The following is a 234,537-nucleotide window of genomic DNA, read 5'->3' on the forward strand; positions in this document are numbered from 1 at the left end:
AACAGCAAAGCGAAATAAACAAGAGGCAGGACGAAAAAAGGAAAACCAGAGCTGGGAAATGAAATGAAAATCAACAGAATAGGAAGAGCATAGCCACTACGGATTTTCGCAATCGAAAAGGATACACGAAGCGGCAGACTGTGGGGCAGACATTTTCGCAGACAAGACGGCGGCGGCAGGCACAATAACAAACAACAAATAAATAAAAATAATAACAAAAACCTTAACAGTAGCGGCAGCCACAAGAAAAACCTCATCTACGATATTAAATTTCGGAAAATTCCCACTCTTGGCATCGTTTTATTATTTAAACAAAGCGATTAAGGGTGCGTGGCCAGGCGCTAGCCTCTAAGAGCAGCATCCTCATTGATTGACGTAAATGAAGAATAATCGAATTGCGCTCATAAAACTCTAAACTAAGTGGCAGCGTTGTCAGGCGGCTCGAGTGTCATCCTGCGATCCTGCCACAGTGCACAGTGGGTCACAGTGGGGGATAAAAATGATATAAATGTTTTCCCCATAAAGGCGGAAAATTTATATTTATATTTTGAAAATTTCTCAATGTTTCAATGTTTTTAAAATATTTTAGATTTTTTTAGAACCTTAAGATAAGTCATCTTATCTACTAGAAACAGTAAGTATGGGTGGCTATTCAAAAGGTCTTTTTAAATAATTCATATGCAAATTATAAAACTATTTAATAGTTATGATAAACATATCTAGAAAATATTTAACACCCTTTAAGGACCTTAGAAATCCTTTAAAACCCACTGTAAACACCAATGAGTGTGTATCTGTTATGGGCGTGCTCATAAATTGTCAGCAAAAAGTGTCAAACTTGAGTTGACAGCCCCAGCTAGAGAATCTCATCCTGATCCAGGAATCGGGAGTGCTGTCCTAGCCGTAGCTTCGCGTCTCTTATACCCCGCCGGGAAACGCGTCAGCGGTAATTAGTGCAGCGTCGGCCGAAAGTCGTCTTCAATTTCATTGCGCCAGCGTAATCATCATTATCCTGTTGGGCTTGTTGTTGTGCTGCTGCTGCTACTGTGTCCTTTTCCCCCAAACCGTCGACTGGTGATGTCGCTGCCTTTTGCACTAATTACAAAATAACTTTTGCAGCTTTTTGCTTTCCTAGCGCCGTGTCATCTTTGTGTATTTTTGTTCGGGGGATTCCCCACGGTGTCTATGATGTATGGCTTTTCGTTGTCTGATTTATGGCCGAATCGTGGGCGGGGGCACCAAAGGATTACCGCAGAATAAAGGGTTTCACAGAGTTTTTAATTACCAACTCGAAATACCCGAAAATAGGACAGACTTTAAAAGCTGAAACCCTACTCGGATTAGACTCCGCAATCGTACACCGCAGAAGCATTCCCACAGGTTGAAGAAAAAATACAAAGAAGGGTGGGAAATGATGAGCTTCTGTGGATCCGGCAGACTCACGCTGTCAATCCACATGTCCACCCACTCAATCACGAAACTAAACGCTGTGTGCTCGTCGATAAGCGTGCCACATAGTACGAGTAATAAAATAAATCCAAAGAAACCAGGAGTGGGCTGCCCCCAGGGCTGAAGGCTGAGGGGTGTCTCCGGTGCAAAGCGATTTCGCTTTCGTCAGTCTGAGATTTAATATTTATTTTTGTTTGTGTGCAAATAGCTGGAAGCGTGAGAGATATGACTGAACGAAGCTCCGGACGGAGGCGATGAAACCCGGAACCAGATTGGGGGTTACTCGGGGTGTCTTTGAGGGATTTCTCTTTAGAAGCATGGATTCACATGAACTTCAGCTACTATTTTTTTCGCAAAAAAATAATTTATCTAAAATATTTTAGCCAGTATGGTCTTAACTTGGTCATAAATGGTCTGGGCATCAATTTATTGAAGGAAAATTGCCATATTTTTGCCAAAAATGGTCCGATCAACGAATGTTATGCCTTCCCGTTCATGGATCTTCGAGTACTGTAATCCTACATCAAAACCTGGCCAACTAAAATCTGACCCCATTTTCGAAAATTTTCAAAGGGGTAACATCATGATTTTTGCCAAAAATCGATCAAAAATTTTATTTATCGATTTTCGTAGTATTTTACTGCAGATTGAAGACAGTTAGAACCATGAATCGTAAACGGTATTCCTTTCCCGAATACGACACGAAATGGCTTTAATATTCGCTAAAATGTGTCTCAAAAGTTGATATTTTAGCCACTAGGATCTTAACTTGGTCAACAAGGCTCTGGGCATCAATTTATCAAATGGAAAATTCCATATTTTTGCCAAAAATTGTCCGATCACCGAATGTTATGCCTTCCCGTTCTTAGATCTTCGAGTACTATAATCCTACATCAAAACCTGGCCAACTAAAATCGGACCCCATTTTCGAAATTTTTCAAAGGGGTAACATCATGATTTTGGCCAAAAATCGATCGAAAATTTTATTTATCGATTTTCAAGATATTTTAATGCAGATTGCAGCCAATTAGAACCCCGATTCGTAAACGGTATTCCTTTCCCGAATACGACCCGAAATGGCTTTAATATTCGCTAAAATGTGTCTCAAAACTTGATATTTTAGCCACAATCGTCTTAACTTGGTCATAAAGGCTCTGGGCATCAATTTATTGAAGGGAAATTGCCATATTATGGCCAAAAATTGTCCGATCACCGAATGTTATGCCTTCCCGTTCATGGATCTTCAAGAACTATATTCCTACATAAAAACCTGGCCAACTAAAATCTGACCCCATTTTTGAAATTTTTGAAAGGGGTAACATCATGATTTTGGCCAAAAATCGATCGAAAATTTTAGTTATCGATTTTCGTCATATCTTAATGCAGATTGAAGGAAGTTAGAACCCTGAATCGTAAACGGTATTCCTTTCCCAAATACAACACAAAATGGCTTTAATATTAGCTAAAATGTGTATCAAAAGTTGATATTTTAGCCAGAATCATCTTAACTGGGTCATAAAAGCTCTGGGCATCAATTTATTGAAGGAAAATCGAAATATTTAAACTCCGATTAGTGGATGGTATTTCTTTTCCGTATAAGTAGCGAAATGGTTAAAAAATGTTCAAAAAGGCTCTGGGCCAAGACTATAAATAGATTTTTTTTATATCACAATTTATTTTGACAGGCGCATAAAAAATATATATACCAAGGATCAAATGTAGAAAAATATATTATTAAAATCGTGTATTTTCGGCATAAAATTAGCATATCTGACTCCATTCAGAAATAACTCTTTGACAGACGTACCATAACAGCAACAATAAAATCCATTAGGGTCATAGACGAAATATTTATTCATTCGAAATATGCGTATTATTCTCTCCGCCTGCCTCGCAACAATGAAAGCTAAGCACAAAAGGCGAAAAGCGTCCGCCAGTCAGTTAGTCAGTGCAACTTTATTTCAAGCTAGAATGCACAGGACTCCTCCGCCCACTTGCCACCCACAAAACACAGTCCCACCCTCCGGCCCGACGGGCGGCATACCGGAAGCAAATGCTTTTGTCGCCAGGCGTGTGTCGGTTTTTTGTGTTTTACCCTCAAAATGCATAAATATAAATGTGTATCTGAATCTTTTTCAGAATGTCTTGATTAATGTTGGCGTACGTTGGCTTTTACCCCTACCAGCCCGCCACTAGGGTGAGTGGGGAAGGGCAATAAAAATTTTGTCACACATAATTTAGCATCAGCAGGCAGTCCCAGCTAGCAGACCCTACTGCACTTTTTTACAGGACTTTAAATTTATTAAAAACTGATGGAGTATTTAAGTTTTGTATTGGACACCTGATACCTCTCTTCATTTCGAAGTCGTCGCCCGAACAGGCCGTTGCCAGTGCCTGCCGGGCATCATAATGAATCTAATCACTTACGCTCGAGTGCATCAATTATGCTTCCATCAAGCATCATCAGAGCCAACAGGATGGGGCGGACGGATGACAAAATGACTCCGGGCCGGAGAATATCTCCCGGCGACTGAATGACGGGCGTGGTGGACTCCCTGGCGGAACAGAAGCGACGACAGGCCCATTGTTAACTGCGAAAATTTGTTTGCAACGTCATCGCCCATCAAAGGCTGATAACTTTATGATGAGCATGAGAAGTATTCCCATACATACACATACACCTTGTATTATACACCCCAAAAAGTGGCCAGGGAAACTGAAAAATTCTAGCCTATGGGGTTGAAATATTAAAAACCAACTTATAATCCTTAAGCCTTCATAATAAAACAAAAAAGACTTTCATTTAAATTAACAGTTATGTAAGATTTACGAAGATTATAGACATTTCTAAGTAAACTACAACTCTTAATTAAAAAATTAATTAAAAAATCTTCTATAACAAAGAGAGTCAAGAAGTACCAGGTATCATAATGTCAAGAATATACAACCTTCCTTTAATCTAAATCGAAGATTCTTTCTAAAGGTAAATTATAGCAGTTATAGTATACAGGTAGCTCTTTCAAGATTCTCTTTAAATTTTTATATTGAAATGCATTTGTCTTAAAGTCCTCTACAACCTTACCTTCAAATTCCTCGAACCTTGTGGTCATCTGTGTGATGAAACCTCAAAATGTGTTTGCCTTTATTAGAAAAATATTAAATTTCATGTGGCCGAGTGCCAGGAATACGGATGGATGGCACAGGACTTTAATTGCTGTGAATGCGAAAACTTAAAAGTTGTTGCCTTTTATGCGGTTGCCGTCAAAGCGAAACTCAATTAAGCTACATCACCCCTCCGCTCCTGGTGGCAGCGTGCCACCCCCGATTAAATTTGCTGATATGGCAGTTGACTACGGCAACAAGGACATCAATGAGGTTTTGTCATGGTTGCCTGGCCAGCCTGCAAATGCCTTTTCAAAAGGCATTTTTAATTGAAATTATCCGGTTCTACCGTCTTTGCCGCAGATGAAATTTGCGTTTTTCTGCTTTGTTACCTTGATGTCCTGCGGATCTGATTGACATGTGAGCCGTTCGTCCTGCCACTGTTGTTCTCTGAAAGTTTTCCCCTCCGCATTTTCCATCTTGTTTACATCTTTGTGCGCTAATAGCGGCCTTAAGATGCCGAACGATACGCCATAAATCCCTGTTAATAACGACGTCTTAAAGGGGGATGCTTTTCAGTGTCAATTCAGCAAGGATATTACACTGACAGAAATAATTAAGTGTATTACACAAATATAAGTTATTTTTTCAAACAGAAGTCTTTTATTATGAGTTGCTGGAAAAGGGTAAACTGACGCTGTTTTGTTTTAAATTCTACCTAAATTACCCCCCTTTTAAGGACCTTTTTTTTCTAGAGTTTCTGATAGGAAAGATTTTAAACTTAAAGACTTAAGTAGATTAAACGACTTTTATGTTGTGTCGTCGGTCTTTGGGACATCAACTCAAATGAACGACGACAGTAAAACAATTCACAAGGCACGCCCGGTGCTGAGGACTTGCGAGCAGGGATGTACTGGGCCAACGACAGGATATAAAGCCTGCAATATGCCTTAGCTTGCCAGTTGCCACTCTAAATATGCAAATATAGTCCTTCTGAAGAGGCGTGGTAGCAGGGGCGTTGCAGCAGCATCAGCAGCAAACAATGAAAGTAAATGCCAAAACATTTTATTGATTATCAGACGGAAAGGAAGCTTTGACTGCCAAAAGGACAGTGGTTGAATAGTGATTTTTAAAGAGAAAAAAATTACATACCATATTTGATTCGAAAATTTGTTCATATCAAATGAGATTTTGATTCTTAAAGGATACTCCATTCCCTAATCGGATGCAATATGGGTAAGACATTGACTAAACAGTCTGGAAAGTACACATTTTTCAAAATGCTTTCGCGTTATCCGCGTTGATAAGTTTCAGGAAATATTTCATAACTTCGCTTACAGTAGTCCGATCAACGAATGTTATGCCTTCCCGTTCATGTATCTTCGAGTACTGTAATCCTCCATCAAAACCTGGCCAACTAAAATCTGACCTCATTTTCGAAAATTTTCAAAGGGTAACATCATGATTTTGGCCAAAAATCGATCAAAAATTTTAGTTATCGAGTTTTGTATTATTTTAATGCAGATTGAAGACAATTAGAACCCTGAATCGTAAACGGTGTTCCTTTCCCAAATACGACACGAAATGGCTTTAATATTCGCTAAAATTTATTAAAAAAGTTCAGATTTTGACCATTTTCTGTCTCCCACGTTTGAGTATGATATAGTGGCCAACTAATAGTATCTATCCATACTTACTATTCGTCCGTAGAGCCTTATGTGGCCCCTATCGTGAAACTTGAAGGTCTTGGCATCCATTGCCAACACTTACCAATCAAACCATACTTATATATCTTTTGAGGTCTCTGATTTTAATCCATTTATTTTGACTTTTGAGCCACTGTACTTTCGCTACTTCAGTTGCCATTAGACGGCGCCGACAAGTGTGCTACACTTTTTTCGCAGTAGTCTGACGACAAAGGGAACCGGAGTCGCAGTCAGAGTTGGAGCAGGAGTCCGTGCCTGAAAACAGGAGTATCTCTGTTCTGGTGTGGGTAAGAGCATTGAGCATTTTAATAACCGCAGCAGTGGACCGGGAGAGCAAGGGCGGAGAACGATGAGGGGCAGGGGAAGCGTAGGACGGCTATAAATTATGCCACCCACCGACTGGAAAAAGGCAAAGCATCGGCTGTCGTCCTTCGAGAGCCGCCCGTTGAGCGATTTGTAATACACAGCTCCCTTTCTGCCGATTGCGCTTTTCGGCGAGGCGTGGCCCAAAGGACCGCCCTCCGTTTGACAAACGGGCGCAACTTTAAACTTGAAAAAGCAAAGGGGGAGCTCGCATCCTTAGAGTCCTTCGAGTGGTCAGTGCGGCGTCATAATGCAATTGTACAATTTTCTTAAAAGCTCACTGTCGCCAACAATAAAATGTAACATTCGCCCATGATGATTATGATGCCACCACATCTCGAGTGCACTCCGAGCCATTCAAAGATCGCAAAAGGCATTACAGAAATTAAAAATGCCCCCAAATGGGCAATGAACCCCAAAAACACACATTTGGTCAATGAAAACAATCAGGCAAATGGTGTGAACACAGGACATTTTAGCTAATTGAAATGTTTTCGCAATGCAAATACGAGAAAACTACATGGGGGCTTACGCCCAGGTCCCAGTGTTTTTCCAAAAAGTAAATAAATAGAAAATAAAAGTGCAAATCCTCAAGAGCTCCTGGGAGTCACGTTTCCGCCAGTGGATTAGCCCAAAGCTTGCTCCGTTCCTTCGCAGGACCACCTGTGGCTGTTGCTCGCCAGGTTGCCGCAATCACGTCTCAGGTGCGAAATGAAGATTTATAAAATGGCAAATTGATTTAACGTGCCAAGTGCTTCATGATTCCACACCCAGTCGCTGACTTGATAAAATTTTAATGTTCTCCTCAGGGACCGACAGTGAAATAAAACCAAACCCTCCCTCATGTGGTTCAATTTCACCCCAGAGGCCTCGTAATTGAGGGTTAAACTAGTATTTCGGTTCATCAACAGGTAATTCCAGGCCGGATTTTTATGACAACTTGCGGCTTGTTAGTTCGTATAAATAATGCATGAGCCAACTTTAACCTAACAAGCATGGTAGCCTTCGTCCCTGTAATATTCTCCTTCCCCAGGCAGAAATTTGAATACTTTGCGGCATCACGTTTTCCGACTTTTCTTGCCTTTTCCTTTTTTTATTGCCAATTGCGTCGCGCATTTTTGATTATTTTTCCGCTTTTCATCTTATTGGTAATACAATACATCCAATTGTGTTTTTGGCTTTTCTTAAGCAAACAGAGCGGGGAAAAAATTCAATTAAATGTAATCGCATCCACTTCCTTCTGAGCCCATGATTGTTCTAAGGGAGATGCTTGGAAAAAAAATGAAATTAAAATTGAATAAATAGCCAAATAAACACGCTCTTTGAAAATAAATGCTAATTTCGCGCTTTTTCTCAAGTTTCCACTGCAGAATATTGAGAAGCACTTCCGTTTTTTATTTTTCATCACCCGAGTTGAGTGAGTCGGCACGTGCCGGCGGATATCCTTTTAATGTGGCGCCAAAGTTGGAAAACTCGACTTGGGGATGGAAGGATAACGAAATTAGGGTTTGAATTTTTACAAAATTTCCATGTTTCACATATTCTGATTTAATTTATAAGAGAAACTATAACTATAAATAAATCGTTACCCTTTGATGCGACAGACTCGACCACAAAGTGCATTTCCGTGTTCTTTTTGTAAATAATTGAATTGTGATACCTAAAAGTGAATTACCCGGTTGGCAAACTTTCCAATTAAAATCAGATGCCATTAATAATAATGCCTTTATAGAGCCATGCCCACATTTAGCCATTCGCTTCCACTAACCAGCTTAAATGGGGAAAAAACGTTTTCAATTTAGCGGAGAGGCAAAGAAATTCAATTAACCTCAAGTGGATGCCACAATGATGAAGGCATAAAACAAAGGCCGAAGCTGTGGTGGCATTCACACCTCGTCAAAGTCAAAAGGAGCAGATTGAATGAGACACGGGGGAGGATGTGGGCTCCAGAACATCCCCATGACCCAGACCGTTTAGCCCCCAACCGATATTGCTGCCCGAGGTTATCGATGGCATATTAAGCTTTCAGGGCCTTCGGCTTCTGAGTCCGAATCGGAGTTTGGGCCATGGAAAGTGCTCAGAACTCGGTCTGATTAAGAGCTGAGCAAACAAATCACGAACCAGCCAGCTTGTTTGCTTAGCCAGTGTCTAAACATCGCTCTCGACTGTTTTTTAAACTGTTTGCCAAGCCTATCCGAGCCGGGGGAACTCGTACCAACCCCCAGGACCTGCTCCGTTTCGACTCAGCGTGTAATTAACATTTCAATTTTGTTCATCAGCCAAATGTATCTCTTGTGCTCCAATGCGCTTTAACCTCTACTCCGTCTCTGTAACCTCTATAAATTTCGGTTCGGGCCAATTGTTGCTACTGTTCGGGTTTTAGTGTTGACATATGCAAATTTTTCACCGCCCCGTTGCCGTTTACAAAGTTTTTTGATTACTTTTAAGCATCCCGAAGGGAGCTGAAATACGCCCTGTTATTTGCCAACTTGGTGCTGGACTTTGTGGATGCTTCAATCTCATCGATTGTATGTTTTTTCCTGGTTTTATTACTTTTTGTTTAAATGCGTACAACGTTGACAACTATCCATTAATCACTTTGATTTACTCAAGGTATAAATTAACCTCTGATGTGAAGTAAAATTTGATTTATGTTATGAAATGGTTGAAAATATATTTTCACCTAATTTTTTTGAGTTTTTTTTTTAATCCAGGCCCATGATAATAATTTAATAAATTTTTTTTGTAAATTTTACTACAAATATAAGGTCTACCGACGACACCCGGAACTTATTCAGGAGAACTTTTAAACCAATGCATAATTGAACAAAAATATTGAATACTTACAAATCAAGGGTTTTTTTAAATATAATTATAAACAATAAAAACTCACTCTTACATTTTGTAAGCATTTGTTTGAATAATAAATAAATTTGTCTAGTTTCCTTAAAAAATATGAAATATTTTACATCCATTTTACATCCATGTTACCACTGAAAAAGGTTCTTCCCCTTCATAAAACAAATAATTGTCAAACTTTTTTTGAAATATTTTATTTATGAAATCATTTATTTTATAAAGTTAAAATCACATTTGGTTTTCCATTCAAATACTTAACAAAAATCAGAATACAAACAATTGGCTTATCATAGGGTTTAATCGATATGGGTTGATATGATGTTGCTATGATATTCTTTAGGTTCATTGAGAGAGATATGGTTTAGAATCTAAACTCTAGATTCTAGACTACGGCATCCTTTGATACCGACTCCAGGCTATTGAGAGCTGAGGTCGCTGGCTGCCACCGCTACGGCCACATCCACATCTTTGCCAACTCCGACGGCAGTGTTGCCAAAGAGAACGAGGTCCTTGCCAAGGCATCCCAAAAGGATTTCCTTTTTTTTCTGCTCCTGTTCGAGTTCCTTTTTATTTATATTTGTCTCTCCCTTTGAACGTCTGCTCCCGGTCGGTGGATTATGGTTTGTGTTTGGCGCCACTGACTGGGCCGGGGTTTTTATAGCTGCCGCCGCACGGACGGAGCTTTCCGTCCGAAATGGAACTCACCCCGCCGGAGTGGAGCGGCGAAACTTTCGTGTTGAGTTTCGTGAGCGACTCGACGAGTGTTGGGTTTCCCGCAAGGCAAATGGCAACAATTGTAGCTGCCTAATTGGGTGTATCTACCAACATACTTTTATATATGTACTTGTTCGCGGGGCGTTTATGTAAACAGCTTTCCACTCGAGTGTGTGTGTGGGCGTCTGTGTGACCTTATACACACAAGGACACCCACGCAATAGGAGGAGCTAAAGCCAGAGACAGCCAGGATTTCTAATCGCAATGGCCGTCACTTGAAAATTTTGCCCATCTTGGCAAATTTCATACAATTAAATGAAATTTAAAATATGCCCATTGCCCGGTTCCCAGTGCCTGTTCCTAAGCCTTCCATGCCTGTGAGTAAGTGATTAAAGCCATTAACGCAATTATCAGAGATTATAAAGATTTGTTCGCATTGGGATGCACGGGCAGGAACTCGCAGCGGGTGTCCCGGGCATCTCCGGCTGAAAGACAATGCGATTCTCCATAATCCAGGGGCTTCAATTAATGGAGTGTCGACGTGGGTTGCTTGCAAAAAAAAGGGGTTGATACTCCGCCCCCAATGTCAACCTGCCAAGGGATGGTTTCAGACCTGTTATTTTAATTTTACTTAATTTTATTTTATGTTTTTAAGTTATTTATAGTTGAAAGTTTCTTTCCATGCCTGATGACGTCAATAGCCCACATTTTTGGGTATCTACATAGTTTCATAACCAAGGACGTAGTTGGTGTATTTTTTGTGTGGGTTGTGCTGTGATAGTGCAGAAAAACACAGATGTCGTACATAAAGGTCAACAATCTCAAATCATATAATAAATTATAAAATAAAACCAGTAATCAGCAGGCCATGAAATAAAAAATCTTAAAAAAATGAAAACAATAAAATGAACAAAAAAATTTACACAAAATCAAGATCAAGAAATGGTGGTTTCCAAATCAGATCCAAATGGGACAAACCCTCGAAATGAAAAGGGAAACCCCTTTCATGATGGATCAGAAAGACCTTCAACCAGTACCGGAGATGCCAAAAGGGAAATTATTCATAAATTAAAGAAAACAAACAATTTTCTCCTTAAGAAAAAAATATATTCTTTGCACTCTATGATAGCACCAAAGAAAGAGGAAACACCGACTACCACCAAGACAGAATCTCCTAAAATAGGAAATGAATCAACATCAAATTCAGAGGATTCCCTTGATTTTAATTTATTTGTTTCTGATGAGCAGTCGGCCTATGGAGCTACTTATATAGATGGAGATTCCGACGCTGATTTCAACTGCAATCTTGAAAACAACATTATATCCTTCGATTCCGAATGGGACTCTGATTTCAGTAATGATCTCGAAAATAATAATGTCACGGTTGAAAAGAAAAAGAAACCTCCTCAATCGCCTGAAGATAATATGAGTGAAGACTTTCGGACATATTTTCTTCAGACTTTCCAAAACCTGCCCAGATTATCACAAATATCTTTGGATCAAAATCAAAGCCCAACAAATAAAACGAAAAACAAAATTTTAGACTCAGATGAACTTGGAGAGACAACTTCACAGGCTTCTGAGCTGAAAAATGTCATTAATTATGTGGCAGAAAGTTTAAATAATTTACACGAAGGTGTCAAAAATGTTTCAGAACTAGAAAATTCTGAAATCACACCAAAATTAGGGAATGATACAGTGGTTATTAATAATAATACGACTGAAAATGAAAATATTGAAGAGAGTTCTGTTCCAAATAACAGAATACCAGGTCGTCCAATAGATGAAGATCAAGATGAACATCAAGATGTAGATCAAAATGAAAATATTAAAAAACCTTCCATTACTGAAAATTAAGATTAAAATTAAAATAATTGTCTAAGAAATTTATACAGAGCTTTTAAACATAAAATACAACATTTTTAAAAACTTTTTTATGCCAAAGCTTTACAGTTTTCTTTCAAAAAACACCCACTTTAAATGGAAATCTTTCCTTTTTTTGTGACCTAACACACGTGGCCACTTCAAAGTCTGATCATCACCCGGGGAACCAAAAGGGAGAGTCTGCCACAACCAAAGAAAAAAAATATTCGACCAACTTCATGATGCTAAATTAACTAGCAGACATTTCTATTAGCTGTTCGGAATGAATGCCAAGGCAATTTACGCTTAATATATGCATGATGCTGTCCGCTTGATAAAACTCGAAGAATGCCAATGCTTTTCGGTGGGTGTTTGGTGGGTGATGGGTGGTGGGATGGTTGCCGGGCTTTCCAGGTTGTTCGGACAACGGGTCCTCCCTTGGCGAGATATCTCGATTTTTCCTAGGCACGTGGAAATGTTTAGTTCTGTTAACTTTTCCCGGCTGGCTCTTAATGAATTTAATGGCATGGAAATGGCTGACAAACGATTAGAATTTTAACTTGAAATCATGGGGTGACCTTTTCGTAAAGACAGGTTACATATCATTCTTTATAACAAAATCAGGCAGCCGTAATGGAAACATATTTAATTAAAATGGAACTCACCAATTTTAAGAAGATCGATAACATTGTAAAGGTCTACCATCCCATCAATACCGAATCGAAAAGTTATCAAAATAATCGTATAAAATCATTGTTATCCCTTGGGAAGGTAATTTGTTTGCTGGTATTTTGGATACGCACCCTAAACGAATCGAAAGGGTATCTGTATCTTCTTTTGAAAATGCAACAGCCCAAAAGTCCTGGCAGGCCTGTAGGTCCTGCGAGTCCTGGGGAAAACGATTGCCAGTGAGCTGTCTGAGGGAACTCCCAAAGTACCTTTTCACACATGAGCGCGCCAGTCGCAGGATGAAAACAACAACACCAACAAGAAAACCAAAGGCAGGACATCAGACATGGAGTTGTGGGGGTTGCGAGGATATAGAACCCTCGTCCTACCGTCCTTTGCTGTTGTTGTAAATCACAAAGTGAAACCGAAACCGTTAACGTGTTGCGGTTACGCTTCTGACTTTGCTCTGGGCCGCAACAAAAAAAAAAATAAAGTAAAAAGGGAGAACTGAGGCAAGTCATTCCATTTGTGAGGCTTTATTAAATGGAACTGAGTTGGGGCAATGTCCTGTCTCGGATTTTTTATTGCGATTTTTTTTCGCAATGTTTTGAGGCCTTTGTGTGAGTTTATCAAACTCCTTACATTTGTTTTCCTGCAAAACGGAGGCTGTTTTTTCCCCAGCAAACTTTTCTTATTTAATGATTGCTTTTAGAGAGCAGATTCGATTGGGGGAGTCATGAGATGGTTTCGCATTTCAGCTTGAGAAATGTGAAATTGTTCCAGTTCCTTGTAGATTTGTCAAATCTTTGACACAATGATGCATAACGTTATCTGAGATTTGGGAAACACAAAAAAAAGCCCAACAAAACAAGCGACTTTGCGAATTAATCTTCTTAATGTTCTGGGCCTGGGTACTCAGAAGCCGAAATCACTTAATGCGATTGCCGAAAAAAGAGTTCGGGGTAGCTGCTAATTGGTCGGCCCTCGCTGGAAGATGCACCTTGAAAATGAGTGTATCCATAGGATACTCGGACTCGGTGCACTTTAGATGGATATAATCATATCACTTTCCGCACGATTTAACAGCAACGCAATTTTGTCGAGACTCAGTCCAGAAGAAGACTGTTAGCATGGCAACCGCATTGTCTGCCCCAGCATGTCCTTCCATTTCTCTACTTTTGCACTGAAATTTTTAAACAGGCAAGTTTTGGTGTGGTGTGAAGTTAAACTTCTAATCATATTTTTTGGTAAGAAATGTAATCTAAGCTTTGAATATTAATGTATCTAAAATTACTAATTTTATTTCCTAGTCAAATTATTTTCCCTGTATTCCATTTATGTTAGTTCAATACTTTTTTTTGGCTTCGCATTGATTGCTCCGCAATTGCGCAATTTTGCCCACTGAAAGCATTTCGCCCACTGAAATATTGCACAATATGCGGGGGAGTATCCGGGTGGCTGGGAATATGACTGACGTCGGGGCTCTTGTACCGCTGCCATGACGCATAAGCTGCGATAAAAACTGTTGTTCGATAAGCATTTTGTTTGCCTGTGCCGGGAGTTGTTATGGAGTCTGTGGCTCAACAAAAGTCATGAACTTTTGTGGTAATTCTCGGCAGAGGGGAATCCATGGAAGGAAACATCAGCGAGGAAGCCATAACGAATCAGTATTTTATGTGGAACTTTCTAAAGTTCTTTGAAAATGGTAAAAACTGTAAGGAATCACAGAATTTTTAACTTGGGGGAGTTAGTTATGTACAGATATGATTTTTTGGACCTATTGATACACTAATTTTATCAATCAATCAATTTTAAATTATATTTATAGATAGAGTCTGAAAAGTATGCTATAAAATTTGTTCCTACCCTGTCCTTGACTTTAACACCCACCTCCTGGGTCCCCTACCAGAAAACCTGACATAGGTAGGCATAATATTCATTATGAACGGCTTATGCGATTTCCCCTGGGCCCGTACTAAGCCTCTTCACAGTGATTGTGTTCCCCCACACCCAAATACCATCCACACACATGGAGACACTCATGCATATGCACAGATATATATTTCCAGTTGTATTCATTTCGTTTTATGAAAGCCCTTTTGAATGAAATCCGATTTGCCGAGCAGATTCGTCAGCAAATTGGCATCTCGCATAAAAAAGAACGTCGAGGATTTTTTCAAACTCCCTAGATTTTGCAAGCCGGCAAGAAACCGAAAAAAATAAATATATTTGCAAAGCAATTAATGATAAAAAGTCCTTGCCAATGGTCATTATTATGAATTTTATTCTCTAGAATTTCGAAGCCACCCTGCACAGGTGCTCACGTGATTTACCACTGATTTTAAGGACACGCCTCCTTGATATCCATCAGCCAAACATAAATTGGGGGCGTATGGCTAGCAAGTTGGAAGGGTTGACGGAAATTGCATTTGCGCTGACCCAAATCAGATAAGATTCAGCGCCGACTTTCCCGTCCTCTTCCTTGCCCCGGATATGACATTAAAAGCGCATCAAAGTCGAAAAAAAACCGGAGAGCTACGCATCCGTATCCCCACACAGTCGCACCATCAACGGAAACTGCTGCCGTAATTACATTCGAGACAAAAAAAAAGGTGGAGGACATAAAATATGTTTCAAATCAAATGGATGATACTCTACCACAAATTTTACTTCTCAAAAGTGTATTTGTATAAGATCTGTTAAGAGTTTTGTGATTTTTTAAAGCTATATCTTGCTTTAATCTTTACCAACAAAAAAAACTTCTATCGTTAAAGTTTTTAAAGAGTTTATTACTTAACTGAAGCTTAAATTAGTCTCAGTTTTTTTATACAACGTATTACCTAAAACAACATGTAACCAAACCACCCCTAATACCCTTTCTTTATCCGTTAAGGAGCTCATTGCTGGTCATTTGCGCTCCACTTTAACCTTGATCCTGCCCGGTGGCTCAGCTTTGATTTGCCCTTTGTTTGTGCCATTAAATTAAATATCCTCGCCCAGCCAACGGCTCGACCTCTGACTGAGAGTCCTCATCTTCGATGGCTGGGAACAATGCCGGCAATTCCTCTCATTTCCTTAATAGAAATCTTATCTTTTGTGACTATTTTGTCTAGCTCTGAAAAAAGTAGTCGTGTGCCTAAGCCGGATATCACACCTTTGACATCTGCCTGGACGGAGCAACTCGGTGCTGGGCTTTCACACAAAAGCCCACATCCGGTCAGACCGTTTGGAAAAAAAACGGAGAAAAATTGCTAGATTTATTTTAACGAACAATAAAAGTCTATTCACCATGAGTCACCGCCGTGGATCTGAGATGGAAGGCTGCTCCTCTCAGATGGGAAGGAAGAGCTGTTCGCCTAAAGCTGGCGCCCCCAATTATGACTCCAGGGAACGCTACCCAAAACGCGTACCTGTGCCAGTATCTAGTAATTATGTTTCAAAAAAAGGCGCTATGTCCTGGAGCCAACTTCAGCGCTATTTACATCCGGCACAGGATACTAATGTATCTAAGAAGAACGGCTCTTCCAATTCAAAGGGAAAAAAGGACATCTCTAAGGTGCAGAGCCCAAGAAAGGACACTGTAAAGCCTGACGTTTCATCATTACCTCTGAACAAGTACCTATGGACCCGCTTGGTTTGCTCCAAGGACGGATACAAGAAATATGAGGTCTACAAGGAGGACTGCGCAGAGAACTTGCCCATCTCAAAACAGACTCCAGTTATTGTCTTCCTGGTGCTCCCAAACACATTTTTGATGCCCTTTGCGGTCGCAAAGAAAAGGGCAAACATGTTAAAATAATTTCTTTTACTTATAATTAATTGTAGTTTCGTGTGTCTCCCATAAAATGTTATATGTTATATTATTCTGTATATTCTTTATTATTTTTACAAGTATACAATTATAAAAGGATATAGCTAATCTGGGAAATCCACTAAATGACTAAAAGTTTAAATGTTTTAAAAAATATTAAGATTCAGAGATTGTTACAAATTAACGTAGCGAGACAGCAAAACCCAAACCAAATAAAGTTAACAATAAATATAAAGCACAAATCAATATATCCTAGTTTTTTCTGTTTTAGATATTTCTAACAAGACTTTTCCTAACAATTTCACTCAATTCAAAACCTTCACACAATACAATCGTCCGGTCAGGCTTTTAGAAATTTTTTTTTTTGTATTTCAATTATTACTGGTAGAAGCAACAACCACTTTTTAGAATGGATACCAGCAGTGTGTCGCAGCCGGGGTGCAGCTGTGACTCCCATCTAGGTATCAGCTTCAAACGGAAGCCGTGTACTGTTTTTGGAGACTTGATCGGTCCTTATCCGGACGAGGTCATTATGACAGTTTTAGATCGTATACTCTACCTTGCGGGTGCCACCAAGATCATAAGAGCCATTGCCACGGAGCACTTCATACAACCTTTAAAGGCTGAAAATGGTAAGTTCGTTTCCACGCAGCCAAATACACATTCTTTATGGAGGATTTTTTTTAGAAAGTCGCAAGGTGCCGCCCAAGGCGTGTGGCACACCAGTGCCGTCATGTCCATCGAACAGCTGCACCTCAACCTACAGCATTTTACCAAAAACCTCCTCAACCAGGACTTGCTGTAGTAGCCGCCGAGAGGAGTCTGTCCGTACTTGTCAGAGTCCATGCATCAAATCTTCCTCCAAAATTGGCGCCGCTGCCTGTTCTCCACGGCAACGCGCTGCCCGGGTGGACTTTGCTAATCCTGTGGATGGGGATAAACGAAAAATCGCCGGCGGCGTCAATATGAAGGATAGGTTGAAACGGTCCATTTCTATTTGCTCCATCGCCTGTCAGCAGTTAAAACACAAGCTGACTTCTCAAGATTCGCCGCCACACAAAAAACAAAAGTGGCTATGGACCCGATTGATTCGCTCCAAGGACGGTTGCAAGGTATACGAGGTATTTAAGAATTCCAATGTAGATCAAGCACCCTCCAGTATCGGCTCAAATGCCCCAGTCATTATATTCCTGGTCATGCAAAATGGTTATATAATGCCCTTCGAATCGGTTTCATTTTAATGAAGCGCATAAATTGAAAAATTACTCCTATAGTAGTTTTATACTCTTATAGTAGTTGCCTAGATCCTGGTCAATGTATTGTGCTGAGTTTTATACACAAAAAAGGAACATTTTTATATAATGGACTTTACCTCTTGGTGTCTAAATTCGTACCTTATGTAATCGACATATAGATATTCGTTAATATAGTAAAAATATTTTAATAAAATATATAACAAATATTAAATTTAAACAGCTTGTTATTGGAATCATTTTAGTTTTCTTTTGGGTCGATGGGTAATTTTTAAAAATACTAAACTGTACAAATGTTTAAAAAAAGCTATGCTAATCTTATGCCCTTTCTTAACATTAGGAATACTGCTCCAGAGCAGATAAACATGTACAAAGACAATATTAAAACACAATCGATACCATTCCGTTTGCCTGGATTCAGAGTCATGTTGACAATACCCGTAAGGAAGTTGGAGAGCATAAAGTGAGTTAGACCATTCATATTCAGACTTTCTACAAAGGTGGGCAGGGAGTAAGGGGTAATCTTAAGCTTCTTGGCATCCCCCACGGAGTTTTGCTTCTTGGTAGCTAAGTTTACCAACTTCAGCTCAAAGATGAAAGCGTATATCATAATGAGACTGATGGCGACAGCGAAGATCCAAGTTACATAGCCAAAGTTGAAGGTCACCCGAGCAATACCTGTGATATATGCACTTGCAAAAACTAAACCCCAGCAGACTATAACCATCAGAAACATCTTTCCTAACTTGGTCATTAACTGATGGTAATTAAGGTGATCTTGGGAGGTGTACCACTTGGCAAAGTAAATGCTGAGCAAATAGAGAGCTACGCAGCCATGTAGCGAGCTTAGTCCTTCCCGATTAGCAGTCAAAAATCCTTCACGGGAGTCTGAAGCCATCACAAAGGAAGTGAGACCCAGTTGTAAGATAACCTCGTGGACGAGCAGCAAACCTTAAAAATAAAATCATAAAAAAGGTGAAATAAAGATAATTTCAAACACTTACCCAGAGCGAGCCCAAGCAGTTGTGCATCCGAACTCACCAACAAACTGTACAAGCTCCCCAAAAGCTTTGTGAATCCTAGGATGAAGAAGGCATTCAAATGCTTTCCGTACTCCGAATCGTCTTGATGATAGTCGATCATGGTTATTACCAATGTGCGAGCCAGCCCCAGGACCAGCAGAGGAACTACAGATTTTGGCAACCTTCTGAGGTCTGCTAAGCTCTTGGCCCTTTGCGAAACCAATCCCATGTTAACCACAAACAGACCAATCCCCATGTCCATGGCCGCTGCCCCAAACGTCCGGCTCTTGCGGTAGTCATGGGGGTAAGAGGGAAAATCGACAGCAAGGATAGCGACACAAGTTCCACTGTATGCCGTCGCTCTTAGCAATGTAAACACTATGGGGCGTTTTCCAACCACATATTTAAAGTCTTTTCCGGGATGATAATGATTTCCGTATAGATAACCCATGATGGCTATGGAGCCCACCCAAGAATAGGTGGAGCTGTAAGCATTTCCCACGGTGACCAAAATCACAGAGGGCAATCCAATCAACAGGAACTCTAGCAGAAAACGCCTGGTTGATGTCAGCGACAGGTGTCCACAAAGTATTCGAGAAAGGACGAAACCCAGGAGCGTAGGTATTATGACCAGAAAACTATCCACACTCTCCGAAACCGACCGCCAAGATTTCAAGTCCAAAATTAATTGGTCGTGGGCGATGGGTTCGTTGACTTCTAGGTCCATGATTCATGCTTTTTTGGAATACCAAAGATATAAACGGAGCTCCAACCTTTTCTAACACCCGGCTTATCAAAAAAATGTAAACAAAATCGGAGAGTGATGGGAGTATTTCGATAACAAATATTTTTTGCTTTTGACAAACTTCCTAGGTTTGGTCATACTTTCATTTGAATTTTGAACAAAACTTAAAACTAAAGAATATTTATTTCCCATAATACTTTCGTGTATTTGTTTAAGGTTTCAATTAAGTACATAATACCATTTTATTTTGGGTCTAGCAAGTAAATTAAATGCATTAAATCACAATTGGGGCAAGCTACAGCTCGGTGTGCTGCGTTTTATGAGGATTTTCAGGCTCTTCCTGAGGATACTCCTTATGTGTTCGTACATCCTTGGCTGCTTCAGCAACGAGATGGACGAACTCTTCGACATCAAAGCTATAGTTCGTAAACTTGGCATGGGCCCCGCCCTCCGGGTGATGGCCCTCGTCCTGGGGATAAACCAGCTCCCGCTGCTCCCAAGTTCTGTATCGAACTCCACGCAATCGCGCCAAGTCCTTGTAACAGTTCGGATCCTCGCAGTTATAAAGCTCAAATATACAAGCCCAGTTAGGTAGGAAGAGCAAGTGCGTCAGTCCAGCGCCATGCATGCCAATGAGTATGTCCGTGTTTCGTGTTATGGCCAATTGGTCGGGGAACGAGAGCCTGAATAATGAGACATTTATATAAAATATTGGTAGTCTTTCTTAGAAACTTACCTCTCGTAGGAGGCGCGTTGCACAGAGTAATCTTCGTTAGCCTCCAGTCTGGACAGCAGCTCGTCTTCGTTGAGCACCTTTCGGTACTTTGTGCGACGCGAAAGGTAAGTGATGCGAAGTTTTCGTCGTGGTGGCTCGTAAGGGATTTGGAGGCGGTGCAGAATAAACTCAGAAAATGCACGGAAGAGGCCACTATTCGAACAGCCCTGAATCTATAAAAAAGATGTCAAAACTAAAAGAAAGAGAAAGCTATGTTGGGCTACTTACAATTGGTGTATTGTAAAACAATCCAAAAATCATTCTGGGCAGCAGGGGAAGAACAACATTCCTGAAGCACACCCTCTTTCCCTCCACATCGCTCAGTGTCCAAACGGGTCGTTGCGAGAATGCCTTGAAAGTGTCCCGGAAGGGAGAATCATAGGGATAGGTTTCCCAAATGAGTATCTGCACATCCGTGTTAAAGGCTGCTGGATGAGATTGGTTCACAAAAAGCGAGGCGTACAGGTTGAAGAAGTCGCAGAAGTGATGGTACATGTTGTACGTGGCATCTATTTTCATAATGAAAGTGGGCGTATTCACCACCACATCGCAGAGGCCGCTCTCCAGAATGGGATGAGGTAATACATCAAAGTTTCGTAGTTCGGGGCCCCAGGATTGCAACGCTGATCCTATGTGGTCCATTTCAGCTGCCATTCTAGTTCGATTCAGGTCACAATGGCCCAGAAGTTTCCCAGGACTGAGCACATCCATGTGATAACGTATACGCTCTGTTCTCTGAGTCAAATCCCTGAAATCGAAGAGCAGATTTCGGCCACGGCAAAAACGGAGATAGTGGGTGCACTCCAGCGAAGAATCTCCCAGATAGGTGGGTACACACTGTGGTGTCAGCTCCGCCAGCTGCTCCTGGATGTAGCCGAAGTCTGCCTGCTGATAGAAAGTGTTGATCTGAGCCTCTTTGCTCCTGGCCCAGCCAGTGTGGTCTCCGGGACACTGAGGCGTCTGGAAACGAGCATCTGCAGAACAGCCACGTTCGTGTCCCCAGCAGGCAGTTGATATGTTCTTTGTCCCATTGGTTGGCAATTGCTTCTTCAACTTGGGGAACGTGTTGAGATACCGGATGAGGTGGTCGGACGGCAAGTTGGGCAAGGTCAGCTTGGATGCAAGGTGCTTGGCGTCTTCGTGATGATGCTCCATTCCCAAGGTCAGGGTTATAATCCCCGTGAGTATCAGCAGGATTTGCATTTTGTTTTGGTTGTAAATTAAGTACTTCGTTGCAGTCGATTTCTCGGCGATTTCCCACGCTTTCACGGCACCATCTTCAGGTGCATTTCACGGCCAGCGAAGATGATGATCTCACCTGGCCTTAAGCGGCGGAGATGATGATTATGAGCGGCTTAATGTTAATGGTCCATGTTAATTGTTAGCCGAAGTGATCCGGGAAAAAAACCTGTCCACCAGTGTGACCAGCAGTGTGAATGATAATAACAACAAGTCCAGAACAAACTACTAAAATATTTTAATGTTTTCAGTTGCGGTAGGTCAAATAATTCTAAAATAAAACCGGAAAAGTTTAATTGAAATTAAAAACTATTTTAAAAAATGTCCACTTTTTAAATTTTTTCAAACGCACGTTAATTTATCGAATAATCGAGTAGACCAATCGCGAAAAGCTACTATCAGAAAACAGCTGTTAGAAGATATTTGACTTTTTTTTGACTTTGATACATTTTTCTTAGCGCACAAATAAAGCGCAAAAAATACGCGATGCGTAATGTGCCGAAATCGTAAGTGCTACCAAAAATATAAACTATTCCATAACTAGAAAACTTTCCCTTTACTAGACTCGGTCTCTCGGTCACAACGCCTGGAGGCAGTACTGGGGCTCCGGATGGACGCCACAACAGCCTGGAAGACATCAACTTGGACCAGTTTTTGAAGACTTCCAATTACGAGGACACCGTCAAGCAGTTGGACATTTACTATGGCATCGGTAAGAAGCGGAGACTTTAATTTATATAACCTTGGAACCCTCAATTGGGGCATCAATTGCGGGCGATACGCGAACGCGGCGTTTATTAATATATTCCCCCCCTGCATCGCGCAATCTGTTGACGCCCCGGGTTATTTGTAAACAGATTCGTTTGTTTATGTGCATAGCCAATCAATAACCGAGAGATAATCGGCAATTCTAACACTTTCACCCATAGTCAAACGACAACTGCTGCGGTACCAGAGCCCGATCACAGGATTGTTCCCGGTGATGAGCACCGATCAGGTTGTTGGATCCGTGCGGGACAGTGTCTACTGTGCGTCCGCTGTGTGGAGCTTGTACCAGGCATACAGGCGCATCGATGACGATCGCGGCAAGTCCTACGAGCTGGGCCAGAGCACGGTCAAGTGCATGCGCGGTATCCTGGAGTGCTGGGTGAAGCAGGCTTCCCGGGTGGAGCTATTCAAGCAGCGTCAGTCCAACCAGCATGCCCTTCACAGCAAGTTCCAGCTGCACACAGGCGAGAAGATCTACCCGGACGAGTTCTACAATCATTTACAGATCGATTGCGTGAGTATGACGCCTTCGGATGAATGGTGTCCAGTCTAACTCAATGATTAATCCTCTTTAGGTTTCGCTGTATCTGCTGTTCCTCGTCCAGATGATAACCTCCGGCCTACAGATCATCTACACCCACGACGAGGTGGCCTTTGTTCAGAATCTCGTGTACTATGTGGAGCGTGCCTATCGCACCCCCGACTTTGGAATGTGGGAGCGGGGCTCCAAATACAATAATGGAACTCCCGAGATTCATGCCTCTTCCATTGGCATGGCCAAGTCTGCGTTGGAGGCCATCAACGGCTGCAACTTGTTTGGAGAGAAGGGAGCTTCCTGGAGCGTGGTGTACGTGGACATTGATGCCCACAACCGCAATCGTAGTATTTTTGAAACAATGCTGCCAAGGGAGTCGAGCTCAAAGGTTTCTTTTTAAATGATATCTATCTTTCAATTTACTTAAAACGAATCCTTTATTTTTCAGGGTGTTGATGCCTCTTTACTGCTCACCCTCTCGTTCCCAGCATTTGCCTCGCATGAGGATCGCTTGGTGGAACAGACCAAACAGAACGTGGTCAACCGATTACGCAGCAAGATGGGCTTTAAACGCTTTACACGGGATGGTTTCCTTAGCAAAAATGAAGATAAAACCCGCCGATACTATCACTCTGGGGAATTGAAAGAGTTCGAAGGCCTCGAGTGCGAGTGGCCATTGTTTTTCATAGCCATGATCATCGATGGTGTTTTCAAGAACAACAACGAGCAGATTGAAGAGTTCCAAAACGATCTGCGCCGCTGCCTGCGCACAGATGCCAACGGAGATCCGGTTGTAACCATGTACTATGCTCCCGACGGAGATGGTTCCTATATGCGTGCTCCCTCGCAATCTCTGTTCCTCTGGGGTCAGTCGTTCTTCATTATTGCCCAGCTGCTGACTGCTGGTCTGCTACATATCAACGAATTGGATCCGATTCGTCGCTATTTGCCAAGCTACAATCGTCCTAGACGGGCAGGTCGTTACTCTGCTTTCCAGGTAAGTTGGATTTACAGGGAAGTGGGGTATAACGCTTTGAAATGATCATTAAAATTATAATACATGCCAAGTTTTCATCTATCCTGTTCCTAAAAGAAAGTTACAATTTTTATAAAGTAAATTATGATTTCAATTTCAAAACTTCGCATACAATTTCAAGTAATTTCTAATTACCGAAATGTCTTGAATGTCTATTGGATATCCATTTCAAAGCGTAGGGTTTATGGGATTTCCGATTTGCTCAATTGGGGGTCTCCGCTGCTGCCACCGCCGCCGCTGCCGCTGATGAGTTTTGTGTGTCTGCCGTGTGTGTCTGCGTTCGCTCCCAATTGGAATCTCCTATTACACATAAGTGTTTTGTTTCCTTAGTAATTTGTATGGGTTAAGTGAATAATTGGCTCCGATATTTAATTCTATCTACATTCTGTTCATTTTCTACTACCAACTACAAACCACTACCACATACTACCGCTACCTACACCCATCTATATACAAAAAACAATCGAAACAAAATCAAAACTGTCCATAAAATCCCCAAAATTGTATACATATTAATTGGTTATCGTAATAACAGGGCAAAGCTATTGATGAAAAACACAAAGTAAGTAGATGTTCTGCTATCCAATCGATATAATTGATATCCAAAATTCAAAATTATATAGACCGTAAACTGTTCTATTTATTTATACCTATGTGTACCTACCAAAATTAAATTATGCTTTTTAGATCAAAGACACTGTTGCACCAAAGATCACCTTGTTTATTATTTGTGGCTTTTTAGAGTTCGGCAAGACACACTGATCGAAAAGACATAATTATGACACACTGAACGATCAAAACACACGACACATTATTCAAATAATTATTTGCTTACTTTTATAGTGTTTATGATTTCTGTATATCTGTTTTAATTGTATATATTAGAAAATCGAATTTATTTTGGTATCTAAATCAAAAGTTTTCTCTTTACTCTTTTCGGTTTCTTTCCACTCTCTATATACCTATCAATATATACCGCATATTTTGTTCAAAAAATAAAATAAAATCAAACATCAACCTATACACACACGCTCTATAGGCTAAACCGGGCACTGTAAGTAATTTATCACCAGAAGTTTGGGTTTTCTTTAAGTAGTTTGCAGTTGCTAACTTATTGTACTTAACCCTGATCGAACGATACAGCTTAATTTGGCCCAATTCCACTCCAAAAGTGTTAACACTGAATGATTTAATTGGCTTTTAATAAAAACCCACTATCGTTCCTCTATTCTTTGTATTTTTTTGGGGGAGCACTTGAAAACAAAATGCCAATATGACAGCAGCTTTGCTTGAGCCCTTAAACCTGAACTACTACTTACTATTAACCGTCATTGCTAAAAAAATATCCATATGTGTTTCTCCAACAATAACCAAAGAAACCACGCATTCCTCTTATTTTGGATCACAAGAAGGTAATTTGTGGTTACAACTTGGGCCTGGGCCGGGTCTTTCATATTCTTTAGGGACAAGAATTGGCATAGATTATAAATAATTGGATATTTTGAAGAGAGAGCCATGATTACTGCACCTAATCACAAAATCTTAAAGTGATCTTGATATTTCTTCTAAATTCATTTGTAATTTACCTCCAACTTTTTTATGGGCAATGTTCCATCTAATCTATGTTTGGCATGCTAAAATCTTAAATACCCTTAACTTATCTTAAATATTCCCCCCACTCCTCCAGCTGTATTACCCATCTGCTAGTATCCCGATTCCGATCCCTTCCCCAGTTCCCTTTGTGTGTTTTTGCATTTTGGCATTTGGCTAGTGAAAATTTTCTTGTCACGTGATTAAAATCCAAGAATCTTGAATTGGCCTCATGCATCCTAACATTTTTAATCCCGCCATCAAAGAGGCTCACATCATTTCTAATAACTTCTGGGTGATCCTTACAGGGCACTGCCACAGATCTTGTGGTGCAGATCGTCCTGATTGCAGAGTCCATGCGCCTGCAGGCCATGATGGCCACCTACGGCATTCAAACCCAAACGCCGCACGAGGTGAGTCAATAGTTATAACTTGCTTACCAATATTTATAATCGTCCCATTAATCAGGTGGAACCTGTGCAAATCTGGAGCTCCACGGAGCTCATTAAAGTCTATCAACATTTGGGCGTAAACAACAAGGTCGGCCTTTCTGGTCGTCCCTCCAGACCCGTAGGTTCCTTGGGCACCAGCAAGGTGTACCGCATCTGCGGAATGACAGTTCTCTGCTATCCGCTCATTTTCGAGGTGTCGGACTTTTATTTGTATCGGGACATGGCCCTTCTGATTGACGATATCAAGACGGAGCTGCAGTTCGTGGGCAAGTACTGGCGGTTGTCCGGCAGGCCCACCGTCTGCCTCCTCATCCGGGAGGAGCACATGCGCGATCCGCAGTTCAAGGAGATGCTCGATCTGCTGGCCATGCTCAAGAAGGGCTACTGCGACGGCATGAAGGTGCGCATCGGTCGTCTGCAGAACTTGATTAGCAGCTCGTGTATAGAGCATCTGGACTTTATGAACCAGAGCGATTTGACGGACAATGAGAACGCATTCTCGCAGATAAACCACGAGTACATTGGCTATCAGTCGCTGACAGATGTGCCCAAGGCCTTGACGTACGTGGAAGAGAAGATATCCGTAGCGGTAAGTAAACTTAACCATATAGTACTATGGCATACATAACTATGGCATTATTTGTTTCGAAATTCCAGCAGCACTTTGACAAGAAACCAACTCCTGACATAATCAACGCCCTTCGAAATACGGATTCTATTTATTGTCTCTGCCAGCTCTGGGGTATTTTGTTGAACCGCGAAGGTTCTCACTTCGAGGTGAATGGCTTGAATGTGAACACGGCTCTTACGCAGCTTTACCATCGTGCCGGATCTTTACGTTACTGGCGTGCCGTGAGATATTGTTCCTCTCTTCTCCACCACATAGTGGATTCCATCAGTCCTTTCATCACAACTGTGCTGGTAAACGGCAAGGAACTGACTGTTGGCATCATTGGCCAGAAGGAGACGGTGTTCGACAAACCCATGACTCCAGCGGAGATCCAGAATGTGATGTACACCAGCGTTCAGCCATACGATGTCATACAGGCGGTGTTGCAACAGGAGGTAGTCCTGTACTGTGGCCGTTTAATAGCCACCAACCCGTCTATGTTCAGGGGAATACTTAAGATCCGTATTGGCTGGGTACTAGAGGCCATGAGGATATACCTCCAAATCTCCGGACAGCAGAGCATCGACGTTGATAATCTCTCGCCCTTCCAAGTTCGTATTTTGTTGCAGAAAGTCTTAACCGTCAGCGAGTGGGCTACGGAAGAAAAGTGAGTACTCCTTTTGAGAATCTATGATGATATTTTCAACAAATAATGTGTGTTCTTAGGCTCACCACCCTGCAGCGTCGTCAACTTGAGGGTTGTTTGTGCCGCGTGCCAAAACACTTCTATAACAAGATCTGGGAAATCCTCCAGCGCACTCCTCAAGGTATTTTGACGCAGGGTCATCATCTACCAGCCACACCGACTCTGACCAACATGAGTCGCGGAGAGCTGACCTTTAATCTGCTAGTCGAGGAGACTCTGATTTGCATAGACCGGCCGGAGAGGCGCCAGATTACTGTGGAGCTACTGTGCATTGTGGCTACTATACTGAATCGGTATGGAAATTACTTAAATTTTCTAAAATTCCTTAGTTTAATGGTGCTTGTTTTAAATAGCAATCCTGAACTGCACTTTAAACAAGTCCTGGATTTGGATGGTATCTTGGCAGAGGCCTTTTCCATGTACTGCAAGGACAACAATATCCAGCATCAGCCGCAGCCACAACAGTCTCAGACCGAGGATCTCAAGGCCTTCTACTCGCTGCCGTACTCGGAGACCACCGGCTACTTGGCTCGCGCCGCCGTCAACAAGGTCCTGCAGGGCGGCGTTTTCTCAACCGCCGAGGAGGATGTCCAGCTCGATGGCGACCATCTGCACGACGACAACTGCAAGGTGTCATAAGCTGTGGCGGCTCCATAAACATAAACTATGCTAATGTAGAGAGCACAGTTTTGCATATCTGACCCACCACTAGCTCGAATTTTGTGGCAATTTTATTCTGTTATTCTTATTTAACTTGTGTCCTTCTCCCGCCCGTTCGCCTAGTTCCTAATTAAATGTTATGTATATTTTGTTGCAATAATCGAAGGTGTTGCATGGGCCGAGTGTTTGATTAGTTAATAGGTCAATAGCACAGAGGGGTGGAAACTGAGAAAGCCAAGAAACTGAGGTTTCAGCCTTGCCTCCAAGCCGTATCGATTGCTCCACAACCCTTATGTCACCCTCCCAACAAGGTTGGCTATAAAAGCACTTGGCCGAACTGACACTCGGTTTACTTGGCCAACATGCGCGCCCCCGAGTGGATGAGCAATGAGATATCGCGGTTCACCTCGAAACTGGAACGCTACAAGCCAACGGGCAGTGGCTATAACCGCATCCAGTCGATTCGCCTGTCGAAGAGCGTTACGCAAATGCTGAACAATCCCATGCCGGCGGCACAAAAGGATCAGGAGAGCTCCATCACGACACCTCGCCGGCGTGGCGTCCTCAGTCGCAGCGAATCGGAGTGGGAGGAGGTGTATCCGGCCGTAAAGTTTGTCCGCCAACAGAGCAGCGAGAGTGCCAGCAGCGGAGAAAGTGAGATCCGCTTCGCACACTATCGGAATTGTGCCACTCGAATTCCCTAAAAGGGGATTGTACCATCGTGTCCATTTTGCAATATTTGTAAAATTTTATCTTTCTTAAGTATTAAATAAAATATAATTTAAAAGACAGATGCAGTTTGTATTTATTTTAGTACAATAGATTCCGATTCTTTATTTTAGTTCGTAAGTATTCCAGTTAAGCTTATGATGAAAAATTAAACGCTAAAAAATAGATACACTTTCTATATTTACGTTTAAGTTGTTCATTTCTTGGTACAAAAATTGTTTATTGTGATTCTTAAATAGATCGATGTTAGTTAGTTTCATTATATGTATATAAAATAGCACATACAGAGTTAGTTAGCGCGATGTAACGTGTAAGAGATTGCCTATTGGAGATATTTTTGTTATGATCAGTTTCGATTTGAAGCCTACGCTCTGAAGCATTAAATAGATCCTACATTTAAATTTTGATATGAATTCGCCTATGGTCGCTCAAGCAAATGATATTTGCATTCGATACAAAAATATGCTATGTGATATGCCTAAAATAATGTCAACGCTGTATATATATGCAACATATTCGCTCTCCCTCCTTCCGATCTAGGTCTATAACAAACAGTTTTAACATATCTTTACATAATATCTTTAATCCGATCTATAAAGGGCACACTGAGGCATATTGCAGCTTGGATAAATGTACGCGATTCGAAGCCATATCGTTAATATTACATACATGATATTATTGATTCGTAAAAATATAAAACATTCATTATCTATCCATTAGTTTACCTACTTACTTAACTCGGATGCTTCGATTAGGTTATTCGTTTAAACTTACGGTTTCTGTAAAATGCTAAATTCCCTGAAAATGAGTTTTCATCATCATTATTAATATAGTTAGTACCTCCAACTTGATCTTCATTTTTTACACTTAATTAGGATTACTTTTAATAAATAATTTTTGCTCTGCCTAAGCAATTGCAATTCACTATTAATCATTCGTTTTTACACTAACAAACAGCAACACTTCGCTTACTTAATGTCTAAATACATTGGCTTACAAACTAGGCACACTTATTACACATATATCTGGGCATATATGCAAAATAGTTGGTGTATAATTTTCGACTCCTACAGTTTCACAGACGGGCAGTACTCGTGACAAAAAATCGAACGACTGTAAACTGTGTAAATGGGCGATGTGTGTTACTTTGTGTTTTGATTTGTGTGACTTTCCGTTTATAAAAAATGTTTAAAAAGACTATGAAACCTACGATAACGCAATACGTACTAAATACGTACAAAACTCTAGATTACTTAAGCGTTTGGGTTAGACCTATGTTATTGTGGCTGCTGCAGTTGCTCCGGCCGGCGCACACTCATCCGACTGGGTATAGAGTCTGTGTCGCCGTCATCGTCCACGTACTCCTCCTTGGGACGGGTCCACTTGATCAGCGTCTCTGGTGATCGGTACAGGAAGAGTAATTTGGCAAACAGGTCCTCCTCCAGAGCAAACTCCAGGGCTTCGCGTACAAGATAGATATCCAGGCAGAGTTGCAGCACTCGATCCACATACGGCAGATCCTCGAACATGATCTTTCGGTTTTGTCCGCCAATAAAGGACTTCATGAAGCGCGAGGCCAATAACACAAAGGTGGTGTACAGTCCAATGATGCTGCAGAAACACAAATTTTACATTAAATTTGGATAAAGTAAAAATATATTTAAAAACTAACCCGCCGGCTGTGAGAAAACTGAATGTCGATGGGAACTTTTTGTCGTTGAATGTGTACATCACGATGCCAGAAGTGCAATTGCTGTAAGCAAACTTGGACAAGGTATCGGTGTAGAAGGCATCCTCGCAATAGTCCCGGATCTCCCACCACAGCCCATTGGTCTCGTTGTCGCGGTGCATTTTGATGACCAGCGGGCGGTAGTCATGGTTCTTTTTGTTCAGCACACTGACCACTGCCGCGTCGCCCGAGTTTAGAACCTTGATGAACTTGGGAATCATTCCCGGTATCACCACGATGTCCTCGGCAGGTGGCAATATTTTTGGGATGGTTGCATTTGTTGCATTAGTTCCATTTACAGTATTATCAACTATTGGAGTTTGATCCAGTTCGTGGGTCTCGCTCAGCATTCTAATGAGTGCGGCACGCCCCTCAAAGGATTCATCCAGTGAAATGGCATGCTCATCACCCACATTCTCCTTTAACCCCTTGGCTGGGGCTTTGCGAGTGAGGGAGTACGAGAAGCGAGCCTTCAGGGTGTGATCTGCAATAAAAAAACAGGTTATTTAAAAACCCAAACAAATATCCCCACAGATCTTACTGTTTTTCAAATCATTTAGCAGCCTTTGCCTGTCTGGCGGAGCTATGTTCCAAAGGGACGGCGAATTACCAGCCAGCTGCACTGCCGCCACATCCGCTGGATCGTATCCTGTAATAAAGGTCACCGCCTGTTTGTCCGAAATATAGGCATTTGTCATTTCAGAGTACATCGTTTTGTTGATCTCAAAGATGCTGTCATAATTATTGGTGGTATAGATGGGGTCATACGGGCCGATCCGAATCGACAATGACACATGGAAGGGGACATTGGAGGTGCCCACGGCATTGCCCAGGGCAAAGAGGCACAGTGGTCCCCAGATGCAAATCACAATCAGCAGAACAACCGTGCCGCCCATCAGCAGCTTCGACAGCGATGCCTTTTTCTGAGCACGCATTGCCGGGAAATCGGTCTCCGATTGTCTGGTGCAACGGATGAGATATATATTCGAGAAGATGTCCTCCATTTTCAGCCAATCAAAGATGGTCATTGTGCTGTCTATGCACACCCAATCCAGAATAGTGCGGAGCTCGTAGAGGAACGGAATCTGCATGTAGACCTTGAAGGCAATCATGTTGACCATCGAGAAGCCCTTCGTGAAGAAGTTGCCCAGAATGCGCTTGGGATAGCCGGACTTGATTTGGTACGAGCTTAGGAGCATGTAGAAGCACTTGATCACATAGAAGATAATTGGTGGAGCCAATGAGTTGAAGGTTCTTTCCGTAACAGCGGGCACCACAAAGAACATCCAGATATGTATTCCAATCACCGAAAAGAAGTGGAAGATGATTTTGTTGACCAGGGCTTTCCGCAAATAGAGGGCTCGATCAATGACAATCAGCAGGAACTGGACCAGCAACATGATCAGGAACGGTATGGGCACCTTGTTCTCGGCCAAATACGTTTGGACGCCTTCGTCGCTTTCCGTTTGTTGTGTCTGGAAAGAAAATTCCCCATTAATTTGTGGGTAGACAAGATTTTAAGTAGATTCCTTACTCCAAAAGCGGTAAAACCGAAGAGCAGTACGAAGAAGTTAACAAAATCGCAAAGGAACATCAGGGCATACACATCCGTGGCTAGACGAGACTTGTGGACCAAACTAAAGAAGAACTTGTGCAACGAAGAAGTGTACTTCGTACGTCTGTAATATATCGTTTGGTAAAATAATTTTATAAAATAAGTTAAGAAAACTCACTCTAACGGATTGATTCCCGTCTTGCTGTACTCCGGCGAACCTGGCAGAGAAGCCTGGCTAACTTGGAGGCTCATCTTCTGGGCCGCATCTTCATTCAACTGGCGGGAGTCGGGTTGCGAGAGATTATCGCTATCCTCGCGATCATCACTAAAAAAACAAATACTTAGCAATGAGTCTCTAAAAATGCTTCTTCCGCTTACATGCTGGCGGTGGGTTTGGTAAACTGGTGATCTGTATCCTTGTAGCCAGACTTCCAAAGGCCCTGCGACTTCAGGAGGTAACGATGCAGGAAAAGTACCAGTAGCAGTATCAAGTCGTAGATCGCATAATGCGCCTTCTCCTCCACCCCGAAGATCTTGGCCGTGGATAGGGGTTTGTTGGGCAGCTGTTGGTAGTTGGCCCAGATAAGCTTGAACTGGAAGATGCACTTGATCAGCACGATGGCCTGGGTGTAGGCGATCAGGGTGACCCAGAAGGTCTTCGTGGGCCGCGGCAGGGACAATGTGCCCCATAAGAACACCATAAGAGGCAGTGGCAGCGAGATGAGACTGGCATTCACGACCTGAAAATTAAAGAGATCGTAAGAAAAGCTAGGATCTTGATGTCCAAGACACTCTTACCTGATTAATGAAAACCACAATGTAACAGATAAGATCCGTGTTGGCCAACAGAGCGTACCACGAGGAGATTAGCACCTCCACGATGATGTGATGATCCCGCTGGGCAAAGTTCTCCTCCTCCAGATTAAACTCACCCGCGCTGAAAGTTCACCGAGAAAACTAGTTAGTACATGGATCTCTTCCAGATGGTTCCTGGAATCTATCAACTTGACATGCGGGTGCTGTTGTGTTCTTTTAAGGAATGTGTGCGCTGCATGCTCCACAGACTACATGCCAGTGCATCGGTGTGGAGAACTCGGTGGAGAACACAAAATAAATTCAAATAAAACTAGATTTAAACTAGGATTAATCGAAGCCAAACACCGGTACATACTAGCAAAGAACGCATAGCGATAGGTTTAAATCATAGCAGCGAATACAACTTTGTGGAGAGGCAGAGTTACGGATACAGATACAGATACAGAATACAAAATACAGAAACAGATGCAGTTTAAGTTACCAAAGAAAACAGAGGGAAGATACAGAGTCATGATAGATGTTAGAATAAAGAGTCTGAACCATGACGATGAAGATGAGATTGAGCTTGAAAGATATATAGACAGAATCTCGGATGGATGGATTTATAGAAAGGAAGAGTACTTATTTTATCTTAGGAAAGGGCAGATACTATCATTATTAATTTCTTTATCAAATTCCCTTCTTTAAATCCAACCATCTGAAAAGTTAGAGAGCGTTACGAACACAAACCGAACGACACCAACACATTAATGGGTACATCAAGGACTAAAGGATAGTGTGGGGAGGGGGCGATTGGCATAGTTAGGGGGCGGGGCCAGTACCTGTCCACCTGCTCGTAGGACCAGTGCTTGCTCAATGATCCCGAGCCGCCGCCACCGGCACTGTGATGATTATAGTAATAGTGGGCACCCCGATCGACCGAGGGCGCTTTAACACGGATCTCGGGCAGACCACTGTCCGATTTTCGACTGAACATCGTGCTATATATACGATTCAGATGGCGATTATTGCATGGATCGCAGCGCATGGATGGCGTGGTGGATGGCGGTAGGAATGGAATGGAGTGAAATGGAAAGTAGGTGTCAAAATGCAGTACATATAGTATATAGAGAGAAAATTGCTCAAGTATTATCAGATTGTTGTAGAGTCTTTTAGAGAGTCTGAGTCTCATGTGGTTAGTCGCAGATATACATATGTATATCTGATCGGGGTTTAGTCTTAAATTGTAGATTGTAGAATGGTTCGATTTACTTACCCCTTTGCTGGCGGCGATGATGTGATCGATTGTTTTCTAACAAAACAAAAATATTTTCGGATGATCGGATAATGCACGCAGAAAAATGTAAATGTAAGAAAAAGAAATTAGTAAGGATTTGTTTTTTGTTCATATCAGATATTTGATTTTTGTTCTTTTGGCATGTACATAAAATTTTTCAATTTGTATTTGGACCAATAAAAAGATTTCGGACTTTGAGAAAATAAGTGTGTGGAAAGTGAGAAAGTTTGAATATGAAATAAGGACATATTTTGAAATCGAACTAGATGCGAATGCATTTTTTTTAACAACTAGCCAATGGATGGGAATATTTCAATTAAAATAGAAAGAAATGAAAGTGTGCAGTGAAGGTTTGTTGTTGTCGTGATCCAAGACAATTACACTTAAAAAAAATGATGGTCTTTGGTGGATTTGTTACCTAGAGGTGGCTGCATCAACGGTATCTACAGGCAATTCGATGATTTCGTCAGCAGCGCGATTATGCTGATGGTGTTGCTGTGGTGTACTGGTTGTTGTTGGTGGTTGCAGTGGTTCGGGTGGTGATAGCGGTGTGGTTGTCGTGTTCGTGTTCAGTGGAGTGCTGGTGTTTGTGTGCTCTGGAGCATTGGCATTCGGCGGGGCAACAACCACCCGCCGTGGTGTGGATGAGGAGGCGGGCTGGCCGCTGTCATCGCTTCAACAATATCAACATCAACATCAACATCGAGATCGCGATCAAGATTGGTGGCACAAATGAGGTTGAGGTGAGTTGGGTGAGACATTGTTGCAGGTGTTTTGTAGTAGAATGTTGTGGAAGCAGGAACAGGTACACGAAACACAAAATTAAAACGGATATGCAAATAAAGTAAAAACGAAAAGAATATAAATAATACGAAATCAATAATGGATCAAGAACCGAACACAACTCTTAAAAAGTCAACGCTTCGTAACGCGACCAGAACACGCTATTCTAAGGACACACGGGTGGGTTTCCAGTTCCCAAAAATCAAAACTTTATTTAAAACTTAACGCAAGCGGCGCACACTGGACCTTGGCTCGGTTCCAGAAACGCTCTCTAACAATACCTTTCGAGGTTGGACTTCAGGAAGTGGAACATGGCGGCGGCACTCGACAGGCCCAAGCGATTCAAGGAGCTGGATTCCTGTAAGAAAATATAGAATCATTAGCATATTCTATATAATATTATAGCTAGATCTTATTTTACCTTAAGGGTCTTCTTCTCTCCCGCCAGGATGCGATTCACGAAGCGGTAATTGCGCGAGAAGCGGTTCAGTCTTATGGTCAGCGTCACCAGGAAGCCCTCCAGGAGCCGGATGATGGGATTGGTGTCAAAGTCCTCGTCCGAGTCCTTGGCCGTCACTTCACCGCTGTCGATTTCCATCTTGGACTTGCTATCGGAGGTCTCCTTCGAAGTGGCTTCGCGACCCAGTCCCGATGTGGACTGGGTAGTGGTGATAATGGGTGGTGGAATCACTGGCAGATCAGCCACATCTCGTGTGGGAGCCGGACTGGCGCTGCTGGCTGCATCGCGCTCTTTGGAAATACCCTTGCTGGTAGAGGGGAAATCCGCTGTTGGGGCATCCTTGGATTTCTATTTTGAAACAAAACAAGAAAAGAAGAAGGCCAGTTAGGTCCTGATCTCTACAAGGTGCTCCAACATTAATACAATATAACGAAATAACAAGCTTTAAATATGCATTGATTGATTATAATTGGATACAATTGATTATAATTGGGTATTTCTGTACAGTTTGAGGTGAGTGCGCCCATCTGCTGGTCGGCAGGACTCGTGAGCAAACAAAAGTGAGTGCCAATCAAAACGGGTATACAATTCTGGAGGGGACTCCAGGTCAATCCAGTTCAGACTCACAACCTCGAGCAGCGTCTGGCTGCGACGCCCAAAGTCGAGTGGCTCGGAGAGCGTCGAGGTGCGTATGCCGAGGTCACACTCGATGGTATCATCGTCCTCCTCATCGTCGGTGGTTAGTCCCAGCTCGTGGCTAACCTTCGCCTTCTCGTCCTCCAATTTCAGGGCAATACGTGACCCCGGCTCGGAGGCATACGATCGTTCTCGCATGTAGAAATGCCGACGATACTCGGCATCGTTCAGGTCCTTCCAAACCTTTTAGTTCATAGGTGGGGGCAATTTTGGAAGGAATTTGTTTGTTTTTTGGAGGAATTTACAAGAATTTAAATGGGATAAAGGGTACCATGCCGTATGTCTCGATCAATTATGTCTCAGAATGGCGAAAAATCAGACTTGCAACTCACATCGTAAAGGGTCTTGCGGCGCTGCATCTTCATTTCGCTCTCGGTGATGTTCTCCTCCTCTAGGAAGTCGATCTCGTCGTGGATTAGATCCAATTCGAACTTGTCATCCATCTCCTCGAACATGTAGTAGTCACCAGCTCGTGTAGCTTTAAGGGTTTAACACCAAACACATTATCAGATATTGTTTTAAACGTAGACTATGTTACAATATTCAACAACATTTAGATGATTATAAATATTAGGTACTATGTTTTGGGTTTGAAGTTTTCTTTTCGCATTCATTTACAGGGTAGCAGCACACAGAACTTGGTCATGCACAATAATTGTATATACATTGGAATGGGGGCCAGTTTATATAGCAGGGCTTTTTTCATAACAAATATAACGAACAAATAAGGCACAACAAACAAAAACTTTACCATGTGGATGTAATTTAATTTCCTTCCTTCTGCGTACTGTGGGTGCAGGAAGTGGATAACCATGTTCTAAAATAAATCAAAAATCCAAATCAAAATAAATGAAAATTTTAAGTAAATTAAGAACAAATATATAGGTTTGGTTTAAAGAAAATCAAGAAATAAATCTAGCAACGGCTAGCCGATGATTAAAAACTTGAATATATTTCTGAACCCATCCCAGGGCATTCAGTATGCGTATTATTAGTGGTAGCGAAAGTAAAGTAAGAGTTTCGAACAGATTCCATATCATTTTGAGAAAAGAATAAATAATTTTAGATTAGCATTTAGAGAATCTGACAATTGTCTTTCAAATTGGTCATGCAGATCGTCAAAAGCATAATGAACCGCCTTTGAGATCTTCAAAAAATCACATTTAGAATTTAGGAGAGGCTTTTATTTTACACTTGTAGAGGCGCTCAGGACTCTGTTCGCGCATCCTTCATTCACCAAATAGAAGAAGTAATTTAGAGCAAAGTCGATACAAAATCTGTTGTGTTATTTACAAGGTCAAACCCAGAAAGGCAGTTTCTTGGGGTCACATAACACACGACCCCAACCGGTTTTATTTAATTGCATGGCACATCGAAAAAGAGGTTTTCTGTACAGAGTTTCTTCGGAGATTAGCAAAAACATGATTTATATTTATTTTATGGAGCAAAGATTCATCCAATACATGGTCCATGCAGCAGTGCCGGCTCATAGAAGGCACACATCAGCGACTCCATATAGTAGACCGTACCCACGGGTCCCCAGCTGTGCGGTCGCTGGGCGGATCGCAGAGCAGCCTCGTCCCTGGCTCCGGATAAGTTGCTCGAGAGCCGCTTCCTGAAGGTCTGGGTCTGGGCAGCCTCGTCCAGCGAGTAGCTGGCATTCCCCATGCTCTGGTGGCGGCGATGCAGCGCCTTGTTCCGCATGGTCACCACCTCCTCCCGACTGTCCGCCGACTGTTTTTCATTGGAGGATTGGGAAAGAGTCTGATGAGTGTTTCAGTCTTTGGATTTGTGTGATATTGCCGACATTACCATTTGCTTCTTCAGGGGCGATCGCTTGATGGATACGGTTTCGTTCCAGGACACCGCTGCATTGGTCGACGACTGGCGGCGATGTTCCCGTCGCAGGTTCGGAGTCAGAGTGGAGGACAGGACAGAACTGGCTGCACTTGAGGCCATTGCAGTGGCGTAGGCGGCCAGCGGAGGAGCCAGAGTCTGTATGTTGGCCGGAGTACTGACCTCCGACGGAGCCAGACCTAGGGAGATCCGCTTTGGCTCCAGAAATCCCTCGGTCAGGAGGGTCGACAACGCCTCTGTGCTCGGAGTAGTGGGCTTGGAATCTGCCGCTGTGACAGCCACTGGCAGATGCTTGGCGGGCAAGGCCACCGTAGTGTCCTCTTCACTAACCGACTGTACGTCCACATAGTCCCCGATCTCCTCGCACTCCATCACGTTGATTTCCGGCTCGACTACTACCGCCGCATCGGCACTGTCCACACTATCCACACTGCCACTGCGAGTGCTCGAAAGGATTGATGCTCTGGCAGGTGAGGAATTGCTCGGAGAGCTGGAGGTGCTCTGTTCGTCGGGGGTCAGATAGCCGGAGCCCTGGCACGAGGTGAAACTGCTGGTGTGGGCTAAGGGAGCCACCTCTCGGGCGGACACCTCGGGCGTTGGATGCCCTTCGGAGTTTAAAAATTGAATATTGATTCACTCGCGATACAATTTCCAACGACAAAAAAATTCAAAAATGTGGAAATTGCAAAAAAACGCGACGCGATATTCGAATGCAAAAAGTTCGCGGTGGAGAGAAAAAAGAAGTTGTGAGCTAACTTACCATCGAAGTGGGTCTGCTTGTCCAGCGGACGGAGCATCTTCTGCTGAGTCGCCCGAATGCGCTCCATTTTCCTCTTGATCTTGTGGAGCACCTGCTTTTCGTGGTCGTGGCGATGGGTGATCTGCTTCTGCCGCAGGCTCTCAATAATGTCAGCTCCTCTGTGGGATGTCAATGAGTATCATCTTAGTTAATTAACCGATGGACCTACCTCGAAGCCAAGATATTGTTGGCCTTTGTGTCCGTTATGATGTGACAGAAGTAGTGCGACTTGAAGATGCGCAGCTGGAAGATGATGAAGGCAAAGCAAATGGTGTCCCAGAGGAGCACGACTTGGTGCGTGATCTTGGGGCACTCGCCCGGCGGATAAGGCTCATCCGTGACCTCGGAGACGACGGCGGGAACGTTGCTTGTGCAGGTGATGCCCAGCATGTGGACCAGCCAGCAGCAGTGCGTCGTCAGCGGCGTCATGAACAGGCAGCCGGCCATTTGGAAGCTCGTCTTGATCAGAATGTTTGTCACATTGAAGGCCAGCAGCCACTTCCAGCGACTAATGATGGTGTGGATGGGCCGCAGATAGAAATCAGATCCCTGCCACAGGAAGACAAACGCTCCGATCAGATAGCCCAGGGCCAGTAGATCCGCAATGTTTGTGCCTGCCAGGAACACCACCGCTAGGGTGAACCAGTAGAAGCCGCACAGCACTCCGTTCTTGAGTATATCCGAGTAGTTGCGGATATAGGAGCAGAAGTCGTGGGTGGGATTGTCGAAGGGCACACGTCCAAGCTGGGCAATGTCCGCGATGACACTGCGGTTGCTGCCTCCGGGGTAATCATCATTACTGGCGTAGCGCGCCTCTATGCAGAAGATGCTCTTCTGGCGGTTCAGGATAACCAACACCATGAAATCAAATATCAGCTTGGGCACATGGTTGAAGTGCAGGGCTCCTGGAAGCATGGTCCAGCGCTGTATGCTCTCGCCAAAGGCGTCCTTGTCCCAAGGATAAACTGAAAGAGAAATCATAGAAAATCAAAGACAATTCCTGAAAGAAGTCTTGTCCATCTTACCCATACAAAAGCTCGGTGGCAGACCCACCAGCACAATGTACTGCGTCAATATGGAGATGGCAAAGAAGGCCTGGAACACGCCCCAGATCTTGGCGCACTGAGAGCGCCGGAGCAGCAGGAGCACCACCAGCCATAGGGCATACACAACAGCCACAATGTCCTGACGATAGGTGATGGTGGAGACCAGGGCGATCAGCGAAATCTCGATGCCAAATTTGTAGAAGCCAAAATTGAAGAGATACTTGACCAGACCCACCAAATCCTTCTCGGCATCGGCCCGAACGATGTTGGGGAAGAGGAGTTTGGTAGGCGGGGCGTTCAGGGCACCGATCTTGACTCGCATTTGCAGCTGCCGCAAGGTGATTACGGCGTGCAAGGTCACAATCACCATGTAGATGATGTAGGTTCGGAGTAAGCTCATCAGGCCACCCTCCAGCTTGTCCGCCTTGGTCAGACCCACCCACTCGGCGTTGTTGGCGGTGCGGTTATCCGACTGTGGGGGAATACAACAAAGGTTCAAACTGATTCAATTTCTAGAAAACGGTGTCACTCACGCAAACCACATTGTACTGGGAGTGACTGAGGTACTCGATCTGGTAGATCATCTTCGACAATACTATGATGGTGACAATGAACGAGATGAGGCGACTGATCACCACCTGGATGGCCTTGCGCGACGTGGCGCCCAGCACGCAGAAGCCCACGAAGACGATGTGCAGGACACACACCTCGCTGACACTGCAGACAAAGGCGGCTATGTAGACGGCCTTCATGATGTGCAGCTCCAGGAAGCGCCAAAAGACATCCTTGAAGTTCTTGAATATGTACTCGGACTTGTTCTTGATCTTGCGGAACGAAATGCGCACCAAATCCCGCACCGAGGTCTCGAAATCTGTGGTGGCACCAGGAGGCGCTGCCTCGGCTGAAGGTCCTTGCGAGCGTCGCAACGAATTGGCACTGCCCCGCCGCCTTGAGGGAGCTGGCTCCAAGGCCGTCGTCTCCGTGGGCCTCTGTGTGGCTGAGCCGCCAGCTGTCGGCTGCTGTTGCAGCGAGGCGATGAAGCGCTTGTGGAAGTAGTGCACCTGGATGACGGTCAGGATCACGATTATTGTAGGCGAGACCAGGTGTAGGAACAGGTCCTTGGTCTGATATCGCTTGAGACCAATATCGGTTTGTCTGAAAGAGGCATGGAAGGTATTATTCTCAGGATCTATAATACTGTAGAAGTAAAAACTTACAGCGTCTTGGACACATTAAGGTAGTCGTACCAATACGTATCAAACTTATCGAACTGATATGTGTAGATCAATATTAGGATGGACATGGCGTAGAAGATCAGGAACAGCCAGAAGCCGTACATGATCTTCACCCAGGCCTTGGACGATGATTGAAAGACCAGCAAGAAGAATAGGAACAGGGCCATGTAGCAGATGCGGAAGCCGGTCATATTCTCGCCGGTGATCGCGCACAAAAAGATCACGAGCACCAGCAGCCAAATCCAGAGCCGGACCAACAGGTTCTTGATCACATCGCCGGCCTTCTTTAGGAACTTTGAGGTCTTCTTGCCGTCGTTTATGAGGTAACTGGATCCGGCCGATCCCACGGTGATCTGCAGGGGTGCAATTATGTCCGCCAGTGTACTATCCCGCCGACGATCGCGTTTCTCCTTGAAGAACTGACGCGACGTCACCCAGAACATCAGAACGAAGGCAGTTTTCACGATGAGGGGCACACACGGACGCATCTGGTTCTCCTTGGGCCGCTCGAATCCAATCTGCTGCAGGTTAATGCCCGCCGTCTGCAGAGAGATGATTAAATTAACTTCAATTTACAGCGCCTGATGATCTGCACTTACGGAAACCTTCGTGGGCAGCTCGCTGTTCTCCAGATCCATGCCGTAAATGTACTGGGCCACCAGCAGCACTTCGGCATAGAGCACGATGAAGGGACTGGACCGCATCATGGCCTTGCGTTGGTTGGGGATCATCCAGAGGACGTTGGCCCAGAGAAGCAGCACAAAGGTCAGCCAACTGTGGTAGACAATGGACCAGGCCTGGATTGGGAAAGAGATGAGTGAAATTGTGATGTGAGAAACCCCATGTAGAACTTACCATCATCAGAATGTTGGTGAATATGTAGCTGTTCTGGTAGATGAAGCCACCCACGCTGACAAATCCGTACGATATCTGATCCAGAATGGAGGTGGTGGTGTTCTCCTGCTCGGATCGTTGCTCCATAGAGTCCAGCTGGATGTCATTGCCCCGCTGCGTGGAACTGGCGGGCACTGATGATCCACCGTCCAGAGGCTGAGGGGTTCGGGACTTCCGAGTGCTCTGGCGTACCAACTGAAGGAGTTGAGGGATTTCATTAATTATCATTATCATAAATCATTGAAAACAGACACAGAATGGAAAGATTGTTTCTCTAATTTAGATATTTACATACAAGAAGGTCTAGAGTTCTAGGGCATCTACGGGTGTTTTAGGTTTTAAACGTTGACGGGTTACTATCCGGGTGAGAGTTGCTAACTAGTTGGGATCGCTTATTGCGGTGCTTTATGGCCCAGTACACGAAACACATTCACACTTACGCGGTTGGTTAGTAGCTATGTTTGGATTACAATTGGTTAGGATGTCGTATGACTGGTAGGAGACTACTAGCGGGATTAGTACTCTAGGTCGCAATGGATGTTAGACAAGAACACACGTTTACATCGACAAATGACAGAGATTGGTAACAAAAAGATAGATAGATAGATAGAGGCGTTCAGACAGCTAGAGCTCTATACTAATGTTAGGTTTTTGGCATAAATGGTATCTGGAGGATCGGGATCGGGGGCGCAAAGTGGAGTTAGTTTACGTACAGGCGTCGTCTCAGTCGGTTCATTCAACGTAGCACGCTGATCACGGCGCAAAGAAACCTAAAGCGGAAGTAATAAAAGAGAGAGCATAAACAAAAATCAAAAGAAAACCAAACAAAGGTAGGCTAAGGAGTCGGGAAAGCGCAAATCAGGATTATAGAATTTCGGCAGAGACATCGGCTAAGACGGGCAGAGCTTCGGGGTTAAGAGTTAAAGCACAGACAAACACTTAGTTAGGTTTTAGTTGATGTCACTAATTGCGTTTAGTGATTAGGACCATTGGTTGCCTCCCAAAGCTAAGGTTATCTATTAACTTTTGATCCTAGTTCCTAGATCTTTCTCGCAAGATATCCAACTATAATCTCGGATCTTTTAAGAGCCTGAGTATGTGCCTGATATTCTGTCACAATTAATAAATATTATAATAATTCCCTATATACAATAAGTATGTATAATAAACTGCATAAGTCTCTAAAAACAAGCCCCAAAAATTACATTGGCAAATCAAAACACTTCCATGCTGCAGGATCAGGTAAGTTTTAAGGATTAAAGCCTTTTCCATTTAGTGTCCCCTTCCAAGCTCCTATCTCTGATTGGTTTAGCTTTTCGCTCTTAAACAAAAGCTGGCTTTGCGGGATTTCGGACATTGTCCAGCTCCTAAATCCTAATCCTCTTATAACATTCACACACCACACCCGACTGGCTGACAGAACCTAATCTTCTCCGCCCGCTCGCTTACACTCAAGCGCTGATTTCGAATGGTGGTCGCGGAGGTGGCTGTGGTTGTGGTGGTGGTGGTGGTGGTAGTGCCACCTCCCCCGGTGAAGGAGCCGTCCCGACGGCTGCGGGTCGTCTGCGAGGTTAGCAGCGATAGCTGGCGGTTGACTTTGTTGCCGGTGTTGTTGCCGGTGATGCTGCTGCTGTTGCAATCTAGCTGCTGGCCAAATGCGGTGGCGGGCTTCGCTTCCAGCTGCCCATGCGGTGGATCAGTGGTTCAGTGGGTCGGGTGTTCAAGTGTTCAAGTGTTCGAGTGTGGTGTTAGTGACGAGTTGTTGTTAAGTTTAAAAAGTGTTTAGTGTTTAGTGGTTTGTTTTGTCGGCGTGCGGCAATGTCGTGTTAAGAGTTGAAAATTGAAATTTAGTAATTTTTTCCGAATTCGAGAGGCAGCAGAAGAAGAGCAGAAATATAGAGCGAATAAGATAAGTCATGAGACTAGTCTGATATTATTTTTAAAGACTGAAAACTATAGTTATTTATCAAGAAATTTAAGTTCCCCCAAGAGCTACAAATAAATCCCAATCTTTATTTTTTAAAACCATTAACTTTCAGTCTTGTTAACTTTGTAGCTGTGACTTGGAAAATAAAGTTCCAATAAGTTTTTTAATCAATATTTTAAAGAGAATAAAGATTTTGTAAGAGGACTCACCCGTGGCTTAATGAGATGCTTGGTGGTTAGGGCCAGGGCGAAGTAGGCAAAGAACAGAGCAAAGGGATTGAGGTAGGAGTCCAGATACAAGGTGTTGTTGTAGAACATAACTCGTATATCCGATGCACAGTAGGACTCAATGAGCGGCTCCAGTCCAATCAACCTGTTCAGAAGTGAGGGTAATCAATGATACGGAGTGGAGAGGATGCTTCGCCTCATTGAACTTACCGAGCCGTCAGTTTGGTGTGATTGAGGTGGACCTGCATCCAGGGTGTCTGATAGGACACTATGGAGAGGGAGTGCAGCACCAGGACGACCATCACGAAGCGCAGCAGCAACGCAAAGCCCCTGTTGTATCAAAAGGTGTGAGAAGAAAAAATGAATGAAAAAGTCAGATAGTCCGAAATTGATTGCGCTGATGGGGCACGCACCGTTGCAAGGTTTGGCAGGTTGCCCAGTAAGTGCCGGCCAGCAGGAAAATGAGAAAATAGAACCCGCCAGGGACCGAAGGACGCAGCACCGCGGCAAAGAAGAGCGTGGCCAGGCAGAACAGGGGGGCTGTCGATGGAGAGAAAATTGAAAAAGGATTTCATTAATGGATTTTCATTGAAGAGCTGGCTAATCCTAAAGGTAATCCTTAATCATAACATCATGAAGACCTAGTCCCAGGAGCTCTTTACTCACAGATCTTAATCAGTCCCTCGAAGTGGATGTGCTGGCTGATCATGGAGACGCGCTTCCTGAGCTGTTGCTGCTGCTGTTGCAGTGGCGTGGTGGCAGTTGCCTGCTGAACATCTCCGCCGCCATTGGCATCTGTGGTGGGCGCCTGACTCGCCTGAGCGTTCTCCGCCTGCCCCTCGGTGACCTCGCCGTTCTCCAGTTGCTCGGAGCTGACGGTCTGGGAGGCCACTCGCTTCACCGAGAGATAGGAACCAAGGGACGTGGCGAAAACCAGGACCTCCGGAGCCAGCCACTCGATAATGGCCAAGGGCCTAATGAAAATAAATAAAATTTATTAGAAATTTTAAAACTATAAACCTTTCGGGTAAACCTACCTCAGATTTATGAAGCTGACGAAGCCAATGTGCCTCAGCAGGCGTTCGCTGAAGGAACAGTTGTAGAGTGGCGGCAGGGTTACACTGACCGCCACTATCTGGAGGGTTATGTGGCCCAGCAGAACCAGGGTGCTCAGTGCCAGCAGGATGAGGAAGAAGGCGGTGACGGATCCCTTAAAGTTGCGGCGAGTGGCGAGCGGCACAAATGGTGACATGAAGAACATCAGCATGTACACGAAAGATATGCCCACAGGTCGCATCAGGGCAGCTGTATTTGAAGGAGAAATAAAATAAGAAGTTAAAAATTATCCTTTAAGGTAAACCCTGAATAAACTGCAACAAAAGTTTATTTTTAGTTTGAAAAGTTAGTTGTTATTTGTTCGATTGATGGGAATTCGACAATAAAGAGAACGTGGCTTGTTAGAAGCCTTCTTCACTCACCCAGGACGAGCACCGCCGGCACGACGACGCGCTGCAGCACCAGGCACGCATAGCTGAAAGCCATCTTGAGGGGGATTCTCCAGTCTCCAGTCTCCGTTACCGACTCCCGCTCAGTCTCGGTCTGGGCCTCAGTCTCCGGAGCTCACGTTGCTTCCCCGGACTCAGACTCCCGCCCGAACGCAGTAGCATTCATAAAAGCCTCAGCTTCGAGTGCAATTTGTTGCCACAAGCAGCGCAGAGCAGCTGTAAGAATAGAGAAATAAATTGCAATTAGATTTCTTGTCGTTTGGGCTCCTGTTGCTCCGCCAGGCAGCCGCTTAAAGGCTTTCGCTCTGACGGCGCCTAATTAAGCGGACTATCTAGCTAGAAGAGTATAAAGGACCCCCATCCCCCGCTAATTTACGGATACAAACATTGACAAACTTTTAATTAAGACCGGTGAGGCGGATAAAAAAAAAGCCAGAAAGTGAAATAAAATCAAGCGGAGGCCAAAAAGTGGGCGCGTAAGTCGGTGGTCGCACGCTATCCTGCCTTGGGTTGGGTTAGTTTCAATTTTCCTTTTCCGCTTTTCACATTTTCCCGAGCCGGAGCAGGAGCGAGGAGTGGCGGCGCCCTTTAAGGCGCCCAGCGATTACAGGACTCGGACCCAGACCCGGGAAAAGGGGCAGGACCCCCAAGCAGGTCGCAGACACTCTCGGCTTGTGTGTAATTGACATTCAATGGGCTATAATGTGGCGTTTATTTGAATTCAGTTTAAACTAATGGTGCAGAAGCCATTGCGACAAAGAAATAAATCCCTGTTAACGCCAAAGATGAGGTATTCTACACAGACACGCCTGAAGACCCTGAATATTAAAGCTTCTTAATAAGCTCTTAAGTGATTCATACTTCACGGTTCACTCTCACTTGTGAAATTCTATTTTGCATCGTATTAGCACATACTCTTTGTATTTTATACCCGGTAGTCGTATCTTAAAAGGGTATATTATATTCTTGAGTATGTAACTGGGGAAGGGAATCATCTTAGACATCATAAAGTATATAGATTCTTGGTCAGTAGTCTGTATAAAATAAGTATAGAGGAATGAAATGCAGAGACTATAATAACCGGTTCCTTGTCTTTTGCTTTTCTACTGTCTTGCTTCAAAGCACCCAAAAGTATGCAAGAAAATGTTGTTTTAAGAATCTATCTTTAAGGCTTTGGAGTTATATGGATGAGTACCGGGTATCAAATAGTCCACATACTTAACTTTATCGCTCCATACTTGTTTTCAATGAAGTTCCTCCTCTTCAGTATTCGTTTACAGACTCATTCAAATGAAAATCTAATAACCAAATGCTGACCTGATGCCACAAATACCATTCAGAGGCACAAGTAATGCCAAAAACATGGCTAATTTTTGCACAAAGCAGACAACGAGCCATGACGTAATGTGGCATGTGCAAATTTTTTAATTCTTCATCTTTTTTTTTGGCTCGGTTAACCAGAAACAACAATGAAACACAGCGCACAAATAGCAGCCGGAGAATTCGCCAGAGAATGTACTATGCGGAGAAGAGCAAGCGAAATGACGCCGCCAACGCCTCCAAAGCAAATATATCCGACATAATGTGGGCTAATAAGAGAGGCGAAAACATGGCCGAGAGGGACAGTTAAGAGGGGAAGGGCCCATAGCCCGTAGCCGGCATGACGGGCCGACAAACCTCAAGTGGGGCCACACCTAAGCCCCATACACCTCACCCCACCCCACCCCCGCCGCTGGGCAAACAAACAGATTCTGCTAGACAGAAAAAATGTATACATCCGACCACCACAATGGCGATAAAAAATATGAATAGTGGTAGGCATGAAAACAGTAAAAAGTACTCTACTTTAGCCAAATAAATGCCGGCTGATGGCCATACTTGTCTCTGTCTATGTCTATCTCTAAGTCTGAACAGATGTCTAATGGCACAATAATGCTGATGGCAATGCGTCTATCTGTATGGGAGTTTAATGTTAAATCACAGACAAAAACGATTGTATCCCAAAGTTGGGAAAATGTTTGTCTATAAAAGAAGGAAGTAGGTTTAGACTAGGAGGAGAGGGTAGATTTTTAAAGATTTATAGACTTATAGGGTATCTTTAAAGAATTATAGATACTTTTATAAAAACTATAGTCTATAGGAGTTAAATAACTATGAGTTAAAAGACTATAATATCCCTTTATTCCTTTTTCTGTCACTGTACTACCCCAGCCCCTAGAACCTCCAAAATGGGAATACAACGAAAATCAAAGCCATTTCCCAGCCACGTCGCATCGTTCCATCAAAACCAAATGAGACACGTGTTGCTTCTATGCTTCTCCACGGGCTCCAGAGTTTTGGGGAACATCTCCCCTAGCCATGAATACGAAATTCCGGAATGGGGCAAGTCCGCGTGCCATTCGCCACTAATTCATTTGCCGCTGCTGCTGCTTTTTGGCATTATAATATGATTCCAACATTATTATATTTGAATGTGAGAATATACATTAGGGAGTTTGGCTATGGGTTCTATCAAGAAGACAGCAGCTGTTGCCAGTTGGCCTGTTGCTGTTCCAATTTCATTTCGATTTCTATTTCAATTTCGATTTGATCGAAATGTTTATTGTTCTTTCGGTTCAGAAACAAAGCATACGTGGCATTTGCATTTTGCATGTGCGTTCAATGGGTTAACTTGGCACACTTGCTCGTCTTTTGAAACGGACACTTCAATGTCGCCATGATGCTCCCAAGGCGGCCCTCGTTGTCATGGTTAATGCATATGAAATGCATGTTGTCCGACACTTGCAAACAAACATTACTTTTGATTAGGTCTATGGGGCGTATACTTAATATTATTAGCTTGTATTTTTGAGGGTTTCTAATAACTATCTATCAGGGGTATAACTATAACATTTTTTAAATGTAAATTGTTACATTTATATTCTAAATAACTAAAATAAGTAACTTTATCTTTATTCGCTTACTGGAATAACCAAATCTAGCTGAGGTCTATGCGGCGTATACTTGATATTAAATGGAATTAGCTGCTACTTTGGAGGGTTCCTCATAACTATCCATCAGTGGTGTATCTATAACATTTTTTAGATTATAATTATCACACTTTTGATTCTGAACAACCAAAATAACTAGCTATTTCCTAAGCTGCTTACAGGAATAACTAATTCTAGCTGCCTGGGATGAACTAAATTGCAAGTCTGATAGCGCTGCGACCTTCTTGTTGGCTTCCCTCCCTTGGCATTCATTAGTGCAGCTTCATTGCCAAGTCTACCAGCCACTTGAACTTTGTCTGGGCGTTGGCATCCCCAGTCGCTGGCAATAATGATTGCAATTTTATTTTCTTGGAGTGCAAGCAGGAAAAGCGTTGACAAAGTCACCTAATCCCAGACCAGTTAGTGGTTTTTTTTACTACTCTGAGAGTAGTATTCTTGTCTAGCGCCCCTCCCTGGCCGCGTGTCTTGGGGTCATTAATTCCACATTAATTACGAATGTCCAGCGTCCTCTATTTTTAGTTGTTTCTCTTTTTTTAGGGTCGTAATCTGAGATTTGTTGGGGTGGACCTGGAGTAGCTGCAATTGCTACTAAAAAACCCATGACACTTGGCAGTAGATGACGTCACTTTTCTTTACTGATGACAGTCAATGTCAATAGTGGGACAATTATTAACCCCTTGTTGCCAGGCTAACTGAAACCGCGAATCGGAACATAATTACTTAAAAACACGCAATACTCGTTCAAAATAAGAGGGAGTAGGGGAAGTAATGGAACAAGAATTTCATTTGACATTCCTCGTGTGCGTTTTTGACAAGAAAGCTTGGCCATTAAAAGCGCCAAAGGCGAAAAGCGAAAAATTTCACATGCAATTCTCCCTCGGAATTAAGTTGCCAAGAAAACTGTGACACGACCAAGAAGTCTGAACTAAAAATTGTTTGAGGTTTTATTTTAAAATTTTATTATCATTTTGGTTGTTTTTATAGAATTTTTTCTGGTTAAACGGAAGAAGATTATGACTCAGAGTCTAAAATATGTAGATAAGGTCCGTATTCTTTAGGAAATAAATGTCAGAAGATTGTTAAATTAATTTTATTAGAAAATAATTGAAACTCTGCCCGCATTAATCAGAAAGGTTTAATTAAATAACACAATTAAGGGAGAACCTGCAATTAATCCAAATGATATTAATTTCATATGAAGAGGGAGCGGATTCCCCGACATCTGAACAAGATTTGGGTCACTTGCAGTTGCCCTCTCTGGCCACCGGCACTTGGTAATCTTTTATGCAGACCGACGGGGCAGGCAAGGGCAATTCTTACAACAGCGTGTACGTAAATTTCACAAGGGAAATTAATTTCAAAGTGGTTGCGACCCCTTCTCCCGGCTACCGGCTGCCCATGGAGTGCAGGGGAGACGGCGATGGAAAGAGCGAGCTAATGGCCCCACAAGCTGTGGCCAACGCCTTCGTTTCACTCAAAGTGACAGGGGGGGGCGGCGGCAATGGGGCGGGAAAACCAAAATGCATATTCGTCTCTGGTCTTGGCCTACATTTGTCTTTGTGACCGAGCCCCCTGACCGAAAAGCTCACGCTGAGAAGAACCATGGAAATTTTATAATTTTTTAATTGTTTTACTCAAAAAGGATTATCTCAAAGGGTTAGTCCTGTAAAGTTTAGAGTATAAAGGAAAAACTAAGCCACTCTTCTTGAAATTCATAATATTTTTGCAGGTTTTACACAATTTGTTGAAACAATAGTTCGTTAATAATACTTCCAATCAGTCATATTATTTTTAATGCTTAACTACGTATTAAAATATATCTTAAATATATTTTCCTAGACTAGAAACTATACTAACAACCCCTAAACTTTTAAATTTTTAACATTTTTAAAGAGAAAAAGAATAAAAACATACAGAACAGAAAGCAGCTCATTTTATTTGTTACAAACTACAAAGAAATTAGGAACAGCAATTGTTATTGCCCATCCATTTAAGCCCGGGCTCTAACACGGCCCATATAATTTAAGCAAGCGTTAAGCGATTTTGGCCCATGGTAGTGAGTGCACCACCAGCTGTGCACACGAGCATCGACAACAAAGTGGCAGAAGCCAGGTGGGATGGGGGCATGGAAGTGATGGTCAGTGGGCTGTAGTGGGCGGTGGGTGGTGGGCGGTGGGTAGTTGGTGATGCGGCCTGTGGATTCTCCACCGAGAACAAATATCATAAAATGTGCAGCGCGCGCTTGGTCTGTTTGGACTGTTTGGCCTGTCAGAGCATATTACACATCCGCCATGTGTGCCGAGTATCTAAAACGTATCTGGCAGGGGGAGTGTGAGAGGAAAGAGCGAAAGGAAGACAGCTCCTGCTATGCTCCTCCTATGCTGTCCATTAACAAACAATTTTGCTGATGCATTCGGCCCAAAGAACCGAAACAGTTAGTTAAGCAATATTGTTAGCCTTTTATTCCTTTTTTCTATGACTTTTTTTTATATTTTTTTCTGTTTTAATTTATTTGAAAGGCACGTAGTGTGGATGGACGCTCCTTTTGACAGTCATACACACATGTGGTATATACTTTTGTGCAATTACTCCGCCCAGAAAACTGTGGCGGCCAGCAAACGCGACATTAATAGTGACAAATGTAGCGAAATGGCAAAGGACTGGCCCGGTCACGAATTCATCCTTCAGCGGGGCCATTTTCACTTTCCATTTCATTTGCTTCGTCCATAAAAAGGGCTCTTTTTATAGGGTTTATGACATTTGCCTTTCCTTGGACCGCTTCACTTGCTAATTTCATTACCATCTCCCAGTCAGCCCCTGGAATGTCATATTTCTTCCATTCATCATCATAGTATATTAGTATAGAGTACTGAGACAGCACGCAACAGTTTTTTGTTGATTTCTTGGGGAATTGGGAAAGGGGATGTGCACGGGAGTGTGTCCTGGCAGGAGGTCCTTAGGATTACGACCTGACATTAACATGCCTGCAAATAGTTGACGCAACATGGCTTGATGGATGGCGTTGAGTCAACAGGTTGAGTCAGCCATACTTTTATATTTTATTAAATATATGATTTTTGAAACTAATATTTAGGACCTAAACCTGATGCCCCAGAAAAATAGCTCTAGATTCGATAAATTCCTAAGCACCATCGAAGCACAACCACTGGCAGCCAAACGCGTAATTGCACACTTTGTAATAAAGTATTTAATATCGAGCAGGGAATAATAGTTTCGAAGAAAGCCAAAGGTTTCTGGCACTGGCTCTGGCTCTGGCTTGTTCTCACGCCCCTGAGAATCGGTGAAAAAATAGCAAACATTTACGCATGAGAAGTCAAGCAGGCAACCATTCGTGCTACTTATTGTTAGAAATAGTCGGCTATATATCCATATATATATATTATACTCGTATCTAAATGCGATGAGCCATCAGAGTAGAATATATATTATTTATTTTTTGTTTTGATTTGAACCTCTCCCGCACCGCACCCACCAAACACTATAGCCGATAAGCCGGCCAAGTGTAAATATAATTTCTTCTCTGATAGAAATAAAACTGTCGGCGATAAAACTAAAATTTAATTAAACCATTTAGAAGCGGTGACAGCGGAATTCTAGACGAAATTCATATATAAATAAAATGCTTTGGTATTTGTTGGTATTTGTGCGATAAAATACGCACTGAAATAAAATGAAAACAAGTTCTATAAAATATCAAAGCCAGACTCAGACTCAGACTCAGTTGGAGTTGTGTTTTATGGATCCCACAGATACGAGAGTCTACGGGTATGTGTTGCTCTATACAAGGGGTTCTATATACAGATACTTTTCCGTATGCGATGACGCAACAACGCACAAATTGTTGAGGAATTCGTTTGTTTTATACTGTGTTTTCTGTATTTTTTTCTAGTTCGCCTCTGGCGGCTGAAATATTTTAGTTCAAAAAAGGCCACGACAAGGCAAAGGCCAAGAAGCAGGTAGAACCGAAACAATACCATCTGCTGCCTACCGGCTATCTACCGAATGCAACCTCTTACCTGTCCAGGGCCCCAGGGGCTACCAGGTGCTAAGCCTTTAAGATGACTTGTGTGTGGGTTTTGTGGTAAAAATTAAGTCTATTAGAGTTACCTTAGTCAACCACTCTCTGGCCCAAAAACTAACCAGCGAATGGGAATTCATTTCCCCCATATGGCATTTCAATATATGGATTCTATGAGCATTTTTCGGGGCAAGTTCTGGCCAAAAAAAATCAAAAATCAAATATGTTAACAGGACCAGAGAGAAATTGGGGAGTGGCATGCAGCAGGGGCAGGAATAAAGGAAGACAAAAAAAAATTGCAGTGGCATCGTCGAGCGACAAACAAAACAAGCTGAAAAATAACTGCAGCTGTTGCAGTTTTACAAATGCGGTTGGCATGGGCCCTCTCCCAACCATCTCTCCCCAAGACCCACTCCCATTCAAACCCATTCAAAAAAAAACTACCTATCCTATCTGTGTATATATATCTATATAAACTATATAGTATAGCGGGGGCAAATGTGGCTGTTCTGTGCCGCTTGGCTGGCTGGCTCTCGGCTCTCCACAATAAAAGTGAAATTTTCTCGTGCCAAAATTTTGTTGACGGCGCTTGGCTAGGTGGGTGGGTGGTTAGTTAGTTGATGGTGGGTAGTGGGCGGTAAACGACTTTTAGGCACTGACAGTGAAACAGTTTTTCGAGGAGAACTTTTCCGAGGTTGCACAAGGCATGACAGCATAAACTAATTGCAACAAACATTTCCGTTCCTTGGCCAGCCAAGAAGTAATCACAAAAGATGCTCTGATAAACGAAATGAGAACTAATGAGGAAGCTTTTCCAATTAATCAAGTGCCTTTCTTCATTTGTTTATAAGTCAGTTTTACTGCATTTTGTACAAAAACTACAGAAAAATTACCCAAAAATTACCAAAAACCAACTCAAAGGCGAATAGCCGCAAATCCAAACAATGTTTCGAGTTCAGATTTAATGCAACAATCAGGAATACTTTGATCAGATCGACAATCAATTATAATAAAAATGATTCAAGACGGAAAATCGATGGAATATATAGTAGAGGAGGGTTTAAAAATACTCATGAAGTCATCAAGTGATTTTATTTCTTATTGTTTCATTAAAAAACAAACACTCATGAGTGTGCTGTGTAGGTTCCCAAGCCATGATAATGCCGGGAATCTAATATATATAGTGCCTAGCAGACCGGGGGCGACGGTAGTCGGATTCCACCAAAATAAAATGCGTCATTTATTGATTCGCAAATATTGCGAAAGCAACAAGCGATACAAAAAGCCTTTGGAAAGTGACAAATTGGATGAAATGCAGGGCAAGTAAATGGCAAATTACCAGGTTAAGGGGCTCTATTCAGAAACCTTCAATAACCTGCCTGGGAAGTTTTGAGAGTCTCTCTTTCAAATAAAACTATTTCTACAGACTGTCACTAACTGTCCCTGTGTTTTTCTTTGCCAAACACCCTACCCCCTCTGTCACCTGACTGCCTTCTTAATGCCAAAAGTGTAAATAATAAACAAGAGCCTCAAACCCCAAACAACAAACAGCTAACACCCGACCGTGGACTCCTGCCATGTGTGACTGAAAGTGCGAGTGCAGCGCAAAGAAAAGCTGATAAGACCGGGCCTCTTGTTTGCATATACACCCCACATCCCCACCTACAACTGCAGTTAAGTTAATAGAAATTATATTTCAATTATTCAAAAGTCTGGAAAAAAGCGAAGCACAAAGTCTATTATTTTTCTCTAAATTATATGAAAATTTAAGGAATTAAAAGAAAAGCAAAATACTTTATATTTTACGTTAGAAATAATTGAAACTTAAATTTAAAGGAAAGTATAAGCTTAATTCTAGTTTATTGGAAGTATCTATCGTACGATATATATCGGATGCATAATGGAAGATATACATTAAATATCGACAAATATCGGAAACAGCTGGAGGATCTTTATGGGAATTTATATATCGGAAGAAATTCCTTTTTTTTATTATTATTTATATTATAAATTTTGAAAAAAGATGCCCAACTTCTTCCGTAAAAAATACCAAAGTTATGAGATTTCCGATCGTTATATGGGAGATATAGGTTCTATTCAGGATGTTGTTCTTATCCAGAAAATATGGATATACCTTATAGGGTCGGATAATCTCATACACTGCGTTGAAAAATTATGAAAAAACTATAGAATACCCTCTGCTATAGTATAACAAAATAGCTTTATTAAAAATATGTTATTTTACATAAAAAAATCTTTTAATTTTTATTTAAAATTATAGAAAACTTAAACATAACTAGTTTCCTCTCAGAAATAAGAATAAGTATCGTATTGTAAAAACATAAAGCTACAATAAAACTTAAATCATAGTTTTTTGACCGGAACTGCAGTTGCTCCTCCGTTGCCGCCACTACTTGCTACTTGACCGTGGCTAATCTTGGAGAGCTTCTGGGTCAGAGTTCTGTCGCTGTTATCGCAGCAATTTGAAGTGAATCGTCCATCAGTGAAGGGGATACTACTTCGCTTATCGCCGCACTTGTAAACCCACAATTGAAAGTTATTTACACTGATTTTCCCATCCGAAGCCGCATCTTGTGCTAATTCACAAAACTAATTGACACAGTTAACCGAGAACGTGCTCGATGTGATCTAAAAAAAAAACCTGCAGTTCGTTAATGAAATTAAAAATAGATCAACAGCTGAAAATACACGCTATTAGAGGGTGCAGTAGAGGGAAACAGAACGTTGCAGCGGCGATTACAAGTAGCCAGAATGTTGAACTATAGAGGCCAGGCCGCCAACACAAAATAGAACAAATGGGGGGGACTATCGAAGGAGTGGAATTAGAACATGGGTAATCCGAAAGACAAATCAAATGTTGTTTGTTTGCATTCGACTGTCTGTTTTTTTTTCTTGTTAGCTCTTCACACTTGCCGCTTGTAAAGCGTGGATTTTCTACTCCAAGATATACCCGGTTAGGCTCCCCATTCTCAGCTCCAGTTGCTAGGCAGAGGTGCTGGTCGGATGGCGAGCAAAACAAAAGAAATTTGTAAGTTTTATAATATCCACATACCACATTTGCATAAGCTCTGGCGGTGGCCACAACAAAAACAGAGCCAACCAAATGATTTCTGGCCGAATGTCAACAACAACACTCCCTCCACTCACTGCCACTCACTCACACACGAACGCACTTGGAGCTCTTTCGCACTTTCGCTGCGAAATTCGTTTCTTTTTTTTTTTTTGTATCCAATTATTTTGGAGCTCAATCTTCAATTTCGAGAACTGCCACCTTTTGCACCTTTGTTTACCCCGGGGGTGTAGTATTTATATTTTTATTCGGTTAGCACGGCTTAGCACGGCTGGCGCAACTGTTGTTGTCTTGGCTCTGCTTCGATTTTTACAGGCTGACACCGCGGCATCCGACACGCGTGTATCCGAACCTTTGAATTTCAAAAAGTAAAAAACGAATGGTCCGCGTCGTCGAATAATAACAACAACGCAGCCACTTCGAACCAGCTGTTGTCGAGTTCGAAAATAGGGTTGTTGATAACACACACAAATATCGATATATCGATAAGTCGATTCAAAGTATCGAAATACTATATTTATAACGTGTTTAGTATTTTTTTAAATAAACAAAAGTAAACTATTAACTCTACTTATAATATTTTATGTTTGTCTTATATTTTTCAAAACCATTTTTTATTTCATTTAATTTCAGTTGAAGAATAACATTTACACAAACTGTCCCCATCAAAATGTGACAAATGCATGGGGAGCACAATATGGCCCACTGCGAGGGCTATATCTTGGCCAATACTAATCCGATTCTTGATCGGAATACCTTTAACGATTTGTAGATCAATTCTCCATCGATCTGCATCAAAATCTACAAAATAATTTTTTTTTAGATTTTTTCTCAAATTTTCTGGGCCATCCCCTTCAAAATGTTGAAAATGCATGGGGAGCACAATATGGCCCACTGCGAGGGCTATATCTTGGCCAATACTAATCCGATTCTTGATCGGAATACCTTTAACGATTTGTAGATCAATTCTCCATCGATCTGCATCAAAATCTACAAAATAATTTTTTTTTAGATTTTTTCTCAAATTTTCTGGGCCATCCCCTTCAAAATGTGGAAAATGCATGGGGAGCACAATATGGCCCACTGCGAGGGCTATATCTTGGCCAATACTTATCCGATTCTTGATCGGAATACCTTAAACGATTTGTAGATCAATTCTCCATCGATCTGCATCAAAATCTACAAAATAATTTTTTTTTATATTTTATCTCAAATTTTTTGGGCCATCCCCTTCAAAATGTGGAAAATGCATGGGGAGCACAATATGGCCCACTGCGAGGGCTATATCTTGGCCAATACTTATCCGATTCTTGATCGGAATACCTTAAACGATTTGTAGATCGATTCTCCATCGATCTGCATCAAAATCTACAAAATAATTTTTTTTTAGATTTTATCTCAAATTTTCTGGGCCATCCCCTTCAAAATGTGACAAATGCATAGGGAGCACAATATGGCCCACTGCGAGGGCTATATCTTGGCCAATACTAATCCGATTCTTGATCGGAATACCTTAAACGATTTGTAGATCGATTCTCCATCGACCTGCATCAAAATCTAAAAAATAATTTTTTTCAAGATTTTTTCTCCAATTTTCTGGGCCATCCCCTTCAAAATGTGACAAATGCATGGGGAGCACAACGTGGCCCACAACGAGGGCTATATCTTGGCCAATACTTATCCGATTCTTGATCGGAATACCTTAAACGATTTTTAGATCGATTCTCCATCGACCTGCATCAAAATCTACAAAATAATTTTTTTCAAGATTTTTTCTCCAATTTCTGGGCCATCCCCTTCAAAATGTGACAAATGCATGGGGAGCACAACGTGGCCCACAACGAGGGCTATATCTTGGCCAATACTTATCCGATTCTTGATCGGAATACCTTTAACGATTTGTAGATCAATTCTTCATCGATCTGCATCAAAATCTACAAAATAATTTGTTTTTAGATTTTTTTTCAATATTCCTGTGCTATCCCCTACTATACTTCAAAATTTATTTTTCTGCCTAGTAAATAATTTATTATTTAAAGCAGAACTCTGTTAATTTAGTATTAAACACCCATTCTATTCGTAGCGCGCCAAACATAAGCTTTCGATATTCATATATCTAAATCCCGATATAGATATAACGATAGATACCATTTTATATAGAGATTATCGATAAATTTTATTCATATATTTATCAACAGCACTAGTGCTTTTTTACCAAATTTAGTGCAATTTTTTAGAAAACACCGGTTTTAAAAGCCCCCGCAAACATGTCACAGGTTAAGAACGACCAAAAACCATTAAATAACTTATTCAAGCCTAACATTCCCTCAAAAGGAATTCAACAAAGCGGCCGAGGATGTGAAAAATCTGAACACCACGCCCTCCGATAATGATCTGCTGGAACTTTATAGTCTTTACAAGCAGGCAACCGTGGGAGACTGCAATACAGGTGGATGTCGAAGCCCATTCGTTGCAAGATTGCGAAACCTAACTAAATTATATTCCAGATAAGCCCGGATTCTTGGACTTCAAAGGCAAGGCCAAGTGGGAGGCCTGGAACAACCGCAAGGGAATGAGCCAATCTGACGCCGAGGCTGCTTACGTAGCCAAGGCCCATGCTCTGGTAGCTGCTGTGGGTCTCAAAGCCTAGATATTATTACTCAGACCGGCATTTTCTACATACACCCGTAAATCCGATGCATTTGCAATCTAAGTGGTCGTCAACCGCACAAAGTTTTTAATTTTTTAGCTTTCGCACAAAATATACACCGTCTTAACGAAATGCATTCATATAATTTGTCAAAGCGGGAATGGTTATACATATATACAACTAGATAGGATACTGATCAGGCTTCGGAGGGAGAGGCGGGAAAGCTGCCCTGCGACTGCCGTTGTCTCTCGTATACTTCGCGTTGAAGCTCACGCAGATTGAGTTCCAGGGTCTCCACCACCTCAAAGTTCATGTCCTGGCGCGCCTGCTTAATGTAGCCTTTGATGATGTTGATTTGCTCGATCAGCGGGTCGTCCAAACTGACCTTGGTGGCGGCCTGTGGAGCCGACCAATTGTTCAAAGATTGCAGATCCGTCTGGGAAAAAGAAATGGTATTTTGAGATAAGTAGACAAAACAAAACCTTTGAAAAACATACCCCTTGGGCAAAGGATCCACTCTCGGGACCAGGTGCACTTCCTCCCGCCATCTTAGCTGCCTGGTTCCTTCGCTCAAAGGCTTCCATGGCCATGCGTTGCTCAGTCAGGATGCGCTGTTCAGTCTCCCTGCGACGACGCTCCTGCATCTGGCGAATGTACTCCTCATCCGGCAGTGGTGGCAAGGATAGCATACGATCCTTAATGGTTTTAATACATCCCAGGCGAATGGCCTTTTTAAGAGCTTCTTCCCGGCTACCAGGCTCACAGAAGATGGCCAAGATGCGTTTGCTCCGCATGTCCATGGCCTCCGCCACCTGGCCTATCTTTCCCCTAAGAGCACCCGCATCCGCCAGCGTAAAAATCGTGTCGCCATCGTTCAAGCTGTTGATGATCTTGAGGTACATGTCCAGGTCAGGAGTAACCTCCTTTTGAAGCTGCCTGATTTGTTCATAGACCTGCATGAGCAGTGGGCGGCATGTCCGACTCTCGTGCATGTCCCGTCGAGTGTCGAGCAGCCAAAGGCAGTGTTCACAGAGCCGAATGGCACGTTCGTTTTGATGCAGCTGCTGAAGAGGTTCGCTACGCGTGGTAGAAAGACTAGCCAGTTGCACTGCAAAGGAAACATTCAATTAAAGAAGATCTACCAGACCTAACCAGATCACCTACTGGCATCCTCCAATGGTAGGAATTTGGAGCAGTCGTTGCACATGATCCCCCCACAGAGGCGGCAATGATGCTGCCTCCTGGCTATGTGAAAACTCTTGGCGCAGCTTGGGCACAGCTTCACGGAACTGCCATCCAGCCAGGCTACGGTTTGCTGCTCGTGCTGCCGCCTCTGCACAGAATCCGTCGGCATATCCTTGAGCAGTCGGTGCAGCCTGATAATCAGTTTGTTCGTCTCACTGGCGTAACGCTCCAAGCGGGGATTGCGCACAGACTGAAAGTACTCAAAATGCGAGCACTCGGCCCCCGGCTGCTGCTTGCTCATGTGGTTGAAGACGTTCATGCGGGAACGAGCGTTACTCGGCCCCTTTGGGTCTCCGTTACCATTCTTTGAAGCTGCCGATGCAGCAGTGGCTCCGGACGAAGCAGCCCCACCTGCTACTCGCTCGTCCTCGAAGTTGTTCAGGATCTTCTTCTTGGCCTTGACGAATATGTCCTTGATGGTCTTCAGGGTGGCCTCCTCTTCAGCGTGCTGCCTCGCGAAATGATCCGTAAGCATGTCGATGGATTTGAGGTCCGCCCGGCAAATGGGGCAGAGGAAACCCTCGAGGATCTCCCCGCTGCCGGCACTCTCGTCATCGTCGCTATCGAAAGGATTACCCGACATCCTGGCGATGAGTAATCACTTGTTTTTCAGATTTTTTGGTGGGTGTGTGTTTTGGAGTGTCCACCCCGCAAAACAAGAGCTTCACTGTGCCTCACTTCGCCCAAAGCAGTGACATAGCAGATTACTAACCTAGGTGACAGTGAAAAGAAGCGATTTCGAATTAAATTAGTTGAATAAACAATTAACGAATAATTCTCTAATCAAAATCTGCTTACTCCACTTCTGCAGAGCTGCCACTCACCACGAAACGCGTGCACTCCCAACCAAAAGCTCGTTCGCTGTGAATGGCACACTGGCAAGAAGCAGCTGGAAGTTGCCTGCCTGGAAGTTTTCTCTGGTTTTTCATTTTTACGAAGCCGTGGGTGTGCTATTTTAATCGAAAACATAGATAAATACCAAGTCAAGTTCTTGGACCATCCAACTCTATTAAACAAAGCCGAAAAAGTGCCGAAAATCGCCCGCTAACATGTCGGAAAGATCGAAAGGTGACGTGTCCGCTCGCGTAAACAACAATCCAAACCCAAACGCGACGCGTGTCGTGAAAAATCCGCTGCTGAGCGCCTCGGTTACCGGTTTGAGTTTCGACGACTTTCCCAACAAGCCGCAGCTCCTGCCCGCCGCACCGCCCGTGGTCCATGCCCCGCCCCCAGCTCCGGCTCCCGTTTTGATTGCTGGCATCCTGAACCGCGGTAAGTGGGTCAGGGTTGGATGGATTCCTATCGAGTGGAAGGGGGTGACCTGTTGCACGTTCAGCCGCTGATAAGGTGGTGATAAGATGTCAGCCCTGGTCCAAGAGCACTCCAGTTTCCCCCAAGTGGTATTATTAGATGAAAGAGTATTAGAGGAACCTCTAGAATTAAGATTTCTGAAACCTCAGACTGTTTGTTTAAATATTTACGTTTATTTGACCGAGTCAAGCTTGATAAGGAAATATAAATAAAAAATCTTACATCAGAGTACTAAGAAACACTTTAGTAGTTGCCCCGATTAGTGATATCTGCAGAGTGGCAGCTTTTTAAACTCTAAAAATAAGTTGGTTTCCAGCAAAGCAAGCTTTAACAGAAGAATTCGTCATTCAATGGCATTTTTATTTGGCTCCTTTCCTTCTTATCTGGCACTCTGGCACAATAACAAAACAACAACCTATTCCATGCTTCTAGTGGAGTGCGACCTGTAGGTGGGCAGCTCCATGATCACCTTCCTGCGACGGCAACACCACACTATGCCCCAGATGATGGCCACAATTAGGAGGAGCAGCAGAATGGCTCCCAGACATATCGCTGCAATGGCCGCCTCCGTCAAGTACACATCCCTCACGTCTATGGTGAGGCTCCTTTGGTTGCCAGCCGCATCGTAGGCCACGAACGAGACTTTCGGTTCGCAGCAGGAGGCCATGTAGGTGGCTTTCAGTGGCTCGTTGGTGCCTGCTGTGTAGTAGTTCCTGTAGAAGAGGCCCTCGGGGGGTGTCGCCTGCAGACGCAGCATGCCGGACTGCCAGTCCTGGGCGGTAACATCCAGTGTCCAGAAGCGTTCGCCGCAGTTCTGGGATTCGGGGGTAAGATAGTCACAGCGACTGCCAAACTCCCAGGACAAAGTGGGACCAGTGGTGTCCTGAAAGAAGTTGAATTATAGAATAGATTTTGATGTTACTCGAATTTCCCACAAACCTGTGCATCTATGCTGGAAACCACTTTAAGATTCACCGCCATGGTGGTAGTCTCTCGCCCGTAATGCGTAAAAGTGATCCTGTCCGTGGTGCCCTGGGATGTTCCAGTGGGAACCAACACTGTTAGACGCACAGTACCCGTCTCCTGAGCTCGGAGGTTCAATCTGAAAAAGAAAACATTGTTTTATGCTTTAATCCCAAGAAGAATGTGGTCCTTACCTGGTGGGATTCAACTGAACCAGAAAACGCCGCTCGTCGGTGACCTGAATGGTGGAATAGACAGTCTCGGATCGCGTATTAGTGACCTCAAACAGCAGAGTGGCCATCTGGCCCGCCGTAACCTGAATCTGAGACTGGGTACTCAGTTCGATCTTCGTGCCACAGCGCTGGAGGAGCATGGCGTTCAGGGTGCTCCTGGACTGGCCTGTGGGGGAAGCCAGTAGTGTTTGATTGAGACTAGGAGCCCGCTGGATCTCCTTCTCGGAAAACGTTTCAATCTCATTCTTTGGCGAGTCAACATCCTCCTCCAGTTTCTCGGTGTCCTTTTCTTTGTCGGGGAACTGAATCCTGGCGAGGCGGGCCTTTGTCGGACCATTTTTGTAGTAGCTGTCGATGCGTTTAATGATGTCGCCTGTCGGAAAGTACGGAATGGCATTAGGAAAACAGCTGAACACACGTGTTAACACATCCCAGCGAGATGATGGCGTTCAGCTCTGACGCGCGCTCCTCGGCCGACCTGACACTGGTTATCAGTGCGCCTCCGTTCGTTCCATTTTCTGGCCCCGAGGCCCTTATCTCTCGACTCAAAACCGAGCCCAAAAGCAATCACATAATAGTCAGTGCAGTGCGGCCGTCAATATAGCAAGGTTGTTCCACAATTTCTTTAAATAATTACCCAAAAACACATCCGCTTTCCTTTCGGCGCGTACAAATACATTGTAACTTTGGTCAGTCACCTCCGGATATAGTTTCAATTTGAAGGTTGCTGTGCGCCGCAACTTGTTAAGTGGTACGTAGGCATCCAATTCGTAGGGGCTAGAGGTCCTAGTGGCATTAACCACACCAAATTTCACCAGTTTTTTCAAGTTAATTTCTACGAAAGGGAGGATATAAGAAATAAGCGTAAACAAATGTTCGATCAGCTGTTTGCCATTCACAGTGCAACGCGGTCAGCTGTTACAGGTTTAGTGCAGACGTTGCCACCTAGTTGCAATTTTTTTCTGTTTTATTTAAATCAGTTTAATTAGGACAAATCGATTTAATAGTGTTGTTTTTTGTCAATTAAGTGTCATCTAGTGCGGCAGTGTGTTTAATACTTAGTAACTCCCCATTTAAATAATAAGTCAGAGCGAATTGCAAAACTTGGCAACCCTGTCTCAGCAGCTGCGCCTTAGTTGTTGTGGAAAAAAAGAAGAAAAGAAAACACGTCCCCAAAACGTCGCGATATAAAAACAATTGTTTTTCCTTGTGAAACGAGCGAATTATGAACAATTAAATACCACTAACGTGTTGACAAATACCCATTTCAACCGACGGCTGGAGTCGGGGAAGGCGACATGCGTCTGTGGCTTCAAAATTAACGAAAATCGCTCGGACATCAGGCCACTTTTTTGAACTTGGCCCTGGCAGTGATGTGGATTGTCTAATTTTGTGGCCAAAAGCGTATGTATTTGTGCAACCATTTTGCATTAGCCGTATTGCCAAATATCCACCAAGTGTTGTGACTGTGTTTTCAGTGCCATTTCGGCCCAGTTTCGCGACGGAGTCCGCCTTGAAAGGGTAATCACTTTTTTCGAGTTGAGGCAGGCGGACGAAAAACCTCCCCAATTAAATTGATTTGTTCAGGAAACTTCCGGAACTTATCTTCCGGATTTGTTGATAAGCGAAAGTGACAGCAGCAGTAGGGCTATTAAAAGCTGTTCAATCGGACAATACTTTTTGTGTGTATTACTGGCGATAAGACTCGGCTTTTCGCTTTCGGAACCAACCCTCCTTTCTCCATCACTTCTTGAGTCATAATTGTTATTTGTGTCTGACCCGGCGGGCAATCTCTATAATATAATTATTTTTACATACTATATAGTCGGACTTTGATCGCTTGCTCAACGTGGCGTATGATTAATCTGGGGGATCGCTTGGTTGTTACTTTTGATCCATTCTCCCTCGGTTAAGTCCCATTAACTTTGTGTAGTTAGTCGACAATTACGATTTGTGCCGGACAGTTGAAAGTGCTCGCGTGTTAGGATCTAGGACTAATACTCACCTGGCAGGACGAAACACACATAGAGGTAATAATAGAGAGACACAGAGGTGCGCTGAGGAAGAGTTAAGGTGAACACCAAGTAATAATTCTAAAGCTTTTGTTATTTTTTTGTATATTTTTTTTGTTAAATCGAATTGCTTTTCTTTGATTTCCGTTTATTTTGTGGACCCTTAGGAAGCTAGGACATTTATTAATTAATATGTAATCGGTAAAAACAGTAAACATATATAGTGTGTAATGTATAGATATTGAAAATTCCTTTGTACTACGATTAAGGGTTAAGAGTTTCGTTTCTTGAGCATTATTATTATTCTAGCGTTTTGGTTAAGGAAAGCGTTGGGGCTTCAGGAGCTATATACTATATACAAGAGGTCAGCCTGGGGACTGACGTGGGATTAGGTTTACGGTTTTCGGGTATCATGGTGTTAGTCATAGAGCTTACGAGCTAAAGGACATATAAATTACACAGTAGTACAGTTTTTTTTTGTCTGGAGTTTGTTCTAGGTATCTTTTTTTTGTTCTAGGTATGAAGCTTGTGCCAGTGACATTGGGGGGGATGGGGCTTAGGTTCTAAAAGTTGGCTTGGCACACAGACAGATCTCCCACACACACACACTCTCTAAGTCGCTAAAACACTAAATTACAACCCTGCGTTAGTAGGTGCAGAAGGGGCAACCACTCGAACTAACCACCGTTCGGCGTCTCCATTGTGGCCCGTCGCATGTTCGCATCGATGCGGACATGAAGGCTGGACAGTGTCGTGTACACCGGCAGCTCCAGCTCCTGGACGCCCTGATATGCGTCCGACACGAGAGTGAGCTGGGAAATAGATGAGACAAAAATAATACGAAATTATTAGCATTTTAAGATTTAAAACAAATTACAAAGAATTAAAGCCCATAGTTGAGGGGCCTCCTTTCTATCAACAACTTTGCCCTTCACTTTTCTTTCCATAACCTAGTTTTTCAGTAGCCTACAATAACAACAAAAGATGCAACATCACCATCAAGCTGCCGCTTGCCGCCGCCTGGCCAAGAGGCCTCCGTAATCCAAGTGGCTCCGTCTCAGTTGGCTGCTTGGGCAACACTTGGCCAGATGGGATCTGGTTGCTGGTCTCTTGTTGTTGTTGTTGGTTGTTGGTGGATGCTAGCAGTTGCCACTTTCAGTTTTCAACACACTGAAGCCGCCCCCTTGCCACCTGCCACTCTGCCAGTCCTCCACTCCGGCCAGTCTGGCGTTGGCACACGATTTAATTACCCCAATTGCGGGTCAGGTTGGCTCTCGGTATCATTGCGATCATATCTCATATCTCACCGTATTGCCCGCTATGTGCTGTCCATGCTCGGTGCTCACAATGTGGATGATCTCGCCCCCCGATCGGGTGGCCACCTCGCCCAGGATGCCTCCCACAGCGTCCTCGGTTTCGTTTTCGCTTCCCGATCGCTCGCCATACCACAAAAGGAAGAGCTGAAAAGTAAATAATAAAGGATCTGGCAGAAAGATATCTCTCTCAAGGACTCACCCTGATCCTCTTCTTCAGCAGAGTGATGGCCGCGTCCTGGACCAGCTCTGTGTGCGGGGGAATGGCGGCTGTGGATATAAAGACGGCACTGTCGTAGGGCACCAGTTCGGCGGCATGCAGCACGCCCACAAACGAGTTGCCGCCTTCGTGCTCCTTGGTGCTGTTCAGGCCAGCTATGAACTCCCGGGTGTTGTTGAAACTAAAGGCGGAGGGGGCTCCTGAAAGGGATTGTGTTAGGACATGGAATTATTTAGTGTTATGGAGGATCATACCCGCTCCATTTAAGGTGACCAGGACGATCTTGATGTCAATGTTCTTGTCCTGCAGGGCGTCGATGTAGAGCCGCTTGGCCTGCTCCAGGGAGGCCGAGGATGGGTCCACAATCACGGCTAGCGGCATGCGGATGTACACGTCCTTGATGTAGTTGCGCAGCTGATCCGCCGGCAGCAGTTCCGCCTTGACGCCGCCGGGCACGTGGATGTGCTTGGCCTGTTTCCGGGGACTGGTTGTCGTTGGGATTGTAGTGCTCGCGGGGGAAGCGGACGAAGTGGTGGCGGGTGCTGTCACCGGACCTGGGGCCTGGGTGGACGAGGGCCAGGGGAAGCCCCCGAAGCGAGCCCTCAGCACTGGCAGTGGTTCCTCGGACGTGGCTGCGGTGGGATGGGGCTTCACCTCCGCCTGATCGTCGTAGTACTCGTCCTCGGTGGAGTACTTGAAGGACTGGGGCTTACTGGGACTGGGCAGCTGCTGGACCTGGACCTGGGCCTGGGGCACCGGCTGCTGCTGCTGCTCCACCTGGTAGGTCACATCTATTGGTGGATGCTCCTCTTCCGTCGACTTCGTGGCCTCCTCCTCCACATACTCTGAGATATCGTGCTCTTGGTGCTCCCTTTGGGGGAACCGCTCCGCCTTGGCCTGGCGCACATACTCCGGGATCAGAGTGGTGGCCACCCGAGCCGTGGTGCTGGCCATCATCTCGTCCTCCGAGGTATCGTAGTAGTAGTCCCTCGACTGCCCGGCCGCCGCGTCCACCTTGCTGACCCGCTTCTGGGTGGGCGCGTCCTCCATCATCTCGGCGGCCGTGTTCTCCTCCGAGTACGGAGCCATGGTGTTCAGTCGGCTCTCCAGCGGCCTCATGGTGCTCATCATGTCCTGCTCCATGGCATAGCTGCCCTCCGTGTGCTCCTCGTCTAGGCTATTCCGATGCTGTTGCATCTCCGTCTCCACCTCGATCTCCAGCTGGGTAGGATCGTAGATGTCATCGGAGTTGCCGGCACTGGCACTGCCCATGTCGCCGCCATAGTCCTCGTCCTGGCAGTGGGCCATCCCCACGAGGAGCACTATGCCCAGCCAAAGTTGTGTTCTCAGAATCATATTTTTTTTTTTGGGATTTCTTTGCCTCTAAGAGTTTCCACTTGCCACCATCCAAGTCTGCGCGAAAAAAAAAGTAGAAAAAAATTATAGATTTTTGAAAGCCATTGATTGATTGAATGATTGATTGATTGGCTGGCTGGCTGGCTGACTGACTGGCTTCTTTCGCTTACTTAATTGACGCAATTATTTATTATTATTCAGAGTTCACTTTTGCCGAGCCGTTATTTTTAGTTTTTCTAGCCAATTAGTGGAGGTAATGGTCTCTTTCTTCCCCAAAACTGTCTGCTTTTCAACATTTCGCACTTTCGCAATGAAAAAGTGAAATGTTTTTTGATTATCATTGGGTTTGTTATTAAAATCATTTTAAATGATTGCCAACAAGCCGCGCCAATTAGAGAGATGTGTTAGATTCCAGGAAATTTCCATTTCTAGACTTTCCCACTGGCCCTAAAGACTCTAAACTATAAACTGCAAGTTAAGAAATAATCATTTTTTTTGCAAAAGTCATGTTCAAGGTCATAATGAACATGATGAACGACACTCGTCACAAAAATATTAAAATGTAAACAAACAAAAACGATGAGTAAACAAATGAAAGACAATGAAAAGTTGGCTAAAACAACGTACTACCAAATGTCTTAATGGCCAGCCCGTTTGCAATAAAACAATAGCTTGCTGGGTTAGGGTATTAAAGCCATTTATTCGACGCTATTCGAGATGGTCAAGGTTTTCCCCCAAACCTGCTGCCAGACACCGAAACCCCAGAGAAGAGGTTGACAATAAAGTTAATAAAAAAATTTATATAAGTAATGTGTTTAAACTTGATTAAAAGCTAAACTCTACGCTTCGATTTGCTCAATTTATTTGATATTTAATTAAGCAAATTGCAATTAACACTTTGATGGCAGTGCTTTTGTTATATTTTGCATTTATTGTGTGTTGCATCTCGGCCCCCGGCATTGTTTGAATAACAAATTACCAGCAAATCAATTTAAATGATTGATTTCTTGGCCGAGACTCGTGATGCCGATGCGCCGCCTTCTCAGGAGGCGTTTATTCCTCCTTCGAACTGAGCATCGACCATTAATTAACAAAAATATGCAAAGCCACCACAAAATACAAAAAAAATAAAATATATATATTCAAGTTGGAATTCAAAATGTATCGCATTGATGCGTAAAATGAAAATAAATTTAAGTTAAAATATTCTGTGTTCGTGTTTCTCGTTTGGCAGCTGCCCGAGTCGATTCGACTTCGACTTCGACTTGAAATTTGTACATTTTTGTGCGTTGCAAGGTCAATAGCGAGTGGAGGGGCTGGAGGGATTATTGCAACCTGATATCTTGAGGCTTCAAGCTTGGGCCTCCCTTGACTTGGCTGGCGCCTGTCCGTCTGCATTTTCTCTTTTTTTCCACCAAAGACGTTAAAGAGCACGTTCGTCGGGGCCCTAATCGGGCCGGGCTAAGACCATTGCACAATCCTCCATTGAACAGTTTTCTTTTGGGGGAGATCGGGTCACGTAATTCTCGAGAAGATAGCACCGGAACTAGGTGATCTTATTGAAGAAAGTTTGACCATAAATGGCTTAAAGTAATTGTTTTTAAAAACAATTAAGGAGATAAGATTATAGACTATTTGAGATTTTAACCCAATTTCCAATAACTTGATAACAATAAGTGGCTGCTTGCGATAAGATTGTACAAGCCAGGAAGTAAAGCTCAACTAGTTTTGTTCACTATTATTTATAGGCTCTTCACAATTTATTTTATAATTAAGTTTTAGTGGTATAGTACTACCTCCATAAACCAAAACAATAACCGAGCGGGCAGTTCATCAATCAGCTGCTGATTCGCGGCGGTTCATAAAAAATCAACTCAACTCGACAACAAAAAGGTTCTATAAACAAATTAGAGAGGCAAGCACGTTGTCGGTTTTTTGTATTTTTCTTTTTTTTTTTGTTCATTTATTTATTTACATATCTCTTTTTTTTATTATTGTAGTTTTTTGTTGCTTTTGCAATTACGGCGCGGCGAGTGCTTAACAGACGCGTAAGCATTTATTTTCGCTATGATTTTTATATCACTCCGAGACCTGGACGTTATTCTGCCGTTTTTATGGCCCCCTGGCCTGGCCCCAACAAATTAATGAAAAATAATTGCGAAAATTATAAATTCAAATTGCGTTTGGCTTGGCATCCTCCTCACTGTCCCCTGCCCCCATAATCCCCTTCGTGGCGTGTCAGTTGAATCGAATTGAAATGCACTCTAATTGTGGCAGCTTTATTTCACGACCCTTCAGGGTTTGGGAGGAGAACCCACGCGCCATAGATCTACAGTTGATTTTCTTGACATTGAAAAGACAATTAAAGCGAGCTGTATTTCAAAATCTTTAAAGGGTTTTAATGGGGCTGAGGAAAACTCATTAACAATCGACACAAAAAGTGACGAGCTTGCCCGGAAAAGTTGTTAAAACCCAAAGGTATTGCTTCTGAAACTGAGCTATTGCGGGCTTGTCGGTCTTATCCCTTAAAATATTATATTTATGGCCTTTAATTAATTCTTTCACTTGCCTTCTTGTCGACGTGGCTTCTTTTCACACTTTTCTTGTTTTTTTAGATTTTTATTTAATGTTTTTTTTTATTTAATAATTTTTGATTTGAAAAACAAATAACTTAGGCAACAAACTTGTTTTCTCCTTGCGGAGCACGAAACACAAATCTCAATGAATTTTAATTACACTCTACGCGTTGCACTTTATTTATGAGTTTTGCCCACTTCTCTGCATTGTTTATTAACTTGGCAGATTATGCAAATCGCGGCAAGACCACTACAACTGCCACAATACTGCCAAACACGGCACAGGAATTCACTCTTGCAGCCGAAAAATTGCAAGCCACTGGCCGTAACAAAAAAACAAACCATATAATATTAAGAGCGTTCGATTAACGATTTACGATTTTTTCGGCATTCGGCAGGTAACCAACCCGTTTAAATGAAAATAAAATATTTCTCATGCGCGACTTGTACGGGGACCGCTTTTATTTTAACTTGGCAGCTGCTGGCTGGCTTTCTGACTAGCTAGCTGACTGGCAGACTGGCTTGTGGGTTGTGGATTGTGCTGGCGAACGCGTCGACGTCTCAAATGAAACTGAAAGCAGAAACACCAGCTACGGACCTGCGGAGCAACACAACTCGGCTTAGATCTGCTCTGTTGCTGCTGCTGCTGCTGCTACTCTGTTGTGGCTTGCTGCTCTCTTTCTTTTCTTGGCCAAAAGCTACACAGCCACATCAGCTGAAGCTGAAGTCGAAGCTGTAGCAGCTACAGGTTGGAATCTAGAAGAGCGTGCCACTGATAAACTCTGAAACCGAAACAACGTGCTGGAGGAGCCGAGCCGCGATAGTGCCACAATTGGATATGTTCATGACACGATTGTTTATTGGCCATCAGCGTGGACATATCTTCGGGCAATTAACCTGTTGGGCAACCAATTTGGCGCATCTACTTGATCAGTGACTGATAGTAGGGAACTGGAACAAGATCTTATCATCGAAGCTGATTGATTTTGAAGTAAATAGTGCCTCAAAGAAGTGAAATAATGTTTATTTTAATATGAAATATATAGAAATTAATAAAGTAATGTATTATAAACAGTCATTTTCCATTTTAGAGATCTGATCTGCCAAGTTATTCCGCTTCACCCGGTCAGTCTCCTTCTCAAAGTTATCCAGTAGCTGGAACAGCTGAGTCTCCTGAGCCAGCATGTCCTCATCTAGCTCCTCTTTCAGGTGATTTCCGCCCTTGATGATCCTCTTCTCCAGTTCGGGGAACTCGCAGAAGGCGCTGGACACGAATCCTAGGATAGTGCGACCCAACATGGGCGGCGCATGCATGCAGGACTCTAAGGACTTTGAGGTCAGATTGAAGTTGGTGGGAAAGGCGGCGAGGAACTCCTGCTGGTCCTCTATAGAGCTCCTGGAACTAATCGATTTGCCGCGATCCAGATAGTCCTTAAGGATCCTCATCTGAGGCTGGAGGCCCTCGCAGGTGGACAGGTCGTTGATCATTTCCGTCACAACTGACTTGGTGGAATGTATCGCGGCGCTATAGGCATCGCGTTGAAAAGTGGCCACATCGTTTAGAAAGTTGCAGATTAGGTTTCTGTACGATCCTGGGTAGGCACTGGCACTAGTCTGTCATTCGGGGATTATTCAGGAATTAGAAATAGAACTAAAGACTTGCTATCTCATCAGAAGTTACCATCAGCACCAGGCCAACAATTAGGAAGAGAGCACGCATCTTCAAGTGTTTTGAATTAAAACTGAGCCTCCCCCAAGGCTCAATGGCTTTTATAGGCTTTTTGGAGTATAGATCTTCCAGAATATAGAGCTTATCACTTATTGTCTCTGTTTACAAAACCCAAGAAAGTGAACTCCAGGGAAATAGAGTGTAGAGACTGCCTACTTATAGATGGAAATGTGTTTATTAATCAAACAGTTTGTAGAATTTCAGGCACACTGATGTTGGTCTCGGAGGGCTAGAATGGAAAACCCAATGGCTTCTGTCTGCTCCCCGCTCTTTGTCGGATAATGGTCTATGAGTGTGAAAAGATCCGGCTTATCTGACTTAGTTTCTGGGCTGACTTTCAGCTTTACTTCTTCGATGGCAGATACTATTTTAGATTGAAAAGGCACATAGGCGGCCATCATCTTCAGCTCATAGTCCTGAAAGGGCTTGTAGATCCTTCTCCCCTTGTCGGAAGTAAAGTCTATAGCTGGATTGGGATAAAGGGAACTACAACCCTGCAGATATTCTATCTTTTTCTGTAGAGAACTAGAGTCAGTAACAGCCACTCCTCGCTCGAGGTAGTCCTGAAGATTGGTCATAGTTTCACTGTATTCGGGATAAGGTTTCATGGCTGAGATTGTCTCCTCCAGCACAGTCTTGAAATTATGGAACTTTTCTTCCCAAAGTTTGTCTTGGATGGACTGGACATTTTCAAAAAACTTGCATATAAGTAACTGATCATTGGCAAGAGGGCTACATCTGGCTATAGTCTGTAATTTTAAGTAATTCTGTTAGATTATATTTGTATTTTTTGGAAAAACTTCTCACCAACAATGCAAAACTTAAGAGAAAGGCCTTCATTTCTGTTTGTTACTCAGTGCACTGCCTTTTAAATGGCTTTGCTTCAGTGCTTTTATAGGATTTGATAAGTCATCAATGAATCAAAGAATATATATTTTGTTTTTAACTTTAGAGATTAATCAAAGTTCAATACAAGTTCAAGAGAGATATGTATATTATTCAGAAGATTGGAATATTGGAAGATCTCTCCCGTAATGCTGGTCAGTAATACAAATTCGTTTCAAGTTCAAAGTTATTAAGTTTTTGCCAAGTTCTTTTTTTATGAATAGTTCTTTGCCTGTTGACCTTTTTAGGGGCGACTGTTGTGGCGAAAAAAAACGCATATCGAATTAGTAATTCATGCAAAAAAGCGATCGGAGACAGACTGTGAACTTTTTGTAGGAAGTTCGACTGCCCGAGCAGTGCCCGAGACTGGCGGGCGGGCGCATTAAAATGGAGCGTGAAATGAATTTAATATGACAAGTCGGAGGAGTTGGCCGGCGCTGATAGCATCAATAAAATCATAATAAATATACAATACAAGCCCGTACATACGTAGTCGGCATATATTAATGATCGTGTGCATATATATTCGTGTCTTTAAATATTGTATGCGGAAATGCTGAGATACTGTTGGCACTAAAGGGTTAATCGAACCTGCCTTGGTTTCTTTTTTTAAATAATCCTTAATACTAAGCTTGGGGCTTAGGAATTTGTCACTTGTAGCGATTATAAAAGCCTCAAACTCAGCCATTTCGTTTATTTGACTGTGAATAATGTTTCCGAACCTTCTTTTTTTATACCTTTTTTTTTGGAACCGCAAGAACACATTTTTGCGGTTTTGTAAAACCCCTACACTCGGGTACAATGGTTCTTTTTTTTTGTGCTTCACTTGTATGACAAATTGTTGAGCGTGTTGAGCTCTAACTTGACGGATTTTCCCCACAAAATCGTGCCCATCTTGACCTACGTGCGTCTGTCGAAAATCGAAAACTTCCTAATGTCGGCGAGGTACTCTATAAGAAGCCATTGAACCACTCTGTACTCGACTTTGAACCGCTGCACTTTGTAAACTATTTATTTTTTGTGGTTAATAAAATGGGTAAGAATCTCTGTAGCTATAAGAAATGAAATATAAATAATACAAGCAATAGAGTATAATTGTGTCGTAAGCCGCGGATAAGGAGTTCCCCAACATTTTGAAAACAAATTTATTGCAATGAGAATTTATGCAGCTCACGCAATTTTCACTTTGCCATTTTTTTCTGCTGCTCGTGCTGGTTTTTTGTTAAATGTTAATAATTATGTAATCAGTTTGGTTGCTCGGCTGCTCCTTGGGCTCTCTCGGGTTCAATTAACAACTTTCCGCACTGGAGTGCAAAAAGAAAAACCCTTTCAATAAAACAAATTAAATATTTGGCAATCGTTTTGTGTTGATTTCAGGCCTGGCCTGCCTGGTCTGCCCGGCTTGCTCGGTCTGTTTGTGTTAACATTTTGATGCCGAGGCTGAGGCTGGTTTAATTTTATGATGAATATATAAACACGTACGCATGTCCCAAGAGTGTTAATCAAAAATTACCAACTTGTTTTCGCAGCCAGTGGCGGCAGCCAAACGAGCCGCTCGAAGAACGAACTGGTGCAAGGCGGTGTCAGTTTCAGTCACTTTTATTCCGATTATTAGCACAATTAGTACCTTTAGAGCTTAAAAGGCACCTTAATTCACTTGTATCCTTAGTCCTTTGGGAAGTATATCACTTGAACTGGCACTACTTTCGGCGGAAAAAAGCGAAACTGGATTGTGGCACGAGTGTCGAGCGACTAAAACACACTCCACTAATTACTGACCTTTTTGTACTTGTCGCCCTCGCAAGTGTGTTGGTTTTTGTGCTTTTTTTTGTGGGCTCATAAATTGTTTAAATATTGAACAATTGGTTGCAAATGGATGGATAGATAAACGTTCAAAAGCAACGCCACACCTCGTACAGCCGTACACCCAGCCCAATCGATAAGATAGAGTCGTAGGAATCCGCAATCGGAATTACCGGGAGGAAGCGAGATTGTCCCAGATGCGTCACGGATGGGCGGCAAGTGGGTGTGGCCGGTGGGTGGCTGACATAATTAGCATAGCCCTTGGGTACTTGGAAAAAACCCCGAAAATACCTCTCAACACATATGTCACACCCGTCACCGTTTTTCACGTGAACTTACGCGGCTACCTGAGTTTGCTGCCTAAGTCTTTTGTTTCCCTTTCGTCCTGGAAAGAGGTATGTCAGGCCAGGTAGTCCTCTAAATAATTCTATATAAAAGCATGACACTTTTCCTTGGCATATTAGTTCTCTTAGAGTCTTGGAAATATGCGTTGGTTCTGGATAGTCCTTTCCTTAAATATTCTGGTAAGGAATTAATAGATTTCTGAAGGACTATCGAATAATTTCTTAAAATTCAACAGTGCCTTGCCAGTGCCTTTCCGACAAGGTCAAGCAACGATTTGGATACAGATAGTCCATGGTTGAATATATTGGCAAGTATTGCCAGGAAACTAGATGATACCATACGCCCAGAGTCCGTGAAGGTGCCAGATAATATTCCCAAAGAACTCACTCAGATGGCCCAGAGAGCTGTTCACTTTCTTGGCAACACTTGGGAGTCATTGTTGAGCTTCCGAGACAAATAGACTGATAATTCCACACTGTAGAATATAAATGTAACTAGTTTAAAAATAAAGAAATAAAAACAAACCGATAAGGATTGAATCAGAGTTCTATAAAGCTACGCCAGAGACTCTACAACTGCCCAGTTTATTAGAAACAATTGCGAAATGCTGTGCAAAGTAGTACTCGTAGTTTGTATTTGTTCTCTGGTAATAGCTTGAAAAACAAATAATACTTGCCTATTAATTAAGACCTCTACTAAATCACAGGCCCTAGCCAGAGGCACTCCCCAAAGCCCAGAGAACCAGAACTTTTGCGAGTTTCTCGCAAATTTCGAAACCTATCGCGGGGAGGTGTGGACCAGATTTGTGGAGATCTTGAAAGCCACCCTGACCAGAATGGTCAGCGCAGTGCCCGACTGCCCCGATTGTAGGCAGTACGTAGCCTTCCTTCAGGACTATATAAGTCGTGGCGATGCCATCAACTCTTCGAGCTCCACTGACCAGAAAATAGAGTATGCCAAGGGATTCTCAGAAGCTATGGACAGAAGATCCTCCCTAGATCTGAGTTCCTACAACAACGAAACGGCCCTCAAAGTAGCCATGGACTATGCCACCCAGTTGTTCGCCGAGTTCTCCAAATTCCAGGAGAAACTGATAGCCGCGGAGAGTGAATTAAAAAGAAAAGTGGGCCAGGATGTTGTCTCAAGGGAGGTGGAATTTTTTGAACTCTTGAGGACCTATGGAGTAGGTACTCTCTATCGGATTACGAGGACTAGACGCGAGGTGGTTGCCAATCGAATCTTGTCGTTCAAGCAGCAGTTTCAGTGTGCCTGAGATTTAAGATTTCAAGTTAAGAAATGGATGAAATAAAAATATACCCTCTCGATAGGGTATTCGAGTTTATTTTTATTATTTTGCCGCTGGCGGACGCAGACAGGCCGTCGTCTCGAGCAGCTTCTTCAGCATCTCTTGGGTCGCGCCATTTCCCAAAAAGCACGCATTTTATTGAGATTTATTTTGATTTAATTTTGGACGTATTTTTTTCTGATTTTTGCCTGCGGGTTCAATGCCAACAATTTAAACCGTCTTTGGAATTTTTTTTCACCTTTTTTTTTTTTTGGTCTTTCTGTTATGGCATGCGACCTGCACGAGCCTGGACCTGGGCCTGGGCCGGCCAGAGCGTTTAAATTCCTAAAATGATGGCAATCTTATGGAGGCATTGTTTGTCGTTGGATGGAGTTGGAGTTGGTATTGGGTTGGCTTGGGTATCCTGCAAATGATTTCATCGTGCTTGACGTGCTTATGTGGGCCTTAATTGTTTTATTTGAGTGCCATTATGTGTGCAGGCACTTTGGGGCACCAGACCCCCAGACCAGACCTCAAGATTTCTGCTCATCGCCTCAAGTGGCCACTGAATCTGGTTATGATGTCATGCCCCAAAAACAACAACAACAACATTCTTCCACCTTTTTATGTTCTCTACTTTAAAGTTTTGTTAGTTTTTTTTTTTTGTTAGAGAGGCAATTGGAATATGCTGTTCTACTTTTTTTCCACATTTGTGGTTAGACGGAACGAGCGGAGCGTCTCTATTTATTTTAACACATTTGAGGCAATGCGTCACTGTCATTGCGGGCCATTTGTAAATACTGGTACTCGTTTTTGTCACTGCTAGTTGGTAATGTTTTCCAAGTCCAAGTCGGAGTCAAAGTCCCGGCCCGGCCCGGCCCGGCCCGGCCCGGCCCCACCTCAACCGTCCAAATAGCTAATCTTTGCTTAGCCGTTACAAGCAATGTCAAGTGCTCTTGTCAAGAAACTGCCAGCAGAATTGAAAATAATTTTATAATTTCCTAATAATGACTAATATTACCTTATTCGTCCAAGGCCAAGCCAATATTTGGGGCTAAACTTTACTCTCTTTTTGTGAAATGAAACTGAAAGTTTAGTTACTTTTCTGACTCAGTTTATTTAATTTTTCAGGAAAGATAATTCACAGAAATAATACAACTATAATTAAGTACTTTTAACTAGAATCAATAAACTTTATTATAAAGTAATCTTACATAATTCCTATTCCGATTTCCAATTACCATATAAATAGGATGAAATAGAAAACCTCCAACAGGTGATTAATAAACTTGATCCATACTTGATCTGTTACTTGATTCAGATACATCCGACTTTCGGAGAGACCTGTTCAATCGGCCAAGAACTTATCAAATTCATGGGTCACATACGAAATCCCCATTCAGAATTGTTTGCCGAGCACAATGCCAGATCTGGTTATGCACCTGCGGTCTATTCCACGAGCTTCCATAAGCTTGGCTTTGGAGAATTCCAAACTCGCGCTTGAAAAATGCAAAAAATGCAGTTCTTTAAATAGTCTCTCGAGGGTCTTCGGGGGTGTGAAAACCTTTCGGTTAGCCAGCCAGCGAGACACTTAACTCACTTCGTGGCTTCCAAATCACGTTTCAAGATCGAGGTAAATTCTTTGACGTATTCGCTGGCGAAATGGCACGTCTGACATGGAATGGCATGGCATGAGATGGGCATGGTATGGTTGGTTGGTGCGACTAAATAATGGTTTCATTCCACATCGAACAGATCGGTCGACTTGGAAGAGCTTCCTCCTCAAATGCCATGACATTTGGTGTCCGTCGCAAGCCAGCCAGCCATCCAGCCAGCAGGCTAATGTCAAGATTTGGCTTTTTATGACACCCTCGCCCGAGACTGCACGCCAGAAACAATCGAAAATATACAAAAACCCGATTTGGTCTTAAAGTGTGGCTCTAAAACGATAGCTGGCCTGTTTGTTTGCTTGCCAGCTCGCCGTGGACTGTAGTGGTTGTTAATTATGGGTTAATCAAATGGTTCAACCATAACAGCTATAGGGAAGGGAATTGAAATCGGGGGAAGTGATAGTCTACAGAGAGAGAGGAAGTAATATTCTTTAGATCTTTATACTTGTATTTTAGTCAAATCTTTATTCCATCTAAGTCATAGATCTCTGGAGCTGAAGGTTCTTTTTTTTGGTGGATTCTTTTCTTATATATAAGTTTCATTTCTTTGATCTGGAAATAAATATCTACTTAGAAACAGGGTGGTAATATACTCTATAGAAGGCCAATCTTTATCTTATCTAATTCGTAGATCTTCGAAGCTTAAGGTTTTTTCTTTAGGTGAAATATGGTATAATATAATATATAAGATCCATTGATCTATTTTGATCTGCAAATACATATCTATAAGCTTACTACTTTTAACCAAGCTTATAGTGAAGACCCCTATAGATATATATATCTATAGGCTTACTAGTTTTGACCAAGTTTATATTAAAGACCCGGAAACTGATAGTCAAGAAAGGGAGAAGTAATAGTTCCAATCCTATACCATCTTTATCTTAGATCTTCTAAGCTTGTGGTTATATCTTTAGTTCGCCTATGTTATAACATATTAGATAAATTTGTTAAAGATACTAGCTATAGTCTTACGGCTTAAGACCAAGTTTAAACTATACCCCTATTTTTTAAAGAGAATAATAAAAAAAACTAAATAAATCAAAAACAGCAAAGCCTAATGATATTAACTACCAGCTACGACTGGCCTAGTCCGAGTGTACGTCTCCGGCTTTGTCGTCATCTCCACTGATTCCACTGCCAATTCCAATCCCAAACCAGTTTGGAGCGCGATTCCGTTGTTAATTGTGTTTGTCCGCCGGTCGATTTCAATTTGCATTCATTACAGGCCAAGCCAGGCCATTTCGATATTTGTTGTTTTGTGCTCGGCCGGAGCTTCTCTGGCCGGAGAACGAGAAGTGAGCGAGGCGGTGGTCCCGCCAAGCCAACCACTTCCGAGTTAACTAATCTCGGTTTCGTGTTTCTTCCACTCCGCAGAACCCAAGACACTAGTGACCGTGGGCCAGCCCTCGACCATAGGACGACAGCGAGGCTCTCGACGAGATCAACTTGAACACCAGCAGCGAGGATTCGTCGGTATTGGGAGGATCAAGTCCCTACCGCGAACCAGGTCACGATCCGAACGCTAATCCCTTGCTGGAACCACCGCCAGGAGTGGGCAACGACTCGCTGCTGAGCCAGGCGGCCTCCTCCTTCACCGCCCTGCCCTCGGTGGCCTCCAATGTGTTCTCGAGCTTCTCGAAACGGATCTACGCCGGCGGCAGCCGAGAACAGTCGGAGGAGCCCAGGTTGGACATCCAGCCAGCCTACATTCAGCAAGCAAGCTACGCACCACCACCCGAGCCCGTAGCCGCCGTACCGTTTCCCTTCTACGCCGGTCCCCCACCAACAGCGGACGAGGTGGTTGCTGCCCCCCGAGCCGCCCAAGTTCTACGCACCCACTGAGATTCCCAGCTCCAATCCAGGAGCAGTGGCACCTCCGCCCTCTGCGGGCAATCCCAATTCCTATCGGTTCACGGCCCGAAAGAAGCTATACGCTCCCATTCCTGGATTCTCCGAGCAGCAGGCGGCACAAGCTCAGCAGATTCCCCAGCCTCTGCCTTTCCAGACACCACCATATCCCACGCCGCCAGCGCAGGTTGCCGCTCCCAGTCCGGCTGCCTTTGACATATCAGCTCAGCCCGCTCCCAATCCCGTAGAGGAGCGCAAGTCCGGCGGCGGCCTCTTCTCCCTGACCAGCCTTGTGCCGCAGGGCGTGCTTCAGAACATCTCCGGACTGGTTCAGTCCGTCACTGGAACCCAGGACAATCAGCCGGTGCATAGTCAGCCTAACACTTCGGGCGGTTACTTTGACATTTCCACCGGAGGACAACCAGCTCCGCCGACCAACTTCTTTGGAGGACCTACGCCAGCCCCTCCGCCGGCGAGCAACTACTTCACCCCTGGAGGAGCTTCCGAATCAGTGGCAGCTCCGCCTGTGGGAGGATTCTTCGCGCCACCCGTTAGTGTTCCAGCCCCAATCGAGAGCAACCCTTTTCCTCCTGGAGCACCACCATCAGGGCCAGTAGGAGTATTTACGCCAGGAGCAGGGTCCGCAACCCGTAGGACAAGTTTTTAATCCTGAATCCTCCATTCCCGGACCATCTACAACTCCTATCCCAGGAGCTCCACCCACTAGTGCAGCAGGCTTCTTCAATCCGGGATTAACTCCGCCAGCGGTTGCTACTCCACCTTTGGCCGCTCCCTCTGCAGGACCTCCTCCAAGCCTTCCCCCAGCAGCAGTGCCCGGAAATTTCTTCACCCCCGGAGTTGTCCCAGCTGTTGCTCCAACTGCAACACCAGCGCCAGCAGCAGGAGGATTTTTGCCTCCTAACCCAAGTCCCTTGACGAGTGGACCTCCAGTAGCAGCTGCTGCCCCACCGCCAGCTGCTGGTCAGGCTTCCTATCGCCTCCAAAAGGGCACCCGTCTCTACAAGAGTCCGCTGACGGCCCCAGGAAACTGCAGCTCCTTCGGGCTATTCCGCGCCATTGGCACCCACCGCTGCGCCGGCTGCTATTTTCAATCCCTTTGGAGTTCCGGCACCAGGAGCTATCAATCCGGTAGCTGACAACAGCCAGGGAGTTGCTCTCTTTCCACCATCAGCTGCGGTTGTTGCTCCTCCTCCAAGTGTAGCCAACGCTCCGCCATCAGTGGGACTTGCAAGTGTTCCCCTCTTTGCTGCTCCACCAACAGGATCATCGGCGATTCCCTTTTTCAATCATCAGCCAACTGGAGAAATTAAACAGGAAACCCCACCAGCTCAGGTGATAGAAGAAGCTCCTCAGCCTCCGGTTCAAGAACCAAGTGCCGCTCCACCTGTGGGACTTACAAGTGTTCCCCTCTTTGCTGCTCCACCAACAGGATCATCGGCGATTCCATTCTTTAACCCTCAGCCGCCATCAGAAGTACGAGAGGAAGTTCCACCACCTCAGGTGACAGAAGAAGCTCCTCAGCCTCCTGTCCAGGAACTTTTTGCTAATCCGGAGATAGTCCAAGGGGTAACCAGTGCTGTTATTGCTCCACCCCCAAGCGTAGCTTATCCTCCACCAGCAGCTGGACTTGCAAGCGTTCCACTCTTTGCTGCTCCACCTACAGGAGCATCGGCGATTCCCTTCTTCAATCCCCAGCCAACGGCAGAAATTCCACCTGCTCAAGAGGCAGAAGGACCATCTGTTCAGGACCAACCATCGACCCAAGGAATTCCCTTCTTTGCGCCACCACCGGCGGCTACATCAGGAGTTGCTCTTTTCACTCCGCAACCCACCCAACAACCGGAAGCGGAAAAGGACCAGTGCTCAGCTCTCTTTGCACCTCCACCGAGTCAGCCCAAGGTAGAACCTCCGCAGGAAGCTACACATAGTGTCCCATTGTTTGCTGCTGCCCTTCCGGCGGACAACCCCCTCTTTGCTCCCCTATTCGTTCCAGGGGTAATCGAACCCGTAATCGAGGATACTCCTCCAGCTTCCAACACCGAACCAAGTGCTTCGCTCTTTGCTCCCGTGAGTGAGCCAGACCAAGGAGCTGCCCAAGCACCAGCTGAGGCTTCCTCCAATCAGGATCCTCCTCTGTTTGTGCCCGTGCCAGCGCCAGCGGATCAAAGCCCAGGAGTGCCCTTGTACCCGCCAGTTGCAAGTGAAGTCGCGCCGCCTCCACCAGCATCTTTAACCACAGCACCTTTCGCTCCGGATCTTATAAGCAAATGTGCCCCGGATCTTGTGGCTTCGAGTCTCGTTCCTCCAACAACCGCAAACGTCCTGTTCTCTCCTCCGAATCCTGTAGCTTCAAGTGCTTCGCTATTTGCTCCGACAATTCCAACTGAACCCCAGCCGGAAATCGAACCAACTCCAGTGGTTGAGCCACCCACTGCTCCTCCAGCCATTGGTTTCTTTGGAGCTTCAGAAGCGACTACTGTGAGTCTGTTCACAGGCGGCTCCGGAACCCAAACGGTCTTCAGTCCACTAGCACAAACCATAACCACTCCCCAGATTCAGGAGGCCGGGCAGGACTTGGTGCCACCACCAATAGGATTCGTGTCACCAGGGTCAGAAGGAGAGGTTGTAGCTCAGCCACCACCTGCTCCCTCGCCCCTGCAAAGCTTCTTCGGCGCTCCTGCCGCTGGAGCCAGTGCCACCGAGGAGTTCAACTTCTTTGCCAATCCACGCCTGAAGGCGTCTTTCCGGACTTGCCAGTCCAGCAAGGGATTGCTCCGCCACCGCTGGCCCAAGAGCCACCGCCGGCAGAGACGAGCGCCACTCCGGTCGCCTCCTTGGGTTTCGATAGTCTGCTAACCCAATCCCAGCAAGCGCCACACCAAACACCAAAATCGATCGAAAATTCGTATCCAAATTCAAGTGCTAACAGTTTTGAGTTCTTTGGAGGCACTGGTGCCCCTCCTCTGACCTCAGCAGTTGACTCAACCCCAGCTGCAGTCCCTGCCGTGCCCCCTGCCGATCCGGGCAACTTCTTTGACCAGGTGCCACCGGAGCAGGAGCAGCCGGGCAACGAGGATCAGCGGATCCAGAACTTCTTCAATAACCCACCGCTTCAGGATCAGCCCGCAGCCCCCGGTGAGCTCAAGTACGATATTGTGCACAGCGGATTGGCAGTGAAGGAACTGCAGACACGGTCACAGACTCCTGTTTCCAATCTTGTCGAGCCGCCCTCGTCAGCTTGCTCCGAGTTCTCGACACTCGCGCCCACTCGCCAAACAGGCGAGGATCTGATCCAGCAGCATCTCGGAGAGCTGCCCGAGGAGATCCTGAAGCAGCTTAGGATGGCCACCGCCAGTGGAAGCAGCGACAAGGGCCAGGTGTCCGCACCGCCTCCAGTGGCAATAGTAAATATTGTGGTAGGTCCTTGTGGTTGCCTTTTCTAATCATGGTTCTCCTCGTCAGGCTTATACCCCGGCCCTGGTGCATTGGTTCTACAAGCGTAGCGTGGACAGCAAGTTCATCTGGACGCCATTCAGTCACTATGATTCCGCTCTGCTGGAAACGAGCTCGAACAGTGGTAGGTCAAAAGGACTTTCGAAGAATTTCACCCAATCTTAGAACTCCATCTCCTTCCAGCCGACTCCACCCTGATTGTGCCAGTGGAGGGAGGACGCTATGACGTCAACATCAAGGAGCGGACCAAGACTCCGGTTTACTGGGAGGGCAAGGCCATCGAAGTGCGCCGCTGTTCCTGGTTCTACAAGGGCGTTGACTCCAAGTACGTGCCGTACACCGAGGATACGGCTGCCCTCTTGGAATCGGAATACCAGCGTTCGGCGGAAAACCGGGGAGTGGCATCAAAAGATAATGCTGGCCAATGGCGAGCAGGTGGTCTTCCACGGACCCACCGTCATTGTCCACTTTCTGCCCCAACAGAATGGCGACACCTGGGGCGCCAGCACCCAGGGCTCCATGCGCCCTAGGGTTGTGAAGCGGGATCTGGACGACTTTACCATCGAGCAGGGCGAGTCGCAGCGCGTCGATCACCTGCTCTTCATGGTCCATGGTATTGGGTCGGCTTGCGACCTGAAGATGCGACCAGTGGAGGAAGTGGGTGAGTTTAGGGATAAGGAAACTAAGTGGTGACAAAATCATTAACTGATCTTCCATTGCAGTCGATGATTTCCGGATTATTGCCCAGCAACTGGTTCAATCGCACTACAAGAACTCCACGGACATGGGTCTCGTGGGTCGCGTAGAAGTCCTGCCCATCTCCTGGCACAGCCACCTGCACTCCGAAGAACTGGGCATCGACGAGAAGCTCAAGTCCATTACCTTGGAATCCATACCGCGGCTGAGAAACTTCACCAACGACACCCTGCTCGACGTGCTCTTCTACACCAGTCCCAAGTACTGCCAGAAGATCATGAACACGGTGGCAGATGCCTGAACGAGGTGTACTTGAAGTACAGGATGCGGCATCCCGAATTCAATGGAGGTGTATCCCTGTCCGGGCACAGTCTGGGCTCCCTGATCCTGTTCGATTTGCTGTGCCACCAGGAGCCGCTCAAAGAGAGCGAGGAGGAGAATAAGGTGAGCAGCTTACTCCACAGTCTGTCCACTTTTTTTTAACAATATTTCTTCATCAAGGAGAATCCGGATCAGCTGCCCCTGAAGGCCCAGAAGGTACAACTGCCGAACAACGACTTGCTGCCCAAGGAGGTCAGCTATACGATGGGTCCGGCCGGTACTGGCCAGCCGGTCATCAACTACACCCAGCTGATCTTCCATCCCAAGAAGTTCTTTGCTCTGGGCTCTCCTATTGGCATGTTCGTGACCATCCGAGGAATCGACAAGCTGGGACTGGACTTTAGCCTGCCCACGTGTCCCGGCTTCTACAACATATTCCATCCCTTCGATCCGGTGGCCTATAGAATCGAAGCTCTGGTCAACCCGGACATGAACGGGATAAGGCCAGTGCTGATCCCGCACCACAAGGGCCGCAAGAGGATGCACCTGGAATTGAAGGAGACCATGACACGGGTGGGGGCGGATATCAAGCAGCGCTTCATGGACACATTCAAGACCACGCTGGACAGCGTGAACTTCCTGACAGCCGTAACGAAAGTGAAGAAAGAAGCCGAAGAGTCGTTGGAGAAGGAGAAAGACAAGGTGGGTTAACAGTACGATTTCTCAACAATCTCTAATTTTTTTTTCTCTATAGGGCTCCTCGCACTCTCTTCAGAAGCAAGCGGAAGACCAGGATGACAACTCAGTGGCTAGCTCGAGTTTCAAGCTCCGAACCCGCTCCGATTCCAACTCGACCACCGCCTCCGATCCCGAGTTCGTGGAACTGGACTTCCCGCTGGGCAAGCTCAACGACTCGAAGCGGGTGGACTACGTGCTGCAGGAAGCGCCTCTCGAGTTCATCAACGAATACATCTTTGCTCTCAGCAGTCATGTGTGCTACTGGTGAGTAGAGAGATTCCTCCTTAAAGTCCATTCTCTAAAATGTCATCCTTAACAGGGGCTCCGAGGACACGATACTGTTCGTGATGAAGGAGATCTACGCCAGTCTGGGCATCAGCACCGACAGCCAGGTGCCGCAGTCATCGATGACAATCGAGCGACCCGTCTCGCACGAGAGCGGCATTAACCAGGCGCTGCTGCCGATGTGAGTCCACTAACCACCAGTCGCTACCAACAGCTCACACCGAACCGACAGCCCACACGCCACCACACCAACTACAAATATTTAGAAAAAATTTATTTAGATACGTTATTTGTTAGCCAAATCATGCAAAGATTTATCCATTTGTGCAACTCTAACTTGGTTAATGGTATTATCAAAGTAAGAAGTCTTGTGTCGTCCGAGTGACTAATCCGCTGGCAGAACTTCATATGTGCTGCTGGGCACCGGCACTGGCACAGTGCAGTGCAATTTTGTTATTTTTGTAATATTGAGTGTATTTTGAATTTGTAAAATTTATGCTAAAAGAAAAGTGTATGTATGTCTAACTAAAACCCGATAATAAACCACATAACAAAGAGATACTATAGTTGTCTGTGCAATTACTTGGACCAATTTAATACTTTCAAGTTGGCTTTACAAAACATGGGGTTGGGTTACTTTGATCTTGCATATGTACATAAGAGCATAAAATATATTGCAAAAATACAAATGTATACATGGTATGTGTCTCCTACAAGCTAGTCATAATTAGAATAATTGTTTACATCTGAACACTTAAATTCCACTTTGTCCTAATCTTTACACTTTAAAACTAAAACATATGTTGAGTTATATCCTTCTCCTTTTGTTTGGAGTCCGTGTGCTTCTTTAAATGTTAATCTGTTCAAAACTTATGCATTGTTCGTTAAAAATTGCTTTTTAAAAATATAAATATCGATAATTTAACAAGTAAAATGAAATAATTTCGTTAGAATATTTGGATAAAAGAAACAAAAGCCAACAAATCCGTAAATAAGGTATACACATGATGTCATCTCCACAGCTATTGTGTCAAAGCGTCTGTTCGGTGACCAGCACGACACTCTGCTCCTGGGCGATGGCCGCCAGCTCCTTGAGCCACTCGTCCAGCAGGACAGCGCACAGTGCCAGGTCTCGGGATCTCTCTGTGCCACTTGTGCTGGCAATGATGCCCATCGAGGCAACCGAGTCGAGGGACACCGGCTCCGAACTGAAACTGGGCGGGCCACCGTCCAGGCCGTGCAAGGTGCTCGACGAGTGGGTGGTGGTGGCATTGGAGTGGGCGGAGAGCGTTTGGGAGGATCCACCCATGCTGCTATTGCTGCTGCTTCCGGAAGCGATCGTGGTGGGTCGTGGCGGCTGCGTACTTAAGCTGGTCTCACACGTCCCCGCCGACTGCTGTCCCGGAGCGAATCCCCGGCTCTCTGAGCTCGAATTGCTTCCCACCAGCGTCGAGGCAGCTCCTAAAAATCACAATCTTTGTTAGCAAATAGTTTAATTTAAGTTTTTTTTTTTTTGTTAATTTCAACAGCAACGACAAGAAATACAACAAATAATGAGATAACACAAATGATTGTCTTCCATTTTGGGGGATTAGTGGAAAGCATAATTTACAAAGCTCTAAGGGATTTTAGGAGAACTATGTCGGGTTAGGATTACTTATTTTAATTACATATTTAATTACTTAAATACTTTATCAAGCGTGACATATTTACCGGTGAAGAATGCGTAAATTTGTGATAAGCCAGATGAAGCTAAGAATTTTTGTTTTTTTTTTTTTTTTTTTTATCAATAAAAAATAAATAAAAAGAAATTAATTAATTGGAAGCAAATACTTCTGCTAGAGACTTTTTACATAGATGTGTGATGGCCTAATAGAGCCCTGAATGAGGTCTAATTTCTTTAAGGACTCTCATTGAGGGCTTTCGAGTGTAATGTGTGTGTTTCAAAAGTGAAAAGTGATATTATTTTGGACCCAAAACCAACTTTTTTCCAACATCCAACGCTGCTGATTTGTAACCCGTTGGTGATTTCTATTTTGTTTGCTTGGTTCTTATTTTTTTTTTGGTTGTAGAAATAAAGAATTGTGCCATAGTGTGCCAGATAGGACTCTGCATCATCCACTTACCGGAAGATCCATTGGCTGGCGCTGCCGAGGCGGCGGCTGTGGGGGCAGATTTTCTGCTGAACATGCTGGTGATTGACTTGCTGATGCTCCGCGCTTGTTGTCGCTGCGCCTGAACGGATCATAGGCACTGGTGGGCGTGGCCTGGACAGGAGTGGCGGCCGAAAGGGTGGCGTAGGCCGATCGCTGTTGTCCCTGCTGCTGGGCGGGATTCAAAGCCTGTTGTTGCTGCAGATTGTGGTGCGATGGGGAGCCCTCGTTGCCCTTCCGGGTGTTCACTAAGCGGAACTCCCTGTCGATGAGCGAGGAACGCGCCACATCGATGATCTCCAGGGAGTCTTCAGTCACCGGCAGCTCGGCATCGATCTGCTGCTTGAGAATGCGCAACACCTGGTGGAAGGACGGGGTGTCCGAGGTGATGACGATGTCGGAGCGAAGCAGCAGCGAGTGGATCAGGGGTAGGGGGTACCAGGCTAGTCGGGTAATAAGGCCGGTCAGGTGAAGGTTGACGTACAATGAGTTGCTGGTGAAGGTCTGCAGCTTGCCCCAGATGGCGTTGAGAAAGGGACCTGCAATTAAAACAGAAGAGTTAGTGATACTCTTAATTAAAATTAAGTAAGATCCTACCTAAGCTCACGGTGCCCTGAGCGAAGAGATCCTCCGAGAAGTCCAGATCCGTCAACACCAACTCATTGCGATTGTTGTGCGAAATGCGCCACGGCTCCCGCCTTCCAGAGGCAGCCAGCCCGCTGCTGATGCTGCTGCTGTTGTGCTCCAGCTCCACCTCGCTGGCCGTCGTGGCCAGAGTAGTCTCTGTGGCTTCGCTCTCCTCGTCTGCCGGCCGCCACTTGAACGACTCATAGCCGCTGGACTCGCCAATGGACTGCAAGCTGTCCAATTGCTTCTCCCCCGTCTCCCCACTGGCCACAACCGGGCCACTGCCTCCATACTCGCTGAAGAACTGCCTGGCCAGGTCGAGGGCATGGGCTTGGACACGCCCCTGGCCGTGCCGAGGCCACTTCTGATAGCGATAGCTATTCGCCCACTTGAGGCAGTCCTTCTGGCATTGGGCTATCCTCCAGTGGGCCTCGAACAAGTACGCCTGAATGTTGGCATACAAGCTATCCCCAGTGTGCACTCCGTAGTAGTTCCAGTTGGCGCCAATAGTCTTGCTCATTACGGGCGAGGGGATGTCGCCCACCACCGGGTGCTCTTGGATGGCCTTCGGCTTGGCCAGATCCCTGGCTCGCTTCATCACGTCCGGCGATAGCTCCAGGAAGAACTCGCTGCTGCTCAGATAGGGATCGATCTTGTTGATCTTGTGGCGATGCGAGAGGGGCACGTGCTTGCCCGGCAGCATGAACTTCAGCAGCAGTTCCAGCATCAGGTCCTCGCAGTGCAATCCCAGCAGGGTGTCGAACAGGGCCAGGGTTACCATGCAGAGATTGGCGTCTGGTGAGTTGAGTCGCTCCACCAGGGCGTCCAGTATCCGCTCTCCGTCGAACTTCTCGTTGTCCAGCAGGAAACGGACGAAGGCCCGCAGCAGGCCCGGTTCGGTGATGGAGCGCAGGATCAGATCCAGGTAGGACATGGCCGAGATTTGCGAGTCGATGTTCGTCTGAAAATGTTTGCCCTTCAGTGTCTGCGAAAATGGAGCGTAAAAAGTTGTTTCGAGATTTCGAGGTGTGTGTCTGGTTAGCTACTGGGATAGGAAAAGGTACAGGAAACACAAAAGAAACAAAAGCTTAGGCAGTGCACAGTCCTAAAGGATAATACAGTTTGACTAAAAAATTTAATCTGAGCTGGAAAAAATAATAAACAAGATGGTTTTAAGACATAGTATGCCTTTTTGAAAGCAAAATTGAAAACATTTAGGAAGAAAAGTTTGAATAACTTGATAATTTATCCTAAAATTGTATCATAACTGTTGAGAAAAACATAAAAAATAAATATATTTTAAAGCAAATAAGATATTTTTATAAAAAAATACAACTGAGTTACAAAAAGCCAACTCCTATTAATTATTTTTAAATAAACAAGTTTCAAAGGCAGTGCGCAATTTGTATCAATTTTAAAAAATCTCCTTAAAAATAAAGAATTAAGAGTTAAAGAACAGGACATATATAAGATGCTTGCAACCAACACCACAGAAATGCATCGAAGACAAATTTTCACGTGAAGAGACCGAGACGTGGACGAGACAGAAGCAGAGCGCGGACTCACCTGCAGGATTGCTGGACCCAGAACGGGCACTATGAAGCCCTGGTACATAAAGTCTAGCAGCTGCTGTTTGATCATCTCGTGGGCCACCTGCACCACGGCATTGCAGAACTCGAGGGCATTCATAAAGAGTGTCAGCTCAGGGATCTCGGTGACATCGTCCGGCGTAATCCTGTGCCAGTCGATGGCGCTAATCTCGATGCTGTTGGGCAGGCGGGAGTAGAGGCCACCCAGCCCGGTGACAAGCAGCGGGCATATCGATGAGTACTGGGCTATGTAGGTGCCGATGTTGGAGTTCTTCTGGGAGAGCGCCATGCACAGGAGCAGGGCGTCGCGTGCTTGGTGTCCCAGACTGCCCTCCCGATGAACATAGGGGATCAGGAGCGAGAAGATTATGAAGCTGTGGAAATAAATGATAAATTATTAGTTTTATCTCCATAAGACACTTAATTTCTAATTACTTGGTTGTGGTTCCACTTTTGGGAGGCGGCACACTGCCGTTTTGAATCTGCTCCTGCACCTGGGTCTGGGCGGAAAAGAAGAACAGGTCCAGCAGGTGAACATTCTGCATGAGAACCACGCACAGCTGGTTCAGCAGGATGACCAGGCGCTTCTCCAAGTCGGGGGGAATATTTCACCCTGGCTGGACGCCAGGATCTTGAGCAGCGGCCGTAGAAAGGGTTCGTGGCAGAGTAGCTGGTGGCGCGAGTGGCTCACCAGCAGCTCGTACAGCTTCAATTGCTCCAGCCGCACAGCGTTCGCATAGCGGCCGGTGGCGCAGGACCACTCGTAGAGCTTGTCCAGCAGATTCTCGCTGAGCAAGTACTCCAGGCAGGGTGCCGCTGGCGGGCCACTGGCCTCCGTGGTCGGCAAGGCGACTTTGTTGCAATGATGGAGCTCGACGAGCAGCAGCGTAACCATATAGTCCAGATGGGAGACCACGCCCAGGACGTCGTCGTGCGAGGGCGGAGCACTGTGCTGGATGATCTCATGAGCCTGCTGCCAGTGCTTGCAGAAGCTGTCGTAGCAGGCGCGCGGATCGCAGTCCGTGGCAGCATCGATGGGTCGCTGGCGGATGTTGCCGGAGTGTCCGGCGGAGGCAACGCCCCCACTGCTACCCTGGCGCAGCCAGCTCATAGTGTATTTGAGTATTTCACTGATAGCAGCTCCCGGAGGTACTCGCTGTGCGTTTTATTTGGCTTATCGCAGTTTTTGTGCTTTTTGTCCGACTCTCTGTCCCTGCTAGTATGCGGATGCGGTCGCGGGTGCGGGTGCGGGGGCTGAGTATTCCGATGCAGTAGGTCTCTAAACATTTACAGGCTAGAAGAAAAAAGGCAAAGCGTTAGCTGAATATCCGCTCGACTAAACCAAAACGGGCAGAAAAACAACAAGTGCATGCCGTGACACAATTTCCACATACAGACACACCTACACAACTGCACACGCGGTCATAAATATAGAAACCAAAAATAATTTACAAGATTTTGGTTCTCTTCATTGAGCTTTGCAAGTCATTTTAAAAATAAAATCAACAGGTACTTTATAAAGTTTATAGATATTTTTAAAATATTAAACAATTATGGTTGCTATATTTTTGACTACAGGTCTGTACACACACACACACAGGTGCTTAGATGTGTTGTTGCTGCTGCTCGCTCACCTGATGAATTCGTATTTGTTCTCTGGCGTCTTCGTCAATTTTTTCGCCACCCACCGCTCATCACTCCTGGCTGGTTCCATTCCGAGCATTGCTCTATTTGTTTCTATTATCTGACAGCATTTGCTGATATATTTTGGCACTTGGACGAATACAATTACAATTACAATTAAGAGTACGTCTCTAACACGGAGGCAGCAGCAGGTTTGCTGGTTGATTTTCGTGCCAGCGATGCTATCTTTTGGCTTAAAAACACGGTGGCACTCCTTGCCGCACCTTAATGTTCAGTTTTAGTTTGTTTTTGTCATATTTGGGAAGCTATTTCGCGTAAATATTTACAAATTTTCTGCGCACGGAAATAGAAAGTAATAATGAATGAAAACTGCAGCGCTTTACAGCACTGAATCGAGTGCTTTGCAGCACTGGGTTATCGATAGTTCCTGCAGGGCTGCAGCATTTTCCATTCAACACCAGCTGATAATAACATAAGAATTGTGAAATCCGTTTTGATAATAACTACGACACGCTAATTAGAATATCCGAAAATATGCAGAAAGTGCTGGGCCGTATACAGGCGCACATCCTGCGCACACGCTCTCAAAATGCCAGTGTTTCCATGATTAGACAGGAGTCCACAAAACCGGCTGCCACTTCAAAAGGTAACTTTTAGAAAATCGGCATGGATGCACTTGACTAATTCGGAAATCCCACAGAATTTCGTGAGCGCCAGGTGCGTTTCAACATTAAAAATGAACAGACCGAGGGACGTCCGCTGTACTTGGATGCCCAAGCTACCACACCGATGGATCCCCGTGTCCTGGACGCCATGCTCCCCTTCCTTACCAACTACTACGGCAACCCACATTCGCGTACTCATGCCTACGGCTGGGAGACAGAGCAAGCTGTGGAAAAGGCGCGCGAACAGGTTGCCACTTTGATCGGGGCTGATCCCAAGGAGATCATCTTTACCTCCGGCGCCACAGAATCGAACAACATTTCCGTCAAGGGGGTGGCCCGCTTCTATGGAGCCAAGAAGCGGCATGTAATCACCACGCAGACAGAGCACAAGTGTGTTCTGGACTCCTGCCGGGCGCTGGAGAACGAGGGTTTCAAAGTCACCTACTTGCCGGTGCAGGTCAACGGCATCATAGACATGAAACAGCTGGAGGAAACCATAACACCGGAAACATCGCTGGTGTCCATTATGACGGTGAACAATGAGATCGGAGTGAAGCAGCCTATCAGCGAGATTGGCCAACTTTGTCGCTCCCGCAAAGTATTCTTTCACACGGACGCCGCCCAGGCGGTGGGAAAGATCCCGCTCGATGTGAACGCCATGAACATAGACCTGATGTCCATTTCCGGGCACAAGATCTATGGCCCCAAGGGCGTGGGTGCCTTGTATGTGCGTCGCCGACCCCGCGTTCGTTTGGAGCCCATCCAGAGCGGTGGTGGACAGGAGCGTGGCCTGCGAAGCGGCACTGTTCCCGCTCCACTGGCTGTTGGACTAGGAGCTGCTGCAGAATTGGCTCTACAGGAAATGGATTACGACAAGAAGTGGGTGGACTTTTTGTCGAAACGCCTGCTGGACAGGATATCAAGTGCCTTGCCACATGTAATTAGGAATGGAGACCCCGATGCCACCTACAACGGTTGCTTGAACTTGTCGTTCGCTTATGTGGAGGGAGAGTCCCTTCTGATGGCCCTGAAGGATGTGGCGCTGAGTAGTGGCTCCGCCTGCACTTCTGCCTCCCTGGAGCCCTCCTATGTTCTGAGAGCCATTGGCACCGATGAGGATCTGGCCCACAGCTCCATTCGTTTCGGCATTGGACGCTTCACAACCATCGAGGAAGTCGATTACACGGCCGACAAGTGCATCAAGCATGTGGAGCGGTTGCGTGAAATGTCGCCCCTGTGGGAGATGGTCCAGGAGGGCATCGACCTTAAGACCATACAATGGTCCCAGCACTAAATATGTTAGTCGTTACTGTTATTATGAAAGCGAAATAAATTAGTCCGAAGAGTACCAGTTTCCAGGTTTAGTTTAGATGTTTCAAAAATATTAAAAATCAATTATTTAAAAGCGAAACAAATTCGTTTAAACATTATCTAGTTTATTTGTACACAAAACCACTTATAGCTAAGCTTAGTCCGAACGAATGTGCTTGTGTAAGAGGTGAGGCAAGAGAGACCCCAAATGCGAACGTAGCTCCAAAGGCCAAAGATATGCAAATGATGCAATGTATAATTTGCATCCGCCGATTTTACTGACGGCCGATCGGTCAAGGTTCACATTTCAGTTGGCCTTCTTTTTGGGGGCAGTTGCTGATCCTCCACCCAGGATCTTGCGGCGCTGGGCGAACATGTGCAGGTACAGCTGCGGGAAGATGGGAATGTAGCCCAGCATGACTATCCACAGGAAGCCAAAGTAGGAGAAGGTGGCGTTCCATTTGTTTGGCATCACAACGCTCCAGACGCTGTTTTCCCGGGCATAGCTTTGTGCCCACCAGAAGCACAGCAGCTCACCGGTCACTCCGATGGGATACAGTACAATGAAGGTAGTGTAACGCAGGAAGACCACGAAATGGGGAACCACCTTGATGATGTTCAGTGCATAGTAGCCGTAGCGGATGATTTCGGTGATGGCCCAAGCGAGCAGGGCGATGGCAGACCCGGTGAGACTTTGCCCGTGGGGCGTGGCCATCACAACACCTACAACCACCATCATGCGGCTGAAAACCTGGAACCCAGTGACCACGGGGTTGGACTTCACCAGGCCGAAGGAGGCGTTCAAGATCTCCACGAAGGCAGCGTTCTGGAAGATGATGACCGCCAGACGTGTAAAGTCCCACAGCGTAACCTGCGCCCGGAACTCAGGTGTCCTCAGGACGTAGTAGTCCACCAGTTGCCACAGGATGTAGCTCCAGCCGACCACTTGCCCGGCATTGTAGGCGAACAGGTACAGCTTAGTGAGCGTGGATGGCTCCTTGGAAGCGGGTTTGTTGGTCTTTACTGCCTTCGACGACATGGTGCCACTACGCGAACTTTCACCTCTGCGGTCGTTGCTGATTAACTAATCAATGTCGTTAAACTTATCGCTGAAGGGAGATATTGTTTCGAGGTGGCTTTCACCTGTTCGTCAGTGTGACCATCTAGACTGTTGGCAGAAATCCAAAAACTGAAGGGATTTGGTCACTCTAAATGTGTTCATTGGCCGCCATTTTTGAAGCTTACAATAAAAATGACACCTTTTGGAGCTAATAATTACAAAGATTACAAAGTGCGAGAATTTTTTAATTGCCAGGTACATAAGAAAACCGGCACCTTCAAGTCAAAAGTTAATTGTAAATAAATTACTTGTGTTTCGAGGGCAATTTGTGTGTGAGATGTCATCATAGAACATTTATAACAGCCACTCCTAGTGACCCACGCCTCTAATGCAACAGATATATAATTAAAAACTAAATAATTGCGGATTTTATATCGAAAAGGTAAGCCCCACACCTTTCAAGATTCAAGAAAAATTATAAAGTTTCATTAAAATTAGGACAATGTATAACAATAAAGGTACATATATTATACATAGCCAGCACATCTTTCAGATCATTTTACATAAACTAGATATAGTATTTTATAGATACTATAATATAATACATAATATTGTTATAATATATAGACTCTACATTAAAAATATTATTCCGAATTCGAGATACATTTTCTTTGGGTTTCGCTCCACTGTACATGACAGCTGGCGTTTGTTAGCTTCCTACGGCCGGTTTGCGCAATGAACCGGAATGCTAGCTACTAATTATGATCGCCTAGTGGAAACCGAACCGAAAACCGAACGTGTCTGAAAAAGTCCGCCACCACCACGGGGCCGGTGCACGTCCCCACCTGCAAGTGCGCGTGCTGGTGGGGCAATTTCGTTCCCCAGCCGTCGTCGAGCGAGCGATTCGCTCTGACGGTCTGTGCTGGTATTCTCATACGGTCTGCTGCCGCCGTTGTCGAATCCATTGTGAATCGCAATTGGAATTGGAACTTTTGTTCCGAATCGACGGCGGCACGTGTTGCTTTTGCCCGACGAGCCAGGCATGTGGGCGGAGGCCTGCAACCACGCCTACCGTGAATTAATTTGCTGCAAAGGCAAAATTACCAAGTACTCCCCTAAAAACCGACCAGCCGACCAGCCGCGATTCGGACGGAAAGCAATCCAGTTAGCCAGCCAGGAAGGAGGGGCGGGCCGGGGGCACCTTATCAGCCGGCTGCCTTATCAGCAATCGTCGTGCGGACTCGTTGGACGGGCGGAGCGGCAATTTCAGACAGCAGCGCCCACAAAGGCCGATTGGACAAACCAGGAAAAACGAGACCCCGCCAAAAGTGAATTCCCTCTTTTTCAGCAGGCGAACAGAAATGTCAGACCGATGAAATGGCGACGCATTCGAACATCGTTGGAGAAGTGATGGCCGGGTGCGCGATTTACATGGGAGGGAGCGAGACGGATAGAGTGTCATGGCAGCAGGGGTTTTTAACGTGACTGGTCGCCGGTGTGTGTGTGTGAGCGTTGGCCTGTACATGTGGGCTGGCAAAGAAATTCGCAAAGCTGACAAATTGCGGCAGTTTAAGGCCACAACTAGTGATTATTAAAAGTCTTTAAGTTGAGCAAACACCAGTATTCGCTCTTTCTCGCTCACTCCCTTGGATGCTCTCTTTTTTATTATTTGGCTAAGAGGGAAAAAACCCAAGAGCAAGAGCTGCTGCTGCTGCTGCTGCTGCTGCTGCTGCTGCCCAAAAGGGCAATAAAATCAAAGTGTAGTAAGCAGTGTGGTGACTGGCCAACAGGTGGCGCCATCATACAAAAAACCCCAAAGGAAAAGCAACAAAATTCAAACTATGCTACACGCCCACAAACGCGGGCCCTGCACACCACCGCCCCCTTTTCCGGCACCACCTACGGCGTACTATGCAACAAAAATATAAAATATCTACATACATAAATAATAAAGTAAGAAATAAAAAAAAGGAGAAAACTTTGTTTGTTTGAACGGCAATTTCTAATGCAAACACTCGGGCGCCCCTTGCAAGCAGCACTCGAACATTTTGCTCAATTTTGAGCAGTCATTTTGTTTGCTCACATCACAGGCCAACAGAAAACAGAAAATTACCCGCAACGTCCCCGCCACTAATATAGCGCACAAGCAGCACCAGCACCAAGCACCTGCTGCTGCGATTGGGGGCTAGAAAAACTGCATGATATCAGACCAGACCGCCATCGGCGGAAGTTGCGGGCGCCCACTCCGGCCGGACATTTTGTTTTGTGCCCGTCATTTTGCTTATTGCACAAAATAGTACTGGGCCAGCAGAAAAAATCACATAGTTCGCAACGTGATTTCAAAAAACTATCGCCTAATACCGCCGATTAACTAACTGAGCGGAGAGGCAAAGACGCAGGCAAAAACGTCCATTATTGTGGGCGTTCAACGTTTTCCCACATGCAACCTAACAGGCAACCAGCAGCCGGCGACAATGAGCTTCTCAGCTCCCCAACAAGCAATAAAATGAAAACAAAAAACTGATAAAAATGAGCCCCAACTACTGGCAGCCAGATCGGGTGGGGAGGCCAGAGGGAAACCAGTTTGCGTGCGTGTGTTGGCGCCGAGCCAAGAGTCTTCCCTGGATGGCCGGCCGGGCCAGTGGTCAGTGAGTGGTGGTCAGCTTTTGATGTTTGCCTTGCCTTTTTTTACGGCGAGCAACCCTACTATTTTAATGAGAAGCTGCTTAACAGGAGCAAATTAATTTTATTCATTAATTTAATAGGGAATAAGTTTTAATTTTAAGAAAATGAGAGTTAATACAAAAGAATATTTATTGAAATATTAGATAAGTAATTAGTAAATAATCTGTATAATATTATTTATTATTTTGTATTTATTTTAAACCTTAAAATATTAAACCCAATGTACTCTCCATGCCCTTCAGCTACCTTCCATCGCCTTCAACTACATCCAGCTACAAAATATGATTCCAGTTCATGGCCTATTTTACTTCAATCCCGGTCATTTTGGCTCTGTGCCAAGCTTGGTGTCGGCATGGAGCGGCCCCCCTACCCTTGAATCCACTGGCCAGTCGACGGCAGACCACGCCCTGGTCGAGCACAAACAATGTGCTCCAAGTGTGCCAAGTGGGCAGGGGGCAGCAACGACGACGCTTCTGATTTGCGCCGCTGCTGGCCGGGGCGGCGTCCACTTGTTGCTCGGTTGTGCGCGCCTGTTCCCAAAACTGGATTTTGGGGCCTGACTGACCGCACTATCGAGTACCGGGACGGACAAGCGAGGCGTTGACACTTGCCAATTGTACCACCGCCGCCGCCAATCAACCATCGAACCGCGGCTGAACGAACCACCGACCATGCCGGATGGTGGGTGGTTGCAGTGACTGTGGTTAGTTACCGTTACGCTGTGTGGGAGCCAATTAGCGAATAACCTTAACCTTAGCTTCCAAAAAAGCTCAAATCACAACCTGTGCTATGAGGCGCCCAAAAATGTCTAGCGCGTGGCCACTCAACGTTGAGGAAAATCCCCCAGTCCGCCTCACGCATCGCGTGAATATGAATATCTACCCCATGATTTCCCCCTTCCACCCCACCACCATGGTTAACCAAAAAAACACTGGCGTGGAACTTGTTTCGGCGCATCTCAATGCCACTTGGAGATTGTACGAGTTGCTTATGTCATCGACATCGACATTCCCCCCACATCCACTTCCGCCATCCACCAAACTGCTACTCCAACAATCGCCAAAAAGTTTGCCAAAATTCGCGCTGACCTACTGAGGGGCGAAACAGTTTGCGAAATTCGCAAAATCCTTGAGTTTCAAGGTGCGTCCTTCACTTGGCAATGGGGCCGTGAAATTACGGTCAAGGCGCTTCAGCCAGTCGAAGGTTAGCGGAGAGCGAGAGCAACATGTCTTGTGTGTGTCAGTAGAGGTCTCGTTCTAATATACCCTACAACCGAACGGTATATATGTTGCGAGGATATTATTATTCCCTTGAATGTTTCATAGGGAAAAATTTACAAAATCTGTTCAGATACAAGATACACGTAATATTTATTACTTTATTTTATTCAATACAAGCTTGGGCCACCACTTAACACTAAGTTTTATAACTAAATTACTAAAAGTAATATACAAAAGGGTGTCTAAAATGAAATCATCCCCCAAAAACATTTCAATATTTGCCCAGCAATACGAAAATGAATTCCGCCTCGCAACAAAGGCGGAGCAAATCAACCTTTTTGTTGTTGGCCTTGTAGTATTTTTGTTTTTGTTTTTGTTGCTTGTCGGTTGTGTTCTTGTCGTTATGTGTACGATATTTTCTGGCCGCCTAATGAAAATGTTGCTGTTTTTGTTTTTTGTTGTTGATATAATAAAACACCGTCACCGCCACCGTTCTGTTTGTTGTACAAACAGTGTGTCGGGCGGGGGGAGCAGCGACAAATGCCGCCGCCGCCGACAATAATAACAACAACAGAAATCAGTTGGAAATCGCGCGAGGCGAGGCGACGCGACGCGACGCGTTTTCTGCCGTCGCTGTCAGTCGTGAAGGGGGTCATTGTGAAATGACAGCGCCGAACCAACCAGGTGAGCAGAACTTGCCACAAGCTTTCCTACATCCATATGTCTGTCTCAGCCAGAGGGAGATAGCTACCAGCCGCCATGTTTGTTTTGCACAATAGTGTTGTCCCGCTCGGCTCGCTGCCATCCATTTCTGGGAGCCGGTGCGTATTTTTGCGTCTGAAAGAAACAGGTCGAAGGCGGCTAAAGACCCGCGGAAACGGAGATTAATGTGAATGTACCGACCGGGCTAACCGGGCACCCACCCGCCCGAGGCGAATGGCGAAATCCACTTGCTTCTGCGATCTGGGTACCCGTACCTCGATGTCGGAAAATGTCGTGCAAGTGTTCGCCTCGCACTTGCGTCAGAATGTGGAATGTTCGCCGGGGCTGTAAAATGCAAATGGATGCAGTGTAAATGTCATGTAAATGATGGAACAAAGTCACCTTTGCGCAATTGCGTATTTAAGTATACCTTTGCAGTATATTTTATTTGAATTTATTTAAGATTTATGTGTATCTTCCCAACAGGATTCTGAAAATATACAATTTACTGCGCCTTCTGGCCTCGCTTTCGGTCGGAACGCAAGTACGACTTCACGTAAAAGTTGCTAAACAGCACCAGGAAGGATAATGTTAAGCATCCTGACACATAGACCACAGGACGCGGGACATTGCAGTTGGGCTGCGACAAGGTGTAGGCTATGATGGACAATATGATCCCGAACTGCACCATCTGGACCATGGTGATGTACTTCTTCCACCACAGACTCGACTGCACCGCCTGGCTGACCGAGGACAGGTAGTAGTAGGTGTACATCAGTACATGCACCGCCACGTTCAGCACGCAATAAAGGATAACGGCGGCAAAGCCCTGGAGTCTGATGAACAAGTATACCACCAGGGGCATGCTGACGTGGTGGAAGACGTGCAGGACGGATATCTGTCGGTTCTTCTTCCGCAGGACAAAGAATATGGTTTCCGTGAGGTCTGCAAACTTATTGACCAAATAGAGGGTGCCGAAGTAGGTCTCCCGGTGCTTGTGTTCATGGTCGTGTGGAAGACTCGTCATGCATCCCAGGTCGTACAGCCGCAAAACGAACAGAAAGTGGATGGCCTGGAACAATAATGATTATGATTTGGATTCGACACTCCCTGCAAGGTGACCAACTCACGTATCCGAGCATCCAAACATTGTACAGTGCCGCTCAACTGAATAGGTTTGAAAATTATTTATTTATTTCTCTCTTTGTTCCTATGGCATTTGTGCATTCTTTCTTTTTTGTTTTGAACATTCATTTGTTTTCTTCATAATATGAAACAAAAATTTAACGGGTTGTATGCAACGGTAAATCAGAATTTTGCTTTCATCGTGAAATTCAAGCAAATGTGTGTTCTATTTTTGGCTCATCTGATTAGGTTGGACAACTTTGACTTCACTTTGTGACTGACTGCGTGATTGAAAACATATAATTTCTTTTGTTTACTTAAATCTAAAGTAATTGCTACAATTTTTTTTTAATATGGGTCGCGGAAAAATCTTTAACCGATTTTGAAAAGGTCAAATTAAAGGCTATATTGAATCTGGCCTAAAACATAATGAAATAGCAAAGAAGATTGGTCGAAGTCAAAACGTGGTAAGCAATTTCTTCGTAATGAAGCCGATTACGGGAAAAAAAAATGATAGGAGGAAAAAAATATGCTACGACGGCATCAGAGAGGCGATTAATCCTTCGAACTGCTTCGAATTCCCACCTGTCTGCCAGTAAAATCAGGGATGAATGCGGTGTAAATGCTAGTTTGGCAACGGTTTAAAACGAGTTATTCGGAGTGCTAACACTTAAAGAGATTAAAAATAAAAAAAAAAACCTCCCTCTCAATGATGCACGGAAGGAAGCGCGACTTCGATTTGCGCGGGATCACATGACATGGAACAAGGAGTGGAAGGCTGTGGTCTTCTCCGATGAAAAAAAGTTCAATCTCGACGGACCGGATGGCTACAACTATTATTTTCACGATATGCGAAAAGAGGAATGCTTTTTGAGTCGTCATCACTCCTGTACAGGAGGCGTAATGGTTTGGGGGAGCCATATCGTTTTATGGAACTTGCGAGCTGCAGTTTGTTTCATCAAAGATGAATGCAAATGTCTACAAGACTGTGCTCCAAAAGGCTTTTCCCCAGTTTTCCGAAATTTTTGGACCTATTCAATGGACGTACCAACAAGACAACGCCCCCAATCCATACAGCCCGGGTTACAAAACAGTGGATTAAGGACCAGAATGTGAACTTGCTCGAGTGGCCGCCATACTCCCCAGACATAAATATTATCGAGAACATTTGGGGACTTTTATCCAGGAGAGTGTATGAAGGGGGGAAGACAATTTCAAGACTCGGCAACCCTGGTTGAAGCGATTTAAAAAAGCCTGGGCAACTATTTCACTGAGTGAAATTGAAAATATTACGATTCCTTATCAAATCGAATGTTTGGAATAATTAAGAATAGGGGGGTCATACCAAATATTAAATAATTCAGAAATAATGTCTTTTATTCTTGGTTACCAAGTACTATGAAATATTGCTGTGAATAATTTTTTTTTAATAGTTTTGTTGGTCAAACCTATTCACTCTGAGCCAAAAATAATGTAGGTTTTCAGCTATGTTTTTGAAAAAAATAAAAAAAATATAAAAAACCAAAACCAAAAAAAAAAAAAAAAACTTTTGTATTTTATAAAGAATTGATCGTTTTACTTTAAAAAATTATTTGGTTTAAACTGAGTGCTCGTTATGAAGATATTATGTTCTAAGTCTAAAAAGAAGTCAAACCTATTCAGTTGAGCGGCACTGTATATTATCTGGAAGATGTTATAGCTCTTGATGATGTTCCGCAAATCAAAGGGCACTCGGTTCTCCATAAACTTTGGACCCACTTTCAGGACGAAGAGCAAATAGCCCAGAAGTACGATGATGACAGGATCCACCGGAGAAAGCATATTGTAGTCGGTTATGTCACTTTTAGGAATGGCGTGAAACTGGCGGATTGCCCAATAAGTTAAGAATGCATTCGACATTCAATTGCTTTTAAATTATTCCATCAATATACATTACATGCTAATAGACTTTAATCAATTGACGCAGTTCATAAATGCCTGAATAGAACAGAAGTAACTATAACGTCAAATTAGAGATTATCTTACTCTTATTTTTTAAGCCCAGAATAATGATATATAAAACCCTATTCAAACCAGGAGTAACAGAAGTTCTAAAATTTTATGTGAAAGTTATAAGAAAATGTTATTTTAAGAGAGATATAAGAACGTATTATCTTTCAGATTAAAACATATCCGATTGGTATATCTTTTATTATCTAGTTTATGGAATCCTATTCATATATCCACATTTTAATTTGAATTGTTAAAAATAAAAAGCAGTAAGTAGTCTTACTGCCGACGCTTGCGATCAGACAGTACGTATGCCCTGATATAAAAGTTTCCAAACAATACGAAAAAGCACAATGACATCACTCCAGATAAATAGGCTGGCATCCGCGGGACCTTGCAGTTGGGCTGGGATAACGTGTATGTGATGAGGGACAGAATGATCCCGAACTGCACCATCTGGGCGATTGTGATGTACTTCTTCCACCACAGGCTCTCCTGCGCCGCCTTGCTCACGGAGGACAGGTAGTAGTAGGTGTACATGAGGACGTGGACGATGATGTTCAGAAAAGCGTAGGCGGTGGCGACCCCCCCGTATCCGTGGAGTATTACGACCAGGTACACCACAAGGGGCATGCTGGCGTGGTGGAACAGGTGGAGGACGGATATCTGTCTGTTTTTCTTGCGCAGGACGAAGAAAATTGTTTCCACCAGGTCGACGAACTTGTTGATCAAGTAGAGGTTGCTGAAGTAACGCTCACTGTCCTTGTGCTCGTGGTCCAGGGGCAGGTTTGTCATGCATCCCAAGTCATAGGCCCTCAAAACAAACAGGAAGTGTGCAAACTAAAAAGATCATACCAATTAATAATAATTTTCCCAAGTGGGCTACCAACTCACGTGTATGAACATCCACAGGTTGTACATTATTTGGAATACATTGTAGACCTTGATTACGCCACGGAGATCGAAGGGCTCCCGATTCTTCATGAGTCTGGGACCCACTTTCAACACGATGAGCAGGTAGCTCCCGAGAACAATAAATGTCGGCCATGGGCTACTGAATATTGGCAGCGTTTCAGGATCCACCGGGGAGAGCATTGGTAATTTCTGTTTTGGATACTGCGAGAAACTGCTTCAGTGGTTGACAAGTCTGTCCATATCACTAGACCTTCCGCGGAAACTTAAACTGTTTTTAATTTGTATGCAAATATGCAAATTCAGTTAATTCCAAATACTGCACAAATGCACTCTTACCACATAGACTTGACATTGATTAAACAGAAATTTATGGAAAAAGCTATTCTGGGTACAGGATTCAATTCGTTTTTAGGTAGATAGTCTATAGGTAGGCATTACGATGTTTCGATTTTAATGGATTTAAAATGGATATTGGAAAAATTAAAAGACTCGTACTAGTACTAACTTCTTAACAAGAAATTCTAGAAAACAACCCAAACTTGTAAGCCAACCAAAACATACCTTAAAATATATCATATACATGAAACATATTTTATACTGATCCCTGTTTTAAATATCTATATTTGTTTCCAAAAGGACATAAAATATTTTCACAACCATAAAATGCAATTTGTTCCTTAGTGGCTGTCTAATCACGACGCTTTGGACCCGCAAGCACATAAGTCCTTACGTAAAAGTTACTGAACAGTACCAAGAAGGAGAAAGCCAGGATGCCAGCCAAGTACGCTGTCAGTGTGGGGACAGTGCAGTCGGGCTGCCATAAGGCGTACGAGATGCAGGCTAGGATGACCGCGAATTGGACCATTTGGAAGATGGTGATGTACTTCTTCCACCACAGGCTCTTCTGGACAGCTTCGCTCACAGACGACAGGTAGTAGTAGGTGTACATTAGGATGTGAACCAGAACGTTCAGCAGGCAATAGGATGTGGCTATGCCACCGTAGCCATTAAATATTAAACCAGTGTACACCGCAAGGGGCATGCTAGCATGGTGGAAGACGTGCAGGACGGATATCTGCCGGTCCTTCTTCCGCAGGACGAAGAATACAGTTTCAATCAAGTCGATGAATTTGTTGATCAAGTAGAGGTTGGAGAAGTAACGCTCTCTGTCCTTGTACTCGTGGTCCAGTGGGAGGGTGTTCATGCAGCCCAAGTCGTAGGCCCGCAAAACAAACAGGAAATGAATGGTCTGCAAAAAAATATAAATTAAAAAAGAAATCTCTTTCATATTTGCTTGCCAACTCACGTATAGAAACATCCAACTATTGTACACGATTTGGAATATGTTGTAGACCTTAATTACTCCACGCAGATCAAAGGCCTCCCGGTTCTTCATGAGTTTGGGTCCCACTTTGAGGACGAAGAGCAGATAGCTCCCAAGGACAATAAACGTTGGCCAGGGACATCTAAAGATTGGCAGCAAAACGGGATCCACCGGGGAGAACATGTTGGAATAGGTGTTGTTTGTTGGAGAAATGGCGAGCTACTGCTTGGATAACTTCGAAAGTGCACCAATTGCATTCTAATTTAAGTCCGAATGTAAACTATTCTATTTAAAATTTAAATACATCATGAATATGTAATCAGATTCAAACAGAAATACACAAGTCAACAAAAATTTATTTTTTATCAACAAAAGTGTTAAAATAAAAAAGAAAAAACAGGGTTTTTGGAAAAGATACAATTTAAGTTCATTTTTTTAATTCAACGCTGTCCAGAGCGTTACATCTGATAGCATTGGAACAACTGCTATCAACTATTCCACAAACTGTGTCCATATCACGTCTTTTGGCTGACATCGGCGGTGGTAATGCGAGAAGCTCGAAAATGTCTTAAGCCGCGGATAAGACATCGGGATTATCCTCCTGAGGTATGCACACGCACCCAGCGATGACACTGGCACCTCCTAATCCATTTTAATTAGATTCTTTGGCCCGACTATAAAAGCATCTTGACAGCAATTGCCCCGGGTCAGCCTTAGGCGAGGCGAGTCTTCGGAAAACATGTCGCGTTCCATGGGCAACTAAGTCGTGAAGTGGCTAGGATGTACCTCAACGGCCCCACTGGGCCCCAGGCTCTTGTTAACGGCAGTTCCGGCGATGGAGGCGTCTTCCCCATGGGCCATGGCTATCCTGCGGAATACCAGCACATGGTCCATGCCCATTGGCGGGGATTCCGGGAGGCGCCAATCTATTATCATGCCGGTTTCTATATAGCCTATGTGGTCCTTATGCTCTCGAATATTTTTGGAAATGGACTGGTCATCTGGATCTTTTCCACGTAAGCTTAATTTAGATTGAAAAAGTTAAATTTTTAAACCGAAATATTTATCGTATATTACAGCTCCAAGTCCCTAAGAACCCCGTCCAACTTACTGATCCTGAATCTGGCCATCTTCGACTTATTCATGTGCACTAATATGCCTCATTATTTGATCAACGCGACTGTAGGCTATATCGTGGGAGGGGATCTCGGATGCGATATTTACGCTTTAAACGGAGGAATCTCTGGAATGGGAGCTTCCATAACCAATGCCTTTATAGCCTTCGACCGGTACAAGACCATATCGAATCCCATTGACGGGCGACTGAGCTACGGCCAGATAGTCCTGTTGATCATCTTCACCTGGCTGTGGGCCACCCCCTTTTCGGTGCTACCTTTATTCCAAATTTGGGGACGTTATCAGCCCGGTAAGAAGCGGGTATTGCATTACTTTGATCTGTGTGTTGAAGCATACTTTTAGGCACTAGGGTGCAGTAATGCACTTACAACTTCCTTAATTATCCTTTTTTCTGCAATTACAGAGGGCTATCTGACCACCTGCACCTTCGACTACCTAACGAACACGGACGAAAATCGGCTCTTTGTGCGTACGATCTTCGTCTGGTCGTATGTCATCCCAATGTCCACGATCCTGGTGTCCTACTACAAACTATTCACCCATGTACGTACCCACGAACAAATGCTGGCGGAGCAGGCCAAGAAGATGAACGTCAAGTCCTTGTCGGCGAATTCCAATGCGGATAGCATGAGTGTAGAGCTCCGGATCGCCAAGGCGGCTCTCATCATCTACATGCTCTTCATTTTGGCCTGGACTCCGTACTCCGTGGTGGCTCTCATCGGCTGCTTTGGCGAACAACAGCTCATCACACCCTTCGTTTCCATGCTGCCGTGCCTGGCCTGCAAATCGGTGTCCTGCTTGGATCCCTGGGTGTATGCCACCAGTCATCCAAAGTACCGCCTGGAACTGGAGCGTCGTCTTCCTTGGCTGGGTATCCGTGAGAAACAGACCACCTCGGCTCATCCGGTGGGCAGGAGAGCGTGGCCAGTGTCAGCGGGGATACTTTAGCGCTGAGTGTCCAAAACTGAAAGAGTAAAAAGTGCTACGATTAGAAAAATGGCTTGAAAATGTTATACGAGTTGATTAGTTTTAAGGAGCAATGAACTTGAAGAGTTCCAAAAAATAAACACCAAAAAAAGTTGGCATTGAAAAGGATTATTTTTAAGTTTATTTATTCTAAAATTTAAAATTTCCTGCTTTCTGGTTGCAACCATTAAGCCAGAGGAGTACAGACTACATCTTTTCTAGTGTGGCACTCGCATTCTTCACACAAACATATCTCCACTGGAAACAACGTCCACTCCCACAGATACCTATCTTTGTATCTGTTTATCTACACATTTAAAGCGCAATCGCACGAAACAAAATCAAAAAGAGCAATGGCAGTGGCAGTGGCAGTAGTGGTGGCGGTGGTGGACTGCGGTGGCTGTCACGGGGACGGGTCCGGTCCAACCACCGATGAGGTTGAAGAAGTTGTGCTTCTTTGTTGCTTGCGCACATCCAACCAATCCGTGGCCGAAAGTGGCGTTTCAATTCAGCGAATGTTCCACACGACACCAGGCGACCAGGAGCCACAGCACCGGTTTACAACATTTGCACGCGGGCGTTGAAAGTGTGATTGGCTGAAGTACTGCCTGGCTGTGGGCCATGGGCGAGTGGAGCACTCGCCATGAGGTGGCTGGGGGAGTGGGGAGGGGGTTGAGGTCAGACGCCCGCTGATGATGGGACATCGAATCGGGAGCGAGGAGCGTAGCAACAATGTTGCAATTGTGCCCTCACCACCCCCAAAACAGGGGGGGAATAGCCCAAGTGTGAGCGAGCGATTCTGATGGCTGGGGCTTCTTCTTGCTCTTTAAGAAACAACAAACATTTATACTAGGTCTCCATGAGATTTAGCAGCATGCTGGTGGGCCGCAAGCGATTAGATTTTCAATGGAAACTCAATAGAAAGGTTGTTAGAAGCCATTGGCCGCAGGTGCGACAGGGATGAGTATACAGGGGCCTGGCCGGGATTAGAGAGATAGACAGCGATGCTATGGGGCGCATTCAGCTTGGAAGCTACCATCCCACCCCATCTTATTCTCCGGATAATCCAATTTGCCCACTCAACTGAAGTGGCGTCGCCAGAAGCGATTCGGTTTTGGATTCGGATTCGTTTATTTGCGCCTGGCGGGTGGATTGTGTGTCGTTTTCGACATTCCTCTTATTGTGTGCCGACGACTTGTTGCATGTAATAATAATAATAACGAACGAAACGGTATCTCGTAGCTGTTTAGTGGATGATTAAACTGAATTTAATCGTTTGCGAACAGGCGCTCAGCGGAGCTGGGCTCGTCGTCGGGCCATTATTGTCGTTGCTATGTATCTCGTACTGAAATCCATACGAGTTTAAATTGCCACCAGAACGGGCAGTCATGTGTAGATACAAACGCTATAGCCGTCTCGCTTTCACACTTGTTTTTCTGGCCTGCAACCCTGTTGTCAATTTGCTGCGCAGAATCGTTCTGAAAGATACAGTATCTTAAATGGATACAATATACTTTCCATCTGAAAGATACATTATCTTAAAAAGGAAATATATACTTTTTCTTAATAAAATAATATTTTTAGTTTATTTTTAATAATAATGTTCATTATTTATAGTTCAATAGTGACTAGCAACAACCGTTGTCTTATCAAGGTATCTGCCAATTTTCCACCTGGTAGGCAGGCATTCACTTCTGATACGGACATCCCACTCGCTCCCGCTGGGGCAAGGCCATCGCAATCAGCTTGCCGTCACTGTCTCTTGGCATTAATCGTCTTTCTATGAATTTGGCAATCCTAATAATGCCAATTCGTGGGGTGGGCGCCTGTTAACTAGCAGCAGGCTTACAGCATTACCATGTCGGAAATCAATAAGAGATGTTGACGGAAAGTCAGTCCCAGCACCCACTACCCGGTGAAGGGGGTGGGGGTTCCGCAGCTGCTGCAATTTCCTGCCAGTGCTGGGCCTCTGTTAACATTTGAACGTTAAAAATTCGATTTTATAGAATTCCAGCAACGCCCACCGACAGGGACGCACAACACGAAGGCAACAACGACTGACTCCACCAAAAAAAAAGGCACTGTTTCTCTGCTAATTATACAAACAAACTGGGGGCCCCCATGGATGTTGCTGCTGCTGGTGCTGGTGCTTGGCTGCTGGCTGCTTTCGTTTCGACCTGGCTACGCATTCTGCGCGCCTCTTAGTTATTATGTCAGATCTGCAATGTGCGACTATAAAATACGTATGCGGCCGCCGAGAATTTATTGACTCGTCGCCCCAGGCTGGGGGTGTGAGTTATAAAATTGATGGTATAAACTGTCTTGAATTTATAAATCCATCCGTAATTTTCTCGCGCCGCCCTGCTGCCCAATGCACCCCACCGATCGTTCCCTTCCTGGGCGCCTAATGCGTTTTTTCGAGTGTATGGTAACATTTGTATTCATATTATGCTCACTTCCAACCGTCTGATTTTTGGGGGGATGACTTTCCGGCGACGGTTGGGACACTTCTTGGCGCCTGTTGAAATTTTTCGATTGTATGTTGGTAACATTTTGTGGACCCAAAAATGTTTGGAGCTCGCTCACAGCTCTGGCAACGCTTCTCGCCCCATCTCGCTTCCACTCGCACGGAATTCCGAGTGGCATTCCCGACCGCATATTTCAAATCTCCAAAGTGCCGAGCGGCATTCCGTGCAGCCATCGAGCGGAGCACGAGAGGGTTGTCAGAGCACCGGACGGGGCGGGAAGCAACAAGTGGCCGCCGGATGAATGCCCGCCTGACAACCCTGGTCGAGCGTTCCACGGACGTCTGACATTCCAAGCATAACAATGCCGTCTGCTTTTTACGCTGCTTGCCTGTTCGGGCAACTGTGTGAAATTTCATGCAACGCGCTTCTCGCAAATTTCGAATTCCCCGCATATTTCTGTGGCGTGCCACTGGCCTTTGTTCCCGTGCCTCTCTACCAGGCCTCTCTGCCTCGATTCCTCTGAACGCCGGAGAGAGATATGGTGACTGGGGTAGGGTAGGGTGGTTGGCTTTGTGGTTGACGATGATACGACAGCACCGCTCCAAGTCTCCTTTTGACCTTCCGTTTTTGTTAATAGTATTTTTTTTTTTTAATTTTCGGGATAATTTATGCGACTATATTTTAATGTCTGAACTTTTTTTTTTTTTTAATTTTTAAAAGGGCACTAGGAAATTGATTTGGAATTTGTTTGGAATTTTAAAAATAAATATTCTGTAAAAAATCTGTTTTTAAATTAATTGATTTTGTTTGCTGTTGTTGTTTTTAAAATAAAGAAAAATTAATGTAGCCACAGTATATTAAAAAAGAGTTTAAAAATATAAAGAATTTATATCATTGAAATAAATTTTATATTGTTTTATGTGTAGAAATATTTTAAGGATATCTTAAGGTTTAAGAATATTTAATGAGAAAATATATAATAATATTAAATTTAGTAAAAGGACCAAATATAAATATTATATGTAATGTTCAAAGTGGAGTCACTTTACTTAGGACTTGTCTAATGAAGATAATCCCTTTGACAGGATTTTAATTTAATTTTTTGTAATATCAATAAAAAGACAATCATTAAGTAGGATCCAGTTGAAATAAATTTTAAAACTATTTTTACTTTAATTTTATCAAACTTTAAATATTTAGAGAACAGTATTTATAAATAAGACAGTTAAAAATAAATTTAAAAAATTATAGTTTAAGTTCTGAGAGATAACATTTTTTTTTTCAACTAAGACTCCGTGGGCCCAACCATCCAAGACCCGCCAATACAATGCCGAGAAGAGTCCAACTTGTTTTAAATCAAGAATCAGGAGAGGAGGGCGAGGAGGAAGTGGAGGAACTGGAGACTGGAAGGGTGTATGAAGTGGCAGCCCCCCTTGAATACCTCATTGATCCCTTGGAGCACTCAAGCCCAGAGTTTACGCACTCTATCGAGACTCCTTAAACTCAAGGTGACTTAAAAGGCCAGATGGACTCCGACACCGAATCCGAATCCCGTCCAGGTCGCTGAGAGTGCAACTGCCAAATGACAAAGAGTGGGTGGTGGCGGTGGGGTCTGGAGCCGGTGGCGAAGTTAGACGCACTATTGTCCTCTGCAAATCCTCATTGTAACAAGCGCCCAGAATCATTGCCTTACGCACACGTCGCCCTGACTCCAGGCTTCGGAAAGTGCAGCGGCAAGAGCACCAACAATGCCAATGCAAAAAAGTTGCCATAAAGAGACGACAAAATCCCCATCTCCACTTTGCCGGCATCGCCCAAAAATAAATGCAACGCCTCCGAATGGACGATCTCCCATATACTCGCACTCGCACTGGCACTGCCACTCGCACTCATTCCTCCATCGCTCCCTTTCTCCCTCTTGGGAGATCCGAGATCCCCAACCCGTCGGATGCATCGTCCGTTGCTTCTGCTGCTGCTGTTGCTCCCAGCAAGTTCATTGGCCTGGCTCAAGGCAAGGCGAGCGGAGCACGAAAGGAAATCAAGACAGGGCACACAGTGAGAAAACAAACTGGCGAATAATTCTGATTGTTTTTAAGGCGATTAGTTTCTTAAAGGTAGCTCCATTGGACAGAAACTTCACATATCTAGTCACAGGCTAGTCATCATAGCCTGTTTAATAATATATCTATGTATATTAAGCAAGGAAAATATACCCTTGCAGTTAAGTAGCATTTTATATTATTAATTATATATGTATATATCATAAATAAATATTATATATTTATGATAATTTTCCTATAGAATAAAACTTTTAGAAAATGTTGGATAATCAAAAATACCAATGTTGTGTCATTTTCGATCGTTCTATATAAGTTATATGGCAGCTTTACAATATAGTCGCTATAGACTCTATATAGTATAGAGTATAGATTATAGACTCTATAGTATAAAGTAGAGAATCTAAGACATCTTTACATCAATTAAGGTAGTGCCTTTTTTAAGATTCTTAGGGAAGTTTAAGATACTTAAAGTAGCACCATGACTCGAGCATTTTGTCGAAATCGATCCATTTCAAAACCTAGGACAATCTATAAGCTTTTGACCTTGGTTAATTTAGTCGGTGATGATAACAAAGCTCTAGAAAACAAGCTTCCATAGGTTAAACGGAAATTAAAAAATCAGCCTCCAAACAGTCTAGTTTTGTGAGGCGCTCAGTCAAGAAACCGAAATGAGATTCGAAATTTTAATATTTATAATTATAGTTATTGTTGTTTCATCGCCAACATCCTTGGGTCGGGTATGTGGATTTTACTACAGAAATTTAATTAAAGGAATTAATTGAGGTTACCCCCGTTTCTTAAAACCCACTTACAGCCACCCTGCGGAGGCAATTTTACGGCAATTGGCTTCAAGTGCTACTATATTGAACAGGATAATGCCCAAGAGTGGCTCAGTGCTATATACCAATGCAGCCGATTGGGCGGTCACCTAGCAAGAATTCAAGGCCGGCATGAGCTCGATAATATCAGCAAAAAGCTAAAGCCCAACTCGGAATACTTTGTTAACATAAAGACTCCGATGCATGATAGATTCGGGATTCAAGGAGAGCAAGAACATCACTTAGAATCGAACCAAACACAGACCAAGAGATGGAATTCTGCCTATGTGGTCTATGTCATGAACTCATTTGGTCATATTGCTACGAGAATGGGTTACTCCAATAAATTATTTGTTTGCGAGAAGCGGAAGGAACTCACCGAGAGGCAGAAGAGGAGGATCATAAATAAACCACCAGTTTTACGAAAAATTGGCGAAAGGTACTACTTCATAGAACACTATATGCCGAGCCTATGGAATGCCGCCGTCGAATATTGCGAAAAAAGGGGTGGCCATTTGGCTACGCCGAGGAACGAACTGGAATTGTCCAACCTTTCAGAATATCTTCAGCCCGGCTTACAATATTACATCGACCTTAATGACTACCTAGAAGAAGGTAAATTTATGTCTGTAACTACAGGCTTACAAGGTAATTATACTGCCTGGGCAGCTGGCGAACCAAATATGAAATTTGGAATAGGAAATGTTGTCATTGAAAAGACTGAATCTGGTACTTATATGAGACATGTTCCCCACGCAGACTCTTATTTATATATATGTGAAGGACCCTTTTAGATTGCTTACAATTTGTAAATTTCCATTAATAAAGATTTCTTAAATTTTAAATTAATATATTATACTTTGTTTTACTCTTTCATCCCAATGCACGAATGATTATCAGTCCGAGGTCAATCAGAGGCTAAGATTTCCATGCGGAAGGCTTCTTTGCCAGCTCATCGTCTCTGATTAGAATTATGATTTTTGGGGACAAATTATTGAAAACCATATTTAGATGGGAGTGAACTGAGCCCAGCTTTTATATTTCAATCAGTTATAAGATCTCCGACATAAGAATAAGAAGTTCCGACTTATATACTGCCTGGAAATGCATGAAGGATAGCTTTAAAACTGAGAGAAGGTTGCGCAGAAAGTGATCCTGATCAAGAATGGCTATACTTTATAGGGTCGGAGTATCTCCTTCCAAAAAACAAAATTATAAATTACTAGACAGACGTCTAGATAGATAAGAAATTTACAATCAATTATAATTTATTGCATTTAAATGTATTTGTATAAATATTTTTACCTCTTTCCAGCTTATTTTGTAAATACAAATTGGGCTTCTTTTGTACTCCCTTACAATAGATCTATACATACACTCTGTATCTGGAATGCTTAATTATCTTGTATTATTATTTCGAGTATATGAATAATTTCCTTGTATTGTGTGAAGGATATTGCCAAAAAAAACTTTCACCGAATGTCTGTGCAAGTTGTGCGATTTAAGACTATTATCTGCCAACATAATGTGGTCAAGCACTATTGCGATAAATTCATGGTTTCAAAAAGGCAAGAGTTTGCCGGCAATCGCCCACCTGTGTCAGCTCATTTAAAATAAATATTTGGTGCCATTTCAATAAACTAAACAATACAGTTTAAAATACAATATCATCAGCCGATCCGTATATTCCGTTTCTAACAAAGCAGCGCAATGTTTCCGCTCTCGTTGCCGGCCAGGAAAGCTCGATTCAGGGGCAGGACAGCCAGGGAGGTGAGCACGCCGCGGAATGTCTCCGAGCGCAGCTTGGTGATCGAGTTGAAGCCATGTGAGTGGGCCACATCCGCATGGACGCCCACACGGTTGCCAGTGGTGGCATAGACCAGCGAGGAGCCCACGCTCTGCAGGAAGTGGGCCGGTTCCGGAGGAGGCCTATAAAAAAAACCATAGCTATAACTATAAAAAACCATAAAAAGTAATATTTCCTATAACTCACTTGAGTTGGTAGTGCATAATGCCGTCCAGGGCATGCCAAACGGCCAGGGAATGATCCAGGGCAGAGCTCACCAGGAACTGATCACTCGGCGCCGCCAACTGCAACAAATCACACTCCATGGGTCGCCAGGAGTTAATCACCATGCCGGTGCGCGTGTCCAGCTGGACAATGCAGCCGGAGGAGAGTCCAGCCGCCAGCCAATTTCCGGAAGGAGCCACGGCCAAGCACCGCACCGTGGCATTGGGAAGTGTTGCGTTGCAGACCCGCCACTCGTTTACGTACTCCATGCTGCGTGCATCGATCATCTTGACGCTGGATTCCGCCGTGCCGGCAATCACCAGCGGGGAGTGCGAGGGCAGACACTTGACCACTGTCACGGCACTGTGTCGTGGCGCATCCAGTATGCCGAGAGGCCTGCCTATAAAGGGATCCCACAAGTGCACACCCGAATCGCAAGACACCACGTATCGCAACGACTCAAGGAAGCCCAGGGAGTTGATGGATTTCTTGTGCGCCGTGTAGGTAAACTGGCAGGGAGTAGACTTCCGGCCATCTCCCTCGCTGCGAAGGGACCACAGCTTCACAGTCTTGTCCTTGGAGGCGGACACGAAGCTGTTTTCGTTGTCCAGGGCGTATATAGCTCGCACAGAGTTGGTATGTCCCACGAAGGATTGCAGACGAATCTGTTTCAGGTTCAGGGCCTGGTTGTCCTTTTCGCTTCGCGTTGTCTCATGCCGCCAGTAGGCCAGCCAATTGCCCTCCAGATGTCGCGTACTGGGCATCTGGTCCAACTTGTACGCCACCATATCCAGCAGCTCCACATTGCCCCGCACCACTTGCAAGCGGTTACCCACGATCTGGGTGCCGAAACTGTTGGCGGCCAGCTGGCAAGAGGCATCTACAGAGTCCTCGCCGTGGCCAGTACTTATGCTCGTGGCGAGCTGGGCTTTCTTTGGCACACTGCCACTGGGTTGCTCGTGCTCGTGGCACAGGGTCAGCACGAATTCCAAGTTGCTCAGCGTCCGCTTCATGATGGCCTCGTCCAAGAACCGCAAAAAGGTCAGATAGGCAGTGTGCGCCAGTTCCGGTCCAAACACGTCTCTTAGCTCCTCCAGGGCGCGTTCCTTCTGGCTTATTCCGCCCGATAGCGAGATATTGGCCAGATCGCAGGTAAAGTCGTTCGGCAGGCCGAAGGCTTTGTTGAAGATCAGGAAAAACGGGCATATGATCGACTGACAGAGGTGCTCCCGGGTCATATCCGAGCCCAGGCGAACGCTGAGCGCATAGATCGCGTCCAGGAACTTGCGGGCCAGCAGTGAGCGTCCCAAGTAGCCACTGGGCATGAGGAGATTGGTGGAGCTCAGCAGGCGCAGAATGGGCAGCAGGATGGCGTCGAGCAGAATGTGATGGAGGTTGTCCATGAGGCTGGAATCGGTCAGGCATGGAATCATGTACTTGAGCAGCTGGAGAGAACTTATTATGGCGCCCTCGAGGCTGCCAGTGATCCGCTTGGAGCAGAGAGCGATCAACTCGCTGATGTGCGGGAAATACTGCAGTAGGAGAAAGTTTTCGCCGTAGAGAGCTGGAGGAGAGGAGAAAGTTAGGAGGACTTGAGGAGGACTATAAAATGAATCACTTACCCGCGATGGACATGAGACATTCCAGGACGCGGGCCGCGCTTCGGTCGCCCACTACCCTGGCGTTGGCGATGCTGAAGTAGTTCAGATTAGCCGCTTCGGGGGAGGAGCTGGCACCATCGTCATCCACCTCGGGCAGAAGGTTCTCCTGGCCCACGTAGCAAAGCGACAGTAGTTTCAGAAGATTCCTGGTTATGTATCGCGAGGTGAGCACCGGTCCCAGTCGATGTGAGAGCCACACCAGACTCTCGGCGCTCATTTCGCTGATGCGATTGTTCTGCACAGCCTTGGCCTCCGACAACCGCGAGATGACCGACGCCTGCAAGGAGTCCATACCCTCTGCCTCGGTCTCCACCACCGCAGGTGGAGGCAGTTGCTCCACCGCTTGGCTTATCAGCTCAAAACTGTCGACGCTCTTGCGGGAGCCAATGTCGCAGTCGATGGCGCTCAGCTGGAAGCTGCGTCGGATGCCACCGGCACTGGGATGCACCGGAATTTCGATGGTGGAGTGAACGCGGTCCAAGGGGGAGGTGCTGCGAAGGTGGGTGGAGTTTCGCCGTCGCGCAGCGATAGCTATCGGCGAAATCCTGGCGCCATAAATGAGTTCATTTATGACCTGTTTGTCGGGCGATCCGTCCGATTCCCTCGCTTCCTCTGCACTGGCGGCACTCGTATTCGGTCGCATGTCGAAGGAGTCCACGGACTTGCTCTCCTGGCTGGAAACCCTATCCTGATCCTCCTCGAACGTAAAGAGCTCTTCAATGTCCGGTTTGGTTTCTGGTTCGGTTGGCTGGTGGATTTCCTCTCCAGCGGCCAGATGAGATTTTTGCTGGTTCTTCGGCTGCCACCGCTATGGTAGTGATAGCCATTTCCTTGCTCGGGCTCCTTGTAGCCACCGACGGCCTCGATAAGCGGAGCTATAAAGTGCTGAAGGAAGCAGCGGAGACCAAATCGCACAATCAAGCGGAGCAGAAAACTATGGTGGTAGAGCTTCACAGACTTTCGGGACTTGAACGAACTGCTGGCGGAGAACCGCAGATGGCCACCACTGTTGTTGGAGCCGGCATCCTCCGGGGAACTAACCCCCTCCACATCGTACAACTTGAGGAGCGGCTGGAGCAAGTGCTGTTGGGTTTGTGCCACTCCCAAGGCCTGAGCAATTGAGTCGAACAGATTCCAGGCGGTCAAGATGGAGGTGCGTTCGTCCCGCAGCAGATCGATGACATGGGGAAGCAAGAGCTCCACTGGAGTGAACTGCTCATAGGCAAAGGTGACTGGCTCAAGGAGCCGTTTCACATGGGCACAGCACGACATGACCTTGCACTCGGCGATTTTCCGCTCGAAGAGCACTCTCTGACGATCCATCTCCGTGTACTGGGCACACTCCTTGCCGCCCTTACAGCTGAAGTGGGTGTGAAGCTCCAGAAGCACGGTGTTGGCCTCGAAGGCGTGCAGGGATCTCACCAACGCATAGACTGCCATGTAGTGGCTGGGGAACGGGAGAAAATTGTTGGCAAACATAGGTTCCACCAGTTGCGCCGGGCTCGGGGGATGTGGCAAGCCCTGGTCATCTTTGGCGGCATCCTCCAGATGCAGCAACAATCGCACCACCCGACGCACTGGCTTTGGTAACTCTTGACGGTGCATTTGGGCCACCGTACGACAGGCGGCGAGTCGAGCCTCAAAAGAAGCAGTCAGGCCATTTCCCATCAGCAGGGGACGTAATCGTTGCAGGGCAAAGAGCTCCACCATGAGGCACCCGATTACCTGCAAGTCCCGCTCTCTCCTGGCGGTCAGCAGATGCTGCAGGCAGCTCTTTCTCTCCCTCAGTAGGTTCTTGGACTTGGTGGGGATGTCTCCGCCGCTGGCAAAGAGCTGATTGGTGAACGAGTGGTCCGCAGAGTTCTGCTCGAACATGAGATCGCTGCTGATCATCTTCTCCTCGGGATTGGCAGATGCGCTCTGTTGTGGAAAGGTCCGCGCATAAAACGACTCCAGTGTCTCCAGATTTTGTAAAAGCAACGTCGGATTATAGTTCTCCGGGAGTTCAATGAAGTTGGTAATTGCATAGAAGTTGGAGGCCGAAGCTGAGCTGCTGGATCCATCGTCGGCGGGCCGCAACGAGAGACGGGGTGAGCCGGATGGCATGTCCGTATGCAGGTTCTCCGTGCTCTTGGCCAGCCGCTTTGTGGGACTGGCGTACACCTGGCTTAGTCGGGGGGCGGTCTTGTTGAACCAGGGCGTGGTGTAGCGCCGCGGAGGATGCGCCTGGGCGAATAGCTGGACGATGCCGCGCTGGGTGAGATTCCTGTGCTGATCCACCAGGGTGAGGCAGACATTCTTTGACTTAACTGCCGCCTTTCCGCTTAGTTTGTAACTGAAATAAAAAGGATATTAGAGGGATATACAAGGATCTATGCTAAAAAGAACTTACCCAAAATTGAGATCAATCCAATGATGCAATCGTTCACTGACATACTGGGATTCCAGGGCCTCGCGGTGCTTGCAGATAAAGTCCTCGGGACACGTGGCCCAGGCAGGCAGCTCCAGGTCCGGCAAGTCCTCGTGAATGCTCTTAAAGATCATTGGATCCGAATAGAACTCTGGAATGCACTCGTCCGGCGTCCACTCTTGCAGACGCTGTATGGACACTGGATATTCCGCTGGGACCCAGATAGGGCGAACATGGGCGCACAGGATGGACTGCGGAGTTCTCCTGGCCATGTACACAAAGTAGGTAATCTCGGAGAGAAAGTCCGAAACGTGGTGTGGCGCTTGATCACCAATCGGTGGATAAGTGGAAGCATCTCCCGTCCCGTGCTGACTTGCCTGGCGTACATAAGATCCAGATGAACATCGCCCTTGTTTAAACGGTACTTGCTCTTGGTCAAGTCCCGCCAGTTAGCCCCGTTGCGTCCACTGAAGTCGGTTACCCAGGGCATGATGTGGTGGTGCGCAGCATTGGTGAGACTCCTTCCGCACGCATTGTTCAGGATGGTTAGGTAATCGAAGTTGGACAGCTGACCGTTGCACCACATTTCGGCATACTCCCGTAGATTGAAGTGGGCGGGGTCGTAGGCGAGGCGCAGGTCGAAAATGGTACTGCTGGAGGGCAGCCGATGGGTCTGGTGGTCAGCCTGATCCCCTAACTCCTCGCTGGCTAGTGGCGTCATGGGTGAAATGTCGTCCACAGCGGAATCCTCCTCCAAAAGGTTGCACTGCAGCCGAGGCAAGACCTGCAGCCAGAGATTCTCACGAAGTACGATGTGTTGCAGCCGAAGATCCCCGAGGAAGAGTCCCTGAGCCTGCACGTGCTTCGTCAGCTGCATGATTTGGTAGATCACAAAGAGCGTTTTGTTGTAACCCTTTCCCAACAGGGCCGGCGTGAAAGTGATGCAGTCGTAGAGGCTGCACTCCAGCGCTGGGGGATAGAAGAAGACACTGAAGTGCGTGGACGTCTCGATGGCCACCAGGGCAGGCAGGATATTGGCGTGGCACTCGGACATCGCTACGTCGGACATAGCTGAGGGGCCATCACCAATCCGCTCTCGGTCCACTTGACAATGAAGCACTGGGCAGTGGTAAACGCGTTGGATTAGCTCTTTTAAGACCGCATCATGGGGTTGGAGTTGTCCATGGCCGGGAGTTGGCTTTGTGGTGCTTGCCGACGGAGCTCCTCGGCACAGTTTAATATGGGCGCCGCTGTACTTCCTGTAGGCTTCCTCCCACAGCTGCTTGAAGTTGCTGTTGGCAACAAACGACACCGCCTGCGAGTAGGAGAGGGGCAGTTCTGTAGAGGATCCATCACCGTGGATCTTGGGCAACGGGTACACCTTGCGCTGCGGCTGCTTGCGGTACGTCTGCACTAGGATGCGTGTCCACGGGTGCTCCAGTTGGCCAGTGGGGTGCGCCCTGCGGTCCAGGAGGGGCCAGCTGGTGAAATGAGTCAGCTTCCGATGCTTCTCGAGCGCCTGCAGCCAGGACTTGTCGCAGACCAGCTGGTAGCGTCCCTCGACGCCAGTTTCGCACACATGCTGCGGATCCACTCCAATCTCTGGCCAAATCAGCTCGCTGTCGCCCATTTTTTGTCTGCCCCTCACAAGAAGGTTGTCCACTGGATACTCGATGAAGCTGCTTTTCTGCTTCGCGGTTGGTGCTCTCCTAATGTCGCTCACATTTTAATACTGGGCGTGCCTCAATTTGTCTCTGCCATAAGTGCTTTGTTTAAATCTCACTGATTAGTAGGCACTTTTAAGGGTTTTCTGTTATCTTATCAAAAAACACTGCGACTTTTTTCGCAAAACAGCTGATTTTTATCGATAACAAGATAGTGCCACTGCCTTAGCCTTTTAATCGACAGAGCCAGATTCATCAATATTGATTTAATTTAGAAATTTGACTTACTAAAGTCATTCTAGGGTATAGTTTTTTTATTTATAACATTTATTATATTACGGATAAAATTAAAAATTGATTTGTTTAGTTTTTCGCTAGTTTAAAAATTGTGCTTGGCATCTCTAGCCTGTAAAATATATACGTGTAAAATTTGAGTGTTGTGTAAATAAGCCATAGATGGCGCCAGATAACCACTATCAAATTAAATTATATTTATAATTAAATATTACTTAAACTTTAAGTTAAATATTACTTATACTTACTACTAATTATATACTTAAAAAATAGGCTTAACATAATAAATAAATATGTGGAATAGAAGAAAGATATCTCTTTCTTACAGAAAACGATTCTTATTTTGTTAAAGATTTGCTATTAAAATTATTTTTATAATTTTCATTTTCACAGAAAGTTGGAGGCACACAAAGTTCTATTTGTATTTGCCACTGCTGAGCAAATACTTTCAACCGATGTCAACACCTTCCGACAGGCCATAAACCAATGGCATGCGACTCATGTGGGATACACTTGACCGATAATGATCTCAATTGTAATAAACATATTTCAGAACATTTTGAAAGCTTGGGGAATCAGACAAACCAAATCTGCAAGAAAATATATACAAAGTACACTCACATTAAGTCTACAGTAAAGCTATCTGATTTCAAAGCAAACATAGCAAAACTCTATGCAAGTACAGCTTATTTAAGGCTTTTTAAATAGTATTAATGTTTTATAGATAATATTGTTGTTGGGATTCATTTATCACAAATCAGTTCAGTACACAAAAGTTCTAAATTTTTTTAAATAATAATACATAAAAAATTTAAAAAGTGATCTTATTCTTGCTATAACTATCTAGCTCTTAAATTTTTTTGTTAAATACAAAATCGGTTCAACATTGTTCTCTGTTTTTTCACTTCCCGTGTATACTGGGATCGTGGAATTTCCCACGCTCCTCTTTCCCTGTTCATATCTAAGCCCGTCCAGACTCCTAATCTTATCAACGAGGTAGCCAGGTTTGTAATGTGCCGCCTTCTTCTCTAATTTTTTTTTAATGTTTGCGGTCGGCATTTGAAAGAAACTGGAAGCAGCATCCGAGCCGAGGCACTTGTTGCACGGTCGAGAGGTCAAGGTAAAGCCATTGCCGCAAGGTTTCCTTTTTTTTTCTCATATCTGTGATTGTTGAGGCATGAAATTTATTACACTTTAAACGCTTCAAGCCGCGGATGAGAAACAGTAGCAGTCTTGTAAGAAACTGGTTCCATGTGGCCTAAACGGCGAACCTTTCGCAACTCGAGACACTTGGCTTCACTTCCGTTTTGCACAAATTAGCGAGCTTCAGCATCAGGTGTATAAATAACAAAATCACGTGTCAAAGGCTTGTCTCCGGTTTCCAGGTTCACTTGTCCACCAGGCTGTCGTCGCCAGATGTTAGGAAATTCGCCTGAAATTAATATTTGCAAAGTGCCACTGGGCATTAAATACTTTTTAGCATTCTGAGGGGGAGGGGCCGCTAAAAGTTCTTACCACTTTTCACACATCCGATGAGCTGAGCACACAAATAAGATGTATACTCACTTATTACATGTGAATTAAACTGGAACTCAGCACTGCCAGTAGAATGGAATTGTGGAATTTCTCAACTTACTCAGAAAATATCCGATCGATGCCTCCCTCGCCGCCTCGATTATCGAATGGTGGGTCCATAAAGCGGCGCACACGACCGCTCGGAGTTCGGAGTACCTGAAAATATGGCCAATTAAGTTATTAAACACCTTGCTGATGACGCACCCTAAAAACGAACCCCTGTCGGTCGGACTCCCGCCTCCCATAAATCAGTATCAATGGGACTCGCTTGCCAAGATACAAAAATATATATCTGAGAATGTGCAATATAGGCGGGATTTTTGAAAAAGAAAAACAGCAAATCACATGCCAACGATTTAAAAGCTCTGTTTGTTAATAGTTGGAGCGGAGATTCCCGCCTATCCTCCCCGGGACAATCTTATCATATCAGCCGGAACCTTGGTACAAAAGTCGCACTATAAAGACCAAGCCGGCTATAAAGATTAGAACCGATATTATGGTTAGTAGCATTGTAAAAGGCGTATTTTAGATAGCCAACTTTACGAATTCCGTTCCGCAGTTTATTTGTTTTTATGGCCCACCGCCTCGAATATGGCAATATTGCTCCGAGCCGCTAGAAAAAAAAAAAAAACCCAAAGCTCACATAACCCCGTGACCCAAAGTTGATCGGCCTTGGATCAGTTAACCCGCCGTCCATATCGCACCAAATTAACCAATCCAATCCACTTCAATTGAGCCAAGTACTGCGGCGAGTCTCGTGATTATTTTTATGCCATGCTCGAGTATTTTCTTGTCATCTTCGATGACCCTCGAAAAGTCAATTGTTCCGGCAGTTTCCCCCCTCTCAACGACTCTATATATGTGAAACTATTTTAATTACGTAGTGTTTGCTTACTGCATTTAACTATTTTACTTGAACTAACATATTCTCGCCTGTTAACCTGTTAAGATTTTGCCAGATTGATTTATTGTGGCTGAAATTGAGCAAAACTCGTTAGAGGCATGTGTCTAAAATCGTACGCGGCTAACAATAGTTTCTCCCCAAAAACGCAGCCACATTGAAAACGGCTTCCTTCGAAAACAATTAGCTCTTGCCTCCAATCCGTATGTGACTATTCATCTTTGGCATTTATAGATCATCTCATAGCGCTATATCTTATCTTGACAGATATAGCATGTCATAATACCTTAAAATATTTTTAGCTTATATGGTAGAATCGTAAAGATTGCATCTGGTAATAATCACAATCTTATTTTTTCTAAAAAACAATGTTACTGCATGGATATAAAATGTGTAATGTCTCTCTCAATTAAAATAGTTTGATTTGATGCTCTTTCTATTCTCTGAAGACTGATGTCCTTTTATAAAAATTGTCTTTGAATCCAGAACTAAATTTTGCCACTTGACTTGTGTCTTAATTGGCCGAGACTTGCCGGCTCTTGGGTTCTTTTTAATATGCTGAGCGCCCAAGGAATTAAAGGTCTTTGCAGTTATTTGACTCAAAAATTAAGAAATTGAAATGGTCGAATTAGCAATGCACTTGATTGGATTAAAATGTTATTTTCTATATAAATATTTCAAGCCATAAGATAAGCCACAATGTGAATCGAATTCCGATTTAAGCGTTGCTTTTTTTATATTGTGGGGCACACTTTCGTAATCTTAAATTTAATACATAGAAGTCACACTTGAAATTTCTATAATAATAAAATATTATTAAATTTCCTACAATTTCACCTTGCAATCTCGCCCTTTAACAGAGTATTTTGTTATTTTGATATAAATATTTTTGGCGCCCGCCACATCCCATTAATGGACATCAAATATAAAAGACTTTCAGGCCGCTTCAATTAATTTGCCGTATAGTATTCATATAAAACGCAGAATATTTTGATATGCGAGTTAAATATTGAGTCTCCGCCCCGTATACCCGCTTCCGTCTGACTCCCCACATTGTCCATTTACCAGTTCAAGCTGGTAAAATTTTTTGGTCATGGACGTTGGAGCCAGTTATAGCTAGATTTAGACATAACATATATTTACATTTCCCGATGATATGTTCTGAATTTTCGCATATTTATTTAGACAAACATTTCAATTGCAGACTTGTTGCATGGTTCGCTGACTTGGTAAACTCATGCCGGGATGACAACGCGGAAAAAACGGGTTTGAAGATCATCCGGATCGGTTAGTTTCGCATTTATGGGATGCCATCGGATGGTCTGCAATTGGTATGGGGATCATATGGGGTGCGTGCGTATAATTGATGGGGGGTGCGCGCATTAATTAAAGATTGTCGCTTTTCATTAACCGAGAGATGGACGTCTGCCTGTTTGTCCATTTGCTAGTGGAATATTTTAAATAACTGAATTATCTAACCATTACTTACAAGCACTTTCCCCGTGATGATCTCAAGTCGGGACAAAGTGTGCCATCGATAAGAAGGAAACGTGTGGACTGATAAACGCGGCCATACTTCTTAGGGATTTCACAAGGAGGGCTCTTGGCAATGGATTAGATTTCCAGTGATAGTGGTTGTCTATATTGCAATAGTCACCTTGGAAACGGATGTGCCGAAATCCCCTGTCTGGGCACTTGTACAACTGTTGCAACTTTAGGGCCCTCTATTGATTTAATATTTCCACCAAAAACCAAATGACAATGACCGGCCATTAAAAGCTCTCGTTAAGCAAATTATTATGGGGTTTTGTGTTTAAAAATATACGCAAATATTAAATGAAAATATTGAAGCCGTAACTAAGCTGCAATGAACCGCATCTGTAACTGGTTAAATCAGACAACCAAGTAATGAATATTTTCAGCAAAAAAAAAAAATACAATTTCGCTCAAATTAAGGCTGAAACTGAAATCGAAACTGAATCTGAAATGACATTCGAGTGGTCTGGTATGAATACTGATCGTACAATAGAAGTGTCAGGGCGGTTCGAGGTGGTTCACCCGACTTAGTCGATAAGCACTCCCTAGTCGCGCGCCGCCAGCTTCCCGCATCCCATCTGCCATCTGCCACCTGGCCCCTGGCCCCACCTCGCCGCATGCCCCTTTTGTCGCTACATTTCGCCTTCTGTTATTTTAGTTGATTTACATTGCATAAAGTCGAAACCCGCCTCTAACCGGTAAACGCCGCTGACTAACTATGTGCAACTATTATTCCGAATACCCTACACAACTCCCCGCAGGGTATATGCGATCGGAGTGCCGCCAATATCTGTGTCAACGTGATATAGTCACTCAAAGTCCACTGTTTCCAACATATTCCACGGAAGGGTAAACACAGATATTTGTTCTTTAACGAGGTCTTTGATATAATCTAGCCAACTTAAGTGTCTTAAAGTATATATATTTAGTTTCAACAATATATACGAGTATAAAAAACATGCCCGCGTGCGTATAAAAATGTAAATGTTCTTGAAATTTGAGGTATTTTTAAAAAATGTATATATATATTATTGTTTAAATAAGATGGTATCAAGAACCAATTTCATCTAGATTCTTGATTCTATATGTATTTTATACAAAAACATATATTATAACAATATCATATATATTATTAAAATAGACTGTTAAAATTATTGGGTTCTTATCGTTATTTATGCCTGTGATAAGGCTTTTATTGGGGTCTAATCTGAAACTTAATTTGTCTGCATCTTTAATAAATTATCGCTGATACCAGGTAGTTCCTTTGCCAATAAAGGCAAAAGCATGTTCGCTGACCATAATTCAACTTCCTAACTTTCATTTTCAAAGAGTGTCGTCTCGATGGATGTGATATTGACCGAATTTTTCTTTGGGTGCAGGAGGTGGAAAGGAGTTTCCATCTGGTTGGACCAACTTTGGCAGATTCAGGTTTCGCTAGTTCTAAATTGGAGCAGGGTGCATTGTATTCCACATAGTTTGGCACATAGTCAGTCGGGTAGTTCCACTTTTTTCCATATACATATATTTTTTTCGGTTTTGGCCGATTATAGCGAGACATAAAGTGAGCGAAAACTGTTAGTATTCAGCACAGAATCGATTAACAAGCTGGACACTGATACCAACTGAAATCGAAATCGGGCCCCAAATGGGCAAATAAAACAAAGTTCCTTGGTTCAGAAAGTATTGTTGTATTGCTGGTATGGAATGCTCCACGCATGCGGGGACTCGATGGCCGATCGGCCAAGATAGCGATAGTTTTTATGAGGTGCTACAAACATACATCCATTTGTGCAGTTAGAGAAAATATATGTGTACTATTTAGTTTTATGTTACTTCAATAGAGATTAGGGCGGGCTGTTTAGTATGGGGAATATAATTATTAACAAATTATTGCCAAGAAATATATTCATACTTTAGTCATTATTATATCACTCTAACTAAAAAACTAAAAGTCATAATTGTGCTCTGAATTAATGGAACCTCCATGAGTCACTTACTAACCCCCATCTAATTACAATATAATGATCATTTTTGAAAAAGCTCTCTTGAGATTTTCTCGCTGTGCTGGCGGTCCGAACATTCAGACAAGTGTAACGATCGATTCCTTGTCGATATACACGATCGTTGACGGACCGAACCCGATGGACTGGACGGAGTATGGAACGGTACGGGTCGGCCCAGCCCAGGCGGGGACTAATAAAAACTCCAGCAAAAGCAGCGCCGGAGCTGCCGGGGCCGAGCAGAGCGCCGCTTATCTGCTCTCATATAAACTAAAGTCGGCGGGAATAATTTCTCATTTGTAATTTGGCAGGCGGCGTGCGCGGATCGAATCGGATCGGATCGGAATAGAACTCAACTGAACAGAATTAAGAGATCGGGATCGGGCGATCATTATTTGCTTTACAGTTGCTTTAGTGGGTAGAAATAGAGTGAAAAGTTGAGACCCCCAAACGTATCAGTCCCAGTGATCACTTTCCGATTCGCTCCAAAACTATTTCTCGCGTGCTCCAAGTGCTAATTGCCATTAAATCGACAACCATCGAACTATAAACCAGAAGAGTGCGCGATCAATAAGATTTAAAGGATCTGCCGTTGTCCTTTAACCCGTAACCGTGGCGAAAGAACTGGCCAATTTGTTAAACCAACAGAATAACAATCCCAAGATGACTCAACAACCGCAATGGGGCATAAGCTTCTCCAAGTGTAAGTGATCAAGACATCAAGAAAGAATATGTTAATCCTCGCCAGGTGTGGTGCTCTCACACGAGGAAGTGCAGATCGTTGAACTTGTTGATCGAGGGGTTTAGACCATATTTTTATTCTATTGGTTAACCGACATTGACCGACAGCTACTCTGCCACTAAACCGAAAATACGTAGGTGTCTGCTGTATAATGCATTAATGAAAACAATGACAAAACGTTTTCGCCACTTCCGATTCAGTTATGTTTCTTTTGGCTTTTTCGAGTTTTGTGTCTCGCATTTTAAGTTTGTCGCGTTTTCGGCTCATCTCTTTTATTTTAGCGTCGAATTCTTGATATTCCCGGCATGTGCTAGACAATATTGTTAAATATTTTGCATACGATTTCCATGTGAATCAGTCTCGTTTATAGGGTATCATCTACAGGGTATTCGAGCTGGTCTGTCCACCGATTACGATCGTTAAAAAGCGTTAACAGTTATTATGGACTGGCCGGGCCATCCGTTTATGGCTCCACCCGTTTCCTCGCCCCATCTCGCTCGGTTCTTTTTTGGGCAAGGTCAATGCAATAAAGAATTCCGACTGCTTCTTTTTTATTTTATTTTATTTTTTTTTTTTGGATTGGGCAACAAGCATTTCTTTTGTAAGAGCGTTCAAAAAAAAAAAAAAAATACAATTTTGAAGTTTATTTATGGACGTCCATAAGCGGGACATGAGTTCGTTTTTCAATGCAACCTGCTATATTTTTGAATAAAAACTCTAAATTTGGTTAAATAATTAATTAAGAAACATATCAAGAGCTGCAGCTGTCACAAAATATTCAATTTATTATGTTTTTCCTTCACTTACTGGTTATTTAGAAGTGCAATTTGTTTCCATTAGTGCCATATTTTTTGAAAACGACTTTAGATATTGATCTCAGACTAATGAACTGACGAAAAAAAAACAGTATTGCCATAAATCACTGGTGGGGAATAGTTCGTTAGTTTGTCTAATCGTTCGGTTCTCTGTGCCCGGCGCCCCAGTTGCTCAAAAGCTCATTATCATATAGAAAGGGCCTCCACCACACGCTTGTAGGCCTATGTAAGCAGTATGCCTATCTCGTATTCCTCAATCATACATTACACTTGAGGCCCGACGACCCTCCGATCCCTCAGAGCAGGCCCCCCAACCATTGACATAATTTTCGCAAGAGCGCGGAAATGCAAGCAACCAGAAGAAATGGTGTTTATTCGTGGCGTGCTATCGCCGAGCAGAGGGCCCCTGGACACTGGCCAGAGATTGCCGGACAAAGAGCCACATCGGACCCCAGATATGCCATCGAACAGACAGAAGAAATACTGAATTGTTTTTATTTTCTCATTATTGTCGCGGATATGAGTTGGATGGTGGGGAATTAAAAGAACATACCCTTTTGCAAAATGATATTACAAGAGCTTATTTTTTAAGAGATAAGCTTTTATTTAATATGGCAAGGAGTGCCAACAAGAATGTGTTATCTAAATACAAAATATTTAAGCGATAATTAAACAGAGCTTCCGTCAATTGTCTGCTCTGTTCTGTTGTGTAAAACAATTAATGGTTGTGCCTGAAACTGGCTTGGAACCCAGTTGTTTGGCTTTCTATCAAGAGTCTAAACATTACATTAACTTTTGTTGTGGCCCGTTTTATGGGCTATGAACTATGACTAGTTAAACTATAGATACTAACTACTAAATCATTCCAAAAGTCAAAGGCACAATTGTCTTTAATTTATTATCAAAGTTCAAAGCTAGTTTTTAGCACCTTTTTTTTGACAATATTTTTGTACTGACAACTGATTATGACGAATTGGTGTTGAAAGCGATTAAGTGACTTTTTTTCTCGAAAAAGTATATATATTTTCCTGCCTCTTGAAGCTTTCGGTTTTGTCCAGATAAGGGCGTGTTACCATATTTTGATTAAATCTTAACCGGCTTATCGAATGATGGATCTTAACTGGAGTGCGATCGTATATTAACGCCACTAAACGTGATTGGTGGAGTGATATATTGCCTCACTTGGCCGGTCGACGATATGATTAGCACCCATTTACATATAGAGAGCTCCCTCTTGATATGGTCGGATTATGGCCTTATCAACTTATCACTTTGCAATCATATTAGGCGACTTTTATTTGACACTCATACAGCCGATCGAATAAATTCTCTCCCCTCCCAGTTGAATAACTTGTCAAATATTGGCATATTGTTAATTTTATCAGCTTCGGCTCCTGACTTTCTGCAGATTTCTGCCAACAACTGAGAAATATTTATGCTAATTTGATTGTTAATTTGTTGGTAAATAAAGTTGGCAGCCAGTGACGTAGGCCTTTTGCGAAATGGGCCTGAGGAGTTTCTCGTTCCATTAAAAAGACAAACATTCAATTTTTTATTTCGGCTTCTATTAGAGCCGAGTGCTGGGATCTGAGCTTGAACTTGACGTAGGTGGACTCGTGGCTAAATGTCAACAATAACAACTGGCGTTGGTGGGGAGCGGGTGGTGATCTAATAATATTGTCATGAATTGGATTCTGATTGTGTATTTACCCAAGAACCCGAGCTATTTGCCTCGGAATATTAGCCAAACTTGTTTGCTTGCCGATTCGGTTAGAACATTTTTGGATGAAATGGGTCAATGTTAATCTAGCGCGTGTCTGAGGAAACTTGATCATTTCAGCCTTCAAGCCCTAAGGGCCTTCTTGATCAATTGATGAGCCCCATAGACAGACTTTAGACCGAGGACAAGTCAATCGACCCGCCCACCTCACGGCAATGGTTTATTGGGCTGCGGACCCCGTTTTTCCGCTCCATGTACTTGAGATTGCGTGAACTGCAATCCAAAGTGTTTATCGCAGATCTACCACACTTCTGGCTTATCTTGACGCAATTCCGCTTAACAATTTAATGGCGATATGACCATCATATAAGCTGCCCCAGTCGAACCAGTCGTTGGTAGGACGGGGGTGCCTGGTGATTGATAGTGGGCTTCCATGTGACGACAAGTGTATAGCGCCGCTAATATAGTCACTAATCATGCGGTATGGGGTGCTCGAACCAAACACGGGCCATAAACCCACCAAATTCTCACAGGAAGTTGGCACGAGTGCGCTGCTCTAATCTTCAAAATTCTCCAAATGCCATTGAACGGCAATGCTTCGTAAACAATTAAATAATTTATAATTAAAGATCATGAATGTGGCCCAAATAAATTTCGATTAAATATATTAGAGGTACTGAGCAGTTTAAAGATTTATAAGTTATTCATTGATTGTAAATTATCTGCACTTTAGTAACTTTTGATTAGAAAGTCAAGGGGGGTTCCTATAAATTGTTTATGAATAGGACATGGACCATGGTAACCGTATTTGTTATACATTCTTTTGAAACTAATACATATTAATGGGTATCAGACTGATTTAAATCGATGGCCCTAAAAATGATGTTAAAATATTTGAAATAGAAACGGGTTTAAAACCGAATCAGACCCTAAAAATACTCATGAGTCATTAGATTCGATCTGAAATTGTTCTCAGAACAGATGGAGAAGAATTATAATAATGTCTTATATATTATAGTCTAAACCTTAAGGACTTATTATAAAATTATAACACTAATAGAGCTATTTTGGGGGAGATTTTTAGCTGGAATTCACTTCAGTGAGTCCTCTAATTGATATAGTGCCAGGGCAATCAACTACAATTTGAAGTTTATCAGCGCAAATTGATTTGTACCCAATTGACCGACATGAAGAGCCAACCGTCAACCGGCAACCGGCAACCGTCAAACTATTTATTCGCACGCTAACCAAATTAAATGAGTAAATTGTTTAAAAACAGTTTGTGAGACGCAAATCCATTCCGGCTATTAAAACCGCTTGACGCAGTTTGCCCGACAAATGTTGCTCGACGAGTTAATTAATGCTTCTGAAGATCCACAGACACCCCCACTCACGTCACTCACCTGATTTTGATCTTCTCCTTCGCAGATTTCATACTCCCGCAGCGAGTGATACTGTCCATAATGGGCTTCCTGGCCATCCTGAACGCCTACACGATGCGCGTCTGCCTCTCGCAGGCCATCACGGTGATGGTCATCAAGAAGAACTCCACGGACGACAGCGAGGACAATGCCATCTGTGAGCCCGATGATCTGGACAGTGGCTCGAGCGTAAGTCACATCCATCGATGATCCATATCCTTGCTAAACAGCATGTTATCCTTTAGGAAGGAGGCGAATTCGAATGGTCCGAGGAGTTGCAGGGCCTAATCCTGTCATCCTTCTACATCGGTTACATCGTCACGCATATTCCCGGCGGCATTCTGGCCGAGAAATTCGGAGGCAAATGGACCCTGGCCATCGGCATCCTCTCCACCGCCGTGTTCACCATGCTGACTCCACTGGCCATCGATCTGGGTGGCTCCGACTGGCTGATCGTGACTCGTGTCCTCATGGGCCTGGGTGAAGGTACCACCTTCCCCGCCCTCAGTGTCCTTCTGGCCGCCTGGGTCCCGGCGAACGAGCGCGGTAAACTGGGTGCTTTGGTGCTGGGTGGTGGTCAAGTGGGCACCATCATGGGTAACCTTCTGTCCGGTGTGCTGATCGATGCCTACAGCTGGCACTTTGTGTTCTACTTCTTCGGAGGCCTTGGAGTCGTTTGGTTCGTCATCTTCGTAAGTAATCCAGTGATTAGTGGCTTTTATGGATATATTTTTTAACATACTCACTTTTGCAGGCCTTCCTGTGCTACAGCGAGCCCTCGACGCATCCCTTCATCAAGCCAAGCGAGCGGGAGTATCTTATCAAGGAGATCGGACCCATCAGCCGCAACAAGGACTTGCCACCCACTCCCTGGAAGGCCATCCTCACAAACCTGCCCATGATCGCACTGGTCTGTGCCCAGATTGGCCACGATTGGGGCTTCTACATCATGGTTACCGATCTTCCCAAGTACATGTCCGACGTCCTGCAGTTCTCCATCAAGGCCAACGGCCTGTACTCCTCCCTGCCATACGTGATGATGTGGATCGTGTCCGTGGGCAGTGGCTTTGTGGCTGATTGGATGATCCGTCGCAATATCATGAACACGACCAACACCCGTAAGGTGATGACGGGTATTGCTGCCTTTGGTCCGGCCATTTTCATGGTGGCCGCCTCCTATGCCGGCTGTGATCGTGTCCTTGTCGTCGTCCTCTTCACCATCTGCATGGGTCTTATGGGTGCCTTCTACGCCGGCATGAAACTAAGTCCTCTGGACATGAGTCCCAACTATGCGGGCACTTTGATGGCCATCACCAACGGCATTGGTGCAATCACGGGAGTGATCACGCCATACCTGGTGGGAGTGATGACGCCAGATGTAAGTTTTACATGAAAAATATTCCTATTTTTCTAATTTAATACATTTTTTTAATCCTTTTAGGCCTCACTGCTTCAATGGCGCACTGTGTTCTGGGTGGCCTTTGGCGTGCTCTTCGTCACCGCCGTCGTTTACTCGATCTGGGCATCCGGCGAGATCCAGCCGTTCAACAACGCTCCCATCCAGCCGCGCACCGTAGACTTTGAGGCGCAGGAGCGCAAGCCCGAAGGCGAGAAGGCCAGGTCTGCTCTGGAGCAGAGCTCCTAAGGGGGATCGCCAACGAAAGTGCCATAAAAACTGTACCCTAGTTACTATGCCGTCGTAGTCCGGAAGACCGTATATAATGTATACGCCATGGCTGCTGTTCAGATTGCTAGTTTTATAGTATTCCCGATCTGGTCGATCCATCGGGCGTCTGGCAGAGACGCCAACCAACTAATATAAGCGAATTTACTTACACTCCCCGAGCGTGCGCCGTGTCCTTCAGTGTGTATTCATGTTAATAGCTACTAGCTAGGATAACAAATCCCCCTCCCACGCCCTTGTCCCCTATTATCCCCAATCGCCAAGCACGCAAGGTACTCTCTTAATTATTATTTAGTATTTAAATGAAGCGATTTCACGTTTAAGATTTAGTGTACATGGAGCTCGTGTTGCCGCATCGTAAGTCCCATGATGATATATTTTGTACATTTTAGATTGTTGATCAATGTGTAAAGTGAAATGTTTTTTAACTGTCTCGTTAAGACATTACTGTTTTTATGACGTTAGTCAAATAAAGTGTATAGAGCAAGTTTACAAAATTATATGATTTCTATACAATTTCCAATGGCGGGGACACTGGGGGTGCACAGATGGTTGTATCTTGTAAAACTGTCTGTATCTTGGTTGTAACTTCTTATCTTCTTGGTTGTATCATATTAAACTGTTCATATATTGATTATCTACCGATCACTTACCTGCAAATCCTGATTCTGTCTTCCTTCCACATCGGCCACATTGACATCTTCTCCGCCGCCGTGGTCAACATGCTGACTCCTCTGGAAATTAATCTGGCAGGCTCCGACTGGACGATCGTGTCCTCATGGGTCTCTGGCGGCCTATGGCCGGCAATCAATTGCGACATACTGGGAGTTGGGTGGTGGTCAGGTGGGCATCATCATGTACCCATGATCCTTCCGTCGGGTGTGTTTCTTCGGTGGAGTTACCTTTGGAGTCATTTAGTTTCTGATCTGTGTTAGTAATATTCACAGCTTTTTGTGGACATCTTGTATATAACTTACCCTTTCATGAAGGCTTTCCCGGACTACTGCGAGCCGTCGTCGCATCTCTTGGTCCGGTCCGGTGAGCGCCTCCTATGTCGGCTGCGATCCAGTCCTTGTCGTGGTTCTCTTCACTATCTGCATGCCACTTATGGGTGCCGTCTATGCCGGTTTGAAACTAAGTTCTCTGGACATTTGGACTTTGATGGCATCACCAACTGCATTGGTGCCTTAAAAATTGTAAAAAAAGCTTGGAACCACAAAATGGCCCACCGCGATGGCTATATCTTTACCAATATTTATCCGATTCTTAAGCGGAATACCTTAAGCGATTTGTACATCGATTCCCTTCCAATCTGCTTTAAAATCTGGAAATAAATTATTTTTTAAATTTTTTCTTAAATTTCTTGGAGGATCTCCTCAAAATCATGAAAAATGCATGGAGCCGGAAAATGGCCCACCGCGATGGCTATATCTTTGCCAATGTTTATCCGATTCTTAAGCGGAATGCCTTAAACGATTTGTACATCGATCCCCTTCCAATCTGCATCAAAATCTGGAAACAAATTATTTTTTAAATTTTTTCTTAAATTTCCTGGCGGATCCCTTTCAGAATCATGAAAAATTCATGGAGCCACAAAATGGCTCACAGCGATGGCTATATCTTTGGCTTTGGTGTGTCCGATTCTTAAGCGGAATACCTTAAACGATTTGTACATCGATCCCCTTCCAATCTGCATCAAAATCTGGAAACAAATTATTTTTTAAATTTTTTCTTAAATTTCCTGGCGGATCCCCTTCAGAATCATGAAAAATGCAAGGAGCTACAAAATGGCCCACCGCGATGGCTATATCTTTGCCAATGTTTATCCTATTCTTAAGCGGAATACCTTAAACGATTTGTACATCGATCCCATTTTAATCTGCATTAAAATCTGGAAACAAATTATTTTTCCAATTTTTTCGTAAATTTCCTGGAGGATACCCTTCAGAATCATGAAAAATGCAAGGAGCCACAAAATGGCCCACAGCATTGGCTATATCTTTGCCAATGTTTGTCCGATTCTTAAGCGGAATACCTTAAACGATTTGTACATCGATCCCCTTCCAATCTGCATCAAAATCTGGAAATAAATTATTTTTTCAATTTTTTCTTAAATTTCCTGGAGGATACCCTTCAGAATCATGAAAAATGCATGGAGCCACAATATGGCCCACAGCGTTGGCTATATCTTTGCCAATGATTATCCGATTCTTAAGCGGAATACCTTTAACGATTCGTACATCGATCCTCTTTTAATCTGCATTAAAATCTGGAAACAAGTTATTTTTTCAATTTTTTCTTAAATTTCCTGGAGGATCCCCTTCAGAATCATGAAAAATGCATGGAGCCACAATATGGCCCACAGCGTTGGCTATATCTTTGCCAATGATTATCCGATTCTTAAGCGGAATACCTTTAACGATTCGTACATCGATCCTCTTTTAATCTGCATTAAAATCTGGAAACAAGTTATTTTTTCAATTTTTTCTTAAATTTTCTGGCGGATCCCCTTCAGAATCATGAAAAATGCATGGAGCCACAAAATGGCTCACAGCGATGGTTATATCTTATATTGTATATCAATTATCTATCACTTACCTACAGATCCTGATTCTGCCTTCCTTCTATTTCGGCCACATCGTCACTCATATTTGGCGGTAAATGGATCCTGGTCATTGACATCCTCTTCACCGTGGGGTTCACCATACAGATTCCTCTGGAGATCAATCTGGGAGGCTCCGAATGGTTAATCGTGTCCTCATGGTGCTCTGGCCGCCTGGGTCCGGCAATCAAGTGCGGTAAACTGGGAGTTGGGTGGTGGTCAGGTGGACATCATCATGATCCTTCCGTCAGGCCGTTCTTCGGTGGAGTTATCTTTGGAGTCATTTAGTTCGTGATCTTTGTTATGCATTTTCATAGCTTTTTGTGGATACCGTGTGTATAACTTACCCTTTCATGCAGGCTTTCCTGTGCTAAAGCGAGCCGTCGTCGCATCCCTTGGTCCGACCATTTTCATGGTGAGCGCCTCCTATTCAGTCCTTGATTCAGTCCTTGTCGTCGTTCTCTTCACTATCTTCATGGCACTTCTGGGTGCCTCTTATGCACCCATGAAACCGAATCCTCTGGACGTCAGTCCTAACTATGCGGTAACTTTGTTAGCTAATTTCGATTCGATTCTTAAGCGGAAATATTAATAATTTTTTATTTAATAATTTAATAATAATTTCAAATTTTCTGTAGCAGTCCTGCAAAAATATTCTGAAAAATGGATGAAGGGACAATATGGCCCCCAACAATGGCCGATGGAGGGAATTGCGCAAACACTGCTTCATTCGGAACTTTGTTGTAAAATGTAAGCTTTTAACAAGTATTGTTGCTATATGGGAGGGACACGTTTTTCTGGCCACGTATGCAAATAAAAAAAAATTTCTCAAAAAAAAATTTTTTTTAAAACAAAAAAAATTCAACATCAAAGAAGTTGGGACACGTGTTCCTGGCCACGTATAATTACAACAAAAAAAATTAAAAAAAAAAAAATTACAACAACAAAAAATTACAATAATATAAAGATACAACAACAAACAATTACAAAAACAAGAAAATACAACAATAAAAAACAATAACAATAAACAATTACAACAATAAAATTAAAATAAAAAAAGTTGGGACACGTGTTCCTGGCCACGTATGCAAAACAAATTTACAACAAAAAAAGATTACAAAAACAACAAAAGCTACAATAAGCATTACAAAAACAAGAAACGAAAAAAAAATAAAATAAATATAAATTATTTTCAGTTTTCAGGCTTGCTTAAGTGCAACCTATGAGAATCGAGGAGGAGGGCGGTGTTTTTTAAATTAATTTTTTAAATTTTATTTATTAAATAGCTTAAAAATCCAAAGATATGCAGCAATGTAATTATATGCAAAATAACGGTAAAATTTTACCCTTCATTGCTAATCCACTCCAGAGTGCCCTTAAAAGTAGGCAATCGAAATATGAGTGTTTTCATTATCCGATTTATAATTTGAAAAAAACACGTTTCCATTTTAAAATTATAGAAATATTAAGTGGTTTTACAATCTTTGTAAGCTTCTACACCCTGGCAACTATATTTCGGATTATATTTTACAGTTATATGGCTGATAAATTAAAAACAAATACATAACAAAGTTTACATTTCTGTAAGTCCCAGCTTCCATAATGTTATAAGTATCCATAGTCTTATTAATCAAAGACATATTTCATTTATGTTTTCACCTTAAAGTGTTAGAAAATAGGTCCTTTAAGGACTGGAAATTAATAGTACTAAAAATGACACGTTTCCTTAGCTGTCAAATAAAAAGTTAAATTAGAAAAGTGAAAAGCTTGCTGAGATTTATGAAAATTTATCGACAACTGAGTGACCAAAATGCTACCCGCTGTTCAGCAAAAATTGAGTGATTTATTTCTTTGTAAGTAACCATAATGCCAGGTCATAGCCGATGGTTCTTAAGCTATTATCCCAGATCTTGAGGTGAAGCAGCGTGTGGTGCTCTGCTGCTTTACCCTTCTGGCCATCATCAATGCCTATACGATGCGACTGTGCCTGGACTTTTCCCTTAACCGCATGGTCCTGGAATGCGGGGGTGTCCGGGTGGAACAGGGAGCCCCAATTATTGCGCCCAAGAGCCTGCCTAACTGGCGAATGGAACTGGCGACTTTAACCAAGCAAACGGATTTTAATGCAAAGAATCGTCTTAAAGCTGGGCAGGAACCAAGGAAACGGGTCCGCAGGAGGACGAGGGGAGGCCAGGATAAAATATTGAGCAAGCCCGCATCAGAAATCTCCCTGGAAAAGGTTAGCTGCGCGGAAATGTGGTCCCGGCAAACTCAATCCCTGGTTGTGGTGGCTTTCTACGTCGGTTATATAATCACCCATGTCCCGGGCGGACGTCTGGCGGAACAATATGGAGGAAAGTGGGTCCTAGGAGTGGCCATTCTCACTTCCGCGGTACTGACTCTTCTTACACCTGCTGCAGTGCGTCGGGGTGGCCCCTATGTCCTGCTATGTGTCCGTCTTTGTGTAGGACTCTGTGAGGGTCCCTGTTTTCCGGCGGTGTGTGCTCTTCTGGCTCAGTGGGTTCCCGAACAGGAGCGCGGATTGCTGGCCACTTGCGTCCTTAGCGGTGGCGAGATTGGAATAATTATGGTTCAGTTGGTCAGTGGACTAGTTCTGGCAGAGCAGGATTGGCCGGTGGCCTTTTATCTAGTTGGAACCGGGGCTGTTCTTTGGTTCCTGGGTTTCGTAAGTTAATGAAACTAGTTTTACTTAATTTAATATTTTAAATCCTTTATTTCACAAACAGGCTCTTGTCTGCTATAGTAAACCAGACGCATGTCCTTTTATCCAAGACGAAGAACGAGAATACATCAAATCCCATACAAGTGCCGACCTGCTAGTGACAGCCAATAGAGAAGAACCATGCGAAGAAGACAGACCCTTGGAGTCCCCAAGGAATGGCGGCAGTGATCCTGCAGCGCCATGGCGCAGCATACTGACGAGTGGACCGTTATGGGCGCTGGTCTCCGCCTCCTTGCAGCATGACTGGAATAATCAGAAGTTGCCTCAGGAGCTGCAGCAGGCCCTGGATGAAGTAAAGCGCCATGGCAGTGACATGTGGAGCGATCTTTCCGCCACAATTACCGTTGCAGCCCCGCATATCGGTACCTGGATAGCTTCTCTAAGCAGCGGTCGCCTCAGCGACTTCCTTATCTCCCAGGGCATCCTAAGCCGCACCCAGACTCGACGTCTTATGTCCTGGCTGGTCTTTGTCTGCGGCTCCATGAACATGCTGCAGGATCAGCTAAAGGGAACACGAATTTGGAGCGTTCTGGCCATGGCCGCTTACTACGCGGGAATAAAGCTTCTGCCGCTGGACATGAGTCCAAATTTCGCCGGCACTGTTACGGGAATATCTGGAGGACTAGCCGCACTTCCGGACCTGCTAATGCCATATTTTCAAGAACTAGAAGCGAACAACCCATTGGTGGGCAGCGTAAGAGCTGCCCTGTGGATTATTGGAGCCAGCTACATCTCCGGCGATGTGCAGGACTTTAATCAACCCGAACCAGAACAGCAATAAGAACACAGTTTTGTTCTTAGTTTAATCTTACACTTAAACATAAGCTAGAGGTTTTCTTAGGCAACAGATTCTAGTTTACATATGTATCATAATACATTGCGATTTCTATGCTATTATCTAGGAGCATAAACGAAAACAAGCTTTATATATATATGTATATATAAATAACAGGTATGATGGTCGTATTAGCTTAGTTGGGTCAGGGTAGCCAGTGTTGGTTGTCGTGTGTTGTGGTATGATGTGGCTCTGGTAGTGTTTTGTGTATTTAAATGCTCCCAATTTCGATCCTGATCCCATTTCCACACTCTACATGCCTTGGGGCATTGCACCGGAATGGACCATCGCCGAAACGGAGCTCATATCGATACCCAGCTTCTTAGTAACGTTGATCTGCGCAACCGCCGCGTTATGAAGGGAATACACATGAACCAGTTCCGCCTGACTCTTGGCATAGAGCAGAGCCTTCTCGAAAAGCTCTACAGCCTTCTTTAAATTCGCCCGCTGCACCTCCACCGTTCCTAAGGTTTCGTAAGCCAACTCGCACTTTGGATCCACCTCAATGGCCTGGTTGAGAAGCTTAACGGCAACTTCAATGTCTCCGCGCCACTGCAGCATCATAATCGCCTGGTGGACGATCAACGCCGGATTGTTTGGCGCCAACTTCATAGCCTTCTGGTAGTACTGCTGTGCCTGGGGGAACTGTTGCTGATCGGCTAGCACCTGTGCCATTAGGCTGTAGCATTCTACACAGTCGGGGAACCGTTCAATGGCCTGTTCGAAGGCGTGCATCACAGCCTCCAACCGCCGCTGATCGCCGACCAACAGGGATAGTCGGTACTCGGCGTAGCACTGCTGGACGAGCGCGATGGCGTGGTTGGGCGCGAGACGGACCGCCTTGCTAAACTCGACCAGCGCTGGCTCGATCTGCTCGAGAAGCAATAAAATTTGGGCACGCTGATGGTATACGTCGGCATTGTCCGGCTTCAGTCGCTCGGCCTCTTCAAAGTCAGCCAGGCCCTTTTCGCGCTCGTCCAGTTGTATAAACAGGGCAGCCCGCTTCATGTACGCATAGGCTCGCAGTGTAGGATCGGCATCAGCTGAAATGGAATATAGATTCATTATATTAAAGAAGTTCACTGTTAATTAATATAGAAATCCTTACCATTGCTGAGAATAGCATCAAAGTCCTGCTTGCTCTCCGTGTAGGAGCCGCACAGGAGGTGGAAAGTGCCTCGCATGAGCAGGGCCTCCACCTTATATTGCGCCTCCGCCTCGGAGGATTCGATCTCTTCAGTGCAGGCAGGAATAATATCATCGAACTGCTCGTTGATGAAACATTGTCTAGCCCGAAGGAATCCCTTTAGAGGGGCATCGGACTCCGATTTGGACGGAAGTTGGATGCTCTGCAGCGGATCCGCGATGAAAGAACGCATATACGTGTTAACAAAGCACGCCGAAGGCACCACAGGCACTCTGGTGCGCATACCCTTCTCGGCGGCAACGCGACCTGTTTCCTTGAGCACGCGATCGGCAAACATGATGGTATTATTGTTTTGGAACATCTCCAATATGCAAGTAGCGGTAACGTCGTCCAGGCACTCGAGCATATTCTTTGTGGCATCATGGGCACGAGCGCGACGGTAGTAGGCCTTCGCATATCGCGGATTGTATTCGAGGGCCGCCGTACAGTCCTCTTTCACGTTAGACCATTTCTTGAGAACTTCGTAGGCTGCGGCACGGTTCTGATAGAAGATAGCCATGTCTGTGCGGTGTTCCTTGGGGCATTTTTCGATGGCCTTGTCGTAGAATTTAATTGCCTCGTCATACTTTCCATTTCTATAGCAATTGTTTCCCTCTGTCTTGTAGTTGTTTGCCTCCTTGAGAGGTGTCAGCTCCTCGCCCAGCTCCGCTGATTTCTTATTCTTCTCCAACTCACTATCCGGCGCAGTGCCATCGATCGACAAAGCCTGCTTCTCAATCTTTCCCTTCCCCCGTTTTTGATCGTTTTGTTTTTTGGCTCCGTCGGTTTCCTTTCCGCCCGGTGCCGATGTCCACCTCTTTATGGCGTACGTTCCGAGTCCAATGGCCAGGGGAGTGCCAACGATGAGCGCCAACTGCCATTTGTTCAGTTTGAGAGAGCCAATGTTGAGGGTCATCGCCATAGTGCCGTGCCGGTCTACTCGACTTCTATGTGGTGTGGACTGCAAGGAGAGAAGAATGGGTCACTAAAAGCTAAACATAAATTGTGTAATACTCCGCTGGCTTATCGCACGGTGCCATTGGAGCTGCTAAATGCCGGGCGGGGGGCACCCTAACCCCACATTCCCATTGATTTTTCACACCCCCATCATGGTGGGAGGGAGCCCATCCCCTTCGGCGATCATAACTTACACTTTTTTTTTCTTAACACTGCTGTGAATTTAGCAAATATGAAACGTTGTTTGGCCTATTTTCAGTTAAAACTTCGGAAACTTATATTCTATTGTACATCAGCCTGCTGATAGTGTTTTCACAAAAGGTCTGGCAGCACATCCGACCGAACCCCGAAAAGGTCTGGCAACGAGTGGATTAGTGTGACCGCAGGGTGTACCGACATAAGAACCACAAATGAGAGCTTTTTACAGGACGGCTCAAGAAAATAGCACCAAACTAAAAATATAGAATCACAGGGGGAAATTTTTCTTAATATTTTCCTTGTCAACTCGTTAATGTCATTGATAAAAATAAAAAACTTACTTTTCCTGTTTTATCGCTTAAATTTGTAAACCATAACCGAATTAGAAAGAAATATAATAGGCTTCTGAGATTTAAATGTTTCTGTTACCCACTACTCCATTTTCCTTTTGGTTCACACATAGAAATGTTTGCTTAATGAAATCTTCGATATTTTACAAATTAAATTTATTTTTAAAATTAATTCACTACAATTGGAATACGAAGATGCCTAGGAACGAATCTCCTCCTCCAAACTGGCAGTACGACCTTTAGTAGGCAGTGACGGAGCCGGAGTGGCTGGCGATTCATTACCACTGACATGGACCTTATTTAGGTTCTCGGGTTTGACCAGACCGTGGGAGTCAGCGTAATGCATAAGATCACAGATAGTAGGCGACTCCACCACCAGGATATACTGGCACGTTTTTGGCTCCAGCAAATACATGGAAACTGCAGAGCCACTTGTTGTGACTGGAGTGCAGGTCAACTTTACATCTACTTCCCGGGGAAGACCAGTGCGATCACAGTGCGTGCCCTTCCCATAATGATGCCAAATGGAGGAGGAGAAGCCCGGTCGACGCGCTCCTTTTTCGGGATTCGAAGTGGCCCACTGACGGTGAGCATCTTCGGAGAAATAGCCCAAGAACAGCTCCACCTCGCTGTTTTTGTCCTTGTGAAATTGGCGGACGTGTCTGCCATAGCAAAACTCGTACTTCCACCAACCGTTGCCCTACAAAAATATTACATTATAGAAAATTTATTTGGATTAATGACTATAGCCTTACCCCGGTTAAACAATTCTTGCCCGAGATGAACTCATGGATGGGCGTCAGATCAGTTATAGGCGTGGGTATCGATCCAGAGTACGCACGGGACAACAGGAGCTGGTGTAAGTCATTGTCTAGCTCAATCTCGCCGTTGCTCATAAGCTCCAGTATGATTTTATCGACGTCTCCACTGTATTTAAAGGTGACCATGTCGCCATCTGCCTTGGGCCACAATTTCTGTGAGGGTTTGCTGTCCTTTTCCTTGGAGACCAACAGATCCGACTCGGACTCGGCCCACTCGCTTAGTTCTGAGCGCAATAAGCTCAGTGGCTTATGCGGCTCCGTTTCAGAGTTAAAGCATTTTATGGATAGTTCCTTGGACTCCTCGGCATTGAAAGCGGGAGTGAAACAAAGCGTAGAAGTAAGAATAATGGCCTCATAGTTGCAAGAGGAAATCTCCTTGAAGGAATAGATATCGTCCTTGCCGTGAGGATAGCACACGTAACGCACCATTGTTGTGCGAGGAGCATCAATAATATCGCACATTGTACCATCGCTGAACTCCATCTCGAAGTAGGGATACCGGGTATTGTCGATTTTCAGGGTCTTGTATTTGGGCTTGATTCCCTGATTTTTATTTTCCTTCCAAGCCTTGGTTAGCTCCTCTGTCTTGTCTTCACTCCACTTTCCCAAATAGTACTCTTGAAATTTTACGTTCTTGCCCTCGCGTTCCTCATGATACTGGCGCACATGATGTCCGTGGCAAATCTCGTAGGACCAGTAGGCTTCAATGCGATACGAGCAGGTTAGAGCTGAGAAAATGGGTTGCAGCAGACTAATGGGAGCTGCAAAACCAGAGATATAGTAGTATAGTATTTTTATTTAAAATCTATGCACACTTACACAACTCCGGCTTGTCGGAATTGGACTCCTCTTTGGGACGCTCCAAGCTTGGTATCAAGCACTCGTACTTCTCCTTGTCTGAAGTGTAAAATGTCCTCAGCTGGTTTCCCAGGTCCTAATTTATATGAATGTGTAGTATTTGTAAAATATGAAGCAAAGTTCTTTACTCACTGGTTGTCCAAGCAGCTCCGGCACCTCAAAATCAATCTTATACAAAATCGAGTCGTCGAAATCCTTGGCCTCATGGCACACCACTGCTGCTATTATACCCAGCAGAAGCGTCACCTCTGGCACGCCTACATTGAAGCTCTTCATTTTCGTTGATCTATATTGAAAACCTATTACTCGTTTATTTTCATTACAAACAAGGAAAATATACGAAATCAATGAGCTACGTGTTGTTTTCTTCTAAAAATATTGAACATATGTTCAGTGTGGCCGTCGCACTAAAGGCAAGATACTAGACTATTGTGAATGAATAAGAAGAAGAAGAAATGTGAGCGGTCGAAAAGTAAATGTTTGAATCTTGTTGATTTAAAATAGATTTTTATCACAATTTTAGCTGATATGGAAGGTAAAGATAATATAATATATAATTTAACTGCATATAACATCTAAAAAATGTTTAAAAGATTACTATCGAGTTAATAACACGAGTCGTGTTAGTAACAGTCATTTTAGTTTCCTATCGAGTTTAAAGCCCAAAAATAAAACCAATTTTCTTTTTTTTTAATTTTTTATTAAAATATTTTAAACAGTCCCCTATCTCATTGCCGTTTCCGCTTCCGTTTTCCCCGTCGACCATCCCGGCTCTTTGTCCTTGTCGTGATCCTGTGGCATTTTGTCGATCGCATCTAGGATGAACTTGATCGATTGCGTCGTCTTAGGAATCCACTCCATTATGCGGGATGTGGTGGAAACCGGTGGTACTACTGCATCGCCATCATCGACGAAATCGGCATCGCCACCGGAGAGAGAACGCACTCCACCCAAGTAATCCGTGTAATCATAGTCACTGGTCAACGGATTCACCTTGGAGTAGTAAATGGCAGCGAATGTCGAGTAGATAATCAGAAGAGCGGTTCCCACCTGTGGATTTTGAGGTAGAGGAGAGAATTTAATTTAAATTCATGTTAAATTCATAATATTTTCATACCTGGAAAACAGCCCAAAACTTGTAGGAACCCTCTGTGATGACGAAATCGTAGTATCCCTTTAGGGGATCACCCTTGATGTAACGGCCTTCGCCCACGTCGGAGTCAGCCTTTTCCTCAGCCTCAGCATCGCGTCTCTGGCGCAGTCCTCGCACAGATCTCAGGTTGCCCTTTTCCCCCTTGCGGGCCACCACAGCTGTGGGCGGGGAGACCTTCTCCACTTTCTCTTCCGTATCTTCCTCAGAACTTTCTGGAGAAGATGTGGTCGTGGAAGTGGTTGTGGTTGTGGATTTGGTTGTCGTCGTGGTGGTCTTTTTGTTTTGGTTCTTCTTGTCACCCTCCATTCGTGGCGGTTTCTTTGAGTTGATCCTCGTCTTCTGCTGTTGCTGCTGACGCAGCCGCTCCTTCTCGGCCTGCTTTTCTGCCTGTTCCTTTCGGAACTTCTCGGTGCTCTGCTGGTGGCGTTCACTAACAGCATTCCAGGCACTCATCAAAGCCTGATACAGATCCCATATTTGTTTCAGGCTCTTCAACACGGTTACCAGTGTGGATTCTGTCTGAACTGTGGCCACTGCAATTTCGGTTACGGGCTCGGCCTGCTTGGCCATTGAAGCTCCCACGTGTGGTCGTGGCTGGAAGCCCATGGGGTAGTCGTAAACATCATCATAAGCTGGATAAGGAGATCTACTGGGACAAAATACTTTTTTCTATAACTATTCTATAAGAACTATGACTTGACATGACAGTTACCTGTTTGGGGAAGCTTGGAGCTTCCGGTTATCTCCCTCGGCAGCGGGATGTGTGGCCACCGGAGCTGGATTTTGGGGACGCGACCAAGGAGCGTAATACGAGTCATATGGGTGACCATGAGACGCTCTTCCCTGCTCAGTGTCCGCCGAGGAATCGTCCTTGTCATAGAACTGCTCCTCCTCTGCTGGCTTTTGGCGGGATTCTGGATACGGGTATTGCCCTGGTCCGTAATCATCTGCTGCATCGTAGTAGGGATCCTGTTCGTACGAATCCTCCCTGCTCTGAGGCGGGCCGAACTCATTCTGTCGTTGGCTCATCGGAGTGTCCATTCGCTCCTCATTCACCACCACAGCCTGTTGCTCCTCGTAGTAGCCTCTGCCCTCGCGAGCTGAAGAACTTGTGTTGTTGGCCTCCCTGGCGATACGTTCCACGGTGGCCACTTCCGTATCATTCTCAGCTCCTCCACGGAAGTGGCTCCACATGCGTCTAAGAATCACAAGGTCACTTTCCCCGATGGAATGGCTCTGTTCTCGTCCAGCTTCGATCAGAGCCACAGCCGTTAGGGTGGTCACAAATAGAAGCAGTGTGAGAACCAGAAACCAGATGGGAGTCAGACGTCGTGGCGTCTTGGCTGTCATTTCCTCATAGGCCGACATTATCCGTTATTGTAATCCTTTGTTCTTTTAATATTAATCCTTTTTCTTGTAAAGACCTTTCGGCCAATCGGGTCGGAGTTAAGCCGTCAACTAAGCGAAGAGTTCCGGTGCTGGGCCAGAAAAACCTTGTCTGAAGATGGTGCTAATGGTGAGTATCTAGAACATCGTCGTAGAAGCAGGGGCTCTTGGAAAGGTGCTAATCCGTGGGCCGCGTGCATTATTATTGGGCCACTGCTCCAGTTTCGATTTAACGGTTCATCATACGCCGAATGCCCCGGCAATTAGCACCACCCATACTGCCACTACTTGGACTCCACCGCCGATCCATCACCATTCATTTATGCATATGATTCCCCATTTTGTTGTTTACCACAGATTCGTTTTTTTTTCGCGGTGAAAGTGTGCAATATGGTTCTCTTCTGAGAGGAACCTCGGAAGTCGTAATTGTATCGGTATTTTGGAATAGGTATCTAAGGAGTGGCCGCCATCGTGGTCACCGGTGGTCGTGTGCCACGGGTACCTCACGACCTAGACACAGCTTACATATTAACAAATTCTATATACATATTCTCGTAGATCGGCACGGGCGTGTGGTTTTCATTATGGTCCAAAAAAGAAAACTATTTCCACAATTAAGATATATTTTTTAACAACTTAGGGGCGTTAAGAGATAGGTGATGTCGCTGACGATTCATGAGAAAATAACAATACATGAAAGCATTTAAAAATTCCCAGGAGTTATTCGTTATAATTTTGAAACTTTCTTTGCATTAAGTTAAATTCACATTTCTTTACGAGATAATGAAAAGTTCCATTTAGAATCCTGCAAATGTTTAAATTTATTCAATATTTTAGGAGATAATTTTCAATCAGATAGAAGCCAAAATTTAACTATAAAACAACTATTGTCGATTTAATAGTTATTCTTTCTTACGCCTTAATTCTTTTTTAAGTTTTTTTTTTTGAATAGTGAAAGAAAGTAAACAGGTCCAATAATCCTACAAGTTTTTACGAAAAAGTTTAGAAAATACAATTGTTCAATATTTTAAGATTTTTGAAGTATAGTCTAGAAAAGAGAAAATTTGAAACTAGATAAATTTCCAAAGAAATTTAGTACAAAAAAGTTTTTATTATCCTTAAGTTAAAAATTACTTTCTTTCAAAGGGTAACCTGTTTCATAGTATTAGGTATTTTTTGAATAAAAAAATATTAATCGTTTTCCCTTATTAATGAGTATAAATTAATAAAACTTAAAAAACAAATTAACTTTTTTAATACACAGGGTGCTTGCGGCAAACGAAGACCAGAAAAAAGTATACAATAAATCGATATAAGTTATCGTTATCAAACGGTCACCCTAAAAATTTGCTAGAAATTGGTAAGCTTTTATGTCTCAAAATTTGTTCTGAATCTAATTAAACGGCCCAAATCATACCCTCATACTAGCGTGGAATGTGGCGTCGAGTGTTAACGCTCGAGTAACTAGTATAGGTCGCTGGAAAAGTGTAGGCCTTCCACCAAGTGCAACGACGGGCGGAGCGCAGCCAACGCGTAGTTTCATCTTTGGGTCGACTGTGCCCCATGCCACTCAAAAGCAAAATATTACCCAATTTCGCCGAGTGCTACAATCAACGTGCCCCTAATAGTATAAAGTTAGTAATAAATAGTTAGACCCCAACGAGGGTCACCGATACAAAGAATTCCTGTTCGTCAAACGCCCAAAAAAAATTCGGCCGCCGTTTTTGTTGCTATTCTCGACATATGATTCAATAGGAGGAACAAGTGAGAACGATCGCTCTTGCCTCTCACCCTCTCTTTTGCTCCTCTAGTTTTTTGTAATAATTCTAAAAGTTGTTGCTGCCTGTGGTTGTAAGTGATATTTAAAAAATCTGTGGTGCATGGAGCGAAAGTCTGACTAAACCGAAAGCACCACCAACAACAACAACAACATCTATACTCACCATTAGTAGCAGCCGTCGCACAAATGGTCTTCCGTTTGTTGTTCCCATTTATGCAAACTGTTTTCATTATTTATTTATTTCTTTTTGGAAATCTGTTCGCAATTATTGCCGAGACGCCGATTGTGTTACGCTACTGACTGGAGGTGACTCAATGGGTTAAGCCTTCGGCGCACAGAGTCCACTAAACTATAGATATATCTCCAGTGTCTTATCAGCTAAGCCCGCTTATCAAAGGAGCACATCATTAGGTCCAAAGATATCCACTTCGTTACGTCGCAATATTCAAATATGAACTTTATAATTTCTAGCCAGAAACAAGGTCATAGTAGATGCTAATCTTTTGTCATTTAGTTCTACGTTTAAATAAGAAATAATACTAGCAGTACTTCCTTTAATTAATTATTAATCTGATATTCTTTTATTGCAGGGGGAGGTGCAGAAAGACGCTTTAACGATTTCTTTTCACCAGTTTTTCAAACTCATCTAAACGAACGAACCAATAACCACACATCAGCTGATCTCAGCGCATCGGAATCGGACGACAGGCGAAAACCCTATCACATCAGACCGACAGAATCGAGTCCAGACGAGAATCCCTTCGAGAAAATGGCTCACACACATCTGGGACGCGCCGTGAAAAACATTGAGGCGCCACGCCCACTAAAGACACAGTCACGCTCGTCGCTAAAGAATAGCTACCTGGTGATTGAGGAGCTGATTCAGTTGATTGACAATGTCACCGTGGGTCTGCAGTCGTGCAACACCACACCGGACTCGATAACGCTGCTCCTTCACAACCTGAGGGTTCACGGGCCGCAGCTGGAGGCCTTGTCCAAGGATACGCTTGATCGGGCCTTCGTCGTGTTTCGCAATGCTTCGCAGGACGAACGCCTTAACATAACGACGCGCCTTAAACTCCTCGAGCTAATTGAGCTGCGTGCCAAGAGCTGGGAGCATGACGACACAATCGCCTACTACAAGTCCAAGCAGCAAGTCTCTAACGTAGAGGTGATTAGATCCCAGCCTTTTTTTGTTCTATTTTTTTTATAAAAAAATACTTTTATCTTATAGCTTCCATCGGAACCGTATCCGTACGATGCCGGCGGACAGCCTGGCGGATTTCTTAGCACCTCCCCCACATTCGGCGTCAGCGGCGGTGTTGGCGGAGTTAATGTGGGTGCCGCCGCCGCTGCCGCCGCTTTCAATGTCGCCTCAGCAGCCGCCGCCGCCCAGGCAGCGGCCATTGCAGCCGTCGGCACACCCAACCAGCAGCACCTGCTGCTGCCACCCGGTGAGGTCATTCGTAACTCCGGCAAGTTCCTCAAGCCGACAAAGATTCCCGGCAAGACATATTGCAAGGACGAAGTGGTAATCCGCAATGCGGACTCCGGAAAGGGTAAGTAGTCCGGACTGAGACCCCATGATGAACTGATCTTTAAAAAGTATATTCCAAAAATCCCGTGGCCATAAAGTCATGGGTATCAAGGGTCGCCGCGTGCACATGATCGAGGAACTTAGCGAAACAATAATATCGTTTCAAAGAGGTAACCCACCGAATGTCGGTCTTGAGATTAAACCCACTGCATCCAAACCCATTTGGCACGCTTGAATCATTCGTTGGCAACTTGCACAAAATTAACTAAACCGAAATTCGCATGTCCCACCAGTTTTGGCCATTCAAATTGCATATAACCCATGTCCCGCCATCAAAAATGAGTTCTCATTGCTTTCATGCATTTGTATATAAATTCACAATCCAATACTGTTGATGTTATGAAAGTGACGATCTATTTATATTTGGGTTTAAGTTATTCATCGAAATGAGCGCTTAGTTTCTGGCAAATATTAACTAATTTCTTTTCGTTTAGTTAACCCCGGCGCCAAGGAGCGATTGGTGCAGATCACTGGTCCAGCTGAAGATAAAATAAAGTGAGTGTTGCAATTATTACAATTTAAAAACATAAAATAGTAATTGGGAAACGATAACCAAATGGCAACGATAGTCAGAAACATCTGTTAACACGCAACTGCAGCCGATTATCTGAAATCGCGGCCATTACACACATTGGAATTCGAAAAGCACATGTTTTGCAAATAAATAACACAGAATTTATCTTGTTTCTTAGCTACGCCAAACAACTAATGGAGGATACTATTAGACGAAACGCTTCCCCGGTCCGCTTGGAACCCGCTCCAGCCGCTGGGGGATCCTGCTCCTCACTGAACTCTTCCAATTCAGATGACGCCGTCGTGCAGCCGAGAACTCCGGGAGGCAGCGGATTGGCCAACCGGCTAAGCTTCAACTCGGCCCAGAACTTTATGACCGCCACGGCTGCTGCACAGCAGATCTCGCAGCACCACCAACAGCAGCAGCAGCAGCAACATCAGCAGCAGGTTGCCGCAGTGGCCGCCGCAGCGGCAGCAGCAGCGGCTCAGGCGCAGGCAACGGCTGCTGCCGGTAAAGTTTTGCGACCAAATCAGCAGCTGTTAATGCACTCATATTCCACAAACGATGCTTCCGTAGGTGAATACAAGTTCACGGTCAACGTGGGCCAGCACCTGATCAAGATAACCGGTGACTGCTGTGAGCTAGTGCGCGTAAGTATCGATGGCTCATGATTCCTTTGTATCTATAATTTATGAATTTATGTGTCCAGGTGGCCAAGCTCGTCCTGGATGACTATTTCAGCAGCTCGGAGTTCTTGGCTTCCATTGAGGCTGGCGCTGCCTTCGATGGAACCTCTTTGGTAAGCCCGGTGACTACCCCATCGACTCCGCTTCCCGGCGCTGGGCCGCCGCAATTCATGCTGCCTCTGGCAGATAGTGGCATTGGACTGAACTACGTCGCCTCGTCCAACAACAACGGCGACGTTGAGGACGAGGTGTTTGAGCCGAACAATGGCGGAACATCGTCGGCTAGCAATGGGCTGGCCAGGTCGCGCCGCAGCCACTTTTCGCGCAAGGAGTCCACGCCAGAGACGAAGTCAGCTCGCGAAAAGTTTGAGGTCGAAGAGCTGGCCGTCAATAATCCACTGAAGACAAACTCATGTAAGATTTAAGAACTAGACTCTTAATGGGATAATTAGAAATATCACCTGGGTACTAAATATTTTCTAAAATCTTTCATTTCGGGCAGCACGCGTTACTTACGATATTGAACACTTGATCTACTTCTCGAAAAGTCCCCATGCTTGGGCCCTGCCCACCGACTGGCAGAGAATGCTGGAAAAAACTCCGTCTATTCTCCGTAATAAGGTAATTCGAGCGCCAGTTGAGCCTGTCGAGCATTCCGTTGCTTCATCGAACCCCTTCGAATCCATTACCACCACCATTGCACCCAACTCATCAGTAATAACAATTCCAACTGCGCCAACAGCAGACAGTACTTGTAACACTTCCACAACCACCACCTCCACCATCACCGCCGCTGGAAGTGATGTTGTTATTGATCTAACCGTAACTAACAAACTACCAAAGGGAATCATCGATCGGGACGTCCGTCGCATTCCCAAGCCATCGGCTCTGTCCGATCGGAATCTGTACAATAAGCAGTTACAAATTATAACTAATACCATGGGCGGGTCGCTGGCAGCCCAGGGCAAGAGTCGTCAGCAGTCGCAAGTGAAGGCCATCTTTCAGCGCTACACCGAAGACGATGAGTTCGCCTTGGCTCTGTGCGATGGTCTGCCAGAGCTGAACAACAATAGAGCTTATGTTTAAGTTGTTCTTTAACATTTTTCATATACCATTACCATTTTAAGCTAAAAGAAGGCTGATTATTTCTGTTGTTTTTAAGTTTTGAGAAATACTCGCATACCTTATTTTTTGATAAACTTCCTTATAAACATCTCATTATTCTTAACCTTATCTTAGAGCCTGCCATTGTTGCAGTATTACTTAATTTTTTATTTTATCCTCAAGGACCTGCCATCGATGCTTGCGAAACTGAAACCAAAATGTAGCTCTTAAGCTAAAGCTAAACAATTTCAAGATATATCATTATCAATATCATCCAGTCATTTAGTTATAGATACGCCAACGACACAATAACAAAGAAGCGAAACCATTTGCTAGTCTTAGACACGTAAATGATAAAAACTAAAAGAAAAAAAAAGAAACCGAAATGGATAATCTGTGTTTTGGCTGTGAAACAGATTTAAGTCTTTCATAGAAGTTAACCGAACCGCGTTTAAGCTGTTCCATTTATAATACTTACTTACTAACAGAAACCACACAAAAACACACTCGAATTCACAACCACATTATCGAATCTGTAATTAATTCTTTAATAAGACTTATAACAACTGTAATAATACAAGCAATATCTGGGAAGAATGTAACAAACTTAGTTTTAAGCGTTTTACTCCCCCTAATACTCAATTCGATTTACATACGATTCCAATAAACGTGAGGACTTTGAAAGTCCGAAACAAAGCTTGGCTGGGTTTAACTGACATTGCATTGTAAATTGTGTATAACCACCGAATATCCATAATATTGAACTGCTAACTCACCCCAAGCACGCTCATGAAACCAGCTTTGGCATTAAACTGTCTCACATGTACATATCTATGTTTGTCCAAGGTAAGCTAGATAACTTCTAAGACACCCTTTAGTTCCAAAGAGTTTATTAAAATCATATACTTCTTTGTTTGCCACCAGGATCTGCAGGATGAGAGCCAACGCTTCGATGGTGACAAGTATTTGGCTAGCATTAAGACTGCTACCAAGCGAGACATTGTGGCAGCTGACGAAGCTGAGACCCTGGATGAGTAACTGAGACCGACAGGTGTTCGTTCCACACTGACAATATAGATAATTCACACTACATTATCAATGTTCGGCGCAAGGAGACTCAGTTTATCCATCCTTCAATGCTTTTAGCACTAGCTTCACCACCTAACAAACGCAAAAACAAAACGACCAAAAAAAACAAAAAAATCAAAATAATTAAATTTATTGAAAAAAACAAATATTGAGTAAACTCAATGATAAACTAACCCTAGAGATTAGAAACGACAAACAATCAAATCTTTCAAAATAACTAGAAAATTCAACGAAGCTCTTAGTTAAGTTCAATCGAAATGGGAACGAAAGTTTCCAATATTTACTAATTTTTATAAAAAAAAAAAAAAGGAAAGAAAATGCAGCTATCTGGACAGGCTCGAAGCAATTGTTGCGAAGCGGCCAAGTCTGAAATGGCCTGAATTAAATGAAATGCATTTTTAGTGACTCAATAGAGATTGAAACATTTTTTATTTGAAATTAGTTTCTCATGTTTCTTAAAAAAAAACTTTGTTTCGCCCAAAAACCAAACGACCAAACAATTCTCAAAACTGAAAAGAAAATGTATTAATTCATGTGTGTTTTTATTATTTAGATTTCTTTTTGAAACTTGCTCTGAATATCATTTTCAAGATTTTCAATTGTATTTTTGTTTTCTCTAGTCTATGCATCATACTATTTTTTATCAAATTTTGTTTCGATTCAATGTGAGAGGATATAACAAACGAAAACAACACCAAAATTCTTTGAATTTCTGTTTATGATTTAGTTAATTTATTTAATTTATTTTGTAAAAAAAAATACAAATCATATATTCTTCAAAAATATATTCGCAAGGAATAATAAAATGGAATCAAGATCAAAAATGGATTTTTGTTTATTTTCTGTTATTTCCCTTATCCCAAAAACACTAAACACTATTTATTATTTAGTTAGTTATAGTACAATATATTCAACATATACAACAAAACCGTAAATACAACATTAATTAAAGAGTTGATATGTATATTAGAATATTGGCTAGGGAGTTAACCGATTGAACCACGACCACGACGAATGTGCGACTAGAAGTATGTGCTCCAAGTTGAATAACAAGTCAAGTTCAAAGAGATGGCCTTAACATCACAATTGGTAAATAGTTTCAGATTGGTTATTTTCTCAGTGTACTTGGCTGCCCAAAAGAGGCCGACGGTCCACGAATGGGCTCTGCATTGAGCTTTTGCGTTTGGAAAGAGAATGATAATTAGTCGGGGGACTGATGACAGAGTGCCCGTCACATGCAAACGGACAGGAATGGGGATAAATACACAACACCAAGACATCAACAATAGCATGCTCAACCAGATCAACTTGACTCAATATTCACATACATCGAGGTGTGATATGTGGATCGCTGGGCGGGGGACATGTTCAGGTTGCCCTGGTGCTTCCGGTTGTAGGCCCATATGGCGCACGTTGCCAGCAAAGAAACTGAAATAATACATATGTTAGTGTAAATGAAGACTACATCCATAATTTGATGGAACTTACTCAGCAGGAAGAACATGAAGAAGATCTGCAGCCAGAAATGACTGCCTCCGCTGCTGTCCACTATCATTCCGGCCACCACGGTGACCACTGCTAGTCCCAGATTCTGCACAGACTGGCAACTGAAATAAAAATCATTTAAAACTCTGCTAAAGATTAACTCTCATAGCCACTCACAAGCCATAGGCCGTGCCCAGTTGGTATTCGGGCACAATAAGGGATACCAGAGGCCACAGACTGGCTGCCAGCATCGAGTAGGATAGGCCCATGATGCTCATGCCGATGTAGGGGTCCAGGTGAGTGAAGGTCAGCAGGAAGTGGGCCAGCAGCGTGGATATGGTGGCGCAGAACACCCAGGTCACATTCCTGCCCACCTTGTCGATCACAAAGCCAAACAAGGGGGATGCTATTGCCGAGATCAGGTAGACTATAGAGTTGACGGTGTTGGCCTCGTCCGGGGTCATGTGGAAGTGGTTGACGAAGAAGGACTGCCCCAGCGCCACAAATGGAAATATGGCCACGTAATAGGCAACGCACACCACCGACACCATCCAGAAGTCCAGTTTAAAAGTTACTATGTCACTCAGCTTGGCGATCTCCCCGCCAGGATTGTTGTTTCGCTTCAGAATTCGTTCCGCTCGTTTGTCCATCCATCCTGGAGAAGAAAAGGATTACAATAATAGTAACAGCAATGGCTTAGTGACACCTACCTAGGATCAGAGTGCACAGCAAGGACATAACACAAGTGGAGGAGGCCAGGAACAGAGCTACTCCCAGTCCGGTATAGCCAGAGTACGATTTCGAGACGTAGCCGTAGAGAGGTTGCATTATCCAGAAGTTGACGGTACTGCCGAAGCGCGCCACCGACAACTGGAGTCCGAAGACCATGTTCAGCTCCTTGCCCTTGAACCACAGCACCGCATAGCTGTTTTGGGCCACAGCCAGCGACTCAGCCCCAATGCCGAACACAAATCGTCCCACGATCATCAGCCAGAAGTGGCCCAGCACTCCGCCGGTGGCGAAGATGAGCTGGCCCACCAACACGATCAGCATGTAGATGATGGTGCCCAGGCGGATGCCGAAGACCCGATCGATCAGGAAGCCTCCCACAAAGCACAGCACAATGTTTGGCCATGAGTAGATGGAGTAGATGAGGGTGAACTCGGTGGAGTTCAGGTCCAGCTCCTTCTGAAATACATCCTGCAGAGCGCCAGGATTGTCGTAGCAGAAATAGGAACCTAAAAATATTAAATATATATTTTATGTCTCTGTATTAATCACTAAAGATAAATATTTCGGCTATTATCTATAAATTCTGGCATAGGCATTTCCATTTTTTCCTTATCTTATCTCGAAAAAAAGGATTTCTTTTGTTGAATAAAGAGTCCAGAAGTCATTTGTGTGAAACACAAAGGGGGTTTCTGTATGAGGTTTCTTCTATAAACTCATATCTCTATAATTCTAGTCTTTAGTGTCAATTTCTTAAAATATTTATTATATAATTTCTCCTAAAATATGTATCCTTCTTAAAGTAATTATGAAAGTAAAATTTAAGATACAAGTTTCAGATACAAGTAATATCAATCAGAAATATCCTCCATTATTTCTCCATTGTTTTTGAGATTTTTTTTAAAACTTAAATATTAAAAACAAGAATTTAAAGAATCCTAGTTGATGGAAACTCACCGAATCCCAGGAGGCACATAAACAACAGCGCCAGAAAGCGATGCGGAGTGCTCGAGGGGTCGCAGCATCCTGGATCCTTGGGTGGACACGCTAATTCCGTGTCCTTGGCACTGCGACGTCGCACCACGGGATGGACCTCCTCGTCGCCGCTGCTGCAGCTACTGCTGTTGGAGGTATCGACAATGGGTTTGCGTTCCTCGCGTGACATGGCTCGTCCCGGTGACAAGGTGACAGGAATGACAGGAAATTTGAGTTTGTGCGATGGTAATTGCTTTTTGTTACTCGTTCCCTGGAATGCTTATCCTCCCGGTTGCTGAGGGCGGTGGGTGGTGGGTGGTGGACTATGGGCGATGGTCGACGGATAGGGTGCTGGGCTGTGGCCCTACTGTTGTTGCTTATCACTAGACCACACCATATCGCAGTTGTTGTTGTTGTTGTTGCTGTTGCTGGAGCTGCTGTATGTATGTGGGTATTGATTATTCCCACAGATGGAGACGATGGATGGTCGATAGGGTGGGGGAGGTTGATGGTTATCTGCAATAAAGCTACGTTTTAAAATTGCATTCCGCAAATTATCCTCACGCATACACACACACGCACACACACTGCCAGGTGGTTTCAGGTGTGAGATGGTAGTTATGTATGTATGTATCTATGTAAACATTTTAGATCTTGTTGCTCATTTGTTTACTAACGGTAAATAGTTAATCAATTAAGCGCATGCAGTGTGTTTCGGCTTTAACGTGGCCTGCCCACCTGATTTAGGGCTTATTTACGTTGTTTGCACATTGATACACACACATAAGAGAATCAACTATTTCTATGTAAGTGCTGTATGCAAAACGAGCGTATTAAATCGGCTAGAAATCAAATACCCCACTGTTATCAAAGGTAACAGTTAACGTCATTCTAATTAATCACTAGCCCACGGTCTTATTTTGCATTATTTACACTTGACTTTTCTTGTGACGGAGGTCGTTTACAAATCGCTAAATAGTTTCATTTTTTAGTTATTTACTTTAAAAACAAGGAAATATTTCCTATTACTCAATATATAATGAGGAAAGCGGCTGGATCTGTTTAAAAAAAAATGTTGGAACTCACGGTATATTTCCGTCTCCGGTCAGGAGAAGAATGTTCGATTTGTAACTGACAATTACTGCAGGGCTGAAAAATAAAAATGTACTGTTATCGATATACCATGGCTGTTGGGTAGCCCTAGCCCCTTTTTAAATTCCAAATATTTTGTTCTTTTTTAAAACGATATAATTTTCAATTAGTATTAAATATAAATTTTAATTTTTGGTACCAAGTTTAAAACATAATGTCATCTTAAGAATCTATCTTAATAGAAATGGTAGGACATATTCAAAACAATAAGCTTAAGGTATTTAAATGTTTGCAATATCATCAATTTAAGCCTTTTTGAAAGAATTATTGCTTAATTTAGAAGAAAATAAAAGAAATTACAATGAAAATTTTATAATTTGTTATTCCCGCACTATCAGATATATCTTTTTATCCGATAGATTCGAACAGTGCTGGTAAACGCCGCCTTAGCATCAGGTGGCAACCGTATCATTCATCAGCCTGTTTACACCATCAAAACAATTCGTATTATTATTTAAAGCAGCCCAAAGTTCAATGTTATTGAGATCTGCACAGAGGAAACTGGATCAGCAGCTGGGGGCACAGCAATAAGTATGTAAGTGGGAGTTCCAGAGCACTGTCTGTGCCATATCTGCTCCCAGAAGGGATTGTGGGCGGTGTAAACGCGCCCAAAATCAGTTGTTTCCAACAATGTTGTCTTCGCACAACGCAAATTTATTCATAGACTTTCTGTTACATTTTAATGCGACTTGGTGTAGCTAAACACGTTTTATATGCTTCCATGTACACATTTCGTGATGACAACAAAAGGAACTAGTGACTAGCGACCCGAGATGGCGGCGATAAAGGTGAGTACCTGCTAAGAGAACAACAACAATGACTTAATGCGTTGTAATGTGATCGCAGAACATCACCCTGGGCATTATGTATGGCCTGTGGGACAGCATACGTGGCATGACTCTGGTCCTGCACATAGACGACGAGGTCAACCGACAGAATGCAGAGTTGGAACTTCGGCAGAAGGATCGCTATGAAAGGGCCAAGAGATCCCCGTCGCCTGTACCCAGCTCGGCGGCTGCCATGATCAGGGAGGAATACGCAAAGCGTGCAGAGGAGAACTCCGACGAGCGCAGTTTGCAGAAGATGCTCAACAAGAAACCCGCCGCCAAGGAGCAGCACCCCCAGGGGTATGTGACCAATAATTTAGGATATTCCTCGAAACTCTGACTAACTTATTACGCACTTGTTGCAGCGAGAAGAAGATAGCTAAGAAGCTGTTCAAGTGCTGCATGCTGAACGGCGGCTTCACCTGGCTGAGCATAGTCCTGTTTGAGTCAGCCCTGCTGCCCGCTCTCAAGTTCTGTCTCACCATTTTCTACGGAGCCCAGTCGGAAACATTGCCTGTGGTTTGGGGCTGGCTTCATCCTATTCTGTCGCTGCTTTTCGGCATGATGTGGGTACTGCCCATCTTTATGCTGTCGAAGATTGTCAGCTCACTGTGGTTCGCAGACATCGCCAATGCCGCCTATCGGGTTCGCAAGGGTCGTCCACAGCTCATACCCGGGATCAGCAAGCTGGTGGCAGACTTCCTTTTCAGCATGGTAGTTCAAGTACTGTTCCTGGTGCAGAGTATGCTGGTCAACCTGGTGCCAGTTAGATATGTGGGGTCCTCGCTCTGCTTCGTCCACCTGTGCCTTCTCTACTCGCTGTACTCTTTTGAGTACAAGTGGTTTAACATGGGTTGGGAGCTACACCGCCGGCTCACCTACATTGAAAAGAACTGGCCGTATTTCTTCGGATTCGGCATCCCGCTGACAGTGCTCACAAACCTATCCAGCTCGGTGATTGTCAGCAGCTGCATCTTCTCCATTTTCTTTCCTCTATTCATACTCAGCGGCAATGAGGCAAAGCCCATTGTGGACACCACGTAAGTGTTTTGTTTATGTAATGCAGTAAGACTTCTCTAAATTGAATCGCTTTGTCGACAAAGATATTATTTAATTTTTAAATATTTATTTTGCTCATCAAAGGAAAACTATTTTAAAACTCATGCTTATTCTCTTTATTTTGTGTATACCAATACTTTGTTACAGAAATTTCTTTGTTTCGATTTAAAGCTATTCTACTGTACTTTAAACTATAAATAACTGACCAATTTTTTTTTCGCCCAGTGAGGTCTCGCTGCGTCTCTTCTCCCCGGTGGTCTTCATCTCGAACCTTTGCTTCGGTGGCAATCCGTGGAGCAAGGCCAATCGCTTGAGCGCAATGCAACGGCAGCAATATGAGCTGCAGCAACGTCAGCGACAGCTTCAGAAGGAGGAGCAGCTGTTGAAGCAGCGTAAGCAGCAATATCTCCAGCAGCAGCGCATGCAGCAGGAGCAACAAATGCGACGGGATAGGTCCCATTCAAGATCGCATACTCCCCAGCTGGGTTCACACCGATATGCCCAGGCGCCCGTATTCGATGCGGGACGGGTGCGCGATTCCTCCGCTTCATCTACACATAGCTCGACCTCGCCGAGCATCAGCAGCCATCGGCCGCCGCCTTACTATGGGAACTCCTTGCGCGGAGCCGCACCGCTGGTGCCAACACCTGTGCCAGGAGCACCCAAAGCGCCCCTAACTCCGCCGGTGATACGGCAGGAGTCGGGGCCAGACGACTGGAATTTGTGAGATTTGTGCTTATACACTCAACGTAGGCTCTAGCTATATATCTACATATATATATATGTAATTCGATCGTGTTATGAACGTATCATTTACCTTTCTAACCATCGTGAACTGTGTAAGTTAAAGATAACTCTAGGTCTACGCATAATGACAATGTTCGCTAGTCGACACCGCCACCGCCACGACTATATATACATATATATACTAAGAATCGTATATGTTTAAATGCGGCTCGCGCAACAGCTGCATAATCGTTTAGATGTTTATTTTAGGCGGCGTTTTTCTCTTTGATTTTTTGCTCGTAGGGTCTATACTCTACATTTAAAATTGCGACGGGCGTAAAGTTCATTAAGTGTATAATTAATTAATCAAAATAAAAATAGTTTTGTACTTTCGTCTAACAGTGTTGTTGTTCTTTATATAGAAACTGATCCATGAATCGTTATCTATAATTGGTCTGGGGCTGATTAAAATGGGTGTGAATCAGAACTAATCAGATAAGAAACTTTAATAAACTAAGTTGATTTAACTAAGTCCTATTTTAAGACTAAATAATAATCAAAATAAATGTAAGGGTATAAATACTTCGAATCCTTAAATACAGCTACCAAACTAAGTGTCCACTCGAAACCAAAATTAACCAAATTATTACACATTACATACCCTCCTGTAACGTTAGCCTTAGCCGGTACCAATAATCATGTTTATGTGACAATATAAAAAGGTCTTCAATACCTCATAACATAATAACTCACCCACTAACCACTAACCACACACCCAATCCATATCCTAGAACCAACATCAATTAGCGCTTACGTTCCGTCACGAACAATCGAAGCAGGATATGTGGTCAGGTTAGATGGGTTTCCTTATGGGGTAGAGGGTCTGTTGGCACCACGCACAGTGTGGGCTTGTGGACGATTACCTACCAAATTGATTATCACCAAGGTTACCCACATGTGTCCACACATAGTCCGTGTTGAAAGTGAAACTGACAGTGGAGTTGTGGGCGGTTTGCATTTGAAACCGTAATTCCAGCTCAGTCGCAATTTATTGTTCGTGGAGTGCAGTAACGTGACCTTCTTAAATCCGGAAAAGTTTCCCATATGTGCTATCCATAATGCGCAGTCCCTGCCAAAAGACATGCAACTATTTCTGGTTGATTGGAATTATTTGGATACTGAGTGGATTGAATTTAGAGATCGCCGCTCAAACTACTCAGAATATAAATGTTTGTAAGTGATAAAGAGTTTATGCGGGATAGTATTCGACCCCAGGAGTATATATTTTGCAACTTGTAACTTGAATTTACATTATCTTACCTCCTTTTTGGTAATTGTATGTCTTGTACATTATAACCCTTAAGGACTATCATTTAAGGAATAATAAAATTTTCACATATTTCACAGTATTCTTAATTATTAAAATCCACTTTCTTAATTGAATGTTTTTGAATGTAGTTTTTCAATCGATCGTTTTAGTTTTTAGCTTTTCTAGACTGCACTTTAAGTAAACTAATCAAGTAAAAACTGTCAATAGAGCTGATGGTCGCTTAGATTAGGCGAGAGACCTAAGTAATGGTCCCTCGTTCAAGTACAAGTAAACAAAAGTTCCGCCACGTAATGCCTTCGTCCTTTTTCATGGGTTCTGACCAAAACAATTCTATGGTACAGTGTTTATCAACGAAGTGGATAATGAGCCGGCGGCCAAGGCGGTAGATGTGGCGCTCACCTACTTGAAGAAAAATATACGATATGGACTTTCAGTACAGTTGGACTCTATAGAAGCCAATAAAACGGATGCCAAGGTTCTCCTGGAAACTAGTGAGTTACCTGGGAGTGCTCTTTTATAAGTCCTTTTCTATATTTATCATTCCATCTAAAGTTTGCAATAAGTATGCCGCTAGTATTGAAATGAAACAGACCCCGCACTTGATCCTGGACACTACAAAAACCGGAGTGGCCTCGGAGACGGTAAAGAGCTTCACCCAGGCTCTAGGATTGCCCACCATTAGTGCCTCTTACGGACAGGAAGGTGACTTGAGGCAGTGGCGAGATTTGGACGAATCCAAACAAAAGTACCTGCTCCAGGTGATGCCGCCTGGAGACATTATCCCTGAAGTTATTCGTAGCATTGTGAGGCGTCTAAACATCACAAACGGTAGGGGTCTTAAAATATTGGTCCTTCAATGTACCAAGAAAATAGAGTTTAAAAGTCAAAGGATTCTTTGTGTTCTTTTAAACACTTTCCCCCTCAGCTGCTATTCTGTATGACGAAACCTTCGTGATGGATCACAAGTACAAGTCCCTGCTTCAAAACATCCAAACCCGTCACGTTATCACTGCCATCGCCAAGGAGGGAAAGCGAGAGCGTGAGGAGCAAATCGAGAAGCTGCGCAACTTGGACATCAATAACTTCTTCATCCTGGGCAACCTACAGTCCATCCGCTCTGTCCTTGAATCCGTGAAGCCGGCTTACTTTGAGCGCAACTTTGCATGGCACGCGATCACCCAGAACGAGGGCGAGGTGAGCAGCCAGAGGGACAATGCCACCATAATGTTCCTGAAGCCCATGGCGTATACGCAATATCGAGACCGACTGGGACTCTTGCGGACCACCTATAATCTTAACGAGGAGCCACAGCTATCTTCTGCGTTCTACTTCGATCTGGCTCTAAGAAGTTTTCTTACCATTAAGTAAGTTTGAGTAAGTAAACTAGTATCTTCTTTTAATCTAATCCTTTTTTTCCAGAGAAATGTTACAATCTGGCGCCTGGCCTAAGGATATGGAGTACTTGAACTGTGACGATTTCCAAGGCGGCAATACACCCCAAAGAAACCTGGATCTCCGGGAATATTTTACAAAGGTTTTTCCCCTATTTGCTATCCTTTTGTGGTCAAATTATGGTTGATGACTGAAAACTTGGGTATGTTCTTGTTTCTATTTGACAGGCTACCGAGCCGACATCCTACGGAACCTTTGACCTAGTCACGCAACCGAAGCAGCCATTCAATGGCTATAGCTACATGAAATTTGAAATGGATATCAATGTGCTCCAGATTCGAGGCGGCAGTTCCGTGAACAGCAAATCGATTGGCACCTGGACAGCTGGTCTGGATTCGCCCCTGGTTGTCAAGGATGAGGAGCAGATGAAGAATCTCACAGCGGATACGGTCTATCGGATTTTTACTGTTGTGGTAGGATGTTCTATAGTATTTCTATATTAAAATACTTAATATCCTTTTCATCACACAGCAAGCCCCTTTTATAATGCGCGACGAAACGGCACCTAAAGGATACAAAGGATACTGCATAGATCTCATCAATGAAATTGCTGCCATTGTTCACTTCGATTACACCATTCAGGAAGTGGAGGACAAAAAGTTTGGCAACATGGACGAAAAGGGCGAATGGAACGGCATTGTCAAGAAATTGATTGACAAACAGGCGGACATTGGGCTGGGCAGCATGTCCGTAATGGCGGAACGGGAGATTGTCATTGATTTCACAGTCCCGTACTATGATCTGGTGGGGATTACCATCATGATGCAGCGCCCCAGTTCGCCCAGTTCGCTGTTTAAGTTCCTCACTGTCCTGGAGACGAATGTGTGGCTCTGCATTCTGGCTGCCTACTTCTTCACCAGCTTTCTGATGTGGGTCTTTGATCGCTGGAGTCCCTATAGCTACCAAAACAATCGTGAAAAGTACAAGGACGATGAGGAGAAAAGGGAATTCAACCTCAAAGAGTGTCTTTGGTTCTGCATGACCTCATTGACCCCTCAAGGAGGCGGCGAGGCACCAAAAAATCTCTCAGGACGTTTGGTGGCCGCTACTTGGTGGCTGTTTGGGTAAGTCTGGAGCCTCTGTCTCACCTTAAGTGGTATTTATTTACATTTGTCTTCCAGATTCATCATCATTGCTTCGTACACTGCCAATTTGGCTGCCTTCTTGACCGTTTCTCGTTTGGACACGCCCGTGGAGAGCTTAGATGACTTGGCCAAGCAATACAAGATCCTATATGCTCCTCTCAACGGATCATCGGCGATGACCTATTTCGAGAGGATGGCCAATATCGAGCAGATGTTCTACGAGATCTGGAAAGATTTATCCCTAAACGATTCACTCACTCCACTGGAGCGCTCCAAGCTGGCCGTGTGGGATTATCCGGTTAGTGACAAGTACACAAAGATGTGGCAAGCCATGCAGGAGGCAGCTTTGCCGGCGACTCTCGAAGAGGCAGTGGCTCGGGTTAGGAACTCGACAGCTGCCACCGGATTTGCCTTTTTGGGAGATGCCACGGACATACGGTACCTTCAGCTGACAAACTGCGATCTCCAAGTGGTAGGCGAGGAGTTCTCCAGGAAACCGTATGCCATTGCTGTTCAGCAGGGCTCGCATCTGAAGGATCAGTTTAATAATGCGTGAGTTAATACATCAAACATCTTCTTTAGCCAGTATAATAAATAGAATCTCTGGAATCTTTTCAAGTATCCTCACATTGCTCAACAAACGACAACTGGAGAAGCTTAAGGAGAAGTGGTGGAAGAACGACGAGGCCCAGGCCAAGTGTGAGAAGCCCGAGGATCAATCAGATGGCATATCTATTCAGAATATTGGTGGCGTGTTCATTGTTATCTTCGTGGGAATCGGAATGGCTTGCATCACACTGGTCTTTGAGTACTGGTGGTACAGATACCGCAAGAATCCTAGAATCATTGACGTCGCCGAAGCCAATGGGGATCGTGGAAATATCAAGGATCAGCCTGGCAAACTCATCGATGGCGTCATCCTGGGAAACTCTGGCGAGAAGTTTGAAAAATCGAACGCTGCACTGCGTCCACGATTCAATCAGTATCCGGCCACTTTTAAGCCGCGCTTTTAGAGGAACTCTGTTCGCACCAATCAGTTAATTGTATTAGATTGTGCACTGGGATGCCTACGTCTAGTAATTAAGGAATTAAATAACATTTTCAGAAACTTTGTGCACTTTTATTAAAGTCGTAATAAATGTTTTAGCAAAGATATTGACATTGAATTAAAGGGTCTGGATTTTTCGTTATTATTTTGAAAATGTTTATCACAGTAGTCCTTTCTTTGGCTGCCCTTTAGAAAATTAATTTTAATCAAATTAAAACAACTTATTGTTTAATACAAAATTGATTGTTTTATTAAACAAAAAAATCAATAATTTGTAAAAGTTTATTATTAATTATAACTCTGAATCAAAAGACTCAGAATCTACATTACATTAAACAAATATTTAGGCCTTTAAATTAAATCTATTCTGATTGAAGAATTTAAAAGCTAATTTAAACAACCGCGAACTTTTCAAAGCTCTTTTTAAACACTGGCGCTATAGCCACTAACTTTTACATACGAACTGGCCACACTAATCAAGTGACTGATAAAAAGCACTGCCCGTTCTGTTCCGCAGAATTAAGCGTTCTCATCCACCAGCACAATTAGTCTGTAGAAATGGGAGACAGCTCGGACGAGGAGTACCTGGGAGCAGACTGGCTGCCCTACAGCGAACGCCCCGAGTGGAAAGACGTAGAGCCTCTGGCCCAGGATGACGGCGATCACCCGGTGGTTTCCATCGCCTACAGTCAGAAGTGTGAGTAACACAGTGTTTTTTATCTGCCAATCTTATTTATCCATGTGAACTTTGCAGTCCGTGAGGTTTTCGATTACATGCGAGCCATAATTGCCAGGGGGGAGAAGAGCCAGCGGGCCTTGGACCTTACCACGGATGCACTTCGTCTGAATCCGGCCAACTACACCGTCTGGCAGTACCGCCGTGACGTCCTACGCGAACTGAAGGCCGACCTGAATGATGAGTTGGAGTACCTCAGTGAGGTGATTGGACAGAACTCCAAGAACTATCAGGTGTGGCACCACCGACGCGTCATTGTCGAAATGCTGAACGACCCCAGCAACGAGCTTGAGCTTACGGAGAATGCTTTGGTGAATGACGGCGATGCCAAGAACTACCATGCCTGGCAGCACCGTCAGTGGGCCATTCGAAGCTTCAAGTATGTTAAGAAATCCACGATTTTTTTATATTTTCATACAAAATTCATTTTTTCAGCTTGTACGACGACGAACTTACCTTTGTGGACCGTTTGATTTGCGAAGACCAACGAAACAATTCTGCCTGGAACCAGCGTTTCTTTGTGATCAAGCACTTGGGCTTCACGCCGGAGGTTATACGCCGGGAACTGGACTACACCATGAACCGTATCCGAATAATCAAGAACAACGAGAGTGCCTGGAACTATTTAGTTGGGGTGATGCGACAGGGCGATAGTGGAAGTGCCAACTTGAACAGCTACCCCGAGGTGGTGGCAGTAGTGGAGGAGCTCTATCAGGCTGGCAATCGGTCGCCCTATCTTGTGGCCTTCCTCATCGATGTGTACCAGGAGCAGGCTCTGCATTTAAAGGCCTCCCCAGACGACCAGTTGGCTAGGAAGGTGTACGGTCTGTGCGAGGACATGGCCGGCAAGCACGATGTTATCCGTCGCAAGTACTGGCAGTACGTGGCCACTCACCTGAAGAATCAGTTGAGCAAAGCCACCGGGGGAGAGCAGTAGTCCAGTGCAGCATTTTTTGATTAGTTTTAAACACCCAATCAACTAACTTAGGCATTCTTTTTACACAAAATAAAATTAAATCTATCTGTCGGAAAAGATGTTATCTGTTTAACCCTTCCTCATGTCAACGTTGCAAGGGCTTCCCCATACAGGCATTGCCACATGATATCTAGGGGTCTTTGTGTTTGCCGCATCTGTCCCGGTATGTTTATCTAAGCGCGGCGTGGTGTTTGTACACGTAAATTTCATTAACAATGAAAAGATAATTTTAGCGCAGTGTGCACTTCAACTGAGGCTACCCACAAGATGGGAGGTGCCCTCGTAAATTATGGAAATAATTTAATGCTTTGGAAGGTTTTGGAAGAGCTACTATTTATGTGCAAATTAGTGTGGGAAAGACAGTCGTTACTGTTGAAATAATAAAGGTATCAAAAAGGTTATTCCTAATAGTAATAAATAAAAAGATAAAATATATTGTAACTATTGTATCTCATTAGCTAGTTTGTCAGAGACAGGAAGAATCTTTAGATTGCTGTCTCAATATTGTTATTTATTTAAATTTTCTTCTTTCAGTTTTTTTTTTTTTGCGTTTTTCTCATTTTTTTGTTCGAGTACATACAATATAGCAGATGTAATACATAACTTTTTAATTTGATTTTCTTGCATATAATTGGAGATTCGTTTTGCATTCGTAATAGAAAATAGAAAATCAATCGCGGGAAGTTTGGGGGTTGGGGAGTATGTACTTAAAATGAAGCAGAAGACATCTTTGGCGTGTTTCATTTTGTTGTTTCATTATCTTTTCTGTTTAGTTCAGCTAAATAGGAGCAAAATCATTGAGTACTCGTTTGCGTAGTTTAATAAAATTTCGTAATAATAAAATATATATTTATCTTTATATTTTTGTTTTGCCTTTGTTTTTTTTTCGGGTTGGGTATATATATAAATTTGAAAAAGCCTATAAATCCAAATGTAGTTGGTACACGGCCATTTAAAATCAAAGCACTTCGTTTGGGTCATCAAAAGTATTCAATTGTTTCAATATTTGAAAAATATATTTGAAAAAATATACTCGTATATGTTTATTCAGAAACGGGTTCATTTAAAAAAGAGAGAGGGGAAAAGTGTGTGCAAAGCTCTGTTTCATGGCCCAAGCGAGTAATTTGTTTGTTTCTGGTACCAAAAACCATTTTTGTTTTTCGAAATATTATCCTGTTTCAGAGATTTTGCGTGGAGAGCCAGAATAGAGAGAAATACAATAGTTTGTGTGTGTTGTTTAGTTTGTTTAACAATTCGATATATAGAGTTAATATATAATAGTTTTAATAAATTGATGCGCTCCTTGGCTTTGCTTTGAGCCTTTTACTATGTTGTGTTTTATGTTTGTTTGTTTGTTTGTTCGTTCTTGGAGTTCATTTTTTGTAAAAGCATTTTTAGCAAAAAATTAAAAATTTCTCTCTGTGTTCGGTTCCCGTTTAAAATTTCTGGCTTCAGCGCTTCCACGTTCGATTTATGCCCCCCAGTTATTGTGTAGTTCTTGACATTGAATCATTATCAATACCCTTATAAAATAAATCCCTTGATTCCGGCCGAAATTTACATTCTCCGATCGACGCCAAACGACGACAGAGCATCGTTCTGTGTGAGGAAGCTTCATATACCATCTATAAATATACTCGTACAGTTTCTTGGTTTTCTCGTTAATATAATTGTTTAAAAAATCAACGCCACTTGTTGTGCCATGTCCTGTCTTTCCTAAAGAGTCCTAAGAGGTGCTTACAGCTTTAAGCATAAGTTTAGCGCAGGTGCAGCGCTCCGATCGATTGATGTATATATCTTGTATAGCATGACATTTATCCTGTTCCCATCCTGGCCTACTTGTCCTCGCCGATTCCCTCGTCGGTCGTGGTCTTGCGCTCCCTTGCCTCGTCGCTGCTGATATCACATTTTTCAGCCAACATGTCCTCGATGCCCTCGTCCACGGTTTGGCTCTCGCCAGGCACATGCTTGCGCGGCAGCTTGGTCACCACCACGCACTCGCCCTGCGGCAGCGGCGGGAACTTGGCGTAGGACGAGTTGGCGATGGTGCCCACAGTGCTGTCCTCATAGCAGTCCGGCGTCATCCGCACCCGGCACGTCTCAAAAGCCTTCTCGTAGCCCAGCTTGGTGTACAGATTTCGGGAAGCATCATTCCCGGGACGAATCACGACGAAGGGCGTGTAGCCGCGCTCGATCACCAGCTGGGTCAGCGATTTGGCCAACCGGATGCCATACCTGTGGAAGAAGGGGATTAGAATCTTTCTTTCCAAGAAATATTTTGTAGTTTTATATAGGGTTCTGAAGCAGATTTAAGGGGAATCGACCTACAAATCGATTAAGGTATTCCGCTTGAGGATCGGTTGGAAATTGGCAAAGATACAGACATGGTTCTGGGCCTAAAATGAAAATCCAGGATTTTGCAAGGGGTACCCCTACAAAAATTTGAAAAATATCGATGGAAAATTTTGTTCTTGGGTTTTGATGCAGATTGGTGGGGAATCGACCTACAAATCGATTAAGGTATTCCGCTTGAGGATCGGATGGAAATTGGCAAAGATACAGACATGGTTCTGGGCCCAAAACGAAAATCCAGGATTCTGCAAGGGGTACCCCTACAAAAATTTGAAAAATATCGATGGAAAATTTTGTTCTTGGGTTTTGATGCAGATTGGTGGGGAATCGACCTACAAATCGATTAAGGTATTCCGCTTGAGGATCGGATGGAAATTGGCAAAGATACAGACATGGTTCTGGGCCCAAAACGAAAATCCAGGATTCTGCAAGGGGTACCCCTACAAAAATTTGAAAAATATCGATGGAAAATTTTGTTCTTGGGTTTTGATGCAGATTGATGGGGAATCGACCTACAAATCGATTAAGGTATTCCGCTTGAGGATCAGATGGAAATTGGCAAACATACAGACATGGTTCTGGGCCGAAAACGAAAATCCAGGATTCTGCAAGGGGTACCCCTACAAAAATTTGAAAAATATCGATGGAAAATTTTGTTCTTGGGTTTTGATGTAGATTGATGGGGAATCGACCTATAAATCGATTAATGTATTCCGCTTGAGGATCGGATGGAAATTGGCAAACATACAGACATGGTTCTGGGCCGAAAACGAAAATACAGGATTCTGCAAGGGGTACCCCTACAAAAATTTGAAAAATATCGATGGAAAATTTTGTTCTTGGGTTTTGATGTAGATTGATGGGGAATCGACCTACAAATCGATTAAGGTATTCCGCTTGAGGATCGGATGGAAATTGGCAAAGATACAGACATGGTTCTGGGCCTAAAATGAAAATCAAGGATTCTGCTAGGGGGACCCCTACAAAAATTTGAAAAATATCGATGGAAAATTTTGTTCTCGGGTTTTGATGCCGATTGATGGGGAATCGACCTACAAATCGATTAAGGTATTCCGCTTGAGGATCGGTTGGAAATTGGCAAAGATACAGACTTGGTTCTGGGCCTAAAACGAAAATCCAGGATTCTGCAAGGGGTACCCCTACAAAAATTTGAAAAATATCGATGGAAAATTTTTTTCTTGGGTTTTGATGCAGATTGGTGGGGAATCGACCTACAAATCGATTAAGGTATTCCGCTTGAGGATCGGTTGGAAACTGGCAAAGATACAGACATGGTTCTGGGCCTAAAATGAAAATCCAGGATTTTGCAAGGGGTACCCCTACAAAAATTTGAAAAATATCGATGGAAAATTTTGTTCTTCAGTTTTGATGCAGATTGATGGGGAATCGACCTACAAATCGATTAAGGTATTCCGCTTGGGGATCGGATGTAAATTGGCCAAAATACAGACATGGGTGAGGGCCTAAAATGAACATCCTGGTTTTCGGATGGGGCACCCTAATAGTTTGCGTTCAGATCAAAATATTCTTACCCCATGCGCCTAAAGTCTGGACGTGTTTGCATTGAGAACATAGCACCGTAGTAGGAGTGAACCATCCAGGCTGCCAGCTCTCCGGTGTCCTTGCGGAAGATGCCCAGACCCGGAAGCTTTCGGACGAGGATGTCAAACAGCTGAACGCACTCAATTTCGTTAGCGGGATAGAGGTCGTGGATGCCCTGGACATTGTCGAGGTTCAGTAGACGCATCTCCGCATCCTCCGGCAGCGGATCCAGTTCGAGGTCGGTATTCAGCTTGTTGCACACATAGATATCACCACTGAGTCGCTCCATCACTCCGATCTTCGAATAGAAGTCATCCAGGCGATTCATGATGGCGATGTGCGTAAAGTTCAGGTACATAGGCTTCCGCCAATCTATAAGTACATCTTCGGTGCGCATCAAATCGACATGCTCGATGTGTGCGGATGGACAAAATATGCCAAGAGTTTGGTATATATTGTTGTGCGGCTATAATGGATATTTTCAGAAATTAATTTAATAAAATATTTATATTAATATTTGGTTTATAACACATACCGCAAGCGTGCATCCTGGAAAGTGAAGAATTATCGGTTTGTCGGGCCAATCTTTAGCAACATAAAACTTAAAGTCCCAAATACGATCATTCAGGTACGTTTTTATGGTTTGATGAAACTGTAAAAATAATGTGAGAAAGTTATTAATTAAATTAAATTGGTTTTTAAATTATCCTGATTAAATTGTAGTAAATTGTGGCAATTATAAGTTGCTTAGCCCAGAAGTATTCCCTTAGCCGTTGGCATTGCATTCTATAAGCAGTTGGTAACCGCCCTGGAAAAAAGTTTCTCGCTAAAAATCGAAACTTTAAGCAACTTCAATGGTGGCCAAATCCTTGACGCCGTTACTGGTGCCGGTGCCAAGCCAGAAAAAAAAACCTCTCTTTCTATGGAGAGCTATAGATATCGCAGCAGGGCTCTGGCTTCAACAAAAGCACAAAAGCACGTGATGTTCAGGGCGGAGTGGCATTAAAAATTGAACAAAAATACAAGTGTAAACAGTGAAAACAGGTCAACAAAAAGAAAATAACTCGGGGCCCGGTTTGAGGGTTTGAGATTGCATGACTTGTGGTCTCGGTAACGCCTACTGATTTCTCCACAGCCCCCTCACTGGCCAACGGATGAGGCAACTGCAGGTAATTGTTGGTAAATTATTTGAGAAATGGGCGTGGCATCTCGGGGAATATTTCTCGGGTGTCAAGCCAAGCGCATAACTGAAGATGAAAATAATAATGTAGAAAATCAAAGATCGGTATACACACCTTTAATGATTCCGGCAGATAACGTTCTAAAGTTACCAAAATTTCTGGAAGCTCTGATTCATGCACCAAACGAAAGTGTTTACCTTCAGGAATGATTTCCATTTCTGTAACGAAAGTAAGGTAATTTGAAACTTTTGCTTATTTTTCAATACCGCAGGGTTTTTATTTTGAATTGCTAAACGTTCCTATACGTATCAAGGTCTCACGTTTGGCCTCTTTCGAGGACATCTCCCCAATGGCCCAAAAAAAAATAAAAATAAAATGCTGGAAAATCGAGAGAGTCTCACTTAAAAAGCACACGTCCGGATGTTTAGGATGTTCTGTCGCAAGTGGTTCAATGGAATGTGTCAATTTGCTTCCTATATCCATATCCCAAACTACTTGGCCATGCAAATTGGCAATGTCTGGGAAGGACATCGGCAATTGAGCCAAATTATAAGCAGTGAGCAATGGCAAAACAGGTAGTCACTAATCAATTTGGTTCAATTAACTGAATTTCGGATCAATTACTGTCTTACGATGATGACATGATTGGACGCTAGTTAATTATTTTGGCAAGGTTTGAAGGACATTTGCTGTGTAGGCTTTAATTGGATTTTAATTCCAAGGAATTGATTTTAATGCGAATATTTCGGGGAATACTTAAAGCTTATTTTGTACTTGTTATTTGCGATAATTTCCTCATATATTTCAGGATATTTACAACTTAATTTGTGTTTTCTTGTTTTTTCGCTTGTTTTGATTGATGACCGTTGTGATTGATTGGTGAATGCGCCAAATACCATTATCCTTCACTCATTCAAGGCATGTGCCTGCCCTGTGCCCTGTGCTCTGCGACATGGCGCCTCTCCCTTTCATCCAACTATCTGGCCTCTAGAGCCCCCTCCTGGGGTTACTATGACTATTTATTGCAGTTATTTGTGTGCCCCAAACGAACGTAATGATGGCGCACATGCTGGCTGGAATTAGTATTAGTCATGTTGTACATAACCCAAGGTGTGATCGGGTGGGGGGGTGTTCTAGACCTAGACTAGTTGTCCAAGATATGCCACGTATCTCATCACGTCTGCCACGACTCAGACAGGGCTTTGGCTTCATACTTGTATTTTTTGTTGGCAGGACAAAATCAATATTACGATTGAGAATTTGCTCGTTTGTTAACTAATGCATTCTAGATACAGAGAAAAAATAGTTGGGTACTAGATCTCTTAGATATTTTTAATCAAACTTAATATATGTATCTTTGAACTAAACATGTATTGGAAATAAAAATAATGGTACTTCTCTTTTATATATACAAAGATACTAAGATATCCTTGAACTTTCATTCCAAAATATTTTTTCTCCATGCATGTAGGAGGTTTTCCACAAGAATGTAAGCCGTGGGTGACAGTTGTCTGAAGCCGAGTCCTGATATTACAATTTTGTTTGGTTAATGGATAAAAATACCGTTGACATTTCGCAGTGCGACACCCCAAGGGGCCGACAAGTAGACGCGACACCGCAGGTGCCGACATCGCCCAGAGAAAGTCCAAGTCCGGTGGTTCCCTTTCACTTTCCCAGTCCCGCTCCGGGGTACCCACCCAGCCATATACCGCCGCCTAATCCCACCCACTTTTCGCCCTTTTGGTCCTCTTTACCTGTGGCATGCTATCGCACTTGTCAGCCAATTTATTTTGGTTACGTTTGCTCTTTTTTTTGGCCTAATTATTGAGTTGCCATATGGCTGCGATGCGTTAAATTTTAATACCCTGACCGGCAGGGCATCATGAATTTGGCATGAGCGTGTTTCCCCTAATTCTGAATAGGACCTGGACAGGGCGAGCACCATTTTGGCAATCTTCCAGGAATAAGGAATTCGCAAGCAAAAGGCGAACAAAAGATACACGAAAAACTCAGATTAAATACAGGGGATTTACGTGGGAGGATGAAAGGAAACTCGAGGAGGGCAAACAGGGAAAAAATAAAAAAGTAAAAGATCAATTAAAGTTTAAGGTCAAGTCCCTAAAGGATAAAATTTAAAAGGTTAAAAGGTTAGATGAAAAATAATCGTTTTGACCCAGATATAAAAGATTAGTCACTATTATGAGTGTAAATAAAATAAAAAAATGCTCCAGACAATTACCCTTATACCATTTTACCTTATACAATTATCTGAAAAATTTCGGACTATATCGAAGGGTGTTTGGCACATCGAACGTACAATTTTCAGGGGCCTCGGCCAGTGATTGCAGATGCGAGTTCTTGAGGCGCATCCACTAATTGACATGCACATGTGCATCTTCGGTATTGGGAATGGCGCGCAGAAAAGCTAGCGGCGAATTCTCAATTAAATCGAGAGACTCAAGTCCCCAATCCCAATCCCAGAAAAGAATCAGATGACTAGGCACTTACAAAAAATATTAATTCCGTTGACCTTGAGTGAATTGGTGGCTGCCTCTGCTGCGATCTGCTGCTGCTGCTGCTTTTTCTTTTGCGGTTTTTGAATTTATCCTCGAGGCGCGTTCAAGTTTGCGGGTTTTCTATTATTTACATAAATATATAAATATATTTTATTTTATTTTTCGCTCGCCGAATTGTGTGTGATTATTTATCTTTTTTATCAAATTGTTTGTTATTCAATTTTTAGTTTTCTTTGTTGTTGTTGTTGAAAAAGTGCAATATGAAAATAATTTGTCTTGTTATTTGTTTATGTTTTTTTTTTTTATATGATAATCACAGATGCCTTTATTAGAAAATTTAGTTATTATTTGGATTTGGATTTTATATTTTGGAGTTTATAGTTGTTTGTTATTTTCTGGAATTTCTGGTTTATATGCTTTGCTGCATTGGTTAGGCCCTTTTCGAATGGAGATGTCGGCAGGCTGAAACTGATTTATCCTTGATTGGTTTTCAGCTTCTGGATGGGCCTGATTCGATGGACGCGACTGTTCTGTCTGTTGGTTCTTCTGGAAACAACTGTATTCTCTCCGCTATGCCGTTAACAACTCCTTCGGATTCGGATTCAGATTCAGATTCTGATTCAGATTCGGACTGTGATTCAGATACTCCTCCTGCTTGTGCTCCCCTTTGTGTTCTGGGCCACCGTTGCACCTCCACACAGATGGCCTAACCAGGCGGCGTCTGTTCGCTTTCTACCGTTGCTCGGCGGATGCTGATGCCGCGCGCGTGTGTGTGTGAGTGCGTAGTGTGTGTGTGCTAGTGTGTGTGCTAGTCCAACATAATGGCGACCGCGAGTTGGGGAGGGGGGGAAGTTCTGCAGTCGATTATTATTCTCGCTGGTTCGGTTTCGTTTTCGAATTTGCGAGACGCCTCCTATTGTTGCAATTTGTGTATTTTAGCAGAAAATTGATTTTCTGATGCGACCAGGACCTGATTTATACCGCAATGGTTCCTGTTCCTGTTCCCACACAGTTCTGCTACTGCTGATTCCTCTTGTTCCTAGCTGTACATATGCTTCAATCCGCCTTTGAATTCGCATTCAGTTTGATTTACTTCAGTTTTCGGCCAGTTTCCAGCCAGCCAAGGACACTCACGCACACACACACACAAACACAGTCACACGCACCCACACAGCACGGGCAGGACACGCACAGTGGAATTGGTGAAATCGAGTTTGAGTTGTTCAGCTAATTCGATTGCGGTTGCTGGTTGCTGGTCCGAGAACTTTTTGCATCAACTGTTCCTCCTGGATTTGTTGCTTTTGCTCCAATTCGCTGCGGTCGCTGTTTCTGTTTCTGTTGCTGTTGCTGTTGTTGCCTTTCGCCTTGGGATGGTTTTTCCTTGGGTGGTGGTGGTGGCTGGTCTCCACTGTAAAAACCGAACTGAACTGACTGACTGACGACAACGAACTGAATTTGTTCCCAAGGAGCAGCAGCAATGAAAGCACAGCAGCAGCAGCAGCAGCACCAGCACCAGTAGCAGCAAGCAGCAGCAGCAGCAGCAGCAGATGTTGCTGTTTTTACTACATTCAGCCGAACTGCAACGTGGCAGCAAAAAGTGACGGATTTTTCGCCTTCGTGGTTCACATTGGCCTCTCTTGCTCTCAGGCCACCATCCCTCACCTTTCGCCATTCTCACAGGCTCGTTCTCTTGATGCACTTTCAAAAATAAAGTTCACAAAGAAAACAGTTGCTCGTTATATATCGCAAATATTTCATACCTACTTAAGTTTGTTAATTAAAAACAAGTCATTTTCTTAGAAATAGCAATGAAATTGTTTAATTTTCTAGTTCATTGAGTATACCGGATGTAGCTAATCGAGTTGGGATTGAATTACACCACTTGTTTTGATCACAATTTGCAAGATACATTACTCTTAAGGACAAACTAATAACTAACACTAATTAATCTAAACTAATAAATCTATTAAATTGTCTAATGTGGTGCCAAATACCTTGAAGAAACAATAAATTATTCTAATTTGCTTCATAAGAACTGAAATTCTAAGAAAATGAGAACAAAACTTAAACTCTAACCACAAATAGGAGTCAATAGAGGATCGATACGCCGAAAAGTATGCTATAATTTTTGCCTTTTCTTGGCATTCCTCATTCAGACTCTCTGTATGCCAAGGTAGATCCTTTTTAGCAGTGTTTCCTCTCTTTGTTTTCGTCCTCTTTCTGTTTACCTCCCACCGCCTCGCAATCGTTTTCATGCTCGTGCGCATTTGGGATGCGAGAGTGAGCGAGAGCCCGCGGCTGGCGGAGTCCGGAGTTCGCCTTTTGTTTTGCACGTTGCCCAGCGTAACGTAACTGTACACCGGAGCAGGATAAGAAGTAGCAGCAGCGGATTGGGATGCGTTTTTGAAACCCATTAGCCAGGCAATGTTCGCCACAACAACTGAAAACAAATGGAAAATGGCCACAGCGTCAGCGCAATACGTATACGCCACGTAGCGCCGACACTTTTTGGAGCACGTGTTACTCAATTTCTCTCTCTCTAGAGAGAGACTCTATCCCAGCCTGTTGTTTTTGTTTTGTTTACGCCGCTCAGCTGTAAGGATGGATGCCGTATCCGTACATGCCGAAAAAATCCATTTTAATCGGCATAATTTCGACAGATATGTATGTACACAGACCACCCCAGTGTGACTCCTTTTCCGATTGCACCTCCTGTTGACTTGACCGGAAAGCGTTCCGTGGCATTCCGGAAGTCCAAGGTCGCTTCGACTACATGTGTGTGCAATTGACATTTTTATTGGCATTAAGTGGTGCAGGGACTAGTTCCAGTTCCAGTAATTAAAGCAGACATGAAGACGCGCCAAAAGAACAAAAAAAATAAATAAAATGAAAAAGTACCAAACTAGGGGTGTCCGGATTGTTGGAGTTGCTGTTGCATTCAAGTTGCCATCATGAATCACGCAAATTCGAGGCACGCAAGACAATGACGCCAGCCCCAGCCCCAGCGTCCTTTTTCGCACCACTCGCTTGGTGTCGAGGACGCATAACTGTTGGGCTTGTAATCGTCGTCATCGCTAAACTATAGCCATAACAGATACAACGTTTACCGACTTCCTCCCTTCCGTTACATCCCAACCAATTCCATGAGCGGCGCATTTCCAAGGAAACTTGCCTCGTAAAAGTCAGAATAACTGTTAGGCCCGTATCGGGGTCTATGGCATTTAGTCAGGTGCCTGAGAATCGGAGAATTGGAAATTGGGTGTAGAGGCGGTGAAGTGCCGACAACCGTTTGACAGTAAAACTTTGTCCTTGGGGGAATTTATTAAAATTTATATGCAACCAAACCGGGAACTGGACGGAACCCCCACCCAAATAAACACTTGACGAAATATCATATTAACTATTACTGTTACTGTTGAATTGATGATACTATTTTGTAGAAACTCCACATCATTCTCGGGAAAAGCCTCTGTTTATGACATTTTATGATAGGATAATGATTTTTTTCAGTGCGTCACAGATTTTCAGGCCGTTCGAAGGTCCGTGTTGACAAACTGCTTGTAGAGTTTTTGGCTTCGACCGATTTGCTTTCGTTTTGGATTTGGCGACGAGGCGCCTCGTCCTTGGCATGAAGTTCGGCGTTGGCCTTTAATTAGCTTTTCTCGGATTACTCATACGCCTGGAGGTCTGGGGCAAAAATATAAGGACGAAAAACTAAAGGAGGGCTATTGTTTCAGCACTGGCATGCGGATGTGGTTGGTCAAACGTGCATGTCTGGCACGTGTTCGGGTTAAAGTTAAAGCGAGCGGTCCTAATGTCAGGGTCAATGCAGAGTGCCGTGCATGTAGGGGCCACCAATTTGTTGAATTCTCCCCCCATTATTTGAGGAATATGCATATACATATATTACACACTGGCGTTGCATAAATCAAAATACAAAAGAGGAGAAACAAAAGTTGGGTTTACAGTGTTTGTTTTGTCGTTCGAGAGATACAATATTTATATAAAAGCAATTGGCCAGGCGCTTCTGTCGGCGACAGCTGCACCCTCTTGGGACACTTTTGACACTCGCACGTGGCGGTCAAAATGGCATACCATGTATGCATATAACATGATAGATATAACAAATGTATATATTTAATGCACGGAATACAGGCGACCTTGCCACCGCAATTAGAGTTAATTTTTATTTGCATGGAGGGCCACACATTTGTACAGACTTTGTCGCACGTTGTGGTCATACATCTGCACGCAAAGCAGATGAACCTTTTTATCTGGAAAGATAAAAAGTTACGATCTTACTTAATCCGAAATTTAAAATGTAACGTAAATCTTTAAGTATTGAAATCTGGTCACATCGAATTTTTGAAAAAAGATAAAGTGTCGATACCTGTCGGAACGATAACGATAACTTTGAAACAGCTAATTCTAGCAATAAAAGAGCTAACATGCCACCACTGGTTTCTTAATTGTAAACAACTTATTTGTGTATTTTTTAAAATAAACTCGAAATGGCTACATTTAAACCAAAATTTCTGAAGCCAGACACAGACGATGCAATTGAAGACAACAGGACCAGCGAGCAGCAAGACTCCGCCTTTGTTTTCAATGCAAACCACAATTTGGGCTTGATTGAGCAGGTAAGACACATTTTTTAGTACTTTTTCGTTAATTAATGAAATATTTCGTATTTATTTAGCGAGAACGTTTGCCTATACGAAAATACAAGGACCAAATACTCTACTGCTTGGAGAATTATCAAGTAGTTATATTGGTGGGCGAGACCGGCAGGTGAGAATACAATTCTACAACCCATACCCTTGTTTTCATATCATTTTTTCAATTTTTCAGTGGCAAGAGCACCCAAGTTCCTCAGTATCTGTACGAATATGGATGGCATACCAAAGGCTTCATTGGCATCACCGAACCCCGACGAGTTTCCACCGTAATTATAATTTCACAACTTTATCAAATATGTTCTCTAAACATTATTTTTACAGATAACTCTGGCTAATCGGGTGGCTCAGGAACGAGGAGAACTGGTTGGCGACACGGTCGGTTATGTGGTCCGCTTCCAGGAGAGGATTACTCCTGAGACCAAAATCAAATTTATGACCGAGGGAATTCTGCTGCGGGAACTCCTGGCCGACCCTCTGCTTACACAGTACGGAGTTATCATTGTAGATGAGGCCCACGAGCGAAACATGCTCACCGACATGGTTTTGGGATTGCTTAAGAAGATTTTGAGGAAACGTAGCAACCTCAAGATCATCATATCCTCGGCCACCATTGACGCGAGTTTCTTCAGCGAGTTCTTCAGCTGGCCTGGGTCTGGAGAAGTTAGTGTGAAACTGAGCATCGAGGGACGCATGCATGCGGTGACTAATTTCTACCTGAACGAACCGTGTGCCGACTACGTGAAGGAGACGGTGGAAACAGTATGGAAGCTTCACCAAAAGGAGCCACCTGGCGACATTCTAGCCTTTTTAACCGGCCAGGACGAAGTACTGGAGGCATTGGATCTGCTGCGAGAATATGTTCGTAGCTCGGAGGTGGAGAACCTCAAAGTACTTCCCATGTACGGCAGCATGTCGAGCACCGATCAGTTGGCTGTGTTCTTCACCCCTCCGAAGGGCGTGCGAAAGGTAGTTCTGGCTACAAATATTGCCGAGACTTCCATCACGATACCGGGCATCGTTTACGTGATAGACTGTGGGTTCGTCAAGGTCAAGTGGTACAATCCAAGAACTTGTAGCGACAGTCTGGTGGTTGTGCCCGTAAGCAAGGCTTCGGCAGTTCAAAGAGCAGGTCGAGCGGGTCGTGTAAGGCCTGGAAAAGTATACCACTTGTACACCAAGGCAGATTACGATTCCCTGGTTCCAAGACAGCCGCCCGAAATGCGACGCAGCGAAATGAGTGGAGCGGTGCTCCAATTGAAGGCACTAGGCATAGGCAACATCTTGCGCTTCGATTTTCCCTCTCCTCCGCCGGCTCAAAATCTGCTATCAGCATTGGAAACCCTGTTTGCTTTAGACGGCATCGATGAGCAGGGAAATCTCACCAAGCCAGTGGGCTATCTGCTTGCCGAACTTCCTTTTGGGGCTATGCTCTCGAAAATGCTGTACGTATCGGGCAAGATGGGATGCTCCGAGGAGATCATTACCATTATAGCCATGCTCCAAGTGCAATCCGTGTTCTCGCGTCCAGTTTCTGCGGTCGCCCAACAGAGTGGACGGATCGCTCACCGTAACTTCGAGGTGGCTGAGGGCGATTTTATCACACTTTTGAATATTTACACCGCCTTTGTGGAGGAGGGCAGGACGAAGGAGTTCTGCGGCCAGTACTACCTCATCTATCGGAATCTGAAGCGCGCCTACGAGCTAAGGGAGCAGCTGATTACGTTGGCCAGCAAAAAGTATGGCATCCCGATCTTCTCCTGCAATGGCGATGTAAAAACGATATGCAAATGCATAACCGCTGGTTTCTTTACCCAAGTGGCTTATCTGCATCACTCTGGAGTTTACAGGCAGATAAGCAGTGGAACCGAGCTGGCCATTCATCCCGAATCCACGCTGTACACGTTGCCCCAAGCTCAGTACGTGGTGTATGGAGAGTTGCTCCAGACCACCAAGCTGTTCATGAATCACGTTACGGTGATCCAGCGGGAATGGTTGACAGAGTTGGCACCACATTACTACCAACAAACAACGGTGCGGGAATAGCAGAGAGTCGAGTCTGCAGCATAAGAGTGAGTTGAAATAAATGAATAAAATATCATTAATTTGAACGTTCGTTTAATTTAGAATAATTTTATGTATAATCGCCTCTTTAAAACAACTTAAACTAAAGGAATTCCACTTTATAACCGCAATTCTCTCCTTGAACTTTAACCAGATGCAACGCGTCCTCGTCCCTGGAACATCATCATGGATTCTGGACCGCGAATGACCCTGTACATCAGCTCCCAACACATCTTGGCGGGCAACAGGCTGCAGTAAAAATATAGTTGAGAAAATCTGAAGATTCATAGTTAGAAGAAAACACTCACCATTTCAAGGGCGTCAGCATGCGGATGGAATTGGGAAGAACGCACCACACCTCATTGCAACGGACTGCATTTTCGATGCGATCCGCCACATACTGCGGCTCCAGCATGGGCTGCATGCGAGGCTTAACTCCCGAGAACATGCCCGTATTAATGTAGTACGGGCAGATCAGACTCATGTGGACCTGATCGTAGCCATGGGCTTTCAGATCCGTCAGAAGGCTCTCGTGGAAACCGATGCAGGCATATTTGGTGGCTGCGTAATCACTGCATCCGTAAGTGCCCAACATTCCGGTAACAGAGCCCACGGTCACAATGTGGCCACGATTATGGCGCATCATGTGAGGAAGGAAGGCTTTGACGGTCCAGTAGTGCGAGATGATGTTGATGTTGTATGTGTTCTGGATGACCCGATCATGTAACTCCCAGAAGGGCTTGCAGCAAACGATTCCAGCATTGTTGATCAGAATGTCCACGGGTCCGACTTCCTCGGTCACCTGACTGGCTCGCTGGTAGACCTGTTCCCGATCCGAGATATCCACCACATAGCCCTTGCAGTCGTGGAAGCCATGTTTGGCCAACAAATCCACCGTAGTCTTGATGGCTGCACGGAAAATTAAAGTCAAACATTGTTCGCTTCAGCTAATCAAATTGAAAATGTAACAGCTTTCACTAGCTGCCGGGTTTCTTGACCCGCTACCCAGTGAAGCGGTGACCAGGCAATTAGCACCCTGGTGCGAAGACCCACCTTCTTGGTTGATATCCCAGATGACAATGCGGGCCTGAAGCCGAGCAAAGTTGAGAGCAATGAGTCGGCCGACGCCGCCACCCCCGCCTGTGATAAGGACCACCTGACCGGAGATGTCCTGCAGATTAAAAATAAGTTAGAGATTAAGAAGTTTCATAGTTCTAACTTAAAGAAAACTAATTAGGTAAAAGTGCATAGTAATGTCAAGTTCATCATAACTTTTGTTTTAAGTTAAATTTAAAAATAAGCAAATGAAAATTTATTACTTAAAACCGCTTTTTAATTTTAGTATTTAACAGTTTTGCAATCGTTTTGTCTCATTTGCATTTTTTCCGTCATCAACCGTCAGACATAAACGTATTATATTTATGTATTCCCATTTAGCATACGAAAAGGTGCGACGGATGTTGGATGATGTTGCATTAAATGTGACGCCAACAACTTGCATAAATTACTGCTTTTATTTTTGGCAAGCGTTTGCAACATGTACTTGAACTAAAATAGGAACACTGACCAAGTTAAGTATACCACCAGCCTAGTTGGTTTTTCCTAAGAAAACTCTTTCTTGCCGTTGGCTAGACAAATGACATTTTCTTTTTCTTTTCGGTTGAGTTGTAATTTATATGTATTTTTCGCGATTTTTTGGTGTATGCGTGGTGTGCGCAATCAGTCACAGATGCAACAACAAAAGTCAGTAAGGAAAAGGCATTGTGCAGTACCAGGTGGTAGTCAGGTGGTTCCATACGGATGAGGAAAAACTTGTTGTCATACTAAGCCTGGTGGTGCTGCTGCTTATTGGACTGTCAAGTCACGGAAATATATATTTTTTGGAGATGCGCTTAGCTAAAGCCTAGTAAACATTTATTATTTATTTAAAACAAAAAATAGCTTAAGTTCAATGTCACCCTTGGTCTTCGGATAATTGAAACCAAAACTACTACGGAGGAGGCTAAAAACAAAGACGGGAGACTAATATTTGCACAAATATTTTAAGTGATCGAGTCGGTAGCTCGGCGGGTACTCGAAACCCCCATCAAAGGTGACGTCTTCCGATTCGAATCCCCAAAAAAGTCAATTGGTAAATAGACAGCGGTTCATTCACAAGTAATCAGCAAAGCGTGTGAACAAAATTGTTTGCCATCGAAGCGTATCAAAACAAAGGTAGATATTTGTTCCAAAGAGATATTCAACTTCGCCCATACCAGGAAAATCACAAGAAAGGGTATCATTAATTCGAATATTGAGGTCTTTTCCACGCGAATATGATTTGTTTTTATTACCACAAAGCTGCGCGTGGCTCATTAAAGTTTGTGAAATTGCCAAAACTGACGGCCAGCAGAAAGGAAAAACAAGAGAAATGCCTTTGAGGTAGCTCCTATGGCTCTTTGATTGATTTCAAGTGGCGAACTTGAGGTTTTTCGGCAAAACAATATTTTTTTAATTCCTTTTTTTCGGTGGGTGGTTTCTGTTAGGCAATCAACTGCCGTCCAGGGTCAATAGAGGAAACGAAAGTCTATCAAATTACGTTTAAATTATGCACAACGACATTTTGGGGCTGTTACCTTTAACTTTCTAAACCGCTGGGGCAATAGGGTATAGTATAGTGACTCCAGTATGTAAAACACTGATTTTATGGTGAATATAATCAAGTCGAGGAAAAACTGATAGAAAGCTTTGACCGGATGATCCATGTGTAATAGACCAGGTGATGCCGTCATTATGATGGGTTTTTAGAGTTTTAAAAACCTTCAAAAGTATCTATTTTATTTTTTATTTTGGAACACACGTGCGGGGGAGTTTTGACCGAATAGGGATTGCTTATGCTGTGCGCATGCGCGACTGGAATTGTCAGATTAAGGCCCGCGGAATGCACAATCTGATCACTTTTATGGAGGCTCAGTCGTGCATGATAATGATCCCGTACAAATGCAAAATGAAAATTTGCATGAATTTCTCTCTACCCCTCTTAGACGTCACGTATATATTTCGATTCGGACCATTAAACGAACTTTATCCACGTCCGCATAGGCTGAAGTCACAATTACGACTGAAAGCCGTCTGGCAAAATCTTGAAGCTTGGGGCCAAGACTGGCGCTGTTTCTATTTTGTTGCCTTTTTCCATTATTCCCCCTGGCTGCCCAATTCAAGATCCCACCATTCACAGCTGCGATGTCGGTGATAGAAGAAACGGTCAGCAATATAAACAAACCAACACTTTCTTAATTTGGCTTTTGCTCTTTCCTGGCGAAGACCAGTTTTTTTTGGCCCATTGTTTTGTTTTAGATTTGGTTTACATTTGTCTACGCTTGATTGTGGCTTTGAAGTAGATACATAGATAAATTTAAAGCACGTATCTTTTTGGGAATTTGCATATACTGCAGATTTGAATCTTTTCCTTTTTCGTTTATTTTGTATATTTTGAATGAAAGCACAATTTAATACTTGTTTTAAATGTTTATAAATATGAATAAAAGTCATTTTAAAGATTCAACACATTTGAACATTAGTTTGAATTGCGCGCGCCATAAAGTGTGACCAGCAGGAATTGAAAAGTCATCGAGTGTTTTAAAAGTGCTGAAAGGAAAGGATATTCGAAGAGAAAGTAGCTTCCCCTGTCGGTTTTCTCTGAGTGGAGAAATGTGTAAGAATGGAATTATTCCAATGATTTTAAAATACAAAATATACTTCTCTTTTAGAAATAATTTAAATAAAATTTAGGATTACATCCCATTACATAGATCGATATGGATTCCAATCAATGGCGGCGATGTCACGCGGCAAATCGTCACGCGGCCAAGAAAACTACCGATATTTCAGCCAGGTGAACAGAAACGGGCAGGTGGTGGAGCGACACACCACCGAGAACCGGCGGTGGTGCGAGCAATCCAACGGATACACACAACTCACAGATACACACCAACACAAGCAATCCAACGATTCGGATGCGAGTGCCGGCTTCTGCCTCTTTTATTCGTCGCAGCTATGGTTGGCTCGGTTCGGTTTGATTCGATTCCTGCATTTCGGAGGTGGAGGTGGAAATGGAAGTGGAAGTAGCAGTCTCAGTGCCTGTGAATGAGATGGGCCATGCGAATGTAGATGTGGGATGTGGGCCGCCGTACCGCCGGCGCGCTCTGGTGCTGCTACAGTTTATTGGTCGGCAAGCGTTCGCCCAGTGCCTGAAAGCGTAACGTTTAAAATTTTGTGTTGGTCGAATGACACAAACCGGTCAGCAGGCGCTCAGAGCCTGGAAGATGGTGTTTGCCCTCATATAGTTGGATGGCAGCTCTTATTGGCTGCCGTCACGCCGTCACAGCTGCTGCCGCTGCTGGCATAAACACACACACAGACCCAGATTATGGACACACCGATTCACCGATTCGGCAGGGCATTGTTTTTAAACGATAGCGGCCCGGGCCGGCGTCAACTGTTTACTGGTGCGACAGGCGCAGACCAACCGAAGTGCTTTAAACCGGGATAAGAACCATTACTGGCCAGGCCAGTACTCACGGTTCCCGGTGCCCGGTTCCCCGGCCAAACGCAAACGCCAATAAAGCAATCAAGCAAACACACTAAAGCACAAATAAACAAACCGAAAACCAAGAACCAGCCAAAGAAACTGCAGAAACGATCGCCTTCCATTCTGTACTGCAAAAGCCGCACTTTAAATCGAAACGGGTTTTCATTCCTGTTTACGTTTACCCCCGATGCCCCCGCTGAAAAGGTTAAGGGAAACCCAATTATGTGGGTGGAGTTCATGCAGCATTGGCCATTGTTTGGTCACTGCATTCGATGATAGGTTCGGGCCTATTGGCAATCACATCTGTAATTGGCTTCTTGTCTGATTGAGGTTTCCCCCCAGCATCTCCACTGTCTGTGGCCATCCGCCCATCCTTTTAAAGCACGATTTTATCGCAGGACTCAACAGGTGTGTCGCTAGCTTCCCAAATGGGGGGCGCTGTTAGAAAAAAGGTGGCCAAAAGAAATGCTGCCAGCCGCTAAACAATTCTCACTCTGAAGCGGCGACTCACACGCTCGCATCTCGTTGGCTGCTACTTTTTTCCGCCTTAAATTTGTGCAATACGATTTGTTGTATCGCGCGTCATTTACCAGGCGAACAGGAAAACCAGCTAGCTGGTTTACGGAAATATTGTAGTCGCACGTCTCCTCTAAAAGTATACACAGAAGTATGTATACACAGAAATGTGTAGGTATATATGTGATAAGAAAGTATACCCACATAATGCATATATATGTACGTATATAAATGTACAAGTTTATCGGAATCGGAGGTAAAGGTTTGTGTCTTGAATTTTTAGTGTTGGAAAGCGATGGCATTTTTAAAAAAATCCTAAAGAGGCGGGCAAAATGTAATGCCAGGCGAATTATTTTTCCAAAAGGCTAAATTTTGCGTGAAATTTTATTCTTGCACTCTCGTTCCAGTGTTGGAAATCGATGGACAGTTTTTAAAGTATAGGGTAACCCAGTTTTTTTTATTCTTGTCGCGGTTAATTTTGGCGTTGGTAAAAAACGACGTTAAAAGACGTAGGATTTGAATAATTCCCGCTCAATTGATAAATAGGTGATAAAAAAAAGCACAAAATAGTAATTAGCTTGCGGACTTTTCCTTCAGTCACAACAGAAATTTGTATTCGGCCTTCTTTCCTTTGCCCCAACAGGACCACCGTTGACTCTCGGTTACTACTGTCATTATTGAGTTTAAATTTTAAAATTAAAATATGTTCAACATAAAGTTTATGGTTCTGAAAAGTGAATAAGTTCCAAGATTTTTCAGCTCATCTTTAACGATCCACACATTATCATCAAGTTTTTAAAACCCCGCCCATTTTTCACACATATTCCCGCCTAACTTAAAATTTCATAAATTTTAAACTTAATGTTTGGTCAAGCCGCTGAGAGGCCACGCTTATTTACAACTGCAAATATTGAACGCATCTCCAATTTAATTAAACAAAACTTATAAATTGAAGCGTAGACCGAGCCATATTTATTGAATGTGTTAAGGTCAGGCGGCGCAGATGATAAATGGATCCATTAGTTTTGTTTTGGAATTTTTCAAATAGCCAAGCACATAGATGCTTATATGGAAATTCCAACAAAGTCTCTTGGGCACGTGCGAGCAGGTGATCTTCGACAGAAGTTCGTATCGAATCTCATGGAGTTTCCAAATTAATCTTTTGCTAATGTTAATAGAAATACTCAAATAAATAAAGTGCTTAAAAATAGCCTCAAATGTATAACAGACTAAACCGAATGAATATTTAAAATATTCCATCGGTTTTCTATAAATATTAATTGATTATATATTATACATTTTTTCAAAACAGACAGCAAAATATCGACACTTCAAAAATTCAAAGTGTGGAATTAATTTGATTTAAATGAGATTAATACTTTGGCTTTGCATTGCCTTTGCATGCGATTACATATATTTTCGGGTTCGGTATTATAAATATTAATGAATTATCGCATGCGATATGGTTGATTCACTTTTCTCGAGTGTTTGAAACATAATCCGGCCGCTAATGTTGGTTTTGTGTTCCCAACCAGTTCTGAATTTTTACACGAGACCAAAATGAACTTATAAAAGTTAAATATGGTAAGACACGTATAAATAATGAAAAATGTCAGTCATAATATGGTCAAAAGGTGCAATGAACTGAGTCAATAGAATATACCCTCTGTTTTTTGTTTTTATTAGATGAATATTCTAAACTTGATATTTTTGTGATGGTTTGTGATTGATTGAGACATTAAACTCGTAGTTTTGTTCGAAGAATTTGGGATCCGTTTTTGTTTAAAATTAATGTATGTGTATTTTTTTAATTAGCTCCCAGCTGTGATTAATTATGGGAATTGGTAAATAATTTTAATTTTTTTTTAACAAATATCATAAATTCTCATGAATGATTCATTTTTGTATACCTTTATTGTTAAAATATTAATTTTTTTGACTTCTTTTGATACACTGTAATAAAATAGCTTACAAATTAGTGATCCCCAGGAAATGTATCATCTTAAAAATGTTTCAAGTGCTATTTAAATATTTTTTGATACATTTTCCGTATTATACCATCCACTTGTTGAGCGATTTGACTTCTGATTATGACTGGCTGGCTTGCTGGCTTTTTGGGTTCGCAGCGGAACCAGTCACATGCGGCTTAATGGTTCTGTCACGTACCAGACCCGCCGAATATCTTCTTCGGCAGATTCACAACGTCATCAAGTGGCAATACATTCACTTTTTCGCATCCGCGTTATCGCCGGCCAAAAACAAAAATAAAAATTAAAAAAAAAACCAACAGCAACAACAGTAGCGAAGAGCAACAAAGTCGCCGAGACTCAAGAAGTGCTCTTCATGGTACTGGTAACTCGGATCTGGTACCTCGTATCTCTCGTACTGGGTACGCAAATGTTGTTGTCGCTCGGCTCAAGGTTGAGGCAAACTGGTATCATCATCTCATCCACATCCACATCCACGTCCACGTCCACATGATTGTTGGCTGCTTTTTTGTTTTCTCAGTTTTCAGCCAGAGCCGCTAAACTGATGCTAGATTGTGTCTCAATGTGGTCTCCGCTTGGCACGAGTCTTGGTGGATTAATTAATATCCATGTCCATTTAATCGCCATAGATGTGTTCTTGAGCCCTCGCAAAAAAATCCAACTTAAAACTAGAAGCCTTTCGCTTGTCACATAAATTTGCCTTTGCCCTTGAACTGATGCCAAAAAAAATACAAAATATATGGTGAAATGGAATAATACAAAATCGGACAGATCAAAAGCCAAAAGACGGTGAATTCTGTGGCGTAAACATGGTCTGCGTAAATGATTGTAAACAATAAAAATATTGTTAATGAGTTGGCGGAATGCACTTAGCACTTCTTGAACGTTTTAAATTTTTTTTTTTTTTGTATATTTCAAACTGGCTCGTTTCTCGGTCTCCCATCGGTGTTTATGATTTATGAACAATTTCTAAAGTGCACTTGTTTGACCGCAGACTAACAACAAGTTGGACAGGTTGTTGTTAATTTGTGCCTCTTCGTTGTTTTTTTGTTTTTCAAAATGTAATAACAATTTGACTTGACTTGGCACGCATCTCAAAACTCCAAGCAGACAGCTGGGGGGCTGGGTACAGGGGACTGGGGTTGGAACTGCGTTGGCAGACATGTGACAAGATCTGACAAACGGCTGCGATCCTCTGCGGTTGTGGCTGCCACCGCCGATGTTGCTTCTAATTCTGCTGACAGATGAGGTCGCCCCCAACGCAGTTGCGGCCAGTGTGTTGATGACTAAACAAATAATAAAATAAAAATCTAGCCAACCCTGAAACTCTAAGGCGAAATGCAGCCAAAAGCACAGCAGCAGCAACATTGGCAACAAGAGCCATAAAATAGCCGGCGACCCATGAACTTTACACAACGCAACTTGCTTTTTGGGGTCTGGAAAGCGGTGGGGTGCGGTAGATCTTGTGGCTGCAACAAAATGCTTGCACCAGACATAGACGAACAAAAAAATTAGATTCATCTAGTTCGTGATTACATTTTGGGCGGTCAGTTGGGGTTAAAACAGGGCAGGCAGTCAATTAAAAAATGACTGGATTTGTAATTATTTAGGCCTTTAAATCTTTTTGAAAATCCCAAGCCACATCAACATAGTCTACAAAACAATCTAACAATGTTATACTGAACCCTTGAATCACTATAAAAGAATTCAAAACAAAGCACGAATACTTCAAACTTAATCAAAAAATCTACTTAAACGGCAACCTAAAATCCATTTAAAACCTAAAGAGGCAATAATCGCCTTAGGGCGTCAGTAAATGGCTTAGAAAACATAACAATAGAATCGTTAAATTGATGAAACATTTGGGAATATAGTCATTTGATTGGTAAACTAGTTTACCGTTTCAAAGTGATTCGATAAAAGAATCAGATCATGTCGTAGTTTAGCACACAATGGCCATGCAGACCATAACTAATTTTTCGGGTGGCAAGAGAAAAGTTCGCGTTCGTTGCCTAAGTCTTTTGTTTGGCGGCCATCAGTTCTCATCTTTATTTTTCAGCGGCCAAGCTGCGGAAAAGCGTCTGACTAAGCGCTTCTGATTTATGACTACTACGATATGCGCTGGCACTGCTCGGAACATATGTTCAATTGATTTCATAAGCATGACACCCCGGCTGGCGAACAAAAATTAACTTTTGCCTTATAAATATGCAACTTCCTCCACGACTACCAACTGCTAAACTGTTAACGGACGTACGGCTGGTCGGTCGGATGGACGGATGGATGGATGGATGGATGATGATGTAAAAATTACAACAAAAAAAATATGAAGAAAAACCAAATGTAAAACACACACACAAATTATGCAAAGCTAAGCTATTGCATATTCACTCTGGGCTTGGGATGCGATGAGATGGGGTGGCTGGAAATTCTATGGAATCAGACATCCGCATCTGCCCCCGACTGTCTGGCCGAGCTTGAGAGCTGCACAATTCCGCACACACCCTCTTTTCAGCGTTTATATAATTTGTCAGATTTATGGTGTTGATTAGACAAATGGCGATTCTAAACGAACCATCGCAAGAGACTCCCTCTTATGCAATTAGCCCGCTGGTTGTTGTTTATGTTGCATTGTCTTCGGCGCAGTCGTATTTAATATTGTTGCACACTGTAAAAATTGGGTAAAACACTATTTAATTGGAGATCTCAAGGATATGGTATCAATAGTTTCAAAAGATTTGTTAATTGAAGGTTAAACATTTCAATTATTTCTTAATTATTATTAATGCCAAAAGTGTTTGCTAAAATTCCAAGGATCTATATGTTTTTAAATGATTATAAATTGATTATTTAAAGTTTAAACTTTCTTTAAACTTTAAACTTTAAACTTTAAACTTTAAACTATTGTCAATTAGTTTGTTTTAATCATGTTTTAATGAATAGATTTATTAAAGTTGGGATAACAAATCTTTACACATTGTTAAGTTTTTATTGGTATACCTTTCGTAAAATGAAGGGGTTTTTATTCTGATAGAATTAGTTCGATAAGATTAATGGATAAGAGTAATAGTAATACAATTTTGCTCTCTAATTTTTAAAAGTGTTAATGTAGTATGTTGCCTATTAAAGATGATAAATAGGAGCGCCATTTATTAAAAACTGATTTTTAAATTGAAAAAACACCTATAAACTTGGTATAAAATTATTCAAAATAGCCCTTTTTTCTCTGTGCATGTGTGGGCGGTTGGGCAAAGGCCTGGTGGTGGGGGCCGGGTCGGGGACTCATTCATAAGCAGCTTGGCATCTCGGATACGAAGATTCTTGGCTGTGTGCGCGAAATGTGTGTCAAAGTTTGCTGTACTGTGAATTTTCGCAATCATCTCTTCGGCCGCTGTTGTTTCTTTACGTTTCGTATCGTATCGTTTCGTTTGTTTGCAGTTGTTTAAGGTTTTATTATTTTTTTTGTTTTGTTTTTCGCATATGGAAAATTTTTGTCACGTTTTCCGTGACGAATTTAAAATGCGCCCGGGCACTTAATTCTTTTGTGTCACAACGAACAGACCGTTTTTCGTCTTCACATTTTACACAGATGCGCTAAATTGCAGACATCAATCATTTTGATATTTTTTATGATTCGCTCGTTGCGTAATCCGCTGGATAGACTTTTCAGCCAGCCACCAACACCAGCGGTGGGTAGTGATGCTATGGATATCGGTATGGGTTCTTCTTCTCGACTTCACACTTAGCGCCTGAATAAAAGGTTTCACTCGCCGCCGATTGTTGATGCTGCGATGCTCGAGCAGTTGGCCCGAGACGCGCAAGGTCTTGATTAATTTGTTGCCAATCACTTTTTGTGGTGGTGCGACAAAAGCCAAACTACAACACTCGCACTCGGACTTGGAGTTGGACTCCGACTCAGTCTCGGATTTGGACAAACGGCCAACGCAAACACACAACCACATCCCAGACAGAGCATTTAAATTTCAACTAATGTGTAAATGAACAGGCGACGGCCTCTTGGGGTCAAATTTGGCAACATTTCTCATCTGCCGATCGGGCAAAACCATTTAAAAATTATAGTATTTTTTTTTTCCAATAATTTTTTGTTTTCTTGGCCGTAAAACAAGTTGCAATTACGCCTGGCAACCTTCACGCATTCCCCAGATGAGTTGAGCCGTGCTTTTGACCCATTCAATGTTAATGATAGAAATTCTATACGGCCAATCAATGCTGGCCAAAAAAAAAAAAAAATGAAACCGCAGGAAAACTCTAAGTGAGCCAAAGTTCAATTCAACTCCGTCTTGAGTCTAATCAAATCCCATAATTCGAGCTAAGGTCAGCCGCTGGCTATTCTTTGTATCTGTATCTGTTGTTTAAATAGATTGATTATTTTTGTTGCTATTTGAGATGGCTGTGCCATTGTTGTTCCAGCGATTTGCATCTTGATTGTGTGAGCTGTTTGTCTGTTTTTTATACAATTTTTTTCTTCATTTTTTTGCTCGGAACGCATCGCATTGAAGCGGAAGCTGCGATGAATCTGCTTCAGATTCAAAATCTTAAAATCTGCTCGAGCTGTCGACGGGTGCTTCCGTGCTCAGGGCGATCTGATCTTGTTTTAAATCAGCCTTTTCACTCTTTTATTTTTCACTGACGGCTTTTTGGGTTTTTATTTTGATTTGGTTTGAACATCTTGTGATTTGTTTTTATTTATCAATGGCTTTGATTATGGAAATGCGGCAGGCAACATCTGCGCAGAGCGCGAGTGGCCACTCGCCTGCCCATTGTAGTTGCAAAAGGTTTTATGTTTCAGCTCACCCACCGAAGGCCGAACATCGCATAAAACTGTCAATCAGTTGGGCATCGACGGGCTTACGCTGCGTATTAGTAATCTGGGTAAACAACGCCCGAGTTGGCCAGAATCATCTTCTCGGCCGATGATTAAGACTATTTTAGCCAGAACAGTCGCTTAAGGTCGCTAGCTCTATTTTCCACGTCCGGCGGTTTTTGAACTCAGTGGCTTCAAGGTCGTACAGTGGCTGGAAGATTCGCAGGAAGTGCAGGTCGTTGGAGAAAAAACCCGAAATCAAAACCCGATTCAAGGGCAATAATGTGCAACAACATCCAGTTCCAGTTGCAAAAACCTCATCGTCAAAACGGATGCGGCAGAAAAACAACTGCGGATGTTGCAAGTACCGAGAAGCGTTAAGAACAAGAAAGACATGTCTTTAAAATTCTCATCAAAGAGGTGTTAATTGATTTAAAAATAAAAAAATAAAAATGTATTTCTTAGTATTTATTTCTTAGATAGTAACAGGGATTTGTCGTCTTTTTTAAACTAATCTTTTCCTGTTTTGCCTTTAATTTATTTCACCAATTAAGTCATTTAATGAGCTCCTAAAACAAACACAAACCAACAATAACGCTCAAGCTTACATTTTAGTAAAAACTTGAACTGTCAACTTTAAAAAATTAAGCCATTAATCCTATTTTATTATTTTTCTAACTTATAACAGTCTCATAAATGTATTATATTAATTGACTTTAAGTCACATGACATTTAAATCACTTTCTTGGGTAGCAAAGTTATTTTATTCGATCGTAAAACTAATTAAATACCACGTAAAGCCCGTGTGACTAAAAAAAGCGACCTGTTTTCGAGTTCCACCGAAAAACGCCTGCGGCTCAGCCACTTCCTTAACTTTTACATCCTTGATCTGCGCCGTCAGCCTTCGTGCAAGTCGGTAACCAAAAGTTTCCCAATCAGATAGGTATTTGTATGTTTTTTTTTTTTTGCAACTTGAACTTAACACTCGCCAGCTAAATATGTAATTAATTTGATGTTAGTGTTAATCTGTTGGGCCAACACAATTCACGGCTCTTCGGGTCCAAACCTTTTGCACATGGCGCCCCAAGGCAAGTGACTGCGGCTCTATTAATATGGCTAATTAAAATATGCAAAAGGGGAATCGCGACGGGGGAAGACCCATGGGGCGAGACAGAAGCTGGGATTGGAATTGAAATTGGAGCTTGGCCACGCCTTTTGTGCTGCGGCATCGGCATTCGGATCCGCTTTCAAAATTAGTTCGCTATTAAACAGACCGGCCACTAAATGGCAAACAAAAAAGTGCCACCCAAACAACGCGCCAAACAAAAAAATCATCTTCATGGTCAATTAGCAGTCAACAGAAATATGACAGAAATAAAAGTAACAAAACGATAAAATATGTTACAAAAAAATAAAATGAAACTAACATTCGAGTCAACAGAGTTGTGAGGTTAAACATTTGAGCTATCCAAGTGTCACGGGTTCACATCCAGTCCAAATGTCAAGTTGATGACGACAATTAAACAGGATTAGCGACTTGAACCTGCCCTGCTAATGACGCATTGCGAGAGATTTTCTTGCCTTCTTTTTTTATTATTTTTGGGATTCACATTCACTCGCACACACACACACCATCTCGAATTAAAATCACACTAAATAAATTACATAATCAAGAGATCAATTTGCATATATTTATAAGCGAAAATAAAAAGCAAGCATAAAACTTTTTCAGAACAATCTCCCAAGATCCAGATCCGGCTGGCACCGCCAAGCACCCCAAATCAAAGTCGGGGTGCGGGTGCGATGAGCTATGGATCCCACACGATCCCCAATCGATTTTGTTCGATCCTTTCCCCCTGCCAGTTCATTCACATGGCAATTAAAAACAGAAACAGAAGAGTTGGTGTTGTAAATAACAGAAGACGAAACCCATCGAACCGCTTTTGGCAATTCAACGCGTGCGTGGGGCTGAGCGCGGAAGCCGCAAAAGAAGCCAAATCATCGGCTCTTTAATGGCATTTCGAAAGGCTTTTCAAGATCAAGGCCTACGATGAAGAAAACAAAACAACAATAACAAAAACAAAAACAAAAGTCCAAAAACAACACAAACACTCAAACAAAATTGATATATGAAGCATGCCGGAGATGGATGCCAGCGAGGCGATCCAAAGTGTTTGCATAAATACATTTCGAAATATCACAAAATCTTGGAGCTCGAGTTTCTAGTGCCTGGCACTCGACCAACAACTACTTAATGGATCTGTGGCTATAAAAATTATCAAACTACAGTTTTAGCCCGAACAATAGCCCGCTCGAGAAGTTGCTTTAAATAAAAAGTAAATAAATAAAAAACAAAAATAAAAAAAAATACAAAAACGTTAAAAAAAGAACGAGGCTCACATAAATATTTATAGACAAAAGTTGTCGTTGTCTAAAGATGTTCTGAGCAACTCATCTTGGCTAAGATAGTTGTTTCTGTTGTTGTTTGTATCTTTTGCTGGTAAAGCTTCGGCTGCAGCCTCTGTTGCTGCCTCAGTCGACGTTGGCAGTGGCAGTCGACGTCGCAGCTTTTCAAAGCTGCACGAGAAGTTGTTGCTGGGCGGCCAGCACGGCTTCGACTATAAAACAGTTTGCGGCTGCCAATTGACTTTTGTTTTCGTTTGCGTCTGGTCTCGTCTGGTTGTCTGGTTGGACAATTCGGCGACTACAGTCTAAAAACCGTGCTGTGCAGTGTGATTCCAAAAAAGCAAGCAAAGGTAAGAAGCAGAGCCGCGTCCAAGGATATACACAGTGCTATACTATACGAGCATATACGAGCCGATAAACCGTACCGTCACCGTATGTGTGGACAATCGAAGGACTACAAGTGAAATCTCTCAAGTGCACAAGAAAAAAAAATAATAATTATTTTAATAAATAATCTAGTGCTGTGAGCAATGGAAGTTTATCCTTTATCCGATTCGGAATCTATAACTTTGAAAAAATAAAATAAAAGAAACTTGCAAGACCAGAATCCAGAAGAGAACAGAAAACGAGTTCGTTGCCTAAGTCATTCGACGCAAAGTTCGTCGCCTAAGTCTTTTGTTCGAATTTACATAAAACACCAAGAATTTCCATTTAGAGCTTAAATATTTCAAAACTTCCAACATATTCCCACCAAAAACAGTTTGCGCAAGCTGCACACGAATTTTTCCATCACCCAACCAAAAAAAAAAATGTTAAAAAAAAAATATAAGAGCCATAAAGAGAAACAGGCGATAATGCATAAAGCCCACTTGGCATGTAATTTGCCCACTGGCACTAAAGGGCACTGAGCTCTCTGTAAAACCATAATTAAATGCATCATCAGCTCGTCGACTGATTGATTAACATGCATGAAACAAGAAGCGGACAAAGCGCTGATGGACAAATTACAAAACGCAACAAAAATCAAAAAAACAAACAACACAAAGTAACCAAAAAAACAGATATTGAAATGCATATTTCCCAATGAAGGCAGACTGGCAGGCGTTGCGTTGCTTTTGCGTTTGAACTCTTCACTCTTCGGAAATGTCGCTGTCGAAAATGAAATCAATAATTATAAGCAGCGCCAACACGCTCCGAAGACCACTTTTCACAATATATTGTTTCCGAAATTAGGCACCAGACCGATTGAATTCGATTCGAACGCTGATAACCGGCATCATTAATGATTTATAGTTGCCAAATCAGCGCGCAGCAGGCGATCAAATAAATACTGGTGATAAATATCACAGACACGCAATCGCCGCCGAATCGAATCCAATTAATATGCAACAGTTTCAAGCAGCATAAGAAGGAAGGAAACTGGGTGTTTTTTGGCGATTAAAATGCTTCCAACGACTGGCTCAGCGGCTAGCGGGCTGGCTGACTGGCATACGTGGAAGGTTCTAGCCAAGAGACACGCAACGGTTGAAAAGCAACGGCGATAAAAAGTCAATAAAACCAGTTAATGTCAGACCCGCTAGCGCTTGTGTAATCAACATGTTTGCTGTGTTGCAGATGCTAAATGAATTTTTATTTATGAATAATGCGAGATGTGCTGAAGTCGATGCTAAAACTGATGCTGAAGCTGATCCACTGGCCGATGCCGATGCCAGTGTTGCCTGCTACATGCTGATCACGTTGCCACGCCACAATGAAAATAAAAATGGAAAATAATAAAGTTTCAAGTGTCGTCGTTTGGTAGTCACTGTGGCACTGTGTCAGTGGCCGCCGGGGGCAACCGGTTGCGCATCCTTGACATAAAAAGCGATCTCGATCTTCGGATCGCCAGCGAGTTGGAAATTTATACGAAATTGCGTATACGCAATGGCTTAAGGTGGCGAACAAAAGGGCGCGGCGTCTCTTTATCGCCCGATAATCGTGTACAAATTTATGTTAATGACAACGTGTTAACAATTTGCATATCTGTAGCTCGGCTCGTATTTGTATCTTGTATCTGTAACTGTCTGTCTATATGTGACATGCCAAATCGGGCAATCAAGTCCGGACTTACACACATCTTTATAAATATTTTAATAATTGTGTTTCCTTTTATTTTCCAGATGAAAGTCACCCTCGCGTTAGCGACTTTCTGCGTGGTGGCAGCCTGCGCCAATGCGGCCAGAACCACCACAACCACAGCGACCAAGCCTGGTCGCTTCCTCTCACTGCCCGTGCCCGCCAAGTGCGCCAGCCGTAAGTATAAATTATATATCATGTTCATTCCCCCCGATTTCCATCATCCATTCGTACAATGGCGAAAAGTAAAAGTGACAAACGCGCCGAGAATTTAAAGCGGTTGGGGCGAACGCTTTGGTTGCCAAGTTTGCACTTGAAATTGTTTGGCAATGCGACGTGTGGGTGTAACCACAACATCGGGCGGATGGCTTACCATACCTGAAGGTCGCTGACGTGAGCATCGGGTATAATAGTGGCTCATAGTTGGTGTTCACTTTCTTTGCCCGCCTTTTTTTGGAAGTGAGTTTTCTTCAAAAATTCCAATCAAAAAAGATTGTAGATTGTTTCTCTCTCTGTAACTTCTGATACAAACTTTAAAATGTCCGCTTAAAGGGGGTTAACTGGTAAATAGTTTCGACTGAAGTGGGTTTTCCTCATTTATTCTACTGGTGATTGCTGGTGCAAGTCATCGCCTGAGATTGCAAAGATTGCATCAGGGCCCAGAGTTCGGGCCAAAACGGGTGAAACGTCTGAACAATAGCATCATCGCTGCATATCCGGTACACTAATGAACACTTTGCAGTTATTGCTAATTAGACAAACCCTAACTCACACTCACAAGCACCACACTCACAAATACTGGAATAAAATAGGAAAAAAAAAATATTCAAAAAAACGGGCCGTTAAGCATGCAACTTAATTTTCGGGGCGTCACCAAGTTGCATATCCAGTTTTTGAGCCGTTTGGTGGCTGAGATTTAGATCTTTCATCTCTAAGAAATTTCCAGTTATACAAGCGCAACTTTTTTAGGTCTTCGAATAGTTAAATCACCTGATTAACTATTCAGACTTAATTACCTTTTGTAGACAACTCTCCCAGGCGTGCAGTCAGTCAGTCAGTCAGTCAGTAAGTTGCTCGATAATTAACATTCGAAAACGTTTCGAGTTCGGGTTTCTGTGTAAGTCACTGTGTAAGATGCCAATCGCAAAACGAGGAACGGGTCGAGGAATCATTATGCAAGTATATATAGATTGTTAGGAAAATAAGCGATCAAGATGGGCTTTGGCCCGAGCACATATATACATTTTGTTATTGCCTTGACCTGCACACAAAGGGCCAGAAATGTGAGGAAATTGCAAGAGACAGCCAGCAAAGTAAATAATAATGTGCAAACAATGGCAAATAAGGCCATTATGTTGGACTTAAGCTGATTTGACGCGAAACCTGGGGGGACGGGAGTCAAGCAGTTGCAAAAGTGTCTTAAAGCGCGGCTAATGACGCGTGCCAGCTGTGGCAACAAGTCTCTTTTATTTTTTCCTTGTATTTTTTTGTTTATTTTGGCCTCTTCGGGGCGTGGCCGAGGGGCGGACATATCGCACATAGCGAAGACTACCAGCTAATCAAATGGAAGCTGGCTGCCAGCTTCAGCGCCAGCGCGCTCAAGTGAAACAAGTTCGAGGATGGAGCTGCCAGGCGGGGGTTCCCATTGTTGCTCTGCGGACAAATAAAACAAGATAAAAACCTTTTGACGCCACGACAGACATACGGACGGACAAAAGGAAAGCTACAGCAGGACAGGAGGAGCTCGGTGGATCGGTGGGGCAGAAACTAAAGAGAAAAAAAGAAGCATGCTGCATAAATCGCGAGGCGCGGTTGCGTAACCCGCCACCGCCACTGGGGAAGTTGTGTAAGGCCCGGGGCAAAGTTTTTATTTTTCTTGACTGCTGGCTTTCAGTTTCGTTGGCATTTGCCTTTTGTTTTTGTTTTTGCCCCCCAATGATGGGGCAGGCTCCAAGACATTGCACTGCCACTGGGACAAAGACGACATCGAAGATGAGACTGCAGTCGAGGGCAAACCGGTTTCCGGGGACCACACCCACACAGGCCAAAATGCATTAGGTTACTTCAATAATTCCATACTTATTTCCACTTCAACAAATGTAATATTTCTCCCAGTGCAAGTTCAACACACTCATCAATGATTTCTTTTGAATCTTTTTCATCCAGGTCCCAAGGAGTTCTCCTATCGCGGCAAAAACATGTTCCTAACCACCCACGTGCCCGCCCTGGCCAACAAGAAGGTCGACTGGCTCGATGGCCGTAACCTGTGCCGCGAATACTGCATGGATCTGGTCGCCTTGGAGACCCAAGAGAAGAACAACCTGATCTTCCGTGTCATCCAGCAGAACGATGTGCCCTACATCTGGACCGCCGGTCGCATCTGCGATTTCGCTGGCTGCGAGAACCGTCCCGATCTGGAGCCCAAGAACGTGTACGGATGGTTCTGGTCCGCAACCCGCGAGAAGATCCAGGCCACCAACCGCATTCCTCAGGGATGGGGCTACAACCCCTGGTCCCAGACCGGACACAAGAAGCGCCCACAGCCCGACAACGCTGAATACGACATTAACCAGACCAAGGAGCAGTGCCTGTCCGTCCTGAACAACGTGTACAACGATGGCATCGCCTGGCACGACGTTGCCTGCTACCACGAGAAGCCCGTCATCTGCGAGGACAACGAGGAGCTGCTGCGCTATGTGGCGGCCACGAATCCCGGAATCCGTCTATAAGCGGCTCACGGGGCGTTCGCTGTTTGCCTAATTTTAAAGCTACTTATTATAATATTCCTTAAACGAGTTTTTGTATAATTTTTGTTTGTATGTGTACGACGAAAACGGAAGAAAGCAAGACAAATAGACTTTAGAATTTACAAATCCCCGATCTTACCGTATCACCTATAATACTGATCACTGATACTGTCATCACACTACACACCCCAGCACCCAGTCACACCTCCTCTCTATCTCTATCTTGAAACTGCCAATTTTACGCGTAGAATTTCATTCCGTTGTAATCAATTGAGTCGTTTCCCGACAAAAACTTGAATATTTATAAGCAATCCTCAATTGCAACAAATTCGGAGAATCTCTTTAGTATTTTGTTTGAGACACTCACGTTTTTCCCACAAAGAGATTCAATAAAATTTTTATAAAGATACCATAAAAAAAAATCAATTTTAAATGGTTTTTATTGGAGGTTCTTTTACATTAAAGTGGGGAGGGCTTCAAATTATGTTTTTATATTGATTTTAACTGATTAGTTGTGTTTTTATGAATATGGGATACATTTTTAAAACAAGCCAATAGTTGTTTCTGAATAAGTCACGGAAAAGGGCAAAAAATCTGCAACATTTGCATATAAGTGAACAATTTTATATGCAAATTTAAGGCACAAGGTTGACATTAATAAAAATTATCTTATTATATACTAATTAAATATTAAAATAAAATAATTTAATAACTATATGGGATTCCCAGACAAACCGATGGCGTGTGAGTGTCAAAATAATGTTGCAAGTTGCAAGGTTGCAAGTTGCTGGTTGATAGTTTTAGCTATTATTTACAAATAAATCCACCAACATTCAATTTATTCTTAATAAGAGAAGCAATAATACAGTTTTCTGATTTTCCAACATTACCAATTTGCAAATCCCGCCAATTGTCCAATGTTGCCAGTTAGGGGGACAGTGGATTCTAAATTATATCGATAATTTCCCTTAATAAGTTTCTCCCTCTGTCCTGTAGATGGCGCTTTGAATGTTATCGAAGCATCGATAAATCATCTATCGCTGAGATGTACCATCACTATGGAAGGAAAATGGCGATAGAATCTTTGGAATTTTTTGTTTATTAAAATCTCGCTAGTGATTGTTCAATGAAAGCGCCCGTAAAATAGGAAACTTTTGGCGTGTAATGTGTAACTAGATTGTGCGCTGTGCCCGCGTGAGTGTGAGTGTGAACAGTGGCCGCCACAATGATTAGCGCGATGGACAATTTCGACAACAGATCGTATGGAGCCATTTCCAAGGGGCGCAGTGAATTCTCCATGCCAGGTAAACAAGGCGTGAAAATACGGGGAAAAGAGTCATTCGAGTTCATGCTAAATGCCAACTAATGCCGAAACTTCAGCCAGCTGATGAATAACTTAAATGGGCGAGTCCCAAACAAAAGTTTGGCGAAGCAACAAGCAACCTTTGTAAAGGTGTTTCTCTGCCCCATATGTGCGTGTGTGTTAGAGTGTGTGTGTGTGTGTGCGTTCTCATTTGCTGGCCTTCAATCGAATTTAATTTAATCCGCAGTGCCGAATTAGAGCTAATAAGTCAATTTGCCACCCATTGTGCGTGGCCAGCAGAACAGTACAGAACAGAACATCTAGCAAGCGAGGAAGCATAAATAAACGTAAATTATTTATTGATTAAGCGAGGCTTCTGGCTACGTCACAAACAGCTGCCTTCTCGTTCCTGCGCATGCATCTTATGCAGGTTTATTTGTGTTATATATATGTGTGTGTGTGTCTGACTGTCTCTGTGTTTATGTGTGGGTGTGTTTACATGCTGGAATGTTGTTGTTGCTGCTGTTGTGTTCCAATTACCAAAAAGAGGGGGAAAAAAATATAAATAAAATACAAAAAGAAAAAAGAGATCAGAACCAAACCCCAACAATTATTATTATTATTATTATTATCTCTCGCTTTTCCAGAACTAACGCCGGAGCAGCAGAAACTGCTGATTGAGCTGCGCCGCAAGAAGCAGGAACTTTTACTCGAAATACAGGTGAGTGACCAGGTGGCACACTGCTGCATAAAATGCCAGCGACTGTTATCATAGAATGGGAGATAAAAAAGCAGACGACTCCAACTGGGCTTTTACAGTTGACATAATGGGCTTCGGCCTGAAGCCGTTACTGCTCCAAGACCCAGAAAGGTCAGAGATGTAAATGAGGTTCTAACAGAGATATCAAGAGGTTTATTAATCTAATTTTATAATAAAGGAACAATATATAATGTATAATGAGAAATTCTGCCTAATTACTGGATTAGCCTTACCAGAAACCACTAATTATGATTCTCCATTACGAGCCATTAAGTTTAATCCATAAATCCTATTATATGTGCCATTAAACTACAACTTATTTTTAAACTCAAAGAAGAATGAGAAGAATGAATCACCTCTTCCATGCAAAATGCCATCTCCGGGCACCTGCCTCGGAGCCTCTTCTCCACCCAGAGACCTCTTTTTGTTCAGCGTTATAGCGGCAGTGTCGTCTTGTCATTGTTCTGGAGCCGAATTAGTTTGTTCACATTTCGCTTCGACCAATTTGTTCACAGGCCATTGTCTCAGATGGCTTTTGTTGCGTTTTTGAGCGATTGGTGATTTCCTCATTGATATTCCCAGCTGGCTCGTCTAAAATCAAACAAAAGTATGCTTAATGAAATGTGTAATAAAAATAAATACAGTTATTGTGGAGTGTGGAGTCGGCTGGAGACTTCCAGACCCAGCTCATCTTTGAACTTTAAGGTTGACATTTGTGTCGTCGCTTTTTTCTATTTTCGGTTCAGCGTGGGAGCTTCGCGAAATCCCCCAACCTGAGAAGAAGTAACTGTAATTCGTATATATCACTCGGAAGAGAGGATTTCGGGTCTTGATAATCCCACTAAAGTTTCATAAAAATATTATTCTTAAAACACATTTACAGATGTTTTAAAATCTTAAAACACTAATCTCGAGTGGCGTTTGTTTGTTCATTTGTTCCTAAACCTAAACCATCAGGGTCCTACCTGCCTACCTGAGTTCGCTCCTGTTTTCTGAGCACATGCTGGACATTCTATTTCCTCTCTATGATATCTCTGATATTTTTCCGCGGGCCTCCTCCTCGCTCGCGTTAGTCATCAGTGACGTTTCGCGGGAGTAGGAATTCGAGTTCTACTACGATCCTCGGTCGTCCGGTCGTTGATTTTGTTGATTTTTGTTGTTAAATTGTTATATTGTTGTTTGCGGAACCTCTTTATTGTTATTATTTCTGGCTTGGCTCTCGTGAGTGTGTCAATAAACGTGATTTCTCGATATAAAGTGTCTTGATACTATGTACAAGTTCCTATTCCGTAAGATTGTAAACAAAACTAAACCCAAAGTAAGTATCAAGTCGGAATGTGAATCACTCGAAGATAACAATGTTTTGTGAATGAAAAAGTGCGAAATAATCTAGAAATTGTTGAGAAGGTTAGGAAGGCTTATCGTTCTGATACGAGAAGTCCGCAAAGCCAATGGGTTTTAATTATTTGATAGGGCTTTAAGTGGGTCTAGGTTTCTGATTACTGTTTGGTTGAAATATCGCAGAGTACCTCTGCGAAAAAAACACTTATCCTTTGCACAATAAACTGCTCCTGTACTCCCTTTTCCACAAAATTTTTGGCTTGTTCCGCAAAATTTGAGCCGCGGCTTATTACGCATAATTTGGGTTGCATTTCTGGCTGGCTCTTCCCTCACTCTCCGACCCATTTCAGTTTATTATTTCTACCTGGCGGGGCAATTGACACCTAGGATCCTCTCCCGCTGCCCTACCTGGCTGGCTGCCCTTTACCGCAATGCATAAATTACCAGACCTCGTCCCTCTTTATTCGCTGCCGGCTCCTGATTCCAGGGGTTCGGGGTTTGGTTTCAATTTTTCGGCAATTAGCTGAGTTCAGCGTTTGGGTTAAGTTATTTCGCGGTGTTGAATTCGCTTTGTTTGCAGCGGCAATAAATTTTAAGTGAAATTTTGGGAAAACAAATATATTTCCATAGATTCTAGCTAGAAAATAGCTAAAAACTCACCCCTCACCAATTGGTTCGGCCCAAAAGTATGCTTTAAATTATTTTAAACTTGTCCCAGCTAAACAACAGTGGTGGCTTGCTTTATGGGCACACTTACTAGATCAGAAAATAAATATTGGAATAAAGTATCTATAAAGTTATCTAATTATTTCTTAGAAGCCCTACTGGATCTAAGAGATTAGTAATAGCCTAGTATGCGAGTCCCTGGCACAAATAGTGCAAGTTATCTGTTATAGTTATGCCACTATCTGCGAGTGGGCCCCTTCCGGTGTAATTTCTCTAGAATATCTCAGCAATTAGCCATCCGGCCTGCCTACAGCAAATATTAAACACATTTATTGATATGAATGAATCATGCCTGACGTACTCGCAGTTATCAAAGTATGTTTTATAGGTATTTCCCACCCTGGTGCCCTCAAACTCACAACTGCGATTCGTTGCGCCTGCATATTTCGGCGGGCGGCTGGTATCTGTATCTGTATCCGTTCGCTTCGCATTGCTGATAAGATTCAGCTCTGCTTTTGCAAATCACGCCTTGTTAGGATGAGCAGCTGGGCTCCCTCTGGTCTTAAGAGATTGTACGAATGGTTAGTCATCGGATACTCTTGCATTTTAAAATGCTAATAGAAAAGTTTTGTTATTTTCTTTGTTCTGTTTATTAAGTTGTTTGGAATAGTCTGCACTTTGTCGCTTTAAATGATGATTTATGAAGGCAACAAAATGAGCAACATAAACAACAACTTGGCACAACAACAGCGTCCCAAGGAGCAAACTTATTGAAAGCGCACTTGAAGTGCAAATTTGTTCTTTGATTTACGATGTCTGCTTTGAGGTTGCGGACAAACAGGACGAACAACAGGAGGACGGCTGGGACAGGGCTGGGGACTAACAATGGCCATTGCACTGGCCATTACTGCTGGTCGTCCTTTGCCATCCGAAGCTTTTATTTCACCACCAGCCGCCCCAAAACAATGGCGAGGGAAACTAATCGAAGTCAGCCAGCAAACGCAAATGGAAGTGGTGGAGTGGAGTGGAGTGAGTAGCCGGGAATAATAGTGGGTGGTCTGGGAAACCAGTGCAGTTTATGGCGTCTGCATGCAAATGGCTTCGCTTAGCTCTCACGTGTTTCAATTTCATGTGTTTTATGCAAAAACAGGATCCGACAAATGATAATCACTTCCTGGCAGGACAATGTTTCATTGCAAAGTTTGCGACATGTTTAATGAGAAGCGTTATACATTATAAGCCATTACTAAAAAGCCAGGCTTCTAAAAGTAATATTAAATACAATAGAAGGTTGCTGCCATGTTGCAAAAATAGTTGCAGTTGCGTGTCGATCAACCTGAAGCAAGCTGCAATTAATCCCCTGGTGATAAAACATGATACACCTGGGCTGTGACTACATAAATGGCTCAAAGTTCAAGCTTGGAATTCAAAAAGCAACGACCCTTTAACCGCCAAGAGTGTGGCTAAGAGAGAAGCTCTCTCTTAAAGCCACTTGTTGGGCAAAGGCAGTCAGCTGTTCGCTCCGTTCGTGTCTCTCTCGGCTGCCGAGAGCGCTCGTCGGATACTCAGTCTGGTATTTTTTCGGTATTTGTATCTTTCAGTGCGAGTATCTTTCAGTTTGAATCGGAGAACCCAAACATGAGGTGACGGATACGCGGATACGGACTACGGACTATTCGGAGCGGAATTTTAAAAACTGAAAGACAAAATAAAATTTGTTGCGCTTGTGTGCTTGTTTCGTTCGCATTCTTCCCGCTTCATCGAGTGCCAAAAAATTTAACAAAAATACAAGAAGTGGAATGAAATATTTGTTTATTTTTGTGGCGAGAAAGTAACTGCAAAAAAAAAAGAGATTTCAAATATAGTTTGCTTTGTTTATGCTGGCCATGTGCAAAGATTAAGTTCGGGCCGCTTGATATAAAAAAAAATATAAGCTGGAAATCGTCCGCAGAATTGCGCTGATAAGGTGTCGGCTTATCAATTAAACCAGTGAGCTAGTGTGGGTTGATAGTGCCAAAGTTATAGAGGGAATATCAAGCAGAAATCGCAAGGAAGACCAGCCAGCTGAGAGGAAATCAGCAGCCATTTGATTCATCGGAATATTCCAAGTAAATATTAAAATGAATTCCGATTGTTCCCGCTCCATATCTATCTTTTGTGTCAAGCAATTTACAAGTACGACCCACGTCATTTTTTCTCCTTAATGAAACTTAAAAATAGACATTCTCAGTTCGACTGGTTGCTAATAGTCAGCGTTGAATAATACGTTTATTTTTTACTCTTCTCCGAACTGATAAAAAGTTACTGCAATCCGTGACGTCAGCCACCTATTTACCTTTATCAATATTTTTCAGACTTTGCTTAAATGATCAATATTGTTTGTTTTTTTCCCCGCTCTGACGCCAGCCGGTTTCTCGATTTTCGAATTCCTTCCAGTTTCTTATTTGTTTAAATGGCCATATGAGTAATAAAAAATAAACATTTATGGACACGCTTTTCGTGTTTTTTTTTTTAGAAGATTGCAATTGGCAGAGAAATACATTTTTATGAGGTGGCTGTTGATTGTTTTGAGAAAATAATTAATGAAAGTGTGTTTTGTTTTATTGATTTGCTTGATTCGGCACTTTGGAAGCAGGCAGGTGGAAAAAAATACAGAATAATCCAATCGAGAATTGTTTTTTAGGGCTTTATTATTTTTTGAAAATAGCTGCAACCATCTATTTTTGACCTTTTTTTTGGGTGACAGATTACCCAACCAATATACCTTCCCACTCTCCTCTGCAAACCCCATCTAATAATCGTTTAGCTTTGGGAAACAATCAACTTTTTGCCATAAATAAAGCAAATAGTAGATAAATTTTATACCCCGACCAGGCCAACAACATCCCCCTGCTGTATTTGCCAAAAAAATAGAAAAGGATGAAACATTTTCGATAGAAATCATGCCGTGGGTCGAGAAAAAAGGTCGAGCCACAGCTGGGCGAGCATTCAGACAGAGCATGTCCGTCCGACCAATTCTAACCTTCAGACCACCGCATGTGGCAGCCACTAAACTGCTTTTATTTTTTGGGCCTCTGTGTAATTCGCCAAAGCACCAAAGTTCCCTTTGAAATAAATTTGAACCGAGTTTACTGCAAAAAAAAAAATAGAGGAGAAGAATAAGTTGGCACGCCATTGCAGCACTTTGACAACTTTCTGCTCCCGATTCCAGGTCCTTTTCCTGTTGCCATTATTTGCGGTGGCTTGGCGGTGGAATTTTTTATCAGACCAAGACGAAAGAACAATAAACACAACAGCCGCAATTGCCATACGAAAGCAATTGAAAAATGGGTGTGTGGTAACTCACTTAACGCGACTCCCGACTCCGACTCCGACTCCGACTCCGGCTCCACTTTATTCTGAAATAGCGCCCCGTCCACCTGCTGCGCGGCGCGGTGTGACTTTTTCTGCATATTTTAAGCAGAAAAAGCGCGCCTGCCAATGAAACATGCCAAAAACACACAGAACTACAAGTCAACTAGGGAAGCGGAACTGCTGTAGAAGGGGCTGCCAGGAGAGGGCCAGGAGGATGAGGATGAAAGGCCAGGCGAGTGCTGCCAACATTGCGCCTTCTTCTCGCGCTGATGATGGTGCCAAGAATGCAAATGGCGCGCGCTGCCAGTTCGTTGCTGTTTTGGGCCACTCTACAGTGTTGACTCGGCACAGGTGCACTTGGAAAAAATTTAAAAAATATCCCACAGTATCTCTTAACCATATTAACTCTTTTTGTAAAATATTTTTAAGAAATAAATCCATTTTTTAGCGTGTAGTGACAGTCAATTCCATAGCACACTTGGCCCCAAAGTGGCCTGGAATGGCGGTGCATTGTACACCACAGAGTGTGTATTTTTGAGTTTCGGCAAATAAAAGACGAACAAAAATCAATACTTGCCACTGCCACTTGGCCTGACACTGGAATTATGCGTTTCGTTTGCTCTTTTATTGCTTTCACTCCGCCTTTCGTTGGGTGACAAGTTTGGTACTTTTTGTTGCCTGAAGAGCCACTCGAAATGTTATTTGATTAAAACTGACTCGCAATTGGTATTCGTTCTTTAAGTCCTTTGTACTCAAAGAAGTCCTTAGACAACAATTGTGAGCCAGAATTCCGGCAGTCTTTGACAATCTAATCTATAGATTTAAATGGAAAATAAGGAGATTATCTCGATATCTAATCTACTGGAATTTGCAAAATTGAAGGCAGGCCTTTGGAGTAGAATCAGACCTAGCTGGGATGGTGATAGTCTCTTAGAAAACCCAAATCAGCCACATCCCAAGACTTGGCCAAGGGAAAGTCCGATTGTTGGCGACTTTATGGAGTCAGCCAGGCATCAGACACAAGATATTGCAACAAGCTTGATGATGCAAACAATGGAAAATAAAGAAAAGCAGCAGCATCAGCAATTGCGGTTAATCAGGGGATAATAACCTCTGGCAGAGATAGGGGAACGGATGAGGGGAACTAGGGGAGTAGTACCAAAGAAGCCACTAAAACAACATCAAAGTGCCACCCGGACCAACCGCGCGAGACTACACCCATAATCAAGTCGGGTGCTCGCTCGGCGACGATGGCGACGATGATGATGATGATGATGGAGAGGCAGCCACAGCCACAGCAGCCAGAAAAGAATATTTCAGAAGAGTTCAGTGCATCGGAGGGCAAACTGCTGCATGATTGGAATATATATGTACATATTTTTTTGTTGTGTCGCCACAGCGGATGCGTTCATTTAAGTTACTGCTGACCCCACCAAGGGGCTAACCTGTGCCAGAATTTCCCTCAGATTGCTGACCATTCGACCGAAGTCAAGTTTTTATAGTTTTTTTTTTCGGCTTGGAGCTTGTCTCGGGGGAGTCGACAAATGCATTCGCGGGCTTGTCAGAGTTATGCGGAAATTAATGCGAAATGGGCTCAGACAAACAGCACGGGCACAGGCCATTTTTAGACTGGCCACCGCCCTGCTACAGATAGTATATGCATGCCCCGGCATATTTGTATAAATAGGTGTGTGTGTTTGTGGAAACTGCAGCCAGTTGGGGCAAGGAAAACCTGCATTAATTGTCAACAAACATGCGCAACGCGTGCCGTGCCGGGTCGTTGAGTGGCTTGCATGTGCGAAAATAATTGCATTTTGCCATTAACATTTAATGCAAATGCTCGGCAGTCAGTTGCAGTTGCAGTCGCAGGACCCCACCCTGTGGCCTCTTTTTCTAAAATGTCCATTAGCCGGCGCAGTGTTGGCCACGTGTGGTTAGACGCCAGTCACCTTGGCCAAATCGACGTAAAAGGGCGGAACTTGATCATCGACAGGTGCGAAAAGGGCAGCGATTATTGGTAACCGCAGCACTTCCTGTCCAGACTAAATGGTTTTGTTGAAGTTTGAACTTAAAGTGAGGGTTTAGGATAGAAAACAACTGGACTAGAGATTAAAATGAAACCTAAGATGGCCCTTTTCTTCGTTTCCCATACTGGCAATTAGATCTAAACCCCAACGAGGCCAATTTCACTTCCTCGCCTTATTTTGGAAGACATTGCGAATGTGAAACCCTTGCCAATGAGGTGTAATTTCAAACAGACTTTGCCTTCGAGGCCCGTCAAGCAAGTGATATAAATTTTGCACAAACCAGCAACTTTTGGAAGGAAACTTAATAGTTTCTCTTGGCAATTACTGAGACTGAACCGCCAAAAAGTCACGACACACATTGTATTTAGAACGCAGGTCTCGTGTGTAATTTGATTGTTTTTCCAGTTTTGTGTTTCATAATTTCAGCCATTCTGCCAATGAGACTCAGTACAGTGTGAACTTGGCCAGTTGTGCTACTTACTACTGGCCCGCCAAAACTGGCATCAAAACAAAAAGCAATTCACAGCAAAAGGCGTCAAAATGTGTTCGATTTCCCTTCACAGATGCTGCGCAATATGGATTTTTCGAAGCAATAGAGGCGCCGCCGAATGAGATTGCATTGATGATTGCACTTGGAGACTTAGTGGGTTGTGGGGAGAGACTGCCACTGGTGAAGTGCGCCACAAACACGAATTATACGAGTGTAAACAGAGCAGTTTGCGCCTCGTACGATAGTGCACGCTCCACAAATCACAAACACACCAAATGCATTCGAGATAGACAATTAGCAAACGTGTAAATATCAGCAATTATTTGATTACCCGGAACAAGTATAGAACTCATTGCAAACCCCATCAGTAGAGGCTTTATGGCACACCTTTTTCAGATTAATGTCTTAATGAGTTATGAAGTATTTTTCAGGGGAACTGTGTCGTTAATAAGAGCCCTAGACCCTATTTGAGGTTACTTCATGATAAAAACAATTAAAAGGAGAAGCTACTAGGGCCTATCTGGCAGGGCCTCCTCGTTTCATAAATCTATGAGAAATAGAAAGAGTCAGCAGAAGCCATTAAAGCGGCATAATTAATTTAATAGCCCCCGGACACGGCACGTAACCGAGTCCGTCTCCGTCCTGTTTACCTTCAGTCCCCCAAGAGCCAGGGCACCTGGCACCCTCTCTCCAAATCCAAATGCATGACTTTAGCAATACGCACAGATATATACTTTGTGGCATATACACTCTATACATGCACTTATGCCTCGACTTGGCCAGACAATAAAAGTGCGCCATGTAACACCACTCTCCCTATTTTGAAGGGCAGATCCCAGCTAATTGCCTTGTCTGCCATACAAGCCAGTGGGTGGTGGTGATGGTGGTGGTGCACTATCTGAAAATGAAATGCAACTGCCGAACATAAAATTCAGAAAATATAATGTTGTAATAAAGGGAGGGAAGCACTATCGATGTAATATTGCAAGTTAGAGGGCGGCCATGACTCATTTTAGTTTACTGAAACTCATACTGGAAACTGTAAAGTTTCTGGCACTTAAACTATGAATCTCATTTAATATTTAGTATAATTTGGAAGAAAAGCCAGACAAAGTAGTAGACCATATGGGCCTAAGGGTTTCGATCGAGGGCCTGGCCTGGGCCACCTCCCCCGCTTTCAGACAGCTGCTGGCAGGCGGTGGAAAATGGTAATTATTCCGACAAAACCGATAGCAAAAGCAATTTTATTACATTCGAGTCGACTTCCTTTCGCGTGCCACACACCAAAACACCAAAAGGTTGTCGGAACGGGGGCTATTGGAAAGGAAAACCCATTCCGTTTGAATATTTTGCATGCATATGGCGCTAGCTAAGGGTTCGAATTTCAAATGCGCATATGAGAGATGCCGGAGAACTATAAAATAAATAGAAACTGAAACTGAAACAGAAACAGAAACCAATATAAACACAAATACTAGCGTTTGGCCTAACCCTTTGGCCGGGCCAGACTCGTCCTTGTGATGTCTTAGTTCTCATCTTGGAATGCTGGAAGATCATAGTCTGCCAGAGTGGCAGTTCCAGTGGCAGTGAAAATTGAAACAGACGGCCTGAACCTCTGTCCCTGGGCCTTTGTAGGCAATTAAAGCAGTCTTGTTGTCACAGTTGATGTTTGTTGTTGGGTTTCTGGTTATACCGACTGTTTGTTTTCGTTGCCATTAAATTAATTTATTGCAATTTTTGTTGTTTTTTTCCCCACAACACAAACACACCATGGAATTTGCTCTTTTTTTTGCCATTTTTTGTGGCTGTTTTCAACGCTTGTTGTGTTCAACATTGTTTGGTTGTTTATTATACGCTAGTTCCAAAGTGTTTGTCGAATTGACAAAAATTGAATAAAGCAATTAAGGTGCTTTATTGGCGAACAACAATTCCCAAATCGAAGTTCAAGTAGTTGGTTCAGTCAAAGGTCAAGCGAGGGCCAAGGAGAGGCTTAAGAGACTCACTGGGCAGCCCCTCTGCCAGCCCCGATTACAATGAACGGCCTCTGTTCCACTTACTCCTTGCAGTGAGTGGAGTGCTGGCACTGTGTCAACTTCCGCCCATGTTGCAATCCAAGTGCTCTGCGAGTAGCCCAGTTTATGGCACTTTAGGAACCGCTAATATCTCGACATGCAGTTCACTTATCGCCGGTCGGATTGGATTGGATGTTTGTCTGTTTGGATTGCGGTTGGTGTTTGAGCTGAGACTCCGTCTGCCACTCCGTCCGATAGCGTCCGCACAAATGTAGTTGCAATTTTCGTTATCTACTTTCTGATTTATGCAGACAAGGCGGGGCTCTTTCGGGGCTCCTGTGGCCAGGGCGTCCGTTCCAGTGGCTGCGTGTGTCATAAACACGAGGCCAAAGCCCAAACATGAGTCACATGAGGAGTAAGTTGCGAATGCTATGTATCTTGGGCCTGTCTAGGCCTATCTGGGCAATTTCATCTAAGCTGCAGTGCGCCAGAAAGAGAGTGGCTGGATGGCCCTGCAGATGCAAATGGGCCACCAGGAAGACAATGACGGGCACTTAGACTGGCAAAAAGGGAGAGGAGACAGCTAACCGATAGAGATGACGAATGGTCCCTGAAAACTCAACTCAAAAATCTACAAAGCACTTGAAAAAAGCAAATTTAGCTTCTTGGTTGTATACACCAGTTAAATGCCATCTTTTCTCGCAGTGCCTTTGTATCTGAGAGTGCAACAAGTTGTTTGCTTAACTGCACCGTTTCTTCGTTTGATTTTCTCATTGGCAGCCTTCTTGGGGCTCTATTCTTCTCTATACTTCTCAAGTCTCTAGCTGGTGGTCATCTGCCTGGAAATTATGCAGAAACACTTCCTACACACACTCGACCCAACTTTTGGACCAGCCCGCGTAATTAGCTTTTGCCTGGAACTTGTTTTCTGGGCTCTGCCCCTCGAGAGTCCCTGGTTCCGTTGACCCCATCGCTTGATTATGCAGTTCTCGCCGTTCAATTGTATAAATATTTTATTCGCCGCGCCTTCAGCCAGTCAGCCTTTGTCTTTGCCGTTGAGTAACATATAGTATTTGGACTGAACCCTTGGCAGTGCCAGCACGTATAGTTGCTTCCCATTAATGGTGCACGTATGAATCATTTCAATTGTTGATTCACCCGGACTAGGGCTGCTGCAATACAAGTGCTTGGCGAAAAGAGAAACTATGCATTGGGGGATTGATGAAGGCGAAACTGGAGCAGTTGGAGGAGGCTTTTAGTCCGCCCGCTTCTTTCGCGCTTCGGTTTGTGTGTCAAGGGTTGGCTGAAGGACTTTTATGGCCTCCGCTAAACACTAAGCTCTTCGTTCTGCAAGTCCTCGATTTTTAAGTATCGCTATAAATGGTTTGCCATTAAGGCTCAGAGGAATAAGTGCAGCTATTGTGATCGAGATCTAAGAGAGCCTTCGGATGTCAGACTTTCAAACCCAAAACCCTTTCATTCCGACTATCCCCCCGATGATAATTACCACTGTCCCCGGGTTCGAGCCAAAAATAGATGAGAATCTCTTGCCAAATCCAATTCCCATTTCGGTATGCAAATAATAACAAAGAAGCAAGAGTGCAAAGTGCTTTTTAAAGGCCAGAGACCCTCAGGTAACCAAGACGGACACATCCACACAAACCCGAGTCTCAAATGGCAACTCAATTTAAAACACAAATATGCATTAGGGGGCCCAGGACCACTGCCAGATATCTCTTTTTAGAATTTCACTCTTTGTCTGCTCGCTTCTTTAATAAAAATAGAGCCAACCTGGGCGAATAAAATTTAATTTAGAGAAATGGTGGGCCCTGGTGCTGAGATTCCTCTTGTTATTTATGTCCCAGCCGCTGTAAAGTGGCGTTAATCCAGTGGATGCTTAAGTATCTGCACCTCTGCCAACCGCAGATATACCCACACATTCGGACAAAAAACTCATTTATGTAAAACGCATAAATTAGACCCTCAAAAAGCCGGCCCCCAAACCGGCCCGGCCGTTCTATGACCCATCCCAGGCACTTTAGTGAGTGCAACGAGGGTGTGTATTTAATTTTAAACCCTCGAAAGGGGTCTTCGAACTGTCCGAAAATGTCAGAACTCGGCGAAAATTTGATAATACTGGCCGAGCACGTGGGAACTTTTTGCGCGTAAATGACTTTGTGCTACTTTGTTGCCTTGCTGATTCTTGATTCCCACATGCGGTTTTAGTGGCTATTTAACCTCTATTATAATCACTTATTGTTGTAGTAGGTTTAGCATTTGCGAAACGCACTGTACCACCACCACCACAATGATCAGCCCATCTCGGAATGTGGACTCTTCAGTGGGCGTACAAATTAAAAGCATATTTTAAGTCCAACAGCCGCCAAAGTAAATGTTTTTGCAACATTTTAGCTCGGCGGTAGATCATTTTTATTTATTTACGTTTTTGCGAGGCACATGGAGAGATCTTTGGCACGAGTTGAGCTCGTTTTTGTCAAACAAATGGAATAAACAAACGAATGTGATTGGGAGGAGAGCAAACATTAAATAGAATATGAGAAATAGCCGCCAAAAATTAACAATATTTGTGTTCATTAAGGCAGAGTGAGATTATTTGATGTAGTGTTTTTGAAAATCAAAAGAAATTAAGGAACAAATATTAATAATAATCAAGAGAAGAGAGTTGAAGAGTGTCTGGTCCAAGGAATTTCACTTTATGACTCACTTTTAAAATATTTTGCTAGACAAATGGCCGAATGTTGCCAATATTCCACTGGCTTGGCCTGGCCTTCGGGCAAATATTTATTTTTGGCTTGGCAGTGGCAGTGCCAGTGGCCATATATCATGGCAGTTCCTCAATATGTTCGGGCTGTTCTAGTGCCCCAATCGATATTATTATCGAAGCGATAAGATATTAAGGAATCAGAAGAGAACCAGACCAACTGGCAACCGAATATCTATCGTCTGTCCTGTCCTCTGTCCTCTATCGGGTCGGGTGCCTAGGCTCATCATAATACTCACTGACACACTGAATGGGTTTTCAAATCCCAAACACATGTCAGCCGAGTGTTCAAAAATACAAATCTCAAGTCGAGGGAGGCTGCCAGGAGGAGATACATCGGCATGGGGCATCGGCATAAACAAAGATACAAATGTATCTCTGCTGCGTCGTAATTGGGAAAAACAACTTAGGAATGCATTTCAGTTATTAACACGCCTGGAAGACATGGAGTACAAGAGGAAGACCTAGATGTCGTGTCGACAGCTACTTTCAAGGACCTCACAGTCCATACATGCATATGTTGACTCTGAGAAAGCCAATGGACTTTCGGTTTCGTGTTGTGGGTTTGCCCAGCCAAGCAGCCATAAAATTTTCAATTTATAAACAAGCCGGGGCCGTGGCATAAATGTAAGCAAAAGATGCCCGCCCGCCCGTGTGTCTCTATCTGAGCCAAAAAAACAGACATTTTTAGGGAAGCAACAGACAACTGCCGGCACAGACAGCGAGTCTCAGACAAAAGAACCAAGAATAGACTGAAAGAAAGAGTGCTACGGTTTTAGCCAAAAAAAAAATAGAGAAAGGGAACTACTAATGCCAGAGTGACAAAGGGAGACAACGGAAACAGAAACCCAGTGCGGATATATTTTGCGCTTTCGAATCACGTCGGGGAGCAGCATTCGCAGACAGGGCACGTCTTGGCCAGGATGGCCTGCAGAGGAGGAGGGGGCATGAGGAGCAGACCCAGACTGCGATTATGTGGTCCTCGCACTTTGCACCACCCAGCCATCACTTTTAAACGGAAAAAATGGAAAGTGTTTGCCCGAAAATAACCACAGAGTTGCAAAGGGCTGCTCTTTATATGCAGCTCCGGTGATTGAACACAGGGTGCATACGTAATATTTACTAAAAACTAAAAAACAGATGTATATTTAAAGATTAAAGTTAAAGGGAAAAGAGAAGTCAAGGCCCTTAAACCACAATTGTTATATTTATTTTTTTATTCCCAAGTACTCCCAAGAGCTCCTCCATGTTAATTATTTAATTCCCATTGGTTTTATCTTTAATTTCTGAATAATAACATACAACTGCCAGGGTTTTCCAAATGTTGTTGGGTGATATGCACGAGGGTCCAACTGGCAACTCGATAAAACGCAAATAACAAAAGCCATATCCGCTGGAATTATTTGAGGGGTTTTTGCATTTTTATCAGCCTTCTTAATGCGTTGTAATGTTGTTCTTTTTAGCTTTTGAGGCCCAACGAGTGGTAGCTTTGACCTTATAATGAAATATAATTAGATTGCTTTTTAAAAGCCCTTCTTCAAAACAATCTAAAGCATGCTGAGAGTCAGATAGCATGCTGTTTTTTTCAAAGGAATTCATAAAGAGATAAATTATTTAACTGGTTTTGGTCCGTGGCATTTGGTTTCTATATAATTTTGAATGTTAAATACTTCAACACCCTTTCAAGCGATCAGATCGAGGGGAACCGGTTGATCGGATCATTTAAATGTGATCATTTAGGCCTAATGGAGTAGAGCCATGTAGAGAGGGCTGTGTGGGCAAGTTCATTTGCTAATTAACTTGGAATGCAGACGACGACGAAGAAAACTTTTCCACCAACTGCCAAAAAAGTTGTTGGCCAAAAAGGGCAAAAAAGTAAAAGTTTTAGGGAGTGGAGGCGAAGAAAAGTTAAAAATTCCATTTCGCCAGCCTGCCAGATTTGAAAACTTTGAAAGTTTGAAAGACAGATACAAATCAAAAGTATATTTTCCATAAATTCCGGATGTCTTCTCCGCAATAGGCCCTGTTTGGTGTAACGCCATGTCGCCCTGTCAGAATCAGTCGATCCGTCAATCAATCACACTGCCATGCCAGGCCATATCCATTGCACAGGCATCGACCTCTCCGGCTACCTTGACCCAAAACACGATCTGTCCATTGCAAAATGAAAGGAAAAAGTAGCTAGAACTATGTTATGTATGTATCTAGCAGATACAACAATTAGTTGTTGGCTAAACAATTGAGGCCGAAAACGAAATGCACAATTAGCAGAGTGACGCCAGTGGACAGAAGCGGAAAACCCAATCAATAAACATCACTAAAATACGAGGTTGTTGTTTGGGAGCTGCCATAAAAGTAGGTGCACCTGTTGCTACCTCGCAGATACACAATGTATCTGTATAGCTGTTGGGGCTGGCATACACACTGTTTAGTATGCAAAACGCGTGTAACTAGCATTTATGTAAACAACTGAAATTCCTATCGGAGTGTGTGAGCAAAGTATAAATTTCTTTACAATAAAAACCCCACAATGTCCCTCTAATTACACTGAAAAATACACGCTCGCATTCTTGTCCCTCGCCAAACGGCATTCTAATGAGCTGTGGGAATGGCCTGGTCTGGTCTGGTCTGCCAAAAAAGAGCATTTTAGTAAAAAGGGCACCCGGCACGTAATAGTTGTGGGAGTGGAAGCAGATTCAGGTATCTGGGATGGAGGTTCTAGGCTCGAAAATCCAGAGACACGTACCCGTATCTCAATTTTCTATTCTCTAGCAGACTTACCTATTGTCCAGCCATCGTTCTGACGGCTCTGACTAGAAACAAAAGGCATTTAATTAAAAACACATTTATTTTAGACATTCTGGTGGCGGACACTGTTGATTGTGTGCTTCGGCCGGCGAAGTGGGCCAACGAACTTGCGTTTATAATGGTTCACCGGGCAATACGGCGGGGAGAATGAGATTTATGGTGGAAATAATATAGGGGGGATACTAGGGGATATGTATTTATGTATTAGCTTGGAGATGGGAGCTTGCAGATGCCAACGGCCTTGGGTATCTGGTCCATCATGCTGCCTATTTTCATTAACTTAATCAATAGGTTTCTATTCCCATTCGATTTGCCTCAATTTCTTTAATAATTCATCATTCTGAAGACTACTATTCTAAACCCACAGACTCTTAAGGTTGAATAAGTGATTTTTGTGAAAAGAAAACTAAAATGGAAATGGAATATAAATCATTCCTCGAACAAGACGAGCAAGGGCAGACGAATTCTTTCACCATATGTGCTACAAAGCCATGTGAAGCATAAAAAATGACCAAATGCCATTTTACATATTATAAACAAATGCCAAAATATAAATAAAATATAGAAATGGGAAGAGTCCAGCTGCTACTGCCCCCCGGGGAGGCCAACTAGGCGCTAGACAACAGAGAGTATCTGTATCTGTATCCGTATCATTGCTCATTACGTTTATGGATGCCAAGGCGGCCCAGGCCAGACGCGTTTGTTTATTATTATCTATTTGTTTTCCATTTGTTTTTTGCCTCATTTTGTTTAGTTTTGTTTCTGTTTGCCAGCCTCCATATCCTTATGCTCCCAATTTCAGCTGCTGGCTAGCAAAAAAAAACTAATGCCACGTCGGATGGGCACAAATTTGCATCTTTCTCGATTTAGCCAAATGACGCAACTAAACGCAAAAAAATATCATACATATATCCTACATATGGCGAGGTTATGCACAGCCAGCAGCCTCATCATCTCATGGCTATTGTAAAATGGATTTTTTGTTTTATATGGAAGTTTTTAGATTTCTTTTTTAGTGTGTTTTTTTGTTTTTTACGAGCGACTAAGTTGGACAAGTTTTGGTCATTAGCGAGGTAGTTTCTGCTCTGAAAATGGAAATAGAAACACTGTGAAAGGCTTCCCATCCCAGACAGTGAAGTCATATCCCCCAAAATATTATTCTCATTTCGATTTTCTAAGGCTCTTAGTTGAAAAAGCCTCTTAGCATGTTCCACGCAGACAATCAATAGCAATTTCAGTGTGAACTCTTACACTTTCCATCATTGTGAGAGCCATTGACCCGAAACCGAAACCGAAACCGAGACTGAGACTGAGATACATAGATACAAAAAAAAAGAAGGGAAAACTGTCGCAAATGTGAGAGCGAGAGATGAAAGCTTGCGTTTAATTGCATTTTGCAGACTGAAAGTAAAAGTCACTTATGGGAAAACTCAGATCCAGCCAGCCAGACAGTACTTGCCTTGCCGGCTTACCCCATCGCATTTCTCGCAGATGGGACTTGCCAGCTTGTTTCTCGGTCTGGGCCATTGTTTATGTGTCTGATTTTCTAATTGGTTTTCCTCACAGAAGAGCACAAAACACTGTAGCTGTTGCCAATCCCCAGACAAAAGGGTTAGTCGAGCGAGCTGGCCAAGAAAAGGCGTTCGCCAGCGGTTTTCAATTGTTTCGGCTGCTAAGTGTAAAGTGTAGATTAAATTGTCAAGATAAATGGTGCAAGACACGCCCCGTTTTGTGGCTACTGTGTGTCGGAGTCTTTTCTTTTTTTGGCCATTCATCATGGGTTAAGACTATTGGGAAAAGTTGCAGCCAAGGGTTAAGCCATGCAGGCTATTAGGTATCCAGAGTCAAAGCGCATTTCCTGTTCTCCTCAGGTAGCCATCGCAATCACAGCTTTGATGGGCCACTTCAGGCTGTCTATCTTCGGGTTATATCGGTATCTGTATCTTTTTCTGTCTCTGTTACTGTGGGATCTCTTTTAATATCTTTTTTGTGAGTGTGTGTTCAACTCATTTGACTCTGCTGGGTTGTGTGTGTGTGTCTGCGAGTGTCGGCTTCATTCGGTTTGATTGATAGTTTGTTTACAAATTTAATTTCATTTTAGTTTACTTATTTCTCAGTCTTTTTGTTTTCTTTTCGGTTCTGTTTTGTTGCCTCCTTGTGCCATTCACCTGTGAGTTCTCTGGTCTTCAAGAGTCTCCTCCTACCGCCAACCTTCTACCTTCTACCTGGACCTGTGTGTTTGTCTTTCAACTTGGTCACCGCCGCTGGCCGCTTGCCACTTGCCGCTTGCCGCGCCTTTTATGTGCTGTTTGCCTTCTATCTTTGGCTATTTTATATAAGGATTGTCTTTATACGAGCCCATCTACATGGAAGGGAGTCTTATTAAATGCAATCCATTTGAATGTTCGCTCATTTGTGCAATCCAATCACGTAGGGACCGTAAAAAGGATGCCAAAACTCTTTCAAAGACTTTATTTGGCCTCCGCTTGAATGGGTGTGGCACGGCCAGTAGCACGGCCAGTGGGCGTGGCAAGGCCAAAACACAGGCAGGCAATTGTTGCTGTACTCCCGACGGGTGACTTTGTCATTTACTCGACTCCCTGGAACCAGGTTCCAGGCTCCCAGGTTCCAGGTCCCAGATGGGACATTAGAGAGCGCACGCTTCATTTACAAGCTGGGAGCCCCGAAACAATTTAACATTGATTAAAGTAAATATTTTTTCAGCAACTTGCCAGGCCTATTTACTAAACAGAATCAAAGTGAATTGTTGAGACTTTATACCCCTTAGTTGAAAGTATTTTTGAGACTAATTTTCTGAGGGCTAAGTGGGTGGCTTCCATCCCTTTCGATTACCTTAACCCTCGTCTTATTTCCTCCCAGAGACTTGAAGTTGACAGGCATTTAATGTGACATATTTTCAATTCAAATTCAATTACTTTCTGATGTTTCTCTCTTAATAAATTATATTTCGATGGAAGGAATCATCAGACGCATTTGCTTTTAGGTCTCAGACCCCAAACGATTATATCTTGGGTGGAAAGAATGTCATAAATATTCGGAAATCTTCGACTGACTAAACTTTTGCATATGCTTCAGTGAGTCTTCCATGTTTGCCATAAGCCCTGAACCCAGAACACAGAACACAGAATTCCTACCCCAATTAGAGTTCTGTCGCCTGCTGCTCACCGAAAAACAATTCCCGAGCTTTATCGTGCTCACTTCCTTCCTGCTATCAGGACGGGACCAGGGCCCCAACTGAAAATAATGCACAAAGCAAACATTAGACACCAAGTGCAAAGAAGCCCAAAAAAAATAATAAAAAAGAAATCCTAATAAATCACAAGACAAAGGAATGGTTGTGCGGATGTCCCATTCTCAGACCCATTCCCAGATCCTGATCCCGAACCAAAGTCGGGGGCAGGCCGCATTTCGTTTTGTTGATTCAACGCTTTAAGCCGCAAGTCGACAAATCACACACGGAAGAGGAAGTGTCCTTTTCTTCTTCGGCGGCAGTGGTAGTAGCGTCTGCATGTCCTGGGATTTGGGAACGCCATCACCTTGTTAACCTACAGGCCATTAGCGTAATTCGTTTTATGTCTCCGCTCGCTCCTTCGCTTTGTGGGAAACCTGAAAAATGTTGCCACGCCAGACGCCAGCCGAAATTCAATTTTGAGGCTATGCTATCCCGACACTTCCTGTATGTTTGCGAGGATTTGTTGGGCTTCGCACCGGAGACAATCCTAATTAGTTAATTCGTTTATGAGTTTGCGGAGAAGACGCCGGAGAAGTACTTGTAAATTGCACGACACAAGAGGTTGCGATCCTCCTCGAAGAGACCTCCTCGCCTAAACTAAGACCTCTTTTCAGCTCTCTGCCTCTGAAGCCGAACCATGGAGGGGCGCACACATAATTGATAGCCCGGGAGAGGCGATAAACTTGTTCCCCAGGAAGTGAGCATTTCCAAGGAGGATGGCCTCCCTTCAGCAGAAGCGCCCCAGCATCAGCAACTGGTTCTCCTCGCTGCGCCGTCAGCCCAAAAACAAGAAGAACCCTATTTTGGGTGGAAGTGGCAGCTTCGGCAGCAAACAGCAGTTGCAGAGGAGCTGCATCGACCTCTCCTCGAATGTGGTGGCCAGTGGGGGAGTGGGAGTGGGCGTGGGTATTGGCTTCTCGGTGGCCGGCTCCCCGGGCAGTCGGCGGAGCAACAGCACCTTCTACATCAATCCCTTGAATGCCTCCTCGGCGGACGCGAAGGAGGACCGACGCCGCCTCGTGGAGGATGCCAGCAGTAGTGGTAGTAGCTTGAGCAGCGTGTGCACCCGCTGCTTCTGCAACCTGCTGCCCGGCAAGAGCGAGTCCAGCAAAACACCCACCCCCCTGGCCACGCCCAAGGTGGCCGTCAAGCCGCCCGCCAAGCCCCGGTCGCCCTCACTGGCGCCCTACACCAGCGTGGCCACCTACAAGATCACCAACCTCTCCCCGGACAGCCCTCCGCCCGCCAGCCCCACGCTCAGCACCGAAACGGTCAGCTGCAGCGATGTCAGACAAAAGGTCATCGACGTGCAGCGCCAGCCCTGCCAGGATGAGCCCAACGCGGAGCTGGTGACCAAGAGGATAGAGTACACGAACACCACCACCACCACGACGACCAGGACGCTGATAGTGACCCGGCCGGTGGAGCTGCTCCTCAACGAGAAGGGCGAGATCATTGCGAAGAGGCCGGCGCGCACGACGCGCTCCAACTCCCTGGGCTGCATGCTGGACGTGGATACCTCGGAGGGTGTGGACAACCATGGCCTGCAACTGGAAACGGATCCCAGCTCGGGGTTCAGCTCCCCGCTGACACCCGATGCCGGTGATCTTCGCTTCATCGACGACAGCTCCAATTCGCAGAGCGAGTCCGAGCGTAACTCGATCTCTCACAACAACAACAACAACAATGATGATGAGACCAACAACAAGAACAGGAATGGGAAGCGGAACAGTGGCCAGCAGTCGAATCTGTGCGAGAGCTGTCGCACGCTCCTGGAGAGAAACCGCAGCAATGCGGAGCAGAGTGGCAATGTGGTGATACTCCGGCGACCCGGAAAGGTATGCCTCAGGAAGGGGGGACTCTATCTATGCACATTCCAGAGATTCCTAGCAGATCTTGAAGAGAAGACAGAGATATCTTTAAGAAGCCACTTTAGGAAGAGAATTCTCACAAAAGCCCCCTAAAGCTTTGTGTCACTTGTGATTTCCCCAAAACAGTTTCCGCGAAACAAATAACTTAATTTCCGTTGAAACCCCGAAAGATTTTATTGGCTTTTGCACCTTATTTTTGCTTTCAATCCGATTGTTTTTAATTTCCTTGCCATTCAAAGCCGGGAGAAACCAGTTCCCTCCCAACACACGACACTTGTTGAGGCTTCTCGGTGGGACTTTCCTCGCATTCTCACACTTCCAACTGCGAGTCACTCTTACCTGTCCCTGTCCGGCTGTATCTGAAAGATGCCAAGCCTCGGGTCGAGTTTATTTTTAAGTTTTGACGCTCATTAGCCCTGTCTGCTTCGACAAAGCCGCGGCCACTTTTAGCTTTTTAATCACATCGGACATCGTCCAGAACCTGTTCCCCCGCCTCTGAAACATTTCTCTTTGTTTTATGTAATTTTCTATGATTTTTATGGGGTGTAGCTTGGTGTAGCCTGGTAGCCCAGGGTTCTGTTGTTTTCTTGATCACTGATACCCACTATCGATTGGAAAATTTGAATATTTAAATCATTCTTGGTTGGGACTTGGTATTACGAAAGTTTAATGAAGGATAGGATGGTTGTGGGAACTAAAGGGACAGCGGATATCGGTAATGAAAATAAATTGTTGGAAGCCTGAGAAAATTAATGTTGGAAAATGAAGACATAAAATTGTCAAGTTTAAAATATTAATATCTTGTCTTGCTTTTAACGACACATTCTGATTGCTGCTGATCATCAATCCATAAAAATAAACTCTTACGGCTTATGCTTTATAAAATCCATTGTCTCGCAGTACGACTATTCTTTGTGACACGCTTCGAGAATTAAAATTCCTTGAAATCATTGAGAGTCAATGAAATTTTAAACTTGGCACCGTTGAGTCCGTATTTTGACAAGTCAGGCAGACTGACAGAGCGAATTAATGAGCGACTGGGAATTTTAATCGAAGGTTTCTCTCCGGCAGTGATCTCATCGAGAATCGAGAATCGAGAATCGAGAATCTCAACAATCGGCTCCCAAGGCACTGCAACAATGTGTGAAGAAACATTTGCATATGTGCGTCGATAGGCTCTGTATTACAGTAGTTTCTCAAACAATTTGTCAATTGTACTTTATAGGCTCTAATTGACATCGCTCCCTTCGCTCCGGAGGCCGGCCTGGCCTGGGCTGGCGTGCTCGTCCAATGAGTCAGAAGGTCACTCCATGCGAGTGATTGTGGGGGGCAATTGATATGTTCCGGTCTCGTGGATCTCTCATCATTCATGCGTCAACTGGGCGGCGTGTAGTACGTAGTTGTATCTCACAGATACCAGATACTTGCCGCCTCTTTAGGCCCGCCACTAAATTGTCATTTCATTCTTTCGGAATGACCCTTAACCTACATATGTACATACATTGTGTGTTAAAAAAAAAAGGGGCGCCCTCTCCTTGGAGAATGGCAGCCATGCGCGATGTCTCCGGTTCAGTGTCAGGTAGTTTTTTAATTCAATTAAATTAAACTTTGCATTTGACTTTATTGCTCTGCTCTATTTTCCTCCTCCTCCTCCTCGTAGTCGAGTATTTTTAGCATTAGATTCTAGACTCTAGAGAGCCGACTACTAGTTTGAAAATTGTTTCGAGTTGATGTCGTCGTTCGCCCAGTTTGTTGTTTATTTGGCGCCAGTCGACAGGCGACACGGCACTGAGACACTGAGACACTGAGGAAATGCAAATTATTCCACTTTCAACTGTGTGTGCTTAGAATTTATGGTCATTTTTGTGTGTGCTTTTTATAGATTCAACACGCAGTTTAGCCACTTGAACTGAACTGTTTCATTAACTGGGAATTGTAGAGTGCAGCCTGTATTTACATTCTTATTTATAGAAACACTTGTTGCTGCCTGGCTTTTCCTTAATTTATTTTTTACTAAACTGATGATTAACCAACACCCTTGCCCCTCATTTTACAGCAAATCAAAGATGAATTGTGCGAGGTCGTCTCGGAAATGGAGGCACTCGATGTGCCCGAAGACTGCAAGCATTCCAACAAGGACAAGCAGATGTCCATTGGCCGGAAAAAGTTCAACATGGACCCGAAAAAAGGTGAGCAATTGAGAATTATTGGCAGACGGGAAGACCCTCAACAAATTATTGTTCAATTGTGAGTTTAATTTCCTGGTGATTCACTCAGAATCAATATGCAAATGCGTGTGCCGCCAGAAACCAGTGCAATTGAGGGTTCTTCCCATATAATCTGTGGGGATTATTTGGCAATCAAGAAGGGAGTGTCGCTCCGTGTCGGGAAATGTAAACTTTGGCGACGATTTAAATGATTTTCGAATGACAGTCGAGCGACAGACAACACCCCAGAGCCACGACAATGGAGTCTGACAAAATGCTTTATAATTGAGCTGATGAGTGAGTAAGGGAGGAGAAGAGGCATGGCCCTGGCAATCTCCATGAAGCCACAGAGCGTGCCCCGGCGCCAAAAAGCAAAATTACCATGCAAAATCAAGGAGATCAAGGGGTTGACTGGAGAGTGGAGAGGAGCGTGCGAACACGTCCTCCAATGATAATTTCAACGCTAATTTAATAACGTAATGAGCCCCAAACTGGAACGGAACGCTGCAGTATGACTTTCTGCGGGTGTCGCTCACTATCTTAAAATTCCGACAAATTTGACAGTTCGTTGACATCTGAAGAGAGTACGTGCGAGTGTCCTCCCTCCCAGTCCGCCTTGGATGGTGGAACACCCCTAGACTACTCGAGTGTTTCATTTAATGGAAATGTCAATGTCGCAATAATACCAAGAACTTGTCTAAGAGGCGAGGATGCCCCGCTGCAAGGACGCACTGGGGTGATTCGTTTGAAGTGTATATATACATATATATCCCAGATATTTAAAAGATAAAGACATAAATGGGTGAGGATATGTGTGCACATCATTAAAAATATTAGAGCATCTGAAGCCAAATGGGGATCAGTAATTATTTTCATGTTCGAGGCGATCGGTCTCATGCTGGTTCCCAGAATTAGATCACTTTGGAATTATATTTTTAAATGCATTAATCATTTTTTGACTTTGGTAACTGTTGCTTTTTGCGTTTATCTTTGTATATTAGATAGCTTTTTAGATTGATTAAAAGTGTACCCCTTCGCATCCGTTCCTCTCTTGATTTATTAGCAAAGTTCTTAATAAATTTCCTTTTTTTTCTGCCAACAACTTTACATTTTGATGGCACTTTGGAGCACCTACATGGGGTGACCCACATGTCAGCGTGTTTGCCTCCAACATCTCCATTTCTCCGCCGTATCTAAGCACATTCCACAAGCCACCATTCTGCCACTCCGCCACCCGCACCACTCGTTTAAAGCCAATCAAATATTTACGTCAACCTCTCTTGGCCATAAATTAACGTCGACAAGTCGAAATTAGGCCACGCAGCTTACAGCTTCCAGGGACAGACAGCACAGCACACACACATCCTGCCCAGAATTCCGGATATCTAGAGGGAGCACAATAAAAATGCTAATCCAAAGTGGGTGGCTCGGGTGGTAGGTGCTTATGTGTGGCATAGCCTACGGTTTTGGGTCGATGGTGGAGCGGTGGAATAACAAAAGCCAAATCGAATCCCGGCCAGAGAAGAGACATTTTCTCGTCGCTTATTAAAAAACTTCCACACGTCGTGGTGGCAGAGGTGGTGGCGGTGTCATCGTCATTTGTCGCTTTATCGCCCGATTATCAGATATAGACGCAAACAAACCCATACTCTATTCTCTTGAAATAATAGCACACAAATGCGCCATCCATAACGCACAAATGATGCCTGGAGGGTGAGTGGGGCCAGTGGGGCCACTACCGACTTGGCCCGGCAATGTTAATCGCGCGTGATGCTTCCGAAGTCACGCAAAACTTTCTGTTTACCAACATTGGTAGCCAACTGCTGTGGCAAGGAGCAAATCCTGGCAGGAGGATGGTAGAAACTTTCCGACATCCTGCGGCAGAGTTGTCATTATCGACATCATTTGTGTTATTGGAGTTCGTCGATGGCGATGTCATTGTTGACTTCAATCAGAGAATCCAATCTCTGGAACGGCGTCACCTGGCGAATTTCTTTTCATTTATTTCGAACCATTTCTGTTTGCATTTAATAATTGGATGTTAGTTGGTGGATGGGGGCGCCTCCTCTTTGATTGGAATATAATGAAATCGTTATTATTGAGGCGGCACTCCCTCAGTATTCCCCCGTTTGGTCTTCTTTATGGAGATTGCTGTGGTTTATGTTGCGGGTCGTTGCTTCCGAGTGCCGGCATATATGGGTACATTATATGATTTGATTTGCTTCTTCTGCCCCTGGCTCTGCCCCTGGCTCTGACTCTTTGTTGCGACGCTCTTCCGGGTGCTTTCTTATCGATTACAAAGTCATGAAACTATACACATTCGAGAACTAAATTTCTTTCTTTATTGTTCCATTCCAGGCATTGAGTATCTCGTGGAGAACAGACTGCTGCGTCACGATCCCCAGGATGTGGCGCATTTCCTCTACAAGGGCGAGGGCCTAAACAAAACGGCCATAGGTAAGTCGTTAAGCTGACCTTGCTTTAATGGCCTGCTCCCAAATAAGCACAAAAAAAAAAATAAACAATTATACGCATTGCCAACATAAATTTTAATGGTCTTTGTCCTCCATTCCAGGCGATTACCTTGGCGAAAAGAACGACTTCAACGAGGATGTGCTCAAGGCCTTTGTGGCGCTCCACGATTTCACCAATCTCATTCTAGTGCAAGCCCTTAGGTACGTTTTCCACACTCGCCCACTCGTAATTACCACTATCGCTAATGGCCCACCTTTCTCCACCTCCTTCCATTCCTTCCGCAGACAATTTCTTTGGTCGTTTCGGCTGCCCGGCGAGGCGCAAAAGATCGATCGCATGATGGAGTGCTTCGCCCAGCGCTATTGCCAACTTAATCCGGATATATTCACCAACACGGATACCTGCTATGTGCTTAGCTTCGCCATTATAATGCTCAATACTTCCCTGCACAATCCATCGGTGAGTAAAAAGTCACAAAACATTGGTAGTTATAAGTTAATAAATGAATAAAATCTAATCAAAATCTAATTAGACTATTCAGAAGTGCTATGCCCCTATTCTGCTAACAAAAAGTACACAAATACTATTGCTAAAATTATTTGGCATCAACTCGGTGAACTCTGGCACACTCCCCAACCATTCCCAACCGGATGTTCTCGGGGCAGCAGTCAGGAAATTGTGGCTTTTGCCAAAAACCAAAAAAATACAAAAAGAGAACTGGCTGGGTAATTGAATTCTTATTTGCTAGTTGTCAGGCCGCAATTATCGGCAGCAACACAGCAATTTACTTCCGCGTTTAGCGTTTGCATTCGCATTGCCACCGAGTGACAGGGCGTGCGTCCGCCCGGTCGTTGGGGCAATTACTAAACGCCTATAGGGACTATAAATAGGTCAAGTGTGGAGGCATCTAACGCAAGCTCTATTGCATTTTACCAGCCACTTTAGAGGCAAAGGGAAACCGCTTATTAAAAATAATTTTCTTATGTATACACGCACATATTCCGTATGCCAGGGCAATTAGAGTTATGTTAGGCAAGGTTACGGTTACATTTCTTGAATAACTTTTAACCCTTTGTGTTTAATTGGTTGCAGGTTAAAGACAAACCCACCGTTGAACAATTCATCTCGATGAATCGTGGCATCAACAACGGCGGTGATTTGCCCCGGGGCCTACTGGAGTCCCTCTACGAGTCCATACGAACGGAGCCTTTCAAGATACCCCAGGATGATGGCAATGATCTGATGCACACCTTCTTCAATCCCGACAAGGAGGGCTGGCTGTGGAAGCAAGGCGGCAGGTGAGCTAAATCGAAATATACTGCTATAATTTCTCAACTAATACTTAATTGTATTATCTCATTCAGATACAAATCGTGGAAACGACGTTGGTTCATATTGAACGACAATTGCCTGTACTATTTCGAATACACCACCGATAAGGAGCCGCGTGGCATTATACCGCTGGAGAATATATCGGTGCGCGAGATTCATGATCGCAGCAAACCGCATTGCTTTGAACTTTTCGCAACTGGCGGTGCTGATATCATAAAGGCATGCAAAACCGACTCCGAGGGCAAGGTTAGAACTTGAAATATTCTTAATCGAAGCTTGTTATTAATATATTATTTCTTCTTTTCACCATTAGGTGGTCGAGGGCAAGCATACTGTGTACCGCATGTCCGCCGCCACGGAGGAGGATCAACAGGAGTGGATCAAGCGCCTGACGCAGTCCATCAGCCACAACCCGTTCTACGATATCCTAGTACAAAGAAAGAAAAAGGCGCTCAGCAAGAGTTAGTATTAAAACGGAGCTCGGCGCAACTTTTGTCTTGGATCTCAGTGAAACTCTGCTACGCGTGTGTGGCTGCTCTCTCAACCAACCTCCCAAAACAACCCAACAACAAAACACATATTCATAAACAAATACCTAATCATTCTTAAATGTAACTTTTTGTGTGCATGTTGAACCAATGCCCGTAAATATTATTTGTTCGCCTTGTGGTTTGTTCCAATTCCCATACGATGATGTCTTTGTATTCAGTTTTGATCGACTCGACACGAAAAGAAGCCAGCACACGCCGATGCACCTTTGAACCACAAACTTTGTCTCTATTGTTGTGATATAATTTATTTACATTAAGCATTAACAATATGAATCGATATGAAAACATGAAAATGCATCATTAAGAAATACACATTTATACACACATTTTGATTAGTGCAAATTATTGTTTAGTTTCATTGAATATGTCTTCAAATTAGCTCCTACCACCTAAGTTGTCCCACCACCCCACTCCATTATAGATATCCTTATCCTTAGTACTATGATAAAACATATCCCAACCGCCAAGTGTTGTTGGAGTGCTCTAGTTTATGATTATGTTTCTTTGATGCAAACGAAAACAGCTCATTAATGTTGCTTGGCAATTATTGTAAAATAAAATTATACAAAAATAGGCGAACGTTATGATATGCCTTTTGGAGAATCTAAAACTCATGCTAAAAGTAAAATTTAAAACTTGTAGAAAATGTAACAAATTAATGAATGCCACACGGAAATGCATTTAGAGCTGATTGGTAAAGGCCGAGTTAGTTGTAATATAGTTAACCAAAGATCTGATTAAAACTATCACTACAAACAGCCCAATTCCAATTATCTTTAATACCTAATGTGTCATTTAAAAATATTTTGTAAATGCATCATGTGCGGATTTTGTTAGTTTAAACTTTAAAGGGTAAGAAACAAGCCAACCGCAAAGTGTTCCAGTAAACAGCAAGTTTTGGTTGCTAATGTCGGTAACTAATAAGTTAAACACAATTCTGTAAATAGGGAATAAAATCGGCTCCAATATTCGATGTCACTGAACTCCGTTGCCGGCATAACTCATATGATAGCCACTAGATGCTGTTGTATGTAAAAATAGAGCTTATGTTGAGGCTTTGTGATAAGCATACATGAGAATAGAGCTCTTTCCTCTCCTATACAGTATTTTGTGTGTCTAGACTGAGTTCAAAACTTCTTCGCATCACATTTGTATGTCATACCCTCCTTGCCTTGTTTATCATTATTTGAATTTCCACTTCGGGACTGACTTATAATAGTCATTTTAACTAAAAGTCCCAATTGTTTTTTGCAATATTATAAATAATTTAGCTAGCGCTTTTGCAATATGCCCATTAACACTGTCCTCCATGACCATAATGGGTGTAGCATGGATAAAGTGTCAATGTAATCGAATGTAAATACGGATATAAGTAAAACAATTCAACCCATTTGTGAATACTTGCGTTTTAGCATAACAACCTAAATTCACAACTTGTATATAATATATGTTAACATAATGTTTAATAAATAAGTATGCCAGTAAATGATAGTTAGTAGCTGTAGCATTTTGTATTGCTCTAGAAATTACATGAACAGATAATTATATAAAATTATACATAAAAATAATACAAATATATAAAGTTTATTATAAAAATTGAACAAATTAGTATTTATTTACGTGCATAAAAACGTGGGTATATGAATATCAATTTTTTTTTAAAATCAACTAACCATTCGTTGTTGATTTAACCAAATATCTCAATTTCCCTTCAACAAATGGATGCCCTGAGCCTTGTTGACCAAGTTAAGACCCTAGTGGCTAAAATATCAACTTTTGGGACGTATTTTAGCGAATATTAAAGCCTTTTCGTGTCGTATTTGGAAAAGGAGTACCGTTTACGATTCAGGGTTCTTTTTGCCTCCAATCTGCATCAAAATAACGCGAAGGCTCTGGGCATCCATTTGTTGAAGGGAAATTGCGATATTTTTGCCAAAAATTGTCCGATCAACGAATGTTATGCCTTCCCGTTCATGGATCTTCGAGTGCCATAATACTACATCAAAACCTGGCCAACTAAAATTTGACCCCATTTTTGAAAATTTTCAAAGGGGTAACATCACAATTTTGACGCAAAATCGATCAAAAATTTTCTTCATCGATTTTCGCGTTATTTTGATGCAGATTGGAGGCAAAAAGAACCCTGAATCGTAAACGGTACTCCTTTTCCAAATAGGACACGAAATGCTTTAATATTCGCTAAAATACGTCCCAAAAGTTGATATTTTAGCCACTAGGGTCTTAACTTGGTCAACAAGGCTCTGGGCATCCATTTGTTGAAGGGAAATTGCGATATTTTTGCCAAAAATTGTCCGATCAACGAATGTTATGCCTTCCCGTTCATGGATCTTCGAGTACCATAATACTACATCAAAACCTGGCCAACTAAAATTTGACCCCATTTTTTAAAATTTTCAAAGGGGTAAGTAACATCACGATTTTGACGCAAAATCGATCAAAAATTTTCTTCATCGATTTTCGCGTTATTTTGATGCAGATTGGAGGCAAAAAGAACCCTGAATCGTAAACGGTACTCCTTTTCCAAATAGGACACGAAATGCTTTAATATTCGCTAAAATACGTCCCAAAAGTTGATATTTTAGCCACTAGGGTCTTAACTTGGTCAACAAGGCTCTGGGCATCCATTTGTTGAAGGGAAATTGCAATATTTTTGCCAAAAATTGTCCGATCAACGAATGTTATGCCTTCCCGTTCATGGATCTTCGAGTGCCATAATACTACATCAAAACCTGGCCAACTAAAATTTGACCCCATTTTTGAAAATTTTCAAAGGGGTAACATCACAATTTTGACGCAAAATCGATCAAAAATTTTCTTCATCGATTTTCGCGTTATTTTGATGCAGATTGGAGGCAAAAAGAACCCTGAATCGTAAACGGTACTCCTTTTCCAAATAGGACACGAAATGCTTTAATATTCGCTAAAATACGTCCCAAAAGTTGATATTTTAGCCACTAGGGTCTTAACTTGGTCAACAAGGCTCTGGGCATCCATTTGTTGAAGGGAAATTGCGATATTTTTGCCAAAAATTGTCCGATCAACGAATGTTATGCCTTCCCGTTCATGGATCTTCGAGTACCATAATACTACATCAAAACCTGGCCAACTAAAGTTTGACCCCATTTTTTAAAATTTTCAAAGGGGTAAGTAACATCACGATTTTGACGCAAAATCGATCAAAAATTTTCTTCATCGATTTTCGCGTTATTTTGATGCAGATTGGAGGCAAAAAGAACCCTGAATCGTAAACGGTACTCCTTTTCCAAATAGGACACGAAATGCTTTAATATTCGCTAAAATACGTCCCAAAAGTTGATATTTTAGCCACTAGGGTCTTAACTTGGTCAACAAGGCTCTGGGCATCCATTTGTTGAAGGGAAATTGCAATATTTTTGCCAAAAATTGTCCGATCAACGAATGTTATGCCTTCCCGTTCATGGATCTTCGAGTGCCATAATACTACATCAAAACCTGGCCAACTAAAATTTGACCCCATTTTTGAAAATTTTCAAAGGGGTAACATCACAATTTTGACGCAAAATCGATCAAAAATTTTCTTCATCGATTTTCGCGTTATTTTGATGCAGATTGGAGGCAAAAAGAACCCTGAATCGTAAACGGTACTCCTTTTCCAAATAGGACACGAAATGCTTTAATATTCGCTAAAATACGTCCCAAAAGTTGATATTTTAGCCACTAGGGTCTTAACTTGGTCAACAAGGCTCTGGGCATCCATTTGTTGAAGGGAAATTGCGATATTTTTGCCAAAAATTGTCCGATCAACGAATGTTATGCCTTCCCGTTCATGGATCTTCGAGTACCATAATACTACATCAAAACCTGGCCAACTAAAGTTTGACCCCATTTTTTAAAATTTTCAAAGGGGTAAGTAACATCACGATTTTGACGCAAAATCGATCAAAAATTTTCTTCATCGATTTTCGCGTTATTTTGATGCAGATTGGAGGCAAAAAGAACCCTGAATCGTAAACGGTACTCCTTTTCCAAATAGGACACGAAATGCTTTAATATTCGCTAAAATACGTCCCAAAAGTTGATATTTTAGCCACTAGGGTCTTAACTTGGTCAACAAGGCTCTGGGCATCCATTTGTTGAAGGGAAATTGCAATATTTTTGCCAAAAATTGTCCGATCAACGAATGTTATGCCTTCCCGTTCATGGATCTTCGAGTGCCATAATACTACATCAAAACCTGGCCAACTAAAATTTGACCCCATTTTTGAAAATTTTCAAAGGGGTAACATCACAATTTTGACGCAAAATCGATCAAAAATTTTCTTCATCGATTTTCGCGTTATTTTGATGCAGATTGGAGGCAAAAAGAACCCTGAATCGTAAACGGTACTCCTTTTCCAAATAGGACACGAAATGCTTTAATATTCGCTAAAATACGTCCCAAAAGTTGATATTTTAGCCACTAGGGTCTTAACTTGGTCAACAAGGCTCTGGGCATCCATTTGTTGAAGGGAAATTGCGATATTTTTGCCAAAAATTGTCCGATCAACGAATGTTATGCCTTCCCGTTCATGGATCTTCGAGTACCATAATACTACATCAAAACCTGGCCAACTAAAATTTGACCCCATTTTTTAAAATTTTCAAAGGGGTAAGTAACATCACGATTTTGACGCAAAATCGATCAAAAATTTTCTTCATCGATTTTCGCGTTATTTTGATGCAGATTGGAGGCAAAAAGAACCCTGAATCGTAAACGGTACTCCTTTTCCAAATAGGACACGAAATGCTTTAATATTCGCTAAAATACGTCCCAAAAGTTGATATTTTAGCCACTAGGGTCTTAACTTGGTCAACAAGGCTCTGGGCATCCATTTGTTGAAGGGAAATTGCGATATTTTTGCCAAAAATTGTCCGATCAACGAATGTTATGCCTTCCCGTTCATGGATCTTCGAGTGCCATAATACTACATCAAAACCTGGCCAACTAAAATTTGACCCCATTTTTGAAAATTTTCAAAGGGGTAACATCACAATTTTGACGCAAAATCGATCAAAAATTTTCTTCATCGATTTTCGCGTTATTTTGATGCAGATTGGAGGCAAAAAGAACCCTGAATCGTAAACGGTACTCCTTTTCCAAATAGGACACGAAATGCTTTAATATTCGCTAAAATACGTCCCAAAAGTTGATATTTTAGCCACTAGGGTCTTAACTTGGTCAACAAGGCTCTGGGCATCCATTTGTTGAAGGGAAATTGCGATATTTTTGCCAAAAATTGTCCGATCAACGAATGTTATGCCTTCCCGTTCATGGATCTTCGAGTACCATAATACTACATCAAAACCTGGCCAACTAAAATTTGACCCCATTTTTTAAAATTTTCAAAGGGGTAAGTAACATCACGATTTTGACGCAAAATCGATCAAAAATTTTCTTCATCGATTTTCGCGTTATTTTGATGCAGATTGGAGGCAAAAAGAACCCTGAATCGTAAACGGTACTCCTTTTCCAAATAGGACACGAAATGCTTTAATATTCGCTAAAATACGTCCCAAAAGTTGATATTTTAGCCACTAGGGTCTTAACTTGGTCAACAAGGCTCTGGGCATCCATTTGTTGAAGGGAAATTGCGATATTTTTGCCAAAAATTGTCCGATCAACGAATGTTATGCCTTCCCGTTCATGGATCTTCGAGTACCATAATACTACATCAAAACCTGGCCAACTAAAATTTGACCCCATTTTTTAAAATTTTCAAAGGGGTAAGTAACATCACGATTTTGACGCAAAATCGATCAAAAATTTTCTTCATCGATTTTCGCGTTATTTTGATGCAGATTGGAGGCAAAAAGAACCCTGAATCGTAAACGGTACTCCTTTTCCAAATAGGACACGAAATGCTTTAATATTCGCTAAAATACGTCCCAAAAGTTGATATTTTAGCCACTAGGGTCTTAACTTGGTCAACAAGGCTCTGGGCATCCATTTGTTGAAGGGAAATTGCGATATTTTTGCCAAAAATTGTCCGATCAACGAATGTTATGCCTTCCCGTTCATGGATCTTCGAGTACCATAATACTACATCAAAACCTGGCCAACTAAAATTTGACCCCATTTTTTAAAATTTTCAAAGGGGTAAGTAACATCACGATTTTGACGCAAAATCGATCAAAAATTTTCTTCATCGATTTTCGCGTTATTTTGATGCAGATTGGAGGCAAAAAGAACCCTGAATCGTAAACGGTACTCCTTTTCCAAATACGACACGAAAAGGCTTTAATATTCGCTAAAATACGTCCCAAAAGTTGATATTTTAGCCACTAGGGCTACCCAAAAATTAGCCACCAAAAATTGTCCGATCAACGAATGTTATACCTTCCCGGTTATGGAGTTTCGAGTACCATAATACTACATCAAAATCTGGCCAACTAAAATCTGACCCCATTTTTGAAAATTTTCGAAATCACGATTTTGATGCAAAATCAATCAAAAATTCTATCATTCGAATTTTGCATAATCCTTCCAAAGGCTATGAATGTTTAGACGGTGGATTTTTTTTTCCAATTTTCTCACAAGTGATTTCGATTGACTAACACTATCAGCATGAAAATATTAAAAACAATTAAAAAAAACAATTAGTAAAACAATTAGGTAATAAAAGAAAGTCAATTTCGTCAATATTTATTATTTATTCCAGTTTTTTTTTAATTTCTTACAATAGTTTGCAGCTTCCATTGTGTTATGTTAATCGTTATCTTGTCATAATACATATCCTTCGTATCCTTGCAGAATGCTGTATTGTATGAGATTTGTATTTATTTGTTCGGTTAGTGTTTAAATGTACCTTTGTGTGTCTATGTGTTTAACATTGGTTAGATTTGCATTGAGTTTTGTATGATAATTATTAATAACTTC

The 234,537-nt window shown here is 43.5% G+C and overlaps 37 protein-coding genes and 2 long non-coding RNA genes across 71 annotated transcripts; 19 read left to right on the forward strand and 20 right to left on the reverse strand.

The window, feature by feature from the left end:
• Positions 1-9,657: 9,657 nt before the first annotated feature.
• On the reverse strand, positions 9,658-10,115 carry LOC123257349. Its single transcript, XM_044716128.1, has one exon. It carries the CDS (start codon positions 9,999-10,001, stop codon positions 9,867-9,869), a length of 135 nt encoding a protein of 44 aa, XP_044572063.1. The 5' UTR covers positions 10,002-10,115; the 3' UTR covers positions 9,658-9,866.
• A 928-nt stretch (positions 10,116-11,043) lies between these two features.
• Positions 11,044-12,126, forward strand: LOC26513983. The gene has a single exon (XM_014906795.3). It carries the CDS (start codon positions 11,136-11,138, stop codon positions 12,048-12,050), a length of 915 nt encoding a protein of 304 aa, XP_014762281.1. The 5' UTR covers positions 11,044-11,135; the 3' UTR covers positions 12,051-12,126.
• Positions 12,127-16,765: 4,639 nt separating this feature from the next.
• LOC6498315 (uncharacterized protein At4g17910) lies at positions 16,766-19,646 on the reverse strand. Its single transcript, XM_001962482.4, has 2 exons — positions 18,794-19,646; positions 16,766-18,740 (listed from the first exon to the last, which is right to left on the reverse strand). Exons 1-2 carry the CDS (start codon positions 19,536-19,538, stop codon positions 18,097-18,099), a joined length of 1,389 nt encoding a protein of 462 aa, XP_001962518.1. The 5' UTR covers positions 19,539-19,646; the 3' UTR covers positions 16,766-18,096.
• LOC6497229 lies at positions 16,946-18,009 on the forward strand. Its single transcript, XM_001962483.4, has 2 exons — positions 16,946-17,168; positions 17,224-18,009. The coding sequence occupies exons 1-2, from the start codon at positions 16,946-16,948 to the stop codon at positions 17,775-17,777; spliced, it is 777 nt and encodes a 258-aa protein (XP_001962519.1). The 3' UTR covers positions 17,778-18,009.
• Positions 19,647-19,779: 133 nt separating the features above from the next.
• On the reverse strand, positions 19,780-21,775 carry LOC6498314 (EGF domain-specific O-linked N-acetylglucosamine transferase). The gene is made up of 3 exons (XM_001962481.4): positions 20,560-21,775; positions 20,293-20,504; positions 19,780-20,239 (listed from the first exon to the last, which is right to left on the reverse strand). Exons 1-3 carry the CDS (start codon positions 21,532-21,534, stop codon positions 19,852-19,854), a joined length of 1,575 nt encoding a protein of 524 aa, XP_001962517.1. The 5' UTR covers positions 21,535-21,775; the 3' UTR covers positions 19,780-19,851.
• A 155-nt stretch (positions 21,776-21,930) lies between these two features.
• Positions 21,931-28,087, forward strand: LOC6497230 (probable phosphorylase b kinase regulatory subunit beta). 6 transcript variants are annotated; one of them, XM_032451588.2, is made up of 11 exons: positions 21,931-22,076; positions 22,134-22,282; positions 22,500-22,852; positions 22,914-23,261; positions 23,322-23,870; positions 24,445-24,471; positions 25,808-25,912; positions 25,968-26,540; positions 26,609-27,228; positions 27,288-27,560; positions 27,621-28,087. In XM_032451588.2, the coding sequence occupies exons 1-11, from the start codon at positions 22,057-22,059 to the stop codon at positions 27,904-27,906; spliced, it is 3,303 nt and encodes a 1,100-aa protein (XP_032307479.1). In that variant the 5' UTR covers positions 21,931-22,056; the 3' UTR covers positions 27,907-28,087. The 6 variants fall into 6 exon arrangements, with proteins under 6 accessions (XP_032307479.1, XP_032307480.1, XP_014761564.1 ...); XM_032451589.2 differs by having other exon boundaries at positions 26,612-27,228; XM_014906078.3 differs by lacking the exon at positions 24,445-24,471 and adding an exon at positions 24,949-24,963.
• A 202-nt stretch (positions 28,088-28,289) lies between these two features.
• Positions 28,290-28,718, forward strand: LOC6497231. Its single transcript, XM_001962479.4, has one exon. It carries the CDS (start codon positions 28,290-28,292, stop codon positions 28,629-28,631), a length of 342 nt encoding a protein of 113 aa, XP_001962515.1. The 3' UTR covers positions 28,632-28,718.
• Positions 28,719-29,221: 503 nt separating this feature from the next.
• LOC6498313 (piezo-type mechanosensitive ion channel component) lies at positions 29,222-56,033 on the reverse strand. Of its 13 annotated transcripts, none has more exons than XM_032451587.2 (30): positions 55,564-56,033; positions 45,435-45,677; positions 44,994-45,261; positions 44,623-44,930; positions 44,370-44,496; positions 44,167-44,286; positions 43,939-44,101; positions 41,764-41,997; positions 41,508-41,705; positions 40,891-41,450; positions 40,207-40,828; positions 39,653-40,145; positions 38,797-39,592; positions 38,589-38,746; positions 37,784-38,433; positions 37,435-37,705; positions 36,304-36,449; positions 35,903-36,154; positions 35,237-35,623; positions 35,097-35,173; positions 34,451-34,705; positions 34,012-34,047; positions 33,578-33,736; positions 32,739-32,877; positions 32,319-32,680; positions 32,119-32,265; positions 31,920-32,064; positions 30,927-31,860; positions 30,329-30,869; positions 29,222-30,267 (listed from the first exon to the last, which is right to left on the reverse strand). In XM_032451587.2, exons 2-30 carry the CDS (start codon positions 45,496-45,498, stop codon positions 29,934-29,936), a joined length of 8,946 nt encoding a protein of 2,981 aa, XP_032307478.1. In that variant the 5' UTR covers positions 45,499-45,677; positions 55,564-56,033; the 3' UTR covers positions 29,222-29,933. The 13 variants fall into 13 exon arrangements, with proteins under 13 accessions (XP_032307478.1, XP_014762065.1, XP_014762069.1 ...); XM_014906579.3 differs by lacking the exons at positions 35,903-36,154; positions 37,435-37,705; positions 37,784-38,433 and adding exons at positions 36,723-36,788; positions 42,516-42,572; positions 43,252-43,482; XM_014906583.3 differs by lacking the exons at positions 35,903-36,154; positions 37,435-37,705; positions 37,784-38,433 and adding exons at positions 36,723-36,788; positions 42,516-42,572.
• Positions 56,034-57,699: 1,666 nt separating this feature from the next.
• On the forward strand, positions 57,700-58,363 carry LOC6497233 (acyl-CoA-binding protein). Its single transcript, XM_001962477.4, has 3 exons — positions 57,700-57,857; positions 57,916-58,030; positions 58,089-58,363. The coding sequence occupies exons 1-3, from the start codon at positions 57,849-57,851 to the stop codon at positions 58,229-58,231; spliced, it is 267 nt and encodes an 88-aa protein (XP_001962513.1). The 5' UTR covers positions 57,700-57,848; the 3' UTR covers positions 58,232-58,363.
• On the reverse strand, positions 58,355-60,412 carry LOC6498312 (rabenosyn-5). 2 transcript variants are annotated; one of them, XM_001962476.4, is made up of 4 exons: positions 60,301-60,412; positions 59,396-60,188; positions 58,729-59,339; positions 58,355-58,667 (listed from the first exon to the last, which is right to left on the reverse strand). In XM_001962476.4, the coding sequence occupies exons 2-4, from the start codon at positions 60,057-60,059 to the stop codon at positions 58,428-58,430; spliced, it is 1,515 nt and encodes a 504-aa protein (XP_001962512.1). In that variant the 5' UTR covers positions 60,060-60,188; positions 60,301-60,412; the 3' UTR covers positions 58,355-58,427. The 2 variants fall into 2 exon arrangements, with proteins under 2 accessions (XP_001962512.1, XP_014762061.1); XM_014906575.2 differs by having other exon boundaries at positions 60,275-60,342.
• Positions 60,413-60,517: 105 nt separating this feature from the next.
• On the forward strand, positions 60,518-85,098 carry LOC6497234 (nascent polypeptide-associated complex subunit alpha, muscle-specific form). Its single transcript, XM_001962473.4, is given in 15 exon segments — positions 60,518-60,748; positions 78,552-78,592; positions 78,594-78,983; positions 78,985-79,638; positions 79,640-80,062; positions 80,064-81,771; positions 81,774-82,450; positions 82,509-82,623; positions 82,683-82,888; positions 82,890-83,160; positions 83,222-83,488; positions 83,491-83,639; positions 83,697-84,218; positions 84,271-84,518; positions 84,574-85,098. Coding segments are annotated over 15 exon segments (6,045 nt in total). The 5' UTR covers positions 60,518-60,525; the 3' UTR covers positions 84,725-85,098.
• Positions 61,127-73,726, reverse strand: LOC6498311. Of its 3 annotated transcripts, none has more exons than XM_032451785.2 (9): positions 73,592-73,726; positions 65,783-66,941; positions 65,511-65,728; positions 65,303-65,455; positions 64,678-64,807; positions 62,621-62,818; positions 61,945-62,356; positions 61,727-61,889; positions 61,127-61,670 (listed from the first exon to the last, which is right to left on the reverse strand). In XM_032451785.2, the coding sequence occupies exons 2-9, from the start codon at positions 66,882-66,884 to the stop codon at positions 61,203-61,205; spliced, it is 2,844 nt and encodes a 947-aa protein (XP_032307676.1). In that variant the 5' UTR covers positions 66,885-66,941; positions 73,592-73,726; the 3' UTR covers positions 61,127-61,202. The 3 variants fall into 3 exon arrangements, with proteins under 3 accessions (XP_032307676.1, XP_014762060.1, XP_001962511.1); XM_014906574.3 differs by having other exon boundaries at positions 73,588-73,726; XM_001962475.4 differs by lacking the exon at positions 73,592-73,726 and adding an exon at positions 69,454-70,495.
• Positions 70,469-72,104, reverse strand: LOC26514911. 2 transcript variants are annotated; one of them, XM_044716173.1, is made up of 3 exons: positions 72,001-72,089; positions 71,142-71,938; positions 70,469-71,074 (listed from the first exon to the last, which is right to left on the reverse strand). In XM_044716173.1, the coding sequence occupies exons 2-3, from the start codon at positions 71,178-71,180 to the stop codon at positions 70,526-70,528; spliced, it is 588 nt and encodes a 195-aa protein (XP_044572108.1). In that variant the 5' UTR covers positions 71,181-71,938; positions 72,001-72,089; the 3' UTR covers positions 70,469-70,525. The 2 variants fall into 2 exon arrangements, with proteins under 2 accessions (XP_044572108.1, XP_014762386.1); XM_014906900.3 differs by lacking the exon at positions 70,469-71,074 and having other exon boundaries at positions 71,325-71,938; positions 71,997-72,104.
• LOC26513655 lies at positions 74,088-75,564 on the forward strand. Its single transcript, XM_032451788.2, has 3 exons — positions 74,088-74,401; positions 74,458-74,868; positions 74,929-75,564. The coding sequence occupies exons 2-3, from the start codon at positions 74,827-74,829 to the stop codon at positions 75,493-75,495; spliced, it is 609 nt and encodes a 202-aa protein (XP_032307679.1). The 5' UTR covers positions 74,088-74,401; positions 74,458-74,826; the 3' UTR covers positions 75,496-75,564.
• Positions 85,099-85,106: 8 nt separating the features above from the next.
• LOC6498309 (FHIP family protein GF15501) lies at positions 85,107-90,685 on the reverse strand. Its single transcript, XM_014906571.3, is given in 8 exon segments — positions 85,107-86,000; positions 86,666-86,758; positions 86,761-87,231; positions 87,290-88,304; positions 88,886-89,282; positions 89,344-89,512; positions 89,515-90,202; positions 90,543-90,685. Coding segments are annotated over 7 exon segments (3,081 nt in total). The 5' UTR covers positions 90,020-90,202; positions 90,543-90,685; the 3' UTR covers positions 85,107-85,569.
• LOC6497235 (cysteine desulfurase, mitochondrial) lies at positions 90,562-92,565 on the forward strand. Its single transcript, XM_001962471.4, has 2 exons — positions 90,562-91,198; positions 91,253-92,565. Exons 1-2 carry the CDS (start codon positions 91,087-91,089, stop codon positions 92,509-92,511), a joined length of 1,371 nt encoding a protein of 456 aa, XP_001962507.1. The 5' UTR covers positions 90,562-91,086; the 3' UTR covers positions 92,512-92,565.
• A 67-nt stretch (positions 92,566-92,632) lies between these two features.
• Positions 92,633-93,684, reverse strand: LOC6498308 (very-long-chain (3R)-3-hydroxyacyl-CoA dehydratase hpo-8). The gene has a single exon (XM_001962470.4). The coding sequence runs from the start codon at positions 93,565-93,567 to the stop codon at positions 92,836-92,838; it is 732 nt and encodes a 243-aa protein (XP_001962506.2). The 5' UTR covers positions 93,568-93,684; the 3' UTR covers positions 92,633-92,835.
• A 4,949-nt stretch (positions 93,685-98,633) lies between these two features.
• LOC6498307 (elongation of very long chain fatty acids protein F) lies at positions 98,634-101,180 on the reverse strand. Its single transcript, XM_001962469.4, has 3 exons — positions 100,998-101,180; positions 99,326-99,349; positions 98,634-99,267 (listed from the first exon to the last, which is right to left on the reverse strand). Exons 1-3 carry the CDS (start codon positions 101,139-101,141, stop codon positions 98,701-98,703), a joined length of 735 nt encoding a protein of 244 aa, XP_001962505.4. The 5' UTR covers positions 101,142-101,180; the 3' UTR covers positions 98,634-98,700.
• Positions 101,181-101,474: 294 nt separating this feature from the next.
• Positions 101,475-102,456, reverse strand: LOC6498306 (elongation of very long chain fatty acids protein F). Its single transcript, XM_001962468.4, has 2 exons — positions 102,204-102,456; positions 101,475-102,149 (listed from the first exon to the last, which is right to left on the reverse strand). Exons 1-2 carry the CDS (start codon positions 102,402-102,404, stop codon positions 101,589-101,591), a joined length of 762 nt encoding a protein of 253 aa, XP_001962504.1. The 5' UTR covers positions 102,405-102,456; the 3' UTR covers positions 101,475-101,588.
• Positions 102,457-102,825: 369 nt separating this feature from the next.
• On the reverse strand, positions 102,826-103,828 carry LOC6498305 (elongation of very long chain fatty acids protein F). Its single transcript, XM_001962467.4, has 2 exons — positions 103,531-103,828; positions 102,826-103,473 (listed from the first exon to the last, which is right to left on the reverse strand). Exons 1-2 carry the CDS (start codon positions 103,729-103,731, stop codon positions 102,913-102,915), a joined length of 762 nt encoding a protein of 253 aa, XP_001962503.1. The 5' UTR covers positions 103,732-103,828; the 3' UTR covers positions 102,826-102,912.
• A 409-nt stretch (positions 103,829-104,237) lies between these two features.
• LOC6497236 (opsin Rh5) lies at positions 104,238-105,780 on the forward strand. Its single transcript, XM_001962466.4, has 3 exons — positions 104,238-104,564; positions 104,628-104,974; positions 105,089-105,780. The coding sequence occupies exons 1-3, from the start codon at positions 104,329-104,331 to the stop codon at positions 105,631-105,633; spliced, it is 1,128 nt and encodes a 375-aa protein (XP_001962502.2). The 5' UTR covers positions 104,238-104,328; the 3' UTR covers positions 105,634-105,780.
• A 3,275-nt stretch (positions 105,781-109,055) lies between these two features.
• LOC123257315 lies at positions 109,056-111,848 on the forward strand. Its single transcript, XR_006507354.1, has 2 exons — positions 109,056-110,916; positions 110,994-111,848. It is a non-coding gene; the product is annotated as an uncharacterized LOC123257315 (long non-coding RNA).
• A 171-nt stretch (positions 111,849-112,019) lies between these two features.
• LOC6498304 (WD repeat-containing protein 81) lies at positions 112,020-118,950 on the reverse strand. The gene is given in 6 exon segments (XM_001962465.4): positions 112,020-112,926; positions 112,991-114,572; positions 114,631-115,446; positions 115,449-117,004; positions 117,062-117,458; positions 117,461-118,950. Coding segments are annotated over 6 exon segments (5,835 nt in total). The 5' UTR covers positions 118,710-118,950; the 3' UTR covers positions 112,020-112,691.
• An 803-nt stretch (positions 118,951-119,753) lies between these two features.
• LOC116654938 lies at positions 119,754-120,993 on the reverse strand. 2 transcript variants are annotated; one of them, XR_004310099.2, is made up of 3 exons: positions 120,830-120,993; positions 120,553-120,768; positions 119,754-120,469 (listed from the first exon to the last, which is right to left on the reverse strand). It is a non-coding gene; the product is annotated as an uncharacterized LOC116654938 (long non-coding RNA). The 2 variants fall into 2 exon arrangements; XR_004310098.2 differs by having other exon boundaries at positions 119,754-120,495.
• A 4,335-nt stretch (positions 120,994-125,328) lies between these two features.
• LOC6497237 (putative inorganic phosphate cotransporter) lies at positions 125,329-131,931 on the forward strand. Its single transcript, XM_001962464.4, has 5 exons — positions 125,329-125,752; positions 129,755-129,936; positions 129,993-130,439; positions 130,502-131,125; positions 131,189-131,931. Exons 1-5 carry the CDS (start codon positions 125,713-125,715, stop codon positions 131,390-131,392), a joined length of 1,497 nt encoding a protein of 498 aa, XP_001962500.1. The 5' UTR covers positions 125,329-125,712; the 3' UTR covers positions 131,393-131,931.
• A 3,737-nt stretch (positions 131,932-135,668) lies between these two features.
• On the forward strand, positions 135,669-137,557 carry LOC6497238 (putative inorganic phosphate cotransporter). The gene is made up of 3 exons (XM_001962463.4): positions 135,669-135,886; positions 135,941-136,719; positions 136,781-137,557. The coding sequence occupies exons 1-3, from the start codon at positions 135,844-135,846 to the stop codon at positions 137,555-137,557; spliced, it is 1,599 nt and encodes a 532-aa protein (XP_001962499.1). The 5' UTR covers positions 135,669-135,843.
• Positions 137,558-137,562: 5 nt separating this feature from the next.
• Positions 137,563-140,377, reverse strand: LOC6498303 (mitochondrial import receptor subunit TOM70). Of its 2 annotated transcripts, XM_001962462.4 has the most exons (4): positions 140,294-140,377; positions 139,949-140,206; positions 138,720-139,758; positions 137,563-138,654 (listed from the first exon to the last, which is right to left on the reverse strand). In XM_001962462.4, the coding sequence occupies exons 3-4, from the start codon at positions 139,717-139,719 to the stop codon at positions 137,864-137,866; spliced, it is 1,791 nt and encodes a 596-aa protein (XP_001962498.1). In that variant the 5' UTR covers positions 139,720-139,758; positions 139,949-140,206; positions 140,294-140,377; the 3' UTR covers positions 137,563-137,863. The 2 variants fall into 2 exon arrangements, with proteins under 2 accessions (XP_001962498.1, XP_044571881.1); XM_044715946.1 differs by lacking the exon at positions 139,949-140,206 and having other exon boundaries at positions 140,294-140,360.
• Positions 140,378-140,436: 59 nt separating this feature from the next.
• On the reverse strand, positions 140,437-142,389 carry LOC6498302 (endoplasmic reticulum lectin 1). The gene is made up of 4 exons (XM_001962461.4): positions 142,114-142,389; positions 141,943-142,057; positions 141,058-141,884; positions 140,437-141,002 (listed from the first exon to the last, which is right to left on the reverse strand). The coding sequence occupies exons 1-4, from the start codon at positions 142,255-142,257 to the stop codon at positions 140,502-140,504; spliced, it is 1,587 nt and encodes a 528-aa protein (XP_001962497.1). The 5' UTR covers positions 142,258-142,389; the 3' UTR covers positions 140,437-140,501.
• A 270-nt stretch (positions 142,390-142,659) lies between these two features.
• On the reverse strand, positions 142,660-145,416 carry LOC6498301. The gene is made up of 3 exons (XM_044716412.1): positions 143,847-145,416; positions 143,099-143,780; positions 142,660-143,031 (listed from the first exon to the last, which is right to left on the reverse strand). Exons 1-3 carry the CDS (start codon positions 144,500-144,502, stop codon positions 142,705-142,707), a joined length of 1,665 nt encoding a protein of 554 aa, XP_044572347.1. The 5' UTR covers positions 144,503-145,416; the 3' UTR covers positions 142,660-142,704.
• A 371-nt stretch (positions 145,417-145,787) lies between these two features.
• LOC6497239 (eukaryotic translation initiation factor 4E-binding protein Mextli) lies at positions 145,788-152,118 on the forward strand. 6 transcript variants are annotated; one of them, XM_032451719.2, is made up of 10 exons: positions 145,790-145,880; positions 146,891-147,471; positions 147,535-147,859; positions 147,936-148,007; positions 148,332-148,392; positions 148,590-148,921; positions 148,988-149,061; positions 149,121-149,511; positions 149,600-149,718; positions 151,126-152,118. In XM_032451719.2, the coding sequence occupies exons 2-10, from the start codon at positions 147,070-147,072 to the stop codon at positions 151,237-151,239; spliced, it is 1,890 nt and encodes a 629-aa protein (XP_032307610.1). In that variant the 5' UTR covers positions 145,790-145,880; positions 146,891-147,069; the 3' UTR covers positions 151,240-152,118. The 6 variants fall into 6 exon arrangements, with proteins under 6 accessions (XP_014761572.1, XP_014761570.1, XP_032307610.1 ...); XM_014906084.3 differs by lacking the exon at positions 151,126-152,118 and adding an exon at positions 150,385-150,898 and having other exon boundaries at positions 145,789-145,880; positions 148,590-149,061; XM_001962459.4 differs by having other exon boundaries at positions 148,590-149,061.
• Positions 151,589-155,663, reverse strand: LOC6498300 (major facilitator superfamily domain-containing protein 1). The gene is made up of 7 exons (XM_001962458.4): positions 155,566-155,663; positions 154,462-154,995; positions 153,486-154,013; positions 152,953-153,430; positions 152,779-152,897; positions 152,619-152,718; positions 151,589-152,464 (listed from the first exon to the last, which is right to left on the reverse strand). Exons 2-7 carry the CDS (start codon positions 154,667-154,669, stop codon positions 152,407-152,409), a joined length of 1,491 nt encoding a protein of 496 aa, XP_001962494.2. The 5' UTR covers positions 154,670-154,995; positions 155,566-155,663; the 3' UTR covers positions 151,589-152,406.
• Positions 155,664-156,011: 348 nt separating this feature from the next.
• LOC6497240 (etoposide-induced protein 2.4) lies at positions 156,012-158,644 on the forward strand. Of its 2 annotated transcripts, none has more exons than XM_014906091.3 (5): positions 156,012-156,166; positions 156,382-156,419; positions 156,478-156,758; positions 156,824-157,498; positions 157,743-158,644. In XM_014906091.3, the coding sequence occupies exons 2-5, from the start codon at positions 156,405-156,407 to the stop codon at positions 158,242-158,244; spliced, it is 1,473 nt and encodes a 490-aa protein (XP_014761577.1). In that variant the 5' UTR covers positions 156,012-156,166; positions 156,382-156,404; the 3' UTR covers positions 158,245-158,644. The 2 variants fall into 2 exon arrangements, with proteins under 2 accessions (XP_014761577.1, XP_014761576.1); XM_014906090.3 differs by having other exon boundaries at positions 156,018-156,162.
• Positions 158,645-158,719: 75 nt separating this feature from the next.
• LOC6497241 (ionotropic receptor 25a) lies at positions 158,720-163,779 on the forward strand. The gene is made up of 9 exons (XM_001962456.4): positions 158,720-159,476; positions 159,915-160,064; positions 160,126-160,401; positions 160,499-160,937; positions 160,993-161,107; positions 161,193-161,438; positions 161,497-162,089; positions 162,147-162,662; positions 162,730-163,779. Exons 1-9 carry the CDS (start codon positions 159,362-159,364, stop codon positions 163,121-163,123), a joined length of 2,844 nt encoding a protein of 947 aa, XP_001962492.2. The 5' UTR covers positions 158,720-159,361; the 3' UTR covers positions 163,124-163,779.
• LOC6497242 (protein farnesyltransferase/geranylgeranyltransferase type-1 subunit alpha) lies at positions 163,717-164,927 on the forward strand. The gene is made up of 3 exons (XM_001962455.4): positions 163,717-163,855; positions 163,913-164,273; positions 164,330-164,927. The coding sequence occupies exons 1-3, from the start codon at positions 163,717-163,719 to the stop codon at positions 164,829-164,831; spliced, it is 1,002 nt and encodes a 333-aa protein (XP_001962491.1). The 3' UTR covers positions 164,832-164,927.
• Positions 164,928-165,360: 433 nt separating this feature from the next.
• Positions 165,361-172,721, reverse strand: LOC6498299. The gene is made up of 5 exons (XM_001962454.4): positions 172,475-172,721; positions 170,081-170,184; positions 169,321-169,437; positions 168,776-169,251; positions 165,361-167,105 (listed from the first exon to the last, which is right to left on the reverse strand). The coding sequence occupies exons 2-5, from the start codon at positions 170,180-170,182 to the stop codon at positions 166,706-166,708; spliced, it is 1,095 nt and encodes a 364-aa protein (XP_001962490.3). The 5' UTR covers positions 170,183-170,184; positions 172,475-172,721; the 3' UTR covers positions 165,361-166,705.
• A 4,176-nt stretch (positions 172,722-176,897) lies between these two features.
• On the forward strand, positions 176,898-179,515 carry LOC6497243 (probable ATP-dependent RNA helicase DHX35). Its single transcript, XM_001962453.4, has 5 exons — positions 176,898-177,122; positions 177,182-177,273; positions 177,334-177,427; positions 177,483-179,230; positions 179,377-179,515. The coding sequence occupies exons 1-4, from the start codon at positions 176,994-176,996 to the stop codon at positions 179,202-179,204; spliced, it is 2,037 nt and encodes a 678-aa protein (XP_001962489.1). The 5' UTR covers positions 176,898-176,993; the 3' UTR covers positions 179,205-179,230; positions 179,377-179,515.
• LOC6498298 (short-chain dehydrogenase/reductase family 16C member 6) lies at positions 179,259-182,445 on the reverse strand. The gene is made up of 4 exons (XM_001962452.4): positions 181,838-182,445; positions 180,276-180,393; positions 179,531-180,131; positions 179,259-179,471 (listed from the first exon to the last, which is right to left on the reverse strand). The coding sequence occupies exons 1-4, from the start codon at positions 181,991-181,993 to the stop codon at positions 179,369-179,371; spliced, it is 978 nt and encodes a 325-aa protein (XP_001962488.1). The 5' UTR covers positions 181,994-182,445; the 3' UTR covers positions 179,259-179,368.
• An 11,290-nt stretch (positions 182,446-193,735) lies between these two features.
• LOC6497244 lies at positions 193,736-198,815 on the forward strand. Its single transcript, XM_001962451.4, has 3 exons — positions 193,736-193,877; positions 195,687-195,819; positions 197,809-198,815. The coding sequence occupies exons 2-3, from the start codon at positions 195,687-195,689 to the stop codon at positions 198,369-198,371; spliced, it is 696 nt and encodes a 231-aa protein (XP_001962487.1). The 5' UTR covers positions 193,736-193,877; the 3' UTR covers positions 198,372-198,815.
• A 607-nt stretch (positions 198,816-199,422) lies between these two features.
• LOC6497245 (cytohesin-1) lies at positions 199,423-227,947 on the forward strand. 4 transcript variants are annotated; one of them, XM_001962450.4, is made up of 9 exons: positions 199,423-199,693; positions 200,340-200,413; positions 223,113-223,245; positions 225,622-225,720; positions 225,839-225,938; positions 226,023-226,197; positions 226,831-227,036; positions 227,103-227,316; positions 227,384-227,947. In XM_001962450.4, exons 1-9 carry the CDS (start codon positions 199,615-199,617, stop codon positions 227,534-227,536), a joined length of 1,233 nt encoding a protein of 410 aa, XP_001962486.1. In that variant the 5' UTR covers positions 199,423-199,614; the 3' UTR covers positions 227,537-227,947. The 4 variants fall into 4 exon arrangements, 3 of the variants coding, with proteins under 3 accessions (XP_001962486.1, XP_014761578.1, XP_014761579.1); XM_014906093.3 differs by lacking the exons at positions 199,423-199,693; positions 200,340-200,413 and adding exons at positions 204,050-204,567; positions 219,800-221,023; XM_014906092.3 differs by lacking the exons at positions 199,423-199,693; positions 200,340-200,413 and adding an exon at positions 201,623-201,770.
• The last annotated feature ends 6,590 nt before the right edge of the window (positions 227,948-234,537 follow it).

This window comes from Drosophila ananassae, chromosome 3R (genome assembly GCF_017639315.1).
Source record: "Drosophila ananassae strain 14024-0371.13 chromosome 3R, ASM1763931v2, whole genome shotgun sequence".
Classification (NCBI taxonomy): domain Eukaryota; kingdom Metazoa; phylum Arthropoda; class Insecta; order Diptera; family Drosophilidae; genus Drosophila; species Drosophila ananassae.

What these genes read in the sequence shown, in the direction of transcription:
- LOC6497244 (XM_001962451.4), top strand. Translation starts at nt 195,687, where the DNA reads ATGAAAGTCACCCTCGCGTTAGCGACTTTCTGCGTGGTGGCAGCCTGC. An exon ending in GCCCGCCAAGTGCGCCAGCC is followed by an intron (nt 195,820 to 197,808) that starts GTAAGTATAAAT and finishes TTTTTCATCCAG; the next exon opens with GTCCCAAGGAGTTCTCCTAT.
- LOC26514911 (XM_044716173.1), bottom strand. Translation starts at nt 71,180, where the DNA reads ATGCGTGCTCTCTTCCTAATTGTTGGCCTGGTGCTGATG. An exon ending in TTGTTGGCCTGGTGCTGATG is followed by an intron (nt 71,075 to 71,141) that starts GTAACTTCTGAT and finishes CCCGAATGACAG; the next exon opens with ACTAGTGCCAGTGCCTACCC.
- LOC123257349 (XM_044716128.1), bottom strand. Translation starts at nt 10,001, where the DNA reads ATGCCTTGGCAAGGACCTCGTTCTCTTTGGCAACACTGCCGTCGGAGT.
- LOC6497243 (XM_001962453.4), top strand. Translation starts at nt 176,994, where the DNA reads ATGGCTACATTTAAACCAAAATTTCTGAAGCCAGACACAGACGATGCA. An exon ending in ATTTGGGCTTGATTGAGCAG is followed by an intron (nt 177,123 to 177,181) that starts GTAAGACACATT and finishes GTATTTATTTAG; the next exon opens with CGAGAACGTTTGCCTATACG. An exon ending in AACCCCGACGAGTTTCCACC is followed by an intron (nt 177,428 to 177,482) that starts GTAATTATAATT and finishes TTATTTTTACAG; the next exon opens with ATAACTCTGGCTAATCGGGT.
- LOC6497239 (XM_014906086.3), top strand. Translation starts at nt 147,070, where the DNA reads ATGGCTCACACACATCTGGGACGCGCCGTGAAAAACATTGAGGCGCCA. An exon ending in CAATGCGGACTCCGGAAAGG is followed by an intron (nt 147,860 to 147,935) that starts GTAAGTAGTCCG and finishes GTGGCCATAAAG; the next exon opens with TCATGGGTATCAAGGGTCGC. An exon ending in CCAGCTGAAGATAAAATAAA is followed by an intron (nt 148,393 to 148,589) that starts GTGAGTGTTGCA and finishes CTTGTTTCTTAG; the next exon opens with CTACGCCAAACAACTAATGG.
- LOC6497229 (XM_001962483.4), top strand. Translation starts at nt 16,946, where the DNA reads ATGGATACCAGCAGTGTGTCGCAGCCGGGGTGCAGCTGTGACTCCCAT. An exon ending in ACCTTTAAAGGCTGAAAATG is followed by an intron (nt 17,169 to 17,223) that starts GTAAGTTCGTTT and finishes GATTTTTTTTAG; the next exon opens with AAAGTCGCAAGGTGCCGCCC.
- LOC6497236 (XM_001962466.4), top strand. Translation starts at nt 104,329, where the DNA reads ATGTACCTCAACGGCCCCACTGGGCCCCAGGCTCTTGTTAACGGCAGT. An exon ending in GTCATCTGGATCTTTTCCAC is followed by an intron (nt 104,565 to 104,627) that starts GTAAGCTTAATT and finishes CGTATATTACAG; the next exon opens with CTCCAAGTCCCTAAGAACCC. An exon ending in TTGGGGACGTTATCAGCCCG is followed by an intron (nt 104,975 to 105,088) that starts GTAAGAAGCGGG and finishes CTGCAATTACAG; the next exon opens with AGGGCTATCTGACCACCTGC.
- LOC6498301 (XM_044716412.1), bottom strand. Translation starts at nt 144,502, where the DNA reads ATGTCGGCCTATGAGGAAATGACAGCCAAGACGCCACGACGTCTGACT. An exon ending in CTCCAAGCTTCCCCAAACAG is followed by an intron (nt 143,781 to 143,846) that starts GTAACTGTCATG and finishes TTGTCCCAGTAG; the next exon opens with ATCTCCTTATCCAGCTTATG. An exon ending in AGTTTTGGGCTGTTTTCCAG is followed by an intron (nt 143,032 to 143,098) that starts GTATGAAAATAT and finishes CAAAATCCACAG; the next exon opens with GTGGGAACCGCTCTTCTGAT.
- LOC6498308 (XM_001962470.4), bottom strand. Translation starts at nt 93,567, where the DNA reads ATGTCGTCGAAGGCAGTAAAGACCAACAAACCCGCTTCCAAGGAGCCA.
- LOC26513655 (XM_032451788.2), top strand. Translation starts at nt 74,827, where the DNA reads ATGCTGTGCAAAGTAGTACTCGTAGTTTGTATTTGTTCTCTG. An exon ending in TAGTTTGTATTTGTTCTCTG is followed by an intron (nt 74,869 to 74,928) that starts GTAATAGCTTGA and finishes ACTAAATCACAG; the next exon opens with GCCCTAGCCAGAGGCACTCC.
- LOC26513983 (XM_014906795.3), top strand. Translation starts at nt 11,136, where the DNA reads ATGGTGGTTTCCAAATCAGATCCAAATGGGACAAACCCTCGAAATGAA.
- LOC6497245 (XM_014906093.3), top strand. Translation starts at nt 219,902, where the DNA reads ATGGCCTCCCTTCAGCAGAAGCGCCCCAGCATCAGCAACTGGTTCTCC. An exon ending in CCTAAACAAAACGGCCATAG is followed by an intron (nt 225,721 to 225,838) that starts GTAAGTCGTTAA and finishes CCTCCATTCCAG; the next exon opens with GCGATTACCTTGGCGAAAAG. An exon ending in ATTCTAGTGCAAGCCCTTAG is followed by an intron (nt 225,939 to 226,022) that starts GTACGTTTTCCA and finishes TTCCTTCCGCAG; the next exon opens with ACAATTTCTTTGGTCGTTTC.
- LOC6498302 (XM_001962461.4), bottom strand. Translation starts at nt 142,257, where the DNA reads ATGAAGAGCTTCAATGTAGGCGTGCCAGAGGTGACGCTTCTGCTGGGT. An exon ending in CGGAGCTGCTTGGACAACCA is followed by an intron (nt 142,058 to 142,113) that starts GTGAGTAAAGAA and finishes CATATAAATTAG; the next exon opens with GACCTGGGAAACCAGCTGAG. An exon ending in GCAAGAATTGTTTAACCGGG is followed by an intron (nt 141,003 to 141,057) that starts GTAAGGCTATAG and finishes ATATTTTTGTAG; the next exon opens with GGCAACGGTTGGTGGAAGTA.
- LOC6497242 (XM_001962455.4), top strand. Translation starts at nt 163,717, where the DNA reads ATGGGAGACAGCTCGGACGAGGAGTACCTGGGAGCAGACTGGCTGCCC. An exon ending in CATCGCCTACAGTCAGAAGT is followed by an intron (nt 163,856 to 163,912) that starts GTGAGTAACACA and finishes TGAACTTTGCAG; the next exon opens with TCCGTGAGGTTTTCGATTAC. An exon ending in TGGGCCATTCGAAGCTTCAA is followed by an intron (nt 164,274 to 164,329) that starts GTATGTTAAGAA and finishes TCATTTTTTCAG; the next exon opens with CTTGTACGACGACGAACTTA.
- LOC6497241 (XM_001962456.4), top strand. Translation starts at nt 159,362, where the DNA reads ATGCGCAGTCCCTGCCAAAAGACATGCAACTATTTCTGGTTGATTGGA. An exon ending in TCCGGGAATATTTTACAAAG is followed by an intron (nt 161,108 to 161,192) that starts GTTTTTCCCCTA and finishes TCTATTTGACAG; the next exon opens with GCTACCGAGCCGACATCCTA. An exon ending in AAGGATCAGTTTAATAATGC is followed by an intron (nt 162,663 to 162,729) that starts GTGAGTTAATAC and finishes AATCTTTTCAAG; the next exon opens with TATCCTCACATTGCTCAACA.
- LOC6498303 (XM_001962462.4), bottom strand. Translation starts at nt 139,719, where the DNA reads ATGGCGATGACCCTCAACATTGGCTCTCTCAAACTGAACAAATGGCAG. An exon ending in TGATGCTATTCTCAGCAATG is followed by an intron (nt 138,655 to 138,719) that starts GTAAGGATTTCT and finishes ATTCCATTTCAG; the next exon opens with CTGATGCCGATCCTACACTG.
- LOC6498315 (XM_001962482.4), bottom strand. Translation starts at nt 19,538, where the DNA reads ATGGACCTAGAAGTCAACGAACCCATCGCCCACGACCAATTAATTTTG. An exon ending in ACTGCTTGGGCTCGCTCTGG is followed by an intron (nt 18,741 to 18,793) that starts GTAAGTGTTTGA and finishes TTTATTTTTAAG; the next exon opens with GTTTGCTGCTCGTCCACGAG.
- LOC6498298 (XM_001962452.4), bottom strand. Translation starts at nt 181,993, where the DNA reads ATGACGGCATCACCTGGTCTATTACACATGGATCATCCGGTCAAAGCT. An exon ending in AGCGGTTTAGAAAGTTAAAG is followed by an intron (nt 180,394 to 181,837) that starts GTAACAGCCCCA and finishes TTTAATCTGCAG; the next exon opens with GACATCTCCGGTCAGGTGGT. An exon ending in CTGGGATATCAACCAAGAAG is followed by an intron (nt 180,132 to 180,275) that starts GTGGGTCTTCGC and finishes TTTTCCGTGCAG; the next exon opens with CCATCAAGACTACGGTGGAT.
- LOC6497238 (XM_001962463.4), top strand. Translation starts at nt 135,844, where the DNA reads ATGCTACCCGCTGTTCAGCAAAAATTGAGTGATTTATTTCTTT. An exon ending in ATTGAGTGATTTATTTCTTT is followed by an intron (nt 135,887 to 135,940) that starts GTAAGTAACCAT and finishes CTATTATCCCAG; the next exon opens with ATCTTGAGGTGAAGCAGCGT. An exon ending in TTCTTTGGTTCCTGGGTTTC is followed by an intron (nt 136,720 to 136,780) that starts GTAAGTTAATGA and finishes TTTCACAAACAG; the next exon opens with GCTCTTGTCTGCTATAGTAA.
- LOC6497237 (XM_001962464.4), top strand. Translation starts at nt 125,713, where the DNA reads ATGACTCAACAACCGCAATGGGGCATAAGCTTCTCCAAGT. An exon ending in GGGCATAAGCTTCTCCAAGT is followed by an intron (nt 125,753 to 129,754) that starts GTAAGTGATCAA and finishes TCTCCTTCGCAG; the next exon opens with ATTTCATACTCCCGCAGCGA. An exon ending in ATCTGGACAGTGGCTCGAGC is followed by an intron (nt 129,937 to 129,992) that starts GTAAGTCACATC and finishes GTTATCCTTTAG; the next exon opens with GAAGGAGGCGAATTCGAATG.
- LOC6497231 (XM_001962479.4), top strand. Translation starts at nt 28,290, where the DNA reads ATGCGCGCCCCCGAGTGGATGAGCAATGAGATATCGCGGTTCACCTCG.
- LOC6498313 (XM_032451587.2), bottom strand. Translation starts at nt 45,498, where the DNA reads ATGGCTTTCAGCTATGCGTGCCTGGTGCTGCAGCGCGTCGTCGTGCCG. An exon ending in CTTAATGTGTCCAAGACGCT is followed by an intron (nt 40,829 to 40,890) that starts GTAAGTTTTTAC and finishes TGCCTCTTTCAG; the next exon opens with ACAAACCGATATTGGTCTCA. An exon ending in GCCACCGAGCTTTTGTATGG is followed by an intron (nt 39,593 to 39,652) that starts GTAAGATGGACA and finishes TTTCTCTTTCAG; the next exon opens with TTTATCCTTGGGACAAGGAC.
- LOC6498311 (XM_032451785.2), bottom strand. Translation starts at nt 66,884, where the DNA reads ATGATTCTGAGAACACAACTTTGGCTGGGCATAGTGCTCCTCGTGGGG. An exon ending in AATGGAGACGCCGAACGGTG is followed by an intron (nt 62,819 to 64,677) that starts GTTAGTTCGAGT and finishes TCCCTTTCGTAG; the next exon opens with AAATTAACTTGAAAAAACTG. An exon ending in GTTCAGTTGAATCCCACCAG is followed by an intron (nt 61,890 to 61,944) that starts GTAAGGACCACA and finishes TTTCTTTTTCAG; the next exon opens with ATTGAACCTCCGAGCTCAGG.
- LOC6498307 (XM_001962469.4), bottom strand. Translation starts at nt 101,141, where the DNA reads ATGCTTTCTCCGGTGGATCCTGTCATCATCGTACTTCTGGGCTATTTG. An exon ending in ATAACATCTTCCAGATAATA is followed by an intron (nt 99,350 to 100,997) that starts TACAGTGCCGCT and finishes TGAGCGGCACTG; the next exon opens with TACAATGTTTGGATGCTCGG. An exon ending in ATGTTTGGATGCTCGGATAC is followed by an intron (nt 99,268 to 99,325) that starts GTGAGTTGGTCA and finishes TTATTGTTCCAG; the next exon opens with GCCATCCACTTTCTGTTCGT.
- LOC6497233 (XM_001962477.4), top strand. An exon ending in CGTGGGAGACTGCAATACAG is followed by an intron (nt 58,031 to 58,088) that starts GTGGATGTCGAA and finishes ATTATATTCCAG; the next exon opens with ATAAGCCCGGATTCTTGGAC.
- LOC6497230 (XM_032451588.2), top strand. Translation starts at nt 22,057, where the DNA reads ATGCGTAATGTGCCGAAATC. An exon ending in ATCATTTACAGATCGATTGC is followed by an intron (nt 22,853 to 22,913) that starts GTGAGTATGACG and finishes AATCCTCTTTAG; the next exon opens with GTTTCGCTGTATCTGCTGTT. An exon ending in GTGGCTACTATACTGAATCG is followed by an intron (nt 27,561 to 27,620) that starts GTATGGAAATTA and finishes TGTTTTAAATAG; the next exon opens with CAATCCTGAACTGCACTTTA.
- LOC6498305 (XM_001962467.4), bottom strand. Translation starts at nt 103,731, where the DNA reads ATGTTCTCCCCGGTGGATCCCGTTTTGCTGCCAATCTTTAGATGTCCC. An exon ending in ATAGTTGGATGTTTCTATAC is followed by an intron (nt 103,474 to 103,530) that starts GTGAGTTGGCAA and finishes ATTTTTTTGCAG; the next exon opens with ACCATTCATTTCCTGTTTGT.
- LOC6498300 (XM_001962458.4), bottom strand. Translation starts at nt 154,669, where the DNA reads ATGTCACGCGAGGAACGCAAACCCATTGTCGATACCTCCAACAGCAGT. An exon ending in GCTGTGCACTCTGATCCTAG is followed by an intron (nt 153,431 to 153,485) that starts GTAGGTGTCACT and finishes TTTCTTCTCCAG; the next exon opens with GATGGATGGACAAACGAGCG. An exon ending in TCCACATATCACACCTCGAT is followed by an intron (nt 152,465 to 152,618) that starts GTATGTGAATAT and finishes CAAACGCAAAAG; the next exon opens with CTCAATGCAGAGCCCATTCG.
- LOC6498314 (XM_001962481.4), bottom strand. Translation starts at nt 21,534, where the DNA reads ATGCAAATCCTGCTGATACTCACGGGGATTATAACCCTGACCTTGGGA. An exon ending in TGTTTTACAATACACCAATT is followed by an intron (nt 20,505 to 20,559) that starts GTAAGTAGCCCA and finishes TCTTTTTTATAG; the next exon opens with ATTCAGGGCTGTTCGAATAG. An exon ending in CAACGCGCCTCCTACGAGAG is followed by an intron (nt 20,240 to 20,292) that starts GTAAGTTTCTAA and finishes CTCATTATTCAG; the next exon opens with GCTCTCGTTCCCCGACCAAT.
- LOC6498299 (XM_001962454.4), bottom strand. Translation starts at nt 170,182, where the DNA reads ATGGAAATCATTCCTGAAGGTAAACACTTTCGTTTGGTGCATGAATCA. An exon ending in TTCCAGGATGCACGCTTGCG is followed by an intron (nt 169,252 to 169,320) that starts GTATGTGTTATA and finishes TATCCATTATAG; the next exon opens with CCGCACAACAATATATACCA. An exon ending in CCAGACTTTAGGCGCATGGG is followed by an intron (nt 167,106 to 168,775) that starts GTAAGAATATTT and finishes CTTCTTCCACAG; the next exon opens with GTATGGCATCCGGTTGGCCA.
- LOC6497240 (XM_014906091.3), top strand. An exon ending in AAGGAGCAGCACCCCCAGGG is followed by an intron (nt 156,759 to 156,823) that starts GTATGTGACCAA and finishes CACTTGTTGCAG; the next exon opens with CGAGAAGAAGATAGCTAAGA. An exon ending in AAGCCCATTGTGGACACCAC is followed by an intron (nt 157,499 to 157,742) that starts GTAAGTGTTTTG and finishes TTTTTCGCCCAG; the next exon opens with TGAGGTCTCGCTGCGTCTCT.
- LOC6497235 (XM_001962471.4), top strand. Translation starts at nt 91,087, where the DNA reads ATGCAGAAAGTGCTGGGCCGTATACAGGCGCACATCCTGCGCACACGC. An exon ending in ACCGGCTGCCACTTCAAAAG is followed by an intron (nt 91,199 to 91,252) that starts GTAACTTTTAGA and finishes GAAATCCCACAG; the next exon opens with AATTTCGTGAGCGCCAGGTG.
- LOC6498306 (XM_001962468.4), bottom strand. Translation starts at nt 102,404, where the DNA reads ATGCTCTCCCCGGTGGATCCTGAAACGCTGCCAATATTCAGTAGCCCA. An exon ending in ACCTGTGGATGTTCATACAC is followed by an intron (nt 102,150 to 102,203) that starts GTGAGTTGGTAG and finishes TGATCTTTTTAG; the next exon opens with TTTGCACACTTCCTGTTTGT.
- LOC6498312 (XM_001962476.4), bottom strand. Translation starts at nt 60,059, where the DNA reads ATGTCGGGTAATCCTTTCGATAGCGACGATGACGAGAGTGCCGGCAGC. An exon ending in CCTACCATTGGAGGATGCCA is followed by an intron (nt 59,340 to 59,395) that starts GTAGGTGATCTG and finishes TTTCCTTTGCAG; the next exon opens with TGCAACTGGCTAGTCTTTCT. An exon ending in GTGGATCCTTTGCCCAAGGG is followed by an intron (nt 58,668 to 58,728) that starts GTATGTTTTTCA and finishes TCTTTTTCCCAG; the next exon opens with ACGGATCTGCAATCTTTGAA.